This window comes from Coloeus monedula (assembly GCF_965178545.1).
Source record: "Coloeus monedula genome assembly, chromosome: 2".
NCBI classification, from domain to species: Eukaryota; Metazoa; Chordata; class Aves; order Passeriformes; family Corvidae; genus Coloeus; species Coloeus monedula.
In genome coordinates this window covers 105764343-106052700 of record NC_138782.1, presented here as the reverse complement: position 1 = coordinate 106052700, position 288358 = coordinate 105764343, and the positions used below count along the sequence as shown (strand labels likewise).

The following is a 288358-nucleotide window of genomic DNA, read 5'->3' as shown; positions in this document are numbered from 1 at the left end:
AGTATTTCTTTTTCTCATAACATTTTATTGCATTTAGCACAAACAGCTCACAATAGCTGTTCCTCCACCAGTGTACGAAAAGGATGAATGGATTTGAAATATATTATCTTGAAAATGATGGCATAACACTTCCAGGCTTCAAAGTCAGCATTTCAAGCATGAATTGTACAAAATATCATCTCCCTCTTGTCTTTAAAAATACCTCAGGGTACATATAATACATTAATAAAACCAACCAAACAAAAACAACCAACAAACCAAACTTCTGTTAAAGAAAGGTAGGGGGTTTGTTTTGTTTCGTTTTTTCAGATCAGTTCTCCATAAAATGTCCATGAAGGCAAAAAGAAATTCTTTGAAACGAAGGCCTCATTACTTATACGTTATGAAAAAAACATTAAAATTGATTTTTGGATGTGCAGTGTCTAATTTATAAGCTTGACTAATCTGCATTTTTAGAAACTAACAGATTGTTTTACTGGTTAGTGCAAATGTTATTGATCCGCTTTCTTGCTGAATTAATAGCACTATGATAGGACAACTCGCTTTCTCAGCTTTCCCAATGTTTTCCTGAAAAAGAGGCCTATTACATGGCAGGGGGCAAAGGACAGGCCTTGATAACACTGTTTAGACATTTCTTTGATGTCCACAGGCATCATCCTCGACAACTGACCACCAGAGACAAAAGAGTACTCTTAGGCTGCTGGAAATCCCAGCCATTCTTCTCATCACCTTTTGATATCCCAAGGCTTCTCTACCCTGACCTCTGCACTCTGACATCCCTATTTGAAGGATGGTCAGAAATGTCAAAAAATTCTTTCCAAATTTAGCCAATGAACTAAGGATTTATTTTGTTTTATCACAATTGCTTCATGTCCTAAGGTACTTGTGAGAACACCAAGAAGATTTTACAAAGAGTAGAAGGAAAAGTGTCAACAAGAAAAAAAACTTTTGAGTTTTTGGTTTTGAAACCACTCTCAAACATCTGCCTTCTAAAAGCCAACTGCTCTGTCTTAAATGCCTTGACAGTGCCATCATGATGCCTTGATTGTGCACATGTACCCACAGTATTTCTACCTAATCAGTGTCATAGAGAATTCTACGTCTAACATGCAGATGTTACTTGCTGAAATAACTTCACTCAATAAACATACACATTTTAAATGGTGTGCATGTTGTATGCTACGGACTGATACAGATTTTTATACATTCATATTTTATAACATTTTTCAAACAGTGTTTCTCTCTAGACACCTGTGTTATTGATAATTGGATCAGTTTTCCCATTTTCCAGAATATTTAGAGAATAATTTTCCACAAAACTACCAGAGATTACCATGGGTGCTTTTAAACAGTTTCATTTCCCACCTTTCTGAGGGACTGAAATTGAACAAAATGGTCAAACAGAAATAATACACATCCAGACAAAACCCTGGAAGTCAGGCAAACACCTAGAGAAGCACCCTTCTCCCCTTCATTATTATGGGAGGTCCTACTGAAAACCCACTCTAAATATGTAAGTGAACTCACATATACAAGTAAAAACTCTTAACAAGACCAACCTACTGAGGATCCATACATATGCACAAATTTGGAGTTTAGCCAAACTAGTGACTATATTCGGTCTCTTATGCTTTGACAATTTTTGTAGCACACTGCTAAAATATCATCCTGCCATGAAGTTCTATTGCTCGAAATGAGGACAAAGTCTGCTCCAAAATTTGATGGATTTCACAGTATACAATCTTCTAAACTAACTCTGGTTTAATAAACTATGCCCAAGTGGTAAATTGTTTTGCTTTTTTTTTACACTGGCACTGATACTATTTTTTCCTACACTGACAATATTCCTCCTAATTTAAAAGTCAGCGATGTACCAGTGTTAATGCAACAGATAAAGGGTAACAGATAAATGTCAACATTTTAAAAATAGAACTATTCATCATTTATAGTGCAAACACTGGGATTTATAATGCTTGTTTTAAAGCCAGTTCTAAATCACCTTATATTATCTGCTCAGCTTAGCCAATGTTTATTTACTTTAATGTCTGTCAGAAAAGAGTGAAACTGAATTCACAAAAGGAATGGTGTGGAATTCAAGAAGCCAAGAATCTTGACATCTTTAAAAACTCTCTTCTCCTCTATATTAGTTTACTACCATAAAAAAAAATAAGGCATAAACCAGCAAGAAAAAAAGTAGCAAAAAGGGGGAAAAGATGTGGTTTTTTAGAAGTTTTAGAATTCATAAAGTTCTCAGACAAAATGCTGATGATAGCCATATAAGGGCTGTTCAAATTGATCTTTCTGGTTTTGGTGAGTTTTGAATTAAACCAGACCCCAAGGATTTCTGTTCAGTGATAGATCCTGAGGATTTATGTTCAATGTTTAATCTTGATTGTTATTTTTAAAATAAATTGCATGCGCTTAAACAGAACAGGGGGCTTGATTCTGAATCAGAGCCCTCAGAGCAGCTCCAGCAAGACTGTAAAATAGATAAAGTTAAAACAGGGGGAAAAAACTTAATGAACCCCAAGTCTACAAATATTTTCATTTAACTGAATCCTGACCATGGATCATTCAAACTACTTGTGAACAGGCAACATACATAGAAACCTAAGGTCATACCTATATAGCAAGAAGAAAATACTGAAAAATCAGTGGCACTAATTAAATGCACACAAGGCCATCAACAAATCTTCCACTTTTGGCAGTGCCCACTGAAAGATTCCAATCTATTTTATAGAGGCTCATTACTGCTCTGCTGTTGGAAATTATTGCCCTGCCAGTTTTACACACATTGTTTTCCTTGTGAGCAATCTCTGACCCTCTTTGGTAAAAAAAGTTAACACTGTTATAGTAATAAATCTTCACCAGCCCTATTAATTTCAAACAGAATGGATTAGGAGCCATGCACAGGAGCAGCTCAACTGGCACAGTCACCTCTCTGGCAGAAGTGCAGTAAGGAGTTATTAGGGGCAGGAACCATCTCAGCCAGCACAGTTGCAGTCAGAAGAGGATGTGTGAATAAAGCCTTAGTAAAACACACTAGCTTTTCATGTGCATGCATTTATACACAGCCCTGAGTGTTGGCAAATTCTTTGGCTGCAGTTACACTTAATTCTGATGTAGGTAGAAGATACAAGGAACAAATTATTCCTTTGCAGTCCTGCTGTTTGTCAGACTATTTCTCATGCATTGTGACAGCATCTTTAGGAGTTTCCAGACTCTCATCACATAAACTAACAAATACAACTGTGAAAGCAATTTCTAATTGGATATATCAAAAATTGCACCTTAAAAAGAAAAGTTTATTTCATCCTGGACCCACAGAAGCACACAATGGAAAAAAAACCCAACTAAACCTCAGAAAGCTTTCCCTGTAGATCAAGATCTATTTGCAAATTTAAAGGGATCATTCTTACTGAGTAAAATTTAGCTTGAATTCAAGATAGCCTTTTTTCTTTAGAAAGTGAACACAGTGCCAAAGAAACAAAATTACATGCAAAAGCACTGCCACCTAGGAGTGAAAGGACAGTGAAGCAGTAGAGCTAATTTGAAATGGGAATAGCACCATCCATAAAGCCTTGTTTTCTTGCTGCCATCCTAGACACCATTACTTCACACCCAGACTGACCTGTCAGCACGACCATACACCTCTACTGCTACGAGCATCTGGCTCAGGAAGAGATACCAGGACTTTATGCCCAGGACTGGAGAATTGCCTAATTCACACTGCAAGACTGTGTTCACATCACCTGATGCCAGGCCAAAGTGTCTCTGGGCCTCAGCTGGGCCTCCATGGCCCTGATATAACTATTTGTGTGTGGTCTTTCCCCCAGTCAGTTTCATTTCATTATTATGCAGGCTGTATTGAAGCTTTTATCAGAGCAGCTTTTTTTGGCATGGAACTAAAAGCATGCGATACATGAACGGGGATGTTGCATCACATTACACACAGGGTAGGAGACCTACTTCAAGAGTATTAGAAAATCGTGTGGGATTAGGAGAGTCATAAGTAATTGTGTCATACACTTTGCCTAGTGGGAGCACTCTTTGAAATAAATTAGCTCCAGAACAATGCTTAAGTTTTTCCTTGGAGAGAAATCATTGAATTTCTGTAAAAGAGAACCCAAGAGAGAATACTTTACACAGTGAACATTGTCAGTGGGCTGAAACCTGGGAATGAACTCAAGCCAAGTCACCTGCCCCACTTGCTGCACTCTTTTTCACACCAACTGATACTCCTAATTGGATCCCTCAGCTGACTTTGCCTTTCCCTTGTGCATATGAAATGCTCGCTGCATAACAGAAAGAAAAAAAATAAAGTAAGCATCAGAATGTATTGGGAAACTTCACTGGATAAAAGAAAAGAAGACACACACACAAGGAAAGACATAGTAACATCTATAGAAGACTATCCACAATCACTGCCTGAAATTTCCAAATGTTAGTATTTTAACTGAAAAATGCAACCTGACCTTTTAAGATTGTAGGGATCCTTTAAGGCACAGTAATAACTAAATGCTAGAAATGCATAGGTATAATAAAGCATTTGCCTTTTTTAGGTACTTTAAAGTCATTATCTAGACCTTTATTAGGCACATCTATTTTATAACATATGCAGTGAGAAATTCAGTAGAAGACCTGAATTATAGCTGGAGAACATTACAATTTTCTCAGCTCTCTACTAATCAGCCAAACTGCAAATAAACACATGTATCTACTCTGATATGAACAGTACCTGGGATCATTGGCTTCCCTGTATGGGAAGGCAGCCCATTAGATAGATTTAGCCTCCATACAAAAACATCCATATGCGTATTGATGTTATGGCTTGATGACTCAGATGGATGGGAGCACAAAATTATTCAGATTAAGCAATCTTCTAGATCATACAAAACATATGTGAGTTAAGCTATAGAAATATATGGCAGGACCATATCAGAAAATAGGAATACTCAGTGGTGGAGCAAAGACAGGTCCATTAAGGACTAGCAGGTCCATTAACCAAAGAAACTCATTAACACAGCTATCTGAACTGGTATGAATAAGACCAGTTTTTGCATCAGCAAACCCAATATCTGCTTAATATTCCCAAGGAAAATACTGTATTTCCCTTTATTCTGTCACCAGTTCTAAGCACATCTTCCCAGAAAATGGCAACACTACCTGATTTCCTAGTTGCTCCTCCTATTATTCCTCTGAACAGGAGCCCTTCTCCCTTCTGTATTAAAGCTCCATGTCACAGTTACACTGGAAGAGGTAGGATTGTCAGTGTAGAGCAGACAATTAGAATAGATGGTCAGTCTACTGCTTGTAGATCAGTACATGAAATTAACAGCTTGCCAAAAATCCCTACTTCCATCTTCCCAGTCCACTAAAAGAAAGTAAGATTATGATTAGGTTTGATGGAAGAGGAAGTAAATGGCAGAAGAATTAAAGATATGTAGAGCATGAAGCTGGAAATGCAGTTTACAAGACAGAAGTGGTTTAGTGCAAAGTAACCAAAAGTCTCCTTCTTTATGAAGGCCTCAAAGACAAAAGCTTTTAGCCATGAGTAGCTATGACAGAGCAGCTGAAGAAGCATGCATGCAGTTAGGCAAGGGTAATTTACATAATTTAAAACATATGTAGTCTGTCTAGGCTTTAAACTGTTGTTTATGTACAAATTGTAAAAGAGCGTATAGTTCAAGCTGAGGCCACATGAACATATTGGTACTAATGTTCATCAGTGGGCTGATGTAGGCAAATAGGAGATACTCTAAAAATAGAAGCTGTTATAATTCTGTTCTTTCATCTCTTCCTTAATTTCCTTGCTGCCTTAGGCATGGAGAAAAAAGGCAGGTTGTCTTTTCTAAGTTAAAATACTGTGAAATTCACAGCTGACACTTCAAAGATGCTCAAGATAGTTACATAACTTCTATTTCATACAGAACAAAAGTCACTGTTATTTTGAAGACAAACTTCCCAACAAGATTCTTAAATGACGACATCTTTTTGTAAGATGACAAGATGAGGGCTCAGGGTTATAGTACATGGGGTGTCATCAGACTAGCAGCCAGTCACCCATGGGGTTCAACAGGGCTCAGTTTTAGGGCCAGTGTTATTTAATATTTTTATAAATTACCTGGACAGAGAAGTAGTTTGCTGAAAAACCTAGGTAGGAGGAGCTGTGGAGTCAATCGAGGGTCAAGAGGCCTTATAGAGAGAGACACCTACAGAGATTAGAGAGCAGCACAACCAAAGGAAATTTAACAAGAGCAAGTGCTGGATTCTCCATCTCGGATGGAGCAATCCTGGTTACACGTACAAACTGGGGTGGAGAGAAGCCCCATGGAAAGAGATTTGAGGGTTTGGATTAATGGAAATGTGAGTCTGTGCCCTGGCAGCCAAAAGGGCCAACCATGAGGCACAGCATCACAGCCATAGCAAGCCTGTCGAGGGCAGGGATTGTCCCTCCTTGCACTGCATTAGTGCGGCCTCACCTCAAATGCTGTGTGCAATTCTGGGTGCCTCAACTTAGGAAGGACATCAAACTACTAGAGTCTGTGCAGAGGAAGGTGACAAGATGTTCTCAAAGGCAAGACTTGAGGAGTGGCTGAGGTCACTTGGTTTGTTCAGCCTGGAGAAGACCAAGGGGGACCTCATGGTAGTACACAGCCCCCTCAGGGTGGACAGCAAAGGCAGAGGTGCCAACCTCCTCTCTGGTGAGCAGTGAGAGGTCAAGAGGGAATGGAATGAATCTGAACCAGGGGAAGACAGCATTATGTTGGACATTAGAAAAAAGTTCTTTACTGAGATGATGGTTGGACACTGGCACAGGGTCAGAGCACCAAGCCTAAGAGAGTTCAAGGAATGTCTGGATGCTCTCAGTCATATGATTTAGTTTAGGCTCTCCTGTGAGGAGCAGGGACCAGATGATCTATCTGTATGGGTGCCTTCCAAAACGAGATATCCTATGATTCTATGCTTTTACTATATATCTTCTTTCCTGTGGTGTTAATAAACTTTCTACAAATAATTTTTCATTTTTAGCTACTGCATAATTATATAAATATGCCATCAACATAATTACAGATTGCTTCTAGTACATGAAGTACTGCTGTAGTGTTTAACTAGAAAAAAGTTATTTTCTTCATATAACACTCAATCAGCATATTTCACAGCATATTTCCTACAGTATACACTGTCTAAATGGCAATTTTCTTTTACTGTTTCTTCAGAGATATACCAATGGCAATGTTACTTCTTAGACTTCCTTTATTCCTCACATAAACATTTAAGTATGAAAGGTAACATATGGATAATGGCAACTGAAGGCAGACTGAAAACAAACCAATGATCTTTGGAATCCTTAGGTGTAACTACAAAGGTACAGATACAAATACCTACAAAATGAGCATAAGTTTCTCATAAGAAGATAAGAAAATAATATACTACAATATATACTAAGAAATACTACAATATGCTAAGAAAATAAGAATTTCATTAGTATAATGTAGTACTTCCCGCCACAGTCTGTGTAAAAGAAGTTTTGAAGTTTTAGTCAGATTTCCCAACTGACTGAATCATTAACCATAGTCTACATGGGAAAAAAGCAAAGAAATATTCTGCTGTAGTTCAAGAAGCAATGCTTTCCCTGTGCACATGTAGAATACATGAACGCAGGCATGTATTTGTGAAAGTAGGGATGTTTACACATAGATTTTTGTTTGTTTTCGTTCCACTAGCCTTTTATGCCCCTCATGTAGCTTTTATTCACATGAAATAAATCCCTGGCTGTGCCTGATCTCAGCTGAGAGTAAGTAGATGCTTTATTTTGTATGAAGGTGAAAAAAAGGAGTGACAGATCACTTATCATTCACTGTGCAGGCTTTGTATTCATTAGAAAAACCACAATCAATAAGAACCAAAGGCAATTTTCCCCTAAAGATAACTATGCCCAGCATCACTAGAGGGTCTGGGAGTCTCACAAGCTTTCATTTATTAATAAGAACCACCTTTGAAAGTTTACAACTTCCTAATCCAAATTTCGCTTTACTTAACTCTGCTACGTAAAATGCCCTTTTTTTTTTTTTTTTTTGTTATATAAAACTATACTGTTTTTCTCATGGTTACTTTTACAGTGTGCAAGTTCCATAAGCTTCAAATGCAGAAAAATTGCAAATGTCTGACTTTGCCACTTTTCACATTTTATACAGCAATCACTTCTGGGCTTTGGGGACAGGTGTTGTTTTATTAAAAGAGAAACTATGGAAGCCAGTAATTTCTTATACAGAGTATATTCTTATGGTTTAACAAGGAAAAACAGAATTCAAACCATTGTTTTTAACTTGCTATTTCACATTAGAAAACTCTTTCGTTAACTTTGTGCATATTATGCATAGTTTTATTGAATAACATGAAATCTCATCTGAGAGATTCGGAACTATTGTATCCAAAGACAGACTACCCTAACAAGGTATTTAAATACAGACACAAATAGATAGTAGACTCGAGGCGTAAGTGAGAAGAAAAACTGTATATTCCCAATACCAAGGAATGCACACGTTTTTAACAGAAAATAAAAACATTGTGCCTAATTGATATTCACAAAGCAAAGATGATCAGAGCCTAAGTGAAATTCCATTCCTAAATCATTCCTTTCTGGGCTTGTGCTTATTACATCTTCTGTCAGGAGCTAATCTCACGTGACAGGCCTGATCCAAAGCCATTTGAAGTCTATGGAATGTCTCTTCCTGACTTCAGGGAGCTTTGCATCCAGCCCTTATAAACTTCAAGAACAATACAATTCATGGAAAAGTTGTTTTAAGAGAACAATAGCTAACTATTGTCTCAATAGAAAAGAATGTTAGCTTCAAATGAAATTTACCTGCAATGGTAGATTTGTGTTAGGCTTCTTTTGTTAATGTTTCTTTATCCATCTAACACAGCTAAAACTTTCCAAAGTGAGAACATGTCATTTCTTTAACAGAAGCCACAGAAAATCAAAACTGTAGTAAAAACAAAAACAAACAAACAAACAAAAAAAAGAAAAATAAAAAGATCATTTTGTACTAAGGAAACAAAAGATCACTTTTAGGCCTCAATTAATTGAATGTTTACTTAAATAGCTGTACATTAAGGACAAAGCAGAACAAGAGGTTTCAAAAATATATCCACTGTTCCTGAAGTCAGCAAATCAAAAGATAGATTAAAGAGAAAAAAACAACCAAACAAACCCAAACTAGTATAAGCAAGGGGGTGGGCTGACAGGAAAGCAAGTTATTTTGTGTTTTCTGTTCTAATGAAAATCCTGATTGTCTACTAACTTCAGTAAATTTCAAAGCTAGAGCTGACAACTACCACACCAGATGTGGTAACCAGTGTCAGACTGTTATTTATATTCTGAAAATAATAATATAACTGAAATAAGCCCAGAAAGAGCAATTAAGATCATTGTAAAAGCTGGTGGAAGAGAAGTCCCATTGCTGTGATGTGGCTTTTCTCTCATTTGTAAGAAAAATGAGGCAATGTAGACCAGTACAGAACCTGATGTTGATCCACTTGTACCAGTAAATTTACACTGATGAAAAAGCAAATCAAACTCAAGTCTACCACCTCCAAGTTCCCAATGCACCAGAGATGTGGTTCCAGCTTCCTCCCTCACACATCAAATCAACTCACTACAGCTATTTTAGTTAGCTAATGTTGAGATGAAAACATAGAAACTTCCAATTAAGCACAAATATTCCAGAATGTCCAGCTTTGGAAAATGATTCTATGTTTCATTGAAAACAAAACAAAACCAAAAGTCATTAGGTCTTAAAGACTCTCATTCATAAGACATACAAACCACTGTTAATTTTCTCTGTGGGTGGTTCAACATGTTTAACAACAAACACTGGCACTATAACTTTTATTAGTTAATAGTTTTCAGAAGAGTCTATGAAGTATTAGATCTAAACAAATGTAGCCCATACCTCAAAAAGTAAAGTAAATTAGACAAAGCACAAGCAAAAGGCATACATCAGTTTCTGCAATGTAGAGATGCTATAGTTTGTCTCCTTCATTTAAGCTCCCAGTATCCACAACTGAAAATAAGCATTTTACTTTATAAATACACCTAATCAAATTGCTGATTTTTTAGTCTAAGTGGATGAATTACACAAAAGTAGAAATTTCATTTCAGGCCAGTACAAAATTGTGGTTTGGTTTTTTTTCCTAAATGAAATGCAACTGTATTTCTCACGTCAAATACCATACCTTGTTTTGGCATCACAAATATTTTCTTCAAATAATTGTCAGCCCATTTTGTTTGACTTTTTAAATCACATTATTTTGGGAATTTTGCCTTTTTTTCTTGTTGTTTGCTACTAACTGCATTTTTGAACTGAAACATTGTCCTAAAATGAAAAATAAAACTTTCAAGTAAAAAAAAGTCAAAACAATATGCAGACTTTAGCTTTTCTTTTTTTTTTTTCTTCTGGCATGCACAAAGTAATGAATTGTTTTGTTCACTCCAAAACTATATTTTGGGTAAATAAACCATTTGTGTCCTTTGTTAAGTCTCATTTATCCATGTATCAGTTCTGCTGCTACGCTGTTCTCTCCTCTTCCTACACAGGCAGTTGGGACACAAACTGCCCGCACCTAAATATTGCTGGCTGGTGTCCCGATCCCCTCGGACCTGCTCTGCTCCCCTCTTACTCCGTTCCTGTTGCTGCTGGGACCAACACTTCCCTAACCTTCGGGAGACCTGGGCTTCCACTTACCCCCCTGCCGTCTCTGAGCATTCCCAGGTGCTGATAATCTTTTCTATTGTTGCTGCTGCTTCCCCTTATTTTGGCAGAAGCTACAGCTCTGCAAGTTGCATGGATCTTACCTTTGAGACCCTCTTTGTTGCTCTGTCTGCGACCACGCTGGAAGCAGGGAGTGATGGATATTAGGAAAGCATGAGGCTCCCCTCGCTGTTTAGCAAGCGTGGTCTGCGAAGAAAGATAGAGATGCTGCTCTCTCCTCCTCCTCCCCCCTCGCTGTCCCAGCTTCCTCCTCCCTCCTCCTTGCTCCCTCCTTCCTATCCACGAGCTCTAGCTCTGTCTGTGTTCCCACACAATGCGCTACCTCTCAGCACCAGCTACCTAAGGTCAAGAATACAACCCCTCACCCTTCCCCCGCCTTTTCCTCTCCGCCCAGGCATCCTCACCCCTGCTTCCCACGGAATATGGTATCTTCCCAACCAGACGTGCCTTATTCGGCTCTGGGGTCTAAAGAGCAGACAATTTCAGCAGCCCCGGGGAAAACAGAGTTATAAAACAGAAGATGCATGGGGAAGACCAGGGATATAAAAGGAAAGTGGAAGACGTTTGAAGAAATTGGAAACTTTGGGAGTTTATATGTGTCTTTAAAAAAAAAAAAATCAACTCCCAGTAGCCAAAGCCTGACACTTGGAGATTAGTTTAAGAGATCTATACAGATAAAGAAAAGTGCCCTGGATAGCTAGTTATCTCCCAAATCCAGCTTACCTATTGTTTATGCTCTTTGTTTCTCAAGCTTTATTCTAAATAGCTTTTTTGTAAAGAAGCTTCCAAACTTTTCCCCTGCAAAGCCATACTTAAATACCAGCACACTCTGATGATGCAATAGCGAATGAAAGGGGAAAAGGAACCAGTAACAATTTTTAAGATTATAAACTATCAAATAACCCCTTTAAGGTCACAGAAAACACAAGCATAAGTCCTCTGATTTTTCAGCTTGAATGACAAATGGTCTTTTTTCACTTTGAGCAGTTATGGTGACCAGAAGCACTTTCAGGCGACCAGTATGTGGCTCCCAAAAATCACATATAATTACAGCTGACCAGCATGCTTTTCTTAATTTTAGACACATGATAAAGCAGTCCTTCTAAAGTGTTTATGTTTGTTACAGAGACTCTGGAGAGAGGTAGGTGATGCTAAAGACTTCTAAAAAATCTTGATTGCTAAAGGTTACACACCTTATTTAGGTGGACAGGATCTCCCTCTGGAGGCCTTGAGGGGCTCCTGGCTCTCTCCAGTGATGTATGGTTACCAAACCATACAGATAACAGTACCACTCCTAAGCTGTACCAAGGACTAAGCCAGAGTTTTTGTTTTAAGAACAGGTAAACTTCAGAAATAAAGAAGATTTAAACGAGGAGAGAGAATCAGATTTCTATGTATTTTGGTGTTAAAATACCTTATAATATCATCTGAATGCTTTTATAGAACACTCCAGAGATGTCACATTATCAGCACAATTTCTGAAGGTCAGAACTTCTTTCTGGTCAGCAAAGGAAGCTTCAGAATGGACAGGTCATTTGGAAGTAACATATCACCAGGACCGGAGTTTTTTTACACAAAATACAAAGCTGCTGAACCACTGGCTCTAAGATTAAGACATATATATAGCTTAAACTGACTTCAATACTACAAGAGTAAGTGGATCACCAATGGCTGACTGATGAGGTGAACACTGCTGTAATGAAGCTTGATGGATTGTACAGCACAGAACAGAGAAGTGACAGAAAACTATTCAGGATACACAAATGTAGACAGTGAAATGTTGCAGGTGTATCTCATAGTAGGGGATGATTGAAAAGGCAGGTTCAATTAAGTACTAATAAATGAAAAACAGTGGATGTGTATTACTGCGGGCCTAGGCCCTAGGGTGCCTAGGGTGTATCACCGTGTCCCGCAGCTGTAGAGAGGAGGAGGAGAGAAGATCCAGCAGGCAGGAATTGTGCAGCAAGATTGGTTTATTTAATTATTTTACAAACTCTTTTATAGACTTTTTTCTTCATGGTTTAATTGGACAAGGATCAGCCACCCCTTGGGGCTGATTGGCTAAAATCCTAAACATCCATTGTCAAAATATTTTTCTACTATACCATAAACAAGACTTTTCAAGGTTGCAGGTGGCTTGGTTGTTTACATAACTCTGCTGCCTCTTCTGTGAGAGAGAAAAGTCTCTCACGGACTTAGAAAATAGCAAGAAAATCCTTGCTAGCAGCATTTTTGTATCTACAGATGTGCAAGAAAATATCTGCCTTGTGGCTCTAACAAGCCATAGTGGCACTCAGAGCCAAGATGCTGACAGTATGGGTACTCTACAGAGATTTGGAGATCAGTGGGAGAACAAAAGCAGCTAGCCAGAAGAGTCATCTATCCAGAGAGCGGGAGAAGAATGGTCAGGGAACTAAAGCTGGGTCCAGCTCTCCTCAGTCTCTCCAGTGCAGGAGCACACCAGAGGCAATGGGCATGCCAGTGGCACGAAGTGCAGTTCTTTCTCCTTGCAGCAGACAACTTTTTCTCTTTGAATCAATGTTTTTGCCACTGCTTCAGCCAACAGCAGCAGCCACAGAACCAGGCAATCCCAAACACACTTCCTCCTTACTATCTATTTTGTCCAGGTTCAGGGAAGTAACCTGGCACAGAGAGAACGGAGGGATGTTGCTCCCAAAGCCACACTTCACAACACCACCCTTTGATGCTTTTTTCCCTGCTCTTGCTGCAGCTGCCAACTGTATGTGCATAATGATGGACTCCTACCCACTTAGTAAAGAGTGGGTTTGAGCACCATAGACAGTTTTCTGAAAACAGCTCAATGCTCCCTAGTTGCCCAAAAGGCACACACAATGTTTTAAGAAAAGAATAGAGAATAAAGAAGAAAATACCAGTTTGACATTGCATTAAGTCTACACTTTAGACTTCTTGTACCCTGACTGGATATCTGATCATGGGATCATAGTTAGCATCTTTGAAGGGACCACTGGAGGTGTCTAGCCCAATCTCGCAAAGACAGGTCAGCTATGCAGTGAGTTCACTTAGGGCTTTATCCAGTTGTGTCTTGGAAACTTCCAAGGATGAAGACTACACAACCTCTCTGGACAATCTGTTCCACGACTTTATTGCTCTCATGTTGGGGAAAAACTTTCCTTTTCCCCTTTCTTTTTTATTTCCCCTTCAGATTACAATGTTATTCCTTTCAAATGTCACATTTGAAAAGGCTACAGCAGAACAGAAAAGCAACATACAAGAGTGACTAGAGATTTGAAATAACTTCCACACAAACAGGTTACATAGGTTAGGAGTCTTCAGATTGGAAAATGGTAACTGAGCTGATAAATATCTATGAAGTTGAGAATAATATGGAAAAAGTGAACTTAAAAGAAATTCTTCCAGTTTCCCATAAAACAGGAATTACAGAGCACCAAATGACATGATTAGGGAACATATTTGAAACAAAAACATTATGTTTTTTCTAACAAGTTGAAATTATAGAACTCACTGCTGTAGAATGTAAAAACTGATCATTTTTACTTTCCTATAATTATATAAATTGTCATTTAAAAATAATAATTATTATTTATTAGAATTTGCCTTCTGATCAGAACCAACCCAAGGTGAAGAAAAGGAAGCTCAAGAAGACCTTATCACTCTGTACAACTACCTGTAAGGAGGCTGTAGTGAGGGGGGTGTTCATCTCTTTTTCCAAGTAATAAGAGATAGGATGAGAGGAAACAGCCTCAAGTGGCACCAGAGGAGGTTTAGATTGGCTATTAGGGGAAACTTCTTCACCAAAAGGGTTGTCAAGCATTGGAGCAGGCTGCCCAGGGAAGTGGTTAAGTCGCCATTCCTGGATGTATTTAGAAGATGTGCCAGTGTGACACACAGTGACATGGTTTAGTGGTGTACTTGGCAGTGCTGGGTTAATGGTTGGACTTGATGATCACAGAGCTCTTTTCCAACCTAAATGCATCTCTGATTCCAAGGTTTCTCAGTACTGCAGGCAAAACTGCATTTTGCCATTCCTCAATGGTAAAATGAGTAATGGTAAAACAATGGTATTACCATTCTATTTTGTTGTGGTGGAAATGTGAGAGGATGGGAAGGACAAGAAAAGAGGCAGAAAAGTCTGCTTAGCTTTAATCCTCTGGGGCTGGAGGTGATCTCATCTTGCTGGAGGCCTGGGACCTGTTTACAAGGGGTCTTACTCCCTGCTGGTAAGACATGGAAGCACTGGGGCTGGACTAGCAGAGCATGGAAGAATGCAGATGCCTCAAAAATGGAAACAAGTGCTTGAGTTTTTCCAGTGGTTTCTGCTTTTCCAGCATCTGCCTACAGCTTGCCCCTCAGTGGCAGGTAACCCACTTTCCCAGAATCTCTTTCTCCTCCATCTTCCCTCAGCACAAGCAGGTGCCCCAACATTTCTCATCCATTTCAAGTTCTCACTGCTATGAGATAGTGAGAAACTGGAAGAAAGGATGGCAGTGGTCAACCAACTTCCCTGATAGGTTTGAATGACTTTTATGCATCTAGACACAATCCCACCATCAGTGAATGTGCTAAATCATAAATCTCAGTGTACACATAACAGCAAGCTACTCTAATTTCACGCAAGCACTGTAGAACACTTTCTCATAAGACAAAATTAAATAATAAAATAAATTTTAAATAAAAACCCACCAAAACCAACAAAAAATATTAACTTCAAGGATACTTTGAAATTCAAGGTATAAAGATAACCACCTTATGAGGACACACTTCAACTTTTCCACACATTTAAAGCTAACAAAATTAAATAAATCAGTGAATTTTACACCACCTCTGCCACAGAAAAGATACAAACAAAAAATATAATGCCCTTTTGCAACAGGAGTCTTCTTCTGTTGATAAACTCCTTAGTATGGATGAAAACTTCCACCAGGTTCTGTAAAGACCTTTCCCTAGAAACCCTGAGGCTCTGTCAGATGATGGCAAATGGCTTGCTGCCAAACTTCCAAACCTTCCTAAGAACACAATATTCACTGAACCTTTTCAGTAGGACACTGGTGTTCATATACAGCAAGCACTTGCTATTTACACAACCCTAATGTCACCTTAAGGGTCCTTTCTCCATCTAAATAATTTATTTTCTGAATTACACATAGAAGAAGCAGGAGGTTCAGTTTCTGTCATGAGCTAAGCCCTACATCTGCAATGTGATACCACATCCATGATTTTTAAGTGTCATTCAAGATATGACAAAAGGGAATGCTGTTTAGCACTGTGCTGCTCCAATCCCATTAACTGACTCAATCTTCCTCATACTCACACAAAAAAAGTGAAGAAATAAGAGATCTGCCTTCTTAGATTAAAGGATGACTACTTGCCATGTATACAAGAAGAATTTTTTTTCAGGCAGATTAAGCTGAAGAAAATCAAGAAAATTCTACTATTGCTGGAAACAGATTTAAGTCATTACATTTTACAGCATAAAAATGTATACCTTTATGCAGCAGTTAGGACCTTAGGGAGGCTTGGAAGCTTATACAGACTGACATACTAATATACAAAAATATGGATAACTCTATAAGCCCAAGTAGTTTGAATAGATATTTACAGCTATTGCTGTCTTTCATCGTTTTGTACTTTCGCACTTTTGCAGGAAGATATTTCCTCTGGCTTATCTTTTCAGCATGTGCACCTAATGCAAGATCCAGTTACAAGATTATTAACATGAAAGGGAAGATTGCATTTGATACAGAATTGTAGAGTTTTACAGAAGGTGGCCTTGGCTTTAACTGCAGAATGTTGCAACCACTATGTACATAAAGAAAAAAAAAGGTATCATAAAAGGTTATAAAGGTACCTGATAGGGTATATATTTCCAATTTCAGGATCATATACATAGTCTAATAAATATTAATAGGATATTCGTGTAACAAAAACAATGGGAAAATAATGTGATTAAAACAAATTTTTGAGTATCACAATGGCAATATAAAAACCACCAAAAAAATCCCATACTGCATGAAATTCAAACCTTTCACCATTTCAGTGCTGCATGAGGTTCACCAGTAAAAACTTTTACAAAGCAGTCAAATTTCAGCTGCTCAAAATAAAAGTAAAACCTACATGCCTAAGTAGTTCAGGGTAAAATACTAAGTTACGCAAGTAACATAAGAAGCATTTTCAAGAAAATTATGTTTTGACTTTCACATCCAGTCATTAAAAAAAGTTAGTGAATCCACTATTCTGGCAGGTTTTGATGGTAAAAGATCAGATTTAGGAAATGAATTATTGCCCCCTTGTGGGCAATAGAGTCAATGTAATGAAAAAGAAACCAATTTCAGATAAAGAAGCAAATCTTTTATTTTAAGAACCACGTTTTGTACAATTAATGTCTGGAGGTATTAAAAGAATGCACAGTCATTTCAATATGCATTAAGATAACAGTAAATGAGGAATAATTTACATTTTCATCTACAGGAGTAAGAAAGAATGTGTGATGTTTAATTATCAGCTTTATAAAGCGTAAATAATAAGACACTAGAATAAAACTCTTTATCAGCAGAAGGCTACAGCAAAAACTCCTGATAGTCGAGTCAGTTACTTCAAAATCTAATTTTCATTTAAAAGAGTAGTAAGGCTTTTTAATTTTCACATAAATATAGAAAACTCTTCCTGAATCTGAATCTGAATCTGTGTGGGGCTCTTCTTTGCTCCATTAGATAGGTCATCAGGCAAGGACAGAGAGGCATGGGAACAACAGGATTTGATCTTATGACTGGCTAGAACAACAGTATAGTTAAAAGTTGATGCAATGTTTTCCACATGGGTTAATACAGGAATTCATGTATCCTAATCCTCAAATTATGAGTTGTTAGCCTCCTCCTAATACCTGACCAGCGAACAGCCACCAATTCCTATTCAACAACTTTAATACTGCATGGCACATTCTTACATCACCTGAAACTAAAATGGTCCTAGATATCTACTCCAAACCATTTTGCTGTTCCAGGCAGAAAAAAACCTGCTTTATCACAGTGGGTTTATACAATCTGTAATTGCAATGATAAAATACATCTTCCAGAATACAAAAAAGAGAGAAATGTTAATTCCTTATGGAACTATGTACATCCCCACAGAGAAGTTAGCAATCAGATTATGTTGCCCATACAAAAATGAGCATTTTTACATTTCCATGTAATCATGTGTCCCTTCCAAGACAGGAAAACATGCACCTGCAGCAGTCCAACCTCGCCTTGCAATACTGACAACCAGCATTTGCATGACGTCTTTAGATGCACAACTCCAAATCTCCTGAAACACAGACATCTTGCCTTTGAAGAGCTGTAACACATTTTTTTCTTTTATTCTTTTTAATTCATTAGAGCACAAGAACAACTCACCTTAGTTCTGCGCTTCTCTACAAGGACAATTATTACTGCAAGTACTTGACTGAAAATTGGTTGCTATGAAGGAAACTCCATCCTCTATCAAGGCATCTAATGTATCATTGGTGATACCATAAGCTGCTCTAAATGAATGGCTAACTGGAAGGGCTATGAAACACATAGCAAATGAAAATTAATTCAGTATTTTTTCAAGATAATAGTGTTAGTTGACATGTTAGGTCTGACATATTAGAATATTAACAAAGTTCTTTATGGCTTTGAATTCCTCATACCAGACTGGCAGTTTTACACATCCAATGGAATCAGGGAAGTGACTGGAAATTTCACCTGAACTGTGGGTGGGAGAAGCAAAATAGTTCATAATTCTTTAAGCAAAAGAACTCCATGATAGACTTACCTGCTGTAGAAGAGAGTTAATTGCCATAAAGAGCAATCAAGCAACAAATGGGCTGTCTAACAAGGAGCAGTATTTTAAAGAAATGTTTTTGTCTGACAAACAGAAGTTATCTACGCAATTGGACATTTTGAGACTACTGCTGAGGTTGGCAAATGAGCGAGGCATCAGTGCTTGGAAAACATTACCAGAAGTATGGAGGAAAGGGCAGGAGCAATGGAGCTGGAATTTGGGAAAGGATGTTGCTGCGAAGTAAATGGACAGGCTTAGTTAGGACACGCCACATTTGATGGCTCCTGTCAGGCCCTAGAGGAATATACCTTGCCCTTCACTCACAAACCTCTTGTAATTAATTTATTTCTGATATGGGCATTCTGTGTCTCTGCTGTGAGCAACACACACAGTTTTGGTTGCCTCATACTAGAAAGTAATGACAAAAGCAGGTAATCAATACTAATTATTCTCACACCTACTTGCATGGCAATGCTCAGAATGCTTTCTCCTTGCTCATGCTGTTACCTGGAGGAAAGAGAAATCTCCCTCCTTGCAGTAACCAGTGAGGACCTTCTTGAGGGCAAGCCATATGAGGAGCAGCTGAGGCCACTTGGACTGTTCAGCCTGGATGAGACTGAGGGGAGGCCTCACTGCAGATACGGCTTCCTCCTGAGGAGGAGGGGCAGACCCTGATGTCTTCTCTCTGGTGACCAGGGACAGGACCTGAGGGAATGGCCTGAAATTGTGTCAGGGGAAGTTTAGGCTGGACATTACAAAATGGTTCTTCACCCAGAGGGTGGCTGGACACTGGAAGATGCTCCCCAGGGAAGTGGTCACAGCACCAGCCTGACAGAACTCAAGAAGCATTAGGTAGGACAATGCTCTCGGGCACATGGTGTGATTCTTGAGGTGTCCTGTGCAGACCCAGGAGCTGGACTCGACGATCCTTGTGGGTCCCTTACAACTCAGCATATTTTGTGATTCCTCCCCTTAACCCACGCTGGCCGCTGCAGTGCTCAGTGCACTCCCGCTGCCGGCAAAGACGAGGACGGGGGCGAGCACACCCGTTCCTCCGCCAGCCTGGCAGGCTGATGACAGGGGAGGAAACGAGTTAATTCAGCGCGTTCCTGCCGGCGCTCGGTGAGGCGGGGGATGCCCGGGGGGGCGGGAAAAGCCGAGAAAAGCCAGCACAAGCCAGGCAGGGCGGGAAGCCGCCGCGGGGGCCGATGGGTAATAGGGGGAAGGCGGTGGCTTCGCGCGCGCCCCGGCGGCAGAGGGGAGGGCGCGTGCGCGGGCCCTGCCCGTTCCCGCCCCAGCGGTCGCCTCAGGCGCGCGCGGGAGCGGCGGCCATGACGGGCCGCGGCGAGGGCGGGAGCGGCTCCGCGGCGCCCCGCGCCTGGCGGCGGCTCGGGGCCTCGGCGTGAGGGCGGCTGTGCGCCCTCCCTCCTCCAGCGCCTCGCCTCGGGGCTGGCCGGGGCAAGGAGGAGGGACCGGGCGGACATGGCCAGCCCCGACAAGTGGGAGCGCCTGAGGCCGCTGCAGCTGGACACGCTGCGTGTGAGTGAGGTACATGGCGGGCGGCACTGGGAGGCGCTGCCTGTGCATGGGGAGAGGGCGGGACGGCGATGCAGCTGTGCTTCTGCTGCCGGAGCTCGTCAGGAGGCGGCCGAAAGCCCGTCCTACATCCCTGGGCGGGAAAGATGCGGCGGGCCTGGCAGCGTGGTACCCCGGAAAGAGCTGTGGGATGCTCCCCTCCGTCGTGGCGTTGGAGCGGGCTTCCCGGGAAAGGTGGTACAATGCGAAGGGATGTTTTTTCTTGCTAGTGTTACCTATAGCCTCTTAATTGAGCTAAGTATGTTGTAGCTAAGTATGAGAAAAAGGGATTACAACTGTGTTTTCTCCTCTAAACGTCTGTGATGTTGAGGTAGTCATCTTATATGCAGCCGCCACCACTACTTCTAGCAATGCTATGAAGTAGCTAACAAAAAAGCCTATTTCGTAAAACTTCTAAAAATCTGCTACTTTTTTTGGTTTATCCTGATGGTGTGTACATCTAATTTTGTGAAACTTCTTCAAATTTATTACTGTTTTTTTTAATTAATCTTGACAGTTGGGCTAAATGTTACTTGGTAGTACTTTCTTAAAGCTATGAAAGAGTTCACATAAGTTTTTGGGTGGGTAATTGAAGTGATGATTGTAAGAAGCAAATCGTGTTTGGCACAGCTTCTTTATGTAGGTATTTAGATGAGTTTTCAATGGGTGATACTTTCCTGAATCAGCTGCTCATAGACAGGGAAGTCAAAGAGGTAGTAATAACAGCCTTGGCTGTAATGGGCATGGAATAGTGGGTGTTGAGGAATATATCTAGTATGGGTAGCTCAGTTTACAGGCAGCTGATGGGTGGGATCCCAGGACAAGAGGCCATGGACTGCCAATCCTTTGGATAACAAAAGGGCACAGAGATGGTGGCACTGCCGAGGTGGATGGAGAGACACAGCAGCAGCAGAGGACTCAGGGGGAAGAGGAAGATTCACCTGGGCAAACTGTGAGAGTATAAAAATGCAGAAGTTCCTTTATTGTGGATCTGTCTTTGGAGGTACCTGCTTGAGCTGTTTCTGTGTTGCTGCACCATGAATAAATTGTTTTATGGAGAGACACCTGAGACTCTGCAGTGGAAAACCTGGGGTTGAACCAGTGAGGAAACATGGCTTGATGGTGTGAGTGTGGTGTGTAGGGAGCCAAGTGGGCCTCCCAGTAGCTCACTGAAGCTGCCCATCATGAAGGGGCTTCAGTCCCAGCAGTGATAGCCTCTGTCACTGGGAGTGTGACTGCCAGAGAGTCTCATGAATGGTCAGACAGGGAAGTGTTCTTAACAGTGGGATATTTAAGGCCCTGAGTATAGTAAGGAAGGCTAGTAGCACAGTGCAGAACCTGGCTTCCAGCTTATTCAGTCTTCAAGACTTCAGCTTATTCTGTCAAGAGGTAGTTGAGATATTTGGGAAGGCAACTTCAGAAGCTAGAGGAGCTGAAGAGATGGAGGTCAGTATGGAGAAATACATTTCATCATGACACTCCTGGCAAAAAGAACATATGCTGGATAGTCTAAAAGGACAGACTAAAGAACAAGGATAAAAACTGTCTGGACATGGACGTGATGATTGGAAAGCCAGAGCTGTTGTGTTGAAATTAGCAAGGAATGTCAAAGGTCACAGTATTAAAGAAATTTTCCTGTCTGACCATGCAGGAGCCACTCTTGTCAGTCACTCTTGCACCACCTGAGCTGGGGTTGAGGCCCTTTTGCAGCTGCACCCCCACACTCACACAGTCAGACAGGGTCCCCTCACCAGCTCGACCCCAGGTTTCCCATAGCAGACTCTAAGACATCTGGATCCTTAAAATAACTTGGTACGACAGCTCAAGCAGGGATCCCAAAAAAAGGAAACCTTGGGCTTGTATATCCTGTTAGGTTTTTGTGGTCAGGTTTTGATGGGGGGGGGGGGGGGGGGAACTACAGGGTGGCTTCTGTGAGAAGCTGCCAGAAGTTTCCCTCATGTCCTTCAGACCCAATGCCAGGCAGCTCCAGGATGGATCTGTCACTGGCCAAGGCAGAGTTAATCAGAGATGGTAGTAGTGCCTCTGTGATAACATACGTAAGAAGGGAAAAAAAAGTTACTGCACAGTTGTAATTGCAGCCAGAGAAGAGTGGAGTGAGAATATGTGAGAGGAACAACTCTGCAGACACCAAGGTGAGTGGAGGAAGAGGAGGAGGAGGAGTGCTCCAGGTGCTGAAGCAGAGACTCCCTACAGCCTGTGGTGCAGCCTGTGGTGAAGCAGCTGCACCCCTGCAGCCCATGGAGGACCATGGGAATGCAGAGATCCATCTGCAGCCTGTGGAGGAGAGCTAGGCTGGCACAGGTGGATGCCTGAAAGGAGGCTGGGAACTTGTGGGAAGTCCACACTGGAGCAGGCTCCTAGCAAGGACTCATGGAGAGTGGAGCCCATTCTGGAGTAGGTTGTCTGGTAGGACTTGTGACCCTGTCCTTGTAGAACTTGTGACCCTTGACCCTCGCTGGAGCAGGCTGTGCCCTGCACCCAGGACTGCACCCTCAGGAAAAGTGATCCACATTGATGCAGCTGTTGGAGGGAGAGCTGCTGCTGTGAGATAGACCCATATTGGAGAAGTTCATGGGAGGCTGTCTCCTGTGGGAGGGAACTGCACACTGAAGCAGAGGAGGGACTGTCCTCCCTGAGCAGCAGCAGGAACAACATTTGATAAACTGACCATAACCCCCATTCCTGTCTCGGTGCACTGCTGGTGTGGAGGAGGTAGAGCTTGGGAAGGAGGGAGGGGTGGGGGGAAGGTGTTTTTTTAAGACACGTTTTACTTCTCAGTATTATGCTCTGGTTTTATTGGTTATAAGTTCAAATTAATATTGCCCAGTTGAGTCTGTTTTGCCCATGACGGTATTTGGTGAGTGATTGCTCCTGGTCCTTAGGTCAACTCATGAACTTCTTGTTACATCTCTCCCCTGACCACTTATGCAGGGCAGTGATAAAGCAGCTAAAACACTACATACCCTCACAGTGTTAAGCGTGCCAAAGCCTAGGGATGCTCAGCTCCTTCTGTCTCTGAATGTCCTGTCAGCTGGCTGGCAGCACAGTTCACGGCGTCTTGCCTGGGGCTCCCACCGTCCAGAGCTCAGCGTACAGCTCGCACTGCAGCTGCACCCCGAGCTACCTGTACTGAATGTATTCTTCAAGAGTTACATCAGCAGTAAAGGGGGGGAGGATGGGATGAGGAACCTGCTGCTAAATGGGGCAGGTGATTTAGGAGGAGTAAAGGCATGTGAGGCTGCCATACTCGGACACTTTCCATGGCTTTTCAGATCTGATGTCCATTAGGCTTTGTGTCTTAAGGAATGACCAGCGACAGAAAAGTGGCAAGTTAGGAATCTTCTTGTGAAAGCTGAACCCAAACAAATCTGTAAGATCCTCTTGGGGTACATCCTGAGAGAGCTGGCTGATGTCATTGTGAGGTTGCTCACATGACTTTTGAGAGGTTGTGGAAATCAGCTACAGCTTAAGACAGTCTGACTTCAGTCCCTTTGAAAGCCATGAAGCAAATTTCCTTGGAAACTATTTCTAGGCACATAAAGGAGAATGTGGTTGAATAACCAGCATAACTGTACTTGCAGCCTGATTACCCTTGGTGGTGAAATGACCAAATTTGTAGATCAAAGCCATGGATGTCAACTATGTTAGCTTTATCGGGACTTACTGAAAGTCTTACCTTCCTCTTGAAGTTGGGATATTACAGATGGTAAAATACCACACAAGTAAAAAGTCCTTGGCTGGACCACCAGGGACAAAGAGGAGTGGTTAGTAATTCATACTTCACTCAGAAACATTACTAATTCTTTTCCTCAGAGGTCTGTCCTAGGGCCTGTCCTGTTGATAGGTGGAGGATGTGAGGTGCCCCCTCATGATGTTTATGGGCTGGAGGAAGGGGTCATCTATGACCTCATAAACTTCAACCCAGGAAGTTGAAAATCAAGTGTCAAAGTCTACCTGGGCCTTTACCCCGCAGTGGTACAGGCTGGGGGATCACCCTGTTGAAAGGGCCTGGGTGTCCTGATGGACAGTGGGTTAAATGTGCACCTGCACTGTGCCCTGACATTGAGGCAGATGAGGCTGTTTTAGCAGGAGACTAAACAGTAAATTGAGGGAAGTGATTCACCTTCCTTACTTGGCATGTATTAGGTTGCCCTTGGAGTGCTGTTCCAGATTTAGGCCCACTAGTGTAGGAAGGCTGTTAATATCCTGAGGGAGCTTGTTAAGCCACAGCAGCCCTTCAGTAGAATCATACAATATCCTGAGTTGGAAAGGACCCATAATTGTCAAGTCCAGCTCCTGTCCAAGCACAGGACAACCCCAAAAGTCACACCATGTTCCTGAGAGCGTGTCCAAGAGCTTGTTAAATTCTGTCAGGCTTGGTGCTGTGACCACTTGCTTGCAGAGCCTCTCCCAGTGCCTTACCACCCTCTGGGTGAACCTTTTCCAAGTGTCCAACCCAAACTTCCCCTGACACAGCTTCATGCTGTACTTGAAAGGAAGTTAACAACTTTAAAAGCTGGCCAGATACTTCACAGTAGTACATGATGGGAGACTGAAAGGAAATGGCCATGAATTGAAAAAAAAGAAGCAAGAGAGGTTGCAGTTTGCCTGAGCATCAGCAAGTTCAATAGTGTTTCTTAATTTCAAAAACAGAGTGAGTTGTGCTGAGATTAAGGGCTGAAAATTCTGGCAGGAATTAGAGAGCATGTATTCCTTCTATCTGGTGACACTTTTTCACAGTGATAGCTGTTGAATTGTCAGATCTGTGATGGCTGTAACATCTAAAGTAGATTTGAGGATTTCCTCTGAAGAAGCTCCCCCTGTAGATAGCATTTTATGACAGATTGTTTTTTCCTTTTTTAATTTCCTCAGGCACCAATGATCGACCTGAATGTGTACAATGATGCACGGCATGTGAAAAGTAAGTTTCTATGTTTCATGTGTGAAAATTAATCTTGCAGTATTTCATGCCTTTCTACAATGTCAGTACATGCTGTAGACAAATGAAATATTGTAATGTATTTAATATCAGCAGAGCAGGAGAAATGCTGAACACTGATTGAAATAACAGATGTGAAGCAAAACATTCTTTATAGTTTCTCTTCTTCAGATCTGCTGCAAGTATACTTTCCCACTGCTGTAAAGAAAATAACGCACAGGAAAAGTGAGTTAGAGAAAACTGAAACAACATGCTCGCAAATGTTGGTTTTCAACTGGTGTTAATAAATGCAAAAATAAACTTGAGTGAATTTCTGGGTGTTGGGGATTTGTTTATTTTCTCACCAGTTGAATTGTTTCACACATTTCACAGTAGCACAGTCCAAAACTGAGTTGTTGGACCTGTCACTTCGTGTTAGAGTGCACAAACTTGCAGCCATGGAATGAGTGTGATACATTATGAGTAAAAGTACATGTCTTATTCATTGTGGGGAAAAATACTGATGTTTGAAGAGTGTTATCTAGGGAACTTTGTTTACACACACACTCACCTTTTCTTGAAGCATTAGACTGGAATATTGCTCAGGGACACAGGTTGATCAGATGAAATACCTGGTTTGCTTTACAGGAGAAAAGACAAGTAACAGCAGAATTTGACGGTCTTTCATTGACTGGCATCACATGAGTGTGTGCATACCATGAGCTTTTTGTGCCTCAGAAATAGGTGCTTTTTTGTGCTTTTTGCATACGTAAATAACAATTTCTAGTTACTCATCAGTGACTTCTGCTGCTTCTGCAAATATGTTGGTAATGGATACACACAGCACAGGGATCTCTTTTAAACCAGGGTGTCAGGGTATGTGTAGATCTTTGTTGTATTAGTAAATCAGACAATGGAATGACCAGTTCTTTTGCCCTGAGACCAAACATTACAAGCAGAGTTTGTCTACATACTAAGTTCTTCAATTCCAGAAGAGATTGGTCATGTCCAGGCTGAAACAGTCCTGAAGCCAAGCTGACTCCTGAACCATACCTGATGGTTACATGGGAGGTCTGCTGGTTAAAATGGACCAAAAGGTTTTCTCTGGCAGCACTTCAACACTATCTATAGTTAACCAGAGGTTTCATTGGTATTTGTTCAGTGATCCGATCTCAAAGTCCTATAGAACATAAAGTTACTCAGCTGCTAATATCCATACTGGCAGTGTGGAGTCATGAATGTTGAAAGCATAAAAATGCATGCTTGCTGTTTAGATTAAGTCATTGCAAACAAATGAAGGTATGTGTAGTTAATAGGCTTTATATAATGCCATTGCAAAGTTAGCATTAAAAACTGCGGTGCTTCCAGACTTTTATCTTCATTGTTACTTCATCACCATCACGTTTTTAAAGTAATACTTCATGCTTGTATAGTAGCTTACCCTAAATATTCTACCAAAACTTTACAGCAACTGTAGAGGCCAAAAGGCCTCGATTTGATGCATCCTTGGGGCTTTTGACACGAAGATTTATGGCTCTTCTCAAAAAAGCTCCAGATGGTGTCCTTGATTTAAATGAAGTAGCAGCAACGCTTGGAGTACGAAAACGAAGAGTGTATGACATCACCAATGTGTTGGATGGAATCCACTTGATTCAGAAAAGATCTAAGAATCTTATCCAGTGGATGTGAGTAGGCTTTGAAACTTCTCGTTACTGAAACAGTAAATCCCAATAATGTTGAGTAATGTTTATAACTTTGAGAGTATTTTTGAGCATATTGAATTACTTCTCACAGATATTTTAAGTTCTTCTGGATCCTTAGGCTGTGTGAATTACCTAATATGTTAACACGTATCAAGTGCAGAAGTACATGGAAGCATATTTCAGCAGAGTAAAGGATGCCAGAGTTCCTTACTCCTTTCTGTTAGTATACTTGTTGTTTAATAAACAGGCTTTTATTTATACAAACATACTAGACAACTTTCATATTCTTCTAGAGGTAATAATCTTGACCAAGTTGTTGGAAAAGCAGCAGAGCAGCAAAACCTTAAAGATGAACTTTCTGACTTATCAGACATGGAAGAAGCTCTGGATGAATTAATCAAGGATTGTGCTCATCAGATATTTGAACTAACAGATGACAAAGAAAATGCAAAATATCCTTTTAACTCTTTCATTACTTTAACACATCGTTTTGGTTGCACATACGTATCTAGTAAGAAGTGTAGGCTGATAGCACAGGTATGCAGTACTGCTTGGTAATGAGTTTTATAATAGCAGACTTTTTGATTATTTTGTATTTGGGAATGCCACTCGTGTGCCTTGCTTTGCAGTATTCTGGACAGTCTGGCGTGTCCTCAGGGGAGTGCTGCTTGTGTGACCTTTCCACTCCAGAAGAAAGAAGTGGGGCAGTAGTCTTAGTACCCTGACCATCACCTTGTTCTCTCTGAGTTGTCTCAGGGGCAGGTGAGATCCAAGCTGCTTAGTGAGATGACAAAGAGGACTCAAAGTGGAGTCCGAGTGGCCTGTTGCCAAGGAGATATAATGGTATGTTGGTTGTGTCCTAATACTGTTCTCTGTTGAAAGAGGTTCTGGTGTAGTTTTGATTTTCAGATGGGTTTTGACAATAGAAAAGAGATTTTAATGTATTGCACAAAGATTGAGTTTTGGCTTTGGGTTACAGTAAAATATTATTAGCTCCCTTGTTTGGCAAGATGTCAGGGTATGTGCTCAAATGGAATGTGCCCATTTTCTTTACACCTTACTGGTTAAGAAAATAGTTTTATAGTGTGCCAGGAGATTAGTTTCATGCTATTACAAAATAGAATGTAGTTTCTGAAGGACAGAATTCCCTCTGCTTTGTGGACTTATGACAGCATCTGTGAAAACTGTTTGGGGATTTTTTAACATTGAATATATTTTTTAAAGTTTTTTTCCTTCCAAAAAATACAGAAAAGTATTTTTCCACTTGTTAGCTGATACTTCATTTTATAAAGCTAATATTAACCTCAGCTGAATTGTTGATCAATTTTCTTAAGTTGGTATTCTGCCTCAACATATCTTGACATCACACTCTTTGCTTCTGTCCATTAGCAAATTACTTTACAGAATCCTTGACCAATGTATACACTAGCTTATGTGACATACCAAGATATCCGAAGCATTCAGGCATTTCAGGAACAGATTGTGATCGCAATCAAAGCTCCAGAGGAAACCAAATTGGAAATACCAGTTCCTAAAGAAGTAAGACTTAAACATTTCTCCTAAGAGAACAGAAGTTCTCAAATTTGATTTTTTGCAGCAGCAGTCAGTAATTGACTTCCAGTTTCTTTGTCATGCAGATATCAGTAGTTCATTGTTCTTGTGTTCCACTAAACAATGCTGTAGGGATAATAGTCCTAGAAACTTACTTGCAGTATTTTTCTTTTTACCTAAATTATTAAGCCATAAATGTATCTGAGCTTTAGTTACCTGGTTTTGCTAGAGAGAATGGAACAGCTGTAATAAAGTAGGCAATGTACAGTATGGTTGGAAAAATAAAACATTTTGTCACTCTGGTAAATCATATCTAGAGGGATATTTCATGGAGTGGGGCTGTGCCCTGTCCTCACCCCACAGTGCAATACAACAGGCTCCATTCTGGTCTCACAGAGGAGCCGGACCTTTGCCCACTGCACCCAGCAGTGCTGCACCTGCATAGTGGGGCCTGTGTACTGGGAACCCACTGTTGGTAGTGCTCTAAGAGGACAAATCCTGGAAGTCAAGATAACAAATGGACTTTTAATTCTACTTTCTTTTTTGCGTGAGCATTTTTGATAATCTTCTTAATTGCGTAGTCATTGAAGTTGCCTTGCTGTGTGCGCAGAAAGGTAGGGATATTTTAGGAAAAGGAGATGAATCAGTAGAACCAAAAGAGTTAGATCCACTGCATAGATCTCCAGTACTTCCCCTGGTCAAAGCAGCTGGCTCTTATCCGGTGGAGATGAAAAAGAGACAATTTCAAAGGCCTCCTGAAGCAATAAAAAGACAGGATTGAAAAAGTTGTATATTAGAACAGAGTATTTTCTCCATTGTGCTTTAAGATTTATTTGCTTTGTCTTGCAATGTGATGTCTGCTGAAGGAAAGCAGTAGAAACAATAGGGATTAGTTACTTTACCATGTCATTAAAGCTGTGTGCTCCAATTTGTTGTCTGATCCATGGCATTGCTTTGTCAAGTTTTTTAATTTTGTTACTCTTCATAAACATAGTAAGTCTTGGTCATGTATCTGAAGGTCAGTAGAAAGACTAAACAAATATTTAAATGCACATTCATCAAAAATGGAAACTCATTAGCTTAATTCTGCACAATAATTGTCCTACAAATGTATGTAATAGTCATAATTTATGTGGAAGTAGTAACACAATTTTAAATAGTTACGTCATTCCTGTATTTGTTCTGTTCTTAACCTATTGTCTTTAAAATATGTGCAAAAATAGATAAGGATGTGCAAGATTTGTTATTTGGATTATATGCGAGTTGCTGTTTTATAGGATCACATAGAAGTACATGTGAAGAGCACAAAAGGACCCATTGACGTGTATCTGTGTGAGGTGGAAAAAGAGAAGCCAGGTGCCAACACTTGTGAAGATATGGATACTTTCACTAATGAAACTGTTCATTCTGATCAAGGTAACATCCTCGTTTTACATTTTATCCACACGTAGTAGGTTTTTTTTAAGATGGTCGTACCATTCTGATTAAGTTGTAAGCTGAACTGTTGAACAATTATAATTTTCTGAGCATAGTTTGTGGGCCAAGATGTGTGGGAGTGAGTATAGGAAATGCCTACAAGAGAAGTCTCTGCTGTTGTGTTACCTCACAGCAGCAGGAGGTCAGAGAGTCAGGCACATGCATATACAGCAAGGCACTCTTGTTCCCTGACCTTTTCCTTCCTTCGCTCTTTGCTGGTTTCCTGTCGGAGCTGCGCTCTGGATGGAGCACTGCGTGTCAGTTCTCAGCTGCTGCAGTACAGAGCCCAGCTCAGCTGAGATTGTTGCCATGAGAGTTACAATGCTGTTTTGAACGAGGCTGTGCTGATGCTCATTCCCTGCCCTAAGGGAGGGCAGACAGAAGAGGGGATGTAGTATTTTAATCTCCTAAACCAAGATTGGATGGAATATAGAGTCTGAAGAACCTTAGTGCTACAGGATGTTGTGGCTTAAAAATAAATGTGGCAGGAATTGCAGTAGCTCAGAACACAAAGGAAAAATTATTTTTAGCCAGTGCTGCTTTATAGTTGAAGGGAAGAGTTTTTCATCCTAGGCATTTTTTATTTTGCTTGTGAAATAACTCAGAATTGTATTTTCTACAATGACAGTAATCATACTCCTTTTTTACTTTCCTTTTAAAGTGAGATCTCCGATGGAAGAGAAAAAACCATTTGAGATGCTAGATTAATTACAACACAAAAATCTAATACAGAATGTAAATATCTGTATTATAGGGCTTTTCCAAAGCTGCTTGGATCTGCAAACTTCGTAACCTGAAATGTTCTAAAGTGTTTTAAAAAACCAGCAGCGATTGGTTGAGTGCTTTCACAGGATTGCTTATCTTCCCAAGTCAAAAGACAAGAGTTTCTGGAGTTGCTTTTAGGATCTTTGTTTTCTTAATTGCATGTGATCTAGAGAACTTTGGGGAAATGGTCTTTTTACCTTATAATTTTAATTGACAGAAAACATAGATAATAAATTACTTCCAAGAAGGAGGGTTGGAAAACTATTTCTGGAACAGTCCACATTCTGTGTGAGAATGTATAAAATGAAGAAATGCACTTTTCAGTTCTGAGGCTGCACTACTAAGCAGGATTGTCAAATACGAGTGTGACAAAGAACTGGTGTATTGGAAGCCTTTGTTACAAAGAACAAGATGTAAATATCCTGAGAGTAATGCCTTACACTGTATAGGTGCTGTTTGCATCCAGCTCTATGTGAACTGTGGTATCAACACTGAAGTGAAACAGTTGGGCTTTGTGTACATACTTGTATCATTTCTAGGTAGTTACTGATGTAGATTTATTGAGATGGTTTGCATTTCTGCCTTTGTACAGCAAAGAAATAAAATAAGCTTACAAAAATATTAAATAGTCTAATGAAACATGTTGGGTTGCCTTTGCTGCAATTCACTGGGTGACTACAAACATTTTAAGCTATGTGAAAATTTAAAATCTGTTTTACATGGTGCTGTCAGATAACACTTAGATCTGGATCTTGTGATACCACGGTACTGTAGCAGTTTTCAGAAGAATGATCAATAACTACTTAAATGATCAATAACTACTTAAATTCGTCCCTTCCAGTTTCTAGAGTTTGCATACAGCAGAGCTTTAGCCGAGTATCGTGATGTCTTTGTGGCTCAGCTTGCAAAAATATGTAAAATACTTAATGAATGTGACTATATTCATCCATGTTTTGTGTCCATAAAACAAAGCTGTGGAATTTGGATACTGGATTTTCTAAGGGAGTGAACTGTCACTGTACAAATGCCATGCTTGGGCTCACTTCATCCCAGTATCAGAAATGTGCACCAGATGTTTCTGTAGGGGTGAGGTGGATGGGGGGTGGGTTGGCAGGTTTGATTTTAAATGGGAAGTCCAGGTCCTTGTTTTCCTGATCACACAGTATTGACAACTATACATCTACTCACAAGTGAGAACAACAAAGCTAATAAAGCCCTGAATGTTTTAGCCAGCAACTCCACAGCTATTTTAGACAGATGCAGCGAAATTAAATGCTCTATGTTCTACAACACAAATAATGTGGGCCAGGTGGCACTGATGAGCTTAAATATACCTAAATACAGATTGAGAGTTAATTCAGTTTCCCACAAGGTTCACTGATTCTGTAAAATGCATTGTAGTATACTATGCAAATCGGGGAAAAACACCAAGTGCAAGCTTGTGTCAGAAAGTAATTTTGACTTTTTTTTTTAATGTCCTACCAACTTCCAGCTCCAGACTACAGGACTTCAGTATAGGATACTATTTTTTGTTGCTATGAAATTCAAACTACAGGCTGAGCTGTTATAATAATAAATAAAAGCAAAGTGACAGCACAGTTAATACATAGAACACAGTAAAAATGAGGAAGGTGATCCTCCAGTGAAGCTGGGAGTGAGGATTAAAACTAAGAAAGCATTTTTTTTTGCACAGGACAATTGTCCTTTTCCTTCAGTGACTGGTTTCTTTTCAAATGCCAAACTCTCTATTTGATGTTTCTGTTTTGGTGGGTGGGGAGGTCTGTGCTGAAGAGAAGTATTGATTCCCCCTTACACTAGTTCAACAACTCAGGACAATGTTTGCCATGAAACGTGTAAAAATTTCCAGCACTAACAACTAATTACGAATGCTGTATGTTGGGATGGGTTTTTGTTATGTGATCATAAAATCCTCAAATAGTTTGGATTGGAAGGGACCTTAAAGATCATATAGTGCCAGTCCCTCTGCTTTGGGCAGGGATGCCTTCCCCTACATCACAGAATTATTTAAGTTGGGAACAACTCCAAGACCATCAACTCCAACCTTTGACAAAACACCGCAACATCAACTAGGATCATAGCACTGAGCATCAGATCCAGTCGTTCCTTGAACTCCTCCAGGGATGGTGACTCCACCACCTTCCTGGGCAGCCTGTTCTAGTACTTCTCAATTCTTTCAGTAAAGAAATTCTTCCTGGTGTCCAACCTGAACCTGGTGCAGCTTGGGGCCATTTCCCCTCATCCTGGTTGCTCAAAGCCCCATCCAACCTGGCCTTGAACACTTCCAGAGATGATAATGCATCCACAGCTTCTCTTGGCAACCTGTTACAGTGCCTCACCACCCTCATGGTAAAGAATTTCTTCCTAATATTTAGTCTAAACCTACCCTCTCATTCCTACCCATTACTTACCTTATATGTAGAGTAAGGAAGTATATTTTTACAAAATAACCATCTTAAAAATGTTAAGGAAGTCTCTTCAACATCAGAACAGTTCATTTAAATGAAACATTAGGATTTTTCTGATTTTTCTAGCTGTGTAATTAATTTTTTAACCACACAATTGTCACAGTGAAACGGGAGAAGTTGTAATATGACAATTATTAAGTACATCTGTTGTTTTAATAGTGCACCTTCAGTGGAACGAATGGACTTTTGAAGATTAAACCACTGTTGTTACTACTTGGTTACGTACAGTGTTACCCATTGGTGATGCTGGAAAACAATGTACTGTATAAGCTCAGTGCACTAACTAGCTGAAAAGATTCAACCTGGACTTGAAAAATTCCTGAGTGATGCTGAACTTACATGCAAGTTACAAGCTCACTTGTAAATGTGACCGGACCTAACTCTGAATTTGTATAATAATGCTTGATTTTTTTCTGAGAGATTATTATTTTTGTTGAGTCCATATCTGTCCATTTTCAGTATATTTGTATGTGTAAGAAGCTCTCTTGGCTATTTGAGGACTCTAATAAATTAAAAGGCTCTAACAATCTTTTTGTCTTCCCTTCAATAAGAATGGCTAAGCATCTAAATGCATTAATCAGCAATAGCAACAACCAGGATCCATAATTATGAAATGCCTGGTTTTGCTGACTCTGCAATTGAAACAAGTGCTGCAGGTTGCCAGTTCAGCCCTTATTTGGTGTGGGAAATCACGGAGTTTTCAGATGTGAACGGCAGTTTTCAATAATGTGATTTTTAAAGAAGAGAGAAGATCCTGCAAAGAATGTCTGTTGGAAAGCACTTGAAAGCCAGCAGATTTCTTCATTTTGAATAATCTTTTTAGTGTGTGTGAAGAGCCTTGTTTATAAGCATAATTGAACATTGATTGCAAAAGTCACTTTAGCTGATCCTTGTCAGTGGCAAAATTCACCTGCTGGCCAGGCCATGGGCTGCTCCCAGGTGCTGAGGCTGGCTGCAAGCTCTAAACCCTTGTGTTCTGTGATCCTGGTGCATGGGCTGGCCCTGGCGCCCTGCTGAGACCTCAGTAACTGCTGAAGAGTTTATCTGGAACACGCATCTGCTATTTTTGGGTCCACTTCTGATCTGCCAGGGGTACTTGTGAGAAGTGTGTTGAGGCTAAAATCACATAAACTACACTTGATTATATAGGCTATATACATCTACACGAGGCTTCTCACATAGATGCTTACTGAAGGATTGCCATACTCGTTTGTCAAAACGCATGGTCTATGTTCCGAAGGAAATCTTAATGATGTTTGCAGAGAAAGGGCAGCCTGGTTCTGTCCATGTAAGGCATCTGTGGTTCCTTCCCTCCCTGCCACCCCACTGCAGGCAGACAGCGGGCGATCTGAGGGCCTGGAGCACCATGTGGACATGGGCTGATGGAAGCTTCTCACCATGTGATCCATGAATGAGGTGGTGTTTGCAATTGCCTCTGGATGGGGTTATAGAAGACAATCCTAGAAGCTGTAACAGCAAATTCAAAGATCAAAGCTCAGGACATCACAACTCTTATTCTTTTATTGACTTGTATTAGGCCACACTGTGGTGATGCATTCCCCCCACCCCGGCCACACTGTGATCTCAGAAATGCTCATTAGGCCTCAGCCTTGACAAACAGCAGGTGGCTGAGCTCCTCTTGAGCTTATCAGAAACACTCTCCCAGGAACTTGTGCTGTCTAACGAGCTCCTGTGTTTTAACGAACAGCCTTGGAAACTTATTTTTGTTGCCTGAATAACAACCTAAGTGGAATAATATTTTTATCAAACTTTCAAAGAAAGTTACCAACCTGAATTGCTGCAAGGATGGAAAATTACTATGACTAAAGCCAACTCTCTTGCAACCCTATAAACAGCAGTCCAAAGTGAGACCCTTGGAGCTCTCTTGGACCACAGTGCGCTGTGACCAACATCTCCCTCTCGGGGCCAGTGAACTCTCAAGTTTGCTGTACTCGGAGGATCGCCAAACTGATGGATCCTGGACTGATACACCGATTCCTCAAGGCTCAACCATAGAGAAGATGCAAAGGCATCCGACGTGAGTACTTCCCTGAACTTGATGGGAATTTTTCACAGGCATATACCTATTACAGACTCTTCATGTTTGTGTGCATGCTGTGAGAGACTGAACTTTTAATGGATAATGACTCAAGATACTCTCCATTTGTGGAGACACCAGGGTGCATTGTTGAAGCCTGGTTTGGAGGTGGAGTAGGTGAGGTTTTGGATGTGCAGTGGTTAACCTCTGCTCTGATAAGACTGAGGGTGAATGATGTGCTATGAGTGAGAGAGAAGACAGGTCCTGTGGAGATGGGATGGTGCCTCCTGTCATGCTAAGGTGCTCTCCCTTGCGCATACCACAGGGTTGTAGGGTTCACTCAGTGGGGCTCCCTCCTCCTTCCCTCAGGAAAGTACCAGGACATTCATGTTGGGCTGAGGGTGTTCGTCTCTGCTGATGGGCCATAATTGACTCAACTGCTGGTGTGATGGGCAGCAGTGTTGTCTTAGATGATGCCAAGGACATAATTCCATGATCTGCAACATTACACCATCCAGTGTGAAGCTCCCCACCCTGTGGGAGGTACCTGGGCATTCCCACCTGAACCTGAGTGACATAAACCTAATAGATGTGTTCTGCAGATTATCCTGGGGGTTTTTCCCCACCCTTTCTTTAGGACTTCCCTAACCATCCGAAGGATCCAACCTGCAATCACCACTTCAACCAAGACTGTGGAACAACAAAGTCTCATCACAGGGCCTATGGGTGGTGAGATCTTCACAGTCTTGCCCTCTCTCTCTCCTTTCTTTTCCCCTGCACATGTCCTTGGGTGAGGTGGTTGTGCTTTCATATTGCAACACTTTCATGTTATGTTACTACAGATAATAACAACCAAAATTGTTATTATACACAGCTGTTTTCCTCTGCAACCAAATTGTTCTATAATGAGCCCTACATGTGTATATTTACAAACACTGATAATTCAGTGTCATTTCACTCTAATCCATCCCAGGGGATCTATTAGCAGGAGCCTGGGCTACCTTCACCTTCTGCAATGGGTCATATCACATGTGAGTGTGAATATGACATAGCAAATGTACTAGGAATGTTCTAGATTCTTAAGTACTTTCAATTTGTAGTAAGTCAGGCCTGTAGGTAAGTTGTTATATATTAAATTCTGTATGAATCTATTGCTAAATTGTTTAGCTTCAGTTATCTATTAAGTACTGTTAAGTTTAAGTGTTCTTAAGATTAAGTGCTGTTAGGTTTTGTTAAGTGTTGTTAGGCCTTTAGGGATAAACTCTTGCTGAAGTCCTGGCTCAGTTTAGCACAAGGGTTCACTATGAACCAACAGGAGGGTCTTCTGTCTTCCTTTTTATCCTTATCTTTTCCTATCCTTTTCTCTTTCCCCTTCTCCCCCCAGACTACATGTAGATACTTTTGGGTTTATTTTTGTTTGGATTGGTTGATTTTGGATTTTTGTTTGCTTTTCCTCCATCTGTTTTAACCATCTAGTAAATAGTAGAGTGAACCTTGCCAGCAAACTTTGTTGTGTTGTCACTTTTATATTAAACCTGGTTTTGCTGAATCACTTTGCCAATGATTCTTTAAGCAACCTTAAAACACTCATTTGTGACATATTTCAGAGCATCCTTCAAAAAGAAAACTTGGCACTTCAAGAGAAAACTTCATTAATATAAAACTTGCAAGAAGCTATTCAGTTAAACAGTTAGCTATTTAGCTATTCCGCTAAACAGTTTTGTTTTCAGTCTCTTGTAGATCCTGATGCAAATCCTGCACAGAACTGCCTTTAGACAATGCAATATTCTTTTTCAGACAGATGAGCAATTTCGATGTTGCAGCTGTCATTTTCTAAGCAATTCTTTCCCCCCCAGCCCCCCATTTAGAACCATTAAAATGTCCCAAGCAGGTTACAAGCATAGTTATTGATTCTCTAACATGCAGCCTAGGCACATGAGAAATGAAACAAGAACTGATAAAATTCTTGCAAATTAGGAAGGTGTCAGATCAGATATAAAGTTTCATAAAGCTCAGAAAGGGAAAGGTTGTTCTTATATATATTTTAATAACAAGACACACTAATTTTTAAAAGGCTTGCTGGCTCCTAAATCTAGGATAACATTTGTGTGCACAAACTGTGACCTTGACATTAGAAGAGTTCAATTCCAAATCTGAAAAAAAAGTTACCTGTCAGAAGAAAAGTTCAAAATGCAGTAAAAACATTTCAGAATTTATTTGGATAATAAGTTTTAAAGGGGATTCTACCAAATATTGCAAGTGGTAAAATTTTAGTGTGGCATCTGGAATAAGGGAAGGCATTAATGCCACTTTGAAAAGGACACATGGTCGGTATGTCTCATGTTGTTATTGGTAAGATCCATCCTTGCAAACTATGATGAGACTGTCTTCTGCCATTCTCATCTGCTAAGCTATACTCTGCCTCTGCTCTTGTTCTGGAGTGTCCAGAAAATAAATTGTATGTAGAATGAATGAATGAACCAATGAATGAATGAACCAACGAATGAAGTTACTCCCATTTTCCCAAGATGAGAATCATGAACCTTCAGACCATTTCTTCCTGACCATACTGCAGCTGCTTGAGTGCTGTGAGTGACACCAGACACTCTGCTGCTAGCTGGGCACTCAAGGATCAAACCAAGCTTCCCAGAAGTCAGTTGTGATCTTTTCACAATCCCTAAAACACCTACAAAAACTGGACAATATCCACACACAGCCTCCATCCCATACACTAAAGCAAGTTGCACAGAATTCAGTCAGGAGGTGAGAACTGTGATTTACTTGATAATGCACTCCCCACAGATCGTCAGAGAACCTTTTTACCAAGCAATGTTCTCACTATCAATGCCAGTAATACTTTGTGTAAGAAACAATTCCTCACAAAAAAATAATCTCCCTGGTCTTAGAAACAGCTTCAACCTCAAATGCCCAGCAATGTGTGTGAGCCTTCAGGCTGACAAGAAGCTATTGGAGGTGATGATTTCTGTATTTATTCAGCTGAAGAGAAAACAAACACATTTGAAATGATGCAAAATTATCCTGTCCTGGAAGAATATTTATGAGGGAAATATAGAGATATAGGGTTAATTCTTCCTGTGATTAGAGGTTAAAATAAAGCAAAGTAAAAGCTAAATACTGTGAAAACGTTAGCATTCGTCTCTTTTGAGATTAAAAAAAGACTTAATTGCAGATCTATCTTGAAGAACTGAATAAAGTGATTAAAACAAATGCCAGTCTTTCAAACTGCCAAAGTTGACATATTGATTGTCAGTCTTCATGCAGAGATTAGTAGTTTTGATTTGTTTGGAAAGTATCAAAAACATTGATAACCCTGGGCCACTGAGAAGCACAAAAGGCAAATGTGGATTAGTGTGTATTTATTTATTAATTATATGTTTCTCCCAGTCTGAAATACTCTAGACTGTATTAAAAACTTACTGCAGATTGAAGCTCAAGAATCCTACTTCTTTTCAAAAAGGTATTAAATTTGTGACATTAGATGATGATTAAATTCTTTAAAACAAGTATCTTCCAATCAAGATATACTGTATTCTCCATCTGTAAAATGCTGTTCCTTTATACATGGAGAAAGTATAAACTGCTTGGAAAGAAGGGGTTGGAAGGTTGTCCAGATATTGTCTGTATTCTCTGTATGTGTCTCTGAGGATCAGTTGCCTGGAAATGAAAACAAGGCAACAGTAATTGTTTACATAGATGTTGCCTAAAAACTTCTCAGGCATTTATGCTCTCTCTGCTGACTTTATGCCAATTGTCCATCTCTTAAATTGACACATGGAGCTATGTTTGGGGCATAAGGAGGGAAGTCTGCAAAACAGCCTTTATGATTTGGAGGGAAAATGACACAGAACTACAGGGGGGGAAAAAATCTCCCTAATGCAATTTAAAAAGCTTTTTACCACCTTTGAAATCAAAACCTGATCAGGATGGTGTGTGTTCACTTGATTGCTTCCAATCAGTTTAACAAAATCGAGGTTCAACTAGAAATAGTCATTCAGCCATGTGCTTTACTGGCAGCAAATGGTGGCTTTGAAATGGGCCTGAGTTCAGCTCTAATTATAATTTACTCAACTTAATTGTTGCACTTTGATATTTTTGTATAGATAATTCTTAGTTTAAAAGTAATAATGGATTCACAATGGTAATACTGGTAGTACAGGTGAATTACTGAGATACAGAGCTACCATTATCAGATGGATGAGATATGTAGTTTCTCTTTCCATACACAGAAAATCTCAGTGTGGCCTGTCCTTTAGGACAGTTTTACTTACATATAAACCCATATCTCCTTTCAACACCACATCCTGCTGCTATCAGGCAGCTTGCTGCCTCTGTGCTGTGTCAATTTGCAAAAAGGGGGGACTGTCTTGATCTCCTTTGCAAACTCTGGTCAGTTCTGCTCTGCAGTGATTCCTAAGAGTGTACCAGCTTCCCCAGGATCCTCCATAGGATGCTTGTCCAGCTCCAACAAAGGCAATCCCCGGACTTGCTGTGCTCCAGGAAGTAATCATGGAGGGTGCCCTGGGACAGCATCCTTTCTGAAGACAGCACTGGAGACCTCTTCACCATCTTTAAAAATGTTATCCCAGGGCTCTCATTTTTACTGCATGTCTTTTAACAAATTAAAAAGCAAAATAAATTTAATGTTCCAAACACATAAACATAATTAGCATCTTACTGACAATTTCAGTTGAGAAGCCTAAGTGTACAGATGTACAAATAAGTGTTCCTTATGTTTATTTTACATATACTTTTTTGTTTGGTTTTTTCTTCCTTTGGTATTCTATCAGTCTTGTATTAAAGAGACAAGAAATCTGAAACATTTGATTAATCTTCAAGTATAACTTGTCTTTTTTTCAATGATGACAAAATTGTTCTCTCTCTAGGTTAAATAAACTGACATTTAAAAAAGCTCAGAGACAGGATTAACCCTTTCCTCATATCACATCCCAGTACATTTGTTTTTCACAGTGGCCAGTGAAATGGGTTCATCCTTCCAGTATTTAGGCTTGTGTGAAACAAACATTCTAAACACCCTGAGCTGGTGTGGAGTTTCCAGGGAAACTTTGGTGAAACGGAAAAAGGAAGAAATTATCTGCCATTTCTTATCTGTGTATGTCAGTTCCCCAGCCCCGCAGAGGACCCAGCTCCACAGAGAAGCACATCTACCCCTGCTGAGCCCGGGGATGCCAGAGCTGCTCCCGGCTTCCCGGAGGCTGCGGGGCCACTAGAGGGATGTCTACAACCATCCTTCCACGGCTTTTGAAGCGCCAAACCAGCACTTCACATTCCCGAGCAGCTGCAAATCACACACGGCATCAAACAGCCCTTGGAAATGCTGCAACGAATGTATCAGAGGGCTGCTCGCCGTGGCCTAGGCAGAGTATTTGGACACTACCAGTTGGAAAGATGAGATGCAATGCTGGAGTGCTACAAGGTCCAAGAGAGCTGATCAAATATCATACAGTCATGGATTCACAGAATCATTTAGGTTAGAAAGGACCTTGATAATAATCTAGATCCAACCCCACCTTGTTCTGGTTGAATAGTTTTAACACTATTAAGATCACTATTAATGACTACATCTAGTTATATCCTTTTTTTCCTTTATTTGTTTCCAATAGTTCAGCTTGTATCTAGTGGAATGGTGTAATCTATTTAAACTGTCAAAAAGTTAGCACTAGGCTCAGTGCAAAAAGTATTTTATTTTTTTATTAGTTTATATTGGTTGACTAGAAAAGCATGAAAATGTCATAGAGAAGAGTTCCCTCTCCTACAGGGATCAACTGTTGGAACTGATAGGATGAAAGGGGCTGCAAAAAAAGGAAAATATGGGTACACTGAAGAAATAAGCATTAGTTCTAAGTGCTACCTTGTGCACTCCAGAACAGCATATGTAAGGAACCCTTATTTACTACCCTGGGTAGATGAGTCGAACCACTATATTTAATTACGTTTATTAATTTTAAAAAATTAATTCATGTGGAAAAGAAGCATCATGGATTTTAAAAGAGGTAGTAGTTAGAATTGGATTATTTATTTATTTATTTATTTTAATAGTTAATTCCCTGGAAAATGTGGTTTTGGTCATGTCTAAACTATTTGCTTCAAATTTGCTGAATAGTTTTGGCTGGAAAAAAACCAAAGGGGATAAACTGTGTTGGAGGAAAGTCCCCAGTTACCCAACAGCTCAACGATCAGAGCATTTACTCAGGTAGCAGACATCCATTAACAGAGGCTCTGCTGAGGCAGGCCACGCTCAGCCCTTCCTGTGACCGCTTTCCTTTTGTCACAACTGTGAGGGATGGGGACACACCTTCCAAGGGAGCAGGCTGGTTCCCAGGATAGGAAGCCGTGCTTCTCATGCTCCCCCTCGCTGACCCAACAAACTTGGTGCCTTTGTGCAGGTCAGCAGCTTCAATTGAGGAAGAATTTCCTCTTTCTCCTGCCTCGTGGATACCGAGTCCTTGGACAGCTTTCTAAGAAGGAGAATTCTGCTTTGAATTCCCTTGGACAAAAGTAGGATTTCCTTATTCTAAGTATATCCATGCTATGACATTCTTTCAAGCATCCAAAACAAATATTCTACATCAGATTAAAACATAACATTTAATGGTTCATGCAAAGAAATAACCTTCAGGTTATTTTCTTTCAGCAAGGACACATAGTCAGTTTAGTTACGTTCAAACTGTGCTGATTTTTATTACATTCACTGCAGTTCTTGAACAAAAATGCAATTTCCAGCAAGTCTTTAAGTGATCATGAAATAGTTTGAGCACCTTCATGAAGGCTACCCTATGCTCCTTACAAACCCTTATGTCTGCAGCCACATAAAGAACTGAAAATGACATTGAGAGCTCCTGACTGAGTCCCTGACGTACCAGACACCACATCTAACAGCCCTTTCAAAGTGCACTGATACACTGCAGGTATTTTCTTGCTGCCTTTACTTGGATGAAGGTTGTACTAACCCCCCCATCGTAAATAGCTAGAAACAGTCTGATTTCCCACCTAAGCTTGTTCATGGCCTTGCATACTTGCATATGCTCTTCTGCCAGCATTGTTCTGTAATGTACAGAGCTCTTAAACTCCTTGGTTGCTGTCTTTGGTGTATCTGTAGACACCACCATATACTCATTCACCTCTGCTGGATCTAGAAAATGGAGTTATTCATGCCACTTCACATAAAACAGGCTGCTTTGTTCCTTTATCTCTGCCAAATTCCCATTTTCAATTCCTCTTCTCCAAAACAGATGAATTGAACTATTTATGCCCCAGTGTTTTCACTTGATCGTGCCCTACCCTATCTCGCTTGAGAGAGGGATGGTATACAATACTATTTATACTTCTTAATTCCACATTTTTATTGGCTAACGTAAGCCTGAAGTACTTCTCCTCAGCTATTTCCAAATGGTAAGTTCCCACATTACATCAGAATTTCTTACTAGTCCCCAAGGGCACATCTCTCTATAGACTGTACCATTCAATAATTCCCATCATTCCCATCATTCAGCTGATCCAGATCTTCCAAGTAATATCCCAACCCTCAACTCTCTATTGATGTTATCTTCTGCAAACAGCCACCATCAGCAGCACGCTCCTGGATTTCACGCTGGTAAACAAACAGGTTCCAATTTCAAAAAGTTAAACAAGATGGACCAGGACTGGTCCTTGTAATTCGTACCAGTCCAAATCTTCAAGGATTCAACTAATACCTACCCCCCTGTTTCACCCCGTAAGGCATTGTTGTAGTTTGGGAATAGCATGATACCCTTCAGAATGTTTTATTCTCCTACAAAGAATGTACATGGAAAGGTCCTCTAATAATTCCCACTAACTTCCGCCTTCTCGTATCAAAATCTTCCAAGTTTTCTTCCAATTTGGTTGCAACTACCTCTTCTAATACCTTAATTTTTCTTGTCCATGTAGTGTTTCATTTTAATATTGTCCCCCATCACCAAAGATTGGAGCAAAACTGAGATCACCTCTATGCCAGACTCTTCACACAGTCATCCCATTTACTAACTGACAGTCAAGTCAAGTCTAGTAATAACAGTAGTTAAACATACTGTCCTTGTTGGACAAATGAACAGATAGAAAAGTCGTATTTTTTCCAAGCAGGAAAAAATCCATTCAGCCTGCCTTCCTTCCTTCCTTCCTTCCCTGCTGCTTGACTCTGATGCTGTTTAAATACAAAATGTCATTTCTCCAAGACTCTAAACCCTTATATACAAAGCTGTGTCTTCACTTGCGCACTCACAACTTTTCTTATTCATATCTTACAGCCCCTGCAAGATCCCTGAGAGCAGGCACAGCAGCTGTAGTTGTTTACACCCCAGTATCAGCTGGCTTGATTTCCCCACAATTAACAGTAGCTAAGTCTTGATGAAAAGCAGATCGTAGGAATGACAGTGGTAATGCAGAGACACATAATGTGGGTATTCAGAGATGCACACAGAACCGCTGCACTAATCATCTTTTTTTAGCTTGTTCTATCCAAGTCATCTTCTACTGGCATTTCTCCCTAATGGCAGGGAGCATTCAGTGCCCAGGGTTTTACTGTCACTTTCCAAGCCAGTTCCTGCATACTTACGGCAAAAGGCCAGACCAAAAGAAGGATTGATTAGGTCCCTACAGTGGTCCTTACACCAAAATCCAAGATCACAATCCAAAAACACTCAATAGCTGTCTAACTGTGAAGGTCACTAAGTTTGCTACCTACCTCTCCCTCCATCCTGCTGAGTGCTCTCATCAAAAGGCTACAGAGCCTTTTCTTCCTGGCATCCCATTTCTTATTAATGCAATTTTCTGCAGGAAGACTTGTTCAGCAGAACGCATCCTTAAAGAGGCAAAACCACACACCAACCCCAACCTGCAAGATAGCATCTAGGAACTTTATTTGGAGGTGTACTGTGCAACAGGAATTGCCACAGGATGGAGAAAGGAGAACATGTACATGGGTTCTTGCTCTGCTAAAGAATTCTACTTCAGCTCAGGATGGACATGCTAGTTCAGATTATGTCTCATCTAGGAAAACATGGGGCTTTGGCCACATTTCTTTTAAGTCCCATTCGGTATCCAGTTGGGACCCCTTCCCAATTCTCCTCAGACTTTCTATATGGAACCTATTTCCCCAATTCTGGATTTTGGGTTCCATTTTGAGTAGCTAAATGTTTGATCTTAAATACATAATAAACTATCAGAAATGCTTTTGTTCTTACAGGTATGTGTTCACTGGAAGAGATGGTCACAGGCATGCAAGTGACAGGTCTGAATCAGTCCCTAGTCCCCTTGCCTAATTAAAAGGAGGCAGACTTGCCTTTGAGACGCTCTGGCTAGCACTTCCAAGGGACCAGCAGCCTTGTATTCCTGCATGTTTCTGATTTTTCAACCTTTACAATGTTTCATGTAAAGGAATTGTTAGAGATAATGCTCACAGCAGAAAGAAGAGTGGCAGAAGCCCTCCTCTGCTCCAAGGTACTGTGAGGCATAAACAGCCTACTAATAGCATAACAGCAAGAATTTCATAAATCACAGCAGCCTCTCAAACTGCTGTGACTTACACCTGTGAGCCACAGAGCCCTAAGCTTCACCTAAATGCACAAAGCAGCAAAGGAAAACTCGAGGTCACTTTGTCCTTACTCTCCAAGCTACACTTACTGCAAGTTTCCTCCTGAGACTCACAGCAGAGAATCTGGCACATCACCATCACGTAAGCATTTCAATTAACCTAGATTCACAGCTTCACTTCTGTCTTCCCAATGCATCCAAGAAACTATGAAACTACCTCATTAACAAAAGCAATGCTATTTAGCTGGGGAGGATTATGTAAGCAATTAAGAGCCAGGCAGAGACCAAGTCCTGTGTTATCAGGACACACCCAGGCATTGTGCAGCCACTTTTGATTCACACCTCCTTTTCTTGATTCTCTGGTATTTGTGCTTAAGATACTGAATTTAACACACCAACAGACTGTACCAACTAATATTTCTGTATTTATCAGCTATATATGCTGTTTGAAAAAGTGGGAAGCAGCTACCTGGCACAGCCTCAGAGACAAAAGTATATCCCTTCCCAAGCAGAACAGTAGATATAGGCCTTTACCTACAAAGCTTACCAGATGAAGACATTTTCTTTAATATTTGCTTGATTACTTTGGTTTGCATTTAATTATACAGATGGCTGAGTGGTTTTGTAATTTTATAGCTGGCCTGTGCTAGTAATTGATGTGGTAGTGTCAATGAGGGCTGGTTTGGAAATGCATGGGGTTTGAAAAGCTGCTTGTATTTAAAGCATCTAGTTATGATGCAAAAGATGCTATACTGTGAATTAAATGAAAGAATGTTAAACAATGCTGGGAGGTTTTTTTGTCCCAAGACAACACTGGAATCAGTATATCAACAATTAAGTCTGTGGCTGACTTTGCAAGTCCTTCAAAAGCATAACTCCTAGATACACAAGTTGTGTACCTTTCTTCCTGTCCATTTTCAATAACCTAAAATGAAGAAAAAGTTTATTTTTAATCCAGAAAAAAAAATAGTTTATTAACCTTCAGGCTGATGGAACACTAGCATGGGAGAAACGAAAATTAAAACAAACAAACAAACAAAACCCACATTCCTTTCCACCCCTATTTCATATTTATGAATCTAAAAGTAAAGAAATCCCTGTACTAATGACATAAATCTACATTATTTTCTGGAGGTAGAATGATGATCTTTAGCTACACTCTCCAAAGTCTCAAGACCTCATTACCTAAAATATGACTTCTTGTCCTATTTCCATCACAACAACACTGATCGACATCAGTGCAGCATCCCAGGCAAGTGACAATAGTTATGCACCTTTGCCTGTAGCAGTCTGATATGGTTTGATTTTGGCAGCTTTCAAAGACTGTATTTGCTTGGACTATTGATGGGTGTTTTGTCCTTCCTACTCTGCTGTCACAATTTGGTTCTCATTTGGGATAGAGCTGATTCATGTCACTAGACAGAGGTAGTCCATGGTATCACTGGCAACTCATTTAACTCTTCTATATATCTGTTCTCCCACATGCAAAACACAAAAATGGACTAGATCCACATGAGATGCTAAACCTAAATTTTAGAGACACCAGCTATTAGTAGAATCAACTCCCCTGTCAGTAGTGCTCTTAACGTTCTTCAAATACCTGCAGAGTGGGAGCCTAAAAAGAGGATTTTCAAAAGCCTTACTTAGCCAGCAGCAAGTGCTAAAAGCACAGCCCCTTCTCCTAAGACAGATATACACATGGGTAGTTTGTCTCCTTTTGCTTCTTTTGCAATAGTACTGAAAGCATGCATGAGGTCCAAAGCCAAATCCCTCTTCTCCCTGCACAGGCTTGAGCCCTATGGAATACCCTAAAGGAACAACCTGAAGCTGATGGCTTTTAACCAATAAGGCTCATTTACCAAGTTCTTACAAATCTGTTCCTATAAATGTAGCCAGTTCTGAAAACGGTCAATAGCAAATTCCCTACTGCCTCGGGACACCTAAAACATATTTGGACTGTAGATATCTAAAGAGTTCAACAGCATTTCAGGGAGCAGACAGAGAGAAGAAAGATCCAACTGTGGACTCAGGCTTAAAGCTGCAGCAGGCATGCTGGAAGGCTTGGACTTTGCCTTACAAAACACGGTAAATAGCATTTGACAATTCATTGCATGGGACTTCAAAACTGGCATACACAGAGCGAATAGGAACAGTTCTTCCTTAGATGGTCATTGTAGGAATAGGTGATACCCTGAGAGATTTACACTACTGAAGGCAGAAAAGGTAGAATTGTAAAAAGACCACAGAAGGTGGTGTTATTTTTCCTTTAGGGCATGTTAAAACAGTTTTTTTTTTGCAAACACTGAGAGAGGAATCTGATTTTCTAAGTACTTTTTTTGTCACTTAGTCACTTATAACCAGCAATAAATCTTCTGCTGAGGATTTTGTTGAGGATTCATGTCATACAAAGGAATTCAGCTGACTGCCGCTGTCAATTCATCCCTGTAAGAGAGTAAAACTTGTTTAGTCAGTAAACAGATATCTCCTGGGGGTGGAAGAATAGATCTATGGGGCAAGAATTTCAAGAAGGCACTGTTTCTACACATTTGCTTTTGAAGTCACAATCACACTTTTTTTTTCTATGTAAAAATGGGTGTTATGCTTATTTAAGAATTTCTTTGCTACCTTTGTTTAGATAGTACCCTGAACAATGTCACTTAATCACATAAGCTAAGGATCAGTTTTTATGAAGCTTATAGATAGATAAGAAAAACTGAAGAAAAGATAAGCACCTTGCCTACAGCCAAGAGGAAACCAAGACCTTAGATCACCACATCACCTGGTGCCCAACTCCAAGTGCATTGAAATCACCCCCAAAATTAATGTTGACAGTAACGGGACTTAGCACAAGCTCCTTATTGATCACTGGAGACACACTCCTCGTATTGGTCTGTTGTCCAAACCTATTTTAAATCCCTTAATAAAAATTCTTACAAAAGAATGTTTCTGTTTTCCCACTTATAAAAATTAGCCAATGAATAGGCTGTAAGTGAAGAAATCATGTTCATTTTAGGTAATTCAGAGCTTTGATCTGTTGTTTTGCTAGACTCTGTAGCTTCATGACCCATCTAGTACCCACATATAATCCTAGTAGCAACCCTACTTGTTGTCACACTTACTTCTTTTATCTCCTAGCAAAGTAAACTGCTGAAAGAGACTGTGTGATTTTTTTTTGGTGGTGTTGCAGTTAAGCAGATTCTAATCTGTTTTGAAGATGAAGTAGTCCTAAGACATAAATAACCAGTGCCTCTCCCAAACAGATTTCACCAATTCCTTCAGAAAACGCACAAACTCAATGCGGTTCACTGCAAAGCGTGAGTCATAATGCCCAATTTGACTTCAAAATGTTCATGCGTGTGAGTGTTTCTGTCAGGCTTGAGGATTTTGACTCAGTGGACTGTAAAAACAGAATCCAGTTATGGGGTTTGGGTCGATATTCAGACCAGACCTTCCCTTAAATTGGGAATTGTTCAGCACCAGGGCCCTGACTCAGAATATCACTGAGAGTGATCTCGTTCAAAGCCATGCAAGTGACTCACATATTTACTTCTCTGACTCTCTCTCCTCTTCCTTTAAAGTTAAAATATTGGGCCACTTTTCTGACATCAGCTCCCTGACGTCCAGCTATCAGCTGAAAGTCAACACAGTAAAACGTTAACCTTTCCGCCCTGAGGTCCCTCCACCTCAGCAAATGACATTTTCACAGTCTCTGTTGTTCTGCCCCATAACATCTGCCCAGCAGCCACATCTCAGGTCTGCTGGAATCATAGTTTGGCCAAAACTTCACAAGCCATTCCATGGAGCATCCCTACCATCCAACTCCTCACCTCCATCCCTGCAGCCACAACTCAGGCATCGGTGACACCCTCCCTGCTGCAGCCTCTCTTGCCTGGGTCTGATAAACAGCACCCTGTCTCCTCAAAGTGCCCGCTGAGTGTGGCAAGGTGGCTGTACCCACCTCCAGCACAGTGTGGAGGCTCATTTTCCTCTGGGTGCATGAGGGTGGCCTGCACCTTCCCCAGCACAGCTCCTCACTGCCTAGTTCTCCATCCTCCTTCTCATACATGTAGGATATATGCATAGGAGAGGGATGAAGTACCTCTCCTGTGATCAAAGTCTGAGAGAATCTGGGTTGTTCAGCCTGGAAAAGAGAAGGCTTTGGGGTGACCTTAGTGTGGCCTTTCAATACCTGAGGAGAATTTATAGAAAAGATGGGGCAAGACTGTTTACAAGAGCACATAGCAACAAGGGGAAATGGTTTCAAATTCAAGGAGTGTAGGCTTAGATTACATACTGGGGGAAAAATTCTTTACCATGAGGGTGGTGAGGCACTAGAATACGTTTCCCACGGAAGTTGTGGATGCCCCATCCCTGACATGGTACGGACAGGTTGGATAGAGCTCTAAGCAATCTGACCTAGATGATCTTTAAGGTCCTTTCCAACCCAAACCATTCCATGATTCTGTGATTCACGCCGTGAGCACTGCTGCTCTATCGGAAACGCTGCTCGCCCACCTTCTCAAATATTTTTGGCTTCTTTTCCGGTGTGCTTTACGCCACGCGGGCAGGGTGAGGTCTCATGAGCCAGAACGCACAGAGCCCGGTCTCTGAGGGGCTGCCCTGCTCAGGCCCGGCCCGGCCCCGCCGAGCTCAGCGCTGTAGCCGGGCACTGAGCGAGCGCCGAGCCCAGCGCCGCTCGCAGCGGGGCCTTGTGGGTAGGGGAGGCGGCCCGCGCGCGGTCGGGGAGCGGGAGGCCGGGCCGGGCCGGGGGTGGGCGGAACGCGGAGAGAGCGGCGGGGCCGAGCCTGAGCGGCGAGGGAAAGCGAGGCCGGCATCGCCAGCGGGATCGCGGCTCCCGCCCCAGCAGCCGGCGATCCCGCTGCAGAGAGAGCCGCACTCTGAGCCCGACCCCGCGGCAGCCGCTTCCCCTTAGCTCCCCGCCTCCACCCGCCCTCGGAGCGATGTCCCGGCGGAGCGGGCAGTGAGGCGGCGGCCGCCGAGGGACGCCCTGAGCAGGGAGAGGCGGGGGCACGGCGGGAAGCGCTCCGTCCCTCCCTTCCAGCTCTCTTCCCTCCCTCTCCCCGCGCCCGGGCGCAACAGCGGCCGTTTTCCCTCGCCCTTCATGCCCGGGCGGCGGCCACCGGCGGCGCTGCCCTCCGCTCCCGCCTCGCCGCCCCCGCCCTTCCCGGGCTCGCCGCCGCGCTAGGCCCGCCGGGCGGCCCCGCGCAGTGCCCTCCGCGGGCCCGGCACTAGGCGGGCCGGAGGATGAGCCAGCAGCCGGCGGGGAAGATGTCGGCGGCTCCCCTGGCGGCCGAGGCGCTGGAGCCGGCGGCGGGGATGCTCGAGGGCCGCCAGAGGAAGCTGGAGTCCATGATTCGCGACCCGCGCTCCCCGGTCAACGTGGAGAGCCTACTGGTGAGGGGCGACCGCGCCCGGGGGAAGCGCTGGGCGGGGGAACAAAGGGAGCGCTGCCCTCGCCTCAGGCGGGCGGGAGGGAACGGAAAGGAAGGAAAGTGCTCCCGCGTCCTGAAAGAGCTTTCCTGGGGGAGGACGAAGGATCCTCTCCACGCCCCCGGCCGGGCCACCGGTAGCGGGGAGGTGGCGGGAGCGGCCCTCGCCCCCAGGGCTGTGTTGAGCGAGGGGACGGGCACGGCGCTGTGAGAGGAGAGCGAACGCTCCCCGATTAGGTACATCTTACTTGGGGGGAAAGTGAGAAACGTCCCTGGCAAGATCTGATCCGGGGAGAGGAAAGCGCCTTGTTTTCCCTCCCAGCATCGTTCGCACCGTTGGCTTTCGCGCCTCGTAATCACAGCGTGTCCGTCCTCAAAGTACCTGCCTTTGTGTGCGCTGCCGGGCACCCATCGCTCACCCCCTGTGGAACGTCCTCTGGTGAAGCTGAGGTTGCTGTGTGATGTGGAAATAATTCAGGAAAAGGGGACACGCCTAAGGGAGAAATGTAACTGGGGGGTCCAGTAGGGTCACGTTTATTTTTCATTGGGGCAAATTGATTCGTCTGTCTCCTGTTTCAGATTTTTTTTTTCCGTGTGAGTGTATGAAATACAATTTACTTTAGTGAGAAATCTATGCCCTCGGGAAGAAGTGTGAAAGGAGTTAGATTTCCCCATTTAAAACATCTGAACTCTACAAAGGCAGCAAAAGACAGTTTATTATCATTATTGTTATTACTATTTGTTATCATTGTCGTTATTTTCACTATTAGTATTACAACTATTAGTATTTTAACTAGTATTTTAACTGAACTTTAGCGTCTTCAAATCTTGTATTTCCAGTCTGCCCCAAGATTTCCAATGTGCCCCAGTTATGAGGAGCTGAAAAAGGGGGAATAAATCCCAGTCCTTCCAAGAGTTGCTCAAGGCACTTACACTGTGTCTTTTTTTGTGCTTTCAAATGACTCAGTTCTGTTTGGCCAAAAATACAGGAACTGACTGAACAGAATGTATGTCTGTGCTGTGTGGAGAATATAGGAATTTCCTATAACATCTGAAAAATGTTCTTCCCGAGGCTGTAGTGCTGTGTTACTCTTCTCATAGATGTTCAGAGGCATAATGACAGCCACAGTCAGTGGAGGGGAGTGGGAAACAGTGCTACGTATCTGACTGGATTCAGATAAGTTTTTGCCTAGGCCAAAGCAAAGAGAGCTGCCTCTGGGCTTTGCTCCCAGCATTTTCACTTTGGTATTTTGCTAGGAAAACTTTGACCTGTGGCCAAAAAAGAACAGTTAAAAATAGTACAGTCGTTCTGAAAAATGCATCAGGTTAATACTTAACCCCAGTAGACTTTTTCACACTCTGCTTTTATACTCAACATCGTGATTCTTTTATTCTCTCACCTCCCATGCCTTGGACATAGATTGAATACACTAAAATATATTTCTGAAGAGTAATCCTAGCTACAAAATTTAGACTGGGCTGCTTAGAACTTGATTTTTTTTGTTTGTTTGTTTTATATGCTACCAGTGTAGACTGCTTCATGTAATATATTGAGAAAGCAAACCATGGGAGAGTGTTAGCTGGATTATAAATGGATTTTTTTTACGGTAAAGGTCATCACTGTTCTCTGCACTCTGTAAGTATTGTTTAAAAAATTAGCAGCAAGTAAAATATAATGCTAATCAACCAAATTTCCTAGCTTGTGCATTCTACATATCTGTGTATGAAATAATAAACTATTTATTATTCTTATTTAGGAAATTTGCAACAGATTTCCTGTAAAAGCTTTTTCTTTTGGTCTCTGGTATTGTTGCTTTATGCAATTTGACATTAATTTTGCATTGGTGTGCTGCTAAGTAGTCTGAGTATGAAAACATCGTATTCATATTGAAAAATTTACTTGTGTACTTAACAGCTTACAATTCAGTGTAAATTATCAAAAGTGGAAATGTGTTTTCAGTTAAAAGTAGAAATACAGCAACACAAACTAAGAGTCAGGGAAAGCATCTTAAAAAGGCTAGCTGGAATGCCACTATTTCGTCCTCCAAAAATAACATAACCAAAACTAAAAATGTGGAATGGAATTCAAAATGGAATTCATTTCCTTACAGTGTAAAAAGTCATAAACAGCTGCTATTCTGTATTTTGTGTGCATGCTTTATTTTTGGGAAGCCGTAAAAAGCAAAAAAGTGGCTGTTAATCTATAACACATGGCGTAATTTGAAAGATGTGAGAAGCTGAGGTAATAAACTGTCCTTCTCTAGATAGCAATTCCACTGTCATCAAGAGATGTTTTATTCAGTGGCTCTAAATGAAGAGACTTTCTTTGCGTACCTTCCTGACCACAGGATGGCTGACCACATCCATCTGTTAATTCAGCAGGAGAATCTATGAAGCCAAATACATTGATTGATTATGCTCCTCCCACCCCCTTCGGGGCTCAAGAAAAACTGTTAGATTTTCTAATGTGATTTTTGCTGTCTTGTGTGCCTTAACACTTGTTATGAATGCCTGTGTTGAGCATAATTATTTGTTTGGTTAAAGCATATCTTCAAAAAAGACATGATGCATTCTCAATTCAGAGGCATTAAGAGATGGAGAACTTTGCATTTAGTTTGTTCTCACAGGCAGTTATGAAGGCAAAATAAAAAAATGCAAAAAACAAGCAACCAGCTGAAATATCTGGCATGGTTATTACCATCCTTTTTCTGCTAAATAAAAAAAAATCATGGAGGACTTTCCACCCATTAGCACAGGTGAGATGCGCAGCCAGCACTTGCTGGGTTTCTTCCGGTTTTGGTCTGATAAGGAGATGAAAAGAGGAATGCTAGAACTGTGTACTTGGTACCGTGATAGGTGTCAGCAAAGATGTGCACAAAGGGAAGTGGTTATTGCAACCTCTTTGAGGCGTCAGCTGAGTGCTCCTTCTCTCACTGTGTCTTGTTGAAAGCCTGTTGTTAGGTTGCCTACACTAAAATAAATAATTTTGTCATTGTCACAGCTTTCTGTGGTATACTCTTACTCTTTTTGGGCATGTAACAGTGCATTAGTGGTTATGAAAACCTGTTTTCTGTATTATATTTAGATCATGCGGATTACTTTGTAAAGCTACCATATTCTTATTATTTGTTTTTCTGTTAGTTGTGTCATCCACTAATTTAATGAAGTGACATTTCTATGCGTACTGCATGAACACATGGATGATAGCACTTAATGGTATTTGGCCTTGAGTGATCCATAAGAAACCCTTCTATAAATACGTTCCTACCAAATAGTTCCGAGTTGACAACTAAATTTAAGGAGAGCTTAATGGTACTCAAATACATTTGGGCATTTATGATTTCGCTTATGACCTCCAACTACAGTTTGAACTGAGTTATTTTTGTTAGTATTTAATACACATTATCTAGGGGTGTGTTGGCAAGTGTTATCTGCTCTAGTTCTAGAGCAGATAAGTCACTGTAGGCTGTGTAAAACTAATCCAGACCTCCGCTTCCTTGCCGTGTGTAATTGTATCACTTCAGCACATGCTGAACTGAACTTTTGAGTTGTGTGGTGGTGACGAACAGCTCTGGTAAATCTTACCATCCTCCTCCCTGCAGTGCTCTGCCTGGGCTGGAGCTGCTTGAGTGCACTTGTCCAGAGAAAGGCTCTGGTGTCTGCCCTTGGACTCACTCGTTCCGTGCAAGCCTCAGGATTTTAGCATAAAGCTTGAAGTTTGACGTTGCACTGGAGGTGTAAAACGTTGGGTATATTCTGCCTGCTCTGCTATGGTTGTGTCAGCCTTTGAAAGAAGGAGCTCTTAAAACTGTTAATTAGGCAATGCAGCAGTGAAATTGTGAGCACTGTGCTGGGCTATGCTGGAATGCAAGCATGGTGGACTGAGAAATGGACAGATAATTGGCAGGAGAGTGCTCAAGTGTCTCAGAATACACATGCCTTAGAACCTGAAAAACCCAAACCCGCAAACCAAAACTGAACTAATTTGCCATGTATTTCTTTGTTAAATAAAGCTGACAGGTAAACTGTGTATTTACACTAGTTTGAACATGAATAGATGTTCATCTATGTGGATCGTTGCCATCAAGACCCTGGAATTTTACTCTTCTTGAAAAGTGGGTTGCAGATAGGCTGTGACTCTTCATGCTTTCAATAGGTGCATCTGTCCATGGCGATCTCATCAATTGAGTAGATGCCAGCCTTATACCAAGAGTGCTAATTGAAGCAGATCACTAGGTTGAGCTCTGTTAATTCAGGGTCTCCATGGTCTCTCATGGCTGATACAATGTATCCCTTTGCAGGATTTTAGCCTTAGGAACTTTCTAAGTATTTAATATTTAATATGAAACTTGTTTCACTTTCCTGAATTTATTGCCACACATAATTTTGAATCAGCAAGAACAATCTGTTGTGTTAATTTGAGCCAGCAAGTACAGGGAAGAGATGCAAGTGTAGCAGTTAGCAAGATCTGATCTAAAATTCATTGCCCACTAAGAATGGCCAGATGATTCTCTATTCTTGAAGAAATAATCTTTTCTTGTTTGTTACATTTCCTGTGCTGTTATTTATCTCATAGTTTCTAACTCTTTCTATAAATGTTCTATTTTTGAGCTGTAATTTTAGAGCATCTACTGTAGAGCTGAAAAAGATGATCTTTAAGGAAACAGAATTGTCTTTTGTTCATTGTTCCCCTTTGATGGATTTGTGGATAGCATTATAGTTAGCTGGAAAAAGATAGTTCTATTTTTCTGAGAGTTTTACCTTTACCAGTTTTTTTAGTTCTGTTTTTTTGACAGTTTTTTTTTAATATTCTGTCGTATTCCACACTAGGGTTAAAGTGTTTCACTTCTGGTTTAAGAAAGCAAAAAGAGCATTTTGCTCAGCTTCACTCCTTTTACTGCCACACTAAATGCATGCAGATTTCATGTGTGTGTATTCACAATAGGAGTGTTCACTCCCAGCATTTAATCTATGTTGATCAGATTGCAGAGTGTGTCATTAGTATCCTTTAATTTTTCCATCTTTGTAACAAGAGAAACAAAATTACACCTACACTATAAAATTAGCAGAGTTTTTTTTTCTGCTTTATATGTGCAGGAATAAAAATTCAGGAACTGTTCACTTTTCCGAATATTACTAGTCTCAGTTTTGCTTGGAATGTGTACATTTTGAATTCTAACAAATGACAGAGCAGTGTCAAAGCATTTGGCTCTTTGTCTAGTAATGCAATCCATAACAAAAGCTGCCTAATTTAAAAAGAAAGAAAAGTGCTCCCTCAGTAGCCAATCTCCACAGCTATCAGTTGATGATTTCTTGCCAGTGTTTGATCTACAAAATATGACTTGAATTGTATCAGTGTTACAGAGGAGCTGATTTTGGATTTTAAAGATGAAAGTTATTGAAATTTGGTAGTAGAGTTTTACATAATGAAAGATATAAAAAAATTTGTGTATTTTTATAACCCATAAGCATGGGGAGTTTGGGGGGAAGAATGCTATATTGTGTCCAAGGATTCTTCTAAACTGTTACACTGAACAGCAGCGAATGTTTCTGGTAGCAAATTTATTTAAAATACTTTTTTCTTGGTACATCCCATTGGTTAAGAACAAGAATACTATGTTTATATTGGCAGACTCAGCTAGTAATAAACTTATTTTAATGAGCTGTTCGCAATGTAAACACAAGGTTGAATGTAGTGCTCAGTTCCCAAGCCATACCTACCTTGTGTGAAGCTCCTGCTGCTGCAGCAGTGCCGTGTCCGAACAGCCGCGCGTGTCCAGAGAGCGCCCGTGTGCCCGGGCACTCCGCAGCTGCCTCAGTGCGGGTGAAGCGTCACGTGCATCCTTCATTGGCAACGTTGTATTCATTACCTGCTAATTTTAAGACTGTACACTTAAACCGGTGACTGGGCCCCTAATGTGCAGAGGGGTTGGAATATTTGGAAGAATGTGATTCTGTACATTTTGTCCAGGTTTCACTAGGTTGGATAGTTTCAGTCTGTAATGGGTGCTTTATGTGGTATGGACTTAGCTTTTTCTCTGTGTTCATCTGCTACAGTTACAGCTATTGAGAGAGGGGCCTTTTTTCGTCTGTGAAGTATCATGAAGTTTAATTGTTGGATGGACACAGATTTCTTCATTGTCATGTGAAACATGCCTCCTGTGCAGTCTCTGCTTCATTTGTTGTAGGGTACAGAAGGTGATAGACATGAGAAGAAAAACAATCTGGGTGCCACATACAGTGGGATTTTGATTATGCTTGTCTTCCATTAATTTTATTTCATGTAGAATGACTTACCTAAGTCAAATCTTTTGCAAAAAGTAACCAATCACATACTTTGTGTTTTCTGTGTGCTCAGATAGAGACGAATGAGTTATGATGTTAGTGTGCAGCATTGTTACTTTAATTCCATAGTCATTTCATCATTCATTTTTGCTAGGATAGTGTTGTTCAAATGGTACAGGCAGAGAATAGAAAGAATGGTGTGCAGGAGGGTCTGAACCCTAATCTGCTGTCACTTTATGGCTTCAGACAAACCTTTCTTTATTTCCAACAATATTAAATGGAGATGATGAAGTTTTATTTTTAACATGTACTGGAGAATAATTTAATATTTAGAATGGACTTACGTGATTAAAAAAGATGATCACAAGTAAGCTATGCCAAAGTGTTTAATTCTGAATCTTGAGGACTCAGGTAACCAAGTGATTGCTTTATTACCTTTTGACTTTTCTAAATCATGGGTACTGATTTTATTAGTCTGTATTTAAAGTACAGAATTACAGTGTCCTACATAAAGCAAGATAAAGTTTGGGTGACTCATCCAGACACAAGAATTTTCTTGTACTTTTCTTCAGGAGGAAATGAAGAGGTCACATACAAGCATGAAAGTAGGTTTGAACAACTATGAAAGAAGAAAAGTTAAGCTTTAGCAAATACTCTTACTTTTTTTAATCTCAAAACACATAATGTTGACTGTTACTGTTGCCAAATAAATAAATAACTAGAAGAAAGAATGCTGGAATTCCACACTTTCTTCCAAATGCTATTTAAAGTTTAACTAAAATCTTGATTACTATTTAAAGGCTGTAACACTTCATTGTTCTTTGTCTGTGTCACTGCTGTTATAGGTACTTGTCCAAAGTCTGTACCTTAATTGTTGATTAAATATCAAACACTGCTATCTAAACAGCATAGATTTACTCTAGTATGGAATATATAGAGAGAAGGATCTTTGGGTGTTCCTTGGAAATTACTTTTTATTGAATGAGCTGTGAATTTGGAAATCTGCTTGTGTTTGTTGCTACTGTACAACTTGATTGACCCTCTTTATTTTTCCTTTGTTTGAAATGAAAAGTGCTGCAGTGATAAACTCACGGTAGTGTGCATGTGCATACTTTCAAAGAGATTCTGCTCTAAAAACAATAGCACAGGTTTTGGTTGAGGAGTATATGAACGTTTGGCTTGTCTGTGCTATGAAAATGTTCTATTTCATACAGAAAATAATTTTAAACTGGTTTTCCTTGTGGTTTCTGAAACTTGTTTGTTCTAGTACCTGTTTTCAGTTTAGTGCTGATTATGTTAAGTGCAAGATTAGGGAAACAAACCTTGTCATTTGTTGCATGTTTAGGACATAGATTTTTGTAGGTTACTTTTAGCACCATCTGCTATATACGGAAGACTATATTATGATAGACTTCTAGAATGTGCAGCTAAAGCCATTGGAAGCAAGCTGCAGTAAATAGATAAAAGATCTTATGGGGTTACTTAATATTGGTTCCACCCCTTCTTACATAATCATATAATTATGCTTCACTTCTGAATCATGAGTTTTTATGTGGCGTTTTAAACTTCTATGATAGAATAACCATGAAGTCTCTCAATTTAGGAATAGAATCATTCCTTCTAATAGTTCAGGAAAATGGAGAAGAGCAGGAAATAATACCATATTGGAAGCTGTTGGTTTAGTGAGTGATGAAAACCTTTCTAATGCCAGGGGTATGCATGCAGAATCTGTTTCCTTTAGTGAACATCTCAGGACTTCCTACTCCAACAGTAAAAGTTAGCCCACTTAGGCATTAAGGCATAGTTTTTATTTCTTGGCCTGTTCAATTTAATGACCTCAATTTAATGATTAAAAACCTGGATTATAAAATACCCTCCCTCTTTTTTTTTTATATGCTTTTATATGAAAAGTGACTGAGAAGAACTACTTGAATTACTCATCTGGCAAGGAGGTACTGACAGTTTATTATTGTCTTGCAGCTGCTGCTATTAATTTAAGCCTTATTCTATGTTAAATTTTTTTCTCTGTGAGCACAACATAGTAATTCCATTAAACTTAAGGCTTGCATCCATGCTGGTATTACAGGCTCTTGAACTGAGCTATAGATCTGATAGGGAAAGCTAAAAATAGCTGCATTTTCAAAAAAAAAAAAAATCCTGTTACTAAATTATGTTTTGTAAAGCCATTGTTTTTTAATCACTTTCAAGTTCATTTTTCAGTATTGGTTTAGTTATATGGAATGAGCTTCTTTTTAATTGTATTTTGAAGTTATTTTCCTTATTCCCCACTCGTCATCTTCCCAGAACTGAAGGATTTTTCTTGAATCTGCAAATGTGGCATTATTGCCAGCGAGGGTGGGAAGCAGCAGAACTCTGCTGTCAGAATTCTGCTGGTAAAACCTGAATGTAACAGCAAATGAAGCAGCATGAACCCTGTTTTGTATGCATGTAGTGTTCTGTGTCAGGAATATTTTAAGCTTAAATTAGAAGATAAATAATAAATACACCTAATATAAGCTACATCTCCTGAAAAAATACTATGTTGGCAATTCCTTTTAATCATAGACATCCAGCTAGGTCTCTGTTTTAGAAATGATTTCTGTTAGTGTTATGAAGAAAACCTCTAAATATGGATGCCATGATGAAGAATGGTTCATCTGCGTAGAAGCCTGAAACAGTAGCACCATGAGGTGTGAATCACTTCATCTATTTTAACGGTTGGCTGCCTCTGAAGAAAGGCAATTTAAGTGTCAAAATAAACTATTTCAGTGCTCTCATTTTTTTAGAAGAAATACCAGTATTTGTTCCCACATGTGCCTTGCAGTGTTTCTTAAGTGCCAGAAGTCCCCAGTATCCCCTCTCTACCTGGGAAAACATCTTAGGCAAATTTTGATAGATATAAAATGGAAAATGTAACTTTAAAAATTTTGTAAGGTATGACATTGTTCATTATAAAAAAGCTCCTGGATTTATTTTATATGACTCTACTGCACGACTTGACTGAATCAGAAAATCAGAGACAGCACGGAGCCCAGCTGTAGAGTTTATTTCATGTTTTCTACATTGAATGGACTGTTTTGCTTATGCCATATTGCTGAAAGTGTGTTTGGTATAGCCTGGGTAACAGTAAATATGGTAATATGGTATTCATGTTTTGAAATCACAATGTCTAAATTTATGAGGGAAGATGTGCAGTATGTCTTACAGACAGATGGGAATTAATAAAATTGCAGTATACTTGCAATCCAGATACTTTACCAAGTAAATATACACTGCAGTTATTTCTATTTATCAATGTGCTTCATCAAATGGATGCTGAATGTTACAGGGGAGAAGAATGGCTGTTTTGCCTTTTTGGAGTATGCAGGAAGCATGACTGAAGAAAATTCTTTGACATATTCTATTCCAAGGCAGAACTTTTTAGTTCCATTTTGGTTTCAAGCTTAATTTTTAGAGCATAACTATCAAAAGAGGCTGCCGTGTAATTGGACTCCTTTCTTGGCACACAGGAATTGTTCTTGGGTTTATACACAGACTAAATTTCTGAATTGTGGAACTTGTATTGTTTTTACTGCCATCATGCCTTGCTTTTTTTCTCGTGTGAAATCTTAGCACTGTTGGGTCAGTTGTCCTCTAAAATGGAAGTGGGGGAGCAACAAATGTGCTTGAAGCTGTAATATCATAGGGTTACTGATGCTGAAAGCACATGGATCAGGAGAGAAGCATAACATTTTTTTTTCTTTGTGTTTGAGTGCATGTAAAAAAGTAATGAAAAAGTCATTATTGTGGTAAAATATCACTGTAGTCTATACGTTTGTATCTAATAATAGTAACTCAGACTGTGTCAGGGTTCTGCTCTGTAGCTGGTGTGGTATTGCCCTGTCTCTAGAGGGAAGTTCCTGGCCCAAGGCTGTCCAAAAGCATCACGGTGGTCACTGCGAGGGGACTGGAGGTCTCACACAGAGGTTCAGGTGCTGCCGTTGTTTCACAGAAGGATTCACAGGATACCCTTTGAACTCAGAATATTCTGTGAATCCTTCTGTGAATCTCTGATTGAAGTCAAAACCAGCAGAATAATCAGCAGTTTAGGCTTAATATGAATCTTGCCAGTGCTTGGGGTGAATGATGGTTTCCAAGGCCACATCTATAGCAGCAAGTGAAACAACAGCAGCACCAATTATCTCATATTGTTCCTGAGTTATTTCTGAAAATGCTGATCTTTAATGAATATATCCCTATTCAATAACCAATTTTTTTGTATGTCTGAGCTCCCTTTGACAGTGAGGTATGTGTAGCTAGTTGTATGCACATTTTCCATGTAATCAGGAATGACAAGTAACTCAAATCAGTTAGGGACACAATTTTGTCTAGAATGGCCTGACATGCCACGGTCATGCTCTTAACCTACTCAATGTTCAGTAAAGCTGTTAAACTGTTTTTTGTTGATACAAGGACTTCGTATCTCCAGAATTAAATTCTCCTTTAGCAGAGGGCTAGTCGTGATCTCTGCTTGCTGTTGGGTAGTGCCATGCTGTTGTGGCTGTCCTGTTTCTGGTTAGGTCATGGTTGTGTGCTCTCCACCTGTGTATATTCATGTAGGATGTGTGCAAAAATACTCTTACAAGAGACCTATGTAAATTTTTTTCTTCCCCGCAACCTTTAGCCAAGTGCACAAACTTCTTCTGACCTTAATGGTCTTGATGCACCAAGTTTTTCCTTCAAATGTAAAAAATGTGATCCCTTGAGGAAGCAGCTGGCTTCCACAAGATGGCTCTTGTGGGGATTAATCTGCTCAGGTCTTAGGCAAGTATTTTCTTGCCTTTCCATATAAGAATCACCTGGTGCCAAAGCTGAAGGAAAATTTAGGAAGCATTGGGTTACTGTCTGTGGGAAAACCATTTTCCACTTATAAAACCATGAGGAATTTGAAATCTATTTTCTGTTTCGCTTTGTTTTCCCAAGTAATTTAGGATATTCACCTAGCCCTGAATTTCTTGACATATTTTTATTTAACAGTTGTGGTTTTTTTAATTCTTTGTATTCCAAAGTTATATTTGCTCAAAAAAAGGAAAGTGATCAGGGTGGAATAAACACAAGCTAAATAAACTGAAAAAAGTTCTTCTATTTTAAAATTTCTTTTTTGCTACCATTTATTCTCAGCTGATATTTTTAGTATCAGTTTGTAAACAAATTCTGATAGAATTTTAATTTAGCTGTCTCAATGAAGGCAGTCCTGGATGTCTTCTGTTAAATTACAAGGTGAAAAGGCAGGATTTCATTGCCTGGATATATGAAGATAATACCACTACCGTGCACAGCTATTATCTATTTGAAAGAATATTTTTTATCTGGTTCAAGTTTTACAGTGCCCAGGAGCCTTTGCTGGTAATAACTTTACCTTGAAAAGGCTGTGAACTAGTCCTACCATTCTGAAGATACAAGATACTTCATCATCAGATGGAGACCAAACTTCCTGAGGATGTGGGTTCCTTTGTGAAGACCTTTATCAGCCATAGACAAAGATGTTAGAATGTCCATGGGGGATGAGGGAGGCCTAAAAATGCTGTAGGATGCGGTACCTGTTTCTGAATTACTTATAGAAGTAGAAAGAAATGAGATTTTGCAGGCATGAACTTAGTAAATAGGCAAGTGCCATGCTTGGGTCAGACAACTCTGGTCTGCAATGTGGATGTAAATGCAGCAGTAATTAAGACAAGCTTAAGTATTTTCAGGTAGTCTGTAGTGCTCTGAAGGACGATACAACAGAGAGGGTAACCCTTTTATTTTGGAGAAGGTGGGCACAGTAGAGGACACGTGTTTTCAGATATATGTGCAATAATCATTATCAATGGCAGCTACTTAACTTCTCTGCCTTGGGACTAGCACACTTAGAAGAGGAATGGACATGGTCTGTTCTTCTGGTGATCTTGATTATTGGAATAAGGCTTTCTGGATTATTCTTTAATAGTCTAGATTTTGATTGGTTTTTTTATAAGGTATGTATATTTGTGTATTTAAGGGCTTCAGTCATTAAGGGTAGTACCAATCAAATTTTTATGTATTTAACAAAAATACATCTGTCTCAGAGGAATTTGTAAATGAACCAATAAAATTGTAGTGTTGGATGAAGATACCAAGCAGCTTTTAATATTAGAACAAGAAATGTTCAGAAATCTGAAGAACAGAGAAGTTTTTCAATATGAGAAACAGCCTCTGTGATCTCAGAAACTTTTTAACGCATGTCTTTCTCCCTCAGTAGTTGTATTAATCCATTTAAAAACAAATGGCTAACAGAAATCGTTTCACTATCAGTTAAAGCAGTAACTCCACCTACTTCCCTGGGGCACCACCTTGGTGGTGACACAGTATTTGAGCTGGTGTGTTGTGAATTGCCTTGAGTACCTAACCTGGATTAAAACTAGCCTGAATCATTTTCTCCGTTAATCCTCGCAGATTTGCAGAACAATCACCAACTGTATTAAGTTTAACAAGGACGAGTGCTGGATTCTGTACCTGGGATGGGGCAGTCCCAGTTGTGTGTATAGACTGGGGAATGAGAGGCTGGAGAGCAGTGCTGGTGAAAGGGACTTGGTGTGGTCCTGGTTGATGGCAAGTTGAACATCGGTCAGCAGTCCCTGGCAGCCAGGAGGGCCAACCCTGTCCTGGGGGCATCAGGTACAGCATCGCCAGCTGGGCAAGGGAGGGGACTGTCCCACTCTGCTCTGCCCTGGGGCGGCCTCACCTCGAGTGCTGGGGGCAGTTTTGGGTTCCATAATATAAGAAGGATATTAATAAGTGTGTCCAAAGGAAGGCCACGAGGATGGTGAAGGGTGTTGAGGGGAGGCCATATGAGGAGCTGCTGAGGTCACTTGGTCTGTTCAACCTGGAGAACAGGAGACTGAGGGGAGACCTCATTGCAGTTACAACTTCAGCATGAGGGAAAGAGGGAGGACAGACACTGCTCTTTTCACTCTCATGGCCAGTGAAAGGACTTTAGGAAACAGCATGAAACTGAGTCAGGGGAGGTTTAAGTTGGTATCTGGAAGTTTTTCATCCAGAGGGTGGTTGGGCACTGGAATGGGCTCCCCAGGGAACTGGTGGCAGCACTGGCCTGACAGCGCTCAAGAAGCATTTGAACAATGCTCTCAGGCACATGGTGGGTTTCTTAGGGTGCCCTGTGCAGGGCCCACAGTTGAACTCAGTATCTTTCTGGGTCCCTTCCAACTCAGCATATTCTCTGAGCATATGAACTATCACAGTAACATAAAAAAAACTCCAAACAGCCCACAATCCTGAACCTGTCCAAAGCAAACTAAAAAACCCACAGCATATCTCCTTCCTTCAAAGAACTAGGTTCCAAGTGGATGGTGTGTTTATTGATTAAAATATGCAGCCTACTTTTTCTGAATGCAGGCCATCATCTACATGTCCTACTACAGTGTCGGTGATGAAACTTTGAAGAGAGCATGAGGCCAAGAAAACAATTTTGTGTACTGCTCTGATAATACTGTAACTACTTTCAGATTGCAGAGAACTTCAGTTCAGCTGGAATATGCTAATATAAGCTTAGGAGAAAAGAGAATTCAGATAAAAGAATGAAATAAATTCTACTATCACATTCGGGGGTAATATCACACTGTTTTACTAGTCTCTGTACAGAGAAAACTGTAGACACTGAAAAGGTTTTCTTTTCCAAAAAAACTAGTAAAAAATCAATTCCCATTAGTACTTGCCTGTGTTTGCATTTAGGTAACTTAAACGGGTTTTTTTGTGTTTTAGTCTATTGCTTCAGTCTGTTCTTGTAGGGAAAAGCAGGATTCTGTGAGTAAACATATTTGTTTTAAAGATAAATACTGGCTCATATTTTCTTCTGGAAGTAGTGTAATCCATCAACAGAAGAAATGCCAAAATGACTAATTTCAGTTGTTAGCTCCCAGTGATTAGCTAAAAGTTGTTCTTACTGCCATGCTATTATTGCTCCATCTCCAATGTGTAGGTCCTGTTACACCAGCGCAAAGCACAGTGATACCACTGCAGCCTGCTTTGATACCTGACTGAACTAAATTATATAAATAGTAATTTGACCTTACATTTATGTAATGTTTTCTGATTTCATACTCTTACATCAGGGCAACATCATCAACTACATCAGTAGTGTTAGCATTGAAAAAAGGTTGTTAAAAGAAAAAGGGTTTAACTTCTAGGTTTTTGATGGAGAGATGGGTATATGTATAATAGATAAAATTATTCTGAAGGTTCCAAAGAAAATAAATGTTTAATTTTACAGTTGGTAAAAGAAAAAAAGTATTTTTAATGATAGGTACCATTTACAAATTAAGAAAATAGCTGATTATTGATGTATCATTTTCAGTACTGATTACAAAATCTTTCAGAATTACAGGACGGTTTGACTTGTAAGGGGCTTTTAAAATCATATAGTTCCAAGCCCCCTGCCAGGGGTGGGGATGTTGTCCACTAAACCAGATTGATCAAAGCCCCATCCAAATTGACCTTTAACTTTTCTAGAGATGGGGCATTCGCCCTCTCTGGACAACCAGTGTCTCAACACCCTCACTGGAAAGAATTTCTCCTTATGTCCATTATAAATCTACCATCTTTGAGTTTTAAAATGTTACCCATTGTCTTGTCACTACAGGCATTGCTAAAAGTTCTCTTAGTTTTTCAGTTATCTCCCTTTAAGTAAGTTTTTCAGTTATCTCCCTTTAAGTAAGTTTTTCAGTTATCTCCCTTTAAGTATTAAAAGGTCGCACAGTAAGGTCTCCCTGAAGTCTCTTCTTCAGGCTGAACAAAACCAATTCTCAGTCTTTCCTCATGGGAGAAGTGCTCCATTCCTCTGACCATCTTGGTGCCCTTCCTCTGGACTTACTCCAACAGGTCCATGTCCTTCCTGTGCTGGGGACCCCAGAGCTGATGCAGCACTGCACGTGGGGTCTCACCAGAGCGGAGCAGAGGGGCAGAATTGCTTCCCTCACCTGCTGCCCTCACTGCTTTGGATGCAGCCCAGGACACATTTGGCCTTCTGGGCTGCAAAGGAACGTGGCCGGGTCACGTCCAGCCTCTCATCCACCAGCGCCCCAAAGTTCTTCCGCTCTCAATTCCTTCATCCCCCAGCCTGTCTTGATAGTGCGGATTGCTCCAGCCCACATCCGTGACTTGGCACTTGGTCTTGTTGAACTTTATAAGGTTCACATGAAGCACCAGGCCAATAGTTTACTGCAGTAACTGGAATCAGTATTCTTGATTTTTTTGCCTGAAAATGTTAGAAAACTATGTCAAATACAATTTATGGAGAGAATAGCCACTTGTGATGTCACCACAGTCAGTTTTACATTCAATATTGAGTTTCCTATTTGTAGCCCGATACTAAGCAATTCAGAGCTCTATTTTGGTAATGAAACAGATTGAGGGTGGTACAAAATAATATTTTTTCACCGTTAGAGTGCAGGAACCATGACAGGATGAATTTCTGTAGATACTGGATCTCCTGGTTAGACATGCCAAAGGAAATTTTCTTTCAGAGAAGTGGGGGTCCCAGGGAATAGCCAGTTATTTTCATACAATTTCTTTTTTTTTGACAACACTAATATGAAAAATCAAATACAGCTAATCAAAAATCTGTATTGTTACACTTGTTCAGATGTTGTCAAAATGTGAATATATCATCTGTTCACAAAAAAAAAAAATTACAAATTTCTCTGTCATAGTGGGAAGCTTCTTCAGCTGTTTGAGTTCTTTTCCCCTTGATAAACAGATTCAATAGCCAGACATGGATTTTTAAAATTATTACTTAATAAATCATGAAAGTGAAATGGATCCTAGAGGGATGGATTCCTGAAAGTCTTTTGAATGATTCTTGGAGGCAGGGGGACTGTTTTTCAGAAATATTGTTAGAGTGCAGTTTTGCAAGCCTTTACATGCATGTTTAGCTTAAAACATTTTTGTGAATACAATTAAGTGGGTAGGACTACTTAGAGGCACAGAATTAGACATAAGGTTGTTTCAGTCCACAGGGCCATGGATTGGGTGGTTGTTGCCAGGACTGTGTAATTTTTCCTTGTCATCTCTTTGATATGTAAGATACTTGTTGTACCCACTTCGTTCTAATCTCTCTACTCATCTTAGAGCAACATGGAGCCATTTCAGTTGAGGCTAACAAATGAAATCTGTTTCCTAATAAAAATACGCTCTGTGTAAGTGGATTCCTGACATCTGAGAGCTAATGTTGGAATGTGTGTTCTGGTAGCGTGTAGTTCTGTGAGCTTAGTCATTACTGCTTTGAAGCCAAACAGTTTACTTTATGTGAAATTTAGTAATGCATTCAGTTATTCAGTAATACATTCAACATATTTCCGTGGAATTCTGCCCCTTCTTTCTCAGGTATTTCATTGTGTTTTTGGAGTGAGTTTTGTATGCTTTATGGAGGAATAATTGGAGGAAGGGGAAAGGGCAGATGTCCGGGCTCCAGTGATGATTTTATTTTATTTTTCTCAGACTCCAGATGTTTTTTTCTGCTACTAGAATATCCAGGTGAAATTAGGAGCATAACTGGAATATTTGCAACTGTGCCACTGTGATAAAAACACAGAATTAAAATTACTGATTTATCACATCTTTAAATATGAATGGATTGAAAGAACCTTTTTATTATTTTTCTAAAAGACAACGTCTGTAAAACATCAAATGTTTTCCATGGTGCTGTCAGCTTTTCTTTGAGATCAGTGATTGGAGTCTACAGTATTTCTTGTTGCATATATATATATATATATATATTATATATATATAATATATGTATGTGTGTGTACTTGGAAGACAGTATTTCTTTACATTACTGAAAGTGAGTTTTGGCCAGGGATTTGTTTCATGTGCCTTACTTGAGTAGTTACAAAAGTGTGTTACTCTTCATTTCTGCTATGATTATCTAAGTGTAAATTTATTTTCTGAGTTTTCAACCTTTTTGACAAACATGAATATGCTACACTGGAAATAATAATAAGTATTTTTCAATATTTTTAGTAAGGAAATATATATAGTACCTGTCTTTTCTTTCCCCTGAGTGTTTCAGTAAGTTTAATCAGGTGATATTGGGTGACAGATGTTTTCTCATGTTCAGCTTCTTTTGCCAAGTGTTTAGTGAAATGTACATCGATTTTATACACACTTTGCTCATCTTGGTCCAAGCTGCACTACCTTTACTAGGCTAGTCTTTGAAAAGCAGTTTTGACCCAAACTGTCAAAAAATAACCAGCTGTCATCTTCTTCTCTCCTTTTTCTCCAAATGCAGATAGATCATCTTAAAGAGAATAAATATGTTTCAAAATTTTGGGATAAACAGTAGTATTTCTTAACCACTAATTTTGTAAGTGATTGTGGTAACTGCTAACCTCTTTACTATTTGTAGGAGAAATTTTCTGCAGCAAACTTCAAATGTTGTTGAAAGAACACACTTCAGTGTTATGAAATGCATTTAAAAAATGAGTTTGATAGAAGTGAAGAAAATTGCAGTCTGTCTCAGACCTGTGGCACTGGCTTCCCCCAGAGCTGCTCTTTGTGTTTAGAGTTCGGGGAATTATATTCGCTTTTCCCTAAGTTGTTATGCCAGCTTCCTCAACTGTGGTAGTTGGAGACAAATCCTAGGAAAAATGTGACACCTGACTAGGAAAGGCAGCTTGTGCTGGAAAAGATAGTGAGCTTTTCTGTGGTCCTTAGATCTGTGGAATTTCATGGCTTAATTTTGGACCAGTCTCTCAAAATCTTAGGCTTCCAAACAGAGATGTTAAAACTCACCTCTGTTTTGCAAAGCTTCTTTGCTCAAGAGGAGCATAATTACACACCTCAGTCTTCAGGTGAGAGATTTCAGTGGTGTGGGGACACTGTAAGGGCCAGTCGATGAACTCTGTGTTCCTCAAGGAATGCTGAGATTGACTTGCAGAGTCTAAATCTACTCCAGGAGCCAAAGGCAAATGTTTTGAGACAGCTGCTCTGGCTGTGGAGTAACACTGCAGTGTTTGGTACAGCAGGACTAGGCTCCAGAAATCTTCATGTCCATAAAATTGTATGGCAGCACTCCAGCAAGATTTAAGTGAATAAGTAAGGCTTATCTGCAGTATGGGATAGGAAGTCGAGGAGGAAAAACATTCCAGATTTTTGCAGGGTGGTTTGTTGTTTTGGGTTTTTTTTTAAGGGTAGGGAGGAAGAGATTTTCAAGTTGACAGTACGGATACATGAAACTTGGGATAAACATTCTTTCAAACTACTTGATATAAATCCAAACAACACTTTTATGAGCGAGGTCATGACCATTGTCTTAAATAGAATGAGAAAGGAAAATTACTTGAAGAGGTGAAGTGATGTTACTGTTTCTCTGTAGAGGACAATAGTTTGTATTAATCTTTTCCCAAAATACATCCTTACTGATATATCTCTGTGTGTTTGCAGCTGAAGGGGACCCTTGCGCAGTATGTCATTGTGATTTTCTAAAAAATGACCTTCCACTTTTTCATTCTCTCTAAATTTATGGCTCTGTTTCCTAAGCAAAAAAAAGTACTATTTGCATGTGTGAAGAGGTTTTTTAATACAATTACATAAATATTCACTGTTTTGACATTTTGACCTTTTTTTTATGTTTGGCAGAAAGTGAAAAATGAACTTACTGGATTACTCTAAAATATGTAGGGAGTGTTTTGTTCTTGAGACATCTATCTGTCCATTTGGATGTGAACCATAACTTAGTGAAATAGAAAACATTTTCTGTGGATAAACTAATTGCTGTTGATAGTATGCTTAGCATATTTTTCTTACAGAATTATGGAAGTATTATCTAGTCTTAAAGTAGACTGATTAGTATGCCAAGAAACAGTCAGTTGTAAAGATTTGATACAGCTTCTTTTCAAGTGAAGTTATATTGGTAGACTAAAAGAATCAAGTTATTCACAGTTTTTTGTTGTTTTGTTTGTGTTTTTCTCTCTCTCTGTTTCTCAGGTTTGAATGAAATGATATTTTCTCAGGAATAATTCCCCATGCATGGGATTGATCTGCCTTGGTTTTTATATTCTTTCCGCTGCCTTTTCACTGATAATTTTACTTCTCTGACCCTGCAGTGAGCAGGTTTAAGGAGCTAAATGGCCAAAAATGAAAACAGCAGAAGACCTGTCCAGTTTAGCTCCTTAAACTGGCTTGCTCAGGGTGAGAAAGACATCACTGCTGAGGCAAAGGAGGGGTGGGGATTTTTTGTTTAGGGGATAGGGAGACTGGTTTAGACTGTCCTGGAACTTCATCCTCAGACCTTGAATAGATCACTTTTGTATGCAAACATATGCTGCTTGACTGGTTAATCTGCAGCTCTGAAAATTACTGTGGCTTGCTGTAATTTATTTACACATTGTTAGGTGCCTGCAGCACACACAGCTTTGGAAGCAAATGTTAGTGTTAACCTGCTTTCATAGTTTGTTTTGAGAAGAGTTGGGTGGAGTAAGTTCTTGAGACATCCATCCTGACTGCTGTGGATATCACCGAGAGCATAGGCTTGAGCTTCCAATTTCTCTGTGGTTTTTATTCAACTGTTTCTTAATAGGGTCAACAATGTGTAATGACTGTCTTTTGCAGTCTGGGGCAAATGAAAAGAAACAAGCTTCAAAAGGTTCTTTTACACTTGTCCTTGATACAGCATCTATATTAGAATGCCATATAATGATAATTATTTTATATAAAAATTATCAGTATTGGTCACTCTTAATGAAAAGTACAAGCTACTCAGTAATTCTGTCTCAGAACCCTTCCCAAAGAGCTATTTTTGATTGCTTTTCTTCAGTGAATTGAAACAGAGCAATTACCGACATGTCTTACAATTTCAACATTTCAACACTTGTTATTTGTGGAAGTCCTTCAGGCTTTGTTAGCAAATGTAGCAAAAGATGTAGCAAATAACTACTTCATCCTGTATTCCAAGGGTCATTCACTACCGCTAGGCTTTTTCTCATTTTACCTTTAAGACAATCCTGTTTAAATTATTTTAATTGACTATAGTATGTTTAGGCATGAGTTTCAGACTTACTAACTTTACTTTTTAAAACTGTCATTATGAAATACTTTTATACATTCTGTATAGTTAATGTTTGCAATACCTGGGACAATTTGTTTTGTGTAAGCCAGATATTTTGAGATGTTGAGACAGGGAGATAGGCAATGTAGGAGGCATAGAGTGCATAGAGTTTATTTATAAATCTAGTAGGTGCATTATTGTTAATGTCATGGAAGGAATGTATTAATGCTCTCATTTACATAACCTTTCTAATGAAGGGCTTAATTGTCTGAAAATTATCTTGTTAAAGAGAAGAAATGACATCACAGAGCTAAAACTAAAAGATTGGGCAGATTTCTGTGTTAAACTATAAACTGCATTCCAAGAAATTATGTAAAATAAATACTATGAATGTAAAGCTCCAACTTCATATGGCCACCCAGGTGCTCTGTTGATGAAACCCCAGTCCTTTATGCAGTGGTGTGTGCCTCCTTAGGAGGTAGTGCCAGGCTAGATCCTCTTCTGCTCCCCAGCCAAGTTTTTGAAGTGCTGTTAAATATTATTAATTATTAATATATAAACATTTGATAATTTACTGACAGCATTTGTCAGTACATTGGGTACTTCTGTCAAATTCCACTATGCAGTTGTGCTCACTCAAAAATTCTCTTTGAAGCATATGGAAGTTAAATGTTTATAACAGAGCTACAGCTTGACTGAAATTGTGTGGTAAATGTAATACTTTCACAGAAAATGCTGAGATATTATCATTTCATGTGACAGATCTACGGAAGTTCTTTCTAAATGGTTATTGATAGTAGTTATTTGGAATTTCTCTGGTTTTGTGAAGTTGTTGGAGTGCCATTGTTTAGCTGTGAAGTAGAACTGGAGTATTGCTTTTTGCCATTGAGTAGACTGAAAACCAACAAACCTTCAGAGAGCAATGTAAAGAAGGCACTAAGTTCAAGGAAAAACTCCTGGTGTCCTCCCAAGGCCTGTAGGTGCATCTAGAGGAAAAACTGAACAGCTGAACTGTTGTAATCTAAAGGATTCTGAGAAGTATTATTTAAAAGCTTGACTTTGCTGGGAAAACGTCTGTAATATTGAAAAGTTTGTGTTGTTTTCAATCTGAAGGTTTGAAAAGGTTTTTCACTGCGTGATCTGATGAAAAAAGCAGCAAGCATTGTTGCAGATCTCTTCACATGTAAGGAAGAAAAATATATTAATTGTATGAAAAAATGACATGGCAACCTGGACTGTATAGGTAAGATGAGTTTAAAGAGCTGCAAATGTGCTGGTTGAGTAAGACACTGCAGCTCTGAAGAAGAGATATGACTGTGGTCAAAATCTCATATTGAGAGCAGTTAATGACAAATCATGGAAATAATGCAAGATCAGTTTTTAGACCATGAAATTCTCTCTGGGAATCCAGCTGATATGGAGCTATAGCAAGGAAAGAAACCCAAAGAAGAAAAAATCAGGAGATGAGAAGAACAGAGGAGGATGGCTTTGTTAAAAGTCTACTTCTGACTTTGTATTACTGGCTCAGCTAAAGCACCACTTTTTAAAAAGCCTTAAAACAAGACAGTTCTGCTGACTTCTGTAGAAACAAAATGATTCTTGACTGAAGTGCTGTATTGCAGCAGAAAGTAGTAAGGAGCTTTAGCTTTCCTCCTTATTTCTGTAGCATAAAGAGTTGGTGCAGCTTGGTTTGCAAGTGGAAGTTGTGAAATCACTTACCTCCTGCTTGCTGCTACGAATGACTTACCTCTGCCTTTACAGAGGCAGGACTTCATGTTCCTCTGAGCTGCCCAAAAAATCACAGCATAAATTTCCATTGATCTTGGTTCCTCTGTCATGCTTTAAAATGTTCATTCAGTCCATTTCTGTCCAGGCAAGGATCTAGATCTTTTAGTGGAACATGACATGTCAGTGGGAAGGTTGAGCAGCTGGAAGGCAGCTGTGTCATAGGACTTTTGGAGGGGTTGGTGAAGGTCTCTGAATGCTTCCTCCTTTTTGACTTGATGAGAAAATTTAAAAGGAGGGAGTTGGCTTACTAAGATCATGACTGGCTGGAAGAAAGTGCATAATTACAGCATGCCTTAGTTATGCAGTCAGTCAGAACGTGGGTTTTCATAGAGTGTCATGATTTACATTGTCACAGCTGCACTGAGTGTTGCTTTAGTTTTTTCTATTGCGAATGTCAGTTTAGCAAAGTATGGTAGCACACGTGGAGTTTTGAGTTTGCCATACGTGTTGTTTGGATAAATTTCAAGTCTTAATATTGTTAAAAATTAATGCTTTTCACAGAAACATTTACATGGTAGCTCATGCAGATGGTTCTGTGTTATGTAGCACCTTAAATTTGAGGCTGATCAGGAAATTAAATAACTTCCCATCTAATCACGTACTTACTAGAGGATAGTATTTGAGCGGCTGTTCCTAGGGCTGGGCAGGTGCCCTATCCTGCTTTCATTCAGCTACTTCCTGTGGTGAGTGAAAGATTTTTAAAATGAAGCAAAGTATGATGATAATTTCTTAAACATTTTTGAAGATGAAAATGTCATACTGTAAACTTTGCACATACAATCTTAATTGAGGTAACTGAGGGGGTTGGAATCAATATATAGCAAATGTGGTTGCAAGTGGCTTCAGAACTTGGGAGACTTTTGGAAATGTCAGCTCAGAATGATTTCTGATTACTTATTGCTAATTTTCCCACAGTAGATTTTTTCCTAGCACTTTTTTTAAATACAGAAAATCTAAAATTGTGCTAGTAAGAGGTTTCATATTTAAAATATTCCTGCTTGACAAAGGGAGTGAGTTAATATTTTCATTAGCATTCTTGTAAAATGAATATTACAACTGTAAATGTGAAATTGATCTCCAAAACAGTACGTCCTGGCAAACAACCCTGATTTCTGGTAAACTTCATTTTGGTTAAGAAGGGTAATGTTTGTACAGCTAGAATAGAATTCCATGTCTGAAATAAGGATAAGGCTGTTGCTCTGAGGGCAGCATCGGCTTTCATATGTAGCTGAAGGACAGTCTCCTAGTTTTGAGAATGTGGTATTGTCTTGGGGATGTAGTTTTTTTTCTTCCCCTTTATATTTTTGAGACAAAGAGAGGTTGCCGTGATATAGCAGGGAAGAGCCAGCAAATACTGGTGGGGAAGCAACTCTGAAGGCTTCTTGGTACAGGGGGGGAATTCTGGTTCTTATTCCTGAATGTGTAAAGGGACGTAAAGCTCCTGCTCTCGACCATAGCTGTAAGTGTGGAGGACAGGACCAGAGTGGCTGTGTCCTGCCCTGGCCACCATTACTGCTCTGCTCTCAGCAGTGCACTGTGGGCTGCATGGCGCTGGCTGCGGGGGACAGGGTGCCTAGTAGAGGGATGGTAAGGCAGCATTTTTGTTAAACTGATCCTATTTCCCAACAAAGCATGTTAGTTGCTTAGCTGAGTGTTGTGTTTGCAGAATGGATGAGATACGAGCTCTGATGTTGGTATAGAGTGAAAATTCATAAGCAGGAGGAGCAAGGAATTGCATCACTAATCTGGTGTGGTTGTGCACCAGAAGTCTCTGCCTAGAAATGTGTCTGTGTTTCAAGTTACAACGGGAAGTGCAAGTAACAGTTGTTGAGATCATCCACCTTTTGATTTGCAGTACAGGGTTAAGGCTGAGCTGGACTCTGGGCATGGTCTTCACTGGCTGTTCAGAAACAGCCACAGCTATAAAATACCGCTCTGTAGTCTGCATGGGGCTCAGCCACTGCTTTGGGTATCTGCACAGGGAAGACTTCATTGGCTTGTTGTAGAATACCTTTCTCTGGGAACTCAGGGCACTTGTGATTTTGAAATCAGGGCTGTCCTCTTGGCAGAAGACTGCACTCTTAAAGTTGGGGATTTTTCTTTCACCTGTACCCATTTTTTTTGTTGTTATTGTTTGACCTGTACCCCACTCAGCCTGTGCTGTCTGAAAGACTCCCCATTTGTCTGTGCTGTTGCATTGGAGGTGCTGGCATCCCCCACTCTTGCTTTGTAAGCCTACTGGATTGCTTTTCATAGAATCAATAAGGCTGGAAAAGACCCTTCAGATCATCAAGTCCAACCACTAACCTAACATTAAAAAAAAAATAAACTTCCATTTTCAGGTTATTTTCCCCCACGTTATTCCCATGGACATAATGTGGGGAATTCTGGAAACAATTTACAAATACAACACAGTATTCTGTGTTGATGTACATGTACTGGTGAATGACCTGAAATTCATCTATCTTGCTGGCTCAACAAGCAACTTCAAGGCACATAGTTTTTTCACTGGTTGATATTGGGAAGGACTCAGAGAAGAGGTCATCAAATCTGATTAGATTTATGATGCTTTCTGGACTTTTTTTTTTACGTGTGCATGTAGGAGTACCTGCAAAAAACCTGCTTGGTCCTTTTACCAAAGAAATTTATGAACAAAGATTGTAAAAGTCTTGAACTAGTTCTAGAATTTTAATGCCAGTTCTAGAATTCTAGCACTAGTTTGTGTTAGTAGGATTTTAGAATTTTACAGGAAAAATAATTTTTGAAATAAGTGGCTTCAGTTTCTCCAATATTATCAATCAGTGGTGTAGCTAGGGACTTAAATTGCCATTTAATGAATTTATTTTCTTTTTAAAGGAGTTTAATACCTAATTTGTCATATAGTTTAGTATTAATGGAAGTTAAAGTCAATGCAGAAACATTGGTTTATAATTGGAATTAAGCCATTCAGATTGAAAAAGCCATAATAATTTTAGCTGCTCCTTTCTTCCTTTTGCCCAAGTCCAAGTGATAATATTTAGAATTCCTTTCAAAATGTGTTTGGAATGATCTTTGGCATTTCCCTCTGTAATCCTTTTCTGTCCTTTCATCTTTTTAACTGTTGACCACCTTTCTTGTTTGCATTATGTCTGCTAAAACTCTGGTCTGTTTTTTCTGGTCATTTTACTGCTAACTTGGATTTTCAGTATCATGATTTACTGTAGAAACCTGTCTGTGGATTTTCATTCTTCCAAATCCTTTGCATGAGCAAATGTGATCTTGTTTTCGTGCCAAACTTTCATCAATATTTCATGATTAAAGTTCAGGTCTTAAATACCTTCGAATTTGATGACCGCAGTACTTAGCCTAACACTTCTTTGCTGATCCTTTGTAGAAGAAGCTTTATGTTGCTGTTGTTAGGCAAATACAATCATATGTACTTTTCAAACAGGTTTCCATGACAGGTTTGCTATTCAGATGTAATAAAGTCACATGGGATCAGACAAAATAGTAGGGATTAGCTGCACGTTAATGAATTTTCAGAAATAATTGTTGTTGTGGTAACTGTAATTCACTGTTTTCTGAAAAGTACACATAAACATGGGTGATTTGAGCACATAATGAAGTTAGGTATATGCTTTCGAAGAACTGAAATTGTATTTTCAGATTAATGAGTCAGCATAAAGTATTACTGCTTCTAGGAGTTCTATTTTGGTATGTAACTGAAGTATTTCCACTAAGAGTGATGGCACTCTGAGTGAAGAGATGGATTAAATATAGAATTGCATAGTGTGTAGTATAGGGTGATACCAAATTTAGAAATAAGTATTAGAAGGTAAGCTGCATGGTGGGTCATTACACCTGTACGTGATGAAAATTAAAATGGGGATCTTCTTATCTCTCACCTGTGTACCTTCATCTTCCTGATTTGTGTACAGGAAGTTAGGAACCAGGAACTCTCTTGAAGAGTAAAAGACAGTGAAGGTTCATATTGACTTCAAAATGTGGTGGGTTTGGATGAGATTTTTTTCTTGAGAGCTTGGAAACTTGTATGTCCATCTGCAAATCACATTACTCATGGGTAAAAGGACAAGGTTGCATATGTAGAGCAAAACCTTTGATTTTACTTCATCCATAATGAACAGAAGAGTGAGTTTACAATAGCTCAGGAATATCATCTTTACTGTGAAAAGAAGTATATTTGCTCTAATTTCAGAATTTAAAAATAGTGCTTATGTTAGTAGAGATAAGTCTTTTTTTGAATTGGATTTGAAAATTATGATTTCCTAGGTTGGAAAAATTGTGCAAGTAACACTAAATTCAGATACTAAGAATTGAGGTATCTGGGAAAAAAAGACACTAGAGTTCTCTTAAAGATAAGTATATATAAAGTATGGCTATAACTTGAAATTATTTTCACTCTTAGCAGTAAAAGTCTAAGGAACTTCATTATGATTTTGAGTCTCTTCTAAAAGGACTACAGTTTCCTATGCCAATTTGATGTGATTCCTTTTCAGAAGTGCAAACAAAAAGATCTTGTATACATAAGCACACCCAATTGTTTGACTTGCACCTACAGCTGGAACATTGGGTAGAGGAATGTTCTGGGAGCTCGTTATGCAAATGCCAGACCAAGTGTCCCACTTATTTCAGAGTTACCATCTAGAGTATTACCACAACAAATGGCCTTTTTTAACTAGAATGAGGTTTAACCAGCTGTAAAATTGATAATCAGTCATGGTATTTCAGAAACTGCAGTGTGAGTGGTTTTTACATTGTCTGTGCAGTAATGAAAATCAAGTTACTAGAACATTGAATGTACCTGAAAGTAGTTTTTAAACTACCAAGAGAAATTTTATACACTGAATTATGTTTGTTTTGTTTTCACTGAGCAAGAGGTGAAATTGCCTCCAGGAAAGAGTATATAATGTATTGCACAGCCACCCATTCCGTGCTGGATTATCATGTCAAAGAGGAAGTGAAATAAGGTTGGGCAGTCAACCTTCGTTCTGTTTTATCTTCTAAGTTTTGAATTTTTTTCCTTCTAATATGTCTGTATGTGTATGCAGTCGTACTGCCACTGCCAAGATGTAAAAGTTACCTTAAAATAGATGCACTATGACTTTAAAATGTCACTAAATGGTAAATAGTTTTCTTGTTGTATATTGCAAAGATTAGAAGAATTGTTTTATTGCACAGCGCTGATGCTAAGTCCTTTCAAATGTTTTCTGCAAGCTCATAGCCTGCTTTGTAACAGTAGCACTTGATTTGGCTGTCGCAGAGCTGGCATTTGAATCCAGCCTCTGTTTTCTCACATTTCACAGAATTATTTAGATTGGAAAGGACCTCCAAGATCATCAGAGTCCAGCCTTTGACCAATCACCACCTCATGAACAAATCACTCCTCCAGCCCCAAATTTCCAGACTCCTCTTTCAGGTTGGGAGGATGACAGGCAAGATACAATGTACTGCTGATTTCAGAATGGTTTATCTTAGTCTCTGCTGTTGAAGCTCTTTTCTTTTTCTAGGTATACTTTTCAGTTTGGCACTTGATGTTCTCTTTTGTCCAGAGCATGTAATACTGAGGCTGAAAGAAACTTGTCTTATTTCCATGTAATTATTTGTTGGGATTAAAGCATCTTGTGTGAGCATGAAAAGACAGTTTTCCAAAGTAATAACATGAAAGTGGATCACTAGATAGAATTAGGAATTTTTCTAGCCTAACTATGCTGTTCCCAGCAATAGTCAGTAGCTCAGAAGTGCTTGGGACAGAGTGCAGAAGAACGACTCTGCCTATTCAATTCCACTCTCCCAGCCTGGGGAAGAGAGGGCAGCTCAGGGAGTCTCCGAGGTAGACGTGGTGGTTTTCAGTCTCACAGCCCTTGACAGCTTTATCTCCCTTGAATCGAATAGCCTTCAGCCCAATGTAAACTCCTTGGCAGCAGATACATCCCGTGGCAATAAGTTCTATGATGTGAATAAAGCCTTCCTTTCTGTTTTATGCGTCTTGCATGCTGCCTTCATTTGCCTTCCATCTTCCTATTAATGGGGATCCAGCTAGCCAGGAAGTCTGAGTCACCACATACGTAGGAGACCAGGTTCCAGTTGAATGCCTGTGATACTGTCTGATGTTGTCTCGGCTTATTTCAATTTGTGCTTATCCATCAGGCATCTCTTATCTTAGATTTGACTGCAATACAAAACAAAACAGTCATGATCTTCCACAGACAGGCCCTGGTCCATGATCGATGACACTGTGATAATACAATTCACGATGAAATATTGTTTCACAAAATATCCTGTCAGCTCTTCTAACAGCAATGTCTAGCCAAATAATCTGTGGTATTTCTGGAGATGTACATGGCACCCTGTCAGTAATTGAGCTCTGGTTGAAGCTATTTTCAGAATTGAATACAAATACCCATCATAGAATAATTTAGGATGCAAGGGACCTGTGGAGGTCTTCTCGTCCAAACTGCTGATGTACTCATAATCAGCTTCAATTAGATGACATTTAAGAATTTAATTTGGAAAATGTCTAAATGTGGAGATGCCACATTTTGGCATCCTATTCCACCTGTTTATTTGACAGTGGTGGAGAAAATGTTTCCATATAGCCAATTTCAGTTTCCCAAATGGCAGCCTGTTTCTCTTGCCTCTCGTCATACTCATCTGCCACAGGGCTTACTGCTGATCCGTGACCAGCTTTTTGTTCACTAGGACCCTTGGATCCTTTTCCTCAAAAGCACTGTGTAGCCAGCAAGTGCCAGCTTCTCCTGGTGTGTGGTGGTATTCCATCCCACATGTGGGAGTCTGTGTGTGTCACTGAACTGCATGAGGCTTCTCTCAGCCCATTTTCCCCAGCCCTTCCAGATCCCTCTGAATAGCTGCTCTGCCCTCCAGTGTATCAGCCTCTGCCCTGGTTGTGTTATCTGTGAGGTTGCTGAAGGTACACTGTGTCCTAGCTTTTGGGTCATTAGTGAAAACAAGCAGTGTTGGTCCTAGTATTGGTCCCATTACTAGTCCCTGGGGAATGCCAGTGGTCACCAGCTGCCAAGTTGGACTTGATTCTGCTGATCACAATGATTCTTTGAGTCAGATAGTCCAGCCAGGTTTTCACCCAACCGATTATGTGCCTACCCAACTGGCCCATACAATTACTGTAGGAATCTGTGTTGAATACCTTGCTGAAGTCTAGATAAAAACACTGCTCACTCCTTGGTCACTGAAACAGTCATCTCGTTAGAGAAGACAGGTTATGTACAATTTACTTCTGATCACTTTATTCAGTTATCTTATTCTCCATTTATTTGATAATGGTATCCAGGGGCCTGAACTTAACTGGAATTTTGGCCTGTTTTTCTGCAGGTTCTCCTTGTTGATCATGGGCAGAACACTTGCCTTTTTCCATTTAACAGGAGACTCCCCCAGTTGCTGTGACCTCTCAGAGGAGGTAGAGAGCAGCCTGGTAATGGTTTTGACTGGCCCCTTCACGCCCCTCAGATGGATGCCAGGAGGATGCCTGAGGTGGAGCTCTGTCCCAGCCCCAGTCCCAGGGGACAACAGCAAAAAAGGCATGAAGTGCCTGTCTTCTGTCCTCAGGTCTCCGGCTCCACCAAGACAGTGTGCCCCCATTTACTTTCTTTTGCTGCTGATTTATTCATAGAAGCCTTTGTTCTTGTCCTTCATACCCTTTCAGTGCTGGGACCTGAACCTGTCATTGTGTGTGAGGGTGCACATGTATGTGTCTATATTCTGGTTTTCTAGGGACAGAAATATTAAATACTTCCCAGTTTAAGAGAAAGATTTAATCACAGTCATTCTGTGTCATGCTCTAAGTCATGCTCTTTTATGCATGGCATAGGATGTAGGATGTCTTACACTATCCGAAGTGACATAATATGTTTATTTTATTATGGTCTTAGATGACATTTGAATATGTCACAGACACTGATAAGGTGATGTTTTTCCTGACTGAGGCAAACTGAAGTGCCGTGTACAAACACAAGTATTTATTGCTTATGTTTGTCTCTTCAAGCTGCAATAGTGTGGAGTTTTTTCTGAGGTGTCTTAATATTATGTAATGTTTATTTTTAAATATAGTTCCTTCTGATATAACTTGCAATTGGCATTAAAAGCTTCTGCAAACTGATTCATAAAGCAGAGGATATAACAACACCCACTGAGTGGAATTTATGGTTAGATAAACAGATCAGAAATCAAGAGCTGTTATTTTCCCTGGTTTGTGGTCAACTGTGATAGGAATTTTAAATTTTGTAATGAATTCACATGCTAGCAGCTTCTAAAACAAGGTTCTGCAGTTGCCTTGATGTCTTTTAAACTTTGCATTAACTGGATTTTAGTGACTAAAGAAATAGAAGTTCTTCCATGACTAAACTAATTTATTGATGAAGTAGTTGAAAAAATCCTTCAGAAGACATTTTCTACTCTCTTCTGTGGCTCTTTGCAACACCTCCTCTTCAATGAAAGAAGGCCAAAGATCTTGTTAAAGGCTACCCACAGCTTCGGGTAGCAGTTGTTTGCAATGTGAAGGTCCTAACTAATCCTGTAGGAGAAATAGCTAATTCGTATAGATTTGTGCCCAGAACAAACTTCTTGCTCAGAGACTTGGAAAAGCAGTAGTTACAGCAGCAGTTTGCAATAGGCATTCACTTCAACAGAGTTGCTGAAGTATGTCTTGCAAAATCTGCAGATAGCAAGTTCCTGTAAACACTTATTTTCTACTGCTTTGCTTCATACTTTTTTACAGTAAAGAAATTCCTTATTGAAGGACTGTCTTTATCTTCACAAGAACAGAAGTTTTTGGACTCGTTGATACAAAAACTGATTTTAATGTTGCTGACCTGCCATATGCTCAGGTCAGAAGTAATTGTAGCATCACAGAATAACTCAGCTTTGAAGATCTCCAGAGGTCATCTAGGTTCAACCCCTACTAAAAGTGGCTGCTTAATGTCTGTCCCGAGTGTGACTCTGGTCTCTTTTACACTGGACAAAAGTATTTTAGCTGGTTATGTGGCGGGACAGGGTTAGTTTTTCTCCCTATTTTGGGGGCGAGTTTTCAAACACTTTTAGTTGGGCTTGTCAGGAGAGACAAGCTCTGTTCCAGTCCTAGAGGCCAAGGCTATTGACCTCTTAAATATCTTTTTGTTACTGAAGTTGATGAGAAAACTTCAGGTTTTGATATTACCTCATCATCATGGATTTCACAAGTGATGGAACTATTACTTTAGTCAGTCCCTAGTAGAACATATATTGAGTTCCAGAGAAAACATCCAGAAAAATTCCTGTAATGCTTAAAATCTAGAATGTTCCATTAGGAGTCCTGACAGGAATTGGAACTGAAGTCTTATTTCTGTTATTTTACATGTTTAAACATTTTAAATGTTTATGTATTTTAACATATTTACATGTAGATTTTTCCATAGTGCATCCAAATTTTGTACTGCATAGTTAGATGTGATTTTGATTACTGCAGTTTTATTCATCACTTTAACTGGAAATCTGGACTCATGGAACTATGGTGGAGTACAGCACTTGAATTTCAAGAAATATGTGGTGCAGCTGATCAGAATATGCTGCTGACATCAGATTTGAAGTTAGGAAGGAGATAACATGATCAGCAGGCCATTATTTATTTGACTAGAAGTGTTTTAAAGAGTGATTTTAAACAATTGCTGGTATTTTTAGTACAGGGAAATTTTATAATCATTTGTTCTGAATCAGTGACTACAAAAAAAAATAAGTTCTTTTATAACCTCTAATTAATCATGCTTTTAGGGGAGGAGGGTGCTAGGTTTTTGCTTGATTTTCTTTTCAAGTAATGTTATTTGCAGCTCCAGTTACTGTATTAGAGATAGTTAAAATTTTTGTTATTTACCCTAATAAACATCCTTTTTAGTTATTAGATTGTGTACTTGCATCTTATTTTTCCATAACTGTTAAATAGATTAGTAAAAATAAATAATATAATACAACCATTTGCATTACATGAAGGAACATATAGGAAATACATTTATCCAAAAACAAGTTTGCGGTGGTATTGAAGGGTGAGTGACTCTGATGGTGTAACATGCAATGGATAGTTGCTGACAGTAGCTTCACGGACTGAACTATCTGAGGTTACAAAAAAATAAATAGAATAATTTTCATGATGGAGAAGTAGGATTCTTAGTTAATATGGAACAAGGATGACCTTGTGGTCAAAACACAATTTTAAGAATAGGCTGTACATCTCTCTCCTTCCTGAAGCACAGATGAGCCCCCTGACCTTTTATCTGTGTTCCTGATGTTACTTCTTAGTCCGGCAGCTGTAGCCTTTGGAAACCCTGTGTGGGAAAAGAGGAATGTATAAAAGGCATTTGTATGTATATGTATGTATACATATACAATGTATAAATGTTGCATTTGGATTTTCTTGAAACAGTAGGTAATTCCATTTTTTCAGGGTGGCAGAGAGACAATTCCAGGCATAGGTTTATTTTTTGTGCATTTTTAGATAGTCTTTTTGCAGTTCTAGTACTTATACTGTTCTGCTTGATTGCTTGGGCAAACTCCATCTGAGCTGGTGCATAAATGACTGTGGGAAAGTGACAGTCAAAATTACTAGCCTGTTCTTGCTCTCTTGTCAAGGAGCAAAGATTGCTAATAAAGGCCTTGGAAGTTTCCAATGAATAGGAAATGATCTCTAGTGTCATTTTAACAGGTTTGCTGTTCTCGAGCTTTGGTGCACATTAATGTTTTGAAAGCAGTGTGAATTCTAAAATCAAAAGTAGCTAAAGAACCTGCAAATGTACAGTGACTTCAGATGAAAGCAGATTATGCTGAACTAGTGAATTTTCCATGGCTACCGTGATAGTCAGCAACACATGCAAGACCAGTTTTATTTTATTAAAGCTTAAAGAGAAAATAGCAACAACGAATTCGGAGGAAAAAATGTGCATTTTTGTAATGGTTAAGTTTTGGGGGTTTTTTTGAAGTGAGTAGTGTTAAGCTGTATCTTCAGAGCTTCCGGTTTACACCTGTTTTGCGTTTGTTGTATTTTTTCCAGTAATTTGTGAAGAGATTTTAGGTAGGCTTGGAAGGAATTTTAGAGATTAGTGGTAAAGGATCCACAACTGGATCTACTGTAATAAATATTTCTCTAGCTTGTGAATCTCTTGTGAAGGTGATTTCTCAACTTCATTGAGAAGCTGTATTATGTCAGTTTATCACTACTGCTGTTTAGAACTTCTTTTCCTAATCTGCCACCTAACCTTCATGCCTAATTCAGCTAATTTTTTATGCTGTTTTAGGAAATATGAGGAATTGTCTATCATCAGCATCGCTCATAACAGCTTTTTATGTTCTGAGAGAACTTGTCCTGTCTCTTTAGGCTGACCTGTTTAAAGACTAATGTTTCTGGTCCTGACAGCCTATTTTCGCTTATGCTTATCGTATCCCTGCTCTTGTTAACTTCCCTCCAGTTCCTTTCTGTCTTTTGCAGTCCTCTATATAGAGATTCATAGAACTGGACACAATATTCTGTCTTAGGCTGTACCAACACCAGCAAATGATCTCTGATCTTCATTTACAAAAGAGTCTTAGTTCTCTGTGAGGTCTTACACAATGCACCTCCTGCTTGTGCATCCTAGACTGGACTTCTCGTCGGCCATAACCCCACATAATTTTCCATTATCTTCCCACTTGGTCATTATTCCAGTTTTTTATGTTCTCTGCATTTAACTTCTTTCAAAAGCACGTTAGTGAGGATTTCCCCCCTCTTTTTGTACTTGTCTTTGAGTTTCATCTGATTGGGTTTTTTTCCTTTTTTTTTTGAGGTAATTTTGAATGCAGTAAAAAGCCTGTGCTCAAAACTCCCAAGCTTGGTATCATTTGCTGAATTTATTTATTTTATTTTTACTTCTTAATAGGTCTGTTTCTAAGTCTGTTGCTTTATTGTGGCAATGAAAATATTCTTTTTGACACACTTTTCCAAGTCCTGATGATTACCAAACTCCTAATAATTACCTTTTGGACCTTTTCTCCATGATTTCGTATACCATATTTTTTACCTTGCCAGTGCGAATGGCGAGTCTTGCATTTTATTCTTATGTTAAGATGCTTTGCTTTATTGATTACGCCCTATAATCTGCCAGAAATCTTTTACATGGTACTGTTTTATCTTTGAGAAGAATACAAAAAACCTTAAACCCTGGATCTCACCGGTTAATCTTCTAGGTGTTTACAAGATGATTTATGTCTTGTTCTAACTCCCCATCCCCAAATATTCTGATCTGTAGTTTGGAAAACCCTATGCCTTTTAATAGGAGTGCTTTGGTTTACCCTTTTCAGTCCTGCTGACCTCTTCTGTTCTCCTGAGTTTTCAATGTAACTTGATTAAGATGGTCTCCTTAAATACTGTGAGTGAATTTCAGTGGGTCTTGCTGTCCTCAGCACATTTCTTCATGTATATAATGACTTTCTTTAGGATTTGTTTCCATTTTTATCCCAGAAAGTATGGAAAATTTAAACCTGTGTATTCTTTGTTTTCTGTAACTCTTAATAGATTTTTTTTTGATCATTCTAAATACAAAGTATCTTCCATTATTTTCTCTTGTCTCTTGTAAACTACAACTCATTATACCGCTTTGCCTTCCTGATCATTACTTACATGCTTTTACTGTTCCATAGTGGTGTTCCTTAACATCCTTCTTGTTGTATCTTGAACAGTTTTGTGATTATACTTTTGTAAATATTTAGGGGAAAGCTATTTTTGGGCTGTTACCATCCTATTGTTATCACTACACTTTCACACTGTGCCTTTCAAATAGCAGGGGAAAATGTATAAAACCATTAAAATACGCATGTAGGATGCAGCACATAAGAGGACATGTCTTGAGGAGTATTGCTTGTATGATGAAGAAAAACTTGCCTCTATTCAATAGTAGACAGCATTAAAACCATTTCAGTATTTGTTTACCTTCATGTACAGAAATCAGATTGTAAGTAAAGCCTGTTGTTAAGTATTTACATACTCATTTGTGGACAGTAGCTGCTTTTAGGTTTCTAAACTGTACATACGCAATACTGTTAAGAAAAAGATCTGTTAATTAATGTAAAACTGTTAAGGAACTAGAATAGCAAGACCTCCCAACAGTAAATGTTGGCTCCATTATCATGGCCCAGATTATTCCTTCACACACTAATTACTAATGCTTAAGTAAGAGAAAAGTGAATTGCAACATATCCTAGCGATCACTGAGTAGGACAGGCTTGGGAAAAGGCTGTATTTGCCTTGGATATTACCTTTCAGTTGTTTTTTGTGTTGTATGCTGTTACTGAGCTGTTTACCTTGCATCCAAACATAGTTTTGTGGTATGGGAAGAGGTAATTGCTCAGGAAAAGACCAGAATTATTTAAGGGTCCCATTGGCGTATGGAAGAACATAGTGGAGGTTTAATCCTGGTGAAGAGTTGTTACAGTATGGATACTGCAACACGTGTATCAAACAAGGATGCCGTGGAAAAGAAATATATATGGACCTATTCTTGCTAGCTGTTTCAGAGATGTTTATTTTTCCAGCCACATGGCCGGGGCTCTGCCCAGGAACTGTTCCAGTCACGGACCAAGGGTCCTTCTGCCCGCGCAGGGAACACAAACCAACCCATGGGAACGAGGCTGAGCAGGGGCAGGGGAACCCCGTGCCTGTGCCCTCAGGGCCCCTCTGCCAGGGCTCCATGGCAGGGGAGGGACCCCGACAAAGAGTCATTAGATGCTCACTTCCTGTGTTCATAGATTTGGGAAGTTCTGCTTTTAAAAGCATTTAGGCCCAGTTAGAAAAGTGTAATGTGATATTACAAGACTTTTCTATCCTTACTTTTTGCTGCAGCATATTTTATTACATTTTATTTGAGAATTTGGAAGACAGAAGGAGTATTGTTTTGATTTTCTTGTAAGTAACGGTTTAGTGAAATTTTCATAAGATCTCATGGGTGTAGGTTGGAAGGAAACTTTCAAGGATAATCTAGTCCAACCCCTTGTCTGTGGGTAGGGACATCTTTCACTAGATCAGGCTTTTTATGTTTTCCGGTTATTGCAGGATTATGAATTGTTTTCTGAAGTAACTGAAGAACCTTTTCTGTTCAATCGTCTTACTTTTTGGCCTTGAGTTTTATTTTTTTCACACCATGAAAGTGAGGAATAAATCAAAATAGCCAAAGCTGCTTTTGACAGCCAGTGGAGTTTACATGTACCTATCAATGTTAGACAGGTTCAAACAGTAACTTTAACATCAGAATCTCTTATCAGGACAGCCTGGCTTAATTTGGTGAGGGCTTCTGTGGGATTCCCTGGAACTGATATTAAGCTCATTATTGAGAAGCTACTAGTATTTTTCTATCATACTGACCTTTTTGTCAGAGAAGAACATAAACATTTAGTTCCTGTATCTTGTGAACTTTTCTTGCCTGTTTTTTCCTTTGGTTCATTCAGGTTGATAAACAGAGCAAACTACTTGCAGGGAAAGCCAAGCTCCATGTTGTCCACAGAGGGTGACTCTCTCTGCTCCTCTTGTAGTAGGAGGATATTGCAAAATTTATCAAGTTTGGTCTTTTCTCTTGGAAAATATTTTAGCATGTTTGCCATGAGGAAAAGGCTTTTGATGGGGGCAGATCTGTCTTTGCCAGTGATGCATTTGTTTGGAAGCTGCTATTTTTGGCCTGCTAGCTTCTGAGTCTTTTGTAATAGCAGAAAGAGGAAGTGAACAGTGAAATCTCTTTAATAGCATATTTCCTGGTTGAAGTGACTTATCTGTGAGGCCTAGACAGAGGAGATGTCATTTCCTGGATTGCTTCTCTTCAGTCTCAACTGTCTGTTTTACTGTGTAATCTTTTGACCCAGCTTCTTAATTGTGGTGAATTTTTCTGTTAAGTGATAGAAACTAGGTCTTTCAATGAAAATGTTAAGCTTTAAGGAAACCACTTCTGACAAAATGCTAGCATTCAAGGCAAGTCTTTTATAAACTACATGTTGATATGAACTTGAAATCTCTTACATTAAAATTTTGTTTAAAAGCTTAAAATTTTGTCTTTGAAAGAGTATCATAATGGGGTTTGTTCACAGGGATAAAAAAATTTTATACACTCTCTGTTCCTTGTGATGATGATACTGATCACCTGTCTTACACCAGCTGTATCTGGCTGTGTTCTAGAGTTAGGACACTTTCAAAGAGCTAAAATAGTCAGTTGTGCTGTTCTCAAATTTCCATTCATTAATAACTACTTGTGAAAATTGTTACCAGGAGTCCATGAAAAAGAGGCAGAAGACGCTAATTAAAAATTAGCTCAAATATGCTTCTCAGTTTGTATAGCCCACAAAAAAAGCCATGGAATCAGAATGACATGGGGGGGAAAAAAGTGACATCTAAAATTATAATATACAGTTCAGTTTAAATTGGAACTTATGGTTGGTTTGGACCTTATAATCCAACTTTACTAAAATTTTTGTTGGGGTGATAACTTTATTATTTCCCCTGATGTTTTGTGTAAGATAGAAGTCAAGCACACTATATATGAGTTTCTTAGTCAACCACTAAAATAACTTCACATGAAAAGCATTAAGACATCAGGTGACCTCACCTTTCTTCCCCTCCAAAATAGGAAGAACAAAAATAACACCTTGCTGATTTTTGTTAGCACAGACTGCTTTTACATCTCCCTTAAAATGCCTACCCAGTTGTTAGTGATCATGAGAATATTTTCTCAGTAGCAGTGAAAGAAGAATGTTGGGAGTTTGGTGGTGTGTGTAGACTGCCATCTAATTGAAATTGATACTTCATTGAGCTAGGTAAATTCTAAAAGGTGACTCAGCTGTTCCCATCAGGACATTCAGCACGGTCCTTCTCTACATGTTGCAGGGTAAGGATCCATATTTCTGCTGACACACTGTGCTGCAGAGTGAGATACCCTTTTTTGAAGGTGGTGTTTGCCAAATAAAAAGTAGTATAGATTCTATTACATTATTTTGCAGGAAGTAATCTCAAATTAGTACTTTCTGTTGTTCAGATTATTGGGCAATACCTGTGCAATTCATGTAGTGACTAATCTATAAGTATATAACAACTTTGTTACTTTGGTTTGGTTTTATAGTATCTTCTGTAAAAGTGTCATATAAATTAACAATAGGTAGTAAGTCTTCTGTCCCTCTGAAAGATGAGTAGGATGTCCTGGTGCATCATTCCTTTATCCTTAATGTCTTGCAGGAGCTGTTGTGGTCAAGGCTAAAATAATCCCTATATATGCTGTTATTAAAGCAACTACTGTGCCTTCTTGACTGACTTCCCATTTATTTATTTATGCTTGTCCTATGCTGCTTTGTGTTAGGGAGTTCTAAAACTTGATGTGTAAGACCTTCATAACAGTTCAGGTTACGTAGAGTCAAGAGTAAAAGTGCAGCAGTGGAAATATTATTGGTTGTACATCACAGAATGTTAGAGGTTGGCAAGGACCTCTTGATCCCGTCTAGTCCAACACCCTGCTCATTGCAGGATCAGCCAAAGTAGGTTGCCCAGGACCATGTCCTGTTGGGTTTTGAATATCTGCACTGGTGGAGACTCCACAACCTCTCTGGGCAATTTGTTCCAGTACTTCACCACTCTCACAGGAAAAAAAGCGTGGTGTTCAAATAGAATTTTGTGTGTTTTACCTCGTGTCCATTATCTCTTGTCCTGTCAATGAGCACTGCCTTTTCTTCAGTCCTTCCCACCAGGTACTTACAGACATTGATGAGCTCCCCTGCCCTGAGTCTTCTCCTCTCAGGCTGCAGAGTCTCAGTTCTTTGAGCCTTTCCTCCTTTGAAAAATGCGTTCGTGCATTAGTCTTACTGGCCCTTTGCTGGACTCACTCCAGTAGGTCCCTGCCTTTGGTGGTTTGGGAGCCCAGGAGTGATCACTGCACTACAAGTGTGACCTCATCAGTGCAGAGTAGAGAGGAACCTGTTGTTCACCAGGACCTTCAGGTGCTTCTTTGCAAAGCTTCTCTCCTGCTTGTCAGGCCACAGCCTATACCTGGTGCCTGGGGTTTTTCCTCTCCAGCAGCAGGACTTGGCTTTTCCCCTCCTTGAACTTTGTGAAAACTGTCTCTGTCCAGAGAAGTGCCAGTGCAGGGGTACACTGTTGGTGACTGGCTCCAACTGGAGTTTGTGCCACTGATCAGTCTTCTGGGCCAAGTCTTTCAGCCAGCTTTTAATCATTTGTCTAACCTGTACTCCATCAGCATGTGTGTGACGCTTCCCAAGACACTTTCGTTTGTTAGGAGGTAAAAATAAATAAATAAAATACCTTCATTTTGAAAATGGTCTTAACCATTAATTTGTTTTGTGGTGAAAAGTGACATCTCCACAGATGAGGTGGTCTTACTTTTGTATGTGCTTATTTAGGACAAAGTGGCATTCAAAATGCATTTAATAATCTTAGGCCTTGCCTTTCAATCTCTCCAGATATGTTATTAAAATTACTATAATAATTTTAGTAATATTTGCAATAAATTATACCTTCCCAGATATATTAATAAAAAAATATAAAATCAGCAGGTTGTTAGCTATAGCCTCGGTTATTAAGAAGATTGAAAAGCTGTCTACTTCTGTTGGCTGCCTATTAATAAACATGATGTGGTCTCTGACTTAAATCTCTTGTCATGCCCTGTCAAGGCTCAAAAACCTGAAAAAGCAGTCTCAGGATTTTGTTCTTAGGGCAATGAATAAAGCTGCCAGTTCAGGCTGGACACTGGAGTTGCTGACAATGAATGGTGTCTCTGACTCGTCTTAGTATCTGAAACTAATTTTTAGTTTTATTTGTCCCTGTGTAACTGGAAAGGTCTCTGTGTTTGAAGAGTAATTTCTAAAGTTTTTCCAGGTTGCAGAAAGGTAGAACTGAGTTAAGTCTTGTAACAGGCATTTAAAATACTATTTTTAGTTTGGTTTTGGTGATCTCATCCCTTGCCATTTTAAGAGTCTCAATTGTTTTCTGCTGAGGCACTGATAATGGGTAGCAGAATGGCATGTAGCGTTCTGGCTTGTCTTCTGTAGAGTCACTTAGAAAAATTATTCTAGTCTTGTGAGCCTCAATTACATGGTGGATTGTCTTCTTAAGTTTAGGTCATGTCTTGCTTCCAAGGAAAATGTGTGGTTGGTTTTTGAATGTCCAGAATGAGAAGGTAGAGAGACTTTGATCAAAGCAATTATACAGATATACAAACATAAAGTCTTTGCAGGAAAGTGTAACAGAAGAAAAATGGATTGACTGAACTTGGTATCTTAAATCAATGTTTAATGAGTAAGATTACTTACTGATTAAGATTAAAACTACTACTCCAGTTTAAGTCCCAGTGCCACTAATCAGTGGTAATATAGCTGTACTGTTTATAGAACTTGGAGCCAGTCAGTGTGTGTTGGCTCCTCTGCTGGTTTATAAACATACTTGAGAGCTTGTTTGATTTGCCTACTAGGAATGTAATGCATGCTTGAATAATATATAATCAGTCTCAGTGCAGTAATTTTAGGAAAGTTGTTTATTAAGATTTGAACTCAATTAACTTTTTTTTTTTTTTTTTTTTTTCCAGGATGGCTTGAATTCTTTGGTCCTTGATCTGGATTATCCAGCACTGAGGAAGAACAAGAACATTGATAATTTTTTAAATAGATGTAAGTTGCAAGTGGCCCTTCAACTATGACATTGTTGTGATATCAATCATAAAAAGTTGAGTGGTCAGAAATGCATTGCCCATGGTTATTGTACTAATTTTTATAACTCTGAGCTTCAGAAGGCTTTGGAGGACCATTTATTACAGAGAGAAATTTCATTTTAGGGAGTTGTTATATTGTGAAAATGTTGGAAAATACCAGCTGTAGATTTTTATTTTCCTAAATACCATTGGAAGAATCCTTTTATGTTATTTTCCTACCTTACGTATGTGTAGCTACGTAACTTGCTAAGCATATCCTAGTTACTATTCTTCAGGAATTCATGACACTGAATGTCAACATCGTTTATATAGTCATATTTAATCTAAAAGAGAAGCCTTCTGTGGGTTTTTAAAACTAAATTGTTGTACCTTAAAATCTGTTGGTTCATTTTTGAACCTTTGCATAAATGTTTGTAAATTAATTGTAGACAGGATCTTGGAGTTTATTAAGCATATGATTCTACATCAGAGTTAGCTGTATTTTGTGGTTTTGAAGTATTTTCTATCCATGTATATAAGCAGAATCTTTTTTCGTATAAGAATAGAAGATTATTTGTTTTAAAATGTAGTTTGGAGTGAGTAAGCCTTCCTGGAATAACTATGCTTTGTAGTGAGCTTATTTTGAGATACATGTTTTTTTAGAAAAACTTTTTCTGTTGCATATGTCGAGGTTATTGCAGATGCAGTCTTATCAGTAACTCCTTTTTAAATTCTTTACTGGTAAGAGCTGTGTGTGTCTGTCCTCTGTTTCCGTTGGACTCCTTGGAATATCCACTCACACTCCTCACTTAAATGGTGGCTAGTGTAGTAATTTGTGGTGAGTTCTTTGTTTGGAATTCAGTGCTTCTCCATGGGGTTTAACAGAGCCGCTTAGATGGACATACAGCTTTTACAGTTGCCAGTAAAGTCTCATTTGGAGAAATCGCTTAAAATACAGTAAATAAGGAATGGCAGATAGGATGTAGAGGCATACCTTGGGATTATTTTCAGTTTGAGTTCAAAAGAATTCAAGCAGATATTTGTGAAAGAAAGGGTCCGTAACAGCATTTCAAGTATCTCTTTTACTTGCAACTGAGCATTGTATGTGTAGAGTGAGGGAAAAGCCCTACAAAAATGACATAAACAACATCTATCAGCAACTTCTATGAGATGTTCATACTTGCTTCTACATTACTGTTTTTGCAGTAGGACAAAATTAGAAGCCTTTCTCTGATCAGAAGACGAGTGTCTTTTGACTTTTAGAAATAGCAACTGTGGGAAAACAATTTAACCTCAGGAACAGGTTGGGGTTTTGTTTGCTATTTGATTGGTTGGTTTTTGTTTGTTTGCTTGTTTGTTTTCTGCAGCCCCTGAACATTCTTGCTGTCTGTCTTCCCTTTTTTTGAAAGCTGTTGCTTCTTCTCCTCCTTTACATTCTCTCTCATTGTTGTAGTAAATATTTTTAAGTATCTGATGTGACCTGGAGGCTACCAGCAATGTCAGAAACATGAAAACGTACTTTTGTTCACAATTTTATTACTGCCTGTTTATTGTTAAAACAACTGACAGTATACAGTTGAAATAGCTAGGTACTAGTTAAAAAATTTTTGAGATGGGTTACAAAAACATTCACAGTAGTTAATAAAGAGTTCGAGAGTGCTCTTCATCCTTACCCGTTGAACTTTAAAAAAAGCATGCAAGACCTGACTGTTTTGGCCAAGGTATTGTGTGACAGTGCATCTGTCTTAAGAATCATGCATGTAACTTCTCTCCTGTTTCTGTACTGACTGGGAGAGAACGAAAAATAGTGCTGCATATCTTCTGTGATTTACACTTTGGGAAAAAATAAATTGTGAAATGAGAATTTCGAAAACATTTGAGGCTGGTAATATTTTGATATTGCAAAGGAAAGAATCAGTCCTGCCACAGCAATTCATTTCAAAGTCCTTTCCACCACAGGTGTTGGTATGGTTTGTTATGTATCGCACAGAAGAACTGAGCAGAATTAATGCAAAGAGTGGGGAGCAGAACTAATGCAAAGAGTTTTTTCTTTTTGTTAAAACTAGTCAGGCAAAAGAAAAGCAAAGACCAGCTTCTGATTTTCATTTCACTTCACTGATACTTAGCTAGCACAAAATGAGCCACTCAGGTACCAGAAAAAAACAAGACAACAACTGCATTCTTATGGGCATTGCCATTTTATGCAGTTTAAAATTGCTGAACCCATAGCTCAGGTCTTCTTTGAAACTGTTCTGAGGGTAGCAAGTATCAGTGGAAAGAGTGTGGCATGTGCTTGCTGAAGCCTCTTGCCACCTTGGGCTTGGAAGAAAAGTTGGGAACTGTATTGAGATTTTATGGAGCTGTAAGTTGTTGCTTTCTTAGGGTGAGGAACGGGGAGTTCTTGTCTCTTGTGATTTTTCTCAGCATCTGAAGAGCTGTCGCAAATGCCTAGCTGAGAACTACTGTCAAAAGATTCTGACAGACTCTGATGAGCAGTCTATGCCGGGGGCCTGGAGCCTGCATCCCTCCTCAAGGCTTCCTGAGGCCACCACGGAGAGGTGGCAGGGGCCTCCTGTGAGTTACACTGTGCTGCACAGTGAGGCAGCTGAGGCAGAGTCACTGCGATTGTTTTAATCTATATTACATGAGTCTTCAGAAATTGTGGAGAACCCTAAATAATCATCACACTTTCAGTCAGTTTAATCACTTAATTCTTCCACAATAACACTTTGAGAAAGGAATTTTTTTCCCACCACATTCCCAGGGGTTTGCATACACCCTACTTGCAAACTACATCAAGCCATTACTATTCAGGTTAATATTTTATTAATAGCTTATTTTAATTTAACAATGAAATAGTTTGCACTTCAGCTGAGACATTAATTTATGTTCAGCTCAACTCTCAGTTGCAAGCTGAAACTCAAATGTTTCAACTAATTTCACAAAGGCAATTTATTAATTGTCTATACTATAGCAGTTTGGTGTATTCTGTTTCTGTGACCACTTTGCAGGAGCGCCTCTTCACTTGTTTAATATGCAAGAAATTCTTTAATTGCCTGCTCTCCCTTACTATTCTGATTTCTTAACACTTTCTCTGAGGTATTGAACCAAAGTAGAGCCTGTGTTTGTTATAAGAGGCACATTAAATATCTCATATAATACAACCATTTCTTTTCAGGGATTCTGATTTAAATTGCTGTGTTTATTAGAATATTCATGGAACAGGAAAGCGTAGTGCAATATTTAATTCCCAAAACAATGAGAGGAATCTCATAGTCCTCTGAGAGCAAAAACTAATTTGCTTATTTTAGAAAAGAAGGCTGAGTTTTTCAGCAAGGGCTTGGTATAACAAATCTTTCTTGGTCTTTTCCTCTTGTGTCATCTAGGCAAAGACAATAGGTTGAGTAAATTCTTCCAAGTCAATTTTTCTGCCATCTGAGATTTGCCAAGTGTTGAATCATGTCTTAGTGGCTTGTGCCTTTTTTGGTGGTCTCCCATTCAGATGCAACTTAGTCTTAAATAGTTAAAGAACACATTTAAGCAACAGTTGAAAACATTTAATAATTTTTAATCTTATCATCATGAATAAAAGGGCACAAGGAATGGATTTTGAGTAAGTCCAAACAGCAGCACAGACAGTGGTGCCATCTTGGCTCCCTAAATGGATCTACGATTTTCTGTGCATTATTCAGCATCACTCAAGAGTTGGAAACTTGTGTTGTTAAAATGATTTGCTGATATTATGTAGGTTGGCAGACTTGTAGAGTGTAGTGACAATGGGTGTACTTACAGTGGAAGGGACTTCTAGTACAGATGTGGCACCTGTGCACCAGTTTTTCTATAGACTCCAGGAATAAACCCCCTGAAAAGTTCCTTTGGCCGTTTTCTTCTCCAAGCAGACACTGCTTACTTGGAAGATTTATCTGTTAAGATAATTTCTTGCAAAATTAACAGTTCTGGTTCCTTCCCTTGCATTTTGTTATGTCATTTGAAGTTGCTGAATCCTGCCCAGCCATATGGTTACCAGCAGGAATGCGTTATCCGGTGTGGTGTGAGTGCCTCCCAGGGCTGCAGCTTTGTGTGCTCTGGGCTTCCTGTCAGCAGCACTGATGAAATGTCAGAGGCTAAGAAGAATCTTAGAAATTTAGTGCACTGTAGAACTTCCACTGAGTTAAGAGCTAATTGCTCCTCTGGTTTTCTCTTGGCTTCTCTAAAGCAGCTCCCTGCCAGGTCTTTGCAGTCGCCTCAGCAGGTTGGGCTCCAGTTCCATTCTTAATGATACTGTTCTGGTAAGAGTAGGGATGGAAGAGGTATCAAATAACCAACTTTCCCAAGCAGAGTGTGTAAGACAGTGTCTTAGATGTATAAACAAGTTATATGTCAGTGTCATTAACCACATTGCCTTTTGGGTACTTAGTAGATACAAAGCAATTCAGTCCTGCCATCAGGCTTATTTTGATTATGTTAGGGATGTGTTCTCTGCAAGCCACAGGACTGCTGCTTTCTGTTTCCCTATGTTCTGCTCTTTTCCATCTGTGCAAGAGAACATACTTCTCATGTCCCCCTTTTGTTTCTCTGAGGGAGGAAGCATTACCCTGTCTGGAGCTGTGCCTTCCAGTTCCGCCTGATTCTGCAAGGTCTCCAGAAACTTCTTCTGCACACCTTCTTCTTTGACCAGACACCATGGATGCATCCCTAATTACTTTGGTTTTTCTGTTTGTTGTGCTTTCTGTTTGGTTTTGTTCAGCTGAGGGATTGCAGCACTTCCTGGCTGTACTTCAGTTTAACTTCTGGCTGGACTTCTGCCTAGGGCAGCAACTTTTGACTTAATGTACTCCATAGCAGCACTCATTGACTGACTGTGTCTGATCTATGGGGGTAAAATTGCACTCCCTCGCAATTTTATTCCTCATATATACACTCCCCAGAACTGCTTGATACACATTCTTTTTTTTAAAGAAAATAGCCTGCATATGAACTTTTTTTTTACTTTAAAAGGCAGAAAAGTTTGGGGTTTTTTCCCTCCCCCCCCCCCATCCCCCTTTACTGTCCTAGACAGGTATTTTTTCCTTTCTCACAAGCATTTGCAACCTTCAGCCACATTCTTACTGCCAGCCGCCAGTGACTGATCCAAACACTGCCCTTTCAGAAAGTGAAACTTCATTTGTTTAAAGGTTATAGTGCCATTTTCAAATAAAAAATCAAAAGCTGTCTTTAAACACTCTTTGCATCTAGCATTCCTAAGAAAACTTAGTAATAAATGATGGTGTTGTCATGTCTTAGGACTTCCACTCAAATGTCACAATATTTCTGTAAGATTCTGTTGCATCCTGGGCTGGGGAGTCCATTAATGCCTTCCTTTAAACATAACATTTTTCTTCTGCTGGGCTTTGTGCTGTGCAAATTCATGAGATGTGTGCATACACATACCAAAATTTGCAAACTCATCTGTGTAAAATCTGAAAATTTAGACCACTACTAGAACACTACTGTTGGAAAGATCTCCTGCACCCTGAATTAGATCACATTATGTGATACATGAACTAAATCTTACAATCCACTATGTTGCAATTATGCCGTGGCTTCAGGGTCATAAACTTGGCTTCTTGCATCCCAGATTTTTGTTTCAGATTAGTTCCATGCATTGATTATCTGTTCCATATCTGTAAGATTTTATGCCAAAATAGACAATCCATCTGTGTAACTGATACCTTCACAACACTTGCATCCCTTTGTGGTATTATTATTAACTGAGATTATTAAATTTTAGTTAAAGGAGTTAGGAGGGGTGGCCTCATTGCTCTTTAAAGAGGGGGAAAATGGAAGTGCTGAGCTCTTCTTCCTGGGATTCAGTGATGGGACATATGGGAATGGTCCAAAGCTGCACCAGGGGAAGTTCAGACTAGATATCATGAAGCATTTCTTCACTGTGAGAGTGGTCAAACACTGGAACAGGCTTCCTTGAGAGATAGTCAATGGCCAGAGCCTGTCAGTGTTTGAGAGGCATTTGGACACCACCCTTAACAACTTTTAACTGGCAGTCAGGCAGTTGGAGCAATGGTCACCGTGGGTCCCTGCCAGCTGAAAGGGCTCTGTTCTGTTCTGTTCTATTCTTCTATTCTATTCTATCTTTTAGCAAAGCAAGTAGGATTTCTCCATTCTCAGCGTGGTGGTTTCATATGTTTTTGGGTTTTTCATCGCTTATTTGCACTATTTAATGCTTGAAGAGTTTCGCTGGAGCTGCAGTAACTTTGTTTAGAGTTTCTACCTTCTACAGAAGTATTCCTGTGAGTTTCTGCTCAGAAATTGAGCCGTGTAAAACTACACATTACTTTTTAATGTGTTTTAATGCCTGCTGTCTCATTTCACTTATCTGAAAACATTGAAACATCTCAGAAACATTTAAAATAAACTCATGTCACTCCTATGTCTCATGAGATGTAACACTGTATTCAAACATGTACCTGAACCTTCTCTGTGACTTGAAGTTTGCTGATGTTCTTTCTCTACTGCTGCCTGTGAATTTGTATTTATCCTCCTTGTCTAGTGCCAGGGCTTCTTATCTGCAGTTAACTTTCAAACACAGTATTCCCTTCTCAGTCTGCAGAATTAATTCACATTATTAACAAAAATAATAAACTTGGTGTGGGTGAAGCACTGTTGCTTTCCTATGCTTTTGGTCTAGGCTTTCATGATTCAGTATAGAAACAACATCACAATTCTTTCAACTCTTTTTCCTGTTGACACACTGAATTACTTTGGTCTTACTAGTACACTAAATGTAGCAAATTTGTTTACTTTTGGAGGTTTTAGTTGCCTCTGTCCTTACAACTTTACTAGCAGACTATTCCCTCATTGTTAGCATTAATTTCTCCCCTTCCCTGTCACATCCAGTCTTTTCCTCAGAAGAAACTTACAGTTGCATTTTTGTGTTCCACAGATTAAGAAGGATCTCTGGAGGCCAGCTGGTCCAATTCTCTGCTAAAACCAATTTTGAAGTTGTATCAGATTGTTCAGTTCTTGCGCAGTTGAATTTTGAGAATTTCCAAAGATGGAGGTTTTGTAGCTCCAGTTGATAGTCTGCACCTTTCCCCAGTTCTTACTATTTCTTTCCTACAAAATAGGTTTTCTTGTATCTCGTCTGTTGACTCATGTCCTTTCACTTCGTACACCTTAGAAGTAAAGCCTCACTTCAACTTCTGTTGAAGCCAACCATTTATCCATCCTGAAGAATTCCTGTTCTCTCAGCTTCTCTTGAGCACCATGTGAAGCATCTTGGTGGCCTTCCATGAAGCTAAGGAATGTTTCGGTATTTTTTGTGCACTGAGGACCCCAAAGTTAGGCATAACATTTGACATATGGTTTCCCAAATGACAAATAGAGGAGGAAATCTAGTTCCCTCAACGTACTGGCTGTGCATTTACCAACACATACTTGCATGGTCAGTGCGAAGGCTGGCTCCTCATCCCTTTCTGCTTGGCTTGTTATCCACCAGGGATGTCAGGCCCTCTTTGTCATGGTGCCTTCTAGCTGGTGAGTGCATCCTGTTCTGTCATGTGGTGCTGTTCCATCCCAGCTACAGGACTCTTCACTTGCTATTGTTGAACTCTGAGTTTCCTCTCAGCTCATTACTCATCCTGTCTGGGTCACTTGTAGAAGCCACCCTGCCCTCCAGTGTATCAGCTTTGAACTTAAAACCAGTAGCTGTGACTCCAGCAACTTTTTCACTCACCTGGTAATTCCTCTGTGCAATCCATGTCAGCCTGGTTTGGCTACAAAGATGCTTTTAGATGCCGTGTTGGAAGTCATGCTACAGTCAAGGAAATGTATTGCTTTCCCTTTGTCCACCAAGACAGACATCTCATCACTGGAGGAAATCAGGTTTGTCAAACAAGTTTGTCCTTTTTAGATCCATTCTGGCTGTCCTTATCGTTCCATGTGCATCATGTACTTGGAAGTGGATTCCAGAAGGATTTTGTTTCATGATCATCTTGGGCAGTGTGGTCAGGCTGCTGTTCCACCCTGTAGCTTTCTTGTTGCCCTTTTAGAACATGGACATGACATTTGCCCTTTGCCAGTCATCACCTTCCCGAGTTACCATGACCTTTCAAAGCTGATAGAGAACAGACTGGTAATGGTCTTGACTGGTTTCTTCAGCACACTTGGATGCATCCTGTGTTGTCTCATGACCTGGTGTATGCTTCACTAGTCTTTAACTCTTAACTTCTCTACTGTGATACTGTGCTGCCCCACACTCTGCTGTTGGCTTCGAGGAGCTGGGAGGCCTCTGAGCAGGACTTGAGAGTGAAGTGAAGCAAAAAAGACATCAACTGCCTTGATCTTCTCCATGTCCCTGGTACTAGATCACCTACCTTGCTGAGAGCAGTGGTACCATATTTGCCTCATTCTTTTACTGCCAATGTATTTATAGAAGCTCTTGTTTCCCTTCATAATCCTGGCTAGTTTCAGTCCAGCTGAGCTTGGCTTTCCTAATTTCATCTTTGTCTGGTAACCCATCTCAGCTTCCATGTTCCAAACCTTTACCTTTTGTGCTCGAGTTGAGGCAGAGGTTGCCCATTTATCCAGACTGGCTCTATGCCATTCCTGCTCAATTTCTAGCTAACTAGAACAGACTTTTCTTGCGCTATGAACATGTCTTCTTTGAAGATCAACCCACTCCTCTGCCCTTCACTGCAGATTTTCACAGGATCCTGCCAATGAGTTTTCTAAACAAGCCATAGTCCGTTCTCCTGAAGTCCAAGGCCTGCTATTTTCCTTCTTCAGGTCTGTTTCAGCCTTAAATTCCACCATCTCACAGTTGCTTCTGCCAAGTCTGCCACAGACTTTGTCTTGCTGAGCCAGTTCGTTCTTGTTTGTGAGTAATAAATCAGAGTGCTTCCCTGATTTGGCTTGTTGCTTGTTTGGAAGAAAAGAAATGTTCCTGATGGTCAGGCATCTCCTGGATTGCTTGTAGGCTGCCAAGCTGCTCTTTGTGAATGTGTAGGAATGGTTAAGCTATTTACTAGATGTTCTTACCATTAACTCCCTTAGACCATGTCGTCTTTAATGTCATACTGGATTAACTATCTCTGATCATTTTTTTTCCCTGCATTCAGATCTGAGATCCTGTTTAATGCCTTTCTAGGGATAAAATTCCATGGTATTTGACCCTAAACAGGGATCTCACAATATACACCTCTACCCCTTTCTGAGTATAAGCATCCAGAGCTTTTCATACAATTTCATGTTCTTCCCTGGTAGTTCTTGCTCCAGCCACCTGTTTTGCTTTGTTTTGTTCTTCCTCTAAGCGTGTGCAGGGGCTTGTCATGCCTAAGATTACCTCCAGAATTATGGATTCCATTCATTGGTTCCATTATCTTTTGTCCTCATAATAAGAATAGATTTTATTTAGGAATAAATTCTATTCATAAATTCTATTCATTCACCAGGAATGCATTCATAACATGCTTCATTTACAAAATTAAAGTGTCTAGGACCTCGTGTGCTTTTCAAACTTGTCAGAGATCAGATTTTCACTGTTTTCCCTTTTACAGATTCTCGTAACTACTGATAAGACACATACTGACAGGTAGAGCTTATCTGCAGAGTGCTGAACAGAGCATTGTAGACTTAATTTTAAGCAGTGTAGAACTACACATGTGCTGAACACCAAAAAAGCACTTTGAGATGGCCAGCAGTTACATACGCATATGTAAACTTGAATCAATGTTTCGTATAGAATGGATGAGTGGATGTGCAGCCAGATCGTTGCGTGATCTGCAGTTGTATGTGAAGGTTTACTGAGTTACATTCCTTGCCACTTGGCTGCTGTTGAACCCTCCTGGTGTGTAGGAGCAGGATGCACCTTCAGTGTTTTTTGCGTACCACGTACTTTACCTCAGCATTATCAGTGGAGTGTCAGTGGATCCTGAGAGCACAGCGGGTAGCGAGGAATGATTGCAAATCCAGATAGGCATCTCTGGCTCTCTTGAAGAGCAGAGTCTTCCCATAAGCTCATGAATGATTATTAGAGGTGTGAAACGAGAGTCAGCAAAATGTGAAAAACATTTCAGTTGTTGCAGCTAAAGGTAGAGGGTTAATGGTTTCCACAGAATAATGAAAGAGAATATTAATAGTTACTGCAGATTTCAAGAATTACCAAAAAGACTCTAAACATTTGAATAAAATTAGCTTACTTTTACTCTAAGTGAATAGCTAAAATTCTTGTGTTAATACAAGCATTATCACAACTTCTGTTTTATTTGTTTTAGATGAGAAGATTGTAGAAAAAATCCGAGCTTTACAAATGAAAGCTGAAGACTATGACGTTGTTAAGGTGATTGGAAGAGGGGCTTTTGGAGAAGTACAGCTGGTAAGAATGTAATGATTTAATGTTTAGACAGATTAACAGCATTAGCCAAAACCTTCCTCAATCTTCATGTTTTATCTTTTAAAATTCATTCTTAAAAAGAACAAGTGTAATTTTCATTGTATTGTGAGATCGTTTCTGTACATAGTTAACAGTAAATCTGAGTTTAAAACATGATGGATAGGAAGGGAAGAACTCAGGAATCAGTTTGCTATCCTTTGATCAAAATAAAAAAGGCAGTTCATGGCAATTCTAAATCTTTTTGGCCACAAATATCACTGTATAATAATACCTGAAACCTACAAAAGAGCAAGCAAACACTGCGACAAAAGATTTTTGTTTTGTTCTTATCATTGTGGTGCTTTGTATTGTATTTAAGTGATTTAACTCACAGGATTTGTAAAAGATTCTTTTCTTGACATTGTCCCCTCAACATTGTATGAACTATAATATCTAAAGTATGAATGGGATTACTTTTAAAATTTCTATTGCAGAGAAATTCTGTTATTAAAAAAAGGTAATCAAACTACACAAAGTAACTTGGTGTATCACACATAGTCTAATTTTCATTTAATTTTGGTTTTTTCAGGACTTCCAAGTACTACTATGTGATAAATGGCACAAAAATGTGACCGTTATGTATAAGATGGATTGATATATCAGTTTTGAAATAAGCATTGGATGTAAGTGCCAGATAGAATCTAGAATGCAAACATTAGGGACAAGTTATTATGAGCTAACAGATAACTGTGCACCAGTTACCTGATTTTCTGTGTGAGCATTTTTAGAGAAAGAGAGGTGTGGAGCAAGTCAGTGGAAAGGGGAGCAAGTAATTTCCTGCAATTGAGGCTTGTTGTCTTGTTACCACAAGGTAACAAAAATTACCCTTTTGCTTCTACTTGTTGACGTGGAACGCGCATTTTACTGTTCTGTGGTAATTTTGCACTAGGAAGCTGGGAAAATCATATTGTCTTATAGTGTATAACCATTTTGGGAAATAAAAAGATGTGTTGCAGTTTTGTTGAGGAATGTGGTAAAAGCTAAGCTGTGAAGGGCTTATAGGAGGTACACAGTGTGTATATTTTATAAAATTCTTGGTATTTTCTATATTAGTGTTGGTGAAATTTGTTGGAACAATAAAAAAACCCCCTGTGACTAGCCTAATATTATTTGCATGACTCATGGGTAATTTGCAAATTTAGATATGATTATTGTGGGAGATAACAACATCTAATCAGCAATTTTTATTCATCTTTGTCATTTTTTAAGACACCTTCATCCAAGTCTGGTAACATGAGAATGTAGCACCCTCTCTCCTGTTACTATCACGGTCATTTACATTTTGTTTCCATCCAGAAGAGTGAATGAAGTATGGAGTGGAGTATTTCCAAAAATCCTCATTTTCTAGCAAGACTTTAAAGAATTATTATGTATCTTTATATGATTTGATGTCCCTGTTGGCAAGAAATTAAAAACAAAACCAAAAACTTCATCAGAACCTGACTTCTGTTGTGAAGGGGCTACTGCAGGGTGTTTGTAAGAAAGCAGTCTACTCTATGTCTTTTCAATGACAGTCACGTCAAATGGTTTATTTTAAAGTCTTCTGTTAGATATTTGTATCTTTCCATTAATCCACATGTAGCAGTGAATGGAGACATTCCTTGTGCACTTGCATGTGAAGTCAGTGAAAAATCAAGTTGTAAGGAGCAGAGTTCCTCGTCCATTTGTTGAGGGGGTGGGAGATGAAAAAGAGAAAGTCCCAATAACAGAAGTCATGTGCCATTTTTAGATGTCACACTCACATACTTGCTGGAAGCATCCAGGAGGATTATATTTTTGATGTGCTTCAAAAATGAAAATACATTGTCTTCATAGGTGTATTTCTTAAGAACAGAAGGGGTTTTCTAAATTATTTTATATTTTCTTTTTAACATTTCATTTCAAATAGAAGTTCCTGATTTGTTCTGGAAACTCTTTTTCTTAATTGACCATGTCATGCACAATTTAAATTTTTAAGAAGAGATGATTTTTTTGTAGTATACATATTGCATTTGGACACTTTGAGGGATCTGAAGACAAACTTCATTTTTCATTTGCCTGACCATTCAAATGTAATGACAAAATGCCTAGTAACCTGGTCATACAATGATGGGGTTTGGGTTTCATTGTTGTCATGGGTTTGGTTTTGTTTGTTTGGTTTTTTTTTGTTTGTTTTATTTTTTGAATAAGCACTTCAAAAAAAGCAAGAATTCTTGGTATTGTAAGGGAACTTCTATGTGTTCATATAGAGCTCTTCTGTACTTCATATCAATTTAAAAGAACGCTTTTTCTGAAATGTAAAAATACAAGTAGAAATCATCATGTTATGCAGTCTTACAGCTGAAAAGCAGTGGGCTAGTAAATACAACTGCAGATCTGAACTAATATTAGCTGGTGATGTGGACATACATACCTCGATTTTTTGCCTCACAAGGTATGATACAAGTTTAAACTATTGAGCTAAGCTATATCTATTTCTACTCCATTCAAAATGTTAACACCACTGTTGCAGATGATGGATTTGCAGTAATGAAAATATTTTGCAACACTTTCTGTTATCAAAATAGAAATTTGCTTCAGTGGGGATTAAATACAGAAAGAACCATAAATAACCTGTGATTAAGTACGTGAGTTAAATTAATGACTGTTGTGTTATCAGTATGTGTTGTTATGCATAGGTATTGTAGCGCAAATATTTATTATATGCTTGTAATGGTTATATTAGTATGCTCATTTCTTGGCTTGTAATTTATGTTTGCAGCATAAAATAATCAGCTATGACCTCCTTCATTTAATTTTGTTTTCCCTGAGTCTTCTGCTGCAGTATAGCATTTTCTTGTTAAAGAAGTGGTGTGAAGCAATCAGCTTTCCAGATCCTGTCAAGAAAGTGAAACTCATTCTCTACTGTTGTCTTACAGCTAGTTTTTTTTTCTTAAAAGGTTCGATTTTTCCTCTTCCTCTCCCCTCCAAAAAATTTTAAAAATAGTCCAGTAAAGAGAGATCAGATGACTCTGGTCTGAGCATCTGAGTTTGGTGGAGAAACAATTTCCTTATAAATCCAGAAGTATTAAACTCTACACTTGAGCTCTGGTTTTGCTGGGTCTGTAATGATGGGAAAAGCTAAGAAAACAATTGCCAGCTGCCAGATCACTTCTCTTATGCAGTGCTGTGAATAAATGTGTTGGTGTCTAGGGCAGACAGAAAAATTGAATTATGATGCTTAATATGTTACTTCTGGTTTATGCAGAAATAGTAATTTATGAAAAGCACATCCTGAGTACCTCTTGTTTGTTTTCACTTGTGCAAAAATCCTCTTGATTTGAAATTGAAACTTATCCATAGTTCCTTCTCCCAGGTTGTCTTGGTTTGAAAGACAGGTGTCTGCCAAGGAAGGCAGGAGTGTCCCTTGAAATGAAAAACAAAATGCAACCCCCTTCCCTCCGATTTATTATAATTTTGAAATTAAGGGGCTTTCACGCAAAGATGTGGGAAATAGGAATAACAGTTCTTTACTATTATACATCTATATGTGTATAACAAGGCAAACAAACAGCAATAACTCTGGCAGTAACAGCAAACAATCACAACCCCAGTGCCAGCCCTCTCGGCTGTCGGGCCCTTTCCCCTCGGGTGCAGTTCCGCTCGCAGCCGGCAGGGGCGCTGGCGGCTCCCGGTGAGCAGGGCAGGTGCGATGGTTCCCCCGCGGCTGCAGGGGGCGCTCCGGAGCGAGCTCGGGGAGCACGCGGCACTGGCGGCCTGGGATCCCGGGAAGGGATGGGACAAAGGCTTCACAAACCCCTGGGCAGCCGATCCCGGTGTCCGGCCGGACCCTCGGGAACAGCAGGCTGGAACGGCAGGCTGGAACGGCAGGGTCGAGCACAAATCCCAGGTGGCAGACAAGATGTATTGAACTGCGGGAACCCCGGAGGTCTGGGCAGGCAGGGCGTGCGGGGCTACAGAGTAGCGAGGGCTCAAAGCAATGGCGAGGGCAGGGCAAGGTGGGCTTGGGAATCCCGGGGTTTCTCTGGTAGAAGGCAGGAAGCTGAAAAAAGAAAACCCAGAAACCTGCAGTGTTGACGAATTCCTTCCAGCCTCTCCGTCCAAACGCCGGGAACTAACAGCCCACAAGCCCAGGTGAAAGAGAGTACTACAGTTGGACCCCTCCCCCTATGGCCAGGTCTTTTGTTTTTCTAAAGCACCCAGTAATTTGTCCCCCTGGCAACGTGTATGGGGAAAATTCTTTAAGAGAAAAAGAAAACAAAAGGAGAACTCCTAAAACCCCAACACAGGTCTAACCACGAAGGACTATTACGTTGCAGTGACACAGCAGACTGACCTGGTCATGTACTGGAAGACAAAACTAAAGCAGAGTTAACGCTTTCTTGTGTTTGGGTACTACAGGATGGTCTGGGTGACAGTCTTTACTGTCTGATTTCATAGTGTAGCAAACCAGTGGTTGTCATGGCCTGCCTAAACAGATGCTGGTTTATTTTTCTTCATTAAGTGCTTTGTTTATTAGGTTTAGTTCCCCACCCACTGCTGATGTACAGTTCTGTAGTAAAGCAGATAAAGCAGTTGCGGTTTATTACCTGAAAATTTGTCAGGCCATGAGCTTTGATACCCTATCTGTAGTCATTTCTTATGTCTTTATTAAGTATTTTAGGGTACCTGTAATTACTTAAAGTCTTAGAGTTTGTTTCAAAACTCCATTCTAGGACATTAATTTTTTTTCTGAATCATAAAAGAGACAGTACCATTACCAACACTATGTACTCAATCTGATAACTTCAAATGGATGTGTTATTTTCTGTGCCTACTGATTGTCTTCCCATGTGAATGCTGTGGAAATTATGCATGCCTTTTGTGTGTACTTGTTTATTGAAAGTATTAGATTGTTGAAGCAGAGGGAAATTATTTTTTCTAAATGCATTTTCGTGAGTTAAACGAGGCCATGTTACTCAGTGTAATGGCATGAAGGGATTTTCCTACCTATTTTGAGAGTTACTCTGGTGAGCTGCAGTTTAAATTTGGCAGTTCATTTTAACAGTTGGAAGAAATTGAAACATCATGACAGTTTAATACATGAATAATCTGCTGTATGAGCCAATATCTGTATGTACAAATATAGCTCTGGGTAAAGAGCACAGTGACTAGCAGCTAAAAAGGCCAACTCCAGGGGCCATGGTGCTTATAGAAGGAGGACTGTCAGCGGTAGGTCTGCTCACCTGCAAGGTGTGCCAAATCACACTCACTCTCTGGATGTGCCAGTATATTTGTTATTGCTTTGCTTCTGGGATTTTTGTACAGAGAAAGAACCTACCTTGAAATTTTCTCAAGAAATCATTTAGCCAATAACCTATTGGCACTATTTCAAGAGGTGCACAGACTGTGATTTTGTGCCCCCCACTCCTCTTTACTTTGCCTGTCCTGTACATGAGCTTCCTTCAGGCTGTGCTGACTTCCAAGAATTTTTTTCCCCAAGTAGTGGGAGACAGTGGTTCTTTTAAATGAAGGCAGCTACTCTAACTGCACCTAGGCAAGAGTGCACAGTGACTTTAGGAATTGTAAACTACTAAATACACTGCAAAGCTTCAATGAGAACTTCCACAGAAAATGCATCTTCAATTAAACAGTAGCTTTTTGAGGTTTCTGGTCTTTGTGATTCTTCTGGTTTTGGGCAGGATTACAAAAGCTCTGCTTAGGGGAGTGTAGTTTGTGGTGTACCACCAAGTCTTTGTAAAAATAATCCCACGTGGGATTTGTAAGTGGGAAGAAGTTAGTTTTCAAAATACTTCTTTAGGACACCTTCACTAGCTGACTAATTAACGTCCTAAAACATGCTTATAGAGTTGTTAGTGCGCATAGATACCATGTTTCTGTTCTGGTGTTATGTTGGAGGTTTTTTGATCTAACTGTAAAGAAGGTTGGTTGTTAGTGTTAAACTATGCAAGATACTAATTATAAAACCTTTGCACCTATATCTTGAAGGCAAAAAGCCCCAGTTTCAAGAACAGCAAGTCCTTAAATAATCCTGTTTCTGTTCATGTTCTTGCTCTTTCCAAGGTTATCCCTTCCACCTGATGCTTCTTCTATTCCTTCAGCAATATTAATTTTTGCAGCTCCTCAGGAGCAGGAGACTGATGCTCCCAGATCTGTAGACCAAATAGGTGCCTCTCTGCAGCTTTGCACTGCAGATGTCATGAAACTGCATCTACAGCTGTTCAGAAAAGCCTATTAAACATTCTTTCAAGTAACATAATTAAAATCAGATACTGTGCAAAACTAAGTAGTTAGGAGATCTGCTTTATTTACTAGATGTGAGGGGTTTTAAATGCACCAGAAAATCATAACTTCAAGTTTCTGGTGCATTTCACAATTTTCACAAATCAATTTTACAAACTAGTCCACTGAATTTTTAATTTTAACGGGAAAAACTATGCAGAAACTTAAGGTCCTGATGACTCAGACTTCTTACAGCTGAGTACTTCTCACCTTGATTTCTTTAAGAAACACTCAAGAATGTTAAAAACCTGTTCCTTTAATAGTTTTTCATAAAATAGGATGTCTCATGATTAATTAGCTGAGTAATGACTTCAGTGTGCAATTTAAGGATTTGGTTTCGTGTCTGCATTCAGATGAAGTTTTCAAAAACATTTTCATATTTTGTAATAAAAGCTTTAATTCCAGTTTTCCAACAAGATTTATTGTATTAATTTTGCACAATTTAAAGTGAATTTAAGAACTTTTTAGGAAAATAAATAGGAGCAATTGTTTTGGTGTAAAATAAAAATTGACAGAGGCTGAAGCAGACCTCTTGCCCAGTTTCTAACATGAATTAATTCAATGGCTAGACAGTGTTCAGAATAAGAAAATAAAAGCAGAGTTAGACTTTATTTCCTGCTATGGTGGGGTTTTTTGAGCAGCTGTTAAGCTTTTCTTTTTAGGTTTGGAAGTTCTCAAATCCTTACTGTGTAGAAAATAGAGCGTATGAGGACCTGGAGGCATTGCATCCCAGAAAGCAGTTTGAACGTAGCAGAAACATACTGTGCTGGTACTCAGGTTTTTAACAAGGGGTTTTAAAAAGGTTGCTTCTCTTTCTCAACCAACAGGTTCGCCATAAAATGACACAGAAGGTTTATGCAATGAAGCTACTTAGTAAATTTGAAATGATCAAGAGATCAGATTCAGCCTTTTTCTGGGAAGAAAGAGATATCATGGCCTTCGCCAACAGCCCGTGGGTGGTTCAGGTAAGGAAGATGTGTAAATGTAAAATAATAATAATAGCAACAACAGCAATAGTAATGATGCTGATGCCATAAGTACTTCCCAGGTTTGAGGTGGTTTTGAATTTTCATTGAAACTTAAATCAAGATTTAGGTTCAGATTTTTACTTCTATAAAATACATTTTTACAGCAATTTCACTAAGTTTTGTGTATTTGGCTATGTTAGAAAGTAGATTAATTTACATTTTAGTCACTGCAAATGCATCATAAAACAGAACTAAGCAGAATTTTGTAATACTTACATAATTGTTTGGAATAATAGGGAAGTTATCTTTCCACTACGAAAAATTCTGTATAAGAATGTAGAAACAAATGTCAGTTGATCACAGGCAATTGGTGTGAAGAGTCCTTTAAATAGTCACTGTCTTTTCAGCTGCAGTTTGAAATATGGATGAGTGTGCAGCCCTGGTCTGCGAGACAGCAGGCTGTAGCAGTGGTTTCCTTGAAACCATCTTCTCTTAGTGGTCAGTTACAGACCAGCACTGGGAATATCCAAGTAATGGAGAGTAGACTTCTTCAGATGGTCTTGAACACCGTCACTCGTAGCTGTCTCATGACGTGTGTCATCAAGATGCTGGAATGTGAATTATGCCTTTGGGAACAATCAGTACTGATTATTGCCATTTGTTGTAACTGGTAAATTGCACTAGTCAACATAAGGAGTAGTGAAAGCGTGTGTTTGGAGAAATTGTTAGTCCTTAATTTTGTTAAATAATTAATTTAAATGCTCTCATATATATTGCCATGCTTCTGTATATTTAATAAGACTGGCTTTAGGTGTTCCATATATTTTTCATAACAATTTACCTCAGGTAAACAAAGATTTTTATTTAGATGTTTTGCTCTTTGAGCATGTTCTTTGCTCTTGCCTATATTTAGCAGAAATACTTAAACAAATAGATAATTTTTTTATTTAGTTCTTTGTTCTAGTAACAGTAATTGTCAGGAACTATTTTTCACATGCAGTTGAAAGTAACGAGAAATGCATGACTTGGATTTTCAAAGGAAACTGTCACAAGCAGGATATAAATGTGTGTCTGTATTTGTAAATAGCAGATGAACTAAAGTGTAGTTGCAATTGTGCCTTCTATGATTACGTGTATTAGTGTGATATATTTAGGTGATGTTGTCTAGAGGGGTAGGACACTGAGCTGGTTTGAAGAAAATGTAGGTCCTGTTCTGATCTAGAAACTGGGACAGATAACAGTGCTTCTCTGTGTCTAGTTTTCAATGTGAAAAACAAATGAAACAAGAGCCCTAGATAGTTTTAAATTTTTTTAATGAAATCCCTTGAGGGCAGTAACAAAAGTGCTGTATAAAGACATAGTGCTGTTATTTATTATTATGTTATATTAATATCTCTATGTGTGAGGATATAGAGATTATTTTGAATCTTCACTTAAATTTTAATGACCCAATGCATTATTGTACTCTATATTGTATATATTATCCATTTGTGCAAACACAGTGCAATATATATGTATTAAAATATAAATTTCTAATCTAGGTCTTCTGTCACAAGTTACACAGTTCATTTTAATCTGAATGTCAAATATCCATAATAACATATCCACCTTTCATGGTTCCTCATCCTCCACAGTCTACCTGATTCTGACTTTGTCCTTTCCACGCATCCTATTTTTCAATTGCCTTTTAATTTTGTGTGTGTAATTTAAAGATGTGAATGATTTTCATTTTTAAGGTAAGGCAATATTCCCTGAGAAATAAGGTGAGACTTTCAGAGACTTTCACACCAGTCGCTGAACAGTTGATAGTAATGTTTTTTGCTAGACTGAGCTATTTTCAGACCTGGTGATGACAGAGTGGAGTCTCCAAAACTTCGGCACTCTTGGTCTGAAATACATTTTAAAGAGACTGAACTGAACTTTCACTATCATGCCAGTAGGAAACATACTGACTGCAACTTAGACCAGACCAGTATTTTATTGTTAAGTACAGTATCTTTGAATTGTGTTATAGCTGTCTTCAGGAACATTTTGTTTTTATTTCTTATTTCAATATGTGTTGATTTAGGACAAAGTCAGCAGTGCAGTGACTTTTCAAACATGTACCGAGATAAGGAATTTATAATATAGAATATTTAGAAACAGTTTAAGATGCTCTCACTGTTCGGCTATTTTCAGATCAGAACATGATGCTCCCTTTTGCAGATTTGATACTTTGCGTTTTGACTCATTGATACTTCTTAATACCAAGAAACATGGAGATAGATAGACAGATAGATAAATGCCTATAGTATTAAAATAATGAGGAAATATTTTTCACTTTCTCAAAAATTATAATGAGGGGGTTTTGAAGTTCAGTAAATTTCAAGGTACTGTCATAATTAAGAGAAAAATGTATATTCGATGCATATTAAAAGTAATCTTGAAAACATATTCTCAGGTCTAATGAAACTTCAAGATAAAGGGCTTTATTCTTTTCCCTAGGTGTCTGAAAAGTAATTGCATTTTTTTCCTTTCCTTTTTTTAACGTTGCAGCTATTTTGTGCCTTTCAAGATGACAAATATTTGTACATGGTAATGGAATACATGCCAGGTGGAGATCTTGTAAACCTTATGAGCAATTATGATGTGCCTGAGAAATGGGCCAAGTTCTACACAGCTGAAGTTGTTCTTGCTCTTGATGCAATTCACTCCATGGGCTTGATACACAGAGATGTGAAGCCTGACAATATGCTTTTAGATAAACATGGGCATCTGAAGCTGGCAGATTTTGGCACTTGCATGAAAATGGATGAAGTAAGTATGCAACTGAATGATTTACCATCTATAAAACTGTAATTCTAAATTACATCTAAATTTAAGGTTATTGTCTTATGAAGTATAATACCCGAAGGAACACTCATCAAATTATCTACTTGGTTATAAAGCTGTTTCTTGCTTCCTACTTTTAAATATAAGAGTATTTTAAGTAGTGTAACTTTTTCTGTTATAAACTGTTCTCTCACACGGAAGAAGGACGTAAACTTACTCTTCGCTGTTTTTGAAAGCATGTGTATTTATGAATTTCTGAGGTACATTTTTTTTGCCAAATGTCTTAAAAGCTTGCAAGATAACTCTTAGTTTCAACTTTAATAACCTTGGAACAGTTCATAAGGTGACATTTTTTTGTAAATGAAATTATTTTATAGGCAAGATACATTCCGTGTGGTTTATTCCTGTATCTAATTGTTCTCATAGCATCCTCTAGTGGTCATTCAAATGAGGTCACAGTACGGCAGCAGTGGTATGTGATATATTGATCACAATCTGTTAGTTACTTGTCAAGATGCCAAGATGTCAATTTAAATGATGTAATTGTCCAGACTTTACCATGTACAGCCAAATACAGTTTTCTAATGAGACTGCATAGGAATATTTTTAACAGGATATTATCAAAAAAACTTGAAAATAAAACTACCTTTTGTAGTTCGCAGTCTTAGAATCTTGCCTAACACACAGTGTTATGCTGTAATTTACAGAATATGAAAAATCATAACAGATTCTAAAAGAATTGTATATGAATGTGTGTTATGATTTACCTGGTCTTTGAAAGTGTTCTGTAGTAGTGTTGGCTAGAGTGATCCTTTTAAGCTTACTTGCTTTTATGCTTTGGGTTTTTTTCTGTATTGTTTAGGCAGTGCTTGATATAATTTCTGCAATCTACTTAATTTGCATTTGCATCATTAAGTTAATGTCTCTTCAGCAGTATCTAGAAGTACTGTGTCTGGTTAGGGTGGGGTTTTTTTCACATGATGATATATTAACTTCATCATTGTCCGACTGCAGCTGTTTATTGAAGTTCAGTCTGTTTAGTTCTGTTGATGTTGTAGTTGTTACTCTAAAGGCAAAGATAATATTTACCTCCATTTTGTTGATTTACTTGCCTATATTTTAGAGGACAGCATTTACTTTAATTGAAAAGATCAAAAGTAGTACATGGTTTCTTAATTCAGTCAAAAATATTAATATTTGTTTTGAGTTTGTAGATCATAATGTCTTAAGGGAATCTGTTGTTCTGTGGAAGTGACAACAAAAAAGCATCAAAAAGCTCATAATATAAATCCTCTGTGCTGTTTTAGGGACCCCAGAAATGGTGGACCTACGCCTTTTACTTTTTTCTTCTTCACTTCTATTGTTAAAAGAATGGAATATTAAAATGTGGATGATGATACTATAAATGTGAGAAATGCATCCAAGTTTCTCGTAAAAAGTTACAGTGAGCTCCGCTTTAGACTGGGCATCATCAGCAGACCAGTGATCTCCTAGAGAAGTTAATTTTTTAAAAGATTACATTTTAAGTTCTTTGTATTTCTCAGATTCAGTGGAATGGCAAACATTTTTTCTACAGGAAGCTTTAGAAGTTGAGAGGTTCTGGATTGTCTCCAGATCTCATGCTACTTCTTAGAAAACATGAACACATCCCAGCTGTTTAAACATAATATTGGTGTTGGCAGACTGATTTGTAGAAAATATATGCTTACCCAATACATATTTATTTTTCTGGATTTGGATCTCTTTTAGCAGTTGTGAGCATTAGCATCTTCCTTATGCTGTTGAGACCCCAGGAAAATTTGTTGAGAGATTTTTCTGACCTTTGCTGTGGAATTGTGTTCAGTGTTTGCTTAAGTCAGCCAGGCCAGAACAGACACTTGCAGCCGAGTTTCTCCTTATCATTTTGTGGAAAGAGTTGCTAAGTGTTTTAGAAATCTTTTCCAGCATAAAAGGAACTGTTCTGTTTATGTAACTCAGTTGTAATAACTGGGGGTTTGCGGTGTTGTTTTTCATTGTTCGGTTGTTTTTTTTAAATTAGTTGTCTTTTTAAAAATCTACAACAAAGTGAGTATTTCTATTATTGAATAAAGAATGGAGTTAGACTCAAAAATTTAGTAGGAATTGTGGTTCCCTTTTTTTGCTATTTAGGTATGATAAGGTAGACCAGGGCAGGGCTCACCAGGCTCTGTCTAATCCTCAGGTGTTGTGTAAGAAACTAGACAGCTGCTGGCTTTGGTAGGCATTGTAGGGCCAGGAGCTCCCAGGTTGCCATGCATAGCACTGTCCTGTGCTAACTGAGCTTTCAGCAGAGCACAGATTCAGAGTATATCTGTTGAAAAATATATGACCAAAAGAAGGGATGTTTGCCACTTGGGATTATTGCCTCAGCCCAGGCAGTTCAGCTGAAAGAAGCAGTATGTTCTTTATGGCACCCAGCTTCTTTCTCACTGAAGCTTGTCCAGTGAAGAGGACTCTGCTGGATCCTTCCTGCCTCAGTCCCTTGTCTGCAGGACAGTGCACAAGCTGCCTGCAGCATTAACACCTGATATGTGCAATCCTCTCATGTTTCCACACAAACACCCTCCAGCTCTGGAAGGAACTTCCTGAGGGAGAGCCTGATTGTCAGCCTTGGTTCAAGACAGCAAGTCCTTCAGGTCTGATGGAGATCTTCCTGAAGATGAAACCTGAATTGCTTAGTCTGCAGCAATATAATAATGTTGAATGATGCTGGGAAACAGCAGTCTCACCACCAAGTTGTCAGGAGCAGCAAGAACATTGCTGTGTCTCCTGGACAGCCTATTTTTTTAAACTGTGCACTGTACATCTCTCACATAGCTGCAGCTGAGTTCCAAGGTCCACCATGATCTTTTGAGGTGATGAGAAAAGTTTCAGGTAAAACACTGGCCTGAGACTCCTGACATGTAACTGTTAGAGTAAGTGTGCTACTCGGGCATAAATAGAGGCTTGGTGTTTGAAACACAGGAGTAACACATCGCCCAGAGAATACAGCGCCATTTAAGTCTCTTCAGAATGCAGGGACTGCCAAGGTGTTATGTACTGGACAGAGGGCTTGTCCCTGTTTACTCAGCTTTGATGCCAGAGATCACAGAAGTGAGTCTGACTGTGGTATTTAAGGTGCCCAGTACTTAAAAATACGTACAGAACAACACCCAAGTTCTTGGAAAGAAGAAATGTGTAAATGAGTGGAACAGAAATCTGGGAATTTTATATTGAGGTGATAATGGTCCAGCCTCCCCAGGGATATGGTAGAATCCCCATTGCTGGAGGTTTTGTGATGCAGTTGGACAGGGTGCTAGATAATCTTATATAAGCTCCTTTTCCTATGACAGTTTGGGACAGATGATCTTTCAAGTTCTCTTCCAAGCCAGGCTGTTCTGTAAATGCATTTCTAGGTTAATTCCTGAGACAGAAGGTAGAGAGTGGTATGGGGAATAAGTACAACCAGCTCCACGTGCTTCAGAGAGCTATGGTCCATTGCAACTGGTGTTAGCATGCAAGGCCTTTTTTTACTGTGGAAATATTTTTTGTTTTACTGTTCAATTCTTTGGCATCTTCTCTGAAAACTTCAGGTGTTATTACATGGAGTTCTCTAGCATCCGTAACATTGTTGAAAAGACTTTCCTTTTGCTTCATACTAGCCATCAGACTTGGGTAGGTCTGGCTGGTTTTTGGCACAGCCTTTTGTTTGTTTAAGACTTCAGAAAATATCAACCTGTGTAACATATTAAAAAGTATTTTGCTTTGGTGTGTTAATTATAGAGGGATGGGAAATGGGGTGTTATTAAATGCTTAGGTGTCAAGGTGGTGAGGCTGTGACTGAAGCTGCAGACTTCAGAGAACTCTTTCAGCACTGTTTTGGTGACTTTGGTTTTAAAGAATCTCATTAGCCAGGGAGGGAGGGATTCAGGTGGCTTCAACTCGACTTGACTGAGCAAAAACTCAGACTTTCCCTTGTTGTAATTTTGTGTTTGGATAAGGAAGAGATAGACACATACCAGTGTTGGAGGCCTCGTTAAGTTGCCTCAGTCCTACTGGATGAGCAGAATCACATAACCCTAGAGCAATTCCTCCTGTGCTCAAAGTAAAGAGAGGCTTAGGCTTCAGAGAAGACATGTAGGTTAGTGCCCACAGTGCTGTGACAAGCTGGACATTCAGACAGTGGTTCCTGCCATGTGCTAGATCCGGTTTCAAATGCTGTCAGCTTTAGATTTCTGTAGTCTTTGAGCTTTAGTTTATTTTGCAGTGTTAAAGTGTGTTTGCCTGTATTTTTCTTTTCCCAGTGAATGCATTAGATCTTCTGGAAAGAGTTAACTTCATTTTCTTATCCCAGTATGAACAAGCTATGTGCTATCTCATCCAGTATAGAATGCAAAAGTTTACCTGCTCTTCATTCTGGAACTGAGCAGTTAAAATTTCTTTAGGTTTCAATTTTAGCATGGAATCATAGAAGATAATAGGCATTTGCCAGGAGTGCTTGAACTATTCCATAGGTCTCTACGGTATTTGGTCATCCCTTTAGTTTTTGCCTGCTGGTTCATGACTTTCTGGATTCTGTTTTAGTACAGAAATAAAAGTTTTTCACAGTTCATATTGTGTATGAGAAAGAATATTGTAATGTGGTGTCTAAGTTTTGCATATCAGTACAATTCCCAAAAAGGAATGTTTCTCTTATTTTCTTTAAATATATATTTTGACCTTAGTTGTTGCTACTAATATTCTGTATTAATATTCAGAATTAATACATATTGCCATTCATGCTGATGGCAAAATGCATGAAGAACCTTTGTAAGATGACTTAGATAAAATTTCAGATTGAGAAACAGAATAAAAGATGAGTGTATTTTTGGACTTCTCTAACTTCATCCAGGATTTCATTTCATTCATCTGTCTGATCTCTCAGGAGTGAATTCAGTGAATTTGATTAAAGGAAACAAGACTTATAACTCTGAACCAGAATGCTGGCAGATCTGATTGATGCTTCTGTGCCACTTAACCCGTACATTTTTAGTTTCTCAGTGTGAAGCAGAGGATGAGGAATCATTCCATTGATACAACTGTGGTAATATGTTAATAAAAAAAAAAAAATTAAAAAAAAAAAAGCTTTGCTGTTCCTTAAAAATATCTTCTCCTTTTATTCTTCTTCCTAGCTTTAAACAAAAAACAAGCTGTGTCTATAAAAATTTACCTATAACTTGATTTACTGCCTGAATAAATTGTTATGTATCTGCTTTGTAGGGCCTAGAATTCATAACTTGTCAAAATTATTCCAAAGTTTGTCCCTGAATTCAATCAGAAAAGGTGCAGTCTGGTATGGTGCGTAGCTTCATACTGAAACCAATGGTAAAAATAAAATTGTTGAATTTTGGGAAGATGAAGTTAAGAGAAATCATTATGGAGTAGGCAGGGGTAAGCACACTACCAAGAAATGTCATTTCAATCCACATTGCTTCTTGAATAAAAAAATAGTCTTTAAAACACGCTCCTCAAACCAAGTATTTTTGGCTATATTTTTTATGCTTTTCTGTCCTACTAACAGAGGAATTGGTTAAAGAGGTGCTCAGAAGCCCCTCGAACTGAGCTGTTTGTATTGTTACTGTTGCACAGACAGGAATGGTGCGCTGCGACACAGCCGTGGGGACGCCCGACTACATCTCGCCCGAAGTCCTGAAATCGCAGGGGGGTGATGGTTATTATGGACGGGAATGTGACTGGTGGTCTGTAGGGGTTTTCCTTTTTGAGATGTTAGTTGGTAAGTAGTGATTTCTTTTGCTAATGAGATTATCATTGAGTCTTTCCTGTGCCTTTAGCTGTACCTTGCTGCATGGAGGCTGCTCCTACCTCCCTAACAGCTTCTTTTGGCTGATGCTGCAGCTTAATTCCTGTTCTCTTTGCTCTCCGTCACTCTTACGCTGTGACAGCTGTTTGCGTGCTTGCTCAGTGATTAGTTCCCTGACTCAGTTCAGCTTAAAACTAATTCTTAGAATAGTTTTAACTAGGGTCATCTACCTCACCATGTTTGTGCCACCTCAGGCAGGACTGAGTTTGCAGGGGCACAAGAGATGAGAAAGGAATGGAAAGGGCAGGACTGTCCTTTTCTCCTTTTCCACAGCACATCAGTGTCTTCTATTAGGTCAAGATGAGGAAGTATGGCTTGATTCTTTCTTTTGTGCTTGAGTCAGGATTTTCTAGTAGAATACACTGGACTGCTATGGCATCAAACAAACAATATAATCTGTTAAGGAGATGAGTCATCTGCATCTTAAAATACAGTGAGGATCAGTATGATAGTCTGGTAGCAAAACACTCATTCTGGAAGGATGGAATTGAGCATACAATTATTAAAAATCCAAATTAGCATTTTCTGGGAATATTGCAGATTTGATGTTTCTGGTATCCTGAGCCAGGAAAGACACTTGAACATATGATGCTATTACTATTTCCAACTCTTTCAGAATTACAGCATTTTGACTTTACGAATGTGTGGTTTATAGTTAATAGTCTCTCATGAACAATTTTAGCAGTAAATAAAATTATTCAGTTCTTAAAATATTGGGCACAGCTGTCTGGAATGTTTTCTCACCATTTCAGAGCCTCTTTTTCCCCCCCCCTTGTATTTAGGAGGAAAATATTGCTTAATTTCTCCATATCCCACACACTGGGAGAAAGTATCTATTTTTGTCTGTGGTTATGTATCAGATTCTGGCTAAGGTCTTCTAAAACTTTGCACTTCAAATAAAGCACAGAAACTGTTTTGTTACTCTGGTTTTGATAAGCTGCAGAACTAATGAAAATGGTAATTTTATTATGAAAATGAAAATTTTATTGTGTGCTTAACTAAAAGGTTAAATGTTGGTCACATGATGAATCCTAACATTAGTTCAGTGACTTAAGATAGTTTTGAGGTGTGGCCAAAATCAGAGCTTCCAAGACAGAAGACCATTGAGAATAGGAAGGTTGGGAAAGAGGGAGGCAGCAGCAATATCAGTGATCCCCACCTGCAATGCACTGGTATGGCAACCTAATGAATTTACTAAAAGTCTAAAAGTGGTGTGTACCAATTTCTTATTTTGCTATAAAATGACAGAAAGAGACAAAAGTTAGGATTGTCGCATTTGCATTCTTTTGAAAGCAGAAAAGTTGTTGTCCGTTGGTCTGTTTGTACATTATTTCATGTTCGTGGCTTTTGAAATGCTCAGTTCCTTGTTGGAAAGCTGCAGCCTGCCATGCCAGATGATTCCTGCCTGCACACAGCACACCACAACAGAGGAAAGAGCCTAGCTCATGTGACTGATTGTTCACCTTCTCTATTAAACCTATGGATTAGCTGGGAGATAGGATTTCTGTAAAAGTTGCAGCTTCTTGGTTACACACCCAAACCATTTGTATGTTGAGAATGTTGCCCGTTAATTTGACTGTCAGTTGCCTTGTCGCAGCCTATTCTTTTCACTTGCCCCAGTTTTACCTTTCTTAAGTCTAGTTCCTTTGGAAATATCTTTAACTACAGCCTCAGCTGGAAACCTCTTGATGAAAAAGGTCTATGATTTTAAAAGCCACCTGCCATGTTTATATGGGCACTCAAGCTGATGTAATTTGTCAGTCAACAAGATTTATTAATATGGGTTTAACAGTGTGGTAACACACTGGGAAGGCTCCTGCTCAGAGCTGACATCCCTTAAGGAGAATGCCTCTCAAATGGTCTTTAGAGAGCTTTGGTGGATTCCTTCCAACAAATGTGCATTAGCAAGTCTTTAATGAGTTTTGGTCCATTTTAGCATTGGAGTATTTAAGGATTGATTCATATGCGTGTCAGCCATTATGTAAATTAGAAAATATATTGAGAGTCTTAAGGCAGAACAAAAGATGTATATCACCATAAAAAATTCTGGTAGTGATAGGCAGGATGGGAAATGGTGTAGTTTGTAACACAGATGTTTTAGGGAAGGAATATTTGTAGTAGTATACATTATTTTGTACCCTGCATGTCCAATTTTTTTCTTTTTCTTAATAAAAGACTCTTCTAGGTAAACTGCTTGTAGACTTTTCATTATATCTTTTGTCTTATTCAACTCACATAACTTAAACATGATGTAAAATCACAGCCAGTTTACTATTTTATTTTCAGGTGATACTCCCTTTTATGCAGACTCGCTAGTAGGAACATACAGTAAAATTATGGATCATAAGAACTCATTGCATTTCCCGGATGATGTGGAGATCTCTAAGCATGCAAAGAACCTTATCTGTGCCTTTTTAACTGATAGGTAAGTGCATATGTTGTTCTGGCACTGTTTTTTATTTTGGATGGTATTGGCTGTATTTATTTTGGATGGTATATTGTGAAAATTAATTCCTTCTACTACTTCTCCTGATCTCTGTTCAGATCTCTTCTGCCAAACCTCCTATTCTCTAGTTTTTCTTTGAGGTGTTTTTTTCCAGGTATTGTATTTTATTTCTATGAGCACTTCAGACAGGTCTTGTTAACAACACAGTTTGTGCTGGACAAATCCTTCCAATTGCAGTAACAAACGTGTAAGGCTGAAAGTAATTCGTAACCTCCAGGGCAGTGACAAAATTGTTTTGCTCAATGTCTGTGTGGGTGTTACATAAAAAAACTGGAAGCAAAAACTTTTCTGAAAGTAAGCATGTTCTTACTGAATTTAAGGTTTCTTAGAGTGTTAGAAATTTTTTTTCATTTGCTTTGTTGCATTAATTGGTAAATACAGCTAACAAACCTGCAAGGTTATTGTTATCCTAGAAGTTTCCCTTATGGGACTAAGTCACTAACTGAAATTAAGCTGTGTAAGCTTGTTTTTGACCTGAACACTTACATTTTGTTTAGTTTGAGAAAGCAGAGAGAATCTCCGATTTCACTGATTTAAAAGACCAACAGTGTAGGTCCACAGTTAACTCTGGAATGATGATGACTTCTTATGCTTTCCTGTCATCATCTGAACTCAGCTGGAGCAGGGCATCTGGCCACTATAGAAGGAGGAACTGGGAAAACAAAATGCATTATAATGGGTTTTGCATTCAGAGAGATATTGTTTGCTGTACTGAGCAAGACTGTGGTTGGTCAGGAAGGATGTGCTTTATTTAACAGTATTTTTCACCATTAGTAGCTGAAGGGTAGAGAGAAAGTATGATTAGAATTTAATAGTGTAAATGTGGTAAGGTGGACTTCCACTACGTGTGTCCCTCTTCCTGTTTATATTTAACACAGGGCTTGAGCAATTTATTTGAAACAGATGCTGCGTGATCGCTGCTGAAGCACTTGAAGAAGGACTAAGCATCGACCCTGGGATTTATTGCTTCTTTTCCATGCATTGTTTTTATGTCCTTTTCTTGCACGTAGTTTCAAGAGAGACTCCTCTGTTCAAACGAAAAGTTTCTTGTTGCACTTAAGATTTACTTCGTGGCAAATATCAGCAAGAGACGTGTCAGGGTTAGTTGTGGGGCAGAGGATGGAATTCTTAGAATATTTATTTTAGTCCAGCTTTGAATAACTGTTCTGTGCAGCAAGTTAGACCTTCCTTCACTTGCGTCTTACGGTCTGTCATGTGGTTTGGCTCACACGAAAGTTCTGCAGTATTATTTCCCCCAAGGGTGTTGAGTTTTTGTTTGTGTTTTTAGGGTTTTTTTTAGTTTTTGCCTCAGTGCTCTCTTTCTTGCTTTACTCCCCACGTGGCAGACTTCAGATTCTGGATATTTTAGCAGTTACAGGGAGAGCGCATACTAAGACTCAGTACATTTTATATAAGAAACTACAGATCAGTGGTTGGTGGGTTTTAAATTTTGGTTTTGTTTGACCATTAATGTGGTTAACACAGACAATCTTTACTGAAAGTTTAATTGCTGCTTATGGACAAGTCAGAATTTAAATTTAAAAAAAAACAAGAAAAAGCTGTTTTTTCCTAATGTGACTTCCTAATTGCTGTTTAGGGATGTGCGACTTGGGCGAAATGGGGTAGAAGAAATAAAGCATCACCCTTTCTTCAGAAGTGATCAGTGGAACTGGGACAACATTCGAGAGAGTAAGTAAATTAGATTAAAAGTTCTATTTTATTCAGTATTTGCAACAGTAGAAATGAAAAAAAGAACTTTCAGCTGTATAAATTAAGTATTTTCTATCTATCAAGAATCTTGTTCAAATATTCATATTTATCACTTGTATTATAAAACCTCATACGAGTAAGGGTTAATAAATACACATTTTTCCTACTGGAATTATCTCACCTTTATCATGTTTTTAACGTAGACCTTTCCATTTTCAACAATGGAATTGGGTGTTTCAGAATTTTAACTAAAAGGAATGCATGTTAGGTTTTGTTTCTCTGGTCATTTGTTCTTTTGAAGTGGGTTTTTTTGTTTTGTTTCATTTTTCTTTTAATCTACAGGTAGTTAAGGCAGTAGTTTGACAGTGGTCTTGTTAGTTTTACTGCTTTTCATGTAAGGTATTGAAAACGTGATAGCTTTAGGTAAAAAAGGAAAGTATGTCAGTTCAGCTCTTAAGTTTGTCATAACTTCTAAAGTTATATATTTACTAAGATTATTTAAAATGATGGTTGTATTTAAAGTTCTATTCTCAAGTGTGATTACCTGAGCAAATATGTCTTGCATAATGGATGGTCTATGCATTAGGCAACTAATACAAAAATAGATTGGTCTAGAAAAAACTGTTCACAGTAGTATTTCCAGATCTGCTGTCTGGTTAATATATATTTTACTCCAAGTTATTTAAGGACAACTTAAAATTACAGTCTTTTAACACTAGAGAGATACCAGTATATAACAAGTATATAGCAAGACTGAATCTTGGAGTGAAATGCATCTTTTTTCCCCTTTTTTATAGCTGCTGCTCCCGTTGTTCCTGAGCTTAGCAGTGATATAGATAGCAGTAACTTTGATGATATTGAGGACGACAAGGGAGACGTGGAAACCTTTCCAATCCCCAAAGCCTTCGTGGGAAACCAGCTGCCTTTCATAGGATTTACCTACTACAGAGACAATTTGTATGCGATACTTTGAGATGCATTTTTAAAAACATACCTGCACATTTCTCTTCTATTCTTTCATTTTTTTCACTCAAAATACATAATTTATTCCTTACATTCTATTAATTTATATCCAGTTGTGAAGATACAAAATGCAAACTTTGAGTAAAATAATTAATTGCTATTTCAGTTATTTCGATAACTCTGATTAAACAGTGTATTTTTATATGCACAAAATCATACAATATCTTAAAAAATCAATTAAGGTTAAAATTCTGATAGATTCATAATTTTTTTTCTAAAATGGTTTTTATTAGTTACTTTAGAAGTTTACATAGCACAATAACTTTCTAGAATTCATTTTGAATAATTAAATAATTATATTAATTAAAAAATTACAAGCAGCTGTAGTTTTATAAATATTCTGTTAAGAAAAGATTAAAATCAGAAAGATGCACTAACACCAAAATAAAACAAGCTCCATTCTGAGAGCAGCATAGGACAAATTGAGACTTGAGAGAATTGATTAAAATGGCAAAGTTGCCAGAGTTGTTGAAAACTTGAGTAAGAGCTGGAGGGATTTGTTTTTGTTTTTGACAGGTTGCTAAGTGACTCCTCTCAGTCTTGCAGAGAAAATGAATCTGTGCAATCTAGTAAAAATGAGGTTAGTGCCTTTTTTCCTTAGTATTAATGGTATGATTAACTAATTCTGTGAAGTCTGTTAAGAAAAGACTAAGTGTAAAGTAAGTTTTTAAGCAGTTTTGTCAGGGGTTTTTTGTCTTTTTAATGATCCTCAATAAAAATGATATTTTCTATTTACAGGACAGCAAAGAGGTAAGTATAGTATCTGAATTATGAAAGGAATAAAAAAATTCCTACATAATTTTATGTGGATGTGAAGTATCTTAAATGTTCACCAAATTGTTAGCAGTAAACCAGTTGTATTTTGAAGCAGTTGTACTCAGTGTTAAGGTGCTACAGTATGAAAGTAAATGAATACTGATTTTTCTCAAATTCTTTTTGCAACCAGAATTTCTTTGGAAAGCCAATGTGTGAGACTCTGTTTGCTACAGACAGCATTACTCTTGGGAAGGTCCCACACTTACATTAATGATTCATGACTGATTTATTCAGAATTTGAAAAAGTAAATTGTCACCTTCAGGGATAAAGGAATGTTTAACTCATACTCCAGTTGGAGCATATGAAGCATGTTTATCCAGCTTTTGAAGATTGACAAATGAATTTAAATTTGCATTGTAGGAAAGCTATGGTTTTTTCATATACTTACTTCATTATGTTGCTTAAACATTTGTATTATTCAAGTGTACATAGTATATTGTTAACATTTCTTAAAACTTACAATTCCTTTTCAAAGTTTAAAAAATATGTAAAGGAAATGCATTATGTATTGATCAGATAAATTTAAATGCAAATGTTTATTAGAGTCCACTTCCTTCCTGTCATTGATGAATAGATGAATGGTTTTAGACTTCACCTTTTAAAGAGAAATGGTACTGCTGTTTAAAATACATATGGTCACATTCATGATGTTTGCTTTATGTTGTGATAGTAAATGCAGATGGGAAAATCTTGCATTTCACTTCTGACATCTTATTTAGTTTGTATTTTCTCAAGCAATGAATCTCTGGTTTTGATGTCCTTTTCAGTGTCCCTGTTCTGGAAATTTTCTAATTTTAACAATTATAAAGCATTTTACAAAACCACATTTTTACATTTAGTGTTTGGGGGTAGAGGAAGAGGAGGAAGGGAGGAAAATAAATGCATTTGAAAGCCTGAAGTCATGAGATGAATAAAAAATTTATTATTTATAATTTATTTAATGAATATTTGGGTCCCGGACTCACAAATTTTTAAAAAAATATTTTAGTAAGCAAAACAAAGCATTTCCTAACCTGAAAAGTGTTCATTAGCTTCCAAGGTGTAAGATGAAGAAATTCTTCTTTATGTGAGGTCACTGAACATGTTTAGTCATATTACCTGAATGTTGTCCAATTTGGTCATGTACACCCCTTTTTTATTTTTTCATTTCATTTAGAAAATGCTATCCAAAAACATCTGCTGCAGTGGAAAGTCTCTGGCTGCAGAGCACAGCAAAGGGCCGGTAACAATGTTTTTTGCCCATATAAATTTAATGACTCACAATCTGTGGCACATAATTGTGTTCAATTCAACTCATCATGCAACAAATTTTGTTGCTATAAATCCATATACTTAAAATCATCAGAATTAATACCTTGTAAAGATGTAACCTTCTAGTGATGGTTTTAAAATAATATACTGGAAGATGGAATTAATTTTCCTCGCTTTCCCTTGTTTTGTTATTTAATTGAATTACATTTGTTTTCTGTGAAAACATTTTTATATGTGGGCCATGCTTTTTTGATATTTTACACAGTTTCAGAAAAAACTAAGCAAGCTAGAAGAACAGCTCAGTAATGAATTGCAAGCCAAAGATGAACTAGAACAGAAGTACAGGTGAGAATGTTTCAACATGTTTGGTATGTTTATAAATAAGTTTTATTAGACCTTTTGTTTTTGAATACTTATAAAAGCCTTTTAATCCACTTTGGGGATTCCCAACCCTGCAAGCAGACCTCACTCACTGTAAGTTGCTCGCTTAATTCTTGCTACTGCTGTGACAACTGGGGTGGTTTTATTGGGGTTTGTTGAGGTTTTTTTTGCTTTAACTCCCTATAAGAATTCTCACTGTTATTTTAGTGATTTCTCCAGTCCTTGAGGTTTCATGCTATTGCTGAAAATAGAATATCTTGCATAAAGTTAATGAGACAAAAGTACCTTACATAAAATTAGTGAGACGCATCCAAATATTCTAATTTCTATATTATCAGCAGGGTTTAAAGTTACTTTTCAAATTTGTTCAGGTCTACAAGTGTTCGTTTAGAGAAGATAGCAAAAGAGCTCGATGAAGAGGTAAGGCCATAGATTTCTTACTGGAATTAGAATTTTAAACACTTGTGCGTGGCTTTTTTCTTTCGATAACAGCAAATTGCTTTTGAGGAGCTGTATATTTTGTAGAAAATAACACCAGTTGATTCCTTGGTATTCGTAAGCATGACCTTGTCGTCACTGCTAAAATATTTTCATTATGATTTCTGTACTGTAACTGCACATTTCTTTCCAGAACTTGTTTTTACCATATTCCTAAGTTGGCAGACAGCATGATACAAATATCCCATATAGATTTTAAAAATTGAAGGTGTGAGAGCAGTGTTTCCAGAGGAGGAAGGCCATGCTTTGCATTGTTTGGTGTTAGTAAAAGGACCCTATTTCTTGCCCAGCTTTGCACTTTACTGCTTCTACAAATTTGGATGTGGCTGTGTACCACTTAATGTATTGCTCATGCAGGTGCATGTCAAGATCTTACCATACATGTATGTTTCTGTGCTCCCAGAGTGACTGCTTAGGCAGGTCTACCAGGTTTGTCAAATCCAGATGATCAAACAGTATTTAAATTGCAAAGCTCCTAGCCATAGACATCCTGGACTGGATTTGACCACGTGTTCTGATACATTGTGTTTGCAGCAGGCAGATAGACTGGCTTCCTCCATTACAGACTACACTGAGTGCATGAGCTGTGTTTTACTGTGTAAGAATACCACTCATGTGTGTGTAATTAGTGGTGTATTTTTTTAAATGTATCCAGATAACTTCAAGGAAGAATGTAGAGTCTGCAGTCAGGCAGTTAGAGAGAGAGAAGGCTCTTCTTCAGCATAAGAATACAGAATACCAGAGAAAAGCAGAACATGAAGCAGATAAGAAACGCAATTTGGAAAATGAGGGTATGTTGAACCATGCTTGAAGGTTCCATTTTGATGTGGGTTTTTAATACTTAAAATAAATGAATTAAAGTTCCAGTTGAAGCGTTTTCGTGACAGTGGTTAACAATGTTGAATTGTTTTTGTTGCAGTTAATAGTTTGAAAGATCAACTTGAAGATTTAAAAAAGAGGAATCAGAACTCTCAAATATCCAATGAAAAAATCAATCAACTACAAAGACAAGTATGCCAACTTTATATTTTTTTTCTTTTAAAATAATCACTGTTTGAAGTACTGATTTTGGTAACAGTGGAGGGATTTGAAATGTGTAATTGCATTTTAAAAGCTGTTCTTTCTCAACAGGTTTTGGTGTTCAAAAGTAATCTTAAAATATACTCCTTCATATTTCTTTAATCCATAAAACCTAGTATTCTGTAGTAGAAATAGTGGGTTTTATATTGTAATTGTTTCTGAAATATGTTTTAATCAATCTTAGTTGGATGAAGCCAATTCCTTGCTGCGGTCAGAGTCTGATACTGCAGCCAGGTTAAGGAAGAACCAGACAGAAAGCACAAAGCAAATCCAGCAGCTTGAAATTAATAATAGAGAACTACAAGATAAGAACTGCCTGCTAGAGAATGCAAAACTCAAACTGGAGAAGGAGTATCTCAATCTTCAGTCAGCTCTAGAATCAGAAAGGAGAGATCGAAGTCATGGATCAGAGATTATCAGTGATTTACAAGGTATTCCTGCAAATCTTTTGAAATTAAGATTGCTTCTTGTTTCTGGTTTGGGTGGTGTCATTTGAGTTTCAGACTGTGACTAGATAAATGTGCTGTTTTATAAAATGTTACGAAATTGTGAAGAGCATTTAAGAGAAAATGTGTGATAACATCTATAAAACATTATTGATAACTTTTAAAATCACCCCAAAGGAGAAGTTCTTAATAGTCAGAATTAGAAGCTGTTACATTTCAAAAATGTTATCTCTAAATAGCTAAAGTACAGTCTTGTTTTCACACACTGGCCAGCCTCACTGATGTTTTGGTAACTTTTAGGTCGAATATCTAGCCTTGAAGAAGAAGTGAAAAATGGAAAGAGTGCTTTAGCCAAACTGGAAATGGAGAAGAGACAATTGCAGGAAAAGCTCACAGATTTAGAAAAGGTAACAGCAGTGTTAAGTGAACATTGGTGTTACATTCTTATGAAATTTTTGAATTTGTGCTTTTATTACTTGAGACATTGAGACCAAACCTATACAAAAAGTAAACCTTATTTTCTGCTTTTTTTGGTTTTTTTTTCAATTTGAGAAGTGGGGGGAAAAAAGACCTAATTTCCCACAAAATCATGATACATTATATTTCTAAAGTACATAAGTACCTAATAATGTACTCTGGTGTGTAGCTCAACAGCACAGTAGCAACATTTCATTTCATGTGTGGAGTTCTTTAGACTCTCATTATTGCCAAAAATAAAAGAGCCTCTGCTAATAGGATTTTTTTAACAAATTTGTTACTGAAACAAAAGTCTTGAAAAATTTCTTCAATAAACTTAATCTTTGAGCTGCTCTTATTACATAATGTTGGTTGTTAAGGCAGTAATTCTGTAATTGTTTGTAACTGGGGTTGTCACCGTACATTTTTAGAGTGCTTTGGCATTCACAAAAAACAGTTGTAGAAATGAGTTGTCAGTTAGTTCGTTAGCCTGAACACTTTCTTCTACTCTGTGGATCCTTCCAAGAAGCATGTTGCTGTTGTTCAAAATTCTGCCACTAACCTGATATATTTAATACTTTATTTCAAGTTTATTTTTTCTTTAACAGGAAAAGAGCAACATGGAAATAGATATGACATATAAATTTAAAGTTATGCAGCAGAACCTTGAACAAGAAGAAGCTGAACATAAAGCCACAAAAGCACGATTAGCAGACAAAAACAAGATCTATGAGTCTATAGAGGAAGCAAAATCTGAAGCCATGAAAGGTATGTATTTGACATCACAATTGGACTTAGGCATGAATTACACAAAGTAGATAATAAAATCTTTCACTGTGCATATTGTGGTACATCTCATGACAACTGAAATACCATGAAGAGAGGGATAATCACCAAAAAATTCCAGAAGATGGCTCTTACTTTTGAATTAAATGGCTTATGTTTATTGCAGCTAATTAAAAAGCTACCTACAGATCCTGTCCGTCCAATTGCAGAGCATTCACAAAAATTTTGAGCGTGCAGATCTTATTAAGCAAAAATGATTCAGTAGTAATGGCTGAGTCACTTGGCATATCAGGTTTCCAAACAGCTTCAGCTTTTTGATTTTATAATATAACAGAGCACAGTAGATTTAAATGTTTTATTTTTAAAATTCCACCCTTTTTGTTCATCTCAGAGGTGTTGCAGATAAACTGGAAGTTATCTAGAAACTCAAAAGTAGGAAATAGCTCTGTCAGAAATGCTTGCAAAATCATCCTCTGTGTGTGTGTTTACTGTGAAAATTTTAATTAATCACTTTCAAGTAGTCTTTCTTTTCAGTTTTAAAAGGAGAAACATCTGGCTTATTGTTAGTACAGAGCAGACATCCTCTTCCCTTCGGCCTCCAAAATCTGCCGTTTTACACTTCACTGATGCCTTATATCTTTTACTTCACAGAAATGGAGAAGAAACTTTTGGAAGAGAGAGCTTTAAAGCAGAAAGTAGAAAATCGGTTGTTGGAAGCTGAAAAGCAGCGCTCCATGTTGGACTGTGATCTCAAACAATCGCAACAGAAAATAAATGAGCTCCTTCGGCAAAAGGATATACTAAGTGAAGATGTAAGGAACATTGACAGAAGGAGTCTTAAGTCAAATCTTGTTTTCAATGTCCTAATATTTTTCCTGTTATGGCTGTACTTAGAAATATTTGTGAATAAAAATGGCAACAAAGTTTTCCTTCTCTGTCTCTGGAACTTTAAAAAGTCTACTTCATGGAATGTGGTGTCATTTTCCTGAAATATTTCAGCATTATTCATCTTAAAAGGTTTTTCTTCTGTAGTAAGGTAAATGCTGTGAGACTGACATGGAAAAACTAGGTAATTTAATGTGGGCTACTGCCTTTATTCAGGAAGCAGCTTTGATTTACCAAAAGATGTAAAGGAAGTCAATTAGAGACTGTTTAAATCTTGCTTTCCTGTGTAGATCTGTAAAATTCACAGGTGTCTGTTTCTTTTTCAGGTAAAAAACTTGACATTAAAAATAGAGCAAGAAACACAAAAGCGCTGTCTCACTCAAAATGACCTCAAGATGCAAACGCAGCAGGTCAACACCTTGAAAATGTCAGAGAAGCAGTTAAAACAGGAGAATAACCACCTTCAGGAAATCAAATTAAGTCTGGAAAAACAAAACAATGAACTCCGCAAGTATGCAAGCTGCTCTATATGCTTTACTCATGTTACTGATTTTTGAAATATTTTTGGAACAAAAGTTGGGAGCAAAATTAATTTTAAAAAATTGCTGCAAAGAATATGCTGTTCTACAGTGAAAAACTTAATTGTTCTTTAAAACAATTTACAGTGACTCTAACTGAGACTTGCCCTAGCGATTCAGCAGTGTATAGGTTTGTATTAAAAGATGTTTGTTATCCTGAAAATCTTAAAACACACAGCTTAAATATGAGTCTGAAGACTTTAGAGAAACAATTAACTGAAGGTCTAGGTACTTTTTTTTAATGATGTAGAACCTCAGTAAGAGGAAAGTTACTGGAATTTTTAGACTAGGAGAGCTTATCAGAGTTGGAAATTAATACTACTGCAGAGCTACAAAGCATAACCGTTGGAAATATCTAGTACTACTATCTAGATCTTTAAACACATTTGTAGGACCTTCTGATAGAAGTGTCAGCAGTTCTTCAAGGTCTTAAAAGTAGTATTTGCACCTGATAGTAAGTAAGGAGATAAATTTTTTTTTTTTTTTTAAAAGAGCTTTCATGTGAATGAAAAGATGAGATTTCCACACATATCAGATGAATCTCAGTCCTAGTGCCTTTATGACTTCTAATGTTTTATCTCCCTGTGCTTTGTCTTTTCTGTCAGCAAGATGCACTTAGTCATGTAGAAGGTGGCCATAATGTGGAACACTGGCAGAAGTCTTTTCTGCTACATTTCTGTTGTTATGGAATTGACTGTTGTTTTAATAACAAATGAATTCAAGAAAATACGTGTGTCAAGGAATACAGTCATTCACAGACTGTGCTCTAGCAAATGACAGACCCAAAACAACCAGTCAGATCAGTGACATTTTACATGGAAATAAGATTCTGTTGGTGGCTGATTACTTTATCAGTGTCTCTTACGGGTTAAACTTCGTGACACTGTTGTAGTTGGTGTGTTAACAGTATTATTAGTGCAGTATTCTCAGCTGTCCAAGTGAAAAAGAGAGCTGGTACCCAGAGGAAGCTTCAGATTTAATAGCTGATGTTACTTAGGACAGGAAATCATTGGAGATCTCAAGAGTATGAATGCTTTTTTGTTTACTGCTTTAGAATATCTTCATATCTCTTAAGCATGTTCTTCCTTTCCAGGGAACGTCAAGATGCAGATGGGCAAATGAAAGAGCTTCAAGACCAGCTCGAAGCCGAACAATATTTCTCAGTATGTTTTATGCTGCTTTATTTTTATATCAATCTGTTTACTGAGTACAGTGTTGGATTTTCTTCTTCCCCCTCAGCCATCAGATGTTTCACATCTCTAACCCAAACCTACTTGTTTCTCGTGCCTCTCTTCAGTGTTGTCTGCAGCCTTGATCTTGATTACTGAGCAGTATGAAAGAGCTCATGTTGAGAAATGTCCCAGCTTTGTGGGGAGTTCAGAGGGAGTGAGTCAAGCAGCACATTTTTCCACAGTGTGAATAATTTTCTGCTGGTTTCAGGCCTTTTGCATTCAGCATCTCTTCCATGCTGTATGGTAGAGAAGAGTTGTATTCTCACATAGTGTGACAAAACACGTGCACTTACGGCTCAGAAGGAAATTTTGCATTACAACCGAACTTGGTAGTGATCTGTTGGGAGTTTTTGATTCATTGTGGTAAGGTGCACCAGAATAAATAGGTATTGTACTTAAAAATCATCACTGGTATGTGGAGGTTAATTTTAATTAACAGTGCACAGCCAGTCGCACTGCAGGAGATGCCAAAAGGCTTGTTTCAGTATTAACAGAAAATTAAGATTTTCTTATAGATTTAGGTCAGTGAGGAAAAGGCCTCGCTAAAGTTTTATAGATAAAAACATTACGCACATTAAAGGAGAGAAAGGGAGAATTGAGGTCAGTTGACTGCTGTAGATGGGCCAGAGACAATCTGTCTTGAAATCCCTGCAGTAAGTACACTTTGAGTTGTCACTTGACCTGTAGTCAGCCATTTGAGTGGACAGAGCAATATAATGTTTCTTCCATTTTCTTCAGAGTTCTAGATTTGTATTAATTCGATGAAATTTTGAACTTCAAATTATTTTCTAATTGGTTTTTCCCTTATTCCTCTATTTCTTTTTGGTCTTTAACTGTCATGTTGGTTTCATGGATTTGTATTATTAGAATCTAAACTCCACATGCCTAATTACATCAGACAACGATTTAAAATAGTAGAGAAAAATAAATTAATTCTTTTCCCTGCTTCTGATACTTCTGATTTTGTACAAAATAGTGATTTATCTTGTCATTTAGAGTATCTTTAGAGTATACAAACATAAAAAATGTTTATCATACATCTACCTATTCACAAATATACGAGTTAAAAAAGGAACAACAACAAAGTAAAATAACGAAACACATTTGTGAATGATGATGACATTTAGATAAGTTTAGAGAAGGCATTGCACACTTACACTCTTAATAAATGTGATTAAGGAACTACATACCGTGTCAACTTGTATAATTCTTGTGGACCTTCAAGAATATAGAAATCACGTCATTTTCTTTCCAACTTTAAATTCTAGACTCTGTATAAGACGCAAGTTCGAGAACTTAAAGAAGAATGTGAGGAAAAGACCAAAATTTGTAAAGAAATGCAGCAAAAGATACAAGAGTTACAGGATGAGAGGTAGGTTTTGCTAGTTGGACTACTAATACATAAAAGATCAGGATTGCTTTTTGTAGTCTTCTTTCCCCTGCCTTCCTAACCTACCCATTTTAAAGTTAAAAGTATATGTCAATAATTTGCAGAGATTCCTTGGCTGCTCAGCTAGAGATTACTTTGACAAAAGCAGATTCAGAACAACTTGCCCGTTCCATTGCTGAAGAACAGTACTCTGATTTGGAAAAAGAAAAGATTATGAAAGAGCTGGAGATTAAAGAGATGATGGCGAGGCATAAACAGGAACTTACTGAGAAAGATGCCACCATAGCCTCGGTGAGTTACATGATGTTTTGGTAGAGGTTGTAGAGCTTGAGCTATCCATTGCTATTTAGCAGCTTTAGAGATATCCAAGTATATGTAACATTTTAAAAATATTTATTTCTTATGATTGAAATTCAAAAACCTCTTACCATGTTTCTTCCATGCATTTCTCTGACCATTCTTTCTTCTGTGCCTCTACCCCTCTTACAGCAAGTGCTCTTATCCTTATCTTGGTTCCACTCTGCAGCATTTCCTTCTGTCCTGTAATGCTTCATATGCCAAATGAGTTTTGTTACGTGGGAACATGTAACATGTCCTTTTTTTTTTTTTTCTAGTTGGAGGAAGCAAATAGGACACTAACTAGTGATGTGGCTAACCTTGCTAATGAGAAAGAAGAGCTAAACAATAAACTGAAGGAAGCACAAGAACGTATGTATTGTCAGAACCAAATGTGATTTAAATTGAAACCAGGTTTTATCTTCAGTAGTACTGTATTCTTTTGTAATGAGTTTTCATAGATTTTTTTTTTTTTTAATTACCTTGCTGCAGAAATTACAAAGCTAAAAGAAGAAGAAGCAAATGTAGGAAATATTAAAGCACAATTCGAGAAACAGTTGTTGAATGAAAGAACATTAAAAACCCAGGTAAGCAAATAAATTTAAATGAATGTAGAGATAGTGTTCATGACTCAAATAATTTTTAATTAAAAACTTTCCATAGTAAACTATTGATATGTACTAGTAATGCTTTGTTTCTGCTCTGAAAGAAAATATATTGGTTTTTTTCTTTCTTCTACTAACTAGACTTTCAGTGTAGTGAAACTGGATCCTTATGATTTGTAATAGAGGGACTGCTAATCCAGATGTATTTTGTGGATACAAAAATGCTGTTAGCAAGGAATTTTCCTGCTGCTTTCTAAGCCCGTGGGATACTTTTCTCTCTCACAAAGAGATTAGCAGAAGTTCTATAAACTAGGAACACCTGCGACCTTGTAGAACTATGTTTATGGTACAGTAGAAAAATATTTTAACAATGGATGTTTTAGGATTTTAGCCAGTCCACTCAGGGGGTGGCTGATCCTTTGTCCAATTAGACTATGAAGAAACAGTCTATAAAAGAGTTTGTAAAATAATTAAATAAGTCAATCTTGCTGCACAATTCCTACCTGTTGGATTTCTCTCCTCCTCCCTATGGCTGCGGGATACAGTAATATTTACTGCCTTAATAGTATTCCACCAGCAAAAGTCTTCATTTCTGTCAAATGATTTGATATGTTACTGGTTTCAGTCTTGATTTATATTCCTCTATAAGCTCTAGAAAGAGGTACATTTCTGATTTTAATCCAGATTGTTTTTTAGAAGAAGTGGCATTTTAATACGAAGATATATTTTAGGTCTAGGTAGTGAAAATGGAAGAGATTATTTAAATGAGTGAAAGTGCTCACACAGCTAATGCTTGCTTCAAGTAAAAATGGCATCATTACCTTCTTTTGTATTTTGTGTAATACATTGAATTAAAACAACCTTGTGGTACTGGATTGCAGAGGTCTTAGTTTATAGTTAAAAGTGCCTACTTATAGACAGGAGAGAAGACTATTTCTTCACGGTATAATTCTTTGCATTTATTAGTGTGGTTTTTGTCACCTTTTTCTTTCCCATGGGAAGGCTGTGAATAAATTGGCTGAAATCATGAATCGGAAGGGTCCAGTCAAACGTGGAGCTGACACTGATGTACGGCGGAAGGAAAAGGAAAATAGGAAGCTGCATATGGAACTGAAGTCTGAACGAGAAAAGTTAACCCAGATGATGATCAAATATCAGAAGGAAATAAATGAAATGCAGGCAGTAAGATCCTTTTTCAAATAAAAAAATTGCAGTATTCTCTGTAAAATCATAGTCTTGATACAGACTTTAAGGTAGCTTATCCATTCTCTATTCCTGAATTTCCCCAACCAAAAGAAGTACACAGAATATATATTGAGATTGGCTACAAATTCTGCATAATTTTCTACTTATATTTTCTCCAAGTAACCAAATATTGTGATAGGAAATCTTACCATTTATCCCTGCAGCAAATAGCTGAAGAGAGTCAGATACGGATTGAACTGCAGATGACTCTGGACAGCAAAGACAGTGACATTGAACAGCTTCGTTCCCAGCTGCAGTCACTGCACATTGGGCTGGACAACAGTAGCATAGGCAGTGGACCTGGAGAGGCTGAAGCAGATGATGGATTCCCTGGTATGTTAACTATTAATATTTCTGCATTAACTGGGTTTATACTAGTATTGATGATCTGATGATTCTGTGACTTTTCATCTATTTCTACTGTCTTACCAATCCTTTGATAGCTATCACTTGTCCCCCTGCTAACTAAATCTGTCTGTTGTAATACTTCACCTTACATTTATTTAAAGAATTTTTTTAAAATTCTATTGTGCTCCATTAGAACTAAGTATGTTCACTTTATTTTGGTGGTTACTTTGCAATTACTGTGGGTATGTGATGAAATGTAAAACTAATACTCTCTTCTTAGAGATTCTATTTTGACTACTTTTCTACTTTTCCTCCTTTATGCTTTGTGTTTAGTCCATATCACTCAATCCCACATGGAATCCATGTCCTTTACCTATCAGCACTCTTCTACCTCTGTCAGTATTGCCACTAAGCCTTCCAGTTCTCGCATGCTTCTTGATTCCGATTCTGACTCAGAGGAAGAACCTTTGTCTTGTTCCCACAGCCCTACAGAAGTTGATAGCACAGGTGACATCCCTGAGAACTGTCTGGTTTTGTTCTTATTGTGTCCTTTTCTCTGTTTCAAAACTAACATTATTAATACATAATTAAAGAAACAAACCAAATCTGGCAGCTAACATGCTGCAGTGGCAGTAGACATTGCCATCAAAAACATGAGAAAGTTCGCATGAACAAATAACTGATCTGGTTTCTCTAAATGTTTGCAAATGCTTGCTGACAGTTATAACCCACTATTTTTAATGAAGCATTGAGTAAATGAGCCTTATGGCTTGTTTTCAAGGTAGCTTCTACACAGTATCTGCAGCTCTCTGTATGACCCTAAGGTACTGGATACCAAAAATTCAAATCTTTGTGTTTAAGTGAAACATCTAACTTCTCACATCTAAACATACATTATTTTTTGGTAGAAGTTCAGTCTCCTGAGTATTACATTTTTTGCCTTAATATTATGAGTGATAACGCCCTGGTAAAACAGAGTTCTGTTTTCCTAATTCTATATTCATATTATATGACTACACATACACCCTTTTAACACGGCTTCTGTTTAGTGTTAATGTTAGAGGTGGGTTTTTTAGTTGCATTCAAATTTCTGTATTTCACTTGAGTTTCCTTTAAAGTGTGAATACCTTGCCACTGAAGGTAGAACCTCTTTTGGGATTTTGACATTACTTCATCAAACTAGAGTAAAGAATAAGGCATTTCTTCTATTTTCCTCAGTCTCTGGTTTTTGCTTTGAAGCTTCTAATAAAAGAAAAGCTATGTACATATATATTTTTTCCTTGTTAGCTGCTGTTGTGGTATGTGCATGCATTTGCTTTGTTCTAAAGTAAAAATCATAGCTAAGCTGGGACTTTTGCTGACATAATTACAAAAGATTTGAGGTAGGATGGTGTCTTCTGTTATTATTTCCCTCTTAGTGTTTATAAGCATATATTGTGAGAAATTTGGAATATTCTGCCCTTTTTCTGATCTGTTAGTATTGAATGGACACCAGAAGTGAAGTATAATCAGAAAGGTCTCATTTTGTCCAATTTCATGCAATAGTATTGGATTACAGAGAAAAATAGGAAAAACATAATATTTTAGGAAATAGGAGAAACATGCATATTTTTTTGCCCTACATGTGCTTCCTGGATATGGGGTAGACCATATTTTTGCCTCAGCATTATGCTTGCTACTCTTTCTATGAGGTGTGTAGTTGAAAGAAACAATATAAGGTGGCAAGTATGAGGCAAAACACGTTACTGAACTGCTTCATGTACTTGATATGTGTATTAAAATAGGTCATCGGCAGCACTGCTGGTAGGGCAATAAACATTGAGGACAGTGTGTATCTGTGTATCTTGGTTTAAGTCTCTCTAGACGCAAAAAGAATTCTATGAATATCTAGTAATTTTTTGTTACACTATGTTAAACATGGGCAGGAACCTGCAAATGCCCTCTGATGAGAAGGAAAATAGTTTTTGTAATTTTGGAATATGTTTCTGCTTGTTCCATGGTTTTGTGTTTGTTAATGCTTAACACTTCAGTATTTTTGACTTGGAGGTTCCTCAGCAGTAGTAGAGGTTATCTGCTAGGGTAGGAAACTCACTAGAAAAATATTATTTCAATTGAGTAGTTCCTCTTAATAAAGCATAGGGAGAAGAAATGCTTGTGTTAAGTGCAGCTATAAATATAGGGTCAAAGGGTATGTGATCCTGTGTATTACCAAGCACTGGGAAAGCATGATCCTGTTGAGCTTCTGGTGACTACTGAAATGTGTATGTCAAGCAACAGCTGAGCTCTTAATACTCTTGATAAATCAAATCTGACAAATGTGCCACTGTAATATAAAATACTGCAAGTGTATGAAAGGGCCGTTGAACTGGGGCAAGGCATAAGGATTAGCCAAAAATTACTTATTTTTGGATTAGAAAGCCTAGCTGATACAGGCAGAATTAGGAAAAGAAAAATTCACGGACCAAAAAGTATGAATTAGAATACTAAACTGACTTTTTCCCCAGCATATAGGGTGTATACATCATTTGTGGTGGTAATTTGCCTCTTTATTTGGTCTCGGATCAGATGTTGTGTGGTCTGTGCTAATATCTTTAGGTGCTGTTGTAAAAGGTAAATGTCGACAGACATAAGGCTTTTAAGACTTGAAAAAGTTACTAAAGGGAATGTGTGTGCTATAATTGCAAGTTTGTTCTTCCCCTTCCTCCTCGTGCCTACTACTTTTTTTTGATTGCATTGCTGGTTATTGGCTGTATTCAGGGGCACATTATTTAATGTATTCCTGAGCATTTACCGTGATAAACTTCGCAAGACCCTGTACTGTTAAATAGTTCATCCTCTTATGTTTGCTCTCTTGCTTTATTATTGATCTTCAATAACTTTTAAAATGCACAGTAATCTCAAAAATAATGTTTTGTCTGTTCTTTAATACATACCTCTTTTTCAGAATCAAGATTGGAAGGCTGGCTATCAATGCCCGTTAGAAATAACACCAAAAAATTTGGATGGGTTAAAAAGGTAAGAAAACCAGATTTATGATCTTGTTTCATGGATAGTCTCAATTTTAAACTTACTGTAGGTTTCCAGCACTTCAGTTTTTCTTTGATATGTGTTCTCATTACCTAAATGGATAAAATATGTTAGCTGGTATAGCTACATCTAGAAGAGCAGCTAAAGACAATTGCAATAGTTCAAAACACCTCTTTGTTTAGCCAGAGGTGAGAACACTCATTCATGATCTTCAAATGTTTATACATGCCATAAGTATTCCCAGCAGTATTACATAGCTGGAATTAGGCAGAGTGTGGAAACAGGTGCTCTTGACAATTTCTTTATTTAGGAGGTAAGACTAAAAACTACTCCTCCTGCCTTGTGCAATCTTCGTTTACTGCTTCTCAGTAGCCTCTTTGATGAGTCTTTGTCCAAAATGTAACGTACACATTTTCATACCAGTTTCCTTACTGCTGAGTCATACAGTTAATTCTAGGCAAAATTCTGGAAGTAGGACATCTTCTAGGTAATTAGCTTCTTAATGAACACTGCTAGCTATTCTGGTAAGTATAATAGTGATCTTTTTAAGTATGATCCCTATTAGTTGTGACTTGCACACATGAAACAGGCAGAGGATGACAGTTACTCTCTCTACCAGTCCAAGTGAAAATTAAATCAGTAAAATAGAAAGGAAAAGCTTATATCCTACTTTCATCCAGACTTTCATTTTTGTTTCTTCATAGATATTTAAATACATTTAAATATCAGTTAATCTGATAACATAACTTGATTTATCAGGTAATCAGAACTTCATTTGTTATGCAATGAATTCCTTGGCATGGACTTAGTACACAGTACTACTGTTGTCCATTTAGGTACCGTTTAATCAAATTGTAGAAAGATATTGCTGCAACATATGTGATGGATAATTGCTGTGATATATTTGACATCTGTGATGAGCTGGATTAAAACATATTTTATCCTTTTGTCTCCTAACAGTATGTAATTGTAAGCAGCAAGAAGATCCTGTTCTATGACAGCGAACAAGATAAAGAACAATCTAATCCCCATATGGTATTGGATATAGAGTAAGTGTTGCCATGTGCGATTCTGTCTTCCGATTTGTAGGTGAACTCTGTTGGAAAGACCTGTGACCAAAGGCCTTTTGAGGTCCAGTCTGGGAGCACATCATCACATGAGACATGACTTTTTTTAATCTGAACTATAGAGCTGGACCCTTGGGTACCCCCTGTGGTGAAGAGTTGGGTTTGCTGTTGGCACTGGTGCAGGAGGAGCAGTGTGGTGCTCAGACTGATCCAGGGAGCTGCACTGAGCCCTGATGTAACCGAACGGCTCCCACTAGCTCAGCTAGACCTTCCTCGTATACACTTGGGAGCAAAGCATGTAAAGAAAACTGTAGCAGAGCAGCTATAATTTTCAATGTTTGTATATTTTCTCTTACAACATGGCCTTAGAGGTGGGTTGTATAGTTAATTTATTTTCTTAATAAATGCAGAATTTGGCTATTCAGAGGTTGGAGCATGGGGACAGGATTGTGTTAGAAAGCTGCTAGCATCCATTAAAGTCACATGATGATGACTTTTCAGTGCTTTTGCAAATATTGCTGGATGCTTGTGACTTCTTTTTATTTAGGGTTTTTGTGAGTTAATGTGCAGGGTTGAAAGATAGGACTTTACCAAGTGATTAGAAATCTGTACAAATTTGACAAATTTTTAATGCCTCCTAAGTTTTAATGTGGTATGTTGTATCCTAACGTAATCTGTCAAATTTATCATTTTGGTAACATTAATTTTTGTCCTTATTGAAACAATTTCCTATAGCAAACTCTTCCATGTCCGACCAGTTACACAGACTGATGTGTATAGAGCGGATTCCAAGGAAATTCCTAGGATATTCCAGGTATTCATCAATAAACCAATGTTTCTGGTGTAACAGACACAGTATTTCAGACATTGTCAAAAATACTGTCTAATGAAATATTTACTAAAAAATAATTGAAAAATAGATTCTAGTGTAATTCTTCAATCTTTGTACTTAGATAATGACTCTGAATTTATATTTGCCATTTAGGAGTACTTGAGATTATTTTGCTTTCATTCTAGATCCTATATGCTAATGAAGGAGAGAGCAAAAAGGAACAGGAATTTCCTGTGGAGCCCATGGGAGAGAAGTCAAATTACATTTGTCACAAAGGACATGAGTTTATACCTACTCTTTACCACTTCCCAACCAATTGTGAAGCTTGTATGAAGCCACTTTGGCACATGTTTAAACCTCCTCCTGCTCTGGAATGTCGCCGCTGCCATATCAAATGTCACAAAGATCACATGGATAAAAAAGAAGAGATTATAGCACCTTGCAAAGGTAAATAGCAAGTATTTGAATATGCAGATAGTGCTGGAGTCACAAGGCATTCTAAGAGATCAGAGGATTCTAGTAGTGGTCTGACACCAACTAAACCATAAAGGTTGATTTGTCTTTTATTAGTACATGGCCATCAGCCCCTTTCTGAGGGTGTCTCCACGAGGGTTGCTCTCTGCTGTGAGTTCATGGCACGTGGCTGTGGTATGCACATACCTGTTGTGTTGTCATCCTCATGCAGTAGAGCATGGTGATTTTAAGGTGCTCACACTGTGTGTTGTGCTCTTTGCTGTGGGAAACAACAGTGCTTATGGAAGGAGTTACATATGGTGAAGGTTGCTCCTTGTGAGTCAACGTTATAGAATTTCTTGGTCTCGGTCACACCTCTTTGTGTTACCCATTTTTTCCATGTGAATGTGTATCTTCCACAGTACTAAGTTGTTACTCTCTAAATATAAGGAGGAGGCACTGTCAGCAGCCAGGAAACCTACTGGTTCATTTTGCTTTTGACTCCTCTGCTGATTTCTCTATGCTGACTATGAGAGTATGGTATCTGACAGCTAATTTTTGATGTGGGGCCATGTTTAGAATAGTAACAATATTCATTTTTATTTTTTAATTCTTATTACAGTGTACTATGATATTTCTACGGCAAAGAATCTACTACTGTTAGCTAATTCTACGGAAGAACAGCAAAAATGGGTGAGCCGACTGGTGAAAAAAATACCCAAGAAGCCTCCAGCACCAGACCCCTTTGCTCGATCGTCTCCCAGAACTTCCATGAAGGTACAGCCAAACCAGTCTATCAGACGACCAAGTCGACAGCTTCCTCCAAACAAACCAAGGTAACATAAGAGCTGCTATTTCATTTATTGTGTTTAATGTTTTACTACAATTTGTTTCAATTCCTTATTCAGTGTAGAAGGACTCATGCTAATGTCTCACGATTCCTAAAGGGTAGTCTTATCAGATTCTTCTGATTTGGTAAAAAAGGTCCATACAAAAATGATTAATTTACTACTGGATCATTTTTAAGGAGCAGAATCCTATACTGTGCTGTGGAAGTGATAGCATTCTGCAGGTAGCATTGATACAACTGCACAGTGCAGAGTTTCTGGTTTTTTTCCACTTTGCTTTTTTCATCACCTGCAGTGCTAGCTTCTATCTGCTTCTATCAGTTCCCAGTACTGGCAGCCTGTGAAAAGGTTGGTCTGACTTATTTTGTTCATTGCAGTATTGTAGTTTAGCAAAGGCTTAACATTTTTCCCCGGAGAGGTAAGCCTAGGATTGCTGTCCTTGTTTCTGTGACCAAAATAGCACCAGTATCTCAGCTGGCTGGGTGAGCTCTGGACTGGGTGAGTGGCCAGAGTTAGTGGGGAATGCAGGGAAGCACACTCTTGCTGTGATGCTGCTGTTACCACAAAACATACTTATGCTATGAAGAGTAAGATCTTAAACACATGCTGGTATTTTAGTGGGTGGAAATGCATAGTGAAAGAACTTAAAATAATTTAGTTTCACTTCCTTCCTAACCTTCATACAGTCTAATTTTTCGTGATTTAATTTACATATTTAAAAGAGAATCAGACTTCGTAATACGGATTTTAAATTAATGGATTTTTTTTTATTATTATTATAATCATGAAGGAAAAAAGGGGACCAATTTTTAGGGACCAATTATTGAAGAGTTTCTTTGTGCAAAACTAACCAAAATACCAGTGATAGGATTGAAGCATGAATTGAGAAAACGTTAATGACAACTTGGGGGACCAGTAGATTACTTTTCTTCTGCATAGTGTTTAAAGTCTAACTTAGTAGTGTTACTCTGTTTCTTGCTGTTAACATATAAAGGTATATTATAAATTCTGATTCTTTTTCAATAGCTATTCTTAGGTGTTCTGAAAATAATTCTCCTTCCAACACCCTTTTTTCAATCTTCACAAACTTTTGTACAAAATGCTTTTGCAGCACAGTATTTGCCATTCTATATGGGTGGAAAAAGGAGGAGGATGAATATTTTTGTGTGTAAAGCATTTAATTTTTCAGTTTAAGTTTTTAAGTTAGCCTTGCAAAGGTACCTAACAGATGAAAAGTATAGTTCCATGAGGTCATGTCACCTATCACCCTACTAACGCAGGTCTGTCAAACCAGTGGAAATTTGTATGGATTTGAACACCTTTAATTAGAAACCACATACTCATAAATTACTGTATTTGCTATGGCAAATTTATATCTCAGTGTTGCTTCTGTGAGGCTTTTCTGCAAGGGCTTACCATATGGAATAATTAATTTTCCCTTATTAACTTCATTAAGAATGAAGATGTAGTTGCCAGTTCAATCTAGGAACTGAGTAGCTGGGGACAAGCAGTGGGCCCTGGCAGCCAGGCAGGCTCTCGGACTGCACCAAGAGGAGCACAGCTGGATGATTGAGGGAAGACATTATCCCCCTCTGTTTACTCCAGAGTCTGCAGCATGACACTGCCTCCATGTTTAAACTCCTGGATTCCAGTCAGACAGCAAGACACTGGGGAAGGACCAAACAGAGTCCAGCAGGATGGTCAGAGCAGATGCCTGAGGGAGCTGGGCTTGTTCAGCCCAGATGATAGACATCTCCAGGGGCTCCCAGAGCAGCCTGGCCCAGCCTATGGGGAGGGTATCCAAGAGACAGAGCCAGGCTTGTCAGTGCTACATGGTGGGAGGGTGAGAAACAAGGGGCTCCCTTGAACCAGGAGACACTCCAGCTGGGTAGAAGGAAAAGCCAATGCAGAGAGGGAAGCCAATGAGGCTGGACAGGTTCCATCCCTGGGGGCTCTTAACACTTGACAGGACAAGACCTTGAGCATCCTGGGCTGGCATTGCAGCTGACCCTGCTTTGAGCAGGAGGTTGGGCTAGAAACCTCCTGAGGTCCCTTCCAAGCTGCATGGTCCTAAAAATGCTGTTCCTGCTAGGAATTTCACACAATGATTGTTTCTTCAAGGTTTTCATGGCTGTTGTTCTTAGTGAGGATTTAAGAAAGGGCAGACCAGTTTTTCATACAGACCAGATAATTTCTGTTTAGCCATTCAGTTGGATCGTGCCAAAAAGATAATTCCAAATTGAAAAAAAGCCAACTTTAATGTATTTTACTTCCTAATAAATTGTTTAAGTGTTGTAGCCATAGTTCATGTAACAAATGAATATTGAGCCTTTTCAGGGCTATATCACATTTAAAGGTTTAAATAGTTTGAAGCCTGAAAATCCAAATTTCCCTGAAACCCATTTTGTTTAAACCATGTGATTAACTGTGTTAAACAATGTAACATGTTTATGTTGATGTGTTAGGGTAAGGTTTCAATGCCTGCATCTTATGCTCAGCATATAACCCTGATTAGGATGCTTTCATCTCACTGGAGAGATGACTGGGCTGGGTTTCATTTGTTGTAGCTAAAGCAGTTGAAAAGTTAGTACTTAAGATATTTGTCTAAAATTCTTCAATTACAACAGAAAGAGATGAGTGCTTCTAGACAATGATTCACCCCATCCCAAAATAAATGCCTCAGATAAGTAAAATGACTCATTTGCTTGACAGGGTTTGCCTTTCTTGCCTTCTTTGTTCTGTAGTGACCATACAAGGAGCACAGACAGGGAGGCCTGAACAACAAGACAATATATCCTCTTTTTTGGCATTGCCTAACTTTAAATAATGAGCTACAGAATAGCTGTATAGTGTAATCACCCTGTATTTGGGATGTAGTAAAATCCTGCTGTATTTGTTCTTACATTCAGATGAAGCTATCATATTCAGTGTTCTTTTCAGCACTCAAAATTACTTGATTTTATTGGAAAAATTGTTAGCTTTGCATTATTGTCTGGAAGGGTATAGCAGGAGAGCATAAAACCACATCAGTCAGCAAGAACAGCAACAAAACAGAAAGCAGATGATTTTATAAAATGTACATGTTGGTCTTTCCTACTAAAATTTTAGGGGAAAAAAAATCAATATGGTAAGTGTTCTATTTTGAATTGAATGATTTTTGAGATGAATTTGCAATGAATGCAATATTCTTAGCTTACATGAACACTAACTGAATCTTCATACTTGTGATAGGCAAAGGAACAAACACCCTACCTCAAACAGTCTTTCAGTTAAAAAGGTTTAGTGGTAGTAAAAGGAATTTTGAAGTCTTTTATAGAAGTGTGACACTCATAAAACATCAAACCCTCCTGTTGCAGATTACTTGATCTGGCATTTAAGGACTGGGATTGGTCATTTGATGATGTTGATGATATTGATGGTGATGATGATGATGACGATGTTTTTGATTTCTGAAGAAGTATAAGGGGTAAATCTACATAGAGAGGAATGGATTTGTTTGCCTTTGAATACAGCATGCTATGTTGGATTTTGTTTCTCAAAGCAGAGAAAATATGAGATCTCATTTTAATATTTTAAACAGAAAAATGAGATTCTGTTCATGATATTGAACTTTTTGGAGGAGTCATTTTCATTAAAACAAAGTTTTTGCCTTTGTCAGTGTTTTTATTTTTCTAATTTTAGATTTTTTTTCAAAATTCATGTCTGCCTGCCTGAAAAAAACCCCACAACTGCTGTTGTCAGTTGTTGCTCATCTCTAATGCTAATACTGCTAACCTCAGCAGAGAATATTTGAAGGAGAAAAGAGAGATGGTAGCAGTTGGATGTTTAGCTGAAATAGACTTGGCATTTACAAACACTTTTGATTTTTAAGCTTTTAATATAAACTGACTGGTCTATGGCTAGCAGACATGAAATCACTGGAGTTCTGCAGTTTGCTTTTCTACTTGTGTTCTGAAGTGAATTTGACTTGGCTTTCCTTTGCAGTGCTGTGCTTTCTTGGTACCTAACCACGCATTTAGAACTATGTAAACAAACAGGCTTTGCAGCTTTTGTGATGGGGTTTCCTTGACTGCTTTAGAAAGATCTGGCCATTGCAGTGATCTGATTTGTCCCATGGCTTAATTCTGGATGTACTGCAAATAGTGTTACTTATTTTATAAACCTCAGTATCTGATCATTTCACACATTGATGCAATCTTATGTTTACACAGAAAAGACCCTCTAGATGTTAAATGCCTGAGAATTGTTTTAAACAGCATGTGAGACGTGTCTCAGCTGTACAACAGCGGCACTGGGGCTGCTCCTCAGGTGTGTCCTTAGGGAACTGAGGAACCAGCTCCTGCAGAAGTTAAACAGCTTAGTGTCCACAGTAATGAGCATTGCGTTAATTAAATATACTGCATCTTTGTGTATTAAAAGCTTACAGATCATTAATCCTTTAGAAGCAACTATTAAACTGTGCATATTGTACTTTACCCTCATGTACTGCAAGGGGGTTTAAGTGATTTGGGATTACAGTGTGTAAGGATGTGCTATACTGAAGTAATGATGCTGTTGGATGCAGAGGAAAGGTGTTTCTCCCAAGTACGATGATGAGCCCGTCTCAAATGAAGACTTTGAAGAAGTATATTTTTGTCAAATTTACATTTGTTGCATTTACTGACCAAACTTCCTGCTTCTTTTTCAGCTAACTGCTTTCCGTGAATGCAGACACAGTCAAGGTGATAATTTTCTTCCCATTACAGCAAGACTGAAACATATCCCAAAATATATTAAAAATATATATTTTCCTGACAGATTGTGCTATATATCAGAGGTTTACATTTTTGCTGCAATATAAATTACTAATCTCTGAGGGTTTTCCTGTATTCTCCCAAGTGACTGATCAATTGAGGAATGGTTGGTAATTAGTAAAAGGATATGTTAGGTAACCTTTTAAACTCCGTTCCACAAAGGCTTTCTTGGCAAGACACATACACTACATTTCATAAAAGGATCGAGAGGAATGAGTATTGAAATGGAAGAAACTGACTTTTCAGCTTTTGTAAAGATGCCACCAGCATGTCTGCAAGTAGAAGTGGAGGAAGATCCACCATAGTGATATAGACTGCATCTGTAAGAAGTGACCATTATACTGTGTATATATATTGTACTGTAATACTGCAAGAGGGTTTTAAAAATCTTTCCACTTTATTTTTTTATGCTTATTAATCAGATACCGTTACTTATTGCAGTTGCAACTATGCACTTGTATAAAGCCATAATGTTGAAGTTTATATCATTCATACTCGTCTATCAGAAGCTGCATGTCAGTGTTCAGCAGCTAGTATAGGTTTGAAGTATATACTAGTTTCAGCTACATCATCATGGGCAGTCCTGTTGTACCTGTCTAATTGCCTTAATTTAAATTTTTTTCAAGTTTTTTTTGCCCATTCTTTCTATTTAAGGAAAAAGAAAGTTTACCAGCTCTTAGGATGCAATTTTGCTTTGTGGCAGAAAAAATAGTGCACTATTTTTACACCTAGTAAGTATATCAGTGTCAGCCTATTTTGAATGTATATGACTGGTTTTAAGGGTGGAGAAGTGTTGGTTACAGAAACAATGAGAGCATGGGATTTACCAGACCATTTGCTTGTACATGTAACTGCTCATTCAGCCCTTTTTACAAACCTCAATACTAGTTATTGACTTATATTAACCCTCATTAAGTGCTATGAAACTTCATTTTGCCTTGTTTTTGCATACTCTCCTAGATGTGTTTTTTTGGTTGTGTTTTTTTTTTTTTTTTTTTTTTTTTTAATTTCTGGAAAATAAAAGGATCTGTGACTATTTTTACATTTCACAACACAATATCTGAGGACTGTCACAAACTTTAAGAAAAGTAAAACATACTGTAGATGTATTTTAAAGTTTTAATATGGTTCTCTAGCACATAGCTGTAGGCATAGATAAATATTTCAGTAGTGTGTTTTGAGAACTGTTAGCTGGGAAGAAAGGGCCTCAGAGGCACTTAATCTGACTCTTTTTTTAACTTGGAGTTGTACAAAAAATATAATTTATGTGGGCTCATTCATGATGTGTTCCTAATTATCCCAGAAAATGCATGTTTTATACAACTACAGTATGCGTTGTTAAACATATTGACAGTAAAAAATGTAGTCTCCTATTTGGTCTCTTTATATATATATAAATATATATATATATTTAGAATATATATATATATAAAATATTGTGTGGGAGTGCAGTAATTTAAAATATGATCTAACACTTCAATGAAGGAGGACATTTCACTTTAAATTTTTGTTTGTTTGTTTTTGTTTTTAAAAGAGTGTTGAAATGTTTGGAAGGATAGGACCATGTTTTATTTAACACTATCATGAAAAGTGGACTTGGAAACACTGAAATACTGAAAATTAATAAATATATTTACATTTTGTAACCTCTACTACAGTTCAGCTTAACAAAGCAAGAATGTATTCAGTCTCCTGTTTATGCACTCACAAAGTAAAATGTTGTTTGTGAGTTCTTAAATTCAAAACTAAAACTTCCATATAATCTCTGTTAGGTATTATAACCCAGAGCACAGCAACAGTGGTTTTTCCCTGCTTGTTTTGATTTACAGAAGTACGGTATATTTTTAGATAATGCAGATTTGCATAGAGTACAACATTAAAAATGTATACAGTAAAACTGTTTCCATTCACTGAATGCATAAATATTTTATATATATATATATATATAAAAATGTTACATTGTGGGAAGTTCTATCCTTTTCTGAATTGGAGAATATTATATATATATTTTTAAATAAACTATTTGAGTAAGGTAAAATAGTTCCTGAACTTGAGAAGCTGGTAATTAATTGAAATATTTAAATACAGAGATAACTACTGCAGCAGATATGGGAAAGGCAAGGGCTGCTCCAAAGGCAGCCGAGCAAAGCTTGTGTGTGGAGGAAGTGCAGACTCCATGGGAGCTGTTTGGCAGCGCCTCCGCTGCCGGGGCTGGATCCTTTGCACTTTCTCTCCCTTGGCTTGCCCTCATTTACTGTGAATCTGTGGGGCCCTACTAAGCCTGACATTTAAGGAAATGTACTATATTACAGTATTTGCTAGCCACAGTTTATAAATTCTATGCTTGTACAAATGGTCATTAGCTGTACATGCAGCAGGCTCTACTGAGATGGTGTCATGGAGAAATACAGGCTAAGGGGGAGCACTGGGGGTCCTGTGCTCTGACCTCTACCTCAGAGCAGAGCCAACTTAGTACACATTCCTCAAGGCCCCGTGGTCTGAGGTGCACGAACCTCACTTTGTACCCAGGACACAAAAGGCAGAGCTGCTCTTCTGTTCTTCTCCCTTATCCTGCTGTGAAATGCAAACAACTCTTTAATGCTAGTTCCTGGAGATTGTGTTGTTTCCTTATTGTCCAGTGGTGACCTTTCAACATTTTTGAGAGGAGAGCATATTCATGAACGAATGAATATTTTTCTTGAAAGCCACTGATATTTTAACACTTTCTTTTTGTTACAGGGTTGTCCCAAGCAAACAGGACATTTTTATGGCCTGAATTACTTATCTATAGAAAATTCTCTCATTGCAACTCCTTTTGTCTCACAAGAATAAACAAGTAGCATAGCCAAGCTGCAGATTAATCTTCTGGAAAAATCAGGGGTCAAACTTGGAGCCAGAAGCTCAAGGCACTTGTAGGGAAGTTGCTCCTTAGTCCCCAGTCCAAGAGCTCACCAGCACAGGACAGGCAGACCCCATCAGAGTTACCTTGTCAGGTGTCAGAAAGACCTTTCTGCAATGAGATTTCCACTTCTGTCCCAGTTGTGTGCTGCAATTCCCTACCTCTTGTGGTTCCTGCCAAAGTGCAACCCCTCCCAGCACTGTCAGCAATCTAGCACCAGTCTGCTTCTAACTAGAGGAAGGCTCTGGTGGTTCGTGTGCTTCTGAGCACAGCTGATGCTGTAACCAAAAACATGACATAGAATCACAGTACGATGTAGGACTTGAGAACATGCAAAAGGCTCAAGGATCTTGGCAGTGACAGGGGCCAAATTTAAAACATGACTGAAATTCCACTGCAAGTGTCTAAAGCTCCTACTGCCTCGTGAAAATACTGAACCTCCTAGATTTTGCAGGCCATCAGTGGCTCTCTGAAGGCACCAAGGCCAGGAAAGCTGGCACTGAAATTATGTGCTTTTTCTCTTTAGTTTCTTTTTAGTTTCTCATGTCAAGTGATCATTAGAAATTTGAGCATTTCTGTTTGTAATCTTACAATGTATTAGTTTCCCATCTAGTTTTGAGAGAATCATCCTTGGAGAGGATTATCTATTTTGGTCTCAAGTGCCTTTACCTGTCCTGTGCTTGTGAGGTTGTATTTGGGATGCTGCTGTGTAAAGGGGGAACTTACATGAAAGCAAACTTCTTACCTGGATTGCTCCTAAAAACCCTTAATCACCTCCTTATTCTATTCTTGAGGCAGAAGAACGTAACAGTACAAGGTCCAGTTCAGTGAACTGGAGTGTTTCAATCTCCTCCACATTCCTGGAGAGTTTGCCTTGACATTCATGTTAAAATAATGATAAATTTATTTTTTCATGTAATCATAGAATATATCAAGTTGGAAGAGACCTATAAGGAACATCGAGTCCAACTTCCCTGCTCTGCACATGAGTACCTAAAACTAAACCATATGACTAAAAGCATCATGCAGACACTCCATGACCTCTGACAGGCTTGGTGCCTTTTCAGTGCATTACAGTTTTTTATGCTCGGTCATCTCTGCACATAGTGCACTTTAAATTGAAAACATTATTTCTTATTTTTTAAGATGATCTTCTGAATCATTTAGGGTTCTATAAAAATCCCCAGGATCATAGGGTTTGCCTGCTGCTTTGAAGCATCCCTCATGAGGGTAGGAAGGAGTCTTGATCTTCATAAAAGATGTTGGTGGAGTGGTTCAGAAACTACAATTTGTGTTCTTTGTTGGAGTTGCCAAAAAAGTGGACAGGTGTATGTATATACTCAGACATTCTTATCTGAGAATAAGACAAGTCTAATGACTTGAGATGTGTGTGGCAGAGAACAACACTCAAAACACATCCAGCCTAGTTCCCTCAGAAACTACTGCAATGAATGGAAAAGCTGTAACTGTAAAAACATGGCTCCAAGAAGTGAGGACATAGAGAAAATAATTTATTGGCACAGGGATGCTAATTACCAGGTCTTATTCATGCAAATTGGGGTTTGGAATCTTTGCCACTTTGTAGGCATGAAGCATTGTTCTCTAAAGGTAAGAAAGCCACATTACTACTTGATATTGCAAGGGCGAAGCCTTGGATTTGACTGCAGCTGTGTCATGGTTTGATGCTGGTTACGTGCCAGGCACCCACAAAAAAACCATCTACTAATTTTCCTCTGCTAGCTGAGCAGAGGAGGGGAAATTGAAAACTTCATGAGTTAAGGATTATTGAAAAAAACCCACCACTTTATGAAAAAATAGGTTCAAAACTTAAATAGTATAAAGAAGATTTATTAGTAACAGAATTAAATGTAAAAAGGGTAATGAGAACTAAAGCGAACTTTCAGACCACCTTTCTTTCCCCGTCCCTCCCTCTTTCCACTGTCCGCGCAAGGAAACAAAACATGGGGGTTTTGGTCAGTATTTCACTTCTTAAAAATCTTTCCTCACCATGCTTAAGGAAAGGAGTTTCTTCTGCTGTGCTGTGGGATCCTTCCCATGGGATATAGTTCTCTGCAAACTTTTCTAGTGTGGTTTTAACTTCCACAAGCAGCAGTCCTGCCTGAACCTGCTGCAATGTGAGTCCCTCCCATGGGCCAAGCAGTCTTCCCACAACTGCCTAGCGTGGGCTATTTTAGTTCATGGGGTTTAGTCTTTTAAGGATGAGCTGTTCTAGCTGGGAAGCGAAGGCTCTCTAACAGCAAGGGTCATCTCTCTCTGTCCAAGTTCCTCAGCTGTTCAGTGTCCACACACTCCAGCGCGAGTAGTCTTCTTCATGGGCTGTGCATGGATATCTGCATCCCCCCATGCACCTCATGAATTACAGGCAAACAGTTTGTTGTATTAGAGTCCTCGCCACAGCTTGCAGGAGAGTCTCAGCTCCGGTGCTTGGATCACCTCCTCCCTCTCCTTTTTTTCACTGACCTTGGTGCCGCCATGTTGGTGTTCCTCATGTGTCATGTGTCTGACTTGGAAGAAAGTTGGTGTCTGTAAGTTGCAGTTGAGAGGTTGATCTCGTCGGGGCTCCACATTGGGGAATTGCTCACCATGTCTCTCGCTGCTGGCCACGTGGTCCCTGCTGGCACCACATGGCCGGCCCCGGCCGCGTGGTCCTCATGGGCACTGCATGGGTGGCTCTGGCCTCAGGAGGGCCCCGGCTGCGTGGTCCCGGCCTCGGGAGGGCTCTGACCACATGGCCCCACCACCCCTCAGGAGAAGGAAAAAAAATAGCTTCCCATGCTTCTTCCTTTCTTAAATATGTCATCACAGAGGCATTACTAGTCTAATTGGGCTAATAACCTGCCCATCGTCAGAGCCTTCAGCGATTGGCTCTGTGCCGAACATAGAAGTTTCAAGCAGCTTCTCTCCTGTCCCCACAAAAAACGAGGCTGTGTTAAACCAACACAAGCTGCTTTTGCTCCAATAATCTTGTAGAAGCTGCAGGATTAAAGTGATTTTTCAAAATGAAAGTCAACGAAATGAAAGGTAACGAAATTTCAGGTAACAAGTGTATGTAGTCCTGAAACCTTAAAGAAATCTGGAAAGACACATTGTCACCCTGAAAAGAAAGGGCAGAGAGTGCAGTAATTTCATGTCCCTGCAGCCCCTACCTGGTTGTTGGAGGAGCTGCGTAGAAATGCTTTCACAGCCAAAACAGGTGGATGGGATGCTTGAGTTCTACCACCCCATATTGAGGTCTAGGCCTTCAGTGTTCAGAGATGTGACTCTGCTTCTATGCATAGTCTTATATTGTCCCTGTGGGCCTTATAGGTCATCCAGTTCTTGTCCTTTGTCATTACTGTTTGGGGTGGTTTTTTGCCCCGGACACTCTTGCACCACTTGGTAAGCATGGCTATACAGCGGTAAGTACATCAGGCTTGTGATACCACTGCCAATCCTCTTTTCCTTTGGATCACCAACTGCTTAGACTTGAGGCACTGAATTGCCTCAGATATGTGCTACTTTTTATTAGCAAGTGGTCTGGTAGAAACCTTTTTGGAGTTACCTGAGGTATTAAATCCCATATTATTTTTAAGACTGAAGGAGCTGGGCACCCCACCATCTGAGCCCTGTTTCATATCTGCTCGCCCTGCATTGTCTTTGACCTCAGAAGTTCCATTTTCCAGTAGGCTCTTGGAGCAGGTCTTGCAGCTGGGTGCAGGTCTGGCTGCAGCTTCAGGACTTGCATCTGCTTGGTGGATCCCATGGTCTCACATGTCTGCATGATATTTTCCAGTATATTACAACCCCTGCTTCCTGGGGGCCACTGCGATTATTCGGTAGGATCTGTGTAGCCTTCAGTCCACTCTGGAGCCGTGGGAGGGAGGCTCCCCTGCATGCTCTGTATGCTTCTGAGCTACAGCAATGGGAGTTATATTACTGGAAGGTGGGCATTTGTGGAAACTTAAAAAAACCAACAAAGCTAAGAGAGAAAAATACCCTCGAGCTCAGAGGGTCCATGAGGACTGTAAGTTGTGCTGACAGTGCATTTCATGGAAAAAACCCTAAAATCTCACAAGATAAGTGACACTCTTGAAAGTCAGACCAGTCTGTATACAGGAATCTCTATACAATCAGCTGTTTGAAGGTGAAAGAATGTCTTCACAGTAATTAAGTGTTTAAAATATGCTTTACAGAAGCTTAATTTGTGCTTTGTTAGAGTCATGATCTACATGTCAGAGACAACACTGAGGCACAGGGTGTGTGTTCTTCCATTCATGATTTTCATATAGTATGAGTCTTGGTACTGTTGGCCAAAGCTGCCACATTGCAAAGCAGAAATCTTGTACATCCCAGAGCAGGCATATGCAGAGATGACTTGCAGTTATAATAAGGTGGTAAGTAGAACTGATTTTCAGCATGGAGCCAATGTTACTACTCAGTTTGAATCGGAATCATCATTAGCTAACTTACCTTGTCACGTTTTAGGCTGGTGCAGGTTGCATCATTTACCAGGATACTTGACAGATGTGGTACCACATCTGATAATGTGCAGAATTAGCTGTTTAGCCTTCTGACAATTTAAGACAGTTCGAAGATTAAATTATGAAACAAAACAGGGTATGAACAAAATTGTGGCAATTATTTAAACTGTCCTTCAGGTATCCCCAGTTAAATTTCATCAAAACTATTATGTAAAAAGTCTCTTATTTTACCCCAGCCCAAAGATTGGATTTTTTTGCAATACAGAGGTGGTTGCCCCAAACCACTTCCAATGTAGAATGGAATAGCTGACACCTTTAACTTGAAAATGTCTGTATGTCCTTCTTGCCATTAGGCAGGAAACACCTCAGGTCATATCACCTCAGGTCTGTGAGGCTGGCAAGGTCTTGCAATTGGCTCCATCACAAGTGATAATCTGTCAGATTCTTACGGTGATGTTCACTGTGGCTCCCAGGCACCTGTTTGACCTCAACAGCTATCATTGTTGAGAATTCTGAAGTGTCCTGGAGAACTCTGGCTCAAAATCAAGCAAATTAAATTCAGTACAAACCAAGAACTGTATAACATCCTATTTTAAGATCTTTTTTTTCAGCTTTCTCACCTTCCAAACTGAGATGTCCTTAGACCATTATTAGTGATGAAGGCAACATTTCATGTTCTGCTTCATACATAAATATGAATGTCAAATATGGAAGAATTTGGAAGAGAGTGGAACAAACCAGGCTGAAGAAAATTTGAAGGGAAGTAATTACTATTTATCATCAGGGAAAATACAGGGCTAGGAAACTACCTCATTTCAGTTATCTCCACATCTGTGGAGCTTTTCATTTCTAATAGTTCCTCATGTGGACTCAGCTGTTATTCCCTTTTTTTATTTTCCCCCTATTACATATGTCACTAAATGGATAATGATTGTTTGGTGGAGGAAGAATAATTTTACCTCATTTAAAGAACTGAATGAAGGCGTTGTATAAGATTGGGACCAGATAGTTGTGAATTACTTTGTCCAGAGTCAAACTACACTAAAATCCATCTCTGGATCTGCAGCAGTTGGGGGGTGTCGCTGCCTCCCCACCACTCCTTTGTCTCCTATTTCAGTAGATCAGATGAGCAGAGCCAGGATCGGGAGCAGCCACGTGTACAGTGTAAGGCAGCGACAGAAGCTCCTGAGCAGGCCAAGCAATAGCATCCCTTGCTGGATTGGAGCAGCACAAGGAAAGACATCTGTGTCCACTTCACACAGAATGCCCAGTGTTAGGGAGGCCCATAGAGTGGGGAGAGGATGGTTTTGCATTTGTGTTTAGTGTTCTGTTCACTGAGGACAGTCTAGAAAAAATAAACTATACGTATCTTCTACTGTCCACATCCTCACTGTCAGACCTGCAGCCTGCTGTCTCTGGACTCATATCCTCATTCTTTCGATAGTAAATCTCATGGTAAATGTTTTTCTCTCAAGCTGAAGTGAGCTTGTAGCTTACCTCTTGCCAAATCCAGTCACAGTTCATCATCTCCACTGCTGGAGGTATTTGGGGTTATTCAGTGGACTCTACTGGAATTCAGATCTTGTCTTTTCACAGGCAAGGAAACTCAAAGTTTCTGAAAGCCCTGACAGGACCCACACTTTGTCAGCCAGGGCAGGACAAGCTGTGTTACCTCGTGAGCGTGTTGTGAACTGGTGGCATTAGACACCGAGTGTGTAATTCCACACTTGTACAGCATCTGTGAATGGAGTTGTATTACTTCCAGCCCTGTGGGTAAGAGTTGCTTACTGGCTTACACCCACTGCCATAAATCCAAGATGCCTTCTCTGCCTGCTTTTGCCCAGCTGCAGCATTATGCAGCAAACACCCTCCTTGTGTCTGCCCCCCTACTGGTGAATGACAAGGTTAACAAGATTTATCCTGCCTATGTATTTGTCTAAAGCTGTTGCCTTTAATCCAGCCACTGAGATTATTCTTTACCTACTGGAAAGCACAGGGTCTGCGCTTTCGTGGGGCTTGCCTGGAACTTGAGTGTGCATCTGTTTATGAAAGTGAAAGAAGTTACTCTCTGATCGGGGAAAAAGTGTGTAAAACTATTTACTGCTGCTTTCTGATTTGTTCCATATCTCTTGCAGATTGAATGAGAACTCATGGTCCAGCTTTCCAAGTCCACAAAATTACTTTACCTTAAGCTCATGAATTACCCAGCTTTGTTTGTTTTCCTCAGTCTTTTTTTCCCCCCTAGGTTTCTAAGGTGATTTATTCAAAATATGTTAAGTAACCTATTAAGAACTGTTCTTAAATGCATTTTCAGTATTTTATGATAAAAAACCAATCTGAGGTGCTGATTCTCAAACCAGAAATGGAGCAGCTTCACTTTGCTACAGCATCACTCAGGAGTATGAAAGATGTCAATGACAGAACAGGTTTGGACTCCATACAAATCTTTCCCTATCAAGAAAAAGCTTTAGTTAAAAAGCAAGTGTGGCTTTTTTCATTTTAAGATGCTGAAGCTCTTTAGCATTTGGCAGGTCAATATTCAACCTATGCTTCAAGTGTTAAGGTGAAAGCTGCCCATTTTTGACCTGTAATGAATATTTAATTTTCTCTTCATATATGGAAACAGAATAAAAACTCAAATGCAATGAAAATTAACCATAAGAATGACAGTATCAATCTTGAAGAATAGCATTTATTAATATCACCTGGAAAATGTATCACATGCCACCTGCCACCATTTAGACCACTTGAGATACTTTACATAGCTTTAGTAAAATCAGAATGTTTACAATTAATCTTTCAACCAACATAGAAAGATTTATCCATTTTATTGGAGCAGTAAAAAATGCTCATCTTTGACTTGTTCTCAATAATGTGGGATACTTGAAATCAGTGCCCACAGACAACATCTCTTCCCAGCCCTTCCCACTAAAATTCAGAGTGCACGAAGCAGCTGTTTTCTGATGGTGAAGGCCCCACTCCAGTTGCTGCTTGTTCCCTGGCAGAAACATCTCCTTTTGCAGATCTCTTTGCTCCACAGCAGTCACACAATTTAGAATGTTTCAAAGAAAACCTGCCTCAAATGTAGTCAATGCAGTCCTCCCATAGTTTTCAAGGGTGTTGGGTTCAAGGGTGCCTTGGTTTTTAAATGCCAATCAACAGAATACTGTAAGAACTCTTTTGAAATGTATCTTTTAATTTTGGAGAATGTAATGAGAAATTAAGGCAAGCTATACGATTACTAATGTAACTTTTGGCTGTGAAGGCAGTACTTCCAAAACCAAAATCTGTTAATAGTTGTCAAGAGTATCCTTTCCCCTTTTTTAGTGTAAGTACTACAAATGGATCAGAATTTCTGAAGTAAAAGTTTAAGTGAAATCTATGTTCTTCAACACACTTAGCACTGACAGGCTAAAAATTCATGAACCACAGAACAGTATCACCATAACCTGACAGCTATGGGAGATGAGTCTGCTGAGATGCATCAAGGTGCACATGTCACTGTCAGTATGGATGGTGTCTGGGAACTCTGGGTATTGTTCCAGGAACTTTTGCTTGAACAACATTTTTAACTGTTGGTCACAGTTTCATTAATTCCCATACATTCTAGTCCCTGCTGTTCCCAAAACAGTATGTTCAGTGAATGAGAGCTCAGGTTGAAAAAGAATTCATACTTGAGTTTTTGCTCTTATCTGATAAAAAACTGGGTATACTGAAGAAAGTGACTATGGATATCCTGTATCAGCTGTATAAATTGTACTATTTAAGTGTTGCATGTAAGTGCTACAATCCCAACTGGACTTGTGACTTAGTAAAAGACATTTAGAACCTTATTCTGGATTGGGCGTTGATTCAGATTTTCTTCATCCTAAAATACAGACAGTTAATGTTGAACTAATTGAGTTGCTTGCAAGAAGATGACAAACATCTGTTGTGGTTTTTCAGTCTTGCAGCAGAAGGATGAGTCAGTATGTTGGTGAAAAATTGATCATGTATAATTGAAGAAAATTGCTTATATGTAACCAGAAAGTACTGAAGTGATACCAGAATATATATACATCTAATTATGAAATACCTTGTAGTAAAAAAATCCAGAGAAAATGTGGCATCAGTGAAACTTGTCTGAAATGACCAATAAAAATATGCTGCTTAAATTAAGTATCTTATCAGAATTATTTCTAAGAGAAAGTAAGCATGAATGTACTATACTGCAAGCCTGTAAGTGCTGTAAATAGCAAGTAAGTATGCTAAAGAGTAAATATTAGAGAAAGCTTCCTCAATCTTTGAGGAATTCTTAAATTCTTTAAGCTTAAGTATATTTTATTTCATGGTAATGATATGTGTGCTGATGAGTGTCTTCTAATCAGTCTTTTTAGTCTTGCTGTAGTGCAGGATTGTGGCTGTGACCCAAATATTGAGAATGAGCATGATTATGAAACGGATGAGAACTAAAAGGGAAAAAAAATATTGTAAGCATAAATAAAAAAAATCAACTGCTGTTACAACACTGGTTTGTAAACTTGCTGGTATACAGACAGGCTGGTTCACATTCTGAAACTCTTTTCAGCCAATTAGTTTCAATTACCATATTCAGGAACCCACACATTCTGAGCATGAATCCAAGAGGAAAGAGCAGTTAGCACTTGATCACTTTCAGCGATTGCTCAAATTTATACACTGCAGTACCTTTAATTCTTTTGTAACCAGAATAGTACAAGCATGACTAACCTCGTATAAATTTATATTTACACCAAAAGTTAAATTCAGAGTCACAGCTCACATGTCTTTTATAGCTGCACGTGTTGTTTATAATAAAGGAACTACTCTCTACTGCCATCTCTTAAGTTTAGACTTTGAGAAGACAGGAAATACTTTATCTGTTATAGTGACAGAAAATCTGACAACTTACAAAAAAGCAGTTTTTCAGTACCTGGGTTAACTCAGCTTCTTTAAAAACCATAACAGCATAGTACCTCTGCCTGTGAGAAGGTATTTGAAGTGCAGGTATGTCTCATGTCCATTTGGTACGTGGCATGTTCACAGAAATGTACACAAAACTTTGTTTCAGAATTATGTGATATCTGACAGTTTCATAGGTGTGGATGTGTTCAGTGCTGCAACTGGAAACATTTTCCATTAGAGCAGCACAGCATCAATGTTTGCTGCTGGCCCTTCCATCTTCCAGAGTGGATGGTGCTGTATTTTAAACAGCAGCTTTACCCAGCGCCAGCTTTGCTTCCCTGGTGTTTCCTCCCTCCCCACAGGGAACTTCTCCCTCCCCCTCACTGTAAATGTGCAGTTGTGGGTGACGTGGGCTCAGTACCTGATCCTGACTAAATCCCTGCATGTGCATTTTGCCAAATTTTTGGTGACCCAGTTAACTGCACAGCCCCACGAACTCCTTACTTTGGCAAAGGAAAAGCAGCAAGCACTGGGGTGGAAATGTAGGCCTGAAATGGGACTTCCTTTTCCAGTGAAAGAGACATATGAAATGCTTGTAAAGCTACAGCTTTACTGGGCTGCTTAAAAAGTACAAAATCCATTCAAATGATGCTTCTGATGAAATAGCAGTTTTGAACAAGAACAAGGAACCACCAGATAAAGTACAAAGGGATTTATTACTGTTCTTGCATCTACCAAGTCTTGATTTTGAACTATGTATTGAAAAATCTGTGACACTTCCTAGCTCTTGCAGTTTTCTCAGGATGGTAAGAAGCTGTTAAATAAATTTGCCTTATAATTTGCTGCAAATTATATATTTTAAGTCAGGTTTTTTGAGTTTCTTATCAGCCTACCATTTCATTTTTAGCCTGCCATAAACTTTCTGAATGTTGGACCTAAAACTATTCACATACTAAGCTGAACTTTAGTTTTCTAGAAGAAGAATTTCATTTACAAAGTTGTCAATAAGAAACAGAAATACTTATTATTTGAAAATCTCATTCAATTACTACAGATTTTTGAAGTAGCATTTTACTACATTTATTTATTAAAATAGTAAATATTTTAATGATTTATTCTGCTATTTTTAGAATTAATTTTGTAGTGCTTTTGCCTTTTGAGAAAAAAAAAAAAGACTTTTGGACCAGTTGTACCACATGACAAGCGTAAGCAGTTTTTTGGTTTTATTTTTTTTCTTGATGTCTTTGCCTGATTTGTAATCCTGTTTAACTCCTGTCCTCACCATGCTAACCTACCACATTCATGGTTTGTTCTTCTGAGACCTTCTAGCTGTTTTACAAAACAACTAAAAACTACTGTGACAACTGTTCCCTTGGAAAGGCCGAGAATTCCACACTTCACTCACCTGCGAGATCATTCGTAGTCATTACAGTTGTAATAATCCTTGCTGTAAATTGAATTAATTCTGATTAGTGGAACACATTTTTACTTTAAAAAAAATTATGAAATACCTATTTTTCAACAGAGGATATTCTTGCATGAAACTATACACTGCACACATTCCCACTTTTAGTGCATCCACTCTTTACCACTCTGTAGCTTCAGAGATCAAGCTCTCAAACTGACCAACAATGTATTAAGGGTCTTTTTTAATGAGAAAATCACAGATACAATTAGAATTTTTATATCTATCATGCTAGATTGGATGTGGTCAGTTTACTGCTTTTTTTTCTGTTCAGCCCCTCCTTCAGTACTACACCCACAGAGGAGATAGCATGACTTAACCATTGTGAATGTTACATGTGCCTTCAGGCTTTGCAAATACATGGAATTCAGCTTCCCCTCCCACCATGAACCTAAATGTTAATTATTTCACACTTGTAGCAGACTAAAAGCACTTACAAAGTTTGCTGCCATTACTCAGAAAACATACCACAACTTCTAATTGTTGACTTTTTTTCATGTAGAAATAGATCCAGCATCACTGTGTTCTATAGTGAGAATATTTTAAGCAAGTTTTGTGAAGATGAGAAAGGCACTTCTGACAAACAGCTGTAGAACTGTTCATGCAGACCACTGGGGAATTGCCACAGGAACTCCACAAACGACTGTTCATAAATTCTCTGTCAATAAATCTAATTACAAGTAGCCATAGATTTAAAGGTATTTAGCATTAAGTGTGTATTTATTTGTAGACAGCTTTTCAGAAGTAGCATTGTCTGATTGTATACCTGAAATTTTAGCACCTTTTCATGCTGGATCATTAGCAACTTCATTAAATCATAGAACATGGAAATCTTTTCCTCATAAAGACAGCCTTTCATTTATTTCAACTCAGCTTCCCTTGGCCATATTCACACTTTAAGTCATTGGTTTTTATCATTGGTGTCAAAGATAAAACTTGTTTTCAAAGAGACTGTGGTATCTGAGTCCCAGGAGTTGGCACTGAGGGAAACTAAGGCAAGATCTTTACCTACTATGATTGAGTAAAGACCTAAGAAAAGAGGCATTAGGAGAACTCAGTACTTCACACCAAGTTGTCTGTAGCTTACTTGCACAGGTGTATGCAGACATGCCCCAGGTCAGGGCGCTCACTTGTCCAGAGTCTTTGGTCTGCCAGAGATGCTGCAGCTGAACAAGCTTACTGGCTGCACTGACAAACGTGCACAGATTCTGAAAAGCAGGTTAAAAAGAGAGAGAATCTCTACCTCTGCCACTGTATTATCTGAATAGGAGCAGCTTTTTCATTTAGAATTAAAAAGAATCAACACTTTTCCACTATTTGGCAACTCAGGTGCTTCGGCTTCTTAGTAAGAACAGTGAAGCAAAAACTGGAAGTTGCCAGAAACGAGGGACTCATTTATGAGGTACTGCCCAGCAAGAAAGTCAAAGAGCACAGTTGCTACTGTTGTTGGCAAATGCTTGATAGAGGCAAATACAACAAGAAGCAAAGAAACAAAAAAGCTTCTCAACCTGCTCCATAAAAATGTTTATAGCAGTCAGCTAAAATGAGACTGACCTAGTCTAAACAGCAAGGTTGATTCAGACCATCTGTTACCATTATGTCTGGCAAACCAAACCATAATGGAATGAGAACGCTGACAAGAATGTGTGGAAAATTAGTCCAGTTGGAGGGAAAAAATAGTAACAGGAATGCACTATTCACTCTGTCACCCTTTTAAAGGGGATTTTGCAAAGGCAGCAGGTAGAGAGGACTCCAAACACGCCTTTGTGCCATGCCTGGATTTCTGCTGCAAGTAAGGATCAGCGTAAGGCTTAGAAGCATTTTTCCCCATTTGTATCATCTTTGGCACTAGCAGATCCAGTTCATCTCAACTGCATTTTTACTCTCTCCTGCTAAGAAAAGACCATCTTTAACCTATGTAGGCACTATCAAATTATACTTTTCTTGCAAAATTGTATGACTAAAGGGGAAAAAAAAAATACTTCCCAATCCCTGTTTCAAATGCTTTGACTCATGCTTTATTCTCTTTCTCTTGTGTTAAAGGTTTATTGGTTGGGATTATGACATTAGGACTAAAGTGGTAATAGAATTTCAACATTTTAAGTATTTGCTAGTTTTAATTAAGACACCACCAAGTAACAACTTATCTCAGAACATACCTTTCCCCCCTCCCCCCCCGAGTCTCTCTTTCCAGTGTTGTTCTCCAGCTACTCACAGAAGAACCACCTGTATCTGAGAACTGGTTGGTTATTCTGAAAGCTAACCTAAATGATGAATTCTTCCAAGGACATATATATATATATGAGAGAGTCCACTAATAAGGACTTCCAGAAAAAAAAAAATTTCGTATGCAGATCTAATTTCAAATAATCATGCAGCACTTACCATGGCCAGGTCTATTATCCACTTCTGCAGTGTTAGCATGTACCAGCCCACCCAAAATCTTGTATTACGTTAAGTTTCATAGCACTGAAAATTATAGGATACAAAGTTCTCAAAACTGCCTGAGGAGTAAGATTTTTTTAAACATCTGGAAAAAAATCTTATTGGAACTTTTTAACAGACTATACAATCCAGATAAAACATATTAAGAACTCGTTGAAACATTAAGTGTTCTATTTTGCACACTGTCTTTGGTCAAATAGTGTCTGGAGTTTCTCAAAACCTGCTCCAAAGCAAAGACTTGAGATTTAAACCCAAGTCCTATTAAAAAAAACACCAAACACTGCTATCTTCATTGTAGTAAGTACAACCTGCATGGGTAGGAATCAAAGAAAAAAAATCTGTCGTTTCTACTCTGCATCCCTGTAGAAAAGATATAAAATTAGGAATTGAGTTTACTCTTTATCAGTTGGGAGCCTTCTAAAGCAGAGCAACATATAAAGCTTACTTCCTGTAGAGATTTTACTGTGATCCCAGAAATCAGCACATGAATGTGGAATACATGTTGAGGGGTGCCTGAGAATGATTTTCAGTAGTCGCACACAAGAAATGATGACATAGCTGCTACGCAAAGAACTACCAAACAAGCCACATAAACCAAACCTCCCAGATTTCAAAGGATACACAACTGCATAGAACAAAGCTCGTTTTGCTTTTCCACTGAAATGCATAATGCAGAAAAGGAGAATGACATCTGCAATAAACAAAAGATGGCTCGTCACATAAGGGACTGAAGGGACCCAAACACAATCCTAGACAGTTCCACTGGGCACGAGGTCAGTGGAAACTCCTTTACAGCTTTTGTCTCTCAAATGTGACTGATGACCAAAATGCAAGCTCCAAAATGAAGCTTTTCTCAGAGTCTGGAGTGTTTAATATGTTTCTCTCCCATGTCGAGGCACCGGATAAAGGATGAGTTTACACTGCAATTCTGTGTAATAATTAGGTCCTTCTCCTCTACCTGACTATCTCTTTTAATGAAATTTATAAGAATTCAGTTTTATGTAAGATATTCATTCCCTCTTCCCCCCAACTCCAGCATCACTGCAGTGGAGCACTGTACCTACATGCAGAGCCTTGGAGTGTTGAATGAGCCCCATTTCATTTCCAAAACAGGGCTTGCAAAAATTACCTTGTGCAATGATGATGGGATACTCCAGGTACGTCTCCAGGGGGTAACCATAATAGATCTGGTACCTCAGAAACACAAGGAAGCTGAACAGAGAGATACAAAACAATGTGACTGCACAGAGGGACATAAAAACGCCTTCACAACTTTATACTGTTTTGGTGGTGCCGAAAGGCTCCATGTAAGTGTAGCCCTTGCTGTCAAACTGATCAAACAAACATGGGCACACAGAGCAAGCCTGATCATTCTGTATTCTACTTCTGTTACCCTCAGAGAGAAGAGAGCTGCCCACACTTGTTGTCGAGGTCTGTATGTCACAGTCTGTAAGGCATAATTTTATTAATTATAACTGATGCGAAAGAAATAAAGGCTTCCAGACCTAGGAGATACCTAGAGAGACCTAGGTGCAAGAGCCTTGGCACCTCTAGGATAACTCTGATGTCTTTATTTATGTCTGTAGTTCAATTTATACATTAAGCAAGTTTTACAGGGGTAGAAAATGTCTTCCAAGCTGTCTAAACTATATTGCTATGAGATTGCCCCGTGTAGCTCTACTGGTCAGACTGAGAGTCTGTTTACAAGTACACCAAACAATGGCAATTTTCCTTCCTGACATTCCACAATATAGTACCTAAAAGGAATTGAACTTTTATTATGTTTTCTGTACTTCCAACCCCCCTGCAAGTCCATGGGGGTAGATAGAAAATTCAAAGCTGTATAGAAAACAGAAAAGACTCTTAGGGCAGTTTTACGTAAGAAAAAAATTACGGTTTCTGGTGTAGAAAAATGGCAAAAGGAACTGCCTGCCTTGTAAGAAACTGGCTTTTACAGTATTCAGAATTTAAATATCTGAACTTCCTAGAAGTGCTATTTGATATAGAGTCAAATTAGACTCCTGGCCATCAGCACCATGTTTCTGTGTCACTCCTCTCCTGGTCATCCATGTTGATTTCGCAGAACCAGCCCAGCTTGTACTGTTAGTCACACTGCTCACACTGCTCCCTGCAACTGGATTCAAAGTCTTTAAAGGTAGAAGGATAAATAGTCTACTAAATATACAAACAGTCACAATAAATGTTTCAAAGTAGATCAGAACCTGCAGTGGTGTGGGCACCGTGGTTCTCACACAGGTGCTGAGGAGACATTTCCAGTTTCTCCAATGCTCATCTCGAACATTACTTACAAAGCCTTTTTAATGCATACCAATGCACACGAATGATAAAGTGCTGCCATCGCTTTTTGTCGGGGGCTGTGGGCTCAGTTATCTCTGCTGGAACTCCAATTTGCTTAATTTACTCTGAGGTGTGTTACGGGTAAACAGCAACAACAGGGGTTCAGTGCTGTAGGGAGAGGCGGGCGGGGAGCGGCCACAGCGGAGGCTGAGGGGATTCTGCACAGGACCACTGGAGAGGTGTCTGTACACCTGAGCTGCGGCCCTGCCAGGACACACGGCACAGGCACCTTCAGAAACACCACGCCGGTTTTGTGAGGGGATTTTTCTGAATAAAACCCCCTTTCCTGGCTTGGTGCAGGGAGCTGGCAGCCATCCGGCTGGATGTTCTGCCCACCTCCATCCCTCACTTCGGACAACGCAGGGCTCTTCAAGGTATTTTCTCTCACTTGTACCCACGCCTGAACGTGCACACACGGAGTTTATTTATTTCTCGTTTCAAACAATCCTCTTTAAGCAAGATTTAATAAGCCTAGCCCATTTAAGCTTATTACAGGCTCACAAGTCCTTGGAGTTTGACACGGCTTGTAATTTTCTTAAGGAATTATTTAAGTCTTACTGATTCGGGCGAGGGAAGCCTGTCTGACGAGTACAACTACCTGCACAACAGGGCACACGAGCCACGGAATGACCTAAACACGCGGCTTACACCCTCTGCAGCTGCTATATCCACCGACATGGGTGGCCCGGGATTGTTTTGGGCAAGTTAAAAAAGCCGAGTTTCCCTTTAAACGGCAACGCGGAATTACTAAAACAGGAAGTTCCTGCCCGAAAGGCTCTGTGGGTTCAGCTGGCGGGGCTGGTCTGAGCTCCAGGGTGGGCGATGTGACACCGAGGGAGCGGGGTCTGCTCGCCGCCCCTCAGCTTACCCTGACGCCTGACCTGAGCCGCGGACGAAGGAATTAATCCCTGGCTGCCGCAGCAGCCCCAGAGTCCCGCACCCCCGGCCGAGGGGAGCCGCGGCCACAGCGGCTGGTCCCGCCGCAGTCCCCGTGTGCCCCCGCCACCTTACCCGGCCAGCTCCAGGAGGAGGCTGCCCACGCTGAGTCCCCACGCCGAGCCCGCCTGCAACACCGCCACCAGCTGCGGCAGCTTGATCACGGCACAGACGGCCCAGGTTGTCAAGTTCACCAGGTCCAGCAGCCCCGGCGCCATCCCGCTGCGGCGGCCCGGGACGGGAAACCCACGGAGCGGCGGGCGGGGTGTGGGGAACCCGCCCGGAACGGTGGCGCCGGCGCCGGGGCGGCCCTCACGGAGCGCTCGGGGCACCCGCACTGCCCGGGGCACGGGGAGGGGAGGGCCGGGCCCGGCGGGGCATCCGCGGCCCCGTCGGGAGGGGAAGTGCCACGGTCACCCCTGGCCCGTGGGAGCGAATACCGCGGTGACCGGGGAGACACTCGGGCCGGCTCCGGGCCGCTGGTTGAGGCCTCCCCGCATCTGACTCCCTCGGTGACCGGTCCGAGAAACGCTCTGCTCCAGGTTCAGAGTGTTGGTCCTGGAATGACTCTGTTACCCTAAACATCCCCAGAGCAGGGATGATGTGATGCTCTGCCGGCCATGGGCCGTGTTCACCCCGGAGCAGTGCAGGTCAGCTCCGGCTTTGGAGCTGCAGGCTGGAGCTCAGTTTTCTCCCCCAAAGTGGAGTCCCGAGTGCTCCAGCGCCCCTCGTTTTCAGGTCACTCTCTCTGGATGGCTGTGGAACGAATTCCTGCAGCAGGGATCGCACGGGTCTGACAGCAGCACTTTATTTTTACAGGAAAAATGTGCAGCAAAATTAAAAGTTGCTAAATGCTGGGTTTGTCAGATGATAGCGACGTTGGCTGAAATAAACTTTCTAACACAATTTGAAGTCTTAGAAAGCAGGCATTCTTTATTTGTGCAGGACACAGTGGATCTTTATTCTGTGTGTGGAGCGAGACTTTACAACAGGGTTTTTATTCATTAAAACTATACATATTCATTAAAACGTGTTTCTTATTTAATATATAAATCTCATTTTTCTAGAACTAATTTGCATGCATCCACGTCTTACTGGAAGTTTATGGTGCTGGAGGTTTATTAAGAGGGGTCTCAGGTGGTTGTGTTCACGGAATGCTTCGATATTAAAAGTGACTTTTCCTTGAGCTTTTCTTTGTGTATGCACTGTTGTTTCTTGTTATATGATTTGCTAAAAAATCACTGTAGGCCTCCTTATCCACTTGTTCCAGTTACATTTATCATCCTGTGTGCATACCTTTACATTCTTTTATCTTTTTTTTTGCCAGTTAGTCTTTCAGCAATTTCAGGGGAGCTGAAAATTTTTATTCTTTAAGTTATTTATCACAGGTTATTGGAGATGGAGCAGCTTGTCCAGAGCATACACCTACCCACCATACACAGTTATACACAAAAATAATAAAGCTTTTGTACTTCTCAGCTTGTCAGAACTAAATAAAGGTTATCCAAGGAATACACATTTGTATTGATTACACACGGACAGAATCTTGACTCTTTTGTGCCTACATATGGCCAGGACTGCTCAGACTATCAAATCCACACCATTAATTCAGAGTTTTACCTAGAACATAATTGCTTTAACATGAGAGGTCATTCGCGGGCATAGCATTTCTTCTTTTTCATTTTAATTTTAACAACAGTTGTATTTCATTATGACCAATAGTTCTTAAAATGGCTTAAAACAGGTATATTACATTAATTCCACAAACCCTTAGTGGTATTTTAAAACAGCATTACTAATTCTTAATTTGTAAATCATGTTGCCCTTTGTGTAATTCAGTCATAAAATGAAGCAGGTATGTAGAAATACATAAAATCCCAAAACTCAGAAATAAATAGCCCCCCAATACAAAATTCTAATGTAGAAACTTTGTTTCTGTTAATACAATTCAAAATAATCAAGATTTTCGAAGACCATCAGCTAAAAGAAACAAAAATTGAGTTCACTTTAAATAATAACTGTTCCAAGATTTTCTTGATAAACTGAGTTCTTGACATTGTGGGAGCATTATGTACTTGAAAATGAGTTGAAAAATTATACAAGATGAAGTTACCTCGTTTAAAGTTAAGTCTGAGGTGTAGATGTGTCTGTCATTTCAGATAGTCTGAGAATAATAGAGAAATACTTAAGGTCGAAGTTGCGTATCTGCACTACTGTGTGGATGCTGATCCAAAAAACCTATAAAATTGTCAGCATTGTGTACTGCCTTCTACCTTTCTAGACTAATCAAGAAGCTGAGCTGACTTCAAACTATTGAGCATGTCTGTGACCCCATTTTATTCAACTGATTTTATATTTAAGATGGCATTAAGTATTTAGCTTTAATCAGCATTTTACCTTTTTAAAGAATACATCCTGCTTTGCATTGCAAGCAGTCAGATAAACAGAATGATTCACCATCCTTCCCCTGTCCTGTCTGCGTAATGGTCCCGCGCTGCATCTGTTCACTGCCCACGTGAGCCGCAGCTTAGGGAAGGAACAGACGTCAGTACTGGGCAGCCTTGTCCAAGGTTATGACAAAAAAATTTAATCTGTGAGCAATATAAGAAATTCTTCCTAGTCTAAATGTTTAGAGTATTTAGTTCTACGTCAAATTTCAGATTTGGTATGTTGCAGCAGAATGCAGAACCACTTCAAATTACAGTTAGGGAATGAATCCGTAGCATTCGAGTCTCCAGTGCAGATTGACAGTTCTGCAGCAGATGGGCAGTGGTTTAGCACTGGTGCACCTCAAACAGGAATGCACATGTTGATTCCTATTGAAAATAACACAGAGAAGGAAAATAATCTTCCTGTAGTAACCAAGGACAAAAAGCCAAACCAGATTTTTTCCCCATAATGATGCTGGCTTATCACAGTTGAGTTTTTGAACAGAATAATGCCTTAAATTTTGTGGGTTTGCAAGGAATGCAGAGAGTGCTCTTTTGCTGGTTATTTCCACAGCCTGCCATGCTAACAGGGAATAGTTAATTTTATAGAAAATTTTTGGTTTAAGCTCTAGGTTAAAATAAAGGAGATTCCACAGCTGAGGAACCTGTGTGGATGGGGACAATCCCTGGGAGATGCGTGGAGGAAGGCTGGGGGTGGACAGAGTTGGCCACGGACAACAGGTTGCAGGAGGCTCGGTTGTTTGCCCAGGGAGTGTGAACACGGTGTGTCAACACATAGAGCCTGGGAAAGAAACCAGAGGAATTGGACATACCAGCACAGTTGCAGCACTGTGACCTCTTTGGGATCACAGGGACAGTATGGCACAGCACATTATGAGTGGGAGGATTCAAGCTTTTTTGGAAAAGCAGACAGGGAAATGAGTGGAAGTTGTGTTCTACACAAAAGTTTCTCTTTGCCTGGAGCTTTCCCATGCTTGTTGGAATAAGCACTGAGCCAGCTGAGAGCTGAGGGGTCAAAACTGGTGGGGAGACTGGCATGGGGAACACTTGGAAGCACCTGCTGTAAATTGTCTGATGAGGAAGAGGAAGCAGATGAAGCTTTAAAAAACAAGAAGGAACTCAAAATTGTAGGCACAGGCTGCTTTGGAATACAAAATTGCTCTGCTATCCGGAGGAGCACCCAGTGGGGTAAAAGCAGCCCAACCAATTTTTGTGGGGCATCAAGAACATTCTTTTTTGATGCAGATGCTGGATTTGTTACTCAAAAACAAAGAAGGGAGGTAGAAAAAATAGGCAATGTGCAGGTAAAGGGCAGCCTTGGCATCAATGTCTCCAGGACCTTGGAATTAAGACCCCAAGAGAAGAAAGGAAGACAAATAGTGGAATAAAGATTCTAGGCTTCAGAAGAACAGAATTTGTCTAGTTCAGGAATTGGTTTGTCAGGACCTTTCAGGAACGTGCCATGGGGGCAATGGAGACTACGAGTGTGCATTGAAAGTTGAAGAGAACATGCTCACAGAACAAAAACTGTCTTGTCTGGTGAGTTGGAACTCAAGCAGGCGGAGGAACTGCTTGGCTGATCCAGCAGTGCTTCTCTGAACTCCAACACCAAAAAGGGAGGGCTGGGAAGATGGAAACAGGTATGAGCTACTGAGGCATGAGGGAATGGAGTTGAACACTGAACACTGGAACAGTGGCCCAGAGAGGCTCTGGCATCTCTATGGAGATTTTCACAACTGAGCAGGACAAGATCCTGAGCAACCTGGCGTAATATCAGCGTTGGCCTTGCTTTGAGCAGGGGCTTGGTCTAGAGGCCTCCAGAGGTCCCTTCGGACCACTTGGCTGTGATTTCATGTACTTTAGTCCTTAGGCAAGCTGCGTATTTGAGGCCCCATTCTGCCACTAGAGACATCAAGATAAAGACAAGGTAAAAATTATCAAGACTTTAAAACAAAATTAAAGAAGGATGGCTATGATTTTAGGTGCTCTTTGCATTTGGTTGTCTTTGCTGAACACCTGTAGTGCCCAAGGACTGTGAGCTTTACTGCTGAGTAGTAGACTGATGTAAAGTTGTCACAAAAACTCACCATGAGGAGGAGGTTATCTCTGTGCTGAGGCTCCTTGGTGGCATAGTGACACTGCTTTAACTCTTATTTGAAGATCCTTCTCTTACTAAAGAAGTCCAACGGATCCCTGTGTGCTTCGTGTTTGAGTTTACGTTGTACAAATGTGCACGACATGAGTATAAAAGAAACAGTGGAGGTTGCATGTAGTTTGTTGGTTCTCTCTGCAGTATGTTGTATATATTTGTGGCAACTGAAAACATGACCTTATTTATATGAGGTTTACTTGATGTTAGGCTGAACAGAAGCATAACAAATTGAATGCAAGTACTGTAAGCAAAAAACACCCCAAACCCTCTTGACTCAGTGTTTTGTCTGTGAAATGGTTTTTTGAGTTAACAGAAGGCCTTAAGGGCATTCTGGGTAATGGCATATTATCTAAAATAATATTGCTATCTAAAAAGTAGTACTGAAAGAGCCTAGAATGCCAAACACAGATTTTTAAAACCTAACCCAAAAGCCTAACAAAGCTGAGGATCTGTGAGGAGCATAAGAGAAGGAAAATATACTAACTAGTATCCCTTTTAGAAAATCTACGCCAAGCTTTTAGCTCAGAGAGGAGGTTGAGCTGCAGCTTTTGGATCTGGAACTGGTGTTATTCTAGATTCATACTTACATCTGACTTACCCAAAGAAGAGGCTCCAGCAAGAGTTGAGAGTGCGAGTACATGAGGGCAGCAGCCCTTGCTAAGGTCATGGTGTATGATGCCTCCTGCACTCTTGCTAAATGTCTTAAGAGTCTCCCAGAGTGTGCAAATGGATCTGCCAGCACTGAGGAGCAACCACAGTTACAATCATGCTTATTCCAGCACAGAAGATGGTCATCTCACCAGGTCTGAAGCACGACTGGGTGCAGGTTTCACTCTGGCTTTTAGAGGGTTTTTTATGTATCCCAGTGGCAACACAGTGCTAGCAATGTGCCAGCATTCTGTTAAGTTTCGTGGTAGAGAGCTGATGTAAACACTGTATTTTCAGTCCATTTGGCTTTAAAGAAACATAATGGTGTAACAGCTAAGTAGGCATTATGATAGCTGCAGGTGGTTCTAGGCTACATCTGTGGTTTGTTCCTCTTTCTCAGCAACACCTGCAGCTGACATAAGAGTTACTGCATGAATAAATTTGTTAATTCACAGATCATACAAAATATGTTGAGTGATGATGTTTGGTTATTAGTAACTGGGCAAAATGAACCCACAGTTTAAAGTGAACCCAAATGACATTATTTTTATATTTATTGCGCCAGTATATTTGCACATTACTTCTTAATGCCAGCTGAGACTTTCCTCTGGTCATACTCTGGGTTAAGAGACATTTAATAGAAATTTGCAGTGGTTTTGCTCCATCAGCCTGGCATAAAGGCCTTGTGCTGACGTGAAGCTGTAACCCCAGATACTTGGAAATTCCATTTCTAAGGGCTGGCACTTTTGTAGATACGTAAGTTAATATGGCTTCTCAGAGAAGCTCTGGAAAGGTCACAAGCTGAAGTCAATCTGTGGGATCTATGCCCTGTGACAGAAGAGGGCTGTGGGCAGGGCTGTGCCAGCACCTCTTCAGCATTCAGCAGAATTCCTGAGTCACTTGGAAACCCATCTGTGTTTCAAGGAATTTATTGATGCAAACATGAAGTTTTTTGAAGAAGGAAAATATACCTGACATGGGTTCAGAGTAGCAAGTAGAGTTTTTAAGAGAGGCATCCTGCTTTAGGAAAGATTTAGTGGTTTCTATCTGTGCAGCATTTAGGAAATGGAACTTGAGGCCCTGACAGATTATTTTTGGTTTCTAAAACCAACAAACCAAAATATACCCCACTTCAGAAAACTGTTGTCTGATTTAAGAGGAGCTTTAGTTCAGAAATTTCTTTCTTTGTAGGAGCTGAGCAACACGAATGGGGAAAATTCCTTTAACAGAAAAAAAACCCCAAGAGAGCTCCTAAAACCCCAACAGATATGCACATAATACATACAAACAGATGATGCCCTGACTGGCAGTATTGCCCATCTAATGTTCATACATAATCATTCTCGCCGTTCCCAGTTCTAGGAATCTTACTGTTCATGTTTAGTAATTTTCACAGCATAATGAGACCTCTTTGCAGGAAAACCTGTTTAGTTATTTTGTTTACTTTAGAGTAATCTAAAGGTCAAAAACCAGTTTTAAATAGAGTTTCTAAGAAACACAACTGGATTTACAGTCATCACTGATCTTATTAAACAAAACTTTATACTTAAGGTACCATGTGGGAAGTATATACAAAGACTGTTCTAAATGCACAAGAAACACAGATTTATATGAACTTATGTTATGTCTTTAAAAAAATATGTATTTCATACTTTTTAAATTTAAATGGAACTAAAAATGAGAACACACAAAATCTGGATGCACTGGAAACACCTGTTCACCAAGGTACAATTAACATTAACTATACTCGAAAATATTGAAGAGAAAGCAATATATTTAACTAAGGGAAGAATTCAATCAATATAGCCACCCACTTGTGCTCTTTAACTGAAAGAAATACTGAAAATGAATTCTCTAAGCATGTATAATCCCTTGTTTGAAATCTGGCAACAAAAGGGGAAAAAGCTTATAAAACTGAAGCCTAAGTGATATACGATAAGAACGCTTTACAAGTAACTTGCCACACAGTTTAATATTTACACAATCTCTTTGATAAATGGAATTTCCACTGATTATTTACTGATTTCACTACTGTTATAATCTCATGCAATCTTTCTAAGACACTCTGCTTATATAAATAAGGATTAGTTGGCAAAGTTAATTATTGTAAAAGAAAAATGACTGCTAAACTTGGGATGAAATTGGAGTCTAGAGATTGTCTCTTTGCTGCCTTCTACTTGCAGGTGCTGAGGCAGTTTTGATTAGGGCCCTGGATATTCCCGGAAGGTCTTTTCTGGAGGTTGCTGTACATGGTAGAGAGACCCAAACTAACTTTGGAAATTTAATGCTGGAGAGCTAATGCAGCAGGATAAAATAATTTGCATTTCCAGGGAAAGTGTAATAATTTAACAAAATCAGATGTCCAGTTCTAGACAATGTTCCCATATCACACAGATTATCTCATCTATTCCGCACAGGAATCTTTGGTTCTCAAGACATTCCCCCTTAATCATCAAGATGTCAAAGTGCCTAAGAGTTAGTATTGATTTCAGCAGGAGATAAGAATGAATTGGAGTTCTGTGGTGAACAGAGCTGGTCCTATCCAGTTGTTGCCCACTCATATTTTAGCGTAATTTCAATTATCTTGAACTCAGACTCAGAAAGTCAAGATAGCTTAACTGCACATCAAAAGAGGCAGCACAGTTGTGGGTTGCTGTGATCTTGCAACACAGCACAGAGCTACATTTTCCAAGGTTGAACTCTGACAATTAAGCCAAAAATTGCTGCATACTTTGGCTCCTTTTCAGATATTCCTACAGACTTTCCAGTTGTCATCTGTTGGCCTGAAGTGACCCGTGCAAGGGAGTACAGCAGAGGGGAGTGCAGGGCTTTTCCTGTGCTGTAAAAACGTCACCACTGCACGTCCCCACTTCAGGAACTGGCACCTCAGTGGCTGCTTTATCTGATTAAGGACACAGAACTACATATTTTTACTAAAGACTTCCTCAAATTTTTGGAAGAAAATTGGGTTTTGCCATTCACATGACATAATATGCTCTTTGAGAAGTGTCCTTACATGGCTGTCAAGAGGGCACTAAACAAGCCTCTCAGACATGTATGATTAAAAGAGACACATCTGGACTTCGTGAAAAGTATCCTTATACTTAAATGTATATGATTAGTTAGAAGAATTAGAAATATATTTCAATTTTTAAAAAGTGATTAATCTGTATTTTAGAGCTGAAATCTTTTTAAACCTGTTATAATTAAAATAAGAATTAAAAAAAAATTCTTTGTCAATATGTTTGAAAAATCATGTCTGCAAAATTTGTTCTGAACCCAACAGCTCTGGTGTAGTCAGAGAATGGGTGAAAAACTCTTCGGACAGTCATTCAATTTATACAGTAAAAGACAAAGCCTCTTAAATACATCCCTCTTGATGGAAGTATGTTTAACATCCTTAGATGGAGATTCCTCAGGGAATCGATTCCAGTGCTGTATTATCCTCACTACTAGCTTTCCCAAAAATTAACATGGTTCTTCCTTGCTGTAACTTAAGCTTGTTATTTTTGCTGTTGCCTGACACTCCCTCAAAGTGCAAATTATTCCTTTTCTCATACCAGAGCTATACATGTGTCTAAAGACTGCTATCCTCTTACAAGACTGCTTTTTTTCCTTCATGTTAAACTTTTAACAGTCTTTTTAACCTTTCCTTATATGACATGTCTTCCCATACTCCAGTTGCCATTGCTGCTTTTCTAGACTCTGATTAATAGCCCACATCTTTAGGGTAAGATGTGGAAGGTCTTGTCCAAAACTAGAAGTGCTTCAGTTGAAACAATGCCAGTTCTAAGTGAAGTGGGAGGATTAAATCATGCACTGCTTAGACCAGACTGTAAGACTGCTCTTACCCTCCAGTTTGCGGGAACTCTCTGGGAGAAGGATTCTCTGGGTTCACACACAGTAAACAGAGTCAGGAATCTGGAATTATTTAATGTAATTAAAAAGGACTTATATAGCACTGCCTTAGTGTCCTTTCTGGTGGATTACTTGATGTGGAGTGAGTGCCATCTGGAGGTTAGGAAACATGGAGCTCTGTATGCTTTTGTGCTGAAAAACAAAATTGTGCTTTACAAATGAAATGTTCTTACATGAATAGGAGCTTGAGCCTGACAGATACTGGGCATACACCACCCAGTGTAAAATTTGTGACCCAGAGTAAGGCATGCAAGTGCACTGTCTCTTGGTGTTATGCAATCACCAATAAATGTGTAACCTCTGAGTAGCCTGTGAAGTTTTTGGAAAAAGCTCTGGACAGCACAGGGACAAGGAAAGTCTTGATCTGCTCTCTCCTCTCCTGCTTTCAGGTGTGTGAAGACAAATGAGTTCCTGGATAAATGAGTTCTCACAGGAGAGAGCAGAAAGCATTTTAGCTGAACAAGAAGAAGTGTGTTTTAAAAAGAATGTTCCGTTTTGGTGTGTGTTCCGGTTTGGCCAAATTTAGAAATATATCCTCTGAGAGAAGGTACAACCACCCCTCCCCCCACCAGGTTCGGGAAAAAATAAATTTTCCTCGAAGGAAAGTGAAGAAGATAAAACTATTTATTTAACAAACACCCGGGAAAGGAAAAATAATGTTAAATGGTAAAATCTTTCACTGTGGAGGAAAAAACCTGGGAAAGCGTTAGAGTCCTCCCTTTGGTCTCCTCGGAGCTGGGGCTTGGGCCAGGGCCAGGCCCTCTGTGCCTGGTGGAAAGTCCTCCCGATGTGCTCTGAGGTTGAAAACAGTCCAGTAGGAAAGGGAGAAAATCCGAAATTCCAGAGAAGGAAAAAGCAAAGTCCAACTCTCAGTCTCTCTCCGGAGAACGAGAGACTCAAAAAAAAAAAAAAAAACCTGGCCAAAAGCTGAGTGCAAAACAGCAAGCTGGGTCCTTCCTCACTCCCCTGCCGCAGCTGGGGGGGGGGGGGGGGGGGGGGGGAACCCTGCTATCTTTATATGACCTTGAACGAGCTGCAAACTGCTTGGAGAAAGTTTTGCTCCGTTTTTTTTTTCCTCTTCCCCCTCTCAGGCTCAGTTTAGAGGCATAGAAAGGTACAAAAATTAATTTCTGGGCATAGGCAGCGATATGGGATACACATCATAACGTCACCCCAAGACAGTGTGTCTGAACTCAGTTCTCCATCATAATTCATGTCTGTACAGAGTGGAATCAGCCCTCCTCACCTCGGCTGGTTGCATGATGTGGTCTTCCTCCTTTAGGTCACTTAGTGGTCATCTTGAAAGCCCTGATCCTCCAGTTCTCGCTGTGGTGAGGAAGCCAGGAGAACCACCTGGAGTCGTGACTTCAGGGTGTGGTACTTAGCTCTTCTTTCTACAGTGCCTTTTTTTTGCCTGAGACCACTTGGATCAGTGATCACACTGGTCACAGTGGTCACCTGGTGTGCTTCTGAGCTGCCTTCTGCCACTGAAGTCTAATCATATAAACAAATAGCTTTAATTGCAAAGTGTGAGTGCACCCATCTCCATCTCAGTCTGGTGAGAGACTGCAGCCTGTTGTGCCAAGGCAGGACTAATGGCTTCTGTGTTGAGCTCCACTTAGGACTGAGCATGATCCTGTGGAAGGTACATACAGTTCAAAGGACAGGTACTGTGTGCACACTCTCCATGCTCTGCTGCTTGCTGATTTTTCCCTACAGAACAACAGGCCATAAAATTTCAACCTCTGTAATGAAGATGCACTAGCTGAACAGGCTTTTGGTATTGTGTTGATTTAGCTTGAGGATGGTTTCCCTGGGCAACCACAGATTTTAGGAGCTATGAACCTTTTAAATTCAAGGTTGACAATTCTGAGGGTGTAAGACAGGTTGCTGAGCCAGCACGCCTTCAGAACAAAATGTGAAAGCCTGCTTCCTTGTCAATGAGTTTCCATCAGCTAAACCAGAAAAAAAAAAGCATAAGAGAAGGGAATTTGAGAGCAGCAAATCTACAGAAACAAAAATGAAAACTAGTGTGAAGAATATTTGGTCTCCCTCCCTCAGCAGGGAGTGGTGAAAAGCACAGAGAATGGCTCACGTGCCTTAAGTATTATTCTTTAGAGCAAGTTTAAACATGCAGATGAGAGAACCTGATGAATCCTTGTCTAATTACGTGAAATGCAACAAGCTGCTGCATTTTTGTTGTGCTGGCTTTCAGAGCTGAAAGTGCATTGTTTATGTTATGACTCATCTGAGCAGATTTATATTGTTTGTTTTCAGGAGATAAAATTCAGGCAAAAATGGTCTTTTGTCTGTAATCTTGTTCTTTCAGATGTTAGTGGCATCCTTACTGTAGATTTGCATGGGAAGATTGATATGATCTGTAGTGCTGTCTGTATATGGCCTGGTCACCTGAAATACGAAGAGGATCATCTATTATGGCATTGTTGGACAACATCCATTTTTACCTTTGAAAGAACTTGCTTTGTTGCTGTTCTATTGTTACTGAAGCACTAAGAAAGCTGGAGCTCACCCTCAAGTTTCCTCTTCTGTGCTCCACTGCTGAAGAAGTAATTAATATTTACCAGAGCCCTGCCAAGCTCAGTATTCATTTGATTGCCAATAGTTTGGTTGGTCGAGTTGGGAACTTTGCTTGAGAGCACAGACATACAGCTTGGCAGTAGCTTCTGCTCCTTTCTCTTACCCCGAATAAAACGACGACCATTAATAAGTTTTCAAAATTACATCCATTGCTTCCTACAAAAATACAAGTTACTGAAATTATTTATAATATCAGCACTTTAACTTATAACCTCAGTACTTCTGCTTTCAAAATTAGAATTTAAATGTACTTAAAAATATCATATTGAGCATACATGAAAGTGTTGTAGAAATAAAGCAAAACAATTGGGACTTTTTTCCTGTTGTCTTAGGATAACAGAGGGAAATGAATAATTTTAAAATGTGTTGCATAAAATGTTATCTGGGATGGAAGTTACCCTGCTCTAGAATGGTTGTGATGTGGGAGGTTTTTTCTTTCATTTTTAGTAAGTGCTTTAGGTTTCAGCAGGATGACATTATCTTACAAATTTTCTCGTAGGAAGTAGGTTCTTCCAACACTTGTGTTTCTGTCGAGTTGTTAACATTGAAACAGATTGAACACACATAGGTAGCAGATGAAGACACTTCAGCTCTTTTAGTTTTCCAAAAGATTTTAGTTATAAAGCATTTGCCAATAATGCCTAAATATGCTTCAATTTGAAATATTAGCCTAGCTCAAATTGACAAAAACTAAAAAGAGCATGGGTACAGTTGAATGTTCAAAACTCACCATTTGGTCATGGTCCTTTAGGAAACTCCAGTTTGGTTACCTTGGAATAGAAGTAAAAAAATGCAGTGTCAAATGTTCTGTCTTTAAATAAATTAGTTAATGTTGATCATAATTGAATGCCTGTTCAACTGCTCAATTTGACACTTACAACCCAGCTCTTATGCCTGCAGATTCCTTGTACTAAAACCTGTCTTTTCTGTGATGGAGCCCAGGGTACTATATGAGGAGTGGGTGTTATTTTTGCGAAGGGAAGTTAAGGATACCATGTCCACAATGTATTCCTTGTGCAAATGCAAATAAATTACTCATGTCTTGAGTCAGTCTAGAAAACATTTGTCCAATACCTTGAGCAAGACACAGCAGCTTAGTTTTTAAATGACCAGTACTTTGCTGGCAGAAATATTCTGTGCAGGTAGGCAGTTGTACTAGGAGCACATGGAGTCAGAAGACCTGAGTTTTTCTCTTCAACTCTCTTCTATACCTGGTGTGGGACTGTAGGGCAAGTCCTTTGCTTTTCTTGGCCTGAAATGGAGAAAACATCAGTTCACCCACTATTGTAAGAGTACTGTGAGTCAAGAGAGGAAACAGTTCTGTACAGCAGTATCTGCAGCAGGGCTCAAGGGACACCTGGGCTGACTGAGCTGCTTACCTGTGCTGCATCTAAGCTCATTGAACTAGTGCTGAAGCTGTACATCCTTCCGAGCTGAGCTTGTCTGTACAGCACAGACATGTACCATGTGCAGCCAGGAATGCTGGATTTCTGTGCTGCACTCCCCTGTCCAGTCCAGATATGCCCCAAGTGCAAATAAAATCGAATTTGTGACTATTCTGTTTATCACTATATGTCTTGCTATACCAGCACAGCATTGAGGTTCTAGAATTTTTTATCTTGATATGCAGCCATTATTTGAACATTATCAGACTTGGGTGTTACTGGATGGTGCTAATTAGTGAGAAATGTCACTGTCTCAGGCATTGCCCTGCACCTACTTCAGGTCAGACCATTTAATGCATACCATTCTCCTTCATTGTTTTTGGGACGGGAATGTGGAACTGAAGAACAGCCCCCTGCAGGCTGTAGGGTATATAGTTTGATGAATCTGGTTTTAGGCATCTTGTTCTTCACAAGTCTATCATACCCTTTTGCAAGAGTTTCTGTTTTCATAGCTAAAACTGGAAAGCAGAACATGCATCAGCTGTATGATGTGTTACATTACTCATGAAAGTGAGTTTGCACCAATATCCATGACTGAACCCCAAGGACAGGTGCAGAGTCCTTCCTGCTGCCTTAGCTAGGGAATGAGTAAGGAACAGGCTGAGCCTGTTGAGCAAGAGCCTGAGTCTCCCAGCACTGGAGAGAGTGACATTGCCCTGGCTTTGCATGCATCAGAGTCCTGGCATCAGCTTGTCCATCCAGTAAATGGAGCCAGACAAGAGTGCAAATGCATCTCTGGGGAAATCAGGACTGTGATCTGTATCTCCTCCAGAAGGCTGAAGAAGGCGAAGCTTTTCAGATGGTTTCTTTTCCCATTTTAAAAAATCCTGAGAGTGATGCTCTTTTTCTTCCCTTTACTTTAGCTTGGTCAGTGCATTGGAAATAGAGCTGATTTTTATTTTACCAAGGATATTCTTCTAATAGGCATACTGATGTTGTATACTGAAGTATGAACATAAACACTTACTCAAGATATGTGGCAGAGACAGGATCTTAATTTCGGGTTCTTTTGAGTCATGGTGTATGCACAGCCAAAGCTTAGGTCGTATGTGTGCAGCTCAGTCTGCTGAAACACCGTAACAATGGTGCAAGTTCAGGAGATTTACAGACTGGGAATACAAACTCATATTTTGGCAGAACACTCTGTTCAGCTTCCATTTCAGCCATTTCCAAGAGTATGAGAAGAGGTGATAATATCAGTGTGTCTGCAATAAATTATAAAGCTTGGCACTTTTATGTCTTCATTGTGGAAATCTCTAAAAGCTAAAAGATACTAAGTGTGCAGTTCTTTGCATCTCTTTTCAGCTTAAGCCCAGCATGCTGGGAGATATTAGCACAGATTTTGTCCAGTGAAGGAGAACAGACATAATGTAACCCTAGAAAGGAAGGTATTAGGATTTGATCCAAAGCCCCTGCAGCAGCAAATTTTGTTTGATAGTGTTGGCTTTGGATCAAGCCCTAATGCTGTCAGGGAGTATCAGGACCATTGTCAAGACAAGCAGAAGAGGCATGAACTGGGACAAGTGACTTACCAGGTTTTCCTTCCTCTCTGTTCAGCCTCCACAGACTCTCCAGATCTTATCCTGTTGGACCTGGTCTGCCTGCTCGTCTGCCCAGGCCCAAGTAGCCAGCTGTGCAGTGGTTGTCAGCTCTGCTTGGTTGAGTGCTGTTGGGACACAGAAGGAGCTGGGGCTGGTTGCCCTGGCGGTGTGGTTGCCCTTTGCTGAGACCTAACCAAGGTATTTCTCCTGAATCCAGAACCCCTTTCCAACTTGTCCGTTTTGAGACTCACCATATATCCAGCCTTTTTAGGTATATTGTGACTTCTCAGAAAGTGAAGCCAATTCTTGTTTGCACTTTCAAAGCTCCTCCTCTCCTAACATTTTCTTTCAGCTGCTGTTAGGAGTGCTTTCAGAAAAGAACATGCACAGCTGCACTGACAGGCAGTGCTCAGCACTGGTTTACTTCCCTCTTAATGCTCCTTTTCTACTGCTTTATGTTGCATCTTTTCTTGAGCACTGAGGGGGTTTTCAAGGTAACAGCAATTTCATGAGAAGTGACTGTAATTGGAAACAATGGGATCTCCAGATGTAAACAGCAAACTCTTAGATTACAAGGTGATTACAGCGACTGCAGCTGAGATCAGCCTCTATTCAAAATCCTCAGAACAATAAAGTCTGGTTTAATAGCAAAGGGTGCTGTGGAGATTGCTGCTGAGTAGTCAGGAGGACTTTTGTTGTGGTTATGTAGCAGAAGGAAAAGCTCCTGAAAGCTGCTGGTTTCCCTGGCATGTTTACTGTCTCTGTTGGAAATGTCTGACTTGTGAATATATTCCAGAAAAGGAGCAGAGACCCAGTGTGACAGCTGCTGGGACCTTGAACTCTGTTCGGGGCAGAAATATTTGGTAAAAATTGTTTCAAGGAATCTGTTCTGAAAGCTTCTTATTTTCAAATTAAAAAATGAGCAGTCAGATCATCAGAAGTCTTTTCTAAGCACTTAGAGAGTTCTGTAGAAGGTATTAGGCAACTCTGAGAAGTTTTAAAGTAACTTTAAGGGGTCATTAGTATACAAAGTGAGACTTTTCAAAACAGTGTCCAAAATGTCAGTGTTTGTCTTTACAGTCAGCCTGTTGGGCTTCTGTGGTATGAACTCACTTCCTCAAGTATTAGTGACCTTGCAGGAAAACAGAGTATTTCAAGTATAAATTTCCTCTGAAATTCTTCCCTGACTTGTTTTTGAGTAGTGTGGATTAGCTCCAGATGAATTCTAGCCTCTTGTTTCCTGTTTTTGGTAAATGCTAATGAACTTTGAATCTACTTTTTCAGGGGGCTTTTGGCAAAATTATTTGCTTGCAGTATTGGGAAACACATACTGAATTTGGCAAATAATTTCTTTAAAAATAGTTACAACTGTAAAAAAATCCAAACAGTTTAGACAAGTTTGAGCAAGAAATACTTCTATAATTCTACAATAATTTTGGAAAAATTATTCTGAATTTGAAGATTGTGATAACATAACTTTAAGAAAAGGTAAATTCCACCTCAAACCCCAATGTTTGCTTTGGTTTTGAATTAAATTTTAGTAGACTTTTTGTTTCTTTGCTATTTTTGCTGAGATAATTGAAACCTGAATAGTGTTTTTTATCTCTTTCAGCCAAAAAGCAAAAGAGTCATGTACCCACATAGCATTATCATGAAGTGAAGAAATTAGGTGTTTTCCAGCCTGGACTAATAGTTGTCCCTGTTCCTCTTTTGGAATCTGCTTATCTTGTTGCATTTGTTCCAGGGTCCTCTCCAAGTTGGAGTGTGTGCAGCTGCTTGGAGAATAGTGTTTTAGTGGAATCTGATTGCTTTAAAAGGAATCTGAGGCACGTTTGGATGACCCAATGCATTAATCATAGTGCATGGGATTTTAGCTCCTGATCAGGTTGGGAAAGGATCCTGGTGGAAAGTCTGTTACTCTTAATTTTTTGTACAAGGTTCCTGTATGAGATCAGAATTTTAATTCTGATCCTTCCTTCAAGTCAATTTCTGCAAATTAAACAGTAATAAGCTAAAAGTAGTTGTTGTACTGAGGACAGCCTCCAAATGACTTGCAGCCACCGAATCAACTGGACAGAAAGATTACAAGCAGATGTTTTAAGTCTGTGCCATGGAGTGGTCTCAGCTGACCTGGTGCAGATACTGAACTGTTTCCCCTCATTTTTCCATTTGCCAGTTCAGCATTTTATTTGCTCATTTGAATTGGTACAACTGATTTACTGTGTGCATCTTTTCATCCCATAGGCTGATGTTTATTGTGGTTTCATGCCACATGTATCTATGTCAATTGATTATAGCATCTTGATTTTTTCTGGTTGGGGACATGAAACTTAAAAAATAATTATGAGTGTGTCACTGTTGAAGATGGCCTTTGCTTAGGAGTTTGTTTTGTGATTAATTAATTTGACAAGCAGTGTCCGTGCCTGTCATTTTGAGGAAGAACTTCACTGAGGTTAGTCTTTTGCTTTTACCAGACAAGTGATGATATGCACTACAAATTAATCTGGGAAAAATATGGCAGTTATTTCCCTTGAGTTAAAGGAAAAGACACCTAGGGAGGCTTTTTATAGAGGAAAAAGTTCAGGTATTGAGACAAAACCTTTTCATTTGACCACAAGAGGGTATTGCAGTATCAGTTATGCAAGACTTTGACTTATGTTTGCCTTTATTTGCTTTGACTTATTTTTAAAATACATATTTCTCAAAACTGATCATTTATATTAAGTAGTAGTTAAGAAAAACAGGTTTTGTATGCCAGTATTTGATGTCTTTGTCCAAGGGCAATTTCTGAGCTGGTTTTCCCTAAAATTTATAGTAACAAGTTTCTTAAAGCTTAAGAGGTTCCCTTCACTGGACAACAGAGACTTAGACAGGTACTCTGAAACACTGAAAAACTTAATGGAAATGGCTTGCAAGAGTACATCAGTCACAGAAGGGAAATGATAACAGGAGATGAATGTGTTGCTGCTTTGTCTGGAAGTGCCTGTTGCTCCAGGATGGGAGCTGGCACGGTCAGTGAGACTCTGGTCTGATTTTTCCATGTGGTTTTACTTGCAGGAGTAAGTTCGGAAATATTTTTTAGCTGACTTGTGTTTCCCAATTTTCTCATTTACACCCAATTCTTCTATAGTATAAATCCAATGTCAGTTTGCATTTTTTTTTTTATCAGTCAATACTGTGTTGCAATACTTTCCTACAAAAGTTGTATATTCTAAACTTTAAGGGCTGTGTTGCCAAATGTTCGTGCCATGTTTTGTACAGCTCAGACCATGGGAGAGGGACCTAGAAGGATTTTTGGATTCACCCACTCCTAGATCTACTGCTGAATTTCGGAGAACATGCATGGGATGCCTGCATGTCTCTCAACAAGCCCACCTGTAAAAGAAGAAGAGCAGCCATATCACATTATCTGTGAGGAACACATTTCTGAGGGTTCTGATAGTGGTTTGATGGACAACAAAGCAATTTTCATATAGGAAAGTTTGTGAGCTACTGCAGCTATTTAAGTAGCACACACATTTAGAAACCCGGGTGCAGTGCACATGTCGTACGCAAATAAGAGGCAGGAGCAAAAGCTGGAGGAGAGGGCAGCCCTCTGGAGAGCAGCTTCTCAGAGCAGGTCACAATTCGGAAGATCTCTGTCACTTCATGAGGAGTGAAGAGATCCCCATGGAAATCTTTCAGTACAAGCAGTGTTTCCTGCCTGCCTCAAATAGTGGCATTTGACTTGTCATCATCATCTTCCTCGTTGAATAAAGATCAGTCAAGTCAGTCAGGGTTGCAGGCTGGGAGGTGGGCCATGGCGATGGCTGGCAGAGCAGGGTGTTAGGTGGTCAGTCAGAGGACGCTGAGCACCCAGCAGAGAAGTTACATTTGGCAGGACACGAACACAGTGTTTTTTCATCAGCCCTGGCCATTAAGCACCGAGGCTCTGGAAAGCCTGGAGGTGGCAGGTCCTGCCGGTGAGCCATGCCTTGGTCTGGGAAGGAGCAGAGTGCCTTGGGTCGCTGTATGCAGGCAAAATGAAAACAAATCCAGCCAGCTACCACTTCGGAGTCAAACTCCTTTTAAGCAATTTATGTAGCTGATTGATTAAAAGCATCATGCATTAAGTTTTGCTGTGGGTTTTTTAAAGAATATACTTATTTCTTGTCTTAGTGGAATTCTGCTGATAGAGCCTGGCAAGTGGAGTGTCTGTTGCGTCGGCAGCATACAAATACCATGGGGGGAATGTCTGCTTCCAGTGACACAGAGTCTGACACTTCAAAGTAAAACCAAAGCTGTAGTACAGACTGTAAGAAATCTGTTGTGATTTTTTTTTATCCCCTTATAAAGGTTGCAAAATATGTTAATTACTGACGTGCAGTTTTCCTTACTTGAAGCAAAAATTATGTATTTGAAAAAGTGTTATTAACTTGAAAAAAATATTAAACACCAGCTATTTCACAGAATATACAGGCCTGTTACATTAGAATCTTCTACTTAAACCTGTCACCTGAGCAAGGTGATGGGATTTCAGGGAAGGAGCACTGTAGGGCTGGTGAGTAGGGATTTGAAAGTATCTGGTTTTAAGAGAAAAAAATGTAAGTATGTGTAGTGTTCCTCACTGGCTGAGGAATGTTTTCAGTTGCTGTTTCATATAATTTCAGTCTTAGAGGCCAGATCCTGTAAAAAAGTACAATATTGTATGGACAAAGTTGTTTTTTTAGTCAGAGTTGAGTTCAAGTCACATCCTCACCACAGCAGGGAGCTCTGGTAACTGCACAGTGGAGCTTGGCTTTATTCTGTTCATCCTCACTGTTGGCTCGCACAGTTTGTTAACAGGTCCAGGAGAATTCCAGGATATAAAGTGGTTGAGTACTTCTGCAGAGGCTGTGCTTTGTGCTGCCTAAGCACCCACGGCAGTGGTTTGGCCTCTGAATGTGGCGTGGCCCTGATTCCTGCACTCCTGGGGTCTGCAGCTGCTCACAGTGCCAGCTTACAGGGTAGGGAAACTGCTTTGCAAATACTACAGAGGCTCGGTTTTCTCTCTCTGCTACCTGTAGCACTGTAGTACTTATAGAAGTATTTTGTCCTGTGAATTACAACATTCCAGCTGTGTATCATTTCAATGCTCAAGATGCTGCTCAGGTTTCGGGGTTTTTTGCATTATTCTCTGGTTTTTAACCTGTCTCCTCTGGCAGATAAGAGTATATTTGTTGATCTGCATTTTGGTACACTGAATGTTTCATTTGCCATCTGCTCACCATATTCATAAAGGACATTAATTTTCTGTTTTGGTGTGAGAGACCAAAAATTCTCTGCTGTAAGTTATGCAAAGTTTTCAAAGCAGGATACTTAAAATTTATTTTAAATTGTGTCTCACTTTCATTCTCACTAAATGAAAGATTGCACCTGGCTTTTGAAATGTCCTTCACCTTTGCAAGTTTTGTTGGCTGAGAATTGAGCTGCTTCCTCTTAGTGTTTTTCAAGGTAACTGTCAGAGTCTAAAATTGGGAAGCCTTGTCTGAATGTGTCAGTCACAAGCTTTGTCTATTTTTTCAGCAAAGCCTTTAGTGTCTTCATTGCAGCTGTTAATGTGGGTTTCCTTTTTAACTGTAGAAGCTAGTGTTAAATCACACTTCAGGCTGATGTTTGTCCAGCTCTGACTGTTGGGGATTGGAAAGAAGTTCTCCCTGAAGGCGGGATGTTCACATAACTAGATGTAGGAGGGGTTGTGTATAACCTTTTCTTTGAATGGTGGCAGATTTCCCGAGATCATAAGGATTCAGGTCTGAGGGGAAACCAGTAGGTCTCTAGCCCAACCTGCTCCTCAGAGTATGAGCTATGATATCAGACCAGGTGGTCAGGGCTTTATGCTGTTGATCTTGAAAGCCTGCAAGGATGGAGACTGCACAACCATTTTGGGTAATGCATCTCACCAAGTGTTGCCTCTGTGATGAAGATGTTTTGGCTTACATACAGTCAGAACCTCTCCTGTTTCAACTTGTGCCCATTTTATTTCATCCCTCTACTGAGCCCTGCTCTAAGCAGCCTGACTGTGTCTTTCCTATGACCTGATTGCAGGTACTGGGACACTGCTCTTCGGTCTCCCCACAGCCTTGTCTGCTCCAGGCTGGGCAGGATTTTATCCCCAGTTGCATTGTCTGTGTTACACAGATGTGTCAGACCTTACCTGACCCTCTCTGCTCTCTGTCCCTGCCTGATTTGACCATTTACACTGCTCATGCCCGGCAGGGCAGATGCTCCATGAGACCTAGAAAGGAAAATAACAGAGTGTACCTGGAGTGCATAGTCCATTTTGGCATTCTTTTCTTAGATCACCTTCTATAGTCCAGTTCATCCTTATTCCTTCCATGGTTGTACAGAGCTTGATTGTTTTGCTATACAGCTGGAAACTTTTGCTCCCTGAACAAATGGACAGCCAGAACAATGTGAAATCTTCCTGGATGTGTTTGGAACTTTTTATTTTTAGCTCAGTTGTGCAGCCATTCACATGCGGATGCTCAAACAGCCAGAACTGAAAGGAAAGCAGCTGCATCCCCAGACCTTTAGGCCAGAGTAGCCAAACAGACTTGGAAAAAATTTCAGACTGGATTTTCACTGTACCAGGCACTTCATTAATGATATTGTTATGGTGTGATGGAGAGAATGGGAGTCCGCCTCTTACAATGGTCTGTATTCCAGTTTTCAAGACAGGAAACCTTCTGCTTAGGTCACTGCTTAAGTTTAGAAACCTCCCAAAGCAGTAGACAGCCATGCAACTAAAAGTTGCAGAACTAGGATAAAATCCTGCTTTCTTACATTTGGTCACTCAATGACAAAAAGGACAAGACCTTATCCTACTTTCTGTATGAACTACCCACATAATCTACACATGTACAGTATGAGTATCATATATATCTCTCTTTAAAAATCCAGCTCTGATCACAGTGCTGACATAAGTGCAGCTCCCAGCCTTTTCCATGTAGACATCATAAAACACTTCAGCCAAACTGAGATTATGGATAATTGTTGCCCTTTTTGACCTGAAGCATTTCATCTTGAAATACAGTGAGATCAATGAATCTTTAATGAGAAACAGGGCATTCCAAAATGCTTCCAGGTTCTGGAGGCCCAGGACAGAAAACAGAGCAAAGCCTGACAGTGTGAAGAACCACATTTCAGATGAGGTCTTCTACAGCTCCCAGCATTCCTGGTGCTTAACAGCAGGAATCTCGAAGCTCTGAGATATTGTGCTACCTGGGTCCTTGGTTTCTGGGCAGATTACTCAAGGCTTCTGTATGTTTTTTTTTTAAACATACAGAGTGGAAAAAATAACAACCAAAATAGGGATACTCAGATGGGCTTCTTAATTCTTGATCTACTGCAGCATTCCAAGTCCTTGGTAAATTAAACCATGAAAACAAACATTTTTCAAATCTATGTTCTTGTCTGCTGAGCATCCTAAGGATCCTTTAAATGTATTCTAAATTGTTTAAGATTGGCTAACCTGTGAAAAATGAGTTGGGGTAGTGAGACACATAGAGGCATCTACTGCCATTTAGAAAGTCCTAAGACAGCTGAGAAGTCCATGATGGGCCACCAGATCCATAGTGAAACTGCAAGAGACCTGCATCTTTCTACAAAAGCAGGAGGGACAGGCAACAACGTCTGGCTGTCAGGTTGCACTGGATGAGCATGAGTGTGTCAATAATTCACATCTTGACATCCAGTTAAGAGTGTTATTCGACCAAACTATCATTCATTTCCTCTTACTATATTATGGATTGTGCCATGATGTGATCTTGGAACATGCAGCCTGTGGGGACTCTCAGGCTGCTGCTGGGCAAGGTGAGGTGCACCTGCTCTCCAGATGCTCATGGGTATCCAGCCCTGTGGACCAGGGAAGGGCAGGCAGCCCCTGGCCAGCAGGGTGGATTAAACAGCTCTGTGGTTTCTTAACCATGGCCGGTTTCACTTCAAAGATCCACACTTCCTGCTGCTGCACACATGTTCCCTACACCTCTGTTACCTTTATGGTGGCAGAGATATCCTTGAAGGAGTCCTATAGCAGCTGTTGAACATGAGATTTACTGTGAAGGAAAGGTGTAACTACACCTACACTAGGAAAAGAGTTCCAGGGCCCACTCTCTGGATGGGAATCATAAGCATTCCCCACATTAGTGAAGAAGTTTATACTAAGTGACTATGTTATATTGCAGGATGTGTTCTGTTACTTAATTCCTGTTTAAAAATGCACTTAGCCAGGAGTAAAGGAAAAGGTTGGGTGAGGGTCTTGGTAGAAAAAATGGCTTAAATTTACAGTCTTTTTCTCTGTTTGATAAGGTTAATATTCCTAATTTCAGCCATTTTTCCTTCATAAAAGTTTTGTTATATACTCAAACCTCACAGTTGGAGGATTGAGGATGTGTTTGGACTGCCTTTTTTGCAAGTCTGATGATGAAAACCACTTATGCCATTAGCATAAAATAAAAAGCCCAAACCTTCTTATACTTGTAGGGAAGCTAAAAGTTTTGCTGGTGAATGAGAATATCCATTTTGGAGCTAGCCCGCATGGGCTGTGTGGTTAAAGTGGTACCATACTCTTGAAAAAGGCTAATACAGGTGCTTTGAATAAAGCATCTCTGTGCTTTATCCATTTGCTCTTCGCCCTTTGTCTGTTTCCACTCCTCCAGGATCCCATAATGTGAATATTCTCCCAGGCTGCATACCTTAGCTTGCACAAATGTACCATTTTGCAGCAGGACTAGAAAACAGTCAAAGCAGATTGTTCAAACTGCTTCTTTTTAAAAACACTTTTATCCCCAAATACAGATTAAAATACAATTTTTAATCAAAAAAATTTCATCTTGCTTTTCTATATGTCTTTGTTTGTGGTAAGTGTTCAGATTCATCAGTGCCTTGATGTGTGGTGGCTGCTTTACTTTGTACATTCTGTTTTATGGACTCCACTTTTAGGATTGTTGTTAGCTGGGAGAAGTAAATAGACTTTGAGAAAGAGATCACACCATAGCAACCTTCATCCTCTGTTTATGGTTCAAATAAACGTCTGTGCTGTGGAAATTTATGTCCTGAAGAATTTTTTTAACTAGGACATTAATTGGTTTAATAACAAAAGGATTAATGCAGATAAGTTGAAGACAAATCTACATTCAATATTTAAATGGTGAATAATTTTATTTTTTAAAAGCTGCCATTGACCCTGGGATTATCTCAGTTGGTCAGAGCATGGTGCTAATACCACCAAGGTGGTGGGGTCAATCCCCATATGGGCCACTTACTTAAGAGTTGGACTCTATGATCCTTGTGGGTCCCTTCCAACTCAGAATATTCTGTGAATCTGTAAATAATACATCACAGGCATTTGGTAGGGAGAGAGTATTTTTCACTTATTTACAATACCAGAAAGTACATGACTCTTTTGAGAGAGAGGTTCATGTAAGCACCCAGCAGAATGCGAGTTCTCCAATTAAAATCAGGATTAAAACTCCCCTTATTTAATGGCAGCAACTCCATGTGTGTTTTGAAAACCCAAACCTGTCATTTTTTAATTTCCTCACCTTTTTGTTAAGAAGTAGATTTTACTGAAGCAAAATGTCTATTGGTTGAACTGGATGTTTTGCTCCCCTCTAAACATCCTGGCTGCAGGGAGATCTGAGACCTTTAAAGGATATGCCAGGAAAGGACATTTTTTCCTTCCTCCAACTGATGCTAAGACATTGTTGCTGGCAGTACTTTGGGTTTGTTCTTTTCTTAAAGTGCAAATTGGCAAGATTTTATTCCAAAGTGTAAGCATTCCTTATTCCTTAGAGATTTCACCTCTATGTGTTTGTCCTTCAGCTCCCTTGCCTTTATAGTTGTCCAGTGGTGCAGAAAGCAGGGTCAGGGGAAGGGTCAGTGTGGGATGGAGTCACCATTTGGGAGGATCATGTATCTGGTGAGGCCCTCGTGGGTTTTGGCACAGAGAGTGGCTGAAGAGGACAATTAGGAGGTAGAGCAGGGTAGGTGTGGTTTTAATATCAGGGTATTTCCCCCCAATAGAAATTCCATAAAAACCAATAACTACAGGACATCAGTGGAACATTAGTCTTGAAATCCAGGGATAGGTGATCCCCACAGAGCCCCCAGCATGGTGCTTGCTCAGAGCCCACCTGCAACACACACAGCTGCAGGTTTGTGCCTCTTCTCTCCCAGCTCCCTTATATCATGTGAAGATTAGCTGGGTGAGGGGAAAGCCAAGCTTTTTATATAGTGCTTGCTGCTATAGAAACCACGAGCTCTGTGACAGCGTGCTCGGCTGTGTGGGCACTGCCGGCAGCAGCTCCCGACCAGGGGATGCTGTAACTGCACCCTCAGCTTTCAGTATTCTCAACCAAAACCCAGCTGCCTTCTGAACTGTTGTGTTTCTGTCACTCTGCAATGTGCAGGTCTTTAACATAGGAAATAAGATGCCAAATGTCTGAAGTTAATTTGGTTGTTCAAAAAGAAATCCATCGCTCCCTACTATAAAGGTTGATCTGCTGTTTCAAGTCTGTCATAATGTGTGGATGACATCAAGCCTCTGGTGATTGGAATTATGGCTGTAACTTTGCCCAGAAAATCACTTTCAGCCATCTCTGTGTCTCTCCAAAGATAAAGAGCCAGCATTAAAAGAGGTGATATATGAAAAGTATTGTGTCTGCTAAGCTTTTCATGATAATGTTAAGACAAAAAAGTCTAAAAAATTACTAACTGATAGGTATTCCTGAAGTGAGAGGAGGATGGAGCTGTCAGCTGTGAGGGAAGAAAAGTAATCTGGCATTGATCTTTGGTCAATAGGACAATGCTTCTTATCCTGGTAAGTCTGGATTTAGGAAAAAAAAAAACAAAACAGAAGAAGAAGAGAGTAAACAAATACAGAACATCCCAAAGACATCTGAAGTGCACTCTGCTAAAAGTAAAAAGGAGATTATATTCATGACATGTATTAAAGCAATAGATGTGCTTGATTCTGTCAGGGTTACAAGATCTCTAGAGGAAGAAAAAAGGATCTGCTTTTTTAAAATCCAAATCCTGGATGTTATGGATGAGGCAGTATCTCAAAAACATTTACCTGAGAGACAGATCTGAAAAAAAAGTACAAAAAACCAACACAGAAGATACAGTACAAAATAAAAAATTTAGAAGCTGAACTTGGTTTGGGTTCCAAAACAGTCTTCTCAGAGGAACCCATTGGCAAAGTATTGAGTGGGGCAGAGGCGAGTCAGGGGCTGTGTATGGAGACTGGGGAGCTGCTGTGGAGGGGAAGGATGAAAGCTTTGAGTCCTGACCTCTACTTCTGCAAGTTAGAAGCTAATTTTGTAAGCTTTTACATGATTTATCCAGTTCCTCTCCTTTCAAACACTAGTACAGGCTATAGTATATGCACAGCAGCCTCCCCTCTGAGGAAGACATGTCTCAGCAAAATGTTGCTGCTTCTCCAGGTCCCATTGTGTGCCTTCTGCAAACCCAGAGTTTGAACTTTGAGATAAGTAGAACTCAAAACACAGACATCAGACACATGGGGTTGACAAACTGCATACCCCATCTATTAGAAAGTGCATGCTGAAAGAAAGGTGCTGACCCACCGCCTCTGCCTTGAAATCAGTAGCCAGTCAGGTTCTGTCAGAAGTAAAGATGCTCTGGAAGTACTGGAGTTGGGATAAGGACTCTAGACAAACTGCAAAACCAAGTCTTTCCAGAAAGACTGCATGATTTACACACCCACTTCTTCATTTTGAATAATCTAGGATTGTTGCTGCCAGACAAAGTAAATTGGTGCTGTCATAAGCTCTCAAAGCCAGGCAATAGCAAAACCAATTCAAGGGACTTTGTTTTTTTCTTTGATTTTAGGGCTTTGAAAGCTGTGAAAATGATGAAACACCTAAAACAGTGTGAGAGAAAAGATTGTTTGGGATTATACTAAGTAATCTTTCTGGTGGGAAGCACACAATTATGTACTGTCAGCACATGGAGCGTGATGGGACTATAATTTTACCTATGTTATTTCCCCAGGCTGCCAAAGAAACCATAATAAGAAAAGTCAAAGTGCTCCTGTTCTTATTGATCTTCTTAACAAATTCTCACAAGCAGCATCAACTGTTATAATTATTTTCTCTTCTCTAAGCTGGTATCTGATGTCACACATACCACTGTCAGAATCAGCTGGTTTGCCAGTGCAGAAATCTAGCATAAAACTCTATACAAAAGGCTACACTGAAGGAAATTGAATGAGCACATAAATGTTTTCCTTTGCTGTTTCTTTAAAAGCTTTATTGATGTTGTCAGAAATGAGAAAAAAAGGCTGCCAAGCACCAGAAGATTAATCCTTGTCAATTTTAAGGTGGGTGAGATGACAACGAAGGTCTCCTTGATGGCTGGCAGCATGCATGCCGTGTTCAAGGAAGAGCAGGAGCTCTTTGGAAACATTTCTTTCCAGCCATAGGCCAAGGTAAGTTTACTTGGCAGCCTTAGGAAATAACAGTGGTGTATCTTGGGTGGACTTTGGGAGACACAGGACAGGGAGGAGAGTGGCAGGGACCTGCTGGAGAACAAACAGTGCCAGGGCAGTAGTAGCAATAGGGAAGAAGGGAGCCAGAATGGCTTTTCAGTCCCAGTCCCTGTGGAACTGGTAGCTAAGCAGGTGGCTGAAGGCTTCCTCCTCATTCTCATCCTCCTCGTCTTCCTCCCTGGCAGAGTCCCACAGGGAGTGGGATCTTTGAGGCTCTGTGGAGGAGTGAGGCCACACCAGGGGAATGAGGGAAAGCTGACCAACTGGCAGATGTCCAGAGTTAAAATTTTAATATGATTTTTCCCCTTTTCCTTTTCTCTCCTTTGAAAAGTGGTGCTGTGGTCCTGGAGTTATCTCCATGATGGATGCAATCATATCTTTTATCCAAATAACTGAGTGTACAGATAAAGAGAGAGTGATGGCTAAAATGAACCTATAAATTGGAGTGTCTGCAAACACATCCCATGCTGTTTCTTCAGCCTCTTGTAGGAGCTGCCTGTGACCCCACACAGCTGAGAAGTTCTGCTGAGTAGTAGATGCAGACAAAAGAGATTTATCATTACTATATAAATAAAAGCCCAAGCAGGACAGAAAGAAGTTTATTCTGTAGAGGAAGCTGAGCTAAAATATTTGGGCTTTAGTTGTGAGACTAGAGAGGTTTTTGGTCATTTGAAGCATGAAATACAAGGGTGTTCCCTTCCTCAGATTTTTGTGTTCACTTGCAAAGTCTCTGTGTCCCCTGTTGCCCTCAGATGATGAGCAGTGACTTACGGATGTTGGGGGATGCTGGGCCTGGGAAGGCAGTTCTCTCAGATCAGGAGAGTGCAGGGCAATGACAAGTGTAATGTACCCATGGCTGGTCTGCAACTTTGGTTGGGAAGATCAAACAGTTGTTCAGATTTATTCAGGGTGGTGAGTGCAAAGCAAGCCCGAGCACTTGGAAGCTCTTGGTGAAAGCTGAGAGGTGGACAGACAAGCAGAAATGTTAAAGTTGTGTCCATGTGGTTGTCTACCTTTTCCTAAAACTAGGAAATCCCAGGTTTTCCCCTCCTTTTTGAAATAGTTTTCTCAAGTAGGTTTAATAGTATATGGAGAAGAAACGACAACTCCCTGCCTAATTGGCAGCCTACAGCTAACTTTTAATGAGCCTTTCTTAATAACATTTCAATTATTCTCCTTCCTACTGACGGTGAGTGCAAGATACAACTTCAGTAAAATTATTACAGCCCTGTTTTTAATCTCTCTGTGCAGAGCAATAGTTGGAGTGTCAAGTAGCTCTGGTGTTTGGAAATTATGTCTGACAGCCCCAGGAAAGTGTGAAAGAGAGCTGCCCTCTCAAAGCCTGTGAATAGTCATCCCAGTAACTACTGTGTCTGAGAGCCCTTTAGGGTCCTTTGTTGGAATGGAGATTTGATGAAACTGAAAAGGAACCATTTTATGTAGGTGCTTGAGAGAACAGAAAACATTTTTCTTACTGTATCATATAGTTAGTAGATGAAACAAGGTGACCCCCACTGGCCAACCTTCCCTCTGTAAATCATTTCCATCAGAGCTTCAAAAATATCTTGAGAAATCTTTCAACACTGAAGGAAAGTCCCTAAAGATAATCAAGTGGTTTTTGCATTACCACAGGGGCTTCTAATCCTGAGAGCCACTTAAGGAGTGGAAGTTGTTTTCAAATTATTTCAGCCTGCCCTCGTCCCATGCTGGTTTAAGTCTCTTCCCAGGCATCCATACCCACCACTGAGTGGGCGAGGCAGGATGGAATTACACATTTACTGCAAACGGGCTTCTGTGTCCCCTAACACATCAAACAAATCATCAGCCACAAGACTATGGTCAGTGGCTGCTGAAATTGGATCTGAAATTATTGCAGGATCTATCATTAGAGGCAGTTATTTCAGCTTATAGACTATCCTTTGCATACACTATTTTCCCATGTCAGTCTATCTGCTATGAAAAGTGTCTCTCTGTTGAACCATGGCATCTTCCCAATCGACAGCCCCATCCATTACGGCCATGCTTTGCAGTTTGCCTATAAATGGTAAAAGGATCGTAATTGTGTGACTTGTGGCAGCAATCAATGTGGCCAGCCTTTTATCATTGAATTCCTGTGGGCTTTTATGTTGGTGTTTGATTGGTAGCTTAGCTATGAATTTGCATAAACCTGATAATTTTCATGAAAATTTGTTTCAAACAACCAACACAGCATTTTGTACTATTTTTCTTTTCTTTCTTTGTTTCCTTGTAGATAGTGGTTCTATTTGGTGTTTAGATAAGCAGTGAAATTAAAGTTCTCTGCAATTTCAGTATAGTAAATATCTCTACATCAATGATTTTAAGAAAATTTCATTTACTCATTTATATATAATGGAACACATACCTGTTCTATGCTATGAGTACATCATGACACATGCATTGTGCATGAATGCTCCCATATTACACACAGTGTTGAAACAAGCCAAGTTTTGACCAAAATACAATGAGATTCCAGAACCAAGGCAGCCTTTATTCTCATTTTCCTTTGAGTGTATAAAGTTTTGTGCCTGTGCCTGTTTCTGTTGTAGACCTGGCCTCCCATTGAGAAGTTGCTCACTGAACACTGGGGGTACCTTGACTGCAGACCACAGCAGCTAGTTTAGGTGCAAGAAGAAGAAAACCATGCAGAAGAAAATCAGCCCAGGTGTGTTCCTGGGTTGCAAAGCTCTGCCAAAGGGGAGGCATCTGGTCCTCCAGATAGAAAGTTGCTCTGAGAGACACTGTTCCTGGTACATAGGATAGCTCTTTGGCTGTTCTTGTTCTCCAAGGTGATGTGTTGTGATGAACAAACAAACTTGTAGCTCAGGACTGCATCTCTGCATCTTCGGAAGACACCTTCATCCTGGTTGTTTAAAAATTTTAAGAGTCTATTATTCAGGGCATACATAATTTAATGCAAATAATAACAATAATATGAGTAATGGTAAGCAGATTTCTTTCTTGAAATTGAGCCAGGTAAGTGAGACTTTTTTTATTTTTATGATATGAGGATTGATTCAAAGCAGACCTCCTGTACTTAGAAAAAAAATGCCCTTCAAATATATAGTGAACTTTAAGCAATTGCCTTACTAAAAAGTCCTGCCCATCTCTCATGAAGTCAGTAGCAAAATCCCCATGGTCAGAAGAAAACCCCCAAATCCCTAACCAGGTACTGTAAAGGAAAAGGATGCTTCAGTTATAAGTGTTATTTAATGATACAGTCAAGCTTTGAAGATGCTGCCCTTTTCTCAGGATGTGGTTGGAGAGCAACTCTGGGCTCCTCATCTGGGGAGTTCCCTGCCAAAAGCACTCGGAGCTTGGCTGGGTGGGAGGGCTGCTGTCACATGTTCTCCCAGCAGGTCTGTTGAGTTGCTGTTGTCAGTAGGAAAGGTGTTATTACCTCCTTTAAGACAGTGTTTTGAAAAGATGCTGGATGTACAATCTCACAGGAGTACTAAGCGGTTTGCTGCCAAACTCCCAGATCCCTTGCTGCTCATGGGCAGAGAGGCATTTTTTGATTCTGAATTTTATGGCTTGGGTACATACGTTCTAGCTGCTGGTATAAAGCAATTCCTGAACATACAGTGCCAAATTTGAAGTTACATTGAAATTGTAACAAAAAATTTTTCTAGAAATATTGCAGGGAAAAAAAAAAGAAATTAGCAAATGACGCGGAGGAAAAAAAAAAGTACATTCCCTATATTCATTTACAGGAGTTGCTGAGCTGTTTTGGTAGAAAGTTGAAAAGAATCAGGCTGAGGTCAGACAGGGAAATGTTCAGGCATGATGATTAAGGTTTATAATCACAGAATTTATAGTCACAGAAATTTATAATTACAGAAAACCTGGTGTTTACAACGGGAAGGTCAAGACATCCTCACCCCAGGCAGCATCTCCAGTCTCCCTACAATAAGTTACCCGGTCTCAGCATAAAGAATTTGTAAAAATTGCTGTCGCCATTGCTGTCAGCTTTCCCTTGCACAAAGTCATGCAAGGGCTGATCACCTGCCGGGAAAAACATCCCTTTGTGATTATTTGGGCAGACTGGGGCCTCGTTGCTTTTCAGCTGGCGGGTGAGGGCCGCGGGGGAGGTCTGGCCGCGGCTCCCTCCGTGCCCGGGGACCAGCCAGCAGAGGGGAGCCGACAGCCGCGCATCCATCTCCGCCTAGTGCAGGAGAGCACAGGCTGCCAGGGGATGAATGAATGAAAGAATGATGGAATGAATGAACGAATGAATGAGTGTCCTCCTTTGCATTTCCAGCTGCTCTGGCTTTAGTTTCCTTCTGTGTTGTAGAGATGCTGGAAGTGGGCTTTATAGTGAGTTAGGATATTTAAAAGTGGTATGTTGATGAGATAAATATATATCAATTCCCAAAACAGTGAGCAGTACATTTTTTCCCCTGAACGTTTTGTACTAGATGACATAATACTGTCTCAGAGCCTCCAAATGAGTCTTTAATATATCAGCAGGTTAATGAACCAACATTACAGACAAGATCTTGAGACAGAACTGCATATTTGATAATCACATCCCTAGTAATTTTGTTTTACTAGAATATTCCAAGTATCTTTTTTCTTCACAAGCTATAAAGGGACAGAAGTAAACAGGCTGGAAAATATTATTTAACAATGTGTTTCTGTGCCTTGCTTATGCGATGACTCTTGCCTTCTATTGAGTTGTTTGAGGGAGGTTCTGGTTTGTTTTGCTGGCAGATTAAGCCTGCACAGAGCCACAAATCACTCACTAGATTTGAAGGGTGACCCTGCTCTGCTCGTATGTGCTGCTCCTTTTCCCAGCAGGAGCAGAGGAAAGGAAGCCAGCATCAGGAAAAGCTCCAGCAGTGTGGGTGGGATAGATGGAGAGAAGAGTACTGATTAAAGGTGAAGAGGGTGCAGGGTCAGTGGTTACTGTGCAGTATCAAAGGAGAAAGGAAGGGTGCACTTTTTGCAATGCACTAAAAGCACTTATTAAGGTGAGAGAGATGATGTGGGAGAAGGCAATGACACTTAAAAATATTGGTGAGAAGGGAATGACACTTAAAAATATTGGTGAGAAGAGATTTTGCAGTGGGGCTTAACAAGTGGATTAACAAGGTTAAAAGTGGAAGGCTGGAAGGAGGCAGATGAAAAATCAAGAGGGAGTAGGATGGATAATGTCTGTGAAACAGGAGAAAGGTGAGCACCATTCTGTGTGAGTTCCTGGTGATGCCCCAATGCCTGCAGGCAGTGAGTGTTCTCAGCTCTCGCTGTTCTTCAGTTTGGCTTCTATAAGGTGATGGCTTTGTGGGTTCACAGGATTATTCAGGTTATTCATGGACAGGGCCTCATGAGATTATCTGATCTTTGGCATCATCTTCCCTTCTCCCTCTCTGCCTCATCTGATTAAAGCTTTTCTGTCTCTTACATGTAGTGTTACCACAATGGTTTTGAGAAGATCTGCTATGTTGCAAATAATAAAACCCCCTGTTTCCAGAGACCTCAGGTATGTGGATGCACAAGATCTCAGCACCTATGCAAGGGAAAAAGAAAGACAAACACGAGCAAAGAGAGTGTACCTTTTCCTCTGACTTTAATGAGGTTGCATCCATGCTTGCAATGTCTAAATTCCCTGTTGCTAACTAACTTCTGAGTTGCCTCCTTGAAGCTCAGCTCCTGGTCGTTCTGTACAAGCTTCATCACAGATGTAATGCCAGCGAGAGGTGAAGTGCTATACACATATCTTATAGCATGGAGGAGCTTTGCATCACAGCCTCTGCTCAGACCCCAATAAATATGATTCCTGGAATGTAGCGCTTGCTTTCTGAGAGCAAGCAGTCAGCTTCCCTAAATTACCCACCAGCTTCAGGAGAGGTGTGTTCACTTTGTGTTTTGTATGTCTCTTCTCTTATTTTCACACTAAAGTTTGCTTTCTGAGATTTGATAGGATATTCCTGTTAAACACCACTATTATTGCTTTAAAAACATGATGCCCTGCCATAGTCAGTGGGGCAGATGGGTTTTGGAGAAACCAGCTGTGCCTCAAAGGTGGAAAAACTGCTTCACAGGAGGAAGGAGGGAAGTGTTTCAGAAGGAATAGGGTGTGCTTCTCCCTAAGATAGCAGGGTCATCAACATGGAGAGCAAGGTGGAGCAGTGATTGTCCTCTCAGCTGGGGTGGGGGCAGGAGCGGTGACTACCCAGCTCTTCCCTTTTCCCTCACGAGTCCCATGGGAGGTTGGCAGCACTTCTCTGTCCAGACAGCATTGCTGAAGGACCAAGGCAGTCCCTCTCAGGGCTGCTGGAGTTGTCTTGGCAGCCTGTGGCACAGTGCCCAGCACCACAACCGCTCGGATCAAGGCCAGGAACCAAAGCACTGACTAACCTGCTCCTGATTGCCTGGACTGCTGCATGTTTTGACCTCATCAGGGGGGGTTTATTGTGCCTGTTGGAGAGGCTTTATTGCTGTAAATTATGCACTGGAAAGGCAAAGTGTATATACTGTATGGAGAAGAAGGACACTGATCTTTCGCTTTCTGACATTTATTAATTTGTTAAATTCCCTTTTTCTCCTCAAAGTGAGCTTTGGTTAAGCGTGCCCAAGAATGAAACAGGTAAACACATGCATATGCATATATAGAAATAGTACCAGTGGTCATACTCATCATTCTTTCTGAAAATTTTAATTCCCTTCTCCATCTGCTATGGATGATTTTTAAAGACAAAATGTAATTTGCTCCAGGCAAGATAAAAAGCCTTTCTCTGTGAGTTGACTAAGTCTTTCAAGTGCCTTTGGTGGGCCACAATTAATGAAGCACAAAAGAATAATCATCTGGTTGTTTAGAGAAAATGGAATTACAGGCTGTTATGAGCCAAAGTGCTATGATTTTCTCAAACTCCCTCCACTTGATCAGAAAAAAAAATCTTGGTGGAAGAAAAAGCTTACACTTGAATGTTAGCTGCCATGACTGCTTAAACCTGGATGCAACATGCACGCAATTTTTCATATTAGAAATATGTATTCCTTTCCACCTCCTTTTCCTCTGTTATCTGCAAAATGAAAAGGAGATTAAGTTAGCATCAATTAAAATTTTGAGGATTATTAAAATTTGGAAGGATGGGTTCATCTACCCTGGGCATTTTTGGCTCAAATCCAGGAAGCACTGGAAATATCGGGGCAGGAAAAGAAAGACCCCCAACAAAAAGAAAAACAACATACCAAAACCCAACAAAAATCAACCAATCAAAAATAACCAAACAATCAAACAAAACCCTCAAATTCTTAAGGACTTTCTGCCTGATATTCCATCCCTAACTGTGAACAAGCCTCTGGAATGAATTTTTAGAAATACAGCCCTCTTTGGGCTGCTCTCCAGTATTCAGGGAGATTTCTCCAAGATACTTCATTATCTCAGGCAGGCAAGTGGCTGAGCAATGACTGAGTCACTGTAAAACATGAAAAGACAATAACCTGGGTTTATTGTAAAACAAAACCATTTCAAAAGTAGAAAGATACTGTTTGCATGAACTCTTATTGAGAGGGTCTTTGCCTGAGAGCCAGGCTCCAGCTGAAGGGCAGAGGATGTCATTGCACAGCTATAATCTCAACTATAATTTATCATCCAGATTACAATAACATGAGTGACTGAGAATTTTTGTTCAGTGCAGATTTACAGCCACTCAAACAAAAATTTTTTAAAAATCTTCTGTCAGCATTCTCTAAGGTTCTAACTCCATCTTTTAAATTTCACAGGTGTATTTCTTACAGGCAGCAGAAATGGAGTTTGGCCTTTGCTGAGAAAGAATACTGGTACCTCTTGCCTTGACCTTAACCTTGACCTTTCTGTGTGATACATTCATCAGTTTACAGAGGTGTACTGAGATGTCTCTCTGCTTCTCCTTCCTAGCTAATCCAGTTCTGCATCAGTACCACTGTAAAACTTCTCTGCAGAGCCAGACTTTACTCATCCAGAAAGACTTTCTTTGTCATGCTCCACACATCTTCATGTGTGGCTTTTTTTGTATTGTAGCTTTAATAAACTCTCTTAGGAATACACCTGTCAGTTTGGACATGTCCCTGATGCCAGCCATCTAACAGTAATCTCCAATATTATTCTGACATCTGGAATGACTATTTACTGTAGGAATATTTGAATTTCTCCCAATCCCATCATTCTGGGCCAGCTATATGGGAATGTGTTACATTCCCCAAAATATCAATATCAGGTTAAAAGACAGCTGTATATTATTCTGTGTCTTGGCTTGGGGCTGGGAGCTCAAGTGTTTACAGACTTCCACTTTGTAAGACTCTTTCCATTATGGAAATAAGATGTGCAATTTAAAGTAAGTGCAAATTAATGAGATAAAGAGCTCAGAATGTTTCTCCAAATAAAGGAAGCACTAAAATTTTATTAGGCATGTAGGTGCAGTTAAAGTTAGCAAACCAACACAATTTTGATCCAGCTTGATGTATCCTTATTATCCAACCACAGAGCACCGAGCAGTCCAGTGTGCAATGGGACTAGTCCCATTTTGCCTGAGTTACAATTCCTCTTGCATATCTCTTAAGCAGTCATCTCTCCAACAGCTACTGAGGATTATGCAAATGTAGTTTTGCTTGATTGGAAATCCAGAGGTCCCAGCACATGGTTGCATTTTGGAGCTAACAGATGATCCAGAGATACGATTAATATGAACTCTTCGTCTGCATAATTAATTTGGTAACGTTCAGAAGGGTTTTTTTGCATCACATCAAGTCTAATTTTTCACTGTGGACATAGTGTGTCTTGTGAGTCCACCAGACCTTTATCTGAGCTCCACTCCTCTTCAGCCCTTGCTTTATACCCCACATAAGTTTCTAACTGTGATAGTCTCTCTAAATGGACTTGGAAGTAATTGACTGACCAGTAGGTGGATTAAGCTAGTTTTTAGCTAAGTCCCTATATATCAAACCAGAATATATCTTTACTAATGTGTTCTACACCTTAGGAAGAGTGTAGATCTGAATCAGGGGGATGGGGAAGCAGAGGTTAAATGAATTACTAAGAAGTTGTTTGTTAGAAGCAATGCATACCGCTTGCCCAACACTTATTGTGCCTACCAAAGCAGGATGAGAAGATATGAGACTATTGATAAAGGGAAGGAATCTTGACCAAAGATCCTGATTTTAACCTAAAGCTAACTCAAACCAGTCTTGAAGTTTGGACTTAGCCCAGGGGCATAAAGAGCATGCGCAGGGAAGAAAGGTGAAAAGTTCAGGATGAGAAAGACCCTTTACTTCATCTGAGGAAGACTCTTATTTCATCTCGGAGTCCCCTGCGACCACCAGGCAGCACTGCGCAAGCACAACGCGGATGTAAATGACTTTTGGGCTCATTGTAATATGAATCGAGGCTAGGCAGGGCTAAGTAATGAATATGTATAGGCGTATTGGGAAACTCAATGAATATGGAACTTGTAACCCGATACATACCAAGCTGAATGCAGCTGTCGGCACGCATGACTTTGGAGGAGCGATCCCCCGTGCGTCCCATGGAATAAACACACCTGCTTTAACTTATTCCAGTAGTGGAGTCTTTCCAACGCATCAGATGGACTAACTTTGTAATGATTGGACATGCCCAACCTCATGCCACTTGGCCACCATCTTACACAGGAATCTCCTGAAACAGTTTTCCCGTTTTGAATTCTGCTATGTGGGAAACTCTCAGAACCTGCAGAAATAGAGGAAAGTTTAACTAAAAATACTTGTCTCCTAACCAAACAGTTCCCAAATTGAAGCACTGGAACACAAAGCCCAGAGAAGCTGTGGATGTGCCATCCCTGGGAGTGTTAAAAGTCAGGTTGGGTGGGGCTCTGAGCAACTTGGTCTAGTGAAAGGTGTCCCTGCCTGTGGCAGGTAGGCTTAGAACCTTAGAAGGGATGATCTTTAAGGTCCTTTCCAACCCAAACCATTCCATGATTCTATGAAATGCTCCCAGGAACAACAGCAGCAGTTGGGTGGAAGTCCCAGATGTTACTTCTCTAGTTTGTTTTGATTCAACCTTGTACAATCTGAGAACTTGCCAAACCACTTTAGTTGTCTGAGTTTCCAAGGAGTGCTATATCAAAATTCAGCCTTCAAATCCCCCGTTTGTTACCAACCGTGGAAGTAGCAGGGAAAAAAAGAAAAAAAAGAAAACAATGGGAACAAATCCTGTCACCCCACAGCTGGATGAGCAGTCATCTTCATTCCCAAAGTTTAGCCTGCTGGAATAACAAGACCTTTATTTCCTGCAGCCTCTTCTCTGGGGAAGTCCTTACTTTCTGTAATCCGGACAGGAAGCTGAGAGGGGGATCAGTCTGATTGTGTTTGTCCTGTTATTTTTCTCCCATTATCCTTTATATTGCGCTGCCCAGGAAAGGGAATCGGGATGTTATCTGTTCACAGCCTACCAGAAACACACTGAAACAGGTTTGGCCACTCAGAAACATGAACAGAATATTCCCGACTCTTGTTATTTTTTGTATTTTGTGGCCCACAGAAGGCCAAATCTAAATGTGAAATATTAAATTAATGTGGAAACATTTAAAAAAAAGATTCAGTGTGCCCTTGCCATGCAAATAACAATAAATGATCCTGTAAGCATCTGAGTCATTCAGGGTAGTTTCTAACATCTTTCTTAAGCCCTACAGAGGCTTATATTTATATCAACATTCTTAGTGTTAGACCAATCTAATCTCAAAAATAATCTAATATTTTTTGTTTCCTAGATATGAAAACACTCTTCTGATCTTCCAGATTAATTCCAATATAACAAATTAACGCATCTTGGTACTTTTTCTCCTGTTGACTTAACTTGCTGAGGTTTGTTTTTGTGACAAAGGCAAATCATTCCTCCTTCCACTGTGATAATTAATGGTGTCCTCCACCAGTATGGGCTCACAGCAGTCTTGTCATTTTCTGTGACTGGTACAATTATGATCAGCATTAGAGAGTACATTCCTGCTTTTCTACTGGGACTGCTGAGGATGAATGGGTGCTATTAAAAACAATAATTGATATGTACATTACTATTTATTGGCATCTGTTAAATGCTTATTCTTATATATTGGATAGCTGGTGATATTTTAAATTCTGCCTTGAACCTTTGGATGAAATGTCACTGTTTTTCTGAAAGCCTGAAGAGACACATTAGCCAAAAACTGCAGAAAGTCACACTTTAGCCAGACTCTTTGATTGGTATTTTGGGATTTCCCTGGTGTAGCCCCACTGGGGTCCTGTGGAATCAGGCTTGCTTTGCAATGTCCCTCATAATTTACTGGAATATGACTTATCATGTTTCAAAACATCTGTAGGCTGTTAAAATCTGCTGCTGTTATTTCAAACTTACAATCTTAGATCCTGGAGACCTTCCTACATGCACAGTATGGCCTGTAACTGCCCTCCTGGCATGGTCTGTCTGCAAGGAACAGCTCCAGCGGCTGCCTCCTGCTTTAGCAGCTTTGAAGTTATGATTTTGGAGGTATTGTGCCCTCCTTCAGAGGGTCTATAAGGCCTTCCCTTCTTCACTGGATGTTCTATAGTTTGCAGCAATGGCAGAACAAGACGGTTGTGTCTCTGGATGCAGTTACGGATATTAGGGCAGGGATTCCATGTAAATTTACACTTTTCTGTGGAAGCATCTATGGCTGTACTAAGGCTGCTAAGCTCCAAATTCCCAATAAGCTCCCAGCAGAAGCTGGTAGCTGGAGACTGTAGCAAACTTTCCATTTCTTAGCTGCCCGTGAGGAAGCATCTCCCATTTCTCTTTGGATGTTTCCTGAGGCAGTCTCTGACTGCAGCCTGGAGCAGCCTGTGCACAGCTTCTTCCCTGGGTCCCAGGGCAACGTGTGGGTCTGGGATGGGAGAAGGGTCCTTCTCCAAGTACAGCTAATCAGTGGGGAAGGAGGCCTACCCGAGGCAGCAGAGAGCACAGAAGTAAAATGCTCAGCCAAGAGTTAGGGAAAACCAGTACAGGCACTGCTGATGGGTGTGCAGGACTGGAAAAGGATTTACAGGGGTTTATCATTTCTGTACAGAAGAGTATTAGAAAAGGCTTATTTTCTGAAGCTGTGATTAGAGAGAGACTCCTCAGCATTTGTTGATGGTCCCTTGGGTCTGGAATGATTCCCAGGCTTTGAAAGAGCAAAGAGGAGATTACAAAGAGAGAGACCTGGTGGAGACCTTGCCAAATTGTTCAGCATGTGGTCCCTGACACCCGGGAAAGACAGAGGACATGGAACAAGCACTGGCTGAGGATTGCAAGAGGAGACACACGCACCCACCTCCAGCCTGTTGCAGTAAGAGCCATCGTAGAAACAGAGCCACGTTCCCCAGAGCTACACATCACTCAGTCCTGCACCCTCAGACAGCACAAAGCTCTTCCTATACCTTATCCCTTTGCTCTGAGCTGTCTGAATGGCTGCAGCACTACAGCATTAAATCTGCCTGTAGCTAGGTGCAGATTTACAATTACTATTCCTTTTTTTTTTTTTTTTCTGTTGGAGGAAATGGTTTCATAGGGAACAGGTTGCAGAGATCACATTTTTTGAGAAACTGTCTTGACAGCCATCCCAAATATATTTTTGGTTATGTTTATTTCAAGTAGCAGATGTGATCTAAGGTCTCATTCAAGTCAGAAAAAATGGCCCAGGAGAGGAACCAGTAAAACACATCTGAAGGCATACACAGAAATTGCAGGGATGTGATGATCCTGAGAAGGCTCTTGAGATGTTCCTGTTTCTGTAGGTGGTGGTAGTGAGGTATATTAATGTCCTACCCATATCACTGATTCCATATGGGTTATTTCCAGACCTTCTACTGGAAAAATAACTTGATGTGGCACAACTGAGTGCTTTCAGTCCAGAAAGATAATATGGCATGATCCCCAAGGACAGCACACATGAGACCCAAACCCTCTATGAACCTCTGCTTCCGGCTCACCACATGTCTGTGGCTGAATCCCTCATCTTGCTGTGCTTCTGTCTCTCTTTGTATGTTTGTTTCGGTCTTTTTTTTTCTGGGTTAACCATAAGCTCCTTAGGATTCACAGCCTTAGGCTCGCCAGCCTTGTGTCTATACAGCACCCAATGTAGCCTGGTCCCATCCATCTTCAGGGTAATGGTGATGGCACAGTAATGCCAAGGGGATCTGGAGAGAGAGGGGCTACTGCTGCTTTCTGAAACTGAAATCTTTGTGTTGGAGTCTCCTGCATCTCCTTTATTTTAAACTGAATGCTTTTCTGACTCTGCTGTGCTCAAAAATACATCAAGTAAATGGGAAAAGGAACTATTTAAAGGCATCCCTAACTTGTCCTACTTCTTCATCTCAAACTGGATCACCTTGAGGGTACCAAACCCATGATTTATTTAGGTTTGGGTCCTACTGAAAGTGAGATTTCCTAGTCTGGAAGTAGAAGAGATGTTGGGCGACTTAGGTTCTTACTCACAGAATTCACATATCCACTTCTAACCCTGAGCAACAAGGGGAAATACAGTAATTTTAAAATATAAAATACAAAAATTTTAAAACGCTGAAATAATTGCAAAGAGCAAACTGCAAAAAATACAGCTAGATGATTCACAAATGGAAATAAATAAATGCACAACATAAATTATGCATTGCAGTCATTTGTTCAGCCAGTAATAATGGTTTTGGGGGCAGGGATAGTTACTCTTATAACCTGTACAAAAGAAAAAAAGTTGTACCCTAACAAAACATCCCCAAGAAATTAATGTTTATTCAGATTTGACATTACAAACCATTTTATGGAAACCTGGAAAACTTTTAAAAATCTATTCAGTAACACATTTCTTTTAGGAGCTAATAATGCAATTTTATTGCCCTCGGAAGGTACGTGGGATCTCTTTAAAAGCAACCACAACATTACAGTCCCCCTTCCCAGCCCCAAACAGGGAACCCTGGAGGCAGTCCATTAATAATGTAAAAATATATTGTGTAAAAGTCATAAGTCTTTCTGAATCTGTGATATCAGGTCGATGCTACAGCTTTAGATCAAAGTGTGAATTGCCAGATTCTGTATTGCCATGTCATTGCTGAATCTGAATTTTTTATTAATTTTACTTAAAATTGTGACTCTAGGTCTCTGACACCATCAACAGTTTTGCTTCCTATTGTGCCCAGTTATTGCCAGTGTTGTGCTGGGTGGAAAGGGTTTTAGCATGAGCAAGCCTAAGTCAGGCTTCAGAGGAAAAGAAATTGAATTGTTTTAAACAAAAAGCCTTGAAAATGTACCATCCCTGCAAATGTGGCTTGGCAGAGCCCCGCTGTGTACAAACAGTGGATGCTTCACGAGCTGCCTGGGACCATTAATCCTGTCAACCCCGCAGTGTCTTACAGGAGAATTGCCCATGCTCTCGCATGATGGCCCATCTGGGCTGCATAGGAAAGGATTCAGATTCAGAAACCAAGTGTAAGTCGTGTGCAATCCTCTCACAGGGCTGTGCACACACAGCTCTCCTGCATCCCACACTGGCTCACTAAACCACAGTCCTTTGCTACTGCAGCAGGTGGAGCAACACTAATAACACTTTTTTTCTGCAGCAATGTGTTTTGTTTTGTTCAGGGAAAATCAGGATAAAAACAACACTTGTTAAAGAGAACGCATAGGAGAAAATTTCAGAAACTACTTCTGATCAATTTTTTTCTGGGCCTTGTTCAAAGAAAAATTGAAAAATGTCAAAGGAAATATTTGACAATACCGAGAAAATATTTATTTCTTCCACTATTCTTTCTGTAGGCAAACTCCAGTAATTTCCCTCAGGTGTTGTCTACAATATGTTCTGTGCTGGACCAGAGTGAGAGGACAGCTGCCCATGTTCTCTGCAGAGCTCCTGGTGGCGCAGTGCCAGGTGTTTCCATCAGCACGGCTGTGGCCTTGCAGGACACAGAGTGGGACCCACTATGGCACAGTGCAGCCGCTGCCCAGATGGTGAAGCTTCTTCTTCCCCAACAGCTCATCACCCTCAGCATCATCAGTTTCACCTGGTGGTCACACATTCAGCTTGCTCCTCCCTTGTACCCACAGAGTTTCCAGTGTTCATAAGAAAACATTTCCCTTCCATTGTAATAAAATAGAGGGCTTTCATCACTGAATCCAAACAGTGAACAAGCACATTAAGAGAATAGATTGGCAATAACTGGGGCCTTAATATTTTGCAGCAAGAATTAAATACCATAACTGCCATTACATCGAGATCCCATTTGCTACATCTGCTTATCAGCTTGTGTCTGAGACACTAAACAGAGCCAGGACCAGCTTCTCTGTGCCACCCTGGCACTGACTAGCCCTGTGTCTGCAGAGCCAGTCTTGGAGCAGGGGAGTGCAATAGGACAGTATGGCCTGGCCATGTCAGTCATGTCATGCTCTCTTCTGCTTCAAAATAGGCACTTCACTGAAATAGAAGCTGCACTGAAATCACCTGCTGAAAGCAACTCCAGAAGATCCTTCTGTGTCAACCCATGAACACTTCAGAGGAATTTCTTGGGATGATAGACACAAATGCAGCTGTGACCCTCCTACCGAGGTGACCTTCCTAACATTGTTCAGTTTACTAACGCGAATGTGGCTGGTTTTGGCAGAAGAAAAGTAAAGAAGAATCACTGGCAAAGGACACAACCACTGTGGCTAAAAATGCGTGAGAGGGTGGCAGTGAAGGAGAGGTAGACACTGCAGAAACTCCAGGTGAAAGGAACACAGCGACAGGGTTTGCAAAGGGCTTTAGAGGAGTACAGGCTGCCGTTGATAAATATAACAGATATTGAGGAAAACAGGAGATTTTTCATGTAAATGTCCTTGGGATCCAGAGGCAAAATTTTTTAAGTCAGGAGTCTTTCCCGTTCGCTTCCATCACTGCCTCTTCCAGTCACACCAGTGATTTAGATCAACTGCAAATAGTGCCTGATGGATTAACTCTGAGCATCGGTATGACAGCGAAAGCTCTTTGTTAACCTTCAGATGAGCAGCTGCTGAGAGAAACTAAGCTGCTGCTCAGCCATACAAGTTATTTCCCTACCAGTAAACTAAATGAGATGAGGACATGGGGCAGTGCTAGCATGTGTCTGTCCATCCTGTGGGATCGCTGGCCCATCCTTGATACAGCTGTGGGGCAGGACTGGGTACCAGAGGGTGGCTGAGCAGGATCTGTCCCTCTAGGCAGTGTGGGTGCTGGGGGCAGCAGAGTCAGCTGTATAGGTGCAAGCCAAGTCATGCCAGTCACCCTCCAAACTAGACAATATTCTGAGTGTGAAATAAGTTATTCACTAATGTGCATGGAGGATATTTAGGAAAAAAGCTTTAATTCATATTTGCATATATCAGGACAGCAGTGAAAGGCTAACTCTTCTTTATAGACGGTTCTCTGCTGCCTACAAAAGCCATGCTACAGAAAGCTAGTTGAACTAAAGTATCACAAGGACACTTGATTCCTTTGGTCTTCTTGTATGGCTTTCACCTGGGTAAAAAGAGTCACTAAAACCTTTTTATTCCCCACCTTAGTTTCTTGTAATGAATAAAAAAACCCATAGAAATGCCATCCACTGAAGGTAGCATCTCAGACAAATCCTGCCCTGTAGGAAAAAACTTCAACAACTTACAAATAGAAAAAAAATAGCAGTATTTATTTGATAACACACAGATTGTTTTGTCCTACTTTGCGCAGCTATTTTTCTCCAAGAGTAAGTGATACTGTATTCTGTATATGGTTATGTTTTCACCCGTCCTTCCTGTAACCTGAAAAACATAGTAAAATGTTTTTATTTTTCCCAGCAGCTCAGCGTTCACAATTTTCACAATGCTTATGATATTATGTTGCAAAGGTTTTTTTTATTATTCCCAGTACTTTGATTAGAAAAGCTGCTTCATACATAAAGTTGCAAGAACTTTATATGTTATTGGTGCTATGTCAACTGTGGAACACATAAGATTTTTTATGACATGATTTTTCATTAAAAATGCAGTGCAATTCACTGCACTTAAAGGAACATGAATATCAAATGAAAACTGATTATTATAATCAAATTTAATATTCATTTCATGAGGAGAAATTTCATGACCAGCAATTAATTATAAGCAGGAGATGAGAACGTGCAAATAAACACGGATGTGACTGGGATACAATACTTGTGATCTCTGTTCACCTAGACATGACATTTGAACTTTGTAACCAAGTCCTGATCTCTTGCACTTAAACTTGTAGAATAAACGTTATATAGGGCAAGAGAACTTGCAATAAGGGATATTTTCCAATTGGGAATTGAAGGTATGCTGCTGTACCTGTGTGGTAGTTACTATTTTCCAGACAGTATGAGCTCATCAGCATAATTTCAACAGACTCAGTGGGGATGAAATGGGGATGCTGACCAAAATGGGATACTGACCTGCTGCTCACTAACACTCAGTGACTTATATAAAGTTTCACAGAGGAAGCATAAACATATCAATGTCAATAGGTAATTCACAGATTATCAGCAATACACCAAGACTTTTTTTAGGTCAGAATGCAAACTGCCCCAGCTGACTTCAGTTAGCACCTAAGGCAAGCACTGGAACCTGTTGCTGCACATGGAGAAGTGTTAGTCCACTTCAGCTGGTCACCTGTCATTTGATTTGTGCTGATTCCTGAACCCAGGCACTCTGCCTTCACTTGGGCCAATGAACACTGTGCACTGTGCATTTCTCCATGTGTCCCTATGCCTACCTTTGGGAAAGGCCCAGGGAGCAGACCAGGATGCTCTGAAAGTATAATGGGCTTATGCAGAGCTTCCTGAGCATGGACATTTGTTTCCCTGCATCTGGTCCCTCTCACCAAAGGACAGAGCCCACCCCAGCAGCAGACCAGCCCTTCCTCACCTGCCTGCTGAAGCACTGGGCAGGCTGAGCTGGCTGGTGGGATGGAGAACGCTGCATTCATCTGCAGCTGGTCTACCAGTCTCCATTTCTGTTGCCATGGATACAAGAATGAAGCAATAACTTTATTCAGGAGTAGCTATTTTTACTGTAATTACACCACAGGAAATTATTAGACTATTCTTCCCTTCATCTCACCCATATTTTATTTATGTTATGATGCTGGTGGTGGGGGGCTGCTCCCTGCTGTGGGTGTGGGTGCTGACGGTGCCAGGCTCAGAGGGCTCAGCTCAGCTGGGCAGGCAGCACCAGTCCATGGGCAGGAATCCACCCAGCAGCACCACACAGTTGTGATGGAGCCTGGCACGGCAGGGACTTGCAGTCAAGAATTAATGTTGATACATTTTTTGCCACGGAATAAAGTGAACTGCAGAGTTAGCAGAGGTTAGGATCAGGCCTGTCTGTATTCTTGAACCCCTCTTCAGGAGGGAGACTGGAATTGCCCCTGAGCTGCCAGGGCACAGGCTCCTGGCAGGGCAGGACATCTTACTGCCCACTGCCTGGCCAGTGTGGTGTGAGCACCCAGCTGTGGCTCTCACTGATGGCTGCTTAAACCTTAGACTGTGAGCACCAGGGCTTGCACAAAGCCACTGGAGCTGTGTCAAGTCCTCTTCTGAAATTTGGTGAGGAGTGCCACTGTGCACACTGCTGCATGGCTTCTTAAATCCTTCTCTGGACATGGTGGCACATAGCTGGAGGAGTTTAGGTCAGTGGTAGGCAGTAAAAACAAGGACTTAACCCCAATTTTTTTATCACTGCAATTCTACAGGGCCTTCTCTCTAAGATCCCTATGAGAAAAGTCCTATAGAATGTTACAGAAAGTAAATTACAGATATCTGTAAGTTTTTAGTAATCCTGTAAGATTCAGGTATGGAATTGCACAGCAAAGGAATCATTAAAAAATAATGCATTTTTGTTTGCTTCTGTTAGGCTTTAAGGATATTTTGCTTATTTGCTGCCTTTGTTTTTCTAGCGGTTGTGTGGCTGGTGGGTGCAGCAGCCTGTGTCTCTGCTCCTGTAGCACAGGATCACTAGCAGGCCTGTGTGCAAAGTCCATGAAAGCAGAGTGGAGGGAAGAACCTGTTAGGCAGTTAGCATTAGGAAGTGTGAGTTTGCCAGCATTGATGGACAGGGCCATGAACACACTGAATGATAACCAGATGCTGATGAGATGCTCCAGAAGGGAAGCAGAGGAGTGTGCAGGCATCCTGGGGCTGGAGCTGTAGTCTCCATCCCAGATGGGGAAAATCATGTCAAGGAAATGAAGCCCAGACTCTCCAAGCCTCTTGATCTGTCCGGAGGAATCCAGCCATAGGTTAATCCATACATCATCCTGCATCAATGTAAGGGGAAAGAGTGCTACCATGTAAACCACAGCAGGTACCCTCTCACAGCTTGTGTCCCCTGCAATCCACGCATCTCTGTCCTGCACTCCACATCTACCTTGAAACTCATAAAGAGAAAAGTACTTTAAGAAGGACTTTATAAAGAAAGAGTGGGAAACCCCCCATCACTGGACATGAAGAAGTTTTGCTGTTTCACCTGCTGCTGCTACAGTTCAGAAGTGGTGAGTTTTTCACTTTCTGCAACACTGATTCTTTTTGACCATCTTTTGGCCATTAGCTACATTGATCTAACAGAGAGGGGATGTTGAACCAGGATTTGAGAGACCTGGATTAAATTCCTGAGTTTGCCCTGGCCTCTGAGGGGCCGTGTCTCACTCACTCAGTTTCTGCTCTCTGCACCAATCTATCTCCCTGCACTTGCCACACATGGCTGCACAATGGGGACCTGTCTGAAGCCCCCAGAATTTTCTTTCCTTTCACCTCTGTGGTGCATTTGGTCATGGTTCAGGGAGAAGACTGCATGCTCAGGAAGTCAGGTGGATGCTTTCCCTGATCAATAGTAAAAATTATTTTTAGTATTGCCCCCATATAAGGAGAGTATAATAAAAGGACATTTTAACTGATGAAAACCTTGGAGAATTGCGTGCTTTATTTGATGCTTTTTACTAATGAAATTTCTGGTCTCAATGTAATTTTTGTAATTTTTCAACAGGCCATTCTTTTGAATAAGAGTCCTGCTCTAGTAATCCTGCTAGCTCATAGGAAAAATTTTGAAGAATTAATAATTACTCACTAGTTTTATAGAGAAATGACACTAAAAATATGAAAAGTGTTGCATTAAAAATATGTTTTAGATTGGTATGTGGAAGAACCAATGAAAGAGATAGGAAGGTAATTTAAGAAATAATAGAGGCAAACTGCTAAATTATCCCCATTACTCACTGAGATGTGTGAACCACATCAGATTATGGGAAACTCAGAATAGGGTCTGTTGCTTCTGGTGTTTTTTGTTGCCACAAACTAGATCTGTCCTAAATCTTAAATTTCATTATTTAATATTAGAAACTGACTCTGTATTTGGCCACGTGAGTAAGTGTGACCTGTTTTTCTGATTTGATGAGGACCAGTTAACTAAGCAGAACAGAGAGGGAGATCCAGCTACATTTTGGTGATAAAATTCAGGCATCTTATGTTTGGCATTTAGCTTTCATTTGATCAGAACTATTTCACAGGATGTGCTGTCCTTCTCTACTAAGGCATATGCCAGCATCCACTTTACTTCCTTTAACATCTCACTCTTAATCAAAGCTGATATTCAGATCCCTCTGCATGCTGTCAACCTGCCAGTCATTAATCTCTTCACAGGAGTACATTTCTTTCCCTCTTAGTATGCCACATATTTTTGCCTGGATCCTTTGAGACCCTAATGAGACACATCCTTGGTTTCCACCTGCTTGCTGAAATCTGTGGGACAACAGTTCATTTGCATCCCTCTGCAAGATCAAACACTGGTGAGAGTCTTATCTCTAGTAACAAACCAGACCTTTCATGGCATTAACAGTAGGACTAAGCAGCCAAGCCAAGCAGTTATGAGAAGCCAAGCTTGACAGTGCCCTTAATCCAATTAAAGCTCTGTCTGAAAAACTGTTCTCGTTTTGGCCGAAGTGACTGAGCAGTGTTTGGAGTCTTGTGCTAGGGCAGTCAAGAAATATATTGTGATTAGAATGTGACAGAAAGATCTTGGGTTTTTAATCAGATAAGGCCTCAATCGATTAAGATTTAATTATGTCCAAGACCAGAATTCTTAATTTTCAAAAGACCAGTCCTGTAATTTAAGTCTGTTATCACTTTGTAGCAGTGGATGTTAGTTGAGTAATATGAAGATTTTAATTAGAGCCAGAAGCTTTTACATGAAAATATTAAATTAAAGAAGCAAAAATGGGCTTTTAAATATATTTTATAATTTTTAAGAGTTCTCTTAGAACACTCCATCTCTCTTTCCTCAGATTACAATTGTAGATTTTTCAGAATTTTATCTTCATTTCTCATTTTGGGAGCAAATTAATTTTTTCAAGGATACTCTTTTGATTTATATTTGCCAATGTACAAAGCCACAGACCTACTGCTGACAACATTTTCCCAGCTTGAAAGTACCTTTTAATAACTGAACTCTACATACCCAATGGCAAGGAAATTTCTGCAAATTCAATTTTGCTTGACAAGTACAACAAGATTGTAACTATGTGGAAATTAATGGTCACAGATTTGGTGTGTTCAGACAGAAAGCTAATCTGGAGGAAATCTTTATGGAATTCAGTGATGATAAAAATGTAATGTGAACCACAATAGCATCTGTTTGGAGCTCCACGTATGAATTTAGCTCTTTAGCATTTTGGATGTCAATTGATGGACATTCCCATGGTCAAGTCTCTGTGAGAGTGCAATTTATCTTGGGCTGTGGAAGAGCCATTGCAGGGAAAACCTTTGGCTGTGTTAGGGTACAGTTCCCCTGGTCTAGAGCAGTTGTGAGACCATATGATCCAAACAAATTGGATAGGCCTGGTATTATTACTTCTCACAGCAAGGATTTTGGTCATATTTGCCCATATAAATGGGCAATTGGTTATCATGAGCAATGGCAACCACCACTGGTTGCCAGCAGTTGTTGCTAAAAAAATGTAAAATCTTGTGCAGATGGGAATGTAAGATGTGGGAGGAAGATACAGAAAACCAGAAAAGGACAATGACAGGTCTGGAAAATATGAGATAAGGAAGAGTTTGTAAGGGCAAGAGCATGTCAGGACAGTGAGCAGCTGGGAAATACTGCATGAGGTAAGGCCAGGGAAAAATATAATGGGAAACTGAAGGGACCCTTAGCAGGAACAGAGAAGACCAGAAAGTCTCATGGATGCAATCAGAGGCAGATGAGATTTCCTTTCCACGGAGGAAAATGTGTACGTATGACACACTGAAGGCAGATTTGCAGGTAAATGTGACTCAGATCTGCAATCAAGTGACTTAATCTTCCCCAAGCTGAAGTTCTGCTAGCTGCAGCATCCAGCCATCTCTGTCTGTCTCTAACGCATTTGAAAGGCATTTCTGAGGCTGTCTGCATTTACCTGCCCTGTATCAGGCCAGTGGCATGCAGTGCCTAAGATCTGTATGGGTCCAGACTCCCCCTGCAGTCACATCCTGTGGGATGTTGGGTGGATTGCCACGCTGGGTGCCCACAGCCTGATCAGTGTTTTGTTCTGCAACAGCTGGGATTCACAACAATCTGGTTTTGGCTCAATTTGGATGTACAGGTCAGTGCCAGGCCTCACACCTCTCCCATGGCTGGCCAGGTCACATACAGCATAGACAGGGATCCTTCCTTTCCCTTTGCAGACCAGGTGGAGAAATGACATCACTAATTTCTTCTTCTGAATTTCAACCATTTTTTTTCAGTCTTCTGTTGCAGAGCTTGTTTTGGGAAGTTTTGGTACAAACCTCACCATGAAATGTAAAGTAAAGTTCACATCTCTCTGCTGGGGCAATTAAAATATATTTGGCCCAGGCTTGATCTGAAATCACTGTATTTAGAGGCACCTTCTGGTAATGCTTATATCTTCTGTTATGGATAGCTAGGGCATGTGGGGTGCTCCCAGGCTGAACTTTGGGGACAACCTACATGTGCTGAGTAACATGCAAAGAGATGAGAAAGACGAACCTCAAATTGGCTGCCTAATGCAGATTAGATGTCCAACTATATGGTTGCAATTTTGTTAGATAAAGATCAGTGTATAATAGACATACACATTTATTTCTTAATTAGAGAGCTTATTTCAGTTTATGGTAGTAAGGGTATTAGGAAAAGGTGTGATTTTATTCCTTATTCTGGCATCAGAAACAGATAATCTAACCTTTTAATGGAAACTGCTGTTACATTCAAAATTGTGGAAAATTACATTGGATGTTCTACAGAATTATGGTAATTTGTATGAGTCCATTCTTGTTTTAAAGATTTGCTTTATCTATCTGTCTTGCTATAAGTGTGTATACATACACATGCAAACACCATATATATATATACATTGTGTCTTTGAATGTATGCTTGAATTTTGAAGTCTTATAACTCCTGAAGCATTTTGCTTGTTTTTTCTATGCAACATGCTATGTATGAGGCTGAAATCCTTTCTTGTCTTGGTGAGATGAAAAGCCCTCATTTCATACATCTTTATGCAGAACCAGAAATCATCCCTGCCTCAGAGGAGGGAGAAAGGAAAGAAGAGCAAGGAAGCTGCACAGATTCAAAGATGTGACCACGTTGACTGGTAGCAGAGCTTTATTTGAGGCAGATGAGAGGGAAAAGCCCCTCATGATCAGGAAACTAACAGTTGAACAATCTGAATGCAGATTTAGACAGGAATTCCACTGGAAAGCTCCTGTTATGCTTTTGAACTGCTTTGTCCTAGCAAGGACATAAGTGCAAGCCTTGAAGTGAACTTTGAAATCCATAATCAGTTTTGTCTTCTATCCTCAGCTTTTTAGGCAAGACTTGAAGCACTATAGGCTAATGCTACATTTTTCTGGATTGCTTTCAGACTCTCATGACTGGTACTGGATTTGGGATTTTCACTTTTTACAAGTCAAAAAATATGTGGGACATCTACTGTTCATATTTCTCTTGGCATTTATATTGTATCTATGGAAAAAGGGGGTGTCCAAGGACACGGCATCTTTCTTCCTCCTCTGGCTAGTTCATTCAAAGATATAAGGAGAAGGGAAGCCAGACTAGGTATTTATTTTCTTTATAGAGAGTTCTGTTACACAGACAATTAAACTAAATGCCTGGATATGCGAATGAGTCTTTTTTCCCCTCTATCTTTTTAAGATCTACCTATTCTTCCTCTTTTTCTCATATGTCCAGATGGGCAAATAATTAGTTGCCTCTGTCTTCTCTGCTGAGGTTCATTAGCCAAAAATTGAGATTCAACACCATGGTTTTCTAAAGTCAGAGCAGGCTGAGTCATTAAGAAATGGCTGTGTACACAATGTGGTGGGATGTAATTTTCTGATCCTGTCACAGCTAAAGAGTCCTTTATAACACTTATTAGTGACTCAGTATGTCTGCAGTATCTTTGATACGTGGAGTGTTTGTGGCCGTTTTGGTTACTGTTCTAAATACTGTCAGTTGGGAGTGCTTGCTGTCTTCATGTTTAGTATCTTGACTGAAAGGTCATATTTTTCTGGAAAAGAGCCTGGAGGACTGGAATCTCTCCTCAGTTTTTAAAAGCAGATGATCCAAAAAGCCTCTGGTGGTGTCCTTTCATTGCATCAGGAGCAGACACCTTGCAATGAGTTCAATCTTTCCAGCCAAGCAGAAAACCAGCAGAAAGGCCTGAGGCATGCCCCTAGAAGTTGTTGCAGAACCCAAGCAATCACTGGCTGGTGCTGTCTGCTTCTGGAGTGCAATTAGTTCTTGTCCTCAGCAATGAATTCACATATCCACCAAGTTTAATGCATCACACATTAGACTAGGTTACCTGGCCGTCCTCACTGACCCCTTCTGCCATTTTTCTGTCTCCTTGTACTCTGTGTGACATCTCACAACATCTCACTCTTTAGTCCAATTTGCCTCATGCACTCAATCAGCATCTGTGCCTGATCACTTGGATCCAGCAGGTGACATCTCAGGGCCAGAAATGCAATGAGGTAGCAATGCCTGGAAGGAGCCTATCTGGAAAAGCATCCTGAAGTTATTCTCATCACCTCAATTCTATAAATCAGGTTCTTCAGTGAAGGAAATTGCTATTGTAGAAATTTTCTTTGGCTTTCTTAAGTAGCATTTTAGTGTCTAAAATAGCTTTTTTTTTTTTACTAGGGTCTACATTCCTTACACCTGTGTTTCCCTACCATCTGAAGCACCAAGCTCTTGTTTACTTTCTCTTTGCCTGTAAGCAGGCAGGTGAGCAAAAAGATGTACTAAAACCACAAAGAAATCAAAAACAATTGAGATGATAGAAAACTGTGGGTTAGATAAGGGAGCTGAAGAGACCAGGGAAGAAGAAAACTGGAGATAATCTTCTACTATATCCACCTATCAAATCCTTGAATCCTTAGTTCCCTATCTTTTTGGGGGAAAAGATGTAAGGTAGGTGGTCTCATCCAACCCACTGCTAGCAAGAAGTAACAGGGACAAGAAGCCACCACCCTGTGTATATCTGTACTAGTTTGAAAACAAACCAGTGGGAGGCACCAAGTCAGAATAACAATTTAATGGAAATTAAAGAAAAGGGGGAAAAAAAAAAAAGTAAAAGAAAGCACTGTCAAACTGACAGAGTCAACGTACAACCTGACACCCTGTTAGGCACGGTGGTGGTAGCAGTCTGGTAGAATGGTGGCTGCAGTCCTCTGGGGCAGTGATCCTGTAAGTAAAAGAGTCTGCTCTTCCTCAGAAGGTCCAATGGTGGCTGTGTAGCTCCGGTCCTCTGGAAATCCAGTAGGAAGGGTTGTCTCTGGTGGTCAGAGTCCCAGATTATATCCAGGATGGGATGCTTGGTTCCTCCCTCTGGGTGGAGCATCTCACAATGGGGTAATGAGTCATGAGGCCAAGTGTTGATTAGGCTCATTAACAGAAGATAGTCCGGAGGGAGTTATCTCTGAGTCATGCGGCAGGACAATGATGGGCCATTAACAGCAAGATAGTCTGGGGGGAGGAGGCAAGGAAACACTGCCCCACCTGGTTTCAACAGCTCATGAGGATGGTAATAGAATACACTGCAACCCAGGACACTATTTAACCCTGTAGGGTGAAACAAACCAGAGAAAAGTGGATGAAAAAAACCTGTAAATACCTAAAAAAACCTCCATCCCAATAACTCTTGAGCCTCTCAGCTGACAGGAATAAGAGAAGGGACCTGAAAGGGAATAGACTCTGCTTCTGAAGAAACCATCATGGGGATGAAAATGATCAGTCACTCCTCAGGTACCACTCAGAGTATCAGCTACTCCTTCCATCATCACCCCAGCTGTCCCAGCTCCAGCTCAAGCCCAGCCATATTTTCTGCCTTTTTTAGGCCTCCTTTTTCCTTGGGTGTGTGGATACAATATTTCTGCTAGCAAGAATTTTCTTGCTGCTTTCTAAGCCCATGGGATAATTTTCTCTCTCACAAAGAGATTAGCAGAAGTTCTATAAACTATGAACACCTGCGACCTTGTAAAACTATGTTTATGGTACAGTAGAAAAATATTTTGACAATGGATGTTTAGGATTTTAGCCAATCCACCCAGGGGGTGGCTGATCCTTTGTCCAATTAGACTATGAAGAAAAAAGTCTATAAAAGAGTTTGTAAAATAATTAAATAAATCAATCTTGCTGCACAATTCCTGCCTGCTGGATCTTCTCTCCTTCCTACGGCTGTGGGATACAGTAATATTTGCTACAGTAATATGGGTGTTTCAAGGTTTCATGTGACTATATGCCAAGAAGGCAGAAACCCTCTGCACAGAAGCTTGAAGGATGCAGAAACTTTGGGTCAAGGAGCTGGTCTGAAGGGAAAATTTGGAGGAGTGACAAGAAGCAAAGTTTTGGGGAAAAAAATCCTTCTTAGAAGAGCTCAGTGAGATATTAGATAGATGAGAGAGCATCCCCCAGACCCATGGGGCTCATGTCTTGCTCCTTCAGCTGCTTGTGCTCATCCCCCCACTGAGCATGAGACACGAGCTCAGGTTCCCCTGCACTCACAGCTCCTTCAAGCTTCAGGGGATTGGGAGAAAAGAAATTCTGTCCTGTAAAATGAGTCAATGCTGGTTTTGGCTGGGACAGAGTTAATTTTCTCCCTGGTACTGTGTTTGGGATTTAGCATGAGGCTAATGTTGATAGCACACTGATGTTTTAGTCGTTGAGTGCTGCCAGTGAGGAGGTGCACAGGAAGCCATGAGGAAATGTGGCTGGGACACTGCTGACCAAACTTGCCAAAGGGATATTCCATACCACAGATCATCCTGTTCAGGGGATAAGCGGGGGAAGGTAGTTGGGGTTGGGGGGAATCGCTGTTCAGGGATGGACTGGACATCACTCAGTGGGTAGTGAGCAATTGCAGCATGTACTGCTTGTCTCTTGGGGTTTTTATTCCTTTGCCTCTCCCTTTCATTACGATTATTATTAGTACTAGTAGTAGTAGTAAATTTTATTTTGTTTCAATTATCGAGCTATTCTTACGTCATTCCATGAGGTTTACTTTTTTTTTTATTCTTCTCCCCACCAGGGTTGGGGGACTGTGTGTCTGCATGGTACTCAGTTCCAGGCTGGGGTTAAACCACAGCAGAGCCTCACAGCAAAGCAGCTGTTCTCAAGGTGCTTTTTTGATGTCACTGAACTCCTCTCATGAAGTCATTGCTTAATGCTGGTTGCTATAACAACCTGTTAGTCTTCTTCTCTATTACTCATGCAGCAGAAATGCCTACAGGTATGTCACTGTTGTGAAATTCAACTTTAAAGTGTTCACTTAAAAATATTTCTCCTCTGCAATAATCTCGCTGGCACAAAACACATAGCTTCACAGAATTTTTTTTTTTTTTTTTTAAGAGAAGTCAGCTCCAGCTCATCCTGGGATGTCTGAAGAAAAAAAAGAGTAAATCTGAGAAAGATCTTACAGTGAACCAGCATTTTAGCTGAAAACTTCCCTCTTTAATGTTCAGTATTTCCAAAATCTTTTTCAAAAGCTCATTTTAATCTCTTAGATTCTGTTTTTAAAACTCTTTCTGTAGAGGAAGCACCTACTAGTATTGTAGTCAAACCTGTAGCTTTCTGTACATGTATTTTTATTAGGAATGGGAATGAACAGAGAAAATGCTCTAAGAAACAGTGTTTATCATTTTTCTGAGCATTATTAAGCTCATGTGCAATACCATCTCTTTGGTTATAGGAAAGATTACAAGGAAAGATGTCAATACAAGAGGTCATACTGTGGATGGGAAAACCCTTTTGGTGGTGTTTGAATTGCTGCTGCTGGTTCTGGACTAATAATTAACTCCACAGAAGAAATAAATGACAGTAAACCAGACATATTTAACCATCTTGGAAATATCTTCAAACATTCTAGGATGTGAACAAGCTCAGTGAAATATTTACAGTGCTGCATTGTCTCTCTGCGGTGGAGTATGACAGCTGAGGGGCTCCATGGCCATGACCAACCTCAGCACCAGGCACTCACCTCTTGCTCCTCTCCCAGTCACATGTTCCAGCAGCAGACACTATGCAGACTGGTAACAAAAAATCTAAAATAAATATTGCCAGCAAGCAGGACTCAGTCCCTCCAGTCACCTTTAGTGACAACTCTAATTTTGGGGCCAGACACAAAGGTGCAAAGCTAGATGGGAATATCCTGGCCTTGGCTTCTACCTGTGGTATGGAAGCAGCTATGACTGTGCTGCCTTTTGGGGCACCATGCTTTCATTGATGCAGTGGAATATTACTGTCTGAGCGTCAGAAGTGTGAGGGACAAGCACTATAAAGTAACACCTTTCACAAAATGTGCACAACCTCACAAGCATTCAGACACAGTACTTTTTAATGATTCATTTGTTATTTTGACTTAAGCATTTTTCTTCTTCTTTTTTTTTTCCTCCAAATTTTAAAATGTGTTTTGCAGTTTTGGAAGCTTTTGGAGCTCAAGCTCAGTTTTCTGTAAAGGGGAGCTATGAGGTGCTGTAAAGGGGCATCTCAGTGTCCCAATGAAGCTGGGTATGTATGTACTTGTATTACACTGGGACTCCTCCCCTCCCTTGCATCCCTGGGGGTGCAGGTCACTGTTGTGGTGACACTCAGACCTGGCAGGGGATGACTGACCCACAGGCAGCCCTTTGTCCCAGCACAGGGGAGGGGTCAGCCTGGAGCTCTTTATGGGGTATTGTGCAGATGAGCCCTGCCTCCAGCATCCTTCACTGTTACATCTCCAGTGATAGATTTGACTCATGTTTTGCCAAATGGAAGTGGGCTAAACTCTCCAGAGGGGATTCTAGGAAACATCATAAACAATGGAAGTTAAAGCCTAATTCTTTTGTCTCAAAAAAAGAAAAAAAAATTAAATTTCTCCAGAATTTGTGGAAGTACTATGAGGGAGCACTCAAGTTTCTACTGTCCAAGGTTCATGTTTGGGAAAGAAGTCAAAGTAAGGATAAGACACACTTAAAGATGAGTTTTATTTCAGAAGGATAAAACTAATATTGCTTAATTCTTCCAGCTTACAGTCAGATACATTTACTTTTAAAGTTTAAAGATGGTGCTCCAGTCAGGGTTGTATAAACTATGAATCCTTTCTTCTACTGTTATAGACAGATATTTTAGAAAAAAAATGCCATGGAATCAGTCCAAAGAAACATACTAAATATATGAAAATATCAAACAAGTGTACAAAACATTCTTATGCCTTGGTAAAAACACAGAGCTCAGCTTGCATCCCCATGCAGTCATATTCATATAACACCAGTTTAGCTACAGGATTCATGAGTCAGTGTTTCTACTCTCAGGTTTCTGAAATGTGGGCTGCCGGAACTGAGCTTGGCCAGTACAGTATCACAACATCCAGAGTAAATGGCTGCTGAATTTTTTTTTCCCTTAAGAATAGAGAAAAGATCTGCAGGAGAGCTGGTATTGCCTGATTGCCTCATCTGAGATTAAGGCTTTTAAAATTCTTGTCTCCATGTCACTATTGCTTGAAGACACTGCTCTTACTTCCTCCATTTTTCTTGAGTTCCAGGATCTGACCTAAGTATTTTGTGGTTAACATTGTTAATGCCATACCTTGTCTGGGAACTGATGAGGATGAGATTTGAATGGCAAGGAAAGAGAAGCAAAGTACTCAGGAATCCATACACTGATGATCTGAGAACACAACAAATGGTTGTCTGAGTTGGGCACATTTCAGCCAAATTCTTCTCAAGGTTTTACACCCCACTCCAAAATGACCTCTGTCTTTGATTAACTGACAGAATTGCCAGGAATTTGCAGCACTTCTTTGCTACTACTTGGGAGGCAGCAGTGGCCCCATTGCATCTTTGAAGTATTTTTCATCATTCTGGACTTGAGACCTCACAGAGATATTAGGAGACTTCATGAATAGGGTTTTTATAGAGTTAGGGGAGAGGAGGAAGGAAAATAGTAGCTTTCTATGGCTTAAAAGAAAAAAAAAAAAGTGTTTCAATATTTATTCTTCTGCTTAAAAATGTAATAAAACTTGAAAATCTGCAAACTGGTATTCTATACATTTTTTCAAGAGGTAACATCACTTTCCCAGGGCTGCTGCAACTGTTCATCCTTGTGCCGTCTGTATGTATGGTTTCTTTCTCTTAAGAAAAGGAATTCCTGCTTTCATCCTGCGCAGCAGGTTCATCTTGCACAATATGGGATTACCCTGTCAGTTGAATCATTGCCACGTTTTAGATATATTAACCCACCAATGTATTTCTCTCTGTGCTGGTGGGCTAGCAGTGTTACCAGCCTCTAAGCAATCCTTGCTCATTGATGAAAAATACACTCTTCTCCTGAATTTTGAGGAGAATCACAGATCATCAGAGGATGTTTCTGCCAAACACATAACAGGCTGCTTGTCTGGTCTGTCAAATTATCAAATTCCCCTAAGAAGAATCAACTGTCTTAAACAGATAAAAGAAATCATATTGTGTTAGCAGAAAGGTTTACATTCCCAATTACTAAACAAAATCACTAAAGAAAAATAACAAAATATAGTTTGGGGTGGGTTTTTGGTTTTGGTTGGGTTTTTTGTTTGTTTTGTTTTGTTTTGTTTTTAGTATTTCCCATGGTTGGGAACAACAAAAAGGCTTCACTCTTTTTGGGCTTGATTCCCTGGTGAGTTTTAAAGTTACCTGGCTGTGCTTTTGTTTAGCTGGAACTACCTGCCTTGCTAAGCTCTCTTCTGGAGTTCCTCCAGTGGAAATCAGTATTATGAAGTGAGACAGGAGAGTTGCTTTCAACTTGTCATCTTCTACACTTGTCTGTGCCTGCAAGCCTCTGAATCAGATTTCTTCATTTCTCCTTTGTTCTTTGCACTGGAGTTTTCTCATCTTCTTTTTTAAAGCCTTAATGAGCCCAGACAGGAGCCCATTGGGTGCTATGAATGAAGTATTCTGGGTTTTTCTGGAGGTGGAGATATCACAACAGATGCAAGACTTCTTTCAAACTATCTAAATTATGCACTGAAAGCAGTGTTCACTGTATAAAATATTCATTATACATGGATCTTGCCAAACTCATATTTTCTAGCTTATTACATCCTCTTCTCAGAGATAGCATGTGATATAGCAACAATTTAAAATTTGACACTTAGGCCACTTTCTAAGTTACTCTCTCCCTCTCCATTTCTTCCCTTTATATCCAAAGGAAGAGACAAGAAACCTTGAAATAGGTAGCCTAGGATAACCACTTTCTAGGGAAGATTCCAGTAGAGACTGACTTGAAGGATTCAGACAAGGCTCAGTCACAGAAAGGTGAAAGCAGTCAGTGATCCACAGTTCAAAAAGCCCATTGGCCTTTTCTTTCTAAGAACACATGAGGTTCACCTCTGAAGCAATACAAGTGCATTTGCCTGACTCATAGCATCTTTGTCTCTTAGTTAAAAGCATAAAGATACTAAAGAATTCCCCAGATGTCAAAAATACTGGGTCATTTGGGCAGTAAGGAGCCTTTAGGTGTTATTGAGTGATAAAAATATTATTTAGCTTCTTTTAATATTCCTTTCTTTCTCTTTTCTTTCTGCTTTTCCTTTGCTTTCTGTACAATTGCCATCTGGATTGCTTCAAGAATGTGAAAATAAGTAAATGAATGTCCTGAGTACAACAGTGAAAAAATGTTTCACACAAGATTTGGATTTTCAGATGAAATTGTTGCCTCTAAAAGTAAAGATCCATTAAGGATCTGCCTTGCACAAGGCTTTCTTTCAGATTTAGGAGAGATTCACTTTCATCATAGGATCATTCAGGTTGGAAAGGACCCTAGGATGTCTCTAGTCCAGGCCCCTGCTGGAAGCAAGACCAGATGCAAAATCAGACCAGATTTCTTACTCATTTAGTACTTTCTGAGAATTTATTTTTTCATGGTAGATATTGGTGGTGGTGGTGGTGGTGTTCTAAAATATTGTGCCCTAGCTGTTCGGAATAGAATAATTTGCGGTTTCTTATAGATTCCCTTTACAACTTACATGTAACTTTTCACAAATGCCCTGTGTGTTTTTGGCTGTCAGATGTGGCAGCTTGAAAGTTCAAACAGAACATCTCAGTTAATGCTGAGTGACAATAGGATTATCACTGTAATGGCCAAAGGTTGCAGGGTAGTGATGCCTGTAGGTACAGGTAATGTCTACTTTTAACATCTTAGTAGACCAAGCGACACAGCAGAATAAAGGCATCAAACTCTCTGGTTGAGTTCCTTTGTCATCTTCACTTGAAGAGCTCAGAAGAAAAGAACTTTTAAACCAGCTTTAATATTTGGTGAATGGAAGAATATAGACTGAAGGAGGAAGAGAAGCACCATTTCCAATGGAAAATTGCTTTGAAATCCTTCATGGAAGATACTGGAAACTGTAGATTCCCTGCAGGATTTCTCAGACATCTTTGACCTTTTAAATTCCTTTAACTCTAAGTAGTCCCCATGTCTTGGGGTGACTTGATGTTGATTCCCTATCGCTTCACTATGCCCAGAAATTAGTATATATGCCTTTCTATGCTTTTAAACTGAGCCTGAGAGGGGGGAGGAAAAACCGAGCAAAACTTTTTCAAAGCAGTTTGCAGCTTGTTCAAGGTCACACAGAGATAGAGACTTTTTTTCAACTGTGGCAGGAGAGCGAGGGGGGAGGGAAGTATCCAGCTTGCTTTTCTTTCCAGCCAGCTTTCGGCAGTTTTTTTTTTTCCTCAGCTCCCTTTCCTCCGGAGCGTTGAACTTTTGTTTTCCTGGGAGTTCATTTTTTTCCTTTTCTCTCTGCTGGACTGTTTCAACATCAGAATACATTGGGAGGACTTTCCACCGAGGCCTTGGCCCTGGAGGTGGGCCCACCACCCCGTCCCAGCTCCAAGGAGGGAGAGGGAGATCTGCAGAAGGACTCTAAATTTTCCCCCAGGTTTCCTTCAGCAGAGCAGGAGGTTTTATTATTTAGCATTATTATTCTTTTCCCATGCATTTGTTAAATAAATAGTTTTTATCTCTTTCACTTTTCTTCGAGGAAGATTTATTTTTTCCTGAACCTGGTGGGGGAGGGATGGTTGTAACCTGCTTTCTCTCAGAGGATATATTTCTAAATTTGGCCAAACCGGAACAGATTCTTACATAGAAAGATGAATACTGAAGCACAGTAAATTTAAGAAGACGGTGGGTATAGGAGAAAGTTTCACAAAGGATGTCTGGACTTCAGGCAGCTCTCTTGAAAGCTGTTTCTTGCATAGGCGAAGTTACAGCATTTCAGGGAGTGGGTATCCAGAGCCAGCCCTACAGCTGCCAGCTCCAGCTGTAGGCATACCTGAAGCCACTTTCTGTTCAAGTTACAAAGCATTTTATACTTTTCTTTGCAGAGTATCTTAACACATAACAACCAATAAACCCCATACACAATACCTTTACATTTGGCTATAGCCTATCATAACTACTACTATTACCATATTATAGTCATTATTATCCAATCACAAGAGTAAGTTACAATTTAAGCTTACAGTGGAAAATGCTCAGACTTCTTTTCTTCTTGGTACATTGACATTTCTTGTTTGCCTGCAATAGCTCTCTATTTGGTAAAAACATGTTTTCTATTCACTTATGCTCTTCTTGAGACTTATTTACTTGGTGAAAAACATGTCTTTGTTTGTAGTCACATACCTTTGTCCTATTCATAAAAATCTCCTTCCAACTCATCTCCAGCCTTTGCCTTCTCAGTTATTCAGTGCTCAGTGTTTCAGCAAAACATCTTTTACTCTACATCAAAACTTGCTTTCATTTTATCTGTCATGGGTTAGCAAAGCATAGTCCCAGAAGTGATGTTCTTGCTAAGGGGTTCTTACAGCGTCCTCTGTGACCTGACAGAACCTATCAGCTGGCCAGTTTGAATATGGACAATTCTTTAAGCCACTTAAAGTTGTGAACACCTCTGTGATGGACACTTAAGAATCGGAAACTCCAGGGCAGAGTCTCTCTGCCTCGTTTCCAGTGCTGGGACAGGTGGCTGCGGGTCCCGTGCCGGGGCCAGCGGGCCCAGCCCAGGCCCTGCTCAGGCCAGGCCGGGCCGGGCCACGGCCATCCTGGAGCCGATGGGCCCTGTTCCACCCACGGAACTGCCCCCCCCAGCCCTGCTGTGAGCAGACAGCCGGCTCCCCCTCTCCAGTGCTGCCAAGATTCAGCTGAAGCTGCACCGCTGTCCTGCAGAGTTCATGTGACCAACAGCAATAAGCGACATTCCAGCTGCAAGGCCAAGGTGAGATTAACCCTTTTAGTGCTGTGAAGAGCTGAAAACCTGAGAGAGAAGAAAGAGGAGATGCTTAAAGCTGAAATTCTGTTGTAAAGCTATGATATATCAGAGTACCCGTTGTAATTTCATGAAGGCATGGGGGGTGGAGTGTTCAACTTGTACTTGTGAGCAAAAGCACCTGCGCTGAGATAGGCAGATGCTGAAGCAGCTGTAATTTCATGAGAAATTTGAACAGGGAGAGATGGAAGCGATGAGGACTTTTGCTCCAAATGGAAAAGGAGAAAACCTCAGTTCCTAGAGATGCTCCCAGAGATAGTCCTAAAGATGAAGATGAGGAGGACCCTTTTCTCCCAGGGAAGGAGAAGGGCCTCTGTTTTTAGAGATTAAATGTTCTCAGAGATGGGTAAAGAGAACTTTTATTTCTGAATGTCTCAACCTTAAAATTGTACCCCAAAAAACTTCAAGAGTGGACCCTCGAAAGCAGTTGTGGGAAAAGCTGCAAGTTGGGGGAAGGGACTCGCATGCGAGCAGAGAACCAACCTGGGCAGCTGGCTCATTGTGATAATGTTTTCATAGCATGGACAAGAGAGACTCCTCTTCCTACATGGACTGAACAAGGTTATTATGGAAGTGATAAACAGACTGAACATCTCAAGGGTTGTCTTCTTACATTGTCACTGGGAGAAGGGAGAAAGGTGGGAGGGGGAGGAGAAGTGTTCTGAAGGTGTGGTATGATTTTTTTTTTCTTCTTTTAGGTCTGTTAATAAACTTCTTTATATTCTTTCAAGTTTGGTGCCTGCTTTGCATTTCTCCTAATTCTTATCTCACAGAAGGTAAACAGTAATGGGTATTTTGGACCAAACCACTACACTATCTCATCCTCAGTTTCTACATTCAGAGATCTTTCTGCCAAGCCTACATATCTGTGAAACTTTCTTACTAAACTTTCATCCTCTCCAACAAGTGGGAAACTGAGAACCTGAGAGGACTGGAAACAGCAAAGTGACACCAGAGGAGAAATAAAATTGAGATAATCTGTGTTGCCCATTCTGTATTTACAGATTTTAATAAATGGAAGCTGTGTCAATTATGAGAAAGAATGAGAAATTACATCAAATTATGCAGTCAGATCAATCATATGTAAATATAAGAAGCTTTAAGTTGCAGTAACCCTACCTACCTTTTTGCAGATTATGCAGAGATCTACTGCCTTAAAGTTGGAAGTAAAAGGTAAAACTATGAGAATAATGAGCACTTTTAGCACTGAAGGTGGCTATTGTAAGCTACTAGAAAAGAACATGAAATTCATCACACTCTTCAGTTTTTGAGGTAGAAGAACATCTCTCTTGCTTATGTGTTATATAGCAATGTCTCGGTTTTGAAAGACAGGTGTCTGCTAAGGAAGGCAGAAGCCCCCCTTGAAGTGGCAGATATAACCCTTTTTCCCTCCAAGTTATTATATTTTGAAATCAAGGGCCTTTAGGCAAAGATGTGGGAAATAGGAATAACAGTTCTTTACTATATATATATATATATATATATGTATATATATATATATATATATATATATATATATATGTATGTGTATATAACCAGTCAAACAAACAGCAATAACCATGGCAATAACAGCAAACAATCCCAAACCCAGTCCCAGCCTTCTCGGCTGTCGGGCCCTTTCCCCTCGGGTGCAGTTCCGCTCGCAGCCGGCAGGGGCGCTGGCGGCTCCCGGTGAGCAGGGCAGGTGCGATGGTTCCCCCGCGGCTGCAGGGGGCGCTCCGGAGCGAGCTCGGGGAGCACGCGGCACTGGCGGCCTGGGATCCCGGGAAGGGATGGAACAAAGGCTTCACAAACCGCTGGGCAGCCGATCCCGGACTCTCAGGAGCAGCAGGCTGGGAACGGCAGGCGGGAGCAGCAGGCTAAAGCGGCAGGCTAGAGCGGCAGGGACGAACGCAAATCCCGGGTGGCAGGCGAGATGTATCCAGATGGGAGAACCCCACGGATGCCCAGGCAGGCAGGGCGAGCAGGGCTGCAGCGTAGCGAAAACTCGAAGCAGCAGCAGTGGGGCAGGGCAGCCACAGCTCGGCCTCCAGCAGGGCAGGGAAAGCGGCTTTTGGGGTCCCGGCGTTGTTTCCAGCAGGAAGAGAAGAACGGCCAAAAAGAAGAAGCAGCAGCTCCTTTCTCTGCAGCTTCTCTCTCCGGACGCTCAGAGCGAACTGACCCCACACCCAGGTGTAGACAAAAGGAGTAGCCAGGCCTGCCCCACTCCCTTTTTTTGTCTTTCTTAAGTACAGCTATTTGTCCCCTAGCAACATGCATATGGGAGAAAATTCCTTTAACAGAAAAAAAACCTAAGACTAAACTAAAACCCCAACAAGCAACCACTTTGAATGTAAGAGGGAATTACTGGATACAGTTCTTTTTTCATTTAGGACCATTCTAGCATGGGAACTATCACAGAAGGCCATGACAATAATAATTATCCTATCAAAGACTCATTCAACTGCAACATCCACCCAAACAACACTCAAGTAGACTTGTGAGAATGCCTGCATTACCCATTACCACTTACTGTACTCACAGAGTGGTCTCGCCTTGGGGACAACAAGGGCCAGCTGCCCCAGGGAGACAGCCAAGCCAGGAGCTGGGCATGAGTCAGTGCCAACTCTGCCCTCACCTATAGTCCCAGTCCCACAGGAGCAGATAATGGGGGTCTGATAGCCCTTGACTTGGCAAGGAAGGGACCAGGACCAGGATCCATCCAAGCGCTTCAGCCAGAAGCAGAAGGACACTAGGCCAGAAGCAGGGCTGGGAAGAAGCTGCGACATGGCTCTGAAGTCCATCCATGTAGGTACACCCACAGTACAATTTAGGCAGGGGTTGCAATCTGAAATGGGACTAATCATGTGTGAGTGCACAGTTGAGCAAAGAGGGACAGGTAGATCTTTATACCACAACAGTTAAATGCTCATTTTGTTCTTGTAGTACCAAACAGCTTTCATAAATATTCCTCTAATACTGAGCTTTCATCATAAGGTCACTTGCTTAATCCTACATAGGCAGTGACAAATGGCAAGCTGTGTCTGACTCAACCATTTCTCTCACACCCTCTCATTACATGCATTTGAATAAAACTGCTCTGTACCCTGCTGAGTAACCTTTCCAAACCACACTGGTGGTTGGGTAGGGCTAGGGCTCAAGGAAAGACAGAACAATTCAGCCTTGGCGTGAACAGAAGCCAACTTTCAACTAGATTGAATTTCCACACTAAGGCTAATAATTTTGGTGCTAAAATGCAAATAATTACTGTTGTAATTGCTTTCTGGCATCCACAGGTGTGTTGGCTGCCTCTCAAGCTGAATAAAAGGACAAGGACTCCCGTTTTTAAGAGCTCACAATGTTCCTGTCTTCTGCAAAGTTCACTGAAAACCAGTGGGAATAATTTTCATAGGTGCATAAGTCTCCTTATGAAAGGTCACAAAATTTACATTCACTCAGATGTCTTGGAAAATTTATTCAAGGTTAAGATTAAGTGAGCAGGCAAAGAACTTTGTCTCTGTGAATGAGCTGGAATTTAAGGCAGCCCTCCTGTTCCCATAAAATCATGAACAAGTCCTACTGGTTTGGAGCAAATGTCCACCTAGCCTGAAAGTGTCCATAAGTACATACCCATGGAATTGTAAAAGCAGGAGAAATCTGTGTGGTATTTCTTCCTGCTGACTTAGCCTATATCCACCAATTTCAGACCAACAGATTTCCTCTGCCTGCCCTGGTTTGTCTGTTCAGTAACAAGGATCTCTCTTATGGAATTCCCTGTTTTCCCCTTGAGATAGATGTTTACCCGATACATTCATTTCCTTTGCTTTTTTGGCTTCTACCAAACAGTGAGCTGATAAAGAAACAGGTGCTATTTTCCAAGGCCTTAGTCCTGAGGGGTTCTGGTCTGTTCAGAAGCAGCATTTTATGTGTGAATCATTTGCCATCTTGTGTATCTTTTTACATTCATCTCTATCACACTTCATCTGGTATCTTACGGCCTTAGCAATCATTTTCCTAAGGTCCTTCCTAGTGACACTTATCTCTCCTTGTTTGTACCATTCTGAGCAGCTCTGCATCACCAGAAAACCTTTCCCATGCTCTGACATCCCTGACCTTATGAATATGTGATGGAGTCGGTCTGGAGGGCTTTGGGGCTGGGAACTTCTTAGGTGCTTCTTCTACCACTCATTCACATTCTCCCTGCATGCAGGACTATCTTTTCTTTCAAGCACACTCCCTGGATAAAACATGTGTAGAATCTAAAAACAGAAATTTCCTTTAAATATTTATTGGCTTTTCTTTTCCCCAGATGGACGGGCATCTTGGTTTCTCAATGTTTATTTATAAATATGGCATCCACTTTGCCCAGAAGGGAAATGGCATTACCTTCCCAAACAGTAGGGGTTTTGTATCTTCAGTATATGTTCATTCTCAAATGAGTGTGTAAGGAAATACTGAAATTAATATTTAATGTGAATACATTTGACTCCAGTTTCAGAAGGCAGCAGTCTTTCAGTAATTGTTATACTCTCAAATGTGGCTAATGTCAGAAATATAAGAGAAGAACTGAACTACCAACTCAACATTTTGCCTGTCCCATGATATTTTGGTTATTTTCACTTCATAGACAAAAGAGTGACTACAGGGGCTAAACACACAAGCTTTCCCTTTATGAAGTTATAACATAATGGACAAATAAAGCACAAAATTGCTTCTCTTGTATTAACTACATTTTTAATTTTTTGAAAAGTAAGCATATCAAGGGTTGAATTAACTTATCATTTACCAGTGCATTATTAGAATCAAAACAAATGTCCATTGTATATTCCTCTTCATGACCATTGCTGAGCTGCATTAAGAATGCAGTTTTTCTCCAGGCAGACAAAACGAAGACAAATTAACTTTCTTTAAAGTTCAATAAATCCTAGAGCCTGGCAAACATTACTGATCTCCTTATGCTCAGCATAAGGAGATCAATAAGATTTACTTAAGAAGTGAGATACCACTGTAATGGATTTTTTCAAAGAAAGACTGAAGTTAGTTCAACAAAGATAAAACAACTTGGGATTAATTAGCTGACTCACACCAATAAATACTACATAATGAGCCATTATAAATTATGTCTTATATGGTTTAACATTCACACAAGTTTCATGCAAAGATTATACAATTTATTATATTATTAAAATAATTTTTTACTCACTACCTCACGAAGTTGAAAATATTCTTTTTTTAAACATTCTGCATTAAGATTTTAACTACACTAGCTGCCACCATGTCCAGCTTGCAAATACTCTCCAAATGTCTCCAACTTCTGAAGTCAGAAACTTCTACCAGTTTTGGCTAACCCTAATTTAGTAGTTTTAAAGCACATATAAGATACAACTTTGGAAGCTGTCACACTTCATCAGACAGCAAGGAAAAGCTGTTCCAAAATGAAAAGGGCAGTGGTCCAGCCCAAAGACTGGAAACATATAAGCTGAAGACCAAGATTTCAATGTGATCAGTTCCTTGAATGGGGACAGTGTTGCAAAGCTTTCATAAGAAGGGTTTCCCACAGTGTATGGTAATGCTTTTATTTAGGAATGACATTGAACATCATCTCTACTGAAATATGAGACCCTGTCTCAGAAATAGCACAGTGAATCTTTGAAGAAAGAAACTTGATGAGAGTATTATATTCAAATTGTATAATGGGTAAATTTTATTCTCTTAAGGCATAAATTTTAAGGGTAAATTTTATTCTTTCAAGGTTTCACTGCTAGCGCCTTCTTTTTAGTTAGCTACATAAATACATATTTTATCCTAAAGATATACTTTTTGCATTTAGCTAGGTGATGATGAAATATAATTCACATGTATGTAACTACATGCATAATATTGGCCATAGATTTTTATCTCCTCAAGCATACTCGGATGCTCATGTCTACCCATAAGAAGATAATCTGTCTTCAACCATTATGTCTTTACTCCCTCAGTTAAACAGGCTGAGGGCACCTGCCTGTGGTGAGAATACCTCCTGAGTAACCAGGGGAGTGAGTTTGTGGAAACCCAGACACAGTGTGTCCCTCCACATCTACTTGGTCACCTGAGGCAGATGATGCTACATCATTTGGGATCTCATATCAGCATTGCCAATAACAAGGAATTGATGTGAGCTTCTTTCACACTAATTGTGTTAAGTATGGAGATAACATGATCAGTAAATATTTCTGATCTGAGTCAGGTGAATCTGCCTGGAGAGTGTCTGAAACAGCAGTTGGGGCTTAAAATGTCATTCTGAGACTAAGCAGGCACCGAAAAAAAAGGCAAATAACCCTTCAGTCGTGGCACTAAGCTTTCCCTGAAGAAATGCAAGATGCAGGTGCTGTTTGGGGTGGCCGATCTCCCACACAACTTGTACTTTCTTCCCAAAATGTCATTCCCTTTAGGGCCACGGTGAGGGGGCTTTGACAGGCTGATGTGTGCTCAGCAGTGCTGCTCAGGTAGAACCTGTGTCCCCGCTCTCATTTCCCCAAGCTCTGAGGCAGCAGATGGAGGGTGGGCATCCTGCTGAGCTGAGGAACTGGCCCCTCACTGCTCGAGCCAGTCTCTGGTGCTTAGCAGAGAAACTGGAAGTATTCAGTGGCATTTACATATTGAGGTGAGTTCAGAGTACCTAGAGACTGTTCAGACTGGAGTGCAAAACTCTGCAGTTTTCTCTGATTCCCTTGCCTTTGTGGCTGCAGTTAATAATTTTCTGGTGCCCCTCATACAGTGCCATTGTCTAATATAATCCAAAAAACAATTAAGTGCATCAGAAGTCTTTCCATTCCCTCTTGTGTTAGCTTATTATTCCATAACGTGGCCGTTAAAAACACCCTTTTTGTGTATTTCCTTAGCAAATACTAGAACAAAACCCTGCATTGTCCCATCACAGGTTTTCCTGCAAACACCATAGTTCTGCAAGGAGCAACACTGGAGGTGGACCAATGAGTGAACTGAAATTGATAAAATTATCTAAGGTAATTACCAATGTATATAGAAAATTGATCGTTTCTTTGGAAGTTATTTTACCCACAAATGATGTCAGTAACTTCTGTCTAATACAAGTGAAAAATACATAAAACATAAACTTTCTTTTGACTCTGTCATTTTACAGATTTGTACATGGTCACAACAATGCTGTGGTCAGTTTCTCCCATTCTGTCACTTACTTTAAAATATTTCTAGGTATGCATGCACAGGAAAAGGAATAAATCAAGACATGTCTGCACAAGAATATAGGATCGAAGGTGTTTTAAAAGATACAAAAGCCCAAAAGGATTTTTGGACCTTGAGGACAAATATTCTCGAGTAAGGCTATTCTATTTGAAAATATTATTTTTCTTTTAAAAATTTACTGGCTAATTTGATACTTTAGAGCCTGGATGTTAAAATCCAGTACACTTCAAGTGGGTTATGGCTGCTTATCATCACTTGCTTTATTAGTGGTTACAAAGTCCTTTAAAACCCCCAGAGGACTCCTGGGGAATAAACAAGCAGACATGGCTCTGTTTTGCAGAAAGCTGTAGAAACTAAAATGTGTTTGCTACAGAGCTGCAGGTGAACCTGAGGCAAAAGCACCTAGGACCAACTCCTCTCAGGGTGGATCTGCAGCCTGGCAGACCATCATTTTGGTTTAGTTTGATCTATTTTTTCTCTTTTTAAATTTCTATTTCAGTTGGCTCAGTCTTATGTCTGGGATTGCAAGGTTCAGAGAGAGAAGTCACCTGTACTTGCCTCAACTATATTTGAAGGAAAATCTCTGGAGCTCTAAAGGAGAAAGACTGCAAGGAGTTAATGCCTTTGAGACCTCTGGATTAATGGATTTCAAATGAAGGTCTAGGGGAAACTGAAAAAAATGGTGGAGTAGCATCCAGCAAATAGGTGTGATAAACTGATTCCTGGAGGTGAAAGTTTTCTCTTGCCTGACTCTGGCCATCTTGGAGCAGTAAAGGCGGGCTGCTCCTAAGGGAAGGGGAGCTGGGGGTCCAGGGTCATGCAGGGCTACCCAGGGTTTTGCCAAGTATCAGCAGAAGTGCCCAAGGAAGCCTTATCTCCCTTATACTAAAGTTTGTGGTAAACCCAGGAACCATGGTTAGGTGGCAGGGAGGCAGATGACATTCTCCTCACAAGTTCCCACGGCTTCTTATTGCTTCAATCACACAATTCAAATGCACAATGCAATTGTGTAAAATATGCACATCTTAAACCTATTGACCAAATTTTTCATTTGTGTGAAATATTACTTCTCTCTGTGTTCATTGGAACCACAACAGGTTATGGAGATCTGGCTTATTTACTGGTTTCAGGCTCTACTGCAGCTGCAAAGAGCTGTACAGTATAAAAGCTGATTTTTAAAAAAAGAAGAGATACCATCCCTGCAAAAAAACCCAGCACTTCTAGAAAACATGTTTAAGCAAAGCTTTATTAATCTGTTTCTATCCAAAAAGTAGATTGCTAAATAAAATGACATGTCAGGAAAGTCAACAAAAGGTTTTACCCCAAGTGATTTGATGGAATTTTGTATTGACTGAATGGTGACCTCTGGGACTCTCATTCTAAAATAAAATAGAGATTCTCTGAAGTTAGACAGTTTTAGAAATCTGGATAGAGAGAAAATGTGGAGCTCTATAGATTACAGAACAGCATCTCCCCCAATCAGCCCAGCACCACTGATCCTGACATTTATTATACTGCTTTTATCTGAAAGAAACAGCATCTTGCAGCAGTGCAAATAGGTCTAGTGTAATGCAGAAGATAATATTTCTAAGGTACACAATTAATGCTTTAATGTGCACTTTTTATTTTGGACAGATATCTTTCAGAGTGAGAGTCCAGGTGTCTCTCTTGATTATGCCAATCCTCTATCCTATCTGAGTATCTTTCTAGGCAGCTTTACAGACTATTTACAGAGTGCATACATTACTTGAGACCTCATCAACAGTAAGGAATCCAACTATGTGAGCTGAAAAATGGTTTTTTTCCATTTTATATGCAATGAGACTGAGACAGTGCTGCACTGTAAAGGGCATGAGTGAAACCTGACCACTGCTAAAGGAGTTAAATCCCAATTTGAAGGAGAGGTGTGGTTGCTCTGCCTCAGGACCTCATCACAATGCAGGAGAATGGTACAGGCCTGGCAGGCACAGAGCACCAGGCTGGGGTGTGCAGATCCAGAGTACAAAACCACGGTTTTTCCCTCAGTATTTCCAGTTTCACCATAGCTCCCAGCTGTGGGAAGTGAAAATAGTCATCAAGAGACGAGCCTGAAAACGAGACTCTGGGTTGTACATACACCTTTTCCCTTCACACATACACTTGCAGAAGGCAGTGAAATAAATTTTGTCAAGTTATAAATGGAGGCTGGAAACAGCCTTACTCAAGTCAGAGAAGGGAGCAGCCCTACCAAGAACTTGTGGAGAAGGCTGTCTGTGGGAGAGGAATGTCTCAGTAGGGATGGGTGCTCCGGCAGGCAAGTGTCTGATGTGGTGCTGCTCCGCAGGGCTCGGGGTTGGGACCAGCACTGTCTGACATCCTTGTAAGCAACACAGACAGTGGGATCGAGGGCACACTGAGCAAGTCTGCCAATAACACCAAGCTGTGGGGTGCAGTCACACGCTGGAGGGAAGGGATGCCATCCAGAGGAACCTGGACAGCCTCAGAGGTGGCCCTGTACAAACTTTATTAAGTTCAACAAGGCCAAGTGCAAGGTGCTGCATCTGGGTTGGGGCAATCCCAAGCACAAGTACAGGCTGTTGGCACATGTCACCTATACCTGGAAGGTTCATGTTTGCAGCTCCACCTATTTTTCATGCCAAATCACCACATCCTCTCTAATTTTATGTCCTTAATGGGGCAAGCAGTTTGGCCTATGCCATACCTGTGACACCACATCCCACCTTTCTGAGGAGCTTCTCTGAATTGTCTGTTTTTCTGCTCCACAGGGATACACAACTCTCACAGTTCATGTTAGCAATATGTAGAATTTCAGCAATTATTTTCCTTCTACTTCTTTCTGTCCACTTTTCCTTTTTCATTTCCTTTGTGAGTGAGCCTGGTTCCTATGTGTGCTTTCCAGCTGTACAAATAAAATAATTAGTTGGTGAAAAGGTGATGAAACCATTAGACATCATTATTATCTTTCATGGAACTATGAAGATAAAACTATATGAGCCTTATTATTGGTATTGTATTCACAGAATATACAAGTGTAACTGCAGTGAATGATGGTTATTTCATGGAAAGGTTTCAGTGGAAATATTAATGGTTTGAACAGTGTATTCAAAAAAGATGGAAATGTCATAGCATTAAAGATTAATTTTATTTTTTTCTGAGAGGAACTTATCTCTCTGAGCATGGTTCTGGAAACATTTTAATTAAGTCTATAAGGTGTTAATCCCTGCCCTTTGTTTCACCTCTTTCAGACAACACAAGGAGAGTTGTAATTGCTGGCAACTTCTAAGTCTTAAAGATCAAAAATGCAACATTTCTTATGGCAAAAAAAGTGAAAGAGGATCATTTGGAGGAATATCTATATATTCCTCTGACATGAATTCTAAGAATTCTTTGTTTTCTTTTAGGTAAATCTCCTTCTGGGAATGAATGGAGTGACTCTTGGGGAATGTATTATATGTAAAAAAATTGTGACTCTAAGTTGTGCCTGTATTAAACTTACTGTAACCAATCAGCTGGTGAGGAACCTTAAAATATTCCAGTGAATGATTAGGTGAAAAAAACATTTTTCAATTTTCTTTTTTTCCCCTATCTCTTGCCCCTTCTGTCCTTTTAAAGACAGATATTTATTATTATATTTTAAAATGAAATTTGCAAGCTTAGAAAAATAATTCTTAAAAAAAATTCTACTTCTTGTTTCCCCCTTCCCCCAAATGTCACTGTTTATCTACAAAAGTGGGTCACATTACTTGATCAGTTCAGTGTCCAGGGAGTCATGCCATGACCCTTTCAGTCACATGTAGCCATCAAAGATGTTTTGCGGAGGTAATCTATATCTCTTCATTCTTCCTGTTGGAATATACATGATCTTTCTTTTAGACGTGTGAACTCCTCCTAGCCGTGGCTATTCCCCAGGTGAACCTCCAGACAAGTGGCTGTGATTTATAATGCCTACATTCAAATGTGTGGTGGGTTACCACTGGAAAACTGTGGTGATTTACGAAGGAACTCTGCCTGTTCCTGGGGGGAGCCCCAGCCCTGGATTGGACCTGCGGAGCGGACCCGGTCCGGAGACGGCACGAACCGGCCGGCTCCAAGGATTGGCAGCTGCACACAACTGCACACAATCCCCCCTCCCCGTTCGCCACACCACCTTGACGAGAAGTGAAGAAAGCAGTAACCAAAAAGATGCCATCCCAGCAGAAGAAGCCACGAAAGCCACTGCTGTGAGAACTCAGCCAGTACCGATCTCCAAAGGCAACAACCAGCTGCATCATCCATTTTGGTTTAATTATTTTGTATTATTTTACCATTTTTCAATTGCATAAAAATGAAGCTCTTCCCTTTTCATTTTAAATTGAAAAGGGTGAGATGTGGTAGCCTGTTAAGCCCGTGATTCTATGTGTTCACCTGCTCCCTCCCTGGCCTTGGCCACTCCCTTGGTTTCTCCCTATTTTCTCCTGTACCCCAGCCCTGCCCAGGGACCGCCCCTGGGCCCCTGACAAAACCACCCCGCACCCAGACCACGCTGTCCCTCTACCTCTGAACATTGTGGGGACAAGATGTGATTAAAGCCATCTCAAACCCTCATGAGAGACCCTTCTCTGCCTTCTTTACCCCCACTGTGTTGTAACGCTGCTGGCTGCCAGAGCCAGATCGCGGGGCTGTCTGAAATGGACGGTGGGATGTGATCAATCGCACGGCCCTAGGAAACCATCACTGAGCTCTCAGGGAGCAGCAGCCTGCTAGGCAGAGTCCAGCAGTTACAACAGAACTCTTAAATACCTGGCTTTCTAACAGAACCTTCTTTCAATTACAGTGACTATGCTTCTGTGTGGTATTTACAGGTCTTAGAAATGTTAAAATAATCATGCCACATCTATAGATTTTGTGTTACATCTGCCGAGGAATGTGCAAATCCACCTACAGTTTCATTGCAATGTTTCTAATTTTTCACTTGCAGTGTTTCCTTCCTGTGATGCAATTACCTATGAAAAGACATTATGGCATTTTTTGAATGCACACTTTACAAACTGATATTATATCTGTGCCATCACTGTCACCAGTGCAATAGAAGCTGTGTTTGGAATTTAGTGGTGACTCAGAGCCTGTCAGTGATTTTCAATTTCCCAACTAATGACTTGCTCAGTTACAAAATATTATCTGAAATTTGTCCTCTATGTTGGAGACACTTTTGTGCTTCCTGGATGAAAGTTCTAGATGATGCTTTTCAACTGTAAGACAATAAATATCTCTTATGCAAACAGCAGTGTAGGTACAGTAATGTGCCACTGTGTTATCCACAGCCTGTGGCTGGGTTTGACTTTACAGAGAGTGCCTGGGGCAGCCTCTGTCCCTTGTGCTCACACATGGTCTGTGAGTGGCATTGGGAATCATCCCTCACAGTGATAGGAGAGGCACTCCCAGGATATGCTGTATTGAACTCAAAATTGCATTCACCAGTGAAGGAGTTAGAAGCGAGGTCAGAGAAAGAACTAGTACCAAGACTGAAAGGAGCATAGACAAAGAAAAAACATTTTTCTTTTTTTTTTTTTTTTTTTTACATTCTGCTAAGAATAATTTGGAGATGATAACCTAATTCTGTGTGATAGCAAATACCTACTCTTATTTTTCTGAGACTTGATTATAAGCATGAATGAGAAGATTTATTTTAAGGGCTTTTGATTGATTGGGCTGGGGGTGGGAGGAGGTGCAACCTGTTTTAGAGAGTGCGATGTAAAACTGATACAGTTATTAATAAGCATTTGTGTTGCATAAGCTTGAAGCTATGGCTGCTGGCCTGAAGGCCACTCTCTGTAAGGGGCTATAAAATGTACAGGGACTGACAGCCCCTGCTTTGAAGAACTGACCTCAGAAATTAGGTGTCCTCTTCTTTTGTTTTCTCTGCCTTGAGCTGAAGTTGACCAGTTGGGCAGCCTTCCCTGTGATTCTATGCTTCTAACCTTACTGTAGCTAGTTTACAGGGCCCATGTGTGAGGATTTGTACAGCTGTAAGGTCTCTTGGTATCTCACAGAATGGTAGAACATGCCCACACAGTGTGGGGGCCCTGCCAGAGCAGGGACTGTGCTTTTGTGGTTGCTTGCCCTAAGTTAGCAGCCCATTGTGGTGTCTTGGCTTTTGGTGTAGAGCTTGATTTGTGCAAGACAAGATTTGTGCAAGACGAGATTTGTGCAAGACCTGCTGCACAGATCCTCCCAGGATGTGGAGGACCAGCACTCCCTGGCAGACCCTCTACAGCACCTCTGGCAGAAGACAGTGTGCTGTGGTCCCTCTGGAGGGGATGTGCAGAGCAGAGGACTTTTGCTCCCTTCCTGGTCATCACAGCTCCTGCAGCCTGGCTGTGTCTAAGATGCATCAACAGCTGAAAATGATTTTTTAAGGTTGAGCTCCTGTGAAACTGCTGGGAAAAAGAGATTCTAAAATGAGCTCGTTAACCTTTGCACACACTCCTTTGTAGCCTTATATCTGTAGAAATGAATCCTAGGGACACAAGTATATTGTGACATACAAACTCACCCTCATAGCTCAGTAAGTCTATTCTTCCACTGCAATGCAGCACTGTGAAATCAGGATATATTTCTCATTCCCAAAGCAATGCTCTTCTTTGTTGAAACACCTTTTTCTGAAGCACCTACTCTCTCTTCTTTCCTTGCTTTTCTTTTTAATTGACTGTCTTTTGACAGTCAGAAACAAATTAATGCCATTTAAGTTCAAGCAAACAATCAAACAAACCCACCCCTTACACCAATATGTAGCTGGTTGAGGTGAATTATTTGCCACCTATAAAGAGCAGTTTCTATTTTTCCAGTGTGATGAAACACTCTCTAAAATCATGCTCTAGGTATTTTAATATTTTTTTAGCTTAATATATCTCGAGGAGACTAAACAGAAGAGTATCTGAAAGTAAAAAATCCAATGTCAGTAACAGATAGAAGGGCGTGATTTGTCTCAAATTAATCCCCTTAATCTTTGACAGGTTTATTCCTATAGGTAAGTTTTTCTCATTTCCATTGATAATGCTGAAACATAGGTTGATATGATCTTAGCATTCAATCCACAAGGAGGTGTCTTCCTTAGTCACAGTACACTCTTAAGTTAAAAATGTGAAAAAGTGGTAGACAATACATGAGAAGTGGAGAGCTGGTGTCCCTGGAAGTCATTTGAAGGGTTCACACTGGAGTATTTGGGCAGGACTGAGGTGCTCTGTGGCTCACCCCTGAGCCTGGCTGAGAGTGTGGCTGTGCCAGGATGGCAGGGAGGCAGAGTAGTGTAACCCTGGCTGTGGGTGCTAGGGGCAAAGGGGCTACAGCCACCACCCCTTCGCCCAATAGCTGACATCAGGTATCTGTTCTGACCTCAGAGAGGAGGAGGGCTTGAAGAGGAAGTTTTCATTACACCCTTCTGTAGGTAATGGTGGTTTTTCATTTTCTCATCATGATCTCATTTTTTGAAATCACTTTTATATTTGATTTCTCTTTCACTACCATTTCCTTATTTGGTAGTGTTAATTTCTCCTTTTTAATTTGGCTTCCTCTCATCCATCTCAAGATTTCCTCTAATTCTCTCTGTCTTTCCATATCCCTTCTCTAATTCAGTTTTTATTCTCTTTCCCAAGCTCTCTTCCCTCTGCATCTTGGTCTGTGCCTCCTTACTGAAGGCTGGGTATGGTGCTCCTTGTACGCATGATATTGCTACGACAGCTTTGGGAATCCTCCTCCTCCATTCAGTCCCTTTGATGTCTTCATAGTTTCTCCAGTTACTGGCAGGTCAGATAGAGGAGGGACTGTATAATCTATCACACAAGTTACCTCTGTAAACTAAGCTCAGACTTTAAAAAGCAAGAAAGGAAGAAATAAGGTGAGCTGCAAAATGGAAGTTTTGTAACTTCCCAGAATTAAATGCTTGTCTCTGCAACAATATCCTAAAACAGATTTGTAGGGAAAAAATAGGAATGAAGAAGCATATTGGATTTCCTCTGAGAATTTCTGACCTCCATATTTCATTGTCTGAAACCGTTTGAGCCTGAATTTCCTTTATGTGTTTCCCCTAAATGCATAGAATATGCTGGTGACTGTAAGGCTGAGGAAGAAATGTTATGTCCTGAAGGAATCTCTGCACAGCTTAGCTCAGGTTTTGTGTCTCCCTGTATCTTTCTACAGCTCACAGAGAGTGTCAAGGGCAGTGATCAATGATCTGAACCATTTCCCAGATGAGGAAAAGGAACATGATTTGAATCACTTCCATGATGCTTCTATTTCCATAAAGTTAATGCAAAATTTTCAGGGATAAATACGGCAGGTAAATTGTTGCTGCTTCTAATCTCTGATATTGCTTGGGTTGCCACTGCAAAAATTGGATAACCTTTTATTTTAACTGCCTAGTTGAGGATGATTAGCCAGTTCCCACCTTTCAATATCACAGCATGGCAGTGTTCCAGAATGCAGAAATTAGACACTCAGTCCCTAATGCCTCCCATTTCCTCTCTGGCAACAATTTAGATTCAGCCTTTGCTGGCACTCTACCAGTGGTAGAAGAAAAATGTTAGAATCTAGGTTTTAAGTGGTTCCTTCTAAACTCCTCTGTCCTGTGGGTTTTTTTGCCACAAGATTTTATTTGTTAAGAAGAAATACCTCATAACTGTGTGTGAATCTAAATATTTTTTTTGTTTGGAAAAACATTTTGATTATTACTATTGAAGCCTTGTGCTTCTGACCTTGGTTATATCCATGTATTTTCCCCTGTACTCACTAGACACAGAATGATTAGTGACTCAAAATGTACCAGCTGTGGCTTAATTTTTTTTTTTTTTGTTCCAGTTATCCTTTGTTCATCTCTTTGAATACATGACTGGAATACTCTATGGTATCAGGATATGGTACAGTTTTATGGCAGAAATAATTTTGTGTTGTTTGACTTTTAGCATTCCTTTCACTTTGAAAACCTTTTTGCTGGCTTTTTCTTTTTAATTTTTTTAAATTGGACAGGTCTTTCCAGAAACTGCTTTTAAGTGTTTTGTTTTGGCACCTAAATTGATAAAGTAATTACTGTCCTGCTAGGTGCTTTCAGATGTTGTTTACTCAAACAGCACAATTACAAGTACTTTTACAACCTTGAAATGCTTCTGCTTTCTGCTGATCTAACCTTCCCAGGGTGCTAAAATGCCGATTAGGCCAGAACCCATGACCTATCAATCTAAATGGGAGAGACCCCTCAAAACCCATGACGACCTAGGCCCTCATGACACCAGTTTTATCAACTCCTTGGAGTGTGTGTAAGTGCAGTCAGCCCTGCAAACCCTCTTGATGTTGCGCTGGCAGATGCCATTTAAAGTTTCAATCCTCAAACCCTGCTCTACTGCAGCTTTTAAAGGCAGAAATGGGGAGGAAGAACTGTCTTGTTGCACACTGGATTCAAAAGCTCTTTGGCTTTCATGCATCAGCAGCTGTTGCAGCTGTCAAAGCCACAGTTCCAAGAGCTATCTCCACTACTGTAGGGGATAATTGGGGATCATGCAGCTATCAGGATACTCCAAGAGGAAGAGAGATCTTCAGACACAGTCTTTTAAAACTCCAGCATTCGTTAAAATTTTGGTCACATTATATATGACATTGCAGGTGCTTGCAGATTCATATACCGGAACACTTTCCCTTTCATGCTCTTCTGTCTCTCTGTGAGAGCCAGTAATGTCAATACAATCATTTTCATGGACACTGAAAAACAGGCAATTATGGAATAAAAATACTTCTGCTTCTGCTGGCGGTGGGTGAAGTGACAGGAACATTAATTATGCTTGAATGCACAAAAATATAATATTCAGGAAGTGAGAAAATCATCTGGGCATGAAAAAATGGGCTTTTCTCTTCTTTATGATACTGTGAAATTGTTGTGGACATGGACCAAATACACTTTTCAGTGATGCTGATGCAAATGAACAGAAAGGATGTTTACTTGCAGTGAAGCGTTAGTTTGCATCAGTGTAATAGGAGGCTGGGTTTGCCACAGACCCCAGCAGGAAGGTGATTTTGACCACCTGACTAATTGCATGTAAAGCAATTGGACAAATTGTCTTCCCTATCTTTGAAATCTGAATTCAGGGCCAAAGCTGAACTGTGGTCTTATCTTACTGCTGAAAGAGCTGCACCAGGCTAGAGAGAGATGCAGGTTCTGAATATCTTTGAATTGCAGGCCTTGAAGTCTGTAACCAAATGCCATGGTTTGAGTCTCCCTCAGAGGGAGGGAGAAGAAACTCTGCAATCCAACTAGGGAAACAGCATGAAACTCAAATATAGCCAAGCAGCCAGTAACTATATCAAAGTGAGTTAGAGTGATGCTGATCAGAGAGTTCCATCTAAAAAGCATACTTCAAACAGCTATTCATTTTTGTCTGATCCACATAGCTGTAGTCATTTTCTAAACCATCTTAGTTTATTGAAAAAATTGGACACTTGACAGTTTTTGAAGTGTGAATTGAAATGTACAGGGCAACTTTTATACCAATGAGTGCTCTGCAAAGACTGCAACTGTATCTGCCACCATGTTTTTACTGGCTGGCTTTTGAAAGTGCAGATAGTTGACCTCTGAATAGAAAAAGAGAAAAGCAAAAGTGAAATGTGGTGGGATGTTCAGAGCTGGGTTATTTTCTTGGGTGACATAAACAAGTCACTTCAGTTTGGTTCAGGTACTGGAGTTCTTGTGCGTGGTATGTGCATGAGATCAATTAATAAGTAATTATATATTATTATGAAGTATAGATATAAGCATAAAAGTTTTTGTGAAGTGGAATGGCCTGTGAAAGACTACCCTATACAAAATGTTCCTTACAGTATCATTTAATTAGGGTTTTACACTGCATTCCTGACCTTGTCAGCTGAATGTCTCACTGAATCACTTCAGAATTACTAAAATGCCCATTGTTTCAGCAGTTGGCTGATGCTGGGAAAATGTAAATTTTCAATATATTCAATGCTGGTTTTTAGTAGGCATAATTTTATTCAGAACTGCTCCTAATTTCCAAGCTCAAAAACTGTGATCCTGAAGCCAACTGGAGAAATGTAAGTTATTTTTATAAGGAAAAGATTGGATGGAAAGAAAAACAGTGAAAAATCTTGTCTCATTCATTTAAAGCATGTCTTTTCTACTCTGTTTTGTCCTGGTCCTATCTTTTTTGCTTTCTTTGGGATTATAATTGGACTGAAAATGAAACTACTTGGAACTGTTTGTGCAGGATGCTGGGAGTGCCTACCTGACTGATCCATCCACTTATTTATAAGTGAAAACAAAAGGAACACAAGATATTTTTCACTTTAAAAAGTTAAGAGTCGTCAAAAATTAAATGTTTTCTCTAAAAAATGACATAGCCTCTGTTTTCAAATAGTTTTCTGTAAAAGCCCTTTCAAATGCTCCATGTTCTCTAAGACCAAGATAATGCAAGCCTTTAGTAACAAAGCTGCTGATTCTGGCTGAACAAAACAATGCTTTAAAAAGGTTTCTAAAACCGGTTTTGTCACATGACCTTTGAAGAAGAGACAAATATAAGACAAATTATATAAACGACAAAGAGGGAGAATTTAAGATGACAGAGCAAGCAAAAAAAAATTATCACTTGTCTAACTTGTTTTGGTGTCTTTGCTGAAAATCTTAAATGGCCTGTCAATAACAAAACTTTAAATTCTCCCCCCCCCCCCCGATGTATATTTGGGTAAAATAATGCAGAAATACTGAACAGTATAGAACTGAGATTGTGATTGGTATCAGGTGAGATTAAATGATCCCTCTCTTTATGCTTTCCAAGTACCTTTTCATTTTTATATTTTTTTGTTATGTGAAATAACCTCTTAAAACCTTGAATGAGGCAGTGTTTCAATCACACACCAGGTTGTCTATTGTCTATTGAAAGGTCAGTCTATCTAAATGTCAGCCAGCTCTTCCTTTTGTACTTATATTAAATTCAGTGATTTACCTGGTGTGTTTCCCAGCAGATCTTTTGTTAGACAACCAGGTTTACAAAAAAAGGCAGTGAGCTGAAGAGCTGTTTAATAAATGGTAGACGGGGCTAGAGGATGATTTGGAAAAACAGTGCAATTTTCTTAACTCTAGTAGATTGAAATTGAGTATTTTAGAGACTTCATTATTCCAGTTTTTGTATACCTCAGGTCACTAAGCCCCAAGAGCACCATGTCAAACAGGGAGGTGCTGCTTCTTCAACTGGTTAATGAAGCACAGAGAAAGAGACCCCCAAACCCACTGAAATCAGAGCAGTCTTAAGGAGTTGTTTCCTTGGGACAAGTCTGCCTTTGGGAGACATCTCTATCTGGGACTGTCACCCATGGTTCCCTTTGTGGTCACTTTCAAGGCATGAGTTCTTCTGTCTGTGTAAATACCTGCCTTAAGGTGAGAGCAGCTGGATCTCAGATGTGTACTGTTCCTCTAGAAACAACCAAGTCCCACTAACACCTTGCCCGAAGGACTGCCCTTCCATTCCCAACAAGCAAACAGCCCCAAAAGAAGGGTGGGAATTTGTGCTTTCTGGGTCAATGCATCACCATGGTTTTGAAACACAACTGCAATTCTTAGTATCCAGCACACAGAGAGCTGGCATTTGCCGACTTCTCGATAACACTGAAGATACAATGAAAACTCAGTTGCAAAATTCCATCACCCACATCTGGCACATGACTTAAGGATCACTTTTCTTAGAAATACCAAGGTCACATACAGTATTTAACTGCATAAATTAAGATCCTGTCCATTTAGGTACATGTGTTGTGCTCACTTCTTGGCATGTAATGGAACATCCTTCCAAAAGTAAGTGCTAAAAATCACACAATAACTAACAGGGAAAAGTAAGCACCTTTGAGGACCTCCAGAGGGAAATCCATTCTGCTGAAATTAAGGCATCTAAATTAGATGTCTGGTTCCCAGCCTGTGTAGATAGCTGCCATATCCCTTCATTTTGGCAATATACCCAGCAGACAGTAAACAGCAATGACTGCCTCCATTAAGTTGTCTCTGCATTTACATACAGCACAACTATACTACAGACTCTGTAGGGTGTCCTATCTAGTCTTCTATCTAGTTGCTGCTGGAGAAGAAGATGGATTTCCAATAGATCCAATATCTTATTAGCACTATCACATGGACATCTGTCCCCTCTTTGATGGCACTGCATACTGTGTGGGCAGTGGAAGCACTCCCACAGAGTGGTTCATCTTGACTAAACTGAGATTTCTGCACAGTGGAGGTCAACATCAGCACTAGTTATGGTCAACTGTCTTTACAGCCCCTGAAAGAAACTGGCATTAAAAATTCATCCACCCATTTCAGAGGTCTACATAATGGTGCAATAAATGGCACTCTACAAATGCCCTTTCTGTCCACTGAGTATAAAGGGAGTCTAAAGTTAACAGCTCAAATGTATATAATTAAGTAAATGAATCCTATGCTCAGCTACTTATTCAAAACCAAATCAATAATATAAAAACAATGGGCTTTTTTATCATGAATACCCTGGGTCAATCTGTCTTGACATTTTTCCCTGTAAGGAAATTGTGTATTGAAAAATCAACAAAGTATGAGTTGTTTAAATATGTGGTTTAAATAATTCCATGCCTTTCTGGAGTCATTATGTCCCACTTAGCAATAAGAAAACAGTTACAAATATGTTCCCATACTCCCACTTATTCCTTTTATGTACAATTGAAATTTATTATTCTATATTTTCTCTCTTTTATCTTTCAGCATGTATTTTCTTTATAAGTATTAGAAATCCTAGGGGAATAGGAAGGAATGAATTTAAATAGTTGATCTGGAAGTTTTACCCAATTTCTCTGTGTCTGCCATTCTAAAGACCCTTTTTTCCTTTGGTTTTAATTAAAAAAGACTTTAAATCTCTTTTGATTTTCACAATCAAAATTTTGATTTTCAAATCTCATTTGAGAGATGTTCTGCTGAATATTTATCACTCCCAACAAAGAGACTATTGCAGGCTGTTTTGTTCTTGCTCCTAAACAAGTGAACCCAAGAGCTTTTAGATAAAATATAAAGGATGATGAAATTATATTCAACTGCAAAAGAACTATAAGGTTGCAGGTAAATTTAACATCACAGACACAGATCTGGTCAAAGGAGAGCTCCCATTTGACTCCTTTGATACAGCACACAAGGGTTCTTGTGCAGTCCTTCACTGTCAGAATTTATAGCCTATGTCAGTGAGCTGAGCTTGCTCTGGGTCTGTCTGCCTCTTGTGGATTTTCCCCCTTCTACTACCCCCATGGAACAATTCTTCTACAGTTTTACTGCTTTAAAGGGTAGCAAGTCTGTTCTATATTCATTTTCAGCTTATTAAAAGAGGACTGAACCCAGACGTGTCATGCTCTGGTATAACAAAATGAAATTAGTATCCTGTCAGTTACAGTTTTGCCGATATTACCTGTGCTAATCTCAGCCAGTAGCTCTTGCTGCCCCAAGAAGACTTTTTCATGTCTGACACTTAATATCAGTACTTCTCCAAATTAAACCAAAACCATCATGATTTGCAAGAATTTTCATTTGTAAATGCATTTGTTATATCAGAAATTAAATGCAATTTCTTTGCAAGTGGAAGTTCCAAGCTATGTTCAGCACTGTTCCACAGCTCAATACCAACTATAATGCATACTAAGACTGAACCAGCAAATGTGCTTTGACCAAGCCTGTGCTGTGTGTAAACACAGGTCTTCATGTGCCCAGAATTAGCAAACTAGCAGTTTTCATGCATGCGAAAGAAAGATTCGCTTAAAGAGATAATGTTACAGAATAATGAGTTGTTCCCACAAACCATCCGTTCTTCTCCTACGCGAAAAAAAAAATCTGAATCCAATTCCTTTGTTTTGATTAAAGGTTTCTTTGCAAATTATTGTTTCTGAACTTCAAAAACAGAGAATGTTTTAATGAAACCCTGGATTGGAAGAAAAATGTAATTCTTTCCTGTATACTGTTAATAAATGAATGTTAGTTATCTGTGGGTTGTTAACAGTTTTAGAACCCAAACCTCCGTATTTTTGCTGTAAAACAGTGAAGCTATTATATTCATCCTGACAGAGAGTTCAAGAAAAAGGGAGTAAGAAAATCCCATGGTAGAAGATCTGCCATTTGTGAGAAGCACTACTTATAAAAAGATGCTTTTCTGATTTAGGAAAGGAACATGTTTTTAGAAGACCCTTTTTTTTTTGGTGCCATATTTCACAAGCTATTTCAAAAAACCTACCTAATTTTGTCATCTGGTAAATGCTCCATGCAAGGCCTAAAGTTCATAAAATGCGGGACCTAATCCTCCCTTGCTCTTCTGGCGGGTCGGTCTCTCTGCTCTCCTTCCTCAGCAAAACCCCTCTGCTGCTGAAAGACACTTCAGTGTGTCATCAAAATGTGCCCCACCCTGGTGATCAGGAGGTGTAAGAAGATCAGTACCCCCACAGTGACACCTTTCTTGACCCCAGCCATGCCAAAACAAGTCTGTCTGAGTCTATCACAAGACAGACACAGCACAGGTCTCTCTGATGCCTGGGGTCTGATTTTTAAGACACAGCCTGAGCCAGACAACAAATGTGTGAGCCCCATTTCCTTAGTACCCATCTTCCATAACTCCACCATTTAATGCCTCTATTAATACCCACTTAATACTCAAGAGTATTAGCATACACAGTAAAGAGAATACACCTTGACTTGTTTGTGAGTTGGTCCCTAGAAGAAGTGTGCCTCGAGGGACTAAGGATGGCTTACCAGAAGAACCATTAAGCCAATAGGGTCCTTGCTAAGTCAGGTAAATCTCTGTACCCTTTACAGATTTATCTTTCCTCCCTGCTCATCCTTCGCATCTTCCATGAGTTGAGACACGGGTGGGAAGAACAGTTTGTCTCCTCTGCAGCATCTTTGTTCTTGCTGATGGTATTATTCCTTTATCATGTGCGTGTTAGAAACTGGACATACCTCAGGAGAAGGTGCAAGAGAAATCTCACAAGCTCCTGGGTATCTTGCATCTTGTCCTGTCTGATAAGACCTACATGGTGAAAGATTGCACAGCCTGCTCACTGGGTACCAGAACCTGTTAAGGAGAGGGATACTTTCATTTTTAAACAGTTACAACAGTTCCTGTCATAAAACCCAGCTGAAACAGCTGATGCCCATTGAGCCCATTATGTGAACAGTTTGCTCATCTGTTAACTTGTAGATTAGTACATTAAATTACTATAAATGCTTGGGTTGATCTGAATTAGGGCAGATGGTTTCAGAATAACCACAATAAGATCCTTCATGAATGAAGAAGAGATGATAGTTACCATTTCCCTACAGTTATGAGCTGGATGCATATGCAGTAGACTGTATTTTCCATCCTTGTAATGATGAGAGTATTTGTCTGGATCCCATTGCCAGGGACTCCCTGGGATTCCCAGTGGCCCAAACCACAAGGGACGACAACCCTGTTGAGAGCAAGGGAGGTTTACAGTTATCAAATGCATGGGATTTTTCTTATGTCTGTAGATTCTGTGATTGCTTATCACCCTCTGGGGGCCTTCCTTAGGGTCACAAAAGCAGCAAGGCTTTCTGTAGGAAATGCCTGTCTGCCCAGTACTGTCAGCATTCTCAAAGGATTACAGAATCTTTCAAGTACAGACCAGTCATCCACGTCAAATGCATGACAGAATCTCCTTCAACGTCCTGTTTCCTTTCAAGCTTTCTCCTCTTGCTTATGTGTTTTTCAGGAGATGTAAGCTCCAGCATGCCTTTGGAGTACTAACAAGTATGTTGCTACTCCTTTCCTAATGTCCCTTGTGGAAGAACTTCATAACACTGTCTTTCAGTTTCTCTTCGGGGCTGGCTCATGGATCTATAATAAAATGTCCATTACCCTGGAATTACTTATAATCACGTGAAATTTAATGCTAGTAGAGCTTCTTAGCCTCTTTGTCATTTCACAGTACTAAGGAAATCCCCTGAAGGTTACCTCAGCAAGTCCCCATCTTGGGAGCCATGACCTCATGGCTCTTTCCCAGGTTGGCCTTCAAAATCAAAAGATAAAAATGTACAGGTTATGCAAGAAAAAGCATCAAGTTCTTAGGAGTTTTCTTAATTCTAGGCCACAGATAGCTTCTCTCTCACAAGACAGGTAAAATCCTATCATGGATCTGTTCCAAAACCTTCAAGCTCAAGAAGTTCCATTCTTGGGAAAGAGGGTTACTGTAGAGGAAATCTGACAGACTTTATCAACAACTTCTATATCATGGACAGCAGATTAAACAGCTGCATCATACTTGCCTCAGCAAGCCTTTCTTCCCCCATGAAACCAGTAGGAACAGTTAGTCTAGATGTGCAATGTAGAGCTCCTGTCCATGCTCTTAGTTACCAATTATGGACACCTCTACTCTAGGTAACATCTGAATACATTTGGGCCACAGATAACATGGGGCTCAGAATCACCTCTTTGATAAGCAAAGTCTTTCTGGGGTCCTAATCAACCCAAGGTCCTCATTAACCCAGGGGTCCTATTCACAGCAACACTGCAGGTTGATTCTTCATGAAATGAACAGAAGAAGGATTTGTATTGGGCGAGAAATTGCACTGTGCAAGTTCTCTGAGAGGCAGAAATTTTAAAAACTGACCACACAAACTAAACAGAGAGAGACTGGAAAACATCCACCTTTCTTGCAAAGCTAACGACCTTCTTTCAAGCTTCCGTAGATATACTACTGCTTATGTACGTCACTGTCAGTTGCATGATTCTGGAATGTTTTGTTTCCAAGCTAGATCATAAAACTGCACATCCCTAGCTCTTTCTACATCATCCACATCCTTTTCTCTTGCTACCTCACCCAATGTACTTAAAAAAAACCAACATGCCAGGTTTTCCCATTAACAAAGCTGTCTTCTGAGTCCTGGTGAATGTAAACCAGGATAATCCCCACTGAATCACATAATATATCACAGCAGTGATATAGCAGTGATATATCAGTGAAATCAGTGCTGTGAAGATAAGTTCAGAGGAGAGACAAACAATAGGGCCTGAACCAAAACAGACTTTGAACATTGCTTAAAGCTGAATACCAACATTTTGTAAATTTCTCCTTTCTTTTAAATGCTTGATTGCAGTGCTGGGGAAAGTGGGGTTGGAACAAAACCTCTGGAAGTACCTGTACTAATAAAACATTCAAGACTATGCTAATAAGGCAGACAAGGAGTCTGTTCCCCAGTCATGACAGCCAGTGGCACAAAACACCTTCAGATAACTCCCTTCTGTCCCAAGTGTGACCTCATCTACACTGCACAGAAGCACACACATATATATATATGTGTATGTGTGTGTGTGTGTGTGTGTGTGTGTGTATTCGTATGTATTCCATATTACGCAGAAGTGTTAACTAGGAGTGTACTCGGGACACCAGAATGAACTGTTCTAGCATGGGTGATGTCAAATAAACAGTGTGAACAATCTTTTAAATGTTGAGGTTCTTAGTACATTTCTCCAACACTAATTAGTTTACAAACTCAGCTGCAACTTCAGAAAGCCTCTAAGTCAATCCCCTGCTCCAGGAAAGGATCAGCTGTACAATCTAAGATATTCCCCCAAAAAACTGCTGTTTAACCTCTTCTTCACAAAAAAGGTTGTATTGGAAACTCCACAGCTGCTCTAGGCAACCAAGTCCAATGCTCTGTACACACATCAATAGAATTTTTTCCTATGGTCCCACTGAAGTCTCCCACTCCCTCATCTTATGCTTGTTATTACTCATCCTGTCCACTGAAAGTGCAGATCCAAATATAGACAATTTAGAGCACATATATGCCATGATTCTGGCCCATCACTTGCTTATATTTAAGTGTGGAAATATGATGAAGTAATTCAAATCCATCATGAAAGCACATTCTCTTACATGCCAAAGGGAAGGAGCAAGTACTCTGCCATTTAATAAAATACAGTTCAAAAATATCATCATTTAAACAAATCATCCAAAGATAAATAAACTGTGAATTAAAGCTCTCCACAGCTCCACCTAGAAAAAAAGATCTCCAGCACTAGAGTGCAGGAATGGTCTTTACTTCAGTGAAGCTCAAATAAAACTGGGAATGTTGTTTTTGCGACTTTGCTCATTTATAAAGTGCCTGTTGCTATAGCAGCTAAATGCTAGTAACAAACTTGCATAAACAGAAATTCTTATAAAAAATGTGTGGTAGTAGTTAATGACTGATTTTATTCCTGTTCCTCAACTAAATTCACATGCCATGATCTGACACATGTGAGAACATTGGTCACTGGGGTTCCAAAGGCCATATATAGGGATATTTCCATTTTATTCTTGAGATTTGCCTGAACTGATAGATATATATAATACTGTGGAAGTTTCCACTGTCATTTGCACTTTAATAGAATAAATATCTTTAAGAATGTTTTGGAAATTTGTTATCTGGATGTATAAAGCACTCAGCTCTTGGGATGAAGGACTACGTACACTATCAGTACAGAATGACTATAGTCTTGGCCTAATTTGGAAGTGGTGTGTTAAGGGATATAAAACATATACCAGTGATCTAGAAGGTCTCCAGGCCAGCATGAGCTTAGGCAAGCAAAATGTCACTGAAATATGTCCCCTTTCAAAAGCCCTATAACGTCAGTCCTCTGAAACTGTACCCAAGCAGCAGAGTGGGCAGAAGCTGTTGCAGACAGGGCGTCTCACTCTCCACTCCTGTGTGCATTGAGAGCCCCTCTGAACTCCTTCCCAGGACCATCTCTTTCTGCCAGACCCAGACCTGCCCTGCTGAAGTGGTAAAAGCAGAACCCTTCATAGAAATAACCTCCCAGATAAGTTGCTCATCAGCACAGACAGTTCTGGAAAGAAAAGGAAACAAGAAATGGTGATGAATACATCATTAAGGCATTCAGGATGCTGTACATTGGACCGCTTTCTTTGTTGGAATATTTTTTTTCCATCAAAATGTCCTGTGGGATAATTTGTTGAATATAAAGGCCTTGCAGATTTCCTACGGCAGTTTTTTCAGGAAGCTTCTGACGAAACCAAAGTGGAAAAAACTGACCTATCTGTTAAGATACTGGATGCATAGCTGGAATTGAGCAGAGGGCTGAAAGGCAGTGCAGGCAAGGAGAGAGAAGTGCAGCAAGGCAGCAGAGCCCAGGAGGCACCTGGAGTATCTCTCAGTGTCTGACAGCATTTTCTCTGCAAAACAGGTGGTAAAAAGATTTCTGTCTTTTTCTGTCTGTGATGAAAATACAACATTCAGAGCAGCCTGGTTTGGCCAGGTTGCTTACACAGCTGCAGGGTACCAGTTTGTGAGTCAGTCACTTCTCACCTTCCACCAACACTCCAAGCCTGTACTCTCAGCTGTGCTTCACAGCCCAGAAGAGCATCTTGTTAAGGATCCTGCTGCTGGGGTTAAAAACCCATCTGTGAGTGGCAACGAGCTCACAGCTGGGCATGGAGTAGGTCTGAAATGACAACACCAATATTTGCTCAACAGAGGGATTGCGAGGCAGCTAGTGGTCTCCTGTTGAGCCTGGTAGCACAGCTGTGCTCAAGAGGGATTCAGCTGCTTAGCAGTGTAGCTGCAACTTTCCTAGGGGACTCTGCTGAGGAAACATTCCTGGAAAGGTGAGGTTTCCTGAGGGCCCCTGGCATCACTTCTCTGGCTGATACTTTCTATGTCACTAATTTGTTCAAGGCACACCAATCAGCAGAGTAAGTGTGTGTTGATTTTTGCACTTTTTTGCATTACGTTGACCTAGGCAGGCTGTACTGCAGGGACATGAATCCTCATCTTATCCTGGAGGTGCTTTAAAGAGCCAGTAGAGCACACAACCAGGTATTTTTGATCCTAGGTTAACATACATATCCTTATAGACTACTGTATGTTGATCCTGGCTGATAGCTGAGCCCCCACTTAGCTTCTCACTCACTGGCAGAGATGGGGAGAGAATCTGAAGAACAAAAGCCAAAAACTTGTGTGTTGAGGGACTAGGTGAGTGTTAATAGTTTAATAGTTGAAACCAAGCTGCTTGCAGAAGCAAAGTGTAAAGTACTTTTAAGTGTAAGCACTCCTCAGCAGTAACTAAAACATCTTTGTGTTACCAACACTGTTTAAGTAAAAAGTCCCAAACATGGCGATGTATGAGGTACTGTGAAGAATGTTCACTGCATCCCAGCTAGACCCAGCACATATCCTCATATATGTTTCTAGCATAAGTCCCTTTGCTTAGACTCTCTACAGCTTCTTAGGGATTTTTTTTTTTTTTAGCAGTAATGGTGCTAATAAGGCTAGTTATGGCTTGTTAATTCAGCATTTAGTATAGAATAGCTACTGCTTTTCCATCAAATACACAGAGCTGTTTTCTTGCAGAGAGCTAACCAGCAAGGGGCTGTCATTCTTTACAATAACCCAGCTGAAGACTTGTCCACCACTGGCATTTTCCTTTAGTAGCCAGAACTACAACCTATAGAAACATGTGGCTAGGAAGGGCAGTGTCTGCAACAGCATCATTTATCAGCTGGGAGATCTGGAGTAAGGTGCACGTCATAACTTTTAGACACTCCACATAATTTGATGAGATGCATGTTGTTTATTTCAAATGTAAGTGCAAATAAATTAGGTTTGACTCTGAATCACTCTGGCAGTAGTTTGGCAGAGGAAAGTTTGCTCATTTGGTGAACAACGATTTATTCACTCTGAGGAGTTCATAGACATACATGAATTATATATTCAAAGAAGAAGCAGTTTAAAATCACTTAATGCAGAATCCAGTCTCAGAGGCAGACACAGATGGGTAGGGCTGATAGGTTTTTAATCTTTGTATATAGAAAAATGAGAACTTTGTTTATTTTTTTGCCATCCCTCTAGTTACTCCAAATTCTTTAAATAAGGTTTTAGTATATACACAGCTGGTTTTTAACTCCCATGTGAAGATTATAGAGCAGATCCTCAACTATTCCCAAGCAATGAAAGGCAAGAAGATTTTGGAGAGGAGCAAGTATGGAAGTCCCAAAGCCATGCGCAACCAACCTGATCTGCTTCTGGCATGGGACGGATGTTTCAGCAGATGAGGAAAAGCAGCATAAGTTGTTTAGCTAGGCCTTTGACACTCACCCACAGTATCCTGTTATCATAACTGGGGGCATAAGGGCTGGATTAGTGGATGATTAGGTTGGTAGAAGATTGTCTGGAACTCCTGGTGTTGTGATCAGTAGGATAAAATCTACCTGAAGAATTCCTCAGGGACCAATGGTGGGAGACCATCCAATGTCCTTATTAATGATTCAGAGTATGGGACGGAGTTCTCACCACTAAGGCTGGGAGCAGTAGTCCTTTTCCATGCAATGATCTTGAAAATATATCATGTCTTTGAGGGACACCTAGGAAAATATCCATGTCCTGAAATAAATGGAAACCTGATGATTTTACCAAATTTTCATTGGGCAACTGTGACAGTCATAATATTTTTGTGTCACTTTTTTAGAACTGCTGGCTACAGTATATGTCTTATGTCATCTGATGTAATTGTGGCTATGTGGTTATAGAAGATCCTTTGAATCATTTACCATTTTTCCTAAAAAAATTTAGACTGAGGTATCTGGACTCAAAGCAGGGTCAACTTCTAAATCACATCAGATTATCTGCTATTAGTTATGAAACTACCTTGATTTCCCTTTTGGACCATTTTCTGCACTTTACTGTTTTCATTGTCGATGTAGCTCTGGCACACAGACCCTAAGATCTCACAAGCTAATGCATACAAGAAATAAACTAGTAAAGCTTTTTCAATGTCTTGTCCTTTCAGGTGTCTGAATGGGCTGCAACACTTTAAAGCTATAATTCCCAGCTAGACTCAACATAAGTGGATGTTTGCACTTACTAACTCCAGTTATATTGTCAAGCATTTCATGTGACTCTTGCTGTGATGGTGCACAGCATTTTGTTGTACACCTACAAGTCACTGGAAGGGAAGATGCTCACAGCTTATGAGAAATCCTAGAGATAGTCAGTAGTGAAGAGAAATGGAAAACTCCTGTTACTCTCAGAGCATCACACAGAGCTGAGCAAATGCCAGGCTGTGCTGGTGACCTCCATCGTGCAGTGGGGTGCAGAGATGCCAGCTCAGTCCCTTGGTTCAGCCTGTTTGCACAAATGCTACTTCCACTTCTGGACCTTTGGGGTCTTGCTAACTCTGATGTAGATGTGGCCAGACCAACCTCATGACAACAACATCAGGCACTTTTAGTTTCTCTCGAAAAGGAATAAAGTTCACTACACACACCCTTAGGGTGTCTAGGCACCCATAAAACTATTGTATGGTTTGAGAATATGTTAAAGTACTCTGAAATGCATTTGTTTGAGCACATCATACTGGTGTCAGGAGTATCTGTTGGCTGCTCCCTGGCTAGCTGTGGAGCTGGCAGGTGCTGTTTAGTGAACTAGAGGTTCTGCAGATGTTGGATCCACCTGCCCAAGGCAGATTTCCATATTCTGATTCAAACCATGTCATTGCTACCAGCCTGAGACATCACTACAGAGCCATCACTGATGCCATGGATGGTGTCCAGCTGATCTGGGACAAATGACAGCTCCCAGACTGTTTCAAGATGTGACAACAATGAAGTATAACAGAAACGGAGACATTAGTGTACCTTGCCTTACTTGGATGTATTTGAATTACACCACAAACCCCTCCTAGACCTCCTCACAGGGTACTTCATACCCTACAGACAGCCAAAAAGTGCAGCATTGCATTTATCTTCTCGTGAGGTAGCAAATGCAGGAACTGCCATCTGGCTACATTTCAGCACTAGCACTGTCAAGGCTGCTGAAACAAGCAAACAGCTATAAAAAATTAGTCTTCTTTATAGGACTTTCCCAGTCAGTTTCTGGTCCACCCCATTTAAGTGGGTCCCCTCAGATATATTTGTTCACATTCAAGCCAAGCACACTATAACTGGCCATTGCATAACGCCAGGTCTCCTGGAGCTACTTGCAGCTGATGATTATTGCATTTCCCACTGCTTTGAGTATCTGTGTTTATGATTAACTCTTTCTTTCACTTCTGGGTGGATGACAGACTCCAGCCTACTCTTGGGAGTAAGATAAGCCATTGCTACATGACCTGGATAATACACCTTAGCTGGATGGCAGCAAAACCAAAATGAGGCATGAAGTGTGCAGCACTTTGGCACTTCTAAGTAGTGAGAACACATTTCCTCAGCTGTGCAGCTGCCAGGACACCACCAAACCTTTCCTCTCTCTGAATTATCTTCTTACAGAAGGCTGAGGCAAGCTCATGTTTCCAGCCCTTAGTGCTAAAGCGCTTTATGGCTTGAGGCTAAGGATATGCAGAAAGCTTCTCACAGGCTCCTGCAGGCATGCAGATGGCTTTGCCTGTCTTTCTCCTGCAGTACAGCACTTTTATGATAAGGAGAAAGCTTGTCTGAGCCGAATCCACACAAAAAATCACTGAAACCCTTGAAGAAATTCCCTGAGGGACAGAGGTACATTGTTGCCTTCAACTGTAAGGAAAAGTTCCATTTTTCAGCTGTCTTTTCTGCCTCAGAGACAACAATAATTTGCAATGTTGATTAGTGCACTCTGGGAAAATCTTTAGGTAACACAGTGGTGAATATGACAGAAAATTTGTTATATAAAGAAATATAAACTTCTTGTAATCAAATATTTCATGTGCACTGAAAATATTGTATGTAATGAGGGTTTTTTGAATATGCATATAATTTCATAAACAAAAGATCATAAACCCTACATTTTTACTTTTACAGAAACTTCCTTACTTGGTTATTCATGTATATAACTGCACATGGGTACGTTATATGTATGTTTATTTTGATATCCAAAATGGCTCACAAAACAGATTATTTGCAAGTACATAAATATTTTCCTGAATATTTCTATGCCTTTTTACCAAGTCTTATGCTTCCCTCTGAATTCTTCTAGAGCAGAAAGGCAAGCTGTATCTTCCTCTCACTGCTTTGCTCCCTTTCATAAAATCAAAGAAATCAAACGCTGTCACATGAAAGTAGACCTATTGTATTTTGGACCTCTGGAAAAAAATCTGAGCACTATATACATGCAGACATGCAACTCTTATGGATTTCACTAATTAACCATCTCACAGCAGAACTTAATTGTCAATTATCTTGCTACCAGGTATGCACAGGAGTGGAGGGCACTGTAAGTTACTGTGAGAAGAGTTATCTTCACCCTGTATTTATATTCACTTCTGTGTCTGCTTTGTTATTTTATTGTGTATTTATGAGCTTCTACACCAGTGTTTTTGCAGAGCTTCAGAAGAGGGTGGGACAGTGTTTTAACCAGTTTTGTATCCTGAGCACCAGCCCTGAGCTGTAATAAATATAAATTATAAAATGCTGTCAACTGCTTTGGAGTACTAAGCTGGAAGGGCTCCAGGCAGCAGTGCAGAGAAAGGCCTCTGATCCTCATCAGGGAAGACTCACAGTGAGGATGGCTATTCTCTGCTGCTCTCTCTTTTTTCCTACTCCTATCTGCTCATGGTTCTTGAGACTAAGGCACTTCTACCATCTAAATGCATTACTTAAAAACCACCATTTCTTCAGGAGAAGAAAAACACCAGATTTCCTCTTGTGACTTTTAACTTTCTTCATGAGTGGATCAAAAATTCCTCACAGAAGATCCCTCAGAGAGGACAGCAGACTGGTTGTTTTACCCCAACAGACTGTCTTGGGTTACTCCAAATTTCCTTCTGAGTGGTGCAAAGCAAGTACAGATGAAACTGAAACTACAGGATCTTAATTTTAGTGCTTATCCTTTTATTTACCACCATATGGTTTCTCTGGTATTGCTGATGATGGGGAGCTGTGCTGGGCATCTGCAGAGAACACCTTTCCCCTGGAAGGCAAGGGTGGAAGGAGAGGCAGGTGCTCCAGGCTACCTCCTCCTTAGAGCTGCTGTCTGTGGAGGGGCCAGGAACAGCTCGGGCAGGTGATGGGCATTGCTGGGCTCCACTGCCATTGAGGTCAGAGAGAATTTGGAACTGGCTGAGTGAATGCCTCTGAGTATTCTATAATAATAATAATAATAGTCTAAGTAACTGTGTCTCAAAAAAAAAAAAAAAAAAAAAAATCTGAAAATATTTTAGAGTTAATTCCTGTCCTGGCACTGTAACCTTGAATCTTCCTCTCTTTTTTTCACTTTCATAAAGTGTAGAAGCCAACAATGGCCTCAGCCTGGGTAGATGTACAGCTGAGACGGGATTTCCTCCAGCCCCTCTGAAACTCTCAAGAAGATGAAGCAAAACTCATGTTCATGTTAAAGCAGTAAGAGGCTGATGTAATCTCTCTTGGGACTTAGAGAATCCCAAATCCTGGTCCTTTCCCCCTCAAATAGCTTCTGTATATGATTATTGCATTCATGTAGGCCCATGGGAGAGTGCTGTCTAGCAGACTGGTCTGTGAGTGTGTAAAACCAGGCTTTGTCTGAGCAACTGGCTTTGTCATACCAGCACCTGTGATGGGAGAGGCTCAAAGCTGCTGTCCCTCCTCCAGCTGATGCACTGTGCTGAGGGTATGTGACATTCCCTGTCTGAGAAGAAATCTGAATCCCAAATGCTCCTCATCCCTGGTTCTGCTCCTTGCTGGAAAGCAGGTGCTAGCCCCAGCTGCTCTGGTGCTGTTGTTTGAATAAGGCACCTGTGATGTGTGCAGAGGTGGGTGCTGAGGTGGTGGGCTCTGCTCTGGCAGCCTGCAAGACCCCACCACTCCACACTATGTAGAAAGCTCCTTTGGATGCTAAGGGCTCAGGAATGTGACAGAGGAGGTCAACAGCAACATGGCATCTCTTTGGCTGTTGCAAGAATAAAAGTCTTGTAGCATCTGACGTACTTTGCTGTTTGTGGGTCAGTGTCTGACAGTACTAACACAAGGAATCCTAAACTCTCTTTAGGTTGGAACAGACCTTTCAGATCATCAAGTCCAACCATTAACCCAGTACTGACAGGTCCACCATTAAACCACGTCCCTGAGTGTGACATTTGCACACCTTTTAAATACCTCCAGGATAGTGATTTCATCACTTCCCTGGGCAGCCTGTTCCAATGCTTGACAACCCTTTCAGTTAAGAAATTTTTCCATACATCCAATCTGAATCTTCTCTAGCTCAACTTGAGGCTATTTCCCCTTGTCCTGTTGCTTATGCCAAGGGTGCAGCTATATTTTTATGTGGCTGTGAATACGCTGCCTTTCCCCCATGATACAGACATTGCTGATTCCCCACCTGTATCCTACCTCAAGCCAACTAACCAGACCCTGGCTCTGGCCCACTGTGTTTCCTGGAGATAAATATCATCCTTGAGGGTTTTCAGAAGCTGGAGATTCAAATAGCTGATGGATTAAAAATGCTGAAGACATCTGTCTTTTTTTTTTCCTTATCTTCTATTTGAGTTATCAGAGCAAAATCCACTGCTGCTATGAGTTGTTGGCTTATGCAGTGTGGAATATATTCCCCTACAAAATGTCAAAGTGTTTCTTGAGGAAACCTCAAGAAAACAGCTATATGCAATGGTTATGTATTAGTTCTTCAAAATAAGAAACACTGGTTTGTTTTATTTTTATTTTATTAACCTTAAATAAATTGCTGTGAAAGCAAACACATTGTGCTAAGATTGCTCTTGGCTGATTTACCAATGAGAGTGTTTCTAACTGCACAATTGTATGTAAATCCAAAAAGAACTAGACAGTCTAGCCCCAGGCTGAGAGCTGGTTTGTAGGCCCTTTTGAGACTTATCGGCCATTGCTATTGCAACATTTAAACCATTTATGAGATAAATGGCTGAGATAAAATCCAGGTATCACTGCTTTTTAGAGCTGTGGGGATACTTTTATGCCTAGAGAGCAGCTCCTTACAGATAGTTTGTGGAGGGTGTTTGCTTTTGAAAAATTGGTGTACCAGTCCTTCTATCTCTGATCCCATTCACCCAAAAAGAGGTAATAAAAGTTTGGTGCTCTGAACAAAACTTTATTCTTAATTCATACCCTCTCTGTTGTGTGATCTGACTTCTGAAACAGCTGGTTTTGAGGGTACCATGGAATACACAATTCATCAAACTTTTCCTCCCACCATACCCCCTGGAATAAAGGGAAAATGCTGCAATGGAAACTTTTTGTGGTGTTTCTTCTGGAAGAAATGGTATAACAAGATAACAGGAGATTTGCTTCCTGTGATCTCTGCCTAAGGTCAGAGCTGTCTTTGAAGCCTGGCTTGGAGACATATCCCAGCATTGGAACAGGCAACTGCTGTCTGCTTTCAAATACATGAGATAAAAACAGGGAAAAAATGCTTTATCACTTTTGTCAATTAAATTTCTACAGGAGAAAACCCAAGTCCAAGGTCTACGAATCTCATAGGATTTTGCATGATGGAATTTGCCTAGGGATGATATCTGAGACATGAAGGACTATAACTGTGACTAAGGGCTAAGTGCTGATCTGTGCTTTTTATTTAAACTATGCTCTGCTCCCTGTCCTGGGTTTGGTTGCTGATTCTCCTCACTTGTAAGACTGGTCATTGTCATTGATTCAGCCACACCAGATCACTTTCTCCCAAAACTTTCCCATTCATGGTCTCCAGAATTAAAAAAATATTATCCGTGTGCCAAATTGAGAGGATGAGAAGACTTGGACTATGAGCCCATGGAAGTTGTCATTCAGATTTGCTCCTGGTGCTAAGGCAGAGGCAGGAATAAGTGTTCACCTTCCCCATCGGAAGTTTTATATCAAAAACACATTAATACCTGTCACGGTGGTTTCCACTTCTGGCTGTCCATCTGGGCAGCATAGAAAAGACAAAATGCTTTCTGAGGAACAATTTAAGAGAGATATCTCTGTTTGAAGAAAACAAAATGACAGCAACAGTTGTGTCTGAGAATCAGCCTGATGCAGGGCTATTTAGTGAGGCAGATATCGGCTGAAGGAGGAGGTGTAGAGCAGCCATGAAGGAGATGCTCCAAAAGCCCAGAGGTACTTTTCTCCCAAGCATACAGCAGCAGAACGTGGTTATATTGAGGAGTGATAGCACTTTCTGTACGGTGGACAGGCTGTTCCTAGCAATAATGTGCTCTTAATGGGGAAATATTTTTCATCAACCTGAAAGATGGATAGGTGGTTTTGAAGAAGAAAGAAAGGTGATTAATGGTGATACAGCAAAACTATAAAAGGTTATTGAGCAGAGCAGAGTTACGGTCTTTGATCTGTGTCACTGAAAACTACTCTCTAGGGTGCTTCCTCAAGCAATTCACAGCGACCTCAGTGCGGATGACAATAACTGAGAGCAGAGAAAGCGTGCTTTCAACAGTAGCTGTCTTACTTTAACGAGACACATGCCTTTAAGTGGTTTGGACACTTCTGAAAATAGTGTCTGTTAAAATGCAGGCATGCTAACACACAGTAATGGGGATTAGCTGATCCTTGTAGTGTTTAAAATAGTATTCAGCCCGGCAGCTGTACTGCTCCATCACTCGAGAGGTCCTCCTCTTCCCTACAGTAATTTTGCAGTGTGCCCAAAAGGTCAGCAGCTCGGGATGGGTTTACAGTGGTGGTGATAGAGGTGTTTTGGGCTTTTTAATTCTTTTTTTTTCCTGTATTCTTCCAAAATACTCTGCTGGAAGCTCCATCTAGCTCGGACAAAATGTGCAGAGTTTCTGCAGTAGCTGCTGCTCTACCAGGATTATCTCTCCTATGCTGCTCCATACTGAAGAGCTATTAGTTAAAAATGGAAATCACTCATGTTCTTTGGCTCTGAAGTTGCACTTGATAAAGATCAAGAGACTTTGGTGATTAACTAAATAGGCCAGTTATTCAAAGGTAGCATTCCTGAAATAAAGTATACCAGTACTTTAATATATAACTGGTACATTTCTAATGCCACTCATGCAGGGAGGGAGTGTTAGTGTAGGACCCACATTCTTGCCAAGAGGATGATGGGGGATGAGGCTCTTCATGGGGGTTTTGTGCAGTAGGATGGATGGGGTTCAAACTCTTACAAGCTCCTTTATTTACTTTGCTCACCTTTGAGCAATTCACCTTTAGAGAACAGGCAAACAATAAGAGCTAATACAGCTTCTGGATACAAGAAATTATCTGCTTCTTGTGGTTATGAGCATTGCAAATTACTCATGGAAAATTCAGACTGGAAATAAAATTAGTGAGTATGCTGTGACTGTTTCTGAAATTGTTCCAAATGACCAGCATTCCTGTGTAGTTTCTTTCAGCACAGGTTTTAAAGCATTCTGCAGACTTTAATTACTTACACCTACCATGTGGCAGGACAAGAGAAGAGATGATGATGCAAGGAAAAGTAAGAACAGGATGAGACAAGTCTGCATGATTGTTAGAAGACACCCTGGCTAGGCTGAGTCTGTCCCTAATGCTTTGTGGCCTCTGTAAAACAATGCCAACTTCCAATTATTTTCAACTGGCTTCCTCAAGTGATACCCACTTCAATGGCACTATATACATGAGTGAGACAAGTACAGGAAATAGAGTGGTCAAAAGACATGTAATTAAGGACAATTTTCTCTTGAAAAATGTATGAGCTCTGGGCCCACTTGTAAAGTTATTTAGCAAACGTTTAGGTGCACCTAAATATTTATATGGGAACTGCAGGTCTAAGCAGCCCTAATTGCTCTTCATTGCCCCTGACCCAATTATGTAATTACCTTTAAAGAGTAATTTATCTACTGAAGTGTCTTCTCACTTTTAAAAACCCCCATGCATTAGTGAGTGAAGGGAGAGAAGGGAATATCCTCTCTACAAATTAACCATGGCCAGAGTCTCTGTACTGGATCTCTGGGAGCCAAAATGATGTCAAATAAGACTGTCAAACACTGGGGGAGCTGCTTTATCCTCCTGTCCAAAGGCAGAGCAGTGCCATGTTCTTGGGGCATTGTCCTTGTCCAGTTTCTTCCTGACCTCTAGTAACATGGACCATACAAACTCCTTGGGCAACCTGCTCCCATCCTGCATTAATTTCTCACTCTAGAAAGCTTTTATCTATTGAAAACCCTCTTGCTGTAGCTAGGGTCCATTAAGTTTTCTACACTGAACACAGTGAAGAACATGTTCCCTTCTGTGAGTGCTGATATCTGTCCCTGGGGCCACAGAGCAGTAGTGGGTTTCGTTTGATGGCAAAGCTGGCTGAGAGCAGTTCTGCTCTTCTTGCTGTGGGGTATTCCCCTCTTCCCTTACTCATGCCAGCCCCTGCCTGCCTGAGGCTCTACAGGGAGTTCAGCACAGTGCCTGAGAGCTTTTTCTCCATTTCTCTTACAGGGGCTTATCTAAAGATAACCTCAGACCTGGACCCCAGCTCAGCCCTTGAGGTACTGATACCAAACTGCTGTGGAGAGGCCAGGGGCTTCCCACCTGAGGAAAACACTACAGTGTTGATACTCTGCCTTACTCCAGCTCTGTCAGTCTAGCTATGAACTCTGCAGCTGCATACTTCTTGAAGCACAGAGCCCAAAGCAGTATATGACTTGTTAGGTCCCATAACTCCTCAGTGAAGTGTTAATTTTTCCATATGTTGGAAGACAGCACACCTCTTCATATTTCCTAGCATGGCCCTAGATGTGTCTTTTCTTCCGTAGAAGTGGTAGAGACTGATTTGCATTCAGTTTGTCCTATTGTGTCTAAATATTTAATCTTGACTATATCCCTGTGTTCACCCTAAGCGCTCTAGAGTGTACAAAGCATAGTTGTTCTTCTCATAACCTCTGTGCAATGGGTGTATTTCTTCCTGAATTGAAACCTGTACTCAATATCACATTATAGAAAAAAAAAATATCCTAAAGAAAGTCTGTTTGCTTTTTAACTGAGTCTCGTAAATGTTGAGACCTGTGTAAATACTGTACTGGAAAATCAATCAATGTGAGGATTTTTTTTCTACATTAGGTTTCTTGGTTGTTTTATATATTTTTGAGGTTTGGGTTTGGGGTTTTTTAGGGCTTTTTTGTTTTTGTTTTTGTTTGTTTGTTTGTTTGTTTGTTTGTTTTAACATGGGGACAGAATTTGACTTGTTAAAATGGTTAATTATAAGGTACATCATCCGTTCATCATCATTCTCTGAAGTATGCTCCTGTTGGCCTTGCTTCTGGAGCTGTGAGGAGATGTGTGGAGATATGCTCAAAGCCTCTGGCACAGATATCCTCCTGCCCTGCCCCCCAGAGTGAGGGCAATGACGAGATGTCACTGGCAGGATGTACTGCTGCCCCAGGGTGGACAGTGATGGACAAAAATGGTAACAGCACTTTTTGATCCAATGTCAAGGTGCATATTTGGATGCTGGGATCTGGCTTATTGTTCTAATTTTAGTAACAGAGATATGCGCAGAACAATTCATTCACTCTGATCAATTCACATTGCAAAAGAAGCAAAGTATTTAAATAGATCTACTATTCTTTCTACTCTTGTGTAAAGATCTCTCCTTGGTTCTTGGAAGATAAGAAATGAAACAAAGGACCTAATTTCACAGCAGTGTTTTCTCTATGAATTTATTCAGCAATTCCTGATCTTTCACAACTGGCCTACAGTGGTCTTCCTTCTGTAAGTCCATGAACAATTTCTGATATGTGTTGTGAAAACTGAACTGTGTGTGGCACATTTTGCATTCTGCCAAAAAACTGAGAACAGGCAAGACTTCAACAGAGAAAGTGACATCATTCATTAGGGGAAACAGTCTGAATGAGTCTGATAACTTAAATAATTATAATTGCGAACCTCTTCAGTGAGACACTTCATATTTTGGCAGCTAATAACATTAAAATAGAGGCTCACAAAGAATTGTTGTCTATAAAACTGGCAAGCTTTAAGGATGCAAGTGAAACAATGTAGAGAAAATGTCTCCTTTCCTCTTTGAGGAATAAGAAGCTGATGGAAGATGGTGGAGTAAACTTAATGTTTTGGGGTCAGGATGGAATATTTATATCATATAGAACATAACATTTAATTGTATTCAGGGAAGGTCTTAAATGTGTCTCTTAGTAGACTATGACCATCTCAATTTAAAAAATGTGGAGAAAGTAATAGATCACATCTCTTATCCATTCACAGGCATAAACTAATGAAGATAATGTTGAGACCTGTGGGAAGGATCAGTGCTTAAAATAATAAACACTAATCACTAATAACAGGGCAGAATAATGCTTCTTGACCTGAATCAGTGAAATAAGATAAATTTATGCGGTACCTGTCAGTATTAAGTTTTTGCTCTGCAAAACCTCCTGAGGCTGGCGAATACAGCCACACGATGCTTCAGGAATTCATGCCCATGTCCATCCTGTTTGTCCATTCCCTTATCCCACAAAGGAAATGATAGTAGATAAAGTATCCCAGATCTCCCAGTTTTGTGTGTGAGTGCCCTTGGTTGTACAGTTAGATGAGGTCAGTGGTTGTGATGCCAGGATGATTTTTTGCCTTTTCTTTTATACCCCAGACGTTTTTACAACTTCTGTATTCTTAGTGCTTTTTGCCTACATTCTTGGACTTGTTTGTTCATCTAGGAGACTAAACATTTTAGAAGCCTCCTAGGTAGGGATCAGTGTGCCCCAGACCCCAAGGTCCTCTCCAGAACACATTCTGTAAACTAAGATAGAACTATCCAGGGGAAGGTTCCTTGGGGAGGGAGGCTCATTCAAGGCTCTCATTGGGGAATTTTTGATAGATATGCTAATTAGTAAGACCTATAATGTTATACCAGATCTTTTGGGGGGGATGCATTGTGGTGTGCATTTTGGTGCATTCCACCTGGACATGGTGCACCTAAGGATCCTTAAAATAAATACAAAGGTAAAATCCCTTTTTCCCTTCTAACCATGTTTGACTCTTGATTTTAAGACCAGGAAAAGGCATCAGTTGAAGCAGTTGCTTTGATAGCAGAGATAGGCAAAATGTGGGCTTACACCTACAAGCTTCTTGCCCTTACCCAACCTTTACGAAAGACCTTTTTCCAGGAACTCATAGTTAGTTTGAACCATTTTTTCACTTAGTTTTTTCTTAGCTACATCAATTAGGTAAACTGAACTAAAAGTTTGTATGAATAAGAGCTGAGAGATCCAACTAAGCATCCCTTGTCACAGGCATCCTGGGTAGCTTTGAAGAAGGGCAATTATTAGGATCAACTCTGTGCTTCGAAGTAGCCATAGGGTCCCAGACTATGCCCTATGCTGGCAGCCCAGCTACTCAGCACCCCAGCCAACCACTCACCCCAAATCAGTGCATTAGCTTTGTCTGGGTAGAACAGACCACCTTGAGCCCCACTGAAGCAGGACAGTAAAAGCCATGTCTGATGTAAGAATTGAAGCAGTTTAGTACTGGAGGCCAAGCTGCTCCAGCATGTTACATTTCTTGACTTCTCTTACAGCAGTGACATGTGTGGTAAATCCCTTTCTATTTCTCACACAGAACAATCAAGTGGAGTTTTTATGACACTGAGTTCCCCAAGACTCTTAAGTCCTGTGGATGTTACATAAAACGGGCTAAAAACAAGCCTACTTCTCCCTTCTGAGAAGAGTTGGAGTGTTGTTGACTTGTGAGTGGGATCAGGAGTGGCAGGTGCTTAGTATCTGACAGAATTCAGCCCATCAGTGAAATCTGATTGAAAGAAGGGGGGGGGGGGGGAAATTGTTTGAGATTTGATAAATTTGATCAGAACATGCAGTACAGGGCCTTTACATCCTGCTTGGTCTTCTTTGTTTCTCTCACATTTCTCTAACAGCCTTGAACAATGTGCAGCAGGGGAGTAGAGTTGAGTTTTGGAGACTATCCAGAAAATTTCTGGGTATTTACAAAACTAAAGTTCAATTCTTAACTGCAGTACTTGATATTCTTTTCCATATCTACTGAATTTCTATGAAACAGTCATACCGAAAGTTTTTAGACCAGAAAGTAATACTTGTAAAGAATATAATATGGAAAACAATTCCTAGACTTTCTGTAATGGTGCTGCTGCATGTGGAGTACTGGGAAAGCTTGCTTTTGGGGGGAAGAAGAATGAAGCATCTTTTCTACGATTATTGGAAGTTGAGCAGTACAGTTTGCTGTCATAATTACTTACATTTAAACTGTAGAAAGAAGAAATTTGTAAACATATTTGTGTAAAAACCTTTCAGATAGGAAATTTTATTTTCTTAGTAGTTGATTTTGGACTTGACTTCAGACAAGGTCAGTAGCCTGAATGCAGCCAAGTCTCAAACTCTTTTATGTCTCCTGTGAATTCTATGAATATATTCATTTGTCTTGCAGAATCCCAAACACACTGTTATATTGTTCTGGTTATGAGTAAAGCCATGCTTCTGTGAACTTGAAATTACCAATATACCGATGTACCTTCTAAAAATCTGCAGTGTGGGAACATATTTATTTTGTTAATCTTGGATGTCCGGTGGGAATTATTTGAATGCATGTTTGCAACTAAGTGTCTTAAGTGGGAATAAGATGATGTTTTTTGCATGACTTTCCAGTGGAAATTCATTGTCAAGGTGTCCTGCACCAATAAGAAAACCTTTTGAAAATATTTAACTTTTGGTAATAACCTAACAGGAGTTTATTCTCCATTTGGATGCTTAAATAAGGCTTAGTTTGAGTAAGTTCTTGGAAGCTTGTTTAACATGTTCATTCCCTTAACCAAACTTCCCATTTTTAGCTCCACTGTGAGTTGGACTTAACCCTTCCACATCCTCTGCTACCCTGTTAGCTGCTACCTCAAAGAAATGATTCCTTTTAAAACCTAAGGAGAGCTAATAAAGAGCAGCATGTCTAAAGGTGGGAAGTGCAGGCTCTAGGAAGTAAAAGATGAGGAATAATGAAGGATTAAACTATAGCCAAATTCTCTTTGACCATGCTGGTGGGACTTTTTGAGACTTGATGTATTGAGGTGTCTTGAACTAAAAGTGTTATGGGCTGACCCCAGACAGCAGCTAAGCACCTCCACAGCTGCTCGCTCACTCCCCTTCCAGACGGGACGGGGAGAGAACAGGTGAGAAACTTCATAGGTCAAGATTACAAAATTTTAATAAATAGAGGCGAGAGGAAAAATAAAACAAATTATGCAAAGGCATTTATTCATCACCTCCTACAAGTAGACCCATGTACCAAGAAATGGCTTCTTTGCAAGACAAACTCCGTATTTTTATTGCTGAGCACAGCATCACATGACTTGGAGTATCTCTTCAGCTGGTTTGGGTCAGCTCTCCTGGCTGTGTTTCCTCTCAGCTTCTAGCATGTTCCTGATGTATTCACAGGGACAAAATGAGAAACAGCAAAAGCCTTGATCCTGTGCAAGGACAATTCTGTGCAAGAATTGTTCATCAATAGCCAAAATAACAGTGTGTCAACACACATGGATTTTGGTCACAAATCCAAGGCACAGCACCATATGGGCTGTAATGAACACAGTTAAGTCCATCGCAGCCAGAACCACTATAACAGCAAATTGGGGACTGCATACCTACCTGATAACGAAACTTCGTTGAGCAAGTTGGTGGCAGCTGGCTTGGGGTTTTTTTTATTTTCGTCAGGAGGTAATTTCACATAAACTGAAGCAGGCTTGCTCATCATCCATGCCTTGTAGAAGACAGTTCATACAGAACAGCTAGAAAAAATGGGGAAACTCCTATTTTTCTCTAGAAATTTCAGCTTTTGAATTAATTTTTTTATTACTTTTTTGGGAGGAAACACTGATAGGCTTTCTCATATAGGTTACTCTAGATCTTTAAAATTTGGTTTTTTGGATTTAAACTCTATCCTACCTCATTTACACAAGTATGCCCTCAAAGTTCCCATGTGCTCCATGTAAAGTTCTGGTGCATTAGCAAGGTAAATAGAATTAGCCATAGGGCTCTTTTGAGCTTTCTGTGTGCTGGGGTAAGTGTGAATTTATAACATACTTTCTTTCAGGAACAGGAATAAAGTCCCCATCTCACGGAAAATTTGCATTCTTGCGGCTGCCTGTTTAGTGCAATGATGTGGTAAAATGACTGTATTTAGTGAAATTACAGTGCTGGTCTCCAGCCCTTTCTGTAAGCCGTGGTGCAAGGAGACTTCCAGATATTACTTCTTGCCAAGTAGTATTGAAAATAGTTCATAATGTGGTGGTCCAAAGCAGTTGGCTCCACAAAGCCATTTGGCTGACCGTGCTGATGTAATAAAAACCACGAAAACTTGTCTGTATTTAAAAGTGAATTTGCAAAGCAGTTACCATTGAGGTAATTCATAGAATCATAGAATGGTTTGGGTTGGAAAGGTCCTTACAGATAATTTACTTCAAATCCCCTGCCATGGGTAGGGACAGCTTTCACTAGACCAGGATTCTCAAAGCCCCATCCAACCTGGCCTTGAAACACTCCCAGGGATGGGGCATCCACAGCTCCGATGCTGAGCACATCATTGATGTTGAGACATCACTGATGTCTTTTTGCCATCTCCAAAATTTGAAAAAGCTCAACACCTCACTCCTCATCTACTGAAACCTGACAGGATGCTCAGAGGAGCTAGAGGGGGTTGTTGACAGAGCTGTAAACTTGGAAAGGGGGAAAGGGACAAAACCAGGCTCACCAGTGATGAGCAATGGGATTGTGCGCTGAATCTCGAAGAAACGAGCACTAATGGAACCCCTCAATCTGCTTCACAAGGTGTTGGCTACAATGTACCACACCTGAAATGTGCCCTGAACTGGAGGACCATGACTGCAAGAATGAAAAATCCCAGCAGACCCTGAAATTGTGCAGGATCTACTGCTTCAGCTGGATCCATACAAATCTCTAGGGCCTGATTTGATTCATGCAAGAATCCTCAGAGGGCTAATTCATGTTATCACAAATCCTGTCTTGATGATTTTTGAGCAGTCTTGACAATCCAGAGAAGTCCCAGCTGATTGGAAGCTGGTGAACATTGTCCTGATTTTCAAAAAGGGCAAGAAGGAAGACTCCAGAAACTACAGGCCTGTCAAAGCCTGGGAAATTGCCTGGGAAAGCAATGGAAATTATTCTGGGAGATATTGAAAAACACATGAAAGGTGACACAGTCATTGATCACAGTCAGCATGGCTTCCTGAGAGGAAAGTCCTGTTTATCAAATTTGATTCCCCTTATGACAAGGTAACCCACCTAGCTGATCAAGGGAAGACAGTTAATGTAACCTTTTTGGATTTCAGTAAAGGTTTCGATACCATCTCCCACAGGATCCTTCTGGACAAAATGTCCAGCCCCCAGCTGGATAAACACATCATGGGATGAGTGAGCAACTGGCTCATGGATTAGGCACAAAGGGTTTCAGTGAATAGGGTGACATCAGACTGGTGACCTGTCACTAGTGGGGTTCCAAGGGCTTCTCCTTGGCCCCGTGCTCTTCAACATCTTCATAAATTACCTGAATGAAGGACTAGAAGGGATATTGAGCAAGTTCACAGACTATACAAAACTGGGAGGAGCTACTGACTCCCTTGAATGCAGGGGAGCCCTGCAGAGAGACCTCAACAAATCAGAGGACTTGGCAAATATCAACCATATGAAGTTCAACAAGGGAAAGTGCAGGATTCTGGACCTGGGAGGGGGCAGCCCTGGGTGTATGGACAGACTGGGGAATGAGACACTGGAAAGCAGCTCCTTGGAAAGGGCCCTGAGGGTCCTGGTCACTGGCAAGTTGAACATCGGTCAGCAGTGCCCTGGCAGCCAGGAGGGCCAACCCTGCTCTGGGGGTAACAGGCACAGCATCGCCAGCCGGGCAAGGGAGGGGATTGTCCCAGTCTGCTCTGCACTGGGGTGGCCTCACATGGGAATGGCCTGAAGTTATGTCAGGGCAGGTTGAGGTTGGATATTAGAAAAAGATTCTTCCCCCAGAGGGTGTTTGGGCACTGGAAGATGCTCCCCAGGGAAGAGGTCAGAACACCAGCCTGACAGAGTTCAAGAAGCTTCTGGACACAGGCACAAGTTGTGACCACTTGGAAATGGTGCTGTGCAGGGCAGGGAGCTGGACTCATCGATCCTTGTGGGTCCCTTCCAACTAAGCACATTCTGTGATTCTGTGATAAAGTGTCTAAGCTCCCACTACCATTTAATGAAGATCTAGTAAAAGCAATCAACGAACGATTCAGCTGACCAGGCACTATGTACCTACTTTATGGTGAGCTGAATTGCTCTTCAGGCTCCAGTGACTGTAATGGGAATACAGGAGTCAAGTAACCCAAAAGTACCTTAATGTAAGTCATTTTTTCATGGTGATTCTTGTACCTGATGTTCCCTAGTCAGCCAAGAGCATCAGACAATTTTAAAGAGTGTTTTGTTTGACCCACTTTAGAAGTCTGCCTTAGGGGATGCATTAATTTCCATTTATCTAACAGGAAATTAAGTCTATAGCTTTAAGATAACTATGAAGTTAAGCAATCCTAAAACTCTCCAGTTGATTCAATCCCCACATGGTTATGACCAGAACCTAAACCAAGATAACAGTTTGAATATATGTTATCTACTACTTAAAAAAAGACCATGAGAAAAAGCTTCAGGCTCAATCAAGGGCAGAAAAGGTTTTTGTTTTTTTCCTATATCCATATTTAAAATTAATTCTGGTTTTCATAAAATACATAATCAGTGCTGTGCTCACTCCTATAACATGTTGTCCATGCTAAAAGTTTAGCAGATCACAAATGGCTGGGTTTCCATGTGTCCTGTACATATAGAGCTAAAAATATATGTCTCACTTGTGTTATTATTAATCAGAAGTGCCATGTTTATTTGTAGTAATCTCCAATTCCTACCAAGAAGACAAGTCACCATGCAAATTAAAGAAGTGAGGCCAGCATAGTACTTTGGGTGTTGTTAGAAGATGAAGGACTAACAGGTTCTGTGGCTCTGGCCAAAAAGGCGCTTCACTTTTAATTGAGAAAGCCCTTCTTTAATGTACAGGCATGGAACATTCTGACTTCTCTGTTTTTCATAGGCATTAACTTAACAATACTTTAATTATTCCTTTTGATATGAGTAGTCTTCGAGATACTGTAAAATGCCAGGATAATGGCCTCTTCTGTAACTCTAAAAATAATATTCATTATTCTGAAATCATGAGTGATTGAGCAAAGGTGTGCGATCAGTAGGACTTCTGTAAGACAGTCAATATAATCAAAAGTGTTTTTCATTTAAGGTAAAACATGTGCCTACATCAAATGATGCAATGGAAATAAAGCAACCTAGAGAAATAAAAACTCTTCACAGTCTATCTCTGGTGTTCACTCACAGGATTTCAGTCACTATTGAAATGATGATAAAGATCCTTTTATGCTCTAATTATTGACATTAATTCCTCTTTACTATCCAGTAGATGCACGATTAATTTTACTGCTAGGCCTTATAGTTTAATGGTTTCTTCTGGAATGCACATCAGAAAGAATCAATCAGTGCTGGAAACTAATGAGCTTTACAGGAGCTTAGATTTAATGGAGAAGAAGGTGGATCCACTGGTAGCTGTTTCTCAAAGTGTGCAAAAGTTTATGTGAACTGGGTGAGGTAGATAACTGAGCAAGAGATGCTCCATTTTTTATTTACAGAAGTTTCCCTCAGCTGGCAGAGCTCCGAAAACTGATCAGCTGCAGAACTGATCAGCCACTGTCTAATCTCTACTGAAAACTGCCTAAGGAAAGAACCAAGCTCTATTCAAGAAGGAAAACAAGTATTGGTTACCTTCCAAAACCATTGTGTTTTACATTGTGGTCTTCTCTAGATCATGTCTCTGGTCACCTTCTGACTAGTGATAAAATGTGGACACGTAAATCTTGAAGGCCTTAGGCACTCACCAAGAGCTGCAGTGGTATCACTTGCTCTGTCCTAATCTTCATCTTCTATAACACCCTCCTGAATATAAAATTTGACATTTAAAATTATATGTTATCTCACATCTGACTATTCTATCTTTTAGGACCTCTTAAAAATTATTCTTTTGGCTTTATGTCAAGAATGGCTGACTTTGTTCTTAGGGAAATACTTCAACAATTCCACTGTTCCTTTTTTTTTCCTCCAAATGAGAGGACAGTGTTGGAAAGAGAGCACTTTTGTACTTGGTTTTTTTGTTTGGGATTTTTTTCTATATTAATTCAACTTAAACAGATGTGCACATTTGTATGCTATGCATGCACACACACACACACACAAATCTATATTGGTATGAAAGCAAGTCCCTGCTAAACATTTTTAAATGTTTCTTTTTAGCTAAGATTCTATTTATATAAACAACAGCAATTTGAAGAAAAGCCTCAAAGAGAAAATGAGACTTCCAGCAGAATAAATAGTTTCCTTAGAACAACAGGCAAACCACTCAGTAAGAGGGTGTAAACTACAGGCCTGCAACATAAAACAAAACCCTCTCCTCCTGGCTAAACTGGTGAGCCACCACTCTTCAGTTCTGCTTGTAATTTGGATGACTCACAAGGACTTTGCAGTACCACTTATTTGTCTACAATTACTTCATAAGTCTTCAATTATGTAGGACTTCTTGGATTCCAAAATCTGCTTTAAGAGGGCTGTGATAGCAGGATCTTTTTATAGACCTGGGTTTGCAGTGAGCAAGCTGTTTTATCAGATGGAGACATTCTCAGTGGTGGTGCTCCTCAGGTGGGCAGCATCTCCAGCACTGAGCCGAGCTGTGGCTGAGCTGTGCTTTCAGAAGTGGAGAATTACACTGAGACAAGGTTCACACGATATGGGGTTGGCAGAGTATGGGGAGCTCTGTGAGCATGTGCACATGTGTGCACAGAAATTTGGTTGAACACAGACTTAGTGAACATGAAAATAGTCAGTTTTGCACAGCTTAGGTGAGATAACAGTGCACAATGTGTACATTAATTTCACTGGATCATTGTGATTTTTCATTTGAGGCTACATAAAACAATAAAGAACTCACCTCAGTGCTTTGGCGTCATTGCCTGCACGCTCCTGTCAGCGATTACCCAGACAATTGTTAGAGTGCAACAAAATATTTTAGAATAAATCTGCTCTAATTTTTAATAATGATATTTTGTCTCAGCAAACGTGCCAAAAATCAGTGCCAAGATTTTAGATGTTAACTTACAGCCAATGAACAAGCACTGATTAAAGTAATCCGCTCATAAAAAGAATGCATGGTTTTATATGATGTGGAAAGGCTAATATTTTATTTCTCTGATTATAATCTTACATCTACCTTTAATTCTGGTTTTATAGGCTGTATTTAGCAAATCACTTTTGCTCATGAATAAAATTAGCCTCTCACAAAATGCCAGCTGCTTCAGAATGGATTGGTCTCCTTCATACCTCATCTTAACAATCACACACAAAGCAGGAGGGCTGATGGTTGTGTTTCTTTATACCTGACAGGAGATGTGAGTCTGCCTGGAGTCACAGTTCTTCACATACAGAGTTGCTGGAAGTAATTCTTATTAGTAAAACTGCTGAGAGCTTTGCAGCTAAACCTTGTTATGAGCATTATTTCAGCAGCTTCATTTTGGACTTAAAGGGACACTTTTGCAAAATGACCTTTTTCTTTCTGCAAGGAGTTCTATATCTAGTAATTATTTAGTCTTTTCATATCTGAGATGTGTTACTATGTGCACACAAGTCCTTGTGCATTGAAGCCTAAGCTCAGGCCAGTAATGCATATGTATAACTGGAACAATCCAGTGTGGAGAAAACAACCTGCAACTCATATTCACACCAATAATGAAACTGAATTCAAAAACACCAGGCTGCTGAGCTTAGGGAGAACAGAAACCTAAACCCAACCAGCTTCATGTAACCTCACCTGGCTGCAGCTCTTTCCAGGTTATCACCCAGGGACCCAGGAAGGAGTGGGGCAGCCCTCCCCATCTGCCACCTCCAAAGATCCATGTGGTTGTGCAGTGAACTGGGGTGGGAGGTGGCCCTGTTCCCCTGTCCCCATATCACACTTCATCACCTTCCTTTGGTTTGTTACCCAGCCAGGCAAACCTCTGCCAGCTCTAGGCACTGAGCAGAGCTGGGCACTGGGGCCAGGGGAGAGGGGAGGTCGTCAGGTACTTTAGGCATGAGGGTGGTTCCTGCAGCACATCTGGTGCATCACCTGGGAATAGGAACAGATGGGACAAGAGCCCCATGTGCTGGTGCTACTGCAGGCAAGAATGAAATGTGGAGATAAACCTGAAGCTGTGGAAATGCATTCCCATGGGCTGCGTTTCCAGCTGAGTGGGAACTTCCTGTGGGCAAGAAGACATAACTGTTGGCAACTTCCCTTCCATGGGCACTGGAGGGATGATAGATTCAGGGAGGTAGCACCTTGGAGAACCCTTCCCAAGGAGCAGCACCTAAGCAGCAACATCGTTCTTGTGACCCCTGGATTTCTGCAGTATTCATGTCTATTCTGTCTATCCAGTCTAGCCTGTGCCATGTGCTCTTGGATGACCCTGCTGAGCAGGGAGGTTTGACCAGATGACCTGTGTGGTTGCTGTAGTCTCTTCCAGCCAGTCCGATTCCATGTGATTCTGTGATTCCCTGCAGGAAAGCTGTGCACCCAAAGCATGGAACAACTTGGCTGAGACTTTGGGACCCCCTGGCAAAGCACAGTGAAAAAATGTTGTATCCATGACAACAGCTGGAGCTGGCCTTTCCCCTTGATGGGTTTTTTCCCATCCCTCTGAGACCATCCTGAGCCCCAAACATAGCACTACCCCTGGCTGGTACTGCTGCTGTTGCCTCGGTGAGGCTGTGTGGAGCTGCTGCAAGCATCACACACTCTGCTGGGTGATGTTCTCTTGCCACAAGGCAAGGGCAAGAGCCAGGGAATTATAATGAGCAACACATTGCTGCAGCCTGTTTGGAATTAATCCAAAGCCCATTAAAGGCAATGGAAAGACTCCAAAATTCCATTCTGTTTTAAAAGCTATTATCCTTTATTTCTGTCAGGAGTCTTGCTTCACAGTAGAAGGCATGTACTGTCACAAATCACTCAGAAGCAGCAGCAAGTACTTACTTAATATAGGGTATCTGAAGGTGAATATTCAAATGTTTCTTACCTGGCCAAAGCACATAAAACTATTTCTGGACAAATTTTTCTGCAGAATACTGCCTCTGTGTTTCTTTCATCGGTTTACAGCCTCTCCTTCTGAAGTCAAAATCTCAGACTTAGGGCTTACTGGCACTCTGAAAAATGTCTGTTATGCTATCGATACATATCTGCTAATAAAATAATGACCAATGTGCTGGAAAATAATTTAAAGGTATTTCAAGCAGGTCACAAATTAATTTGACTCTCAGGTGTATGAGTTGTTGCTGGTACATACCTCTCAGCTAACAAAGACCACAGCTGTGTGGGTTTTCAGTAGAATAAAGCTGCCTCTTGCAACATGTCTAAATCCCAAATACAAGGATAAGTCCAACCCTGTGCATACTAACCAGCTCCTTTCCAGCTGCCCATTAAAATGTTCTGTATTATAAAGGTGCAAATACTACTTTACCCATACTTGTTCTTTTGGGTCTCTTCAGGTAACATTTTGTAGGTAGTAGAAAATTCCAGCTACCTTCAGTATCGACTATTTAGATGAAGCTGTCCCTGCTGCACTGAGCTGTGGGATCTCTGCCTGTATCTTGTATAAATCCCCCAAACTGTCTACTTGCCTAGTCCTCCATCTGAGTGTTAATGTTCCCTTTTGCCAACTGCTCAGTTGAAAATCAACAAGACAGACACCGTTCCTCAAGCAGGTCATGCTACTAGTGCTCATTCAGGATTATATTTCCCTCAGAAAAAAACTTCCCTTGGGTTAAGTAATAATCCTGCTGGTTTTGTTAGTAGAGCAGGAAGGAAAACTCTTTTCTGCACCACAGACACTTTCCTCCTGGTCAGGATAAAAAGTAATCCTGAGGGACAGCTGAGGATGCTGTGCCAATAGCAGAGGAAAAAATATACCTGCCATTTCAGCCAGTGAGACCAAGTTCCAGACTGGGATCCCTTTAAGCCTCAAATCAATTTGCTGTTTGGTCTCCAGGGTACCCACTGCTGGGCACCCATATTCCCTCCAGAGCTGCAGTTTTCCCTCACCTCTGACAAGGCAAAAAAAGATTGGCACAAAATTGGGCACAGAAAAGGAGAATAAAGAAAGAACACAAAAGCTGCTAGGAAAGGAAGGATCACCGGGGGTTGACCAAAATCTTGCAAGAGCATTGCCCTTCCTGTTGCTCTTTGTGGGCATGAGAGAGGGGTAGAGACCCAGCTTGCTCCTTACATCCGTGCTGGTACCCTGTGTGTGGGAAGATGTTGTTGTTCAAGCGTGTCAGACTGCAGGATCAGACCTGAAACGAGCAAGAAGTGATGGCCACTCAGGCTGTTGGACACGAATGGAATTTAAGGATCATCTTTCTCTAAGCCTGTAAGCTGTACGTGATTTGTTTCTGCCTGTTGAGCACAGGGGAGGCACAAAGCCTTGTTCACACAACAAATTCATATAATCCAGAAAAACAATTTCAAATAATTTACTTTTGTCTCTTAAGATGATAATTTCATTTTTGCGTTCCCACAACACAAATGCAAAGAAGAGAGAAGACCTTTGTAACTATTATTGTAATAAATACACTTTTTACTTTTTTCTCATGAAAACAATACGTTTTGGGCATCAGTTTTCTTCATAGCCCCTATGGCTTTCTCACAAGCACTGAGAACCCATCCTCCCTACCACTCAGACATGAAAACAGAAGGTCTGCATAAGGTCAAGTAGATTATCTGAATAAATCAAATTAGGAAATGAAGAATCATCACTTTTCAAAGCTGGCTTGTGACAGAAAAAATCCATTTTTCTTCATTATTTGATTTTCATAATCAAATACACTCAAAATTATATTCTTGAAAAAAAGAATCAGTCACCTAGAAGTCGAGCTAAGTTTCTGCTGCTATTTTGCTACAAGTACTTTCATAGGCAGGAGACACATGGCTTTGAGCATTTTCTTAACTGCATCAGCTGTGGTGGCAGCTGCAGAGACTTGCGGAGATGACGGCTCTCCCAAGCATGGAGAGCTGACACAGGTACTTGTGATACCTTCTGAAAGAGCGGTGTGCTGGCACAGAGCTCTCCATTTGAACTGGAGGCTGTTCCCACATGTCTCCCATTCCTTTGGGAGACAGAGATGATGCTTTTTGCAACCCCTAGATGCAAAAATTCTAGTCCACAGCACAAAAACTCTGGGATTTGTGCTGCCTCCCAGGCAGAGGTGGGAGGAGAGGCAGTAGCTCCCAGCCACCCCAATGCAGAGCCAGAGGGTCTGGATTTTGCATTTCCCTGTAAACTGCAGCTGGAGAGCTGTCTTGACTCAAATAATTAGAGTTTCAAATTGGCATGGTAAGATTGTCAGGAAACAGAATGCAAAATGTTAGAAAATACATTTTTGTTCATACCCTGGGCAAAGGTTTGGTTTCACCCTTCTAAGATATGTGACTGGTTATACAACTTTATTTATGTGATAAAGCAGAGATAGTTCTTGTAGCAAGAAGCTTCCAATTTAAATTGACAGAACAGAAAATAATTAGGAACAAAGGAACAGAGAGATTCCCTTGGAAAGATCTGCAGCTTTTTACATACCTGAAACCTGATGTCAAAAACCTGTGTTTACTGCCATAGGTTCAGTTCCTGGGTGCAGAAAGCAGATCTGAGGAGCCTAGGGGAAAGAGACCTGAGCATTTTCTTGCACAGGTATTAAATGTGGAGATGTTTTGCAGGTGTAAGGAAAATATGTCTTCTGACAGGATTTCAGTAGTTATAAAATTTTATCATCTGCTAAAATGCTTGGCATTGGAAACAACTATTATTTGGAAATTTGGAGTTGTGAGCTGTATCATCATAGTGCCACGAAGTAAAACTGCTTTTATCCTTTGAAATGCAGAAAAATGGGGGGAAAGAGTATGCTTGCTTGAAACATATTTTTTGTATTTCATAAAATAATTTACAAGATATTCTTAAGCATGGTATGGAGCTTTTTAACATCTAAAAAGAAGAAACTGGAACAAGTGGCTCTGCTTCAAAGAGGGCTGGTCATTTGCCCTTCTCTCATAAGGAAACTTGAACAGAATGAAAAGCATTCCCCCAAAAATCAAGGCCAAAAAGTGAAGATTAGCAAGGTAAATTTGGAAAGCTTTGGGCAGGAGGGAAAGGAAATTTACAGTCCCCAAGAGGTGAAAGAACCACTTATATGTTCAGCCTTTATTTCTTGACATATAAACTTTCAGTCCAGAAAAATTCTACAATGCAAATGATGTCAGCTCAGTTGTCTTCTGTACACCTCATCCGTATGTCAGTCAAAGCTGTTCCTGGTATTCACAGCCAGGTGCTAAAGTTGGCTAATGAGGAAACCTATTGATCTGTAGCATTTTCTTTCAAAAGTTTAAAGGCAAAGGAGAAATGTGAAAATGAAGTGATCACTTTCCTCTACCATGACAGCTTTCTCACCTGCTCTGCCCTGTTTGCCATTATTCTGGTGCTCCTGGTACTCTGCACCCTGGAGATTGCAAACAAGAAGTGGGAGAAGTTCCTCTTTTATTCACCCCAGGTGCAAAGATTGACTTTCACCTCTCTTAGTATGTGACCAGTTATACAACATTAATTAACTGATAGGTTTTTAATTTGTTTTTTTCTCCTCAAATTAAAATTTGATTTCTGTATCTCAAAAGAAAGTTGAAAATCTTGCCTGTGGGAACTTCTTACAGAAGACTCCTTGTGTACCCAGCAGTGATTCCCACTGCATGGTAATATTAATCATTTAGTTACATCTGTTACTTGGGAAGACTAAAGAGAGGGGGCCTGACTCTGCCTGCCTTTGCACCAGCCTAGGAAGGGTGTAGTCCTTACTGTTCCCGTGCTGTTCTAGAGCTGCCTTTTCTGAAGGAATGAGTGGTACTGACGAGGAGAGCTGCTGCTGTTCAGCAATTGAAATATGTGGTCTTCATATTGGGGATTTCAACTGAAAAACTATTTTTGAAGAAAGGAAGCATGAGAAATATTTACTTCATTAACTATTGGGTCAATAATGCTGATTTTTCATTACAGTTACAGAAAATGTATTGAGATGTAAAACTCATTACTTCCATTTGACTGGTTTATTTTTTTACATTTACAAAACACATGTGACTGGAAGCCATGAAAACGCGAGTGTTTAAGTGACGAGTTTGATTCATGCTTTTTGTTTATGGCATGAAGATAAAGCACGTTGATCTGCACAGGAAAGCAAGAATTGACTACTAGGTGTAGTTCTTCTCTTTCACTGTGAGCAGTAGTGGGACAAACAGCTCAAAAATTCCTACTTATTTCTTATAAGTGCATGCATACAAGTGACAGGACACAACAGACTAACTGACACCCACCAAATTATATCTCCTGTTTGGTAAGCTTTTTTTTTTTTTTTTTTTTTTTTTTTTTTTTTTTTTGGATAGCTGGACTACAGCTGTCTCAGAACTGTCATTCACAACCTGGAATAAGGATGACCTTCCCCCTCCCCTGTTGCTGCCTGTTCCGAGCTTCCCTTCCCCCTCCCCGAGACAATCCAGGACTTGCCTCTGCCATGTGCTCTGAGCTCCTTTGTTCCAAGCGCAGGCAAACCCAAATGTAACTCAAACTCTTTAGCAGTGTCTGATTGGCCGCTCACCCCGGGTCCGCCCCCAGTCCGCCCCTTTCCCCTTCTCCGAATAAAAGAAGGGCCCGAGAGGGGGCCCACCCTCTTTGGCTTTGCAATCCTTCTGCGACCATCTGTGTGTTTCTGTCTCTGTTTGAAAGCTTCTAATTGCGGGAATTAGGCAAACCGAAGGCTATATTTCTCTCTCTTTGCTTCTACTGGTGGTATCAGCTTTGCAGCTACTATTTGCCGCTTTTAGAGCTACTGAAATGCTAGATTGCCTGTGCTACCTCTCTAGGCTGCCCAAGGCTTTCTAAGGCATTGAACTACGAGCCTAGCCAGTAAAAAGCTGTGAGTATATTTCCACACCCCTCAGTCTTCTCCAGCCTGAACAGACCAAGAGACCTCAGCCACTCCTCACACGGCTTCCCCTCAAGGCCCTTCACTGTTCCTGTTGCGGACTTAAATGGTGCACTTCCCCATCCTCGTTGCCTTCCTTTGGACACTCTCTAACAGTTTAGTATCTTTCTTACATTGTAGCACCCAAAACTGCCCCCAGCACTCAAGGTGAGGCTGCCCCAGAGCAGAGTGGGACAATCCCCTCCCTTGCCCGGCTGGCGATGCTGTGCCTGTTACCCCCAGGACAGGGTTGGCCCTCCTGGCTGCCAGGGCACTGCTGACCGATGTTCAACTTGCCAGTGACCAGGACCCCCAGGGCCCTTTCCAAGGAGCTGCTTTCCAGTGTCTCATTCCCCAGTCTGTCCATACATCCTGGATTGCCCCATTCCAGGTGCAGAATCTGGCTCTTGTTTCTGTTAAACTTCATATGGTTGGTGATCCCCCAGTCTTCTAATTTTTCAAGGTCTATCTGCTGGGCTTCTCAGCCTTCAAGGGAGTCAACAGCTCCTCCCAAGAGTGTCTGGAAACCTGACTGCCAGAAAATGGCCTGGAGGTGCTGGTTGACAGCTGGTTAAATATGAGTCAGTGTGTGCCAGATGGCCAAGAAGACCAATGGTATCCTGGCTTGTATCAGCAATAGTGTGGCCAGCAGGATCAGGGCAGTGATCATTCCCCCTGTATTCAGCACTGGTGAGGACACACCTGGAGTGCTGTGTCCAGTTTTGGGCCCCTCAAAGACATTTGGGGGACTGGAACAAGTCCAGAGAAGAGCAGCAGAGCTAGTAAAGAATGTGGGGCATAAGTCTGATGAGGAGCAGCTGAGGGACCTGGGGTTATTTAGCCTCAGGAAAAAGATGCTCAGGGAGACCTCATCACTCTACAACTGCCTGAAAGGAGGTTGTAACCACATGGGAGTTGGTCTCTTCTCCCAAGTAAGTAGTGATAGAACAAGAGGAAATGGCCTCGGGTTGAGCTGGGCAAGATTTAGATTGGATATTAGGAAAAATTTTGTCACAGAAAGGGTTGCCAGACACTGGAACAGGCTGCCCAGGGAAATGGTAGAGTCACCATCTCTGGAGGTATTTAAAAGATGTGTAGATGTGGCACTTGGGAACGTGATTTAGTGCTAAGCTTGGCAGTGCTGGGTTAATGGTTGGACTCAGTGATGTTAGAGGTCTTTTCCAACCTAAATGATTCTATGATTCTATAAAAAAGATTTCAAAATATGTTATTTGTGATTGCCTTTTCAACTCTTCCCTAGTATTTCTCAATGAATCAACTGCATAAACATGTACAGTAATTTTGGAAGCATGTAACAGTAAGTCCTGACCTTTGGCTTTGACAAACAGTTCTGCATTATTCAATTTGTTTTGGTAGGATCTCTTTTCGTTTACTAGCTCAATTCCCAAATGGCTTTTGTGCAACTCATTTTCATAGCCTCAGTAGTGTCTTTCATAGGCAAGCTGCTGAACTAATAAAAATTACACAAGTTAGTAATATATTATTTCAATACAGAGTAGAAATAGCTGCAAATTAGTCTTTCCCAAATCAAAGTTTAAAAAAAATCACATCAGAAGCCCAACATTTTACTGTAAATATATTAATGCTAGACATAGTCAGAGACCTGCACAGCATAAAAACAAGCTTCAGTGAGTTCCATGGCTCTCTGCTTTGCTGACATTTTAATGTCATGTTTGAGCTTCTCTGTGCAAAATGATTTCTACACTTGCAGAAAAAGTTCTCATTTACTTTCTGGCAACATTCAGAGAAACCCTTAGTGTTTGCACATACATAGTGCAGAGGGTTTTTCTGATGGCCATGGCATAACACTTTAGAGAGAAATTGGGTGCCCTTTTCAGTGTAACCTGGAAAGTGGCCACCTAGCCTAGGCACTGATATGTACATCCCGCAGTGTACAAGTTCAGGAGTCGGAAGCCAGCTCCTGACAGAAGTGTCGTGATTGGAAATAATGCAAGAGTTGCTCTAACTTTGCTTAACCCCAGATACTGCATGGTGATAGCCTAAGCTCCAGCCCAAAGGGACTGCAGTCAAGGGAGTTCTCATCCCTGTAACTTGGTCCTGGGGAGCAGATTCCTGCTCTCCCTGCACTCCACAACATCACCCTAGTGCTCTGAAGCTCTATGGTGCGGTGCCACCTCCCTCTCCTTAGGCTCCCCTCCTGTGATCTGTACACAGGCACCTTGCTTCAGAAGCAACGAAGGTGGGTGCTGACATAAATGCCTGGTGTCAGGGTGCTCAGCTGGAAGAGAGGAAGGGAATGGGGACTTTCTTCAAGTTAAGAAGAAGCAGGAACTGAACCCAGGTCTTCAACTTCCTGATGCCAGTATGGAAAAGCAGATGTTATTACTGGACAGACTTTAAAATTATTAAGTACTGCTCAGCTGCAGTCCTCACCTCTAAGAGGGTCCCATACTGTGGACTAACCTTATGCAAACTTTCTGATATACAAATAAAAAATAAAAAAGCCAAAAAACCAATTTTACTAGGTATAGAAGCCTGGTTTCACTAGCTCTGCAACTGCAGAACGAAAAAGGACTGAGGGATGGGAGCTGGCAAGATGTTATCTTTAATAAGCAATATGTCACTTATCATTGAGACCAAAGTGGTTGGGAGTGCTCATAGGATACAGCTTTTCTGTGTGGTTTGGCAGCTTCATGATACTGACACCAACTCACCAATGACTGTTAGCACAGACTACTTGAGAAAGGAAAAACTTGTACCCCATGAAATTTGATTACTCAGAATGAAATGAGACTAAAGAAGGTGAAAACAGGGGCTTAAGATCAACTTTTAGCAGTAAATCAAGAAAAATCAAGAAAAAAAATTGTCTCTAATGCAGTCTAGGGAAAATTTTAAATTAATGCCTAAGATTGAAAAAAAATTATTATCCCTTTAGGTGAGCTCCTGTGTTGCTGGGGAACTTCATCATAAGAATGCACATTACTGTTACCCGGAGAAAGAGAACATGCCAGAGTAATGATGGATACTAAGTGGGGGCACTCAGGGTTTCTGCCTGAGAGTCCTTTTGGGAATAGACTCACATAGTAAGAAGTTGCACAGTTAAACTTGAACAGATCATTAATTTGATAATGAAAAAGACCCAAGTCCATATGAAGTGCTCCAACTTCCATCATTTAGCAACAAATCAAAGGGAAACTTTGAGGATAGATGGTAAAATTACTGATAACACAACTGGCACAATGAAGAATGTTTAATACCACCTAAGAATGCTTCAAACAGGATGGGCTGTACTATACCAACACACTGAATTTCTGGTCTTTAGGAGCCACTGCTTGCCAAGGGCACCCAAGGGCAAGCACTTCTAGTCCACTGCACACAAACTCTTGAGGGTCTAGAGACTGCTTCTAACAGACAGGGTCCTAAGGTCCTAAAAGAGGGGTTGTCAGTGCCAGGGAAGAGAGAATTTGGATTAAATTCTTTTTGCCAAGCCCTGTCCTGTTTGTCTTGAAGTCACCAGGAGTTATTTCCCAAAAAGCACAATGAAAACAGGATTGACGCTGTGGAAACAACACCTGGACAGTGTTTCCAAAGTGCTGATGCTTTGGGGAGTGTTGGGGTCCCTTGCCCCCCGCCGTGTAGCCCTGGCAGAGGGGCCCTGAGGGCACAGACACGGGGTTTCCCTGCCCCTGCTCAGCCTCGTTCCCATGGGTTGGTTTGTGTTCCCTGCGCGGGCAGAAGGACCCTCGGGTCCCGTGACTGAGCAGTTCCTCGGCAGAGCCCCGGCCATGTGGCTGGAGAAATAAACATCTCTGAAACAGCTATCAAGAATCTGTCCATATATATTTCTTTTCCACAGACCTCATTGATTGATACATGTGTTACAGTATCCCTGCTGTAACAGAGGGGAGGCCTCATTGATATTACAGCTTCCTTGTGAGGGGAAGAAGAAGGACAGACACTGATCTCTTCTCTCTGGTGACCAGTGACAGGACCTTGAGGGAGCAGCCTGAAGTTGTGTCAGAGGGGTTTTAGTTTGGACATTAGGAGAAGCTTCTTCACCTTGAGCATGGCTGGGCACTGCAATGGGCTCCCCAGGAAGTTGTCACAGCAGTTTACTGGATATCAATGACATTTTCATTAATTTGGTGAACATATAATTTACTTGAAATATTAATTGCAAAATTACAGCATAAATATAAAAACGACTTCAACTAATTGAATTCTCAAACAGCTAATGGATCAGCTGGGAAATAATGGGAACTAGACAATGTCTTCACAGGAAATGGAAAGAACTCTACCATGCACTGGGTACAGGAAATAGTGAAGAGGGCATTTGCAGGCTAGTAGGATTAACAGCAAACTGTGGAGGTTGTTGCAGTGGATTGCTAGTTTACATCCAGCTAGGATGGGCCTTAAGATATGTTTTGAAGTCTTTTTGTGGGCTGAAGAACAAGAAGGTAACTGCTTTGTGCCAGTCCTACTGAAAATGTTGCCACAATGAGGGGCCAGGTTGAAAAAAAACATCTGTGCCACCATGGGCCTTGAGGAAAGCTCAGCACCAGCTGATGATGCCACGGCCACCAGAAAACCCCTCTGCACTATGTGCATACGTTGTGGGTTAGGGCTTGCCCCTGTGCAAATACTGGTCTTTGTATTAGTCCTTATATTGGTGTCA

The 288358-nt window shown here is 40.1% G+C and overlaps 4 protein-coding genes across 8 annotated transcripts; 2 read left to right on the top strand and 2 right to left on the bottom strand.

The window, feature by feature from the left end:
• Positions 1-19891: 19891 nt before the first annotated feature.
• Positions 19892-31216, top strand: E2F6 (E2F transcription factor 6). Its single transcript, XM_082302380.1, has 7 exons — positions 19892-20129; positions 25050-25098; positions 26564-26780; positions 27092-27251; positions 28224-28337; positions 29627-29765; positions 30487-31216. Exons 1-7 carry the CDS (start codon positions 20064-20066, stop codon positions 30531-30533), a joined length of 792 nt encoding a protein of 263 aa, XP_082158506.1. The 5' UTR covers positions 19892-20063; the 3' UTR covers positions 30534-31216.
• Positions 31217-49478: 18262 nt separating this feature from the next.
• On the top strand, positions 49479-155477 carry ROCK2 (Rho associated coiled-coil containing protein kinase 2). 5 transcript variants are annotated; one of them, XR_014227364.1, is made up of 34 exons: positions 49479-50117; positions 90878-90959; positions 101251-101351; positions 108497-108634; positions 111173-111433; positions 117074-117218; positions 119592-119730; positions 121409-121500; positions 122319-122478; positions 123061-123124; positions 124878-124957; positions 125365-125413; positions 126147-126282; positions 126411-126502; positions 126756-127002; positions 127318-127424; positions 128082-128241; positions 128911-129071; positions 129471-129655; positions 130816-130885; positions 132223-132326; positions 132449-132635; positions 132959-133052; positions 133173-133267; positions 134288-134467; positions 134695-134863; positions 135212-135385; positions 137823-137893; positions 138866-138954; positions 139708-139786; positions 139990-140251; positions 140880-141093; positions 154875-155051; positions 155414-155477. XR_014227364.1 is itself a non-coding variant. In XM_082303115.1 (34 exons), exons 1-33 carry the CDS (start codon positions 49968-49970, stop codon positions 144556-144558), a joined length of 4434 nt encoding a protein of 1477 aa, XP_082159241.1. In that variant the 5' UTR covers positions 49479-49967; the 3' UTR covers positions 144559-144571; positions 145793-154851. The 5 variants fall into 5 exon arrangements, 4 of the variants coding, with proteins under 4 accessions (XP_082159241.1, XP_082159242.1, XP_082159244.1 ...); XM_082303115.1 differs by lacking the exons at positions 154875-155051; positions 155414-155477 and adding exons at positions 144462-144571; positions 145793-154851; XM_082303116.1 differs by lacking the exon at positions 155414-155477 and having other exon boundaries at positions 154875-155238.
• A 1838-nt stretch (positions 155478-157315) lies between these two features.
• On the bottom strand, positions 157316-165658 carry SLC66A3 (solute carrier family 66 member 3). The gene is made up of 7 exons (XM_082303119.1): positions 165460-165658; positions 163220-163302; positions 162712-162781; positions 162031-162088; positions 160733-160853; positions 159586-159627; positions 157316-157726 (listed from the first exon to the last, which is right to left on the bottom strand). The coding sequence occupies exons 1-7, from the start codon at positions 165600-165602 to the stop codon at positions 157638-157640; spliced, it is 606 nt and encodes a 201-aa protein (XP_082159245.1). The 5' UTR covers positions 165603-165658; the 3' UTR covers positions 157316-157637.
• An 11404-nt stretch (positions 165659-177062) lies between these two features.
• CIMIP5 (ciliary microtubule inner protein 5) lies at positions 177063-180390 on the bottom strand (the record flags this gene model as incomplete). Its single annotated transcript, XM_082276775.1, is given in 6 exon segments — positions 177063-177254; positions 177881-177916; position 177920; positions 180128-180165; positions 180170-180265; positions 180268-180390. Coding segments are annotated over 6 exon segments (486 nt in total).
• Positions 180391-288358: the final 107968 nt, after the last annotated feature.

Bases quoted from the DNA above. Each gene is read 5' to 3' on its own strand.
- ROCK2 (XM_082303115.1), top strand. From the start codon at position 49,968: ATGAGCCAGCAGCCGGCGGGGAAGATGTCGGCGGCTCCCCTGGCGGCC. The intron at 111,434-117,073 runs GTAAGTATGCAA...ACTGTTGCACAG, and splicing joins CTTGCATGAAAATGGATGAA to ACAGGAATGGTGCGCTGCGA. The intron at 129,656-130,815 runs GTATGCAAGCTG...CTTCCTTTCCAG, and splicing joins CAAAACAATGAACTCCGCAA to GGAACGTCAAGATGCAGATG.
- E2F6 (XM_082302380.1), top strand. From the start codon at position 20,064: ATGGCCAGCCCCGACAAGTGGGAGCGCCTGAGGCCGCTGCAGCTGGAC. The intron at 28,338-29,626 runs GTAAGACTTAAA...GCTGTTTTATAG, and splicing joins AAATACCAGTTCCTAAAGAA to GATCACATAGAAGTACATGT. The intron at 29,766-30,486 runs GTAACATCCTCG...TTCCTTTTAAAG, and splicing joins AACTGTTCATTCTGATCAAG to TGAGATCTCCGATGGAAGAG.
- SLC66A3 (XM_082303119.1), bottom strand. From the start codon at position 165,602: ATGGCGCCGGGGCTGCTGGACCTGGTGAACTTGACAACCTGGGCCGTC. The intron at 162,782-163,219 runs GTAATTTTTGCA...TGTTTATTGCAG, and splicing joins TCCCATCATCATTGCACAAG to ATGTCATTCTCCTTTTCTGC. The intron at 162,089-162,711 runs GTATCCTTTGAA...ACGTAATACAAG, and splicing joins GCTTTGTTCTATGCAGTTGT to ATTTTGGGTGGGCTGGTACA.